Below are 218930 nucleotides of genomic sequence, written 5' to 3'. Positions count from 1 at the left end.
GCCTGCATTAAATAAGCAAGAGAATGAGTAACACGGAAGGAATCAAAAGAAGAGACACAGATTAGCACTATATTGAATTATGCCATATGAACCACTGCCTTGTAATAATGTGGCTTTACAAAATTTCATGCTTTATGATGCCGGTAAGAAGAGATATTAGGAAAAACACCAATGATTTATGTTCCTGGAGAAAAAAAAGAAACACTGGAAAGCAGCAACCTGGTGAGAGTAACAGTATTCAGTGAACATAACTGCTTCTGTGGACTGCTATCATAGAACAGTTTGGGTTGGAAAAGACCTTTAAAGATCATCCAGTCCAATCCCCCTGCAATGAGCAGGGACATCTTCAACCAGAGCAGGTTGCTTGGAGCCCCATCCAGCCTGACCTGGAATGCTTCCAGGGATGGGGAATCTACCACCCCTCCAGGCAACCTGTTCCAGTGCCTCACCACCCTCACAGTGAAGAATTTCTTCCTAATATCTAATCTAAATCTACCTTCTTTTAGTTTTAAACCATTACCCCTTGTCCTGTTGCTACAGGCCCTGCTAAAAAGTTTGTCCCCATCTTTCTTATGAGCCCCCTTTAAGTACTGAAAGGCCACAATAAGGTCTTCCTGGACCCTTCCCTTCTCCAGGCTGAACAACTCCAAGTCTCTCAGCCTTTCCTTAGAGGAGAGGTGCTCCAGTCCTCTGATCATTTTTATAGTCCTCCTCTGGACCCACTCCAACAGGTCCATCGAAGGACTCTTTCTCAAAAATCTTCTTTTCCAAACATCATTCATCCATGACTCTTAAACAACAAATATCACAACACACCAAGTTCCTCACAAATCTAACACTACCTGGACAGAGTTACACCAAGGAGGGCTCTGTCTCCCCTTTATGTACAATGCATTTCTCAGTGCAAAGCACATCTGCCCGCACAGGTGTCAGTGTATGTTCTTACCTATCACTTTTATTGTGGTATTGGATAATTTGCTATTAACAATACCTAACAGTCAAAAATAAAAGCCCCAAACCTAAATTTTTGCTTATGTTTCTTAGTTCCTTCAGGTAAGTACACCTCTCTGGAAGATTTATGTCTGACAAAGATGAGTATTTTTAACCAATTTCAGAGCAAAATGGTATGTCTCAAAGGAAACTAAATTCTAAACTCATTTGTCTTAACTCACAACTCAGAATTACCCCATTAAAATCAATTATTTGGCATAGGACATAAAATAACTAGGCAATTCAAGGAAGTATGTAGGGTTTGGGGAGGATTTGAGGGAAAGGAAGAGTTTACGTAACAACAAGCATCCCCCTGTGATATTACAGAAGAACGTTCATAAACAATGGTGCCCTTATGATATCTGAGAAAATAAAGTGAAGTTTGCATTTGTAAAAGGCACTATTAATTTCCAAAATATTTTTTTCCTGTTTATTTCACAGAACAAAATTTCTAACAATACGTAAAACTGAGGCAAAAAACGTCTACGGAGGACATAATTATTCCTAAGGATGTTAAGACAGTGCACAGTCAGGGTTAGAGAATACAAGATCCCCTACCTCCATGTTAAAAAAGGAGAGGGGAAAAACAGCTCCTGACCAGGTTCCCTCACAACCATGCTTGCCTCAGCAGCCTCAGCTCCCATGCAACTCTTCAGCCACAGACTACTCTGACAATTTGCAGAGCCTCCGCTTCCCAACACAGCCTTTGAACAATCCTGGTGCGTAAGACACAAATAACAATGGTGATAGCATGATACACACCTGATTAACTGCATAGTTAATCAGCAGTTCCTCCAAATGTGTCAAATAATCCTATGCTTCCACTGTGTAAACCATCTACAGAAAAGTGCCACAGCACATAAGGAATTTCTTAAACACATTTCAAAGTTATTAGCGCACATTACCTTTACTACATTACCTCCCTTTTCCCACATTAAACAAGCAAGGTTACTTCAAAGTGTAGCTGGTTTAGTTCACTTACCTACAGAAATTCTTCCTTCACTTCTCTGACATGATAACTGGAACAGTCTCCTCTGTAATAAAGACAGCATATACTAAGTCAACATCCTTGTGTAACACCTCTCAAAAGTTATAAACACCTGAATTGAGTGAGAACTTATCTCAAATTATTCAGAAAGTAATTTACTCCAAACCAAACCAAAGCCAGTGAAATTTCAGTAGACCTACTTTTACTTTGGATTATCTTACATCTTGAAAAAAAGTTTGCAACAAAAGAACTAAAAAGGGTAAACTATGTTCATTAGTTCTCCCAGGTGGACATCTGTTGAGTTTGGAAAGGGACTTTTTATCAATTCAGAATTCTGTCTGTGAAAAGGCCAGAAGGGACTCTTGGGATCCTCTGGTTTTTGTCCTGCACTCAAACCCACAGGGAGACTGTCCCAGTATCAAACTGATATTCAAACATTTTAGCTTTTTTGTCCCCCGGGCTCCACCTAGGAGCACAGTTCTTTTGGTCTGGAAGACTGGATCACTGGACCCGTTATTATCAGTCAGGTCTTCTCTTATGGTCCAGCTACCTCAAGATAAAAGCCTTGCTGTTTAAAATCTAATCAGCATCCTGTTTGCATTATGCACTGAGCTCAGCCTGCATGCAGTAAAGAGGGTCTGAACTCTAATTAGCACACAAAACAGCTTGAAACTTACTAGTACTTATTATGGCACGTAAGCAAGTTCTCATCTCAGAGGACAGATCATTCAGCCTGTGGATTCATCAGCTCCTACGTCCCCTCAGCAAAACTTGGTGGCAGCCTCACTCTTGAGCATGTCACGCAGAGCCCACGATGCTACACTAAGCTTGGAAGATCCTGGGGAATCCTCATGAACAGTTGCCTATGGCAAGCAAAGGCTCATCTGCTAATTTTGTTCCTTCAAAACAAACATTATCTATGATTTCTGTTACACAAACATAGTATCCTCCCTGCACTCTATGGATTTTAGAAAGCTAACAGTAATTTAATTTTGCCACAAGGGGAAAACAGTACGTCCAGACTATAAAAGCACTGCTTATCAAATGAAATATATTATGCTTAAAAATGCCATTATATGCATCTCAGGGGAAAGAAATTTGACTGCAGCAAATATACTACTAAAACGTTTGAGGTATGTATATCTCATCCTCAGTTCTTTCAGAAACTGCAAACAAATAATTAGCCCTTCTGAACTCCAGAGTCTGTAGCCTGTAGTTAATGTGATGTTACTAATGCATTTATAAACACCAGGCTTCAAAGCCAACACTGAGATATTCCATCATAATTTAGATCTCTCATTAACTTCACCACCCTGACCAACATGCTGTCACTGGTAGAGTGTTTGACAGTTTACATTACCTGCAGACATGAGTTTGTGTCAATTCAATTAAGAAAGATTAATTCCAGAACTGACAATGCATAAATATTTTTAAATTACACCTGGCTTTATTGGCAGTGCTTACTCCAAGACTGACTTTAGAAGAGAGAACATGTCTTTAGCCTCCTGGGCAGAACGGGAAACTACTAGGAAGGTGAAAGAAAGAATTTATTATGAATTCACTATTCCATCATACTGTCCGAGTCTATCTTTTTTAATTCCCCCCTCTGCCCTTCCCTCCCAATAATTAAACAAGCTTATCTCTCACTGTCTGTTACAGAATGAAAGAAAACAGGAAAAATTCGATCCAAACAGCCACTGCCAGAAAATTGTCAGCAACATCTTTATGATGATCATTTGCTGACTGGTTTACGTCTAATTTGTTTACATTATTGCTTTGGAAGACATTCAGATACCATGGTGATAGACACCATATGAGAATGTAGATAGATAACATTTGACATTTATCTTCATGAACAAAGATCTGGGTAACTCCCCACTGATTGCACTTCTGATGAGTGAAGATAAATGTCACATCAGACTAAGCCATCTCGTATTCTAGCGAAACACTCTTACTTCTTGGCTCTGGTGTGTAAAAATATCTAGCTTCACTGCATATGAACAGGCTTAACTAGGTAAGCATCAAGCACAGGGTGATAAAATGATTTGATTTGCTCACTGTCATCAAACAGGTCAGGAGGCAGAGGAGTCAGATTTATTAAATTCTAGTCCAAGGTTCAATCTACTAGAAAAAACTTTTTCTGAGATCTCAATGTAACAATTACACAGCCATTGCCTGAAAAGAACATTTTAAAAAGAAAAAACTCTCTACCGCTATAGCCAAATCAGTACCATACCCAAATAAATCAACTCTGTTGAGAAAGAGTGCAGTCCCACATGAGTATCATCAGTATCCTGCTTTTGGGACCAGACTCCTACCTTTGCACTAAATTATGCTGAACTATGCAGATGTACCAACTCAGTGATACAAACATTGGCTGATGACAAACAAGGTCGATGTCCTCAGTGCAACAGGAGTAGGAATCCCTACCAAAACATAAACTGGGAGTTCAAGAGGGAGCATTCAGCCAGCAATATGAAAGGCAGAGAGAGGTAATACGCTCCTGGCAATTTTAAGCATCCAAGATTCTGATGCTTAGATATGACTTCCCCAATTTTTCTGCATCCACTGGTTGAAAAGATGGATTGAGTGGCTTGCAAGGTACCTTAATCTCATCATATTTGATTACTTCTGTACTAGCCAATATGAGGCAGCACAAAACCCAGACAAATACAGTAAGAAAAACCAAACTCAGAAAGTAATAATATTTTCAAATTCCTTCTCAGTCACAGGTTTGAGCAGATATTAAAACACTGGTGCAATTCAGGGTTTTAGCTTAGTTTCCTAAGAAACGAAGGCTTGTGCTACTGTATTGTTCATCCATCCCTCTCTTATAAGTCCTTTCCTACTAAGGCTTGAAGCTGCTGGCCAGGCTTCATCTCACACACACGAACAGCATATAAGAAAATTCAGGATGGATGCAATAAAAGGTGTAAGTGTTTTCATATTGGACAGCAGGCAGATCTTATTATTAGGTGCCTCTATTCCCTGTGAAGTGTATAGAGTGAAGTAGATGACACAAAATCAAAGCCCAAGCAGTCAGCACATGGAACAGCCTACACCTGACCAACAGAGAAGCACTCAGGGCAGATGTCTCTGAAATTCACCCTCTGCAGGGCTTAGCTTTCTTCATAGACCTGAAGGCTCCCCTGTGGGTAGAGAATGACATCGAGACTGATGCTTAGCGCACTCAATACGGAATTTTAGCCCTCAAGGACAATTGTTCATTTCATCCAATTATTATCTTGTGTAAAGGTAGTACTCTCTGTTTTTCTTAGATATTTTATTTTTAAATCCTGGATTGTATTTGCAAGAGTATTAATTGTTCACCACTACTGTTATCATAAGGTATGCAAACAACATATTTCTGGATTCTGTCATCAGCTTATGGGGAAATTTTCAGTTCTGGTTGTTGAAATTTTTTTTTTTCCAAAGGCTGATGATTTTTAGGATGTACTGGGAGAAAGAAAAGGTTTCAGAGGCTAAACCTTTATCAAGTTACTTCAGAATTAAAAGTCCAAAGAGATATGCCAAAAAACAAACAAATAAAAACCCCAAAGAAAATAAAGCAACTGATCTCAAACGCCACCAAGGCAGCATCTAAGTCTTTTCACATATTCAATCTCACACCCCCCAAAAAAACCTAACACGATGCGGGGGTGGAGGGGGGGGGGTGGAAGAGTAGTCCACGTTGTGACTACAATAGTGGGCCTCTGTATAAACCAGAGACGCTTAGAGTGTTTGGAAAACAAACTATATACATGCACATTACAGTTCTCACTTACCCAATCAAGCTGTACTATAACATACTACATCTGACCTGGTCACCACACATATCAAAGCTATTTTCACCAGGCTCTGTTATCCTGTCTGACAAAGGCACCCACCTGTGGATTTCCTGCTTGTGGTGAACATAGATTTGGCCTTTTGAGCACTGAAATTCATTAATCTTAGCAAAGCGGAGAGAACTACAGCTGAATACAATTTCTTTGGAGGTCCTTCATTAGCGCAAGATGCAATGCATTTCTATTCTTAATTCCAGAGGTCCACTAAAGAAACCTGGACTTACTAAAATTTTACAGAAATAAATCTGAAAACAGGAGCACCTACAGCAATAGACAGTGCCAAGTCATTAGAAATATGTAGCTATATTAAGGAAGAAAAACAGAATTAAAAACATCATTGTGATCCTAGGAACTGCTATCATTCCATGGAAGTGACATTTCTGGGCACAATGAAACCGCAGTGAAGCCGTGCAGGACAATGCTCAGCTGCATGGAAGTTATTAGCCCAGGGAGGCACACTACAGGAAAACAGATGTCATCTCCTGTGAGATTTTTTAGTTCAGCCACCTATTAAATAATTTCATATTCTTTCATTTAAGTTCCTAGTTTAACAGAACAATTACTTCACAATCAGCGCTAAATGGTGTTGAATTTCAAATGTCTCTAAATAACCAATTTGTAAACAAACTGTTGCTGTTTTGTCCCATCTCAGCTTTGGAGGACATGTGTTTCAGATTGAATAAAATTTTTGTGATACTCATTGATTAAATCTTTTGGCTTAATTTTTGGTGTGGGTGGTTTTGGTTTGGTTTCGTTTATCTGTTGGGTTTGGTGGGGTTTTTTTAACTAGAGGACTTTAATTTCCTTTTTTTGTTTAAAGCTAGGTTTTCTTCAAACCAATCTTCTCCAGTGGAGGGACAAAAAGCTTGTGATCCAATGGAAAAAACAGTTGAGGCAATTTTAAGGGGGAAGTCAGAATAAACCTATAAAAAAAAAATCTGTATTAAACTAACAAATTTTATTTTTATGTGAGAAGACATTCTCTATTCTCACTCTTTCTTCCTTTCTAATACAGCCATTTTTAGACAGCTGACTGGCTTAGCTATGCTATCTTTCCCTGGAATATTGCCTTAGCTGGAGGAGAGCCAGCATTGTCACTTGATGTCTCAGGAAAGTGAGAGGGGCTTACACTATGATTTCTGTCAAGGATCAACAACAAGGAAAAACTTGCATCTTTAGGTAGTTGAAAATATGCTGTTCTGAGCTTTAGGCCAGAAGTCTTGACTCATACCAAATTTGTCCTACTGTTGGTAAAGTAGAATAGCTGATAAATCTCTTTGGTTTAAGATCATCTTAAGAAGTTTTGGGGTTTTTTTTAAGGACTTCTGAGTTCCAAACCCTTTTGCATGCAACTTCCACTCACACTGCTCCCTCCACTGCATAGTCTGTTTTTTCATACAGAAAATAAATGATTAAAATAAAAATTAAAAAGACCCAAAACCAAATAAAAACAAAAGGCAGCATGAGTGCTGTAGCAGAAAACTATGTCCAAGCCTTTGGATTTAAGCCAGTTCACAGATCTTGAACTTAACAGCTGAAATACGACTTTCCCAGTCTAGTTCTTTGATTAATTTAGCAATTGTTCTGAAAGTATTAATGTAAATTTCATTAACAGTTTGATAATTTTCAGAGCAGTGTGATTTTTATGAAGTGGGGATAATGAAAAAAAGTTTCTTTTTTTTAAGAGTGCATTCATTGAGATTATTAAATAAACCATGGGTACCAACTGAAGAACACTGCAGCAGCTGTTGGCTTTGGGTCCAGCTATCAGTATTTCTTGATGTACTGCATTATTTATTTAAATTAGATTAGCTATAGAGACAAGTGGCAGCTAAAATAACAAGAACAGAATGACTTGTTCTCCTCCTCTGCAAATAATATGCCCCGTTAAGATGTATGAATTGCTAAAACTAGTGTCTGCATTCTTCTTTCTAGGTAACCACAGAGGAGATAGATAGAAGTCCACTGCACTTTCCTTCTTAGGGACAACAGCACCCTGATATTGGGAGTAACAGGCCGTGTTCGTGTTTTGGGACACACATATGCAGGTTACTGTTCTTGCAACCAAGTGAAAGATGCTCCAGGCTGCTACATCCTGGGGCTAACAAGCACAGAGTAGACCTGGAGGAGTAAGGACAGCGCAGCTTTCGTTCTTGCTCTAGGCATATCTTTCATGACCACAAAGGAGATACCCAGTGGCTCTGGCATAGCAAGATCACTAGCAGGCTAATCTGCTTTTTTAACAGGAGCCTATGTGCTAGAGAGAGATTCTCCCAATGGCCTGGGACAGCCAAACAGTCTGAAGCAGAACACAAACTAATCATGTTTTACAGCTGAAATAAGTGTTTGTACACAAGTGTGAAAACAGAAGAAAGCTAAAAGGAAATTGAAAAACTCATAAAAGTTGCATGATAGATTAATAAAGGGCTACACAAAAGACAAGGCACTTGTGTGCAATTAAAGAAAATACCCAGTAGCTACAGAAAGCAGCAAATGGGCAAAACAAAATAATAAAAAAGGGCAAGCAAAAATGAATAAAAATGTCCTTCCTCCCTTTGTATCCTTTTTTTAACTTGTAAGATCTTTAGGCACAGTGCTACCTTCTTACGTGTTTCTAACACCTACAGCACAAACTTTCAGACACTACAGAAATAAATACTTCAAGAGAATCACAGTGCAGCATATAGCAGATGGTGCAGTATCAGAACAAAGGCGGCACTGAAAGACTAATACATTTAAGGTGTCTTATATTTTGGTTTTGGTCATGGAGGGGTGGGTTTGTTCTAATTCTCTTTGAAAAAGAATATTATCTACATTACTACATGAGCAGCCTCTGCATTGGGCAACAGAAGACCTCCCTCTGAGATGTTCAGACCCCTCTAATGTTTTCCTGAATCAATCCAATATGACCACAGGGAAATCCAAGTTCCCTGAAAGATAGGCCATGAATGACATCAAACAGCATACTTCACTGCTAGTTTTGAAAGCAACTATTTAAATTCTGTATAGGCTTTATAGGTTTTGGTACAGATGGGTTTTTTCTTTTATACTATTAACAAACAGCTGTGGATAACTTTTTGCATTTATCAGTTTTTAAAGTCTCAAAATATTAAGAAGTCCCTTAAATTAATACTGTCCCTCACATTTTAAAACAGTTTCGTGTCTGCATGAGCCATATCTAAATAGCATCTTCCAAACACAGATGATCTTTGTCATTTTTTTTAAAGTCCATTCAAGGCTATGTTAAGATAACCAGTTTTTGTTGTTTTTTAAGATTAAGGAGAAAAAAGGTCTACTTTGCTCCTTGTACTTTTCAGTTTTGCATAATTTGCTTTTTAAACTGCAGACATTTTGTGACTCTTGCTGTGGCACGTTTTAGAAACATACATGTCAATAGCTGCATTAAAATATCATGCTGACTAAATAATGCCAAAAGACCTGGCCTAAAATGAAATAGGCAGGAAATTAAAAGTTACATCTGACACTTCATCTTTACCTCAAACCACTGAAAAAATGTTAAAATGACAAAGATTCTTTTATCTATGAAATTCATCTGAGAGGCTGAAGAGTGAGACAAGAAAGTGGTAGACTGTCTGCAAGTTGTACCATCACACTGTCACCTAAGTAATTTACTGTCAACCTGGAGAGACAAGAGAACCCGCAGGACAATCCAGGATGCTGTAAGGAATGGAAACGGGGGTTCAGCAGGTAGGACTACTCCCACCAGGCATTCCCTCTGGCTTTGGAGCATTCTGAACCCTGTACTCAGCCACAACAGCCACAACAATATTCCTGACCACTTAGATCATTCAACGCTTCAGGGCATTTATAAGGCATTATATCAATTTCACTGGACAATTCTATTCATTCTTCTGCTCTCCTTAGAGAGTGCACATCCTTCATTCCCCTTCTTGGAAATGGCATGGCTCCATTTTAGGAGCAGATTTATAAATTCATTTGAAATCACTTAATCTCTTCCAACTGAAAAACTGTCCTAATCTATCTCTTCAGTAATTTCTCAGTCTGATGTATTTCAATGCTGTTGAAAGGTACCTCCAAAACCTGCTAAGTTTCAGCTGTTCTTAGAAAAGCAAAAAATAATAAATAGAAAATAAAAGAAGACTGGCAGACCTAAGACCTGCTCTGTCTAGAACAGCCTAAGAGAGATTCTAAAATTAGCTGGACCTCTCTGAAACACTACAAAGTCATCACTGGATTCAGTGAACTAGAGATTTGGAAAGCAGTGATGACTAATGAACTTGTGCTCAATAAATATCAAACAGGTCTGGTAATTATCCAATCACACCAGTACCAAGAGAGATGCTCACTTATCAAAAGCATCTAAAGCACCTTGGGTCCCTGTCTTAACAGTAAGATTGCTTAGACACTTCTAGCTGAGCAGATATCCAAAAAAGAAATGCAGATACACTTTGCTGACTCATTTCATAGTCAGGTGACAAGAGGATGTAATAAACCACAAGATACTGCCTTGAACCATAAGAGCTTCATTAAGTGCTGCCCTAACAGTTAACGGACCATGAAGAAATATCCAAAAGGTTATGGGTGAGCTCAGCTTTCCCCTTAAGTGGAAGACAGAGATCAGTAAATCTTCATCTGCCTTAGCTCTTGTTCTTCTGTAGAAGTTCTTCACCCAGAAATGGCAAAGATTACAGACACATGGACGACATTAAGGAGCTGCAGTGGATCCAATGGACACATTTCTGTGGAGATGAACAAGGAAGCATGGAGCTGAAACTGAGAGTGTCCATAGCTCTTTTTACATTGGTGACCAGAGGAGCTTGATCATTGCTGGATATGGTCAGCGCTGAATGGTTGTCCCCTCTAGCAGGGCCAAGAATCATCACGTGATGCTGCTGAGACCCACAGAACTCAGCATACCTGAGAAGCACATAGTGCCATTCAGGGCCAGAAACACATCTGCCTTGAAAGCAGGGCACTTGGACTTACCTTCACCAAAAAAGAACTAAGAAGACTTGAACAGATTAATGATGCAAGAGAAGATTGACAACGAAAGCTATTAACACAACTTGCCCCAGGTTTTGTGTTTGGTTTGGTTTTTTTTTCCCCCAGCAGGCATTTACATGGGCTGAAGACTGATGTTAAAACAGCAGCAAACAATAGTAGGACCAAAATCTTCACGATTCCACTACATGAGAGAGAGTTCTTCAGCAGAATGTTTTATCCCTCATGCAGCTGAGAGGAAGTGAAATTGTGCTAGACATACTCCGCTTGCACTGAACGCGAGGGACAGCAGAGCATGAACACACACCTTCTATGTGAAGGCAAAAATTTGGTCAGTCTCAGGAATAACAGCGCTGCATACTTGCAGTAAATGTAAATGTACTTGCAGACTTCAAACAGAACACTGCTGGGTCCAAATATGAGACATGATAAATAGGGTCCTGTATTATGCTCAAGGTAGACATACTTAGCTAATGACCATAATACCACTTACCAATAATTAAAAAGATTAAATCTAAAATATTATCACTCTTACAGAAAATACACAATGAGTAATCAGCAGCATTGTGACCAGGCAGGAGACAAAACCAGAAAGTCCGTCTTGAAAGCAGAGAAGTCAGAAGTTCAAAAGCAGAGAAAAAGAAAGGCCTTAAGAATAAAGACCTGTAACACAAAAAAGAAGAGAGGGCACAAGTGTAAGGAGTGAAAGTCCAGCAGCTAAATGAAAACAGGGCAAGTAAAGACCAACAGAAAACAGGATACATGCAACACGTGAAAGAGATTTGTCCCTAAGAGTCCAGACAGAGAGAAGACCAGTCATATTTTGCAATAGACAGCTATGGCCTGTGTTAAGTTTAACTCCATGTCATACAGTGTAGTCACAGCTAAGCAGCTGCCCAGTCTCCATCCCTTCTTTCTCTTCTCTGCTTAGACTATGCCTGAGTTTGCACCAGTAGGGCAATAGCCTATGAAGAAAAAGAGAGTGTGGAAGAAAAAAGAAGTCTAATTTAGTGGGATTCTGACCTCTTCGATGTGTGACTCCAGGTAAGGCTCCTTGATCCTCTGACAAGCAGACATGAGTAATCTCATGGAGTCACAAGGTGATGGGATCAAACCAAACAGCGGAATTAGTAAAACTGTGATGTGAAAGTTAGGCGGTCTCCTCCTGGCTTCTTTACAGGAAGAACAGGGTATAGACCTGGACAAAGATGACATGAAATTCTACTGAGTAGGGAAGAAGACACTGCATGCAATGCACACATTATGAATGAAGAAAGTACCACAAATGTAAGAAAGTATTTCTGAAAAATCTAAAGTTTTAGGTTTTCCATTACCTTCCCTCAAAACAACACTTCAACAGAAGTGCTTTTTGCCTTCCTTACATTCAAAGATTAGACAGTTTAAATAAATCTCATCTTTGGTAAAAACACCTCCCAAAATCTGTGGGTAAAGGAAATCAACAAATTTTATGCAGATTAATAATGAGAGTCAAACACCACAAGTGCTTCAATGGGTGAAGAAAGCATAAGGAAAACTATCTATCAATGGAAGATAGTATCAGCTTATCTCAAAACAATATTACACATCTCCAGCCAGCAGATTTCCAAGCACAGGAGAACAGCTTTTTTTTCTTATTATTTTTCTTTTTTTTTTCCCCCTAGCAATTTCTTAAGACACTTCCATAATGCATTTAAAAAAAGGCCAGAAATACAGTGCCATTACTGTGTTTTTAACATCTCCACAAGTTAGGTCAGAATGCCAAAAAAAATTGTCTGAACACAGTTATAATATGAGGAACAACTCCAGTTTACTGAACAAGTATCATTAATATTGCTACTACTTGATCTATATTATATTTCACCCTGACTCAAAAGTTTTTTGCCCCAAATATGTGTAGTTAAATGTATCATGGCAAACACAACACACATTCATAAAGAATCTCCTATTTGTACTTTAATGATGAAATCTTAGGGACTCTGTATAGCACTCCAGTAAATAGTAAAAGATCTTATCTCTAAGTCTCATTATATGGGTCATGAATAATATTAGAAAGGATTGCTGTGTCTCAAAATTGGACAACAACAAACAAGGGAGCTACAGAAGAGGGATAACAAACACAATAGACCAAAAGAGAGAAACATACATCCAAGGCACTATGTCACTGCCCTACTTCATTTATAAAGGAGTTGGCTAGTAATGAGCATCAATTTAGTTTACATTTTTTAATGGTATGACATTATTCTAGACATACATCTTCAGTCAAAACAGAGTAGTGACACATTAGCTTACTTTTGTTTGGTTTACATCCAATGTAATTCCAAAATTAGCTAAAAAGCAAAACTATTTAGGAAAGATATGAAACTCAAATAGGATACACACAGGGAAAATCTGTTTTAATCACATGATTTACCCCAAAAGAAATCTAAAATCAGCATAAACAGGCCCATTTTCATCTTGACTCTCCGTAAATGTTTAATGTGAAAAAATGTGATAATTAACGTTTCTATACTCTTATGCTTAAGGAGTCATTACAATCAGCCTTTGTTTGCTACAGAGTTGGCAGCACAGACCTGCTGCATTTGAGAAGGGAATGTTTTAGGGTCATTTAACATTATATCACTCTTGGTGATCCAAGAGCTGCTATAATTCTGCCAAAGAGTATAGAGGGTTTCCCAGTCAAGTTTCATCCTGATTTTGATTATTGTTTATCTCTAGTACACGTCTGAATAGTTGTAGTAAAATAGAGGAAGTTTTACTCCTGAATTTGAGGTCAGCTTGTAATGAACCATGGTTTCAATCGCACGAACAGCTGCTTCTTTTATAAGCAAAAAGGGTTCACTTACAGTTCAGGGTAACACAGTAATAATTTAAGGAACAAGGAAGCTTCTATTCATTTCTTTATTTTTTATATGTTTTTGAAACATTTTGACATCTGAGTGCCTATAGTGGACTTGTCTGAATAGAATGTAATATTGACACTATTCTGCTTTACAAAAAAAATTAACAAAGTGAATTTTAAAACCTGCAATACAGTAGATCTATCAATCATCATATAAAAGCCTTTTTCATTGAAAACTTCATTTTTTATAGCAAGAAAAACTATTACTGAACTTCTAAAACTTTGTAACTCAAATTAAAAGTGGCATAGTAAATCAGGTATGCTCTCTGAAAACAGAACCAAAAATATCTGGAAATGACAACAAACCAAAAGGGGAAAACATCCAAAAAACCAAGACACTACTAAAGTCAGTGGGACATAAAATTAACAAAGACCTCAAAAAAATAAAAGGAGTTGAGTTTCTCCCCCCCCCATCTAATTTGCAAATGTTCTTCTGGATGAGCAGGAATAATTTCTATGAATTACAGAACTAACCAACTAAAAGACGATTAACAAGGAGTTTTACATTTGTTCTCTTTTGCTCATTTGTCCAACTAAGATTTGTTAAAGTACTTGTAAGTTGAATGGTTTTAAGAGGTGAATTTAACAGCCTTTTGGCATTTGTCATCTCAAATATATTATGGCTTTCTATTTTTGCCAAAATCCATGATGCTTTTCATTAATCACCCTGTTTGGTTTTGGCAGTGCATAAGTCACTGGACTGGAATCCAAGAGACCTAGGCTGTATTCCTGGCACAGCCATTAACTTGTCTTATCATCCTAGGTAAATCTTTGGGGGCCAGATTTACTCACAGTGATTCTTAATCATCCAGGTAATCCCCGTGGCAGCTCACGGAAGCTCATTCTCAAATAATTTCACATTTTAGCATTAACTGTCCTGTAGTAAGGGCTCTGCAGTCAGTCCCAGAGCTCAGTTTCACTATTTGTACTCACTATCTGAGAGGATACCCATCTCAGAAAGTCCTTTAAGATAAGACTGCCATCTTTTCTCTTTATTTATGTTCCAAGAAAGGTCTTATGCACTTTGGTGGATGTATTAGGGTTTCCCCCTTGAGCAGGAGACGAACTGATTTATTGCTTATGATCATGGGCTAAGCATAAAGCTGAAGGTTTTCACTTTTCTTCCCCAGGAATAAATGAATATCCTGGCTTCCCACTGCACATCCTTCCTTGAAGGTAGCAAGATGGTATTCCAGATGCTCAGTTATTTTAAGCCTAAAATTTAGACAGATTTCTGAACTATTCCTTTATCTGGATTTTTTCCTTTCTTGGAAACAGCTGGGTATTTGAAAGTATCAAAGAAAGGAAAAAAATAAAGAAAGGGAAAAAAAAGAGTACCTTTGATCACGAGCATAATGCAATTCAGGAATAAACATAAATCCAGAAGTATCACAAAAGCAAAGAGAATGTTGTAATGAGATTCCCCCATAACCTTACAGCAATCTCACCTCAAATCAGTGCCACTCACTGGATCACAGCAATCTGAGCTGTGATGAAACTGCTGCAGGGTCAGCACAGAGCGGGCATGGAAACATATCCACTGTCATTGCTGTGAGACTCTCAACATCTGCCTGTTTTCTTCTTCTCACTTTAAGGCACAATTTTTCAGCTCCCCAGGCTCTGCCTGTGCCTAAGTCACCCCCACTCTCATAACCTACTGCCAACACTGCCTTCTTGCCTACAGTCTGCTCACTCCAAATCATGCACAGGGATCCTCTGCATCCCAGTACTGTTTGTGTTCTTATGATGAAGTCCAAATGGGAAGTGCAGCACTGATTATAGGAAACACTGATTATAGGAAGGCAATTAACAAGGTGCAAGGAATAGAAGCATAGCTGACAACAGAAGTGTATCTGGCATTTCTATCCACTCTAGAGGTCACTGATGACAAGGATGAGGCTGCTGGCCATCAGCCAGTACCACTTGATGCTTCAGAAGTCCAAAACTGGGAATGCATTTGAGATGTTGAGAATTACTGTGCAATATTGAAGATCACCCAGAGCACCCCAGAGACATCCCTGTAGCAACCCAGAAAACACATTGCCAGGCAGACACAAGATTAAGCCATTCCCCCCACTCACAGTTGTCCTGAAGAGAACTTTACCAGTTCTCCTTCCTAACCTTTACAGAAGGCTTTACCCTCTCTTCTACTGCCACGGTGTTTTCACTTTACCTGACTCATTTCATTACTCAGTCATATGCACGCATTTTTCCAGTGTTATTTTACTCATACAGCAAGTGTCTCAATTTCCACCAGTCCTTTTAAACAAGATTTTACTTGCCAATACCAGCACATCCGCTCACACCAGGCTCTCCCACTTACAGGCATTCATTTAAATGTATCCAATAGCTTTGCAATGCACTTTGATTTCTGTTTATTTCTCTTCTTCCTTTAGCAAGAAGCCATCATCAAGTATGAATGTTGCTAGCAGTGATTTCAAAGATTACTACAGGTTCACTAAAATTTAGTGGTGTTGGGGTTGGTTTCTTTGTAATGTATTTAGCAAGGTGAATCCAAATCCAAGTGTATGAGAGTTTTATTTTACCTAGGAGACAAAGCTATGGCAACTTCCAACTCACCTGAAGGAAGACTGTCACAAGGAATTCTAAAACCTAAACCCAGTTCTAAAGGGGCCAATGTCCTGAATTTAGAGGTTTATTTACTTCTTGGGAAATACTCAGCTGTTCACAAGAGAACTAGCTGATGGAGAGAGAATCCCAGGAGCAAAGGAATGAGAACATTAAACATAGGAAAGGGTACATGACTATCAGGCTGTGCCTTTAGTCCTCTCCCATGGTTGAGCTATTACTTGTCTGATAACTCAAACAGGCTCTTGGCTCCTTTCTGAAGTGGCTGAGGTAGGGATGAGCTAATTCAGCATTTTATGTGACCTAATTCAGAAAATATGCAGCTATTCCACTACAGCATACACTGTTCTGCAAAGTTATTTTATTAATTGTCTATGCATCTCTAAGGCTTTGGAACACTTGGAAACTTACATTTCTGAAACCTGCTGCTCTCCACATATCCTCCTTCCTCCCTAACACTTGCTGTAATTCACCTCTTTATCAGATGAAACAGTAACCGATTGGTCAGGGTACACTAACCTCAGATTCCTTGTTGGATTGGCCATTTTTAAAATGTCACAGAATAATGGCAGGACACACTTCCTACTATACATTCAATAGCACAACACACTACAAAGAAAATCAATCTCTCCAGGTCTCCTATCCTAGCAACAATTCATGCCAATTCTTGGAGTACACACTTGTGGCCACTGGAATAATGTAAGTTCCATATTTGAAAACTTTTTTATTCCTTCATTTTCAATGGAGAAAAAGCCTTACAGAATCTTGACGTTTCTAACTCTCCCCATTGCTTCTTTTCATGCCCAGTTAGATTTGTTTCCATTATTCTTCTTCCTAGCCTCTCAGTTTTCTATTTTTGATGTTTCCTAAAGTAAGGATGACTTCCTGAAGCAGAAGCATGACCAGCAAAGCCATGCTGCTCTTAATGCCCCTTCATGTTTGTACTATGCATTATAAATTTTCTTTCCTTTCTTGCCATACCAAACTAAGATACCTTGGTAAGGCAGACACTCCACCCCATAGTTCTGTATGTGTCCTTTTGTTTAAAATTTAGCTTTGGGATTCTTGTTTTGAACTTAAGCAGTATTTGCTTGCATAGATTTGCCCTGCTCAAACTACAAGGCATGCAAATAATCTTTAAGTGCAAATAATGATTTATGTAACAGAAGTTTTTAACCTGTTACTTTACCTACCAAAAGAGATCAAGAATTAGACATATTTTACTTTGTCAGTCTTGAACACATAAAAAGTATTTAGTATTGTCTCAACAAGTACAGATGCTTTTTCTGAAGCTGAAATGTTCTCAAAATGCTGTCTAGTTATTTGAAGTTACGAATTGTTTCAAAAAAATGAATGCTCTGGTAAAAACAAACAAACGCCCCCATCTTTAAGAGCAAATTCTCTCCTTTTCTTAAAGCCTATGGAATATAATTCCCATTCCCACCTCACATACAGCAATGAAGAGACTATTTATATAAAAATAGAATTTTATGGATTATATAAATGTATTAAATGCTAATTTTAAGGTCATCTTATTGTACACAAAGATCTCTCAAATGTGTATTAATATATCAAAACTGATAATATAATTTTAAACAAAAGTATAAAATTGTATAAGAATTGCATACACATCAGATCAGTATATAGGCTATTCTACAGGCAATGGTGTTTTTCTGAAATATCTCTCATAAAAGTTTGTCCCATACTATGCAGAACTCCCTAAAATTGACTAAAAAAGCTCTTGAATTTTTTTCCTAGAAGACCTCTGTCTGCCTTCTCTAGCAGCATAATGTGGTCAAGAAACAAATGCCAGCTTATAGGTAAGCATATAAGTGAAATGGCTGTTATTAAACACCCTACACTCGCAAGCTCTACAAAGCTGGACAACCCCTAAAGAAGTCATTCATAAACAATTATAAACCAAACAAGAGGGAAATAAGCACTAAGTGAAGTTATTATCAGAACAGGCCAACTTTGTAGTGTGAAACAGCGTAGCCTCCATTTTTAAGGTTTCTAAATGAAATAAGAGAAAATTGCACCTCTGGCAAAGGCACACTAGGTGCCAGACTCCTTGAGAGACTTGATAAGATTTAGGCACACGTATTTCTTAAGCCTTTGAAAGCCTCCCTCACAACTCAGTTGACAAACCACTCTATCACATCTCCAGAAGTAATACAAACCTTTCTACCTCTGTGTTCCCATCAAGAAATAAATTCAAGATAAAGGTGAAGCCAGTGGGTGTCACAGGTCCCAATCCTCTAGGAAATCTGAAGAGAAATTAATCACATTTTATGCTTTGCTGCTTCCTTATAACATGCTACCTGTACTTCAGGAGATCATTGCTTTTAGGCAGCAAAACCGTGCCCTCTAGGATATTCAGTTCACATATAGCAGTGAACTTCTAAACATATTCTGAAAAGGAAAAATACAGAAAACACATCTTAGATGAGATCTACCTATTAAGTCCATGTAATATTTTAATTAATAAAAAGACTGTTTATTTCTCAAAGTCAATTATAAACAGCATACTACAAGCAGGCAAAAAAAAAAAATCTCCCTGTGATCCAAAGCACAGTGTAGTGCCTTGGTTTTATTTCCACCTTGAATTAGTCTGCATTTTTGAGCTAGGTTAGATCTTCATGTGCTTGTAATGATTCCTGCTAATACAGCTCATCTGACAAAGAAAATCACCTCTGCAAGTAGTTACTAATCACAGTTCAATACTTAACAGAACTAATTTTAGACTTACAAAAACCAGTGAATCTACTGCTCTACCAGGTGGCATCACTTTGCTTCACTGAGATGTTTGTAATAGCAAGTCATTAGCTAAATCCATATCCATCACATTAACCCAAAACAGTATTAAGACTCATCACTCATTCTTCTTTTCTCTTTTAGCTACTAAGCTTACTACTGTCTTAGTTCTTCTACTTTCATTACCATTTGCTTTTCATATTAACAGTACTTTGATTTAGCATTCATCTAAAGGTCTGGTTTTGCTAAGATAGTGCTGAGGTAGATACCTGTTATTTTGAGGGTGCGATTTACAATCAGGGATAAGAAATCATGCAAGAGGACAAACCAAGTAAGCCTGAAGAAAACAGAATGCAAGCTGACCAAAAAAAGGGGAATACTGTTGATGGGTTAGTAATATAAAGTGGCAGAAGGCTATTACAACTCCTTAGAATAAAACACACAAGTGAAATTTCAGGTTCCAAAATAGTGCAAAGGGACACCAGACTGAACTCTGATGCTGGAATTCAGACAGCGTCACTGTATTCTGCTCACAAAGCACATGATAAGATATCGAGCAGGAGGTGCACGTAACTGACAGAGCAGGGATAGTTTTTTAAACCATAGCACATCAAACAATATTTAGACACCAAATACAATCATGAAGGAAAAACAGTAATGCTAAAATGTAAGGGTGAAAAGGAAACTTTAATAATGTTATGTGCATACGAAAGAGCATCGAGCATGGCACTTCTATACCATGCCAAATACAGATTCCCCAGGATTTTTAAGAAGTGAACAACAAACATACACCCACATTACAAACATGAGAATGTTTTAATCATGTACAAAGGTGGAGACTTAAAGAAATAGGTGCTAAAGTCTCAAACAATGCAATGAGTAAAAAGATAACTATATTTTGCACAGGGTTTGCTTTCTTTGCTTCATAACATTGGATGTTTCCATCCTGATTACAAGAAGCAAGTCCAATTACCCTTTGTGTTAAACCAAGGAAAGAGCAGCTCACTGAATTTCCAAGTTGAAATCCCCAGGAGAGTTAACAAGAGTTAGAGCAGCCTAGATTCTAGTACCTTCAGTCACACTGATTAGTACTATTAAGAACAAATTTAAAAACAAGCAAGCAAGCAAACAAGACACAGGCAATAAAACCTCCAAGTATTATAGAGGTTAGTTTTCTTACTGGACCAACGTGAACCTGCAGCCCACTCTTGACCCAGTATAAACATTTTTCAGTCAGATGATGTTTCATTCATATATCTCCACTAAAGAGGAGCTTCCTTTACACAGATAAGGCTGCAGCATGAGCACATATGTATATATGTGTGCATATGCACAATGGAATGTGTCTCAACCATGGAAATCCCATCAGACTATAAAGGTTTATGAATGAAATCCAGAGGCCCCACAGAATGCCATCAATGATGAGCCCTTTTATAGACTGAGAAATCACAACAAGACTTTAAAAAAACTGGAATCTGTAGCTAGAGACACACTAATGTAAAACAGACTGCTTCTTGAATTACATGCCTGATATAACTGTTCTGAAACATTCTCTTGATAGAACCATTCTCCACAAGCTATGCTTAAGGATCTGCACTGATGTTTAGAAAATCAATCAGCTCTAGATACAGGAGCAGCTGCCAGTATGCAGCTATTACAGTTTATATTTTTAAAAAAAACGTATACCAGAAGTACTGGAATTGCCACGCTTTGCCCTGCCAACCTGCCTAATCTCATAAAACTGTAAACTACAAGCAAAAGATGACAGTTTTACTTCTGTGGACACACTCAGGTTATCCAGACCCAGCTTTCTGCCAATATATTTCAGTAACTATTGTATAAATTCAGGTATCGTCCCGTCACTCTGATCTGTTTTAGAAATACAAAATTACTAAACCAGAACTCAGCTACAACTTTCTTTAGGGTTGTCAGGTTACATAAGGAGGAATAGAGACACTTGATGTAACTAAATACTAGCTGAAATAAATGGCAAGCTTCTTTGTTTAAACAGGTCGAATCCCATGGTCAGCATTCAGAAAAATTCAGACTGAAGTTAATGGGATTCCTCCCTAGACAATTATAGTAAATTGGCCCCTGTGATAATGAAAATAAATTAATTCTGTAATTTCAAATATTTAAAGCAGATCAGAACAACCAGGATATGCTTTTATATTTCCATCTTAATATAAGGCTGATTGCATTATATTTAGAGGATGACTGTTTCTTCAAGGCGCCTTCTCAAAGTTACAACAAAACATGACAACATTCATCCCTCTTTCAGTCACTAGTCACGCTACTTTATTCTACATTATTTACTGGATCACAATGATCATATCCTTCTTTTGACCCCAAACCTTGAAAAAATACCACAGACTGTTAAAATACTTACAGTAAAAGCATCCATCTAATCTTTCTACTCAAGCAAAACAGTATGCTCTATCAGGAATGAAAAACTGGTTTCACTGAAGCTCACTTGACATAGGAATGAACCCACTGAGTATGGAAGGTAAAGACAAAGGGTGTTAAAATAGGAGTGAAATGTTGCAAGGAGCGTTTCCCCTTAATGAATTACTGGGAGATTTGTAGCAGGCCAGCCAGGGTAAGTCTTTCAGCATGTGTATCCAGAAGTGTCATGGACTTGCTGCACTATATCGTTGCTGCCCTTTCCATGAACTGGGCAGTTTCCTTTCACCAGTTTATTTTCACTTCTATTCTGGCAGCTGTCTACAGCAGTAGGCATTTATCTTAAATAATTTGCTACTTGTTGAAGAATTCATTGGGGAGGGGTGGGAAGAGGGAAAAAGCCATTCTTGGTGCACCATGTCATAACTGATTAAAAAGAAAATTCAATAAAGATAAAACAGATTTCCCTCAGATTTTTCCCCCACTTCAGAGGGGATCTTATACATATAGGTACCTTCCCCCTCCCCCAAGCAAAACACCACCAGAACTTGCTGAATTTAACTTTCCAGTTATTGTAAGTAGCAAAATTTGTGGAAGCTGTTTGCTTTTACTTAAATCCTCCAAAGGATTTTCCTTACAGAAAAAAGCTCAGTGATAACTGCAGTAAAAAATAAATCTCCTAATAAAAAAAGTGAGGGTTAGGGCTTTTCCTTTCTTTTTCACACTACTACTCTCTTGCAATAAATGAGGCAGAGCCTTTGATGCAAACTACCTGTTCCTATGTTCAGCAATGAACCCCAAGAGCAGAGTTTCTGGAAGAAAAAGATGGGACAGTGGAAATTCAAAAGGTAAGAGCAGCATTTAATGGGGATTTTGCTGAAACGTACTTCACATTACCTTAATTTCTGTGTCATGAGCAAAATGATCATTTGCCCAGTTTGTAGCGTACTGTGGAAGAAAGAAGAAATGTCAATGTCAAGTGCTATTGGCTATATCATTGATACCACCTAACACCCATCTCTGCACAGACATGAAATAAATAAAATACCTCTGCTCTGTGTGTATATTGCTGTACTGCACACCGGGTATATGATCCCACTTCTGGGACAACATTAAGGGCTGTTCCAAGCAGGAAAAAAAATGCAAAGAAAGAAAAAAGTAAACATTTCCATTCTCCTTACTGGCTACCGTTATGGGAGGCTGGCAACAAACATTGCAAAGTAGGCCTTACAAAGTGTTTGGTAATTTTTATTAAATAGGAGTGGAAGCAAAATGGGAAAGAGTAAAAGTAAAATTACATTCTTGTGTTGCACATAACAAACCCAAGGGAGCAACTGGTATTCCAAGCACTGGTTGTTACAAATGATTTGATGAAAGACCGGTAGCTGTTAAACTTCAATGATTTTCTAGGTTTTATACAAATTCTGTGAAGTCAGAAGTTCACTGCAGCAGGTGAAAAATCAGGCAAGCCTCCCTAGCCCTCATTTTCTCTCATTTGAATGCAACAGTTTACACTGGAAGTTTGCATACTGTAGCTCCACAATAAAGTAAGCAGAACCGTAATTTGCTATTTAGAGTAGCTCATCTTTCCAGACTGAGCTAGCACTAAAACTAACCATTTCACAGTTACAGAGCTACCAAAAAAAAAAAAAAATCCATTGCTTACATAACTCATTCATTATATTTACAAAATGCATACTGTTCCTGTTCCACTATCTCAGAAAAGTTTCAAAAGCAGAAAAACAACAGACAATGTTGGAAAACGAAATATTTTCTTTTCACCATAAAGTCTAAGTAATAACTAACTGGCATTCTCCAAATGGAGATTAACAATGTTGAACCAGATGTTCTCCATTTCACAAGTGTCTATGTCTCAAAAATACACAAGACAGATATCCTTTGGAAAATCCTACCTCCAGAGTTCAAATGCAAGCTTAAACAAAACAAAAACAAACTGAACCAACACCCTCTCCCTCCCCCCCTCTGCAACCTCCACAGCACGCGACACTTCCTCACTCTGTGTATGTCAGTTCAAACTGATTAAAAAAATCAGTTTAAAAAGTTATGTGTGCACATGATTATGTGAAGTCTGTTAGAGAGGACCTTTAATCAGAACCTCAACTGTAATGCCCTGATTCACCTGACAGTTCAGCAAAAAATTAACTTCAGCTATGTGAGTCAGTCTCCTTGAAGTTGTCCAATACTGAACCAACAGCCTTGACTCTAGTTAAAATCAAAACCAGACAGATTTGCTCTAGTCTGTTAGGAGTTGGTTGAAATTTTCATGAAAATACAAATTTCCATGAGGATTGAATTTCAAAGAGGAGACATCTTATAAGAATTGCTGACCTTGAAATATTTCCCTTGGAATCTTATGGCATGTGGATGCCATTTCATCTGTGCCCATTTTTTCACTGCAACCTTAAATTACACTGGACCTAAATCTCTTTACTCAGTATTTTTAGGGAAGCACCAGTGGGCACGCCATTCCCCCCTGTATAGAGGCTTACAAAGCTATTCACATTATAAATTCCAATTTAATTTAAAACCTAGCAAGCAGGTTAATTTGCATGTCTGGTGGAAGGGTCTCAGATCTGCTACAGCTATGTTTACCTAGGAGAAAGAACCTAAAGGGAAATGAACATCATAGTGCGTTATAAATTCTGAAGATCATCAAAAAAATTTGACATAGGAACCAGTCATCTCCAGTAATCTGCTCAGCTGACCAAAAGCAGCGTGACATAATCACACTTAGGTACTTTCAAAACTAGATGAACTTCTGTATTTGAAATATCCAGCGAAGGACTACATAATGTATCATCAGGAGTGCTGTTATAATTGGTTTACAGTAATACAGTTATGCAGATCAAAGCGCTGATGAGAGATTTATCAGTATCTAGGATTAAAAGTTAATTTAGCCCTAATCACATATGAAGAAGGCGGCATCAGCCAGGGGCCTGTATGTTATTGAAAAGAAAATAGGAAATACAAAGTCAGAGCACAGGTACCCAGCAAAAATTGGTGCAGTCTATGAGTCAAGTTTTGTTTTCTTCAGAACTTAGCCTGATGGTCTTATTGGTAATATAACAGTGGCTCTTGCCAAACCAACATGCCATTGCCAGCTTCATTCTGATCACAGCTGAGTCAGCAAAAGCTAAGGTTATCCAATAGTTTGCATTATGAAAGTCTCTTTTCAACTGCCTGTAATTTTGTGACTCTCCAACCTATTAATCTGAACATTCCCATTCAACTTATCTGCCTTGGGACACTCTTCAGGAGAGCTTCAGTGCAATTGTACCACTGCTCCCTGAAATGAGAATAACTTTGCCCCATCAATACATTCAGGTGATAATGCCTAGCACTATAATGTTTATGAACAAGAACTTAAGACTTGGCTGGGGAGACCATTATTTCGCACTTGTACAAAATCAGCTTGGAGACTAGGATGAGAAGCCAGTGGATGGGAAAAGAAAACAGAAAAAGGTTCGATCAGACCTCAGCAAAAGAGTTCATGTCTGCAGACTATTTACTTCTGCACTGATTAAACAACAAGCTACAAGTGTTGTCAGTCCAAAACCTGTGACAGAAGTCTCTGTAGGATCAACTCTATGAAACTGCATCTTGTGGAAATAAACTGATGTTATTCATAAACAAGTAATTTTTGTATTCAGTTTTCTTTAAAAAACAGCAGCAAATAATAGCCCAAATCCTTTAGAGCATAAGCAACACAATTTCTTTTCCCTGATAAATCAGGTCTAAACACCTCAGACTGGAGTCCCAAACTTAGCAGAAACTCTTGCACCAACTTCCCTGCACTTTTATCATACTTTATAAAATGGGGGAGTGCCCCCATCACCCTGTGGAGCTGCTCTGAAAACAAAATGTCTTAACTAAGCTCTCTGAAGCCTAAGCATCCCAGAAGGCACCCTTGAGAAAACTCTTTATCACCAATAAAGAGGAGGGTTTGAACCTCAAATTATAAACAGCAGTACATTCAAATTAAATGGAAGAGGCACCCAACCAATGCACCAACTGCATGCAGCTACAAAAGGAGTCAGTCTGTCCAAAATATGTGTTAAATCATGGCCACAGTTAGGCCAAACATTTCTGGATTTCTTCCCCATCGTGTTTTGCTTCCTGTATTAGCTGCTGATAAAAAACATTTTGCCACTACTTAGCTGGGCAGAGAACGAGACAAAGCCAAAACCCAAAAAGCTGCTACATGGTTTATTTACTTAAAAAAACATGTTTTCATTGTAATCTGAACAAGGCTCAATAACTACATTCTGGGAATTAAAGATTCAAACTCAGTGTTCTTAATTTGTATTTTTCCATAGAGCCAAGCCTTTCAGAGATGCTGCATGGTCTAGTGATGGTCAGAGGAGAAGACTGGGAACCTTTAGGATACTGGGTCCTAGTCCAAATTCACAGCACTGACTCATAGTCTGGGACAAGTCACTTGACCTCCTATGCCTCAAACAGTCCAGCTGGAAAATACAGGAAGAAAAGCAGCAACCCTGAATGAGAAACAGTTATTATGACTAAGATCAGCTCCTGGATAAAACAAACATCAAATAAAATGTGTTTTCCATATGGAAGCTGCTTTCCTACAGTGCAATAAAATGTAAATGCCTGTCAATTATAATGATCTGAGAAGCAAGTGCTGAGAAAAGCAGCTCTGTGACAGACCAACAGGAAAGATTCAGCTAGAAATGAAGGACAGTTTTTGAGGTGCAGAGAAGTGGGAGACGGAAGGTAGTCAGGCATCTGGCAGCAACAAAGGTGAAACCATGATTTGAGGAGGTCAGAGACAACAATGTGTCTGAGTCAGAAAAGGTCACTTATTCAATATTCCAGCTGTAAGATGAAAGAATGCAACTGGGGATTTTTCAGAGCAGAGATCACAGATGCAAGAACATCTAAAATGTGGACCGCTACTTGAAAGTGCCACTGACAGATATGACGAATTCATCCTCTCAGGCCAATTTCTCACCAACTCTTGATTTTACCTCTTCCTTCTCCTCTCTCGTACTTCTCTAAGCAGTCATCCCTGTTTCCCTGAGTTTCCATCCTGCCCAGGAATCCAGTCTTTTCACTAAATTTCAAATCCAAACTTTAATAATACTGCATTGCTCTAAATATTGGACCATCTGAAGAATCGTGATCTTCCATGATTCTGCTAAAACCCTCACATCACAGAAGTACCAGTACAAGGAAATGAGATATTCCCTAGGAAACAGTACAGCCAGGTCTTACATTTGCATGTTTTCTAGCAGATCCAAATGCTGTTCATCAAAAAAAGATCACAGATCTCTTTCTGCTACTCTGCTGCCATAAAGACATCATTATGGAAGCCTGACATAGAAAGCTCTATGCTTTCTTTCCATATAGAAGATGAGTCTTGAGCCCAGGTACTTCTCACCTATCCTGGACCCACCAGCCTACCAGCATTCAAGCAAGATTGCTCCAAGCACATCTGCATGAGATGCTAACCAGTTCCCAAAGTAAAGGTAATCTGTTCCGCCTCTCCTGAGCTGTGCTTTCTGCATGATTTTGTGACAGAAAGCCATTTCATTAAAATACAGTGTTTTTGAAAAAAGCGTATTTCCTATACTAACAGAACAGCTGAAATAGCAGTCTCATTCCTCATTGGTATTTACATGACACTCATATGAAGGTGAATAGATGAGACTGCTAGTAAAATGAGTTTTAAAAAATTAGTACCTTCTAGAAGCACACAGAATCCAAACTGCAAAATAAACAAGTACATCATTTGAACTTGGAATAGTTTGAACTTGGAATAATTTATGGAGCAGACCCTCCTGGAAACTATGCTCAGGCACATGGAAAACAAGGAGGTGATTGGTGACAGCCAACATGGCTTCACTAAGGGCAAATCATGCCTGGCAAATTTGGTGACCTTCTATGATGGGGTGACAGCGTTGGTGCATAAGGGAAGGGCAACTGACATCATCTACCTGGACTTGTGCAAGGCATTTGACGCTGTCCCACATGACATCCTTGTCTCTAAATTGGAGAGACACGGATTCGATGGATGGACCACTCAGTGGATAAGGAATTGGCTGGATGGTCGCACTCAAAGAGTTGTGGTTAACGGCTCAATATCCAAGTGGAGAATGGTGACGAGTGGCATCCCTCAGGGGTTGGCACTGGGACCGGCACTGTTTAACACCTTTGTCGGCGATTTGGACAGCGGGATTGAGTGCACCCTCAGCAAGTTTGCTGACAACACCAAGCTATGTGGTGTGGTTGACATGCTGGAGGGAAGGGATGCCACCCAGAGGAACTTTGACAGGCTGGAGAGATGGGCCCATGCAAACAGCATGAAGTTCAACAAGGCCAAGTGCAAGGTCCTGCACGTGGGTCGGCACAATCCCAAGCAGGATTATAGGCTGGGTGAGGAATGGATTGAAAGCAGCCCTGAGGAGAAGGACTTAGGGGTATTGATTGATGACAAGCTCAACATGAGCTGGCAGTGTGCGCTTGCAGCCCAGAAAGCCAACCGTGATGGGTAACACGGTTTGTTTGGGCTGCATCAAAAGAGGTGTGACCAGCAGGTCAAGGGAGGTGATCCTGCCCCTCTACTCTGTTCTTGTGAGACCCCACCCGCAGTACTGCATCCAGCTCTGGGGGCCCTAGTACAAGAGAGACATTGAGCTGTTGGAGCAAGTCCAGAGGAGGGCCACGAAGCTGACTGGAGGGATGGAGCACCTCTCCTATGAGGACAGGCTGAGAGAGTTGGGGTTGTTCAGCCTGGAGAAAAAAAGGCTCCGGGGAGATCTAATTGCAGCCTTCCACTACCTGAAGGGGCCTACAGGAAAGATGGTGAGGGACTGTTTATCAGGGAGTGTAATGACAGGACAAGGGGTAATGGGTTTAAGCTGAAGGAGGGTCGATTTAGATCAGATGTTAGAAAGAAATTCTTTACTGTTAGAGTGGTGAGGCACTGGAACAGGTTGCCCAGAGAGGTTGTGGATGCCCCATTCCTGGAAGTGTTTAACAGCAGGTTGGATGAGGCTTTGGGCAACGTGGTCTAGTGGAGGGTGTCCCTGCCTGCAGCAGAGGGGGGTGGAACTAGATGATCTTTAAGGTCCCTTCCAGCCCAAACCATTCTATGATTCTATAATAGATACTGATCTCCAGCATGTCCACAAACTTTCAGATTCACCAACTGAGACCTCATGATTTTAGAGAAAACAAAAAGTACCAAAAGGTCAGATGTCCTTGAAGTAAAACGTAGGCTGAACAGTCAGTCAGTGACAGTAGGGAATTGTGAACCAAGTGAAAGAGCTCGAGTCTGAGAGGCAGATTGCACACTAAACTATTTAAAGAAAGAAAATTATTTCCTTGGACTGACTTTACAGAGCCAAAAGAAATTACAAAAGCATTGTACAAACAGCACTATCCAGTTCAAGTTGGAAACATGCTATCAGGAAGTCCACTAATATAACTGACCGAAGAAGCAGCTCCTGTGGAGACTGGTAAAGCCTGTACAAAACTTTAAAGACCAAACACATGCAAAGCTGGAGTTTAAAGAACTAGCCATATCAGAAACCTGCAGCAGTGGATGCCCTGAAAACAACACACCAGCATTGTCATTACCTTGAATTAGTTAATCTTCTGGAGTTTTTGCTGGGGTGGAATAACCTCCTGGGGCACAGGACAAGCCAGCAGCAGTTACGGCATACCAAGGTGGAGACATACAAACCAGGGAGGAATGCCACTTTACTGTGTGGCCTCAGGCAGCTCCACAGGGTACAGAAATGCACCCTGGCAGCTTCCTACAATAGTACAACTTCCAAAATACTGTGGTGAAAACTATCAATAGCAGAAAGTCTTTTATGGGCTGTGAAGCCGGTACTGACAGTTCTTCACTTTCATCTAGCCAGGAGAAAACTGAGGTTAAAAGAACGCTTTTAACAGTTATAGTAAAAGCAATTTAAAGAATATGGAAAGAGAGGGCAGCAGCTGAGCAACTGGCTGAAGGCTTAAGGAGGCAGAGCTGAAGGCCTAGGTTATCTACAGTCTTGCAGCCAGCAAACAAGACAAAGAATTAGACCTGCTAACCACAACGTGGCCAGGTACCTGATCTGAGGAGGAGGATATGAAACATGGAGTGATGTTAAGTTATGGTTAGCCTGCTGTCAGTGATTCTCCTTTGATGGAAAAACGGGAATTGTTCTGTAAGCTCAAAGCAAAGCGCTCTCGACAGTATCCTTAGCAGGATGTCAAAGAAAACACTTGAGAATCCCAATGCAGATCAAAACCAAGACAAACTTCTTGTTGGAATTATTACCACTGAACGTTCTCATTTATTCTCTTTCTATTGTTTTCATTGCCTGTTTCACAAGTAAGCTGCTATGTATTTAAACACTCCTGTTAAGGCAGTTAAAGTCATAAACACTTAGGCGAGTCACTAGAAGAAACATCTCACTGCTCCTGTGGACCAATGGTAAAACTGAAACTATTGCAGCTACCGTCTTTTTACCCAAACTAGTACAAGGCTTGACCACATTGACTCAGAGTTGGGACTATAATTTACCTCTTCCCTGCTCCCTTCTGGGGACGCACCAATACTACTAAATTATTTTCAGACTTCTGAGCAGTCAGAGAACAGGCTTTTACACTTTTTGGGGTGCTTTCTGTTAACACAGTAAACACCAGTGCACAAGCCCTTTCTCTGTGGTCTCAGTGCCAGTCTCAGCTTTTCTGTTGTTCAGCCCTTATTTTAAGTGACTTCAGTTTAAAAATCCATGTCAGCCCCCAGAAGACTAGTGAATCTAGTAATTAACCAAAGTAATGACACATTTATGAAGTAAAAATGTAAGAGTATAATATTTACTCTTAAAGGATACTATTTGAAAAAGAAGTTCAAATCCTCTACTGCACTGTATGGATAAGATGAGGAAACACTGAATTAGTAATGGTTCAACCACTCTGGAAAAAAATGTACAAATTTGCCACCATTGTCATCCAAAAATATTTTAGATGTTTTTATGTCAAGTCTAAACAGAATGTTTCTGAAATCCCCTTAATGATTTTTCAACGTTACTTACCTTGCAAGCAGAGCCAAAAGGCCAAAATACCACTGAAAAGTCTCTTCCTCAAATACGTGCAAATGGACCAGTAAGAGGTTAATACCTGAAATCAACTTTTTGTTTCAGGTTTTCCAGTCAACATTTGAAGTCTCAAGAAGTCTAGGAAAAACTGACACCATTTTTGGTGCTTAAATCAACAAAAATCAGAACTTCAGCATTCTTGAAGCAGGCAACGTGTTTGCTTTCTATGGTGACACACTGTCAGTACATCAAGGTAAGTAACATAAATAAAATTGTTTATACAATTACAATAAATAACAAATGTAGCAAATTTGTCATATTTGATAAATAATGTTATAACAAACAACAAGTTATAATAAATAATTAGAAAAGCCCAATAATTCAAGTTTTCACAAACAATACAATACCTATGCCTGTCTTTCTCCCATCCTAGAGTTATTTCCATTCACCAGATAATCTGATCACTCCAATTAACAGCAGCCTGAATGGAAAAATGGATTGTATTTATCACAATCAGAATTCTATTTAAGTCAAAACAATATGAGAGATGAATACAGTCTCATTTATGAATTGGTACTAGACAAGTTTGGCCATTTTTACACAGCTCCAGTAACCAATCTCAGTGCCTATCATTTTTTGCTATTTGTATCTACACAGAACTGAGATGACATAGGAAGAAACGTATAACAAAAAAGTGAGCTGCACCTGTATTTTTATTAATATTTTGATTTTCTCATAATAACTCTAAAATACACTAAATGCACTGTATAGCAATTACTATATGTTTAGGAGAACCAACGATAAAAACAGAAGACCTGTTTAAAAGTTTTTGCCTGTTAGGACCTGCCACAATGAACTGAACATCTATTTATGCAAGAGATATCTGTAAGAAGAGCAATACTGCTCTTCCATTGTCTCACTAAAGTTGATTAAAACAGACAAGAAAATTAAAAGTACTGTATTGCATGAACATTATTAGTGCTGCAGCCTGGTTTCAGTAGAATATTCTTCAGCAAAACTCATGTTCCCAAATGGAAGAAGAAAATTATGTTTAAAATCACTGGCCGTGTTCAGAATAAGAAAAAAATAACCTATCCTTCCTAGCTCTTCATCTGCTATACCAGTCTCAACAACTGGAAGCAATGAAGGGCCACCTCAGCTTTAGTTAGCTGTTTTCACTTAGAAATTTACACAGGACTCTGGTCTAAACTGTACCTTGCAAAAACAAACAAACAACCACCCACCACCACCCCTGAAATTCTCTGCAGCTCACAGGTCATAAAGCAGTTTAAGAAGATTGTACATATGTGGCACCTCTATACAGATTCACAGAGAGCTCTCAGAGAAGGGACAGAATGCTCAATTGGCTTAAAGCCATCTCTGTGCTTTCTCTGATGCTAGGCTGTATCACAGTGTCTAAGGTCACTTGCTGACAACATTACAGAAGGCTGCCCAGAGTCTAAGTGATGATGCAGCCTATGGTTTTCATCTCCAGTGACCCTCCTACCACCAACCCATCTCCAGAAGTGCTGGAAGAGAGGGCAGGAGAGGTCTTAGAAGGCAGCCTTCCTCACCTAGACCTAGAATTCTGAAAGCCTGTTGCACTGCTCTGTGATTTTTACCCAGCATAAAGGGACTAAGGAAAAACTTACATGCATATGCATAAATTAGGTTATAACCAAACCTTCAGAGAAGGTCTGTAGCTCGTGCTGCAGATCACTGATGAGGTACATAATGCCTCCTGCCAGCACTAGTAGGAAGCTATTGCCACTGCAATGCACCGCTTGTATTCTGGAAATTCTACTTTTGCTTCCTTGGCTTCTTCCCACAAAAGCCTGAAAGCAGAAAGAAAGCTTGTGCTTGCTGCAGCAGAGCTAGCCCTATGAGTTCAGTATAACCAACACCTCAAATAGGTGCACTTGGTTAAGATACTGCAGCAAAACTGCCCAAGATAATGAACATTTGCAACTACCAGACAAGACATGCAATGCAGTCTTTCTTACCATATGTGTTAGCATATGCAAGCCTGCAGAAAGAGGGAGATTAGGTAGTGATCCTAATAACAATCACAACTCACATCACAAACTCCATCACAATCCCAACTACAACCATGGGCTTAGCAGCACAGATTTTGAACTGTTGCAGATGTCCACCAAAGTTTATGTTTCCTCATTGTCCTCTCTTTGTTGTTCACAAAGAACACGATTGCTAATTTCTTCCCTATGTTTTCATCTGTTCTTTGCTGAGTAACGCAAGAATAGCAATGAAATATTTCAAACTACGTGACTCCTTCTGCAAAGAACAGGTGTCTCATATAGAGACCAAATATAGTAATTGTAACAAAAATCTACAATTATTTTATGTTTTCCTTAAATGAAAAGTTCCAAGAGTGTTGTAATTACATAAGCCCCCAAAACAAAGTCCCAGTTCTTACACAGCATAAAGAAAAGTTCAAGAATCCAACCTTTTTCTGACATAAAAATAAAAAAATGTGTGATACTAAAAAAAAATTTCAGATAATGTCATGTTGGGTTTGTTCGGGGTTTTTTATTTTTTTTAAGACAGATGTAGCAATGCTGGGGAGCCCTGAATTACAATTTATGAACAGTCAGGGACAACAGCCTTAAATCAATTGTTGTTTGTGGTTCCAAATTTAAGTCTGAAAAAGAAATGTTGCTTCTTCCTGATAGATAGTCTCCACGCCCACTACAAGGAAGGAGAGAGCAGACATAAGGAATTCCTTTTCAAGGAAAAGAAGCTGAATTTATTACAGGCTTTTCAGTTTCTGGTAAGTTTCCACATTTAAAAAATAGTTTATGCAAACTGTTTTCACCCACACGTTTTTATTATCTAATAAGTAGGTTAAAATCGCATTGACTGATTTTTCATTCCTAACAGTCTTATACTTCACATACGCTTATAAAACCTGCTCAACTCAAGGGTATATCATGAGATGACATAGACTCAAACTTTAAACAAATACATAAAGCCATGACCCATTTGTTTTGATATTCTGCAATGTTCCAGACAGGGAGAAAAGCCATCACTGAAACCATGAGACATACAAGACTTCACAATTTATTAAGAAGATTAGCTGGGTTTAGTTTGTGCAGTAATGATTAGTCACTGAATATGTGTTGGTTTGAAAGCCTAAAAGGTCAGGGATCAAGGAATTATTTGGCTTAATTGTGTTTAGGGTTTTTTACATCTTTTAAATAATTAAAAGTTTCTTTAAGTCAAGCAGAACTTTGCAAATGCAGAACTCCAAGTATATTCCACACAGAACAACAAACGCACCTTAAATATTGCATGTTTTTTCACTTTTGGATTATATTTGTAGAACTGCCTGCTGTGAAATGACAAAGTTCATGGTTCATCTGAACTTTTGAACTCAAGTGAGTATTTGACACAGCAAAACAATCTAAATGAACCTAACACAAAGTTTTCATAGTTTAAACCTAGCTTTCAGGCCTTTGTCTGGGGCAATTGGGTAGGAAAGTTCTTTATTGATGTTGTAAAAACTACCAGTTTAATAACAGGCAGAGAGAGTGGAGAGATCAGTGGAAAGAGCACCTTAGCTTTCTGAAATAGTGCTGGTTTGGTAGTTCATTGAACTTTACCTGACCCCATTACGAAGGCTTCCCCAGGACAAGTTGTAGCTGCGTTTGTGACAAGACTGAAGCTTCCTATCTTATTTCAAATAGGCTCCAGGGCTGGGAGTTCACAGATAAAGTTAGGGTTTTTTTTAAAAAAAAAAAAAAAAAAAACAACACACACCACACTCTGCACACATGAATTCACTTGGCTCTCTGCACTGCTATTTCATTTTTATGTTCAGGCTGGATTCTCTTCAATATGTAGAAGTTGAAACCTTTTTTTCCAAAGGGAAAAAGTTTGTCACCTGCATTCCTGGCATATACCAGAAAGACTCCTTAAAAAAAAAAAATGGGAAAACACAGTGCATTTAAGATTCTTCGCTGATGCTCCTCACAGACCCTAAATCTTGGCCTGCTTGCACATGACTGCTATGATCCCTTCTGAACATTACTAAAAATCCTACAGCAGTCTCAAGTCATGCTTTATCAATTTTAGACCCATCAACCAGCAAAACTTGGAAAATATTTCAAGGCTTTTAAAATGACTGTTAAGACCCTGCAAGATGTCCTGTACTTCAAGTTCACAATCAGCTTCATAACTCACTAGCATGTATGAATGAAAAAGATTTCTGACCACATTAGAAGTGCTGACTGCATACTACATAGGGTTCAAATGAGCCTTACAATATCAACGGATGAGTGATAAAAACCTACAACTGTTCAGTCCCCTGTAAATTCCCTGTGAAAATAATCATACCGCACAAGAACCTGTATTTCACCAGCCTGTAAGACTGGAATCGGTCACTACTTCCTTCCATCCAAAAGAGTGAAAGAAAGCAACCCAGAGATTACTTACAGAGAGCAGCTGCAAAAAGTCACCAACAATATTACAATTAATGTCACCTCTCTGATGCAGCTTATGAATAGTTATATGTGTTTTTATTCAGCTGAACTATGACAGGCAAACAGATTCAAGAGTTAGAAAATTCCTAAAGCAATTTAAAGACACTTTCTTTTCCAACCAAATGTTCCAAATTTACCATTCAACACCACAGCCTACTTACATAGCTCTATTTCTAACCCTTCCACTTCGTTTGCTGGCAAGGTTTGCTTCCAAGATATCTGCCCTTTTTTTCCTATTCACCCAAGATGATAGCATTCTGCAGGAATGAGAAAAGGAAATATCTATCTTGCTGCATTTAAAAAAAAAAAAAAAAACACCACAAAAACAAACCACCAAAGAAACCCCAAACACCTCAGGAAGAGCCCGCAGCCCCAGGGGCTGGCTCTCCCCGGCACAGCCCTCCGCTGCAGGCTGCCCCAGCGGCGGGGGCCAGGCAGGAAGCAGCCGGGAGCGGCGGGGAGGCGCACCCTTAAGCAGGCGTTCATTCACCGGGAGGCGTTCGAGCCACTCGATCCACGGCCGGTTCGCGCTGCAGTTTCTGAGGCGATCTTTGCTACTCATATGTGCGCAACCCTGACATCAGCATCTGTGACCTACCAGAGGCTTCTTCACAGTAAATTAAGCAAGCTTTACCCTCTGGGGCCGCTCCCTGGGACTCTCACTGCACTCCTCATCACGCAATTAACAGGTTATACAGATGCAAATAACGATAAGGAAAAACTTCAGCTGGCACCCAAAGCCAACTGCAGACACAGTTAATTTCAAACAGCTAGACAAAAGGATGCCTTGTACCTGCAATTAACACTCCCAGTATCTTCTTATATCACTTGCAAAAGGCACTAAACCCGCGAGGCTTTTGCAAGGGGGGGCAGCCATCTCAGGCCCGTCGCGGAGTCGGGCACTGGCTGCGCCTGCAGCTGAGGCGGCCGGCCCCCAGCGGGGAGAAGCCGCCGCGCTGACGGGAAGGCTGCACGGGAACGAGCCCGTCAGCGGGGAGAGAAGAGGAGAAGAAGAGGAGAAGAAGAGGAGAAGAAGAGGTCCGCCGCAGTGCCAGCCGGAGGCCGGGGCCCCGGGACACGCCACAGCGCCTCACGAGCGAGGCCCGCGAGCTAACGGGTGCAGCCCAGTCGCACCTGCCGCGCGCCCCCAGCCCAACGGCCGCGCTCCCCGCGCCGCCTCGGAGGGGTTTCTGGGAAACGGCTTTCCCTCAGGCAGGCGGCTAGGGCGCAGGGAAAGATCTGCGGCAGTCACAGTTTGGATCCAGGCCTCCCTTTTAACCAGGGAGTCCCGTCGGCGATGGCTGAGGATTTATTAAAATTTGCTTATCTTCCGTTTCAGGACCCACCTGTGCTCTACAGTGTCATAAAATATGTGAAGCAGCCGACACTGAGTCCCTGGCTCACCATTTGAAGGGCAACACCCTACCGAAATTCCAGATAGGGACCTGATCTAAAGCAGTAACACTTTGTACAACACCCAAACACTGCTGTGTGAAGCTTGCCGAGAATCAGAAACCCCACCAAGCCTGGACCCAAGATGCAATGTGCACCCTGCAACCCTGCCATCACAAATTTACCCTTGCAGCTTCTAAGCAGCCACCGGCCGCTGTGCTAAGTAAGCCTTGCTGGGTGTTGCTTTCCAGTCAAGCCCTCTGCAACACATTAGAAGGAGAATTTGTTTCTCCCCCCTCCCCTGCAATATGTGGGAGTGATTTTGCTGCTTCCTGCTCCTCTGTGAAAAGGCTGTGGGCTAGGATTCATCCAAACTGAAGGTGGAAAAGGATGTTGCACCCATGTGGTGGTCCAGGGAGAAAGTAACCTCTGGCATCTGGAATAATAATGGATAGGAAATATTGTGTTGCCAGCCCCCCTGAGGCTGCTGTTCCTTCACAATGACAGGTGTGGATGACCAATATGTGTTTAATCCTTCAGATCCCCCTATCTTTCTTCTGGGAAGTTCAGTATATCAAGCCCATTCCCCAACCGAAACACTGAATTCTCTGTGAGACTTAGGAAGCTGACCCCTGTGTGCCCCTGCTCTCCCATTTCTTTCTAATTTGCTGTAAGACTTGTACTGGCAACCTATTACAGAAGCATCAAACAAATCAGCTACTAAAATGGCTAGTTAGGCTGCTGTGTTGATGGATTTTTTAAGAGATTGTGAGGGAGAAAGTTCAGAAGCAAGCAGTGCCATGGAAATTGGCTGGGGCCAGTTTTATTAATTCTGGAGTAAGCAGAAGCCATGTAGCAAATACACACGGATGTGCCGAGTACGGTGTTTAGAACTATGCAGCAAATGCCACAAGCTTTTTAAAAGTCTGGGTTTAGATATGACATCTTTAATCACACTGAATCTCCTTGCTCGGTGCTGAAGGAAGGTTGGGTCTACCAGGCAATTCAAGATAACTACTAGATCATACAAAAGTTAAGTCTACCATTTATGAGCTCTTGTGTGTAGCTGTTTCATAAGCTGCAGGGTAGCAGCAAATAACACTGGCCTCTGGGAGACATAATTTTGTACACAGTTTTATTAATTGTTCTTCTGTTGGCATCACTGCAGGTCCTAGCAATGTTGCATAAATGCAAATCAGAAAAAGCCCCCAAGTCCCTGCTCCAAAGTGCTCTACTACCAAATAAAAGAGAACAAATTGCAACAGAGCTTTACAACAGAACACTAGAACAATACTCATCAGCTTGAGGAGCAAGCGTCTCAGGACCCCAGCAGCCTGTTGTTGGCAATTTTTTTGTAGGCATTGTATCTAAGGGCAATGAAGATAAATAGGTTGCACTTCTTTAGAAATTCTTAATGGAGCTTCTGCCAAATATATGGATGAAAGCACTCTGGTGCTCTTTTGAAAATGTAACAACTGGAAAATAGACACTGGCATCATTAACAGATTAAACATAGGAGTTGACCTTTAGATGCTGAATGAGAAGCTCATATAAGCTATGAAACTCCTTAAAAGAAAAGACAAATCACACTGACTTAGACTATGGAGAGAATGATTGTGAGAGAGAGGTGAGTGAAATAACAGTCTAGGAAAATAATTTTTTAGCCATTTTTCTGAACAGAAATGAACGGAGAAAAACTGAATTTGTGAAAACCAAGCAAAAAGATGTGGTAGAAACTGCAATATGAGTGGGTGAGAGTGTCATAAAAAGGTTTTAGCTGTGTAGGTATCTGGAGGTTGTGGATCAGGAAGAATGTGTAAGAGAAATATAGTACCACGGTCAACAGTGATACTAACTCAAGTATGTGGTATAGTGCAGACAAATGGGTGAGGGTTTACTACACGGGACTCAGCTGGCGCACGTGGTCTGTGGACCAGTTCTTTGAACCAGACTCCAGCTGTGATCATCCCCTCTTTGCAGCTAATTGCAATGATTTGTTCTTCAGATTGGATGTTGCCCTGGGCATTTGTTTTTTTCTCTGCCAGTTTTGAACCAATTTGGACAGTATTAGAGGTTAAAGTGTTAACACAGGTAGAAATACACATTTGACACTCAGATAGTTCTAGGCTATAAACTCCAGGGCAAAGACTATTATGTTTCATAACCATAACAATGTTTTTTATGGCTAGGATTTGAAAGAATGTATGTTAGGTCTGTACTCGGATTTGTCTGAAAAATAAAACTCTGAGGAAGCTAATTATTTGGTTCCTCCCATTGATCTCATTGCACTTCTTTAATCACCAATTATGCCTTTTATTTAGTTAGGTTCAATGTAACTGAATCATGCTCTAAGCACATTGTTCAAAAGCACAGGATCAGTAAATTAAGAGAGATGTAAAGAAATGCACTAAGACCTTTCACAGTTATCACTATAACTACAAAGATGTATTTTTCATACATTTAAACCAAAGGACATATTTTATCTTCTGTTTCTGGTATTTCCTGTGCTGCTTTTATGTAATCAGTACCAGCTGTATTGTTAATACAGCTCCCAGCAATGTAGATTTCCAGCTCAAATAATTGACAGCTTTCTCCACTGACCTCATCCTCTATTGAGGCATCGTCTCCAAAACACTTTCCACAGACACACTCTCACTGTTTGCATACTCTTAACTCCTGCCTCTGGTTACTGTACTGTCAGATTACATTTGGGTCTCTGTCCATCCATTGCTGAAGTTTCTGGAAATTCATGTGGTGATGTTGCTAAAATATTATGAAATGTACATATCTTGGTCATTCTGTCATCTGTTGTAAGACCATGATTCTTGCGGAGCATCCTTTTTATTAAATGTTCGTGCTTGTTTTATCCCCAACTGTCCTTCTCTGTCAGTACCTAATACTGCAGGAATCTATACAGGCCACGAAGTTTTTGGTGAGATGCCCATTAACTTTAGACAATTTGTGGTCTCCTCTATTGATTTTGTTCTGTTTGCCGCTCTCTTAATTCTCTCAGGAGTATGGTTACTCACTTAAGGACATACTCTGCTGACCCAGGTCTACCCTCCAAATGAGTTTTCAGTGGAAAAAGTAACATTGCAGTCCCTTCAAACCTTCTATTTGTGGGCGGTGTCAGCACTGCCCGTGCTGTGACCATATTGCCCTCACATGCTCTCAGATAAAACTCTTAAGAGTAGTTCCTCTGCCTGATCATTTAGCAAAGATTTCCCACAAGATGATCTTACATATTCTATCTGTAGTAGTGCAGCTGCCTCCCCTAACTTGTTTGTGGCAGTATCTTTTCCTTTAAGGCCTTTGGCTTATACATTTTATCTGTTTCACATCTCTCCATCTGATCATGTTTGTTTTCAAATCTGTGTGCAGTCTTTAGAAGTAGCATGTCATTAAAACCAGCTAGTACCAATCACTGTTAACTGCTGCCTCCTTTTGCAATGAGGCATGCTGTGCTGCCTCTGGATCTATTGCCCCAATAAACATCACATCTGTGACCCCGGCTCATTCTCTTCTGTGGACCTCTGTGTTTCTCTCTCGGGAAGCACATTTTTTGCAGAGGGGTTTTCTTTACCTTTTGAACACATAGTTTACCATGTGCTAGCAGTTTTGCTTTTAATGGGATGATTGGTGCTCCATTACTTTGCACTCCTTCCCACTTCTCTTCCTGCTCTGCTCAATGTGCAAACCTTGCATTTTCTTCCCTCTTCTACAGCAACATCTCCTGTCAAATTCATTTGGCGGCTACTTTTTAGCATAATCATCCACCTGGCCTTTCTATCAGGTATCATCCAACCTCCACTTCAATTGATTAAAAGACCCTTTCTGATGTAAGTGAACTCTGGATTGGACCTTTTAATATTTAACCTGATCATGTTAGACTGTACCTTGCAGAGTTGATAATGACATAAAGTTTTCAACATTTTTTTCTATATAGAGCAAAACTAAGTTCTATTTCAAAAGAGGTCTGTTTGAAGAGACCTCTGCTGATCTTACAGTCGCCAAATCAAACTTTATCCTACATCTCACAAAAAGGTAAAACAAACCAGAAAAGACCCCAAATCCTTCTGTGAACAGGCCTATGAAAGTTATAGCATCCCTATGTATCATTGCTTTTCGTGCAATGGAATGCATGTTGATTCATGGGCTCTAAGATGTCATGGCACAACTGAAGCAGGACTTTGTTGTGAAGTTTGTGCCCGATACAGATTACTTTATGCAGTAGGATGAATATCTTACCTTGCAACCTATGCAGTGTTGCTTAAAGATAGCAAGAGTGCATTATGGCATTATTTAGGGACTACTATTTTCACTCTTATGAACGTCCAGTGAAGTAAGTGGGATTTCTCACTTGAGTAATGTACACAGAATTCATTCTCAAATGAATGCTTTCAACAGATCTGTATGGAGACTTCACAAAAGACTGACTATTGTAACTTTTTTTTTCAGTGAAAGTCCATGATTGACTTTACATATTTTGCTGCTGGATTTTCTGCTTAATTTTAAAATTTTCTGTTTAGTATTTTAACATTTTTAATCTACCCAAAAAGTAAACAAAGGAAGAGGTGAAGGTGTTTCACAGACACAGTTGCTTCAGGCAACTGTCAAATGTAAAATTCAGTGGAAAGCTTCAGCATGTCTCTAGTTTAACTCAGTTGAGGAATGCTGCAAAAACAGGTGTTGTCTGACACAAGCAATAATTATCTTTCATCTTGATGGATGTTAGTTTAATCTGTTTTTTACATGGTAGCTAGGTCTCATCTGAGTTAATGCCAGAAAGCAGATGAGATGTTTTGCGTATTTTGTGTATGACAATACCCCAGACAATTTTTACTCTCCTTTTTTACTTATTATATAGAACGGTTTTAATAGTCTCAGTGGTTTATCCATTAAATTTTAACTCTAGAGTCATTTCATGTTACACTATCAATGCATTTTAAATGACGTCACAATTAAAGTGTTGGCTTTTGAGTACTTTACTGGAAGAAAAGAGACTAATGAACAGAATATGCTTCTAAAATATGGATGGTTACTTATGCAATATTCACAAAGCAAAATGGCTTAAAGTACAAGGTTAGAGGAACAAAGTAAAAAAAAAACCCAAAACCAAAACAGCTTGTCATGCCTTTGCATATATTACACTAGAGGAAAAAACCCTGTAAGTTCGATCTTTAATCCAAAATGCTATATTAGTTTCTAGTATCCAGTGATTACATTACATCCTTCATCATATTAAGCCATTCCAAACTAGACTATACCCTTCCTATGCCCTTGGGCAGACTTTCTAGCCCTGTGGACATGGGAAGGGTCTATAAACACTGAACTTGGCACAATTTCAGGGATTCTCTTTGCATAAAGATAAACAGTGTTTTAACAGTTTCTTCAAGGTGTTAGGCAATAATTACAGCAAGTTAAACAAAAGGCACGCAGGGCCTACTGGTTTGGCAATGTTTTCTATAGATCTTAAATTAATAGATGTGTGGTACACCACCTCTGATGTAAGGTTCTTGGTGGTATTTCTTGTTTCCACACACACACGATGTTATATGTTGGAATGATTTCATACTAGCACTCATACTAGTCACAACTGGCTGCTGACTGATACCTAAATGTATACAAGTATGTGATAATTTCCACCAGAATACGTTGTCCCAATGAAGTGTCTTCTGTTTCTTAGGAGCTCCTGATGGATAGATTTTCTGAACACCTTTGTGAATCAGCTACCTTCAGGAACAAGAAGTCAACATTCAGTGGTGCTGCACTACTTCTGTAATCTACATTCCACCTCTTGATAGCTCTCACATGACACAGAATTTCAGCGTGACAGTAGCCTTATTCACTGAAGATGGTAGGTTAATGTTAGCAGAGTTGGATGCCTCTGAACATACACCCTACTTCCCTCACTGTACAGAATAGCCAATGGTTTAAGTATGCTTCTTGTAATACAGACTGGTTTTGTTGCATGTGAAGGCTATGGAGCCTGTTTAGCTGGCATTAAAAAATTTACTTCTAGCTTTCAGCTTCCTAACTCTTTCTCTTAAGGAGTTTTGAGTTGAAAGTTTTAAAAACTTTTGGCATACATATGTTTCTCTCCATAGTCTGCATGCCCTAAGCTTCTTACTCATTCCACCTTCTTAAGACAACTACCATTACTCTGGTGTTATGGTATTAGGCTAAAACAATATGAAAGCACTGTTCCAAAGGACAGCACATAGAAGGAGCAGAACACGTGACTACCCGAAAACCTGTGTTGAAAGCAGACTATGGTCTGCAGAGCTTAAAGATACACAAGGAAAAATTGTCCCAAAGTCATATTTCTGAAAGACACTACTAAAGAGGATTTCTTAGCCCCCAAGAAAGCAAAGTACTGAAGGAATAAGGAGAATTCTCTATAAAGAGTTACCAGTAAGTTTGAATGCTCTAGGCTGGTGGTAAATTTTGTAACTGTGCAGTTTGCCTCACAGAAAACAAAAGTCAGGTAATGCAGATGAAAAGATCACAATGTGCAAAAAAATTACAAGAAAGACCTACGTAGTAAGGCAGAAGCCTACCCATTCATCATAGAACAGGAAACCAGTAAAATAACAGAGCAGCCTTCAAAATTGAGGAATTCGATTTCAGTTGGGTAGCTTTATGCAAAAAATAAGGAAGTATCATTGAGTTATCCCATGTATGTTTTCATTCCTTACTATTAAAACGTGTAATACCTTTTCTCTAATATACTCATGCTTCTTCAGCAAGAAATGATACCAGGATTATATTTTCATTTCTACTGGATAGCACAAAACAAAATAAAACAAAAGTGCTTGCATTTGAGGGCAGCATTTTATGTATTGGATATACAAAGATAGTTTCAGAGTTGTACATTCATTTTTTCATCTTTCAGGTTCCCCATTTCAACATGACCCTCAAACCACAAACCTTGCACAGAGCACAATGCTTGGCGGATGATTTTACACTCTATGGAAAAGAAACAAAAGATAAAAAGAGATGATTGTATGCAGCTAGGTATTTAATAAAAATTATTATGGATATCTTTTAATTAAAAGTGAAGAGTAAGTCTTATAACAGGTGCCCAGGAATTTCTGTGAAAAACATTCTCATGAAAGATTGGCCAGCTTTCAATATAGAATCTGGTTCTATTTTGTCAATGTTTTTAAGATGGCATTATGATTTATTTAGCAGCAGCTGGAGATATCATTGCTAACATGTGTGCCCCTCCTAGGGTAAGTGTCGGAAACACTCAGCAGGCACCTCAGATACAATATTAATGTTTTTGGATGTTGCTGCCATAGACAGAGAAAATCCATACGTGTAAAGCAAGAGAAGAAAAAACTCTGCACCTGTGTAGATAGAAAATATGACAAAGCAGAAGGACTTAAATTCATACTCAAATTTGTACAACAATTCATAAGCATTTTTCATCGAAAACCTCAGGAATTTCGGACTATATAGAATCCTATGTCTTTAAAGAGTTTTCCTTTAAAAGGTTGAGCTAGAAACCATATGTAAAGCACAATAACCATAGTAAAACTACAATAGTTGAGGAGTTGAAAAATCTGTGTTGAAGTATGTCATTCACCAGAAGACCGAGACAGTTATAAGCTGAAGCATGCTGAACTGTATGTGAAATGGGAATAATAACACTTAATTTCCTCATTAAGAAAAATGCAAAGGAAATGCATTGGGACTGCAGTACTCAGGTATTAACATTCATAGTGACCACGCACAGGACTGACCAATTTTAAAATACATCTCTGATGGTGTTGTTCAGGAAGCTTCTTGGTAGTTTGGGAGTGAAAATTGCAAAAGAATGGTTGAGCTCCGTATAGTCATGGCACAGAAGCACAGCCATGCTCACTGAATTAATACATCTCCTCCAGGTATAGATGGCAAATGTGGAGGAGTTGCAAACCTCTCAAAACTCTATAAAAATATTTAACTTTAGACAGTTACAAAAAAAATCATTCAAATCCTGGAAAAAATTCCATCCTTAGTGCCAGAATGACATGAATAAAAGAGTTAACAGAATCAGCGAACTCTGGGTAAAATCTTTTAAAGAACAAGAAATAACTCAGGAGGACAAATACAAGGAAATATGGCACCAGTTCTTAAATGTATTTAAATAAAAGTTAAAGACCCAAGGAAGGAGGACAACCAAATACCACTCAGAGATTTACATTAGGGAGCTCACAGAATATATGGTAGAAATGCACAATCATTAAAGAGTAGAAGAAAAGACCAATGATGTGAGACAAGTAGTCTTTCATATATATAAAACCTCAAAGAACTGGAACATATTGTCACGCTGATGCTAATCTGCACACTGTTTAAAGGAAAACTTAAGAAATCCTTTATTCAAAATCAGCAAAATTAGAATTGGGGGAAAAAAGAGAGAGAAAAAACATTATTTCTAACATTATTCTAAACAACACAAGGACTGTAAAAAACCCAAAAACTAGTATTTGTGAGAAAAGTCAAAAATTGAATTGCAAAAAAAAATTCTTTCTTTCCCTCTCCCACTTCCTCAATAAGGCCAAAAAATACTGTGAATTGGAGATTTCTGTGAGGAAATAGGGATAAGAAACACCTTCCCAGTGCAGAAGCAATACTGGGAGAAGCAATGTAGCCAATCCTGATTGCTACTGCATGTTGGGATGCATCTGCCTTGGGGAAGTTGACTGCTGCTCCCTCATCATATCTTAACATAACTTGACTGTCGAATACCAGCTGCTGAGTCAGTAGACTCAAAACTTTAGAGGCAAATACTGCTAAACTTTGAGAAATTCCAGATAAGGAATAGGTTTCCTCCTCCAGCACACCTAAACTGACATGAATGTACTGTTAAAGGCTTGTATGGGATAATGAAGCTCTAAAGAAATTATATGAGACTGACTGGCTCAAGCTTTTATTGGTGGAAGCAGGGAGTATGAGCTGTTTCTGTTTTCTTCTCTGTCTTTAGGGTTTACTGATTAGCAGCTATTTTTCAACTTTTTATTTATGAATGAACTGTTCATTGCTGGAAATGAATGAGAAGCAAATTTTTCTGCTATACTGCTCAGAAAACCACGTTCAACACACCACTGCCTTTCTGTAGTCTTTAATAAGCATCATGTCACTAACATGGCTAAAATGAAGAGAGAATAGAATCATTAAAGCCGAACCTTGATCTGCTTGGGTTTGGCAGGCTTCAAAGTTATAACATACCTTCCCCACGCCCCTCCCCCCCCCCCCTTATTTCCCTCCCAAAGCCATAATCTGGAATATATTAAAAAAATAATGGGAATAAATTTTGACAGCAGACAGATGTTATCTTCAGTTTTGTGAAGCAATTGGATCTATGACCTTGGAATAATATCTGTGTTTTAGGAAGACAGTCTCTCCCTTTCTGTGTAGTCAGTCTACAATTCAGATTTGAATTAGATTTTTTTATGGGATATAGCTGATGAGAGCTACTACCTTCTTTTGTTTCCCACCATTTAAACAGATGTACAGTAGTGAAGAAAACATTTTTAACTACATAACCTTGTCTTATCATGGGTTCAAAACAGCAATCTTTAAAATATAGCCAGAATATAATTATTTCTGGCATTTGCTCCTTATTATAGGTCTCATTATAGATTATAGATCCCTCTGTAAACTGAAGAATATTTCTTGTAGGCATGAAATATACTTATAACATTTTATTTTTAATAAATATATTTTAATGTTTCAGATTTCTTCTGCGTAAACAGCACATTTTTACCGGAAACAAATACTTTGCTCATATAATCACAATATTTATCTATCTAGTTAACATCACTGGCATTTTATTACTGAACAAACCATAAAATATAAAAGAAGATTTTTCACTTAAATGCAAAACCACAAGTGGAAATATGCTTTCTGTTGTTTTAAAGAAGGAGCTGCAGCATTACAAAAGGAACACAAATGTGTGAACTTTTTTTTCTTCCCTTGTCTTGCAGCTGATCTTCTTAGATGGGTCATTTTGACATCCCTATGAAAGGTATGAAACTCCTGCATCAAGGAAATTGCCTATGATTGAGGGATAACGTGAAAGGATGTTTAATCTTTTTTTTCCTAGCCCACCTAACACATGCTAATGACCATCAAGAGTTTTTACCCTTTCTTGCTAAATGAAAGACAAGACTTTCTATTGTCTTCTAAAAAATGACCTTATCCATTGTTCTTTATGCATTTGACTTGAAACACAAATGCACACATAAACACTAGAACAAAATATGTAGTCTATCTGTTCATGCTACATGAATTTACTAACTTGTCAGAAACTATTTAGCTAGCAGTGATTTGTATTTTACTGAAGGAACAACATATGTGCAAAATCAAATTACATACCTGCTAAACATATGAAATATGTACACAGTAGAGACAAAAACTATTCCAGCTGTATATCTGCTGTAAGAAATAATTTGGCATTTAATTATTTTTTCATTTCTGATTTGACTACCAAATATTAATATGAAATTAATGGAATGTTCTAGTTTACTAAGAACAAAAAAAAGTATACTTAATTTTTTTCATGTTTGACATATATACTCTCTGTTGCTGACAGCTCCACTAATTTTGAATTTACTCTATTGAATTCATCCCATTATGGAGCAAGTTTATATAGGTTCACCTGTGTGATTACTGAACATGGTATGTACATGTAAGAGTTTAAATTATCCTAAGTTTATGCCTGTGCTTTAATTTCATATACCTATCACAGATCCAATTGCTTTACATTTTTTAATGACTTACAGGAAAAAAATACCTTATAAGATTGGAAGAAATGAAATAAGAGGACAGTAGCTCAGACTGAACTTCTAGGAATCACTGTAAAACTATTTCCCTAAGAAATTCTGATATTAAATGCTTGCATTCTAAACCATGGTAATGACGGGATTTGGATGATGACTTATGAGGCATGTTCAGCAACATGTAACAGAAAAAGACAAATTTTCCTTTATCAAATGCCAAAGAAGAAAGCTGAGGCTTTGGTCACTCTGGAAATGGATTATGTAGTTAATCACTAAAGGATTATGGAAAAGGAGAACTATTCCTGCATCACGGGAATGCAGATATTAAAGATTAGTAGTAAACAATATGCTGTTATACAAATACTTATTTTCTCAAGTAAGTCAGATGTATAGCAGTGCTAATTACAGCACTGGCATACTTCATGATTTCTTTTCCCTTCTTTTTAGAGAGCACATCTATATTAAAAAAATATCCCCAAAAGCCCTCAGTTGCATTTTTTAATTATTTACATTCAGATTGGCTATGCTATTAATTGTACTGCCTTTTGGAGTAAGGGACGCTGGGTAAGGCAGGTATAAAACCTAATGATTGCTGTTTCATACACTTGGTTTCAAATGTCTCTGAGTTTTAGAAGTACGACATTTTAAAGAGAACCACTCATTCAACTCCATAGTGAAGGCGTAAGACTAATATTTTGAAAACCTCTAATTCAAAGACCTGTTATCTTTGCTTGACCTTATTTCCTGTCATTGGCAAGAAGTGAGTTGCTTCTATTCACTCTAATAGCCATATAGTATAACCCTTGCTGTGAACAACTGCTATTTATGCATCCCTTTGTAGAATGCTCCAATCTTGGGAAGTCATATGTCTGCCTCAGAAGGGTCATTTACAAACAGCCTCTTGTTTGACCTAAGGGATACATCACATTGCCTCGCCCTGTACTTTTTACCTTGTATACTGTACTTCCTTCCTCTCATGTTTAACATGGCACAGGTGGTTCTGTGTTTCAAAACCAGATGTCTAAGTCTGAAGTCAACTGCAGAAATGTTTACCTTCTTATAATTTTTAGCTGGATTTCAGAAGTTATAAAAATGCAGTTATTTTTCTTTGAGGAGGAAACCCCTAGTTTTTTATGGCTTCTTTCCATTTTGTAAAGAAAATATTTTGGTTCCTTACCAGACATATTTGTCATCTGACCCAGTATGAGTCCAAACCACATACTTACTCCCTTTCCCAGAAAATTATTAATGATAAGTCATTGATTAAAAAATATATAGGAACAAACAACTACTAGGAGTCTGTATCTGAAGAATTTTAAACCTTTTCCACTAAATAAAAGAATGGCTAATAAACAAATTACAGAAGGTATTTTACAAGACGGTCCAAGCATGAAAAACTTTTTAAAGCCTCTCTACTTTTCAATTCTATTTTTTCAATAGTATGCACATGGCTTTGTATAGGTAATTATATATGCTTGAAGTTGTCCGTAGCAGAAAAATAGAAAATTCTTCTTTTCCTTTCTCACCTCAGTTGTGCTTCACAAAGATCTAGATCTCAAAAGAATGTAAAATCATAAAAGGATACAGAAATGATGGCATTAGTGTATATATGAAGGCATTAGTGTATATATATCATCTCTATGTAATTAGGAGATACTAATATTTCTTGAAGCGTATTTTTCTATTAGGACAGATTAACTATGCCAGACCCTATTACAAAGATCTAATCAGTCAATAAATAAATATGATATTTTGCACAACTGTAGTCATGAGAATTTTTTCATCTGCTTTGAAAGAATTTCATCATTTTAATTCTGAGTGGAAAAACCAAAGAACAAAAAAGCAAGTCAGACAAGCATTTTAAAAAAAATTATCCGGTTACTGCATTCTATCCCCTCTGTTATGGGGATATTGAATGCATATTTTAATGAAATTATTGCATATTTCACCGGTGTACCACAAAGCTGCACCTGTTAACAATACTATCATCCATATTTGAAATGCATACATTTTCAATTTTTCCTGACAAGTTAAGGATTGTTTCATAGGAAATTGTACAGAACTAACATATGAAGCTCAGCTCTACCAATGAGAATTCATAATAAATATATCAGAGAGGGTGAGACATTTTATGATTATTTGTTTTGAGAAAATAACAGAATTTCTGGGCATAGAAAAAGACTGCAGTGGAGCACCTGATGCTATGCTTCATAAGCAGTTATTTACGGTAGAGAAGGTAGCAGCTGAGAGAGTTGTGAGGTGGATGACAAATTTGCTAGGGATAGGTGCTGAAAAGAGGAATATTTGGTCAGAACTGGTTAGAGGAGACATTACTACTGTAATTTCTCAATGATCAGTTTTGTGACCATCTCGTTTCATAAGGTCACAAAAAGCCAGAGAGTGGTGGTATCCAAAAGAGAATGATCAGAACAACACACGAGAGAAACAGATGCTCTTGAAGACTACAGTAGCAGAAGTGGAATGAAAAGTAATATATAAAGTATAAGTATATATTTAGCAACTAATAAAGAGAATTTAAATTAGACTAAGGGGCTCATCAGCTGGAAACAACAGAAGGAAAAAAAAAAGATCATGAGGTGTCACCTGATCATGGAAAGACTGAGTCACCAACATGATACAGCTGTGAAAAGCCAAAAGTGATCCTGGAATATATGAGGCAAGGCATTTCCAGTGGAAATAGTCAAATATTCATAACACTGGAGAAGGTGGTGTTCCAGCCTTATCTGGAATACTGTTCACATTAGCCCACATTTTAAATTAATCTTTGTTCAAAATTGAATGTCCAAAGAGAAGATTTGCTGCACTGACAGGATCCCGGAGAAGAGAATGAAAAGGCTCATGTGGTGCAATAGAGTGAGGTCTGCTAGGATGGTTCTTTATAAATAAAAGAAAAAAAAAATACTCAAAATGGGAAAAATCTTATTTAATTTTAAAACCAAATTAGTGCAAGAATAAATAGATATAATCTAGCTCTGGATAATTTTTTTCTGGATTTCAAAGAAGGTTTTAACTATTAGAATTATCACATTCAGGAAGAGCTTTCCATTACGAATAGCGGAAACAAAACCATATCTGTTTTTAAGAACAAATTTGATACATTTTGAGAATGGATTTTGTGACTAGATAGTAGTTACCTGCATCAGCAGTGTGAAAGAAGGTCTCTTCTGGTCCAGCGCTATGATAACATATATTGCTTATGATAAAAAATATTAACTCTAATACAAAAATTACCACATTGTTGTCAAAATAAAGTTATTTGTAAAATAACACCTGCAAGATATTGACATATTAATATAGTTTCTGTCAAAATTAAAATCTAGAAACAACAGTTTGTTCTCTCCCCACTTCCTCCCACCACTTGCATCAGCAGATACTAAACTTGGCAAGAACCACATCACCAAGCAATCTTAATGGTAGGAATATATTATACATTGATTATATTGAAAGTTTGGTATATCGTTACTTCCAAAAAAAAACATACCTTAGGATGTGGTGAGGTGTAGAAAGATCTTTTTACAATCAGTGTGAATGTTTTAGTTTCTAGGTTTTGTGGCCCATGATGATATTGTGCTAAGGAGTTATTAGTCTGTAGTGTATGACTTACTGCCCAGTCCTGCTGTTTTAACTCAGACCTATCACAAGTCCTTTTCAGACAAGGTGATTCTTTTACATTAATTGTGCATTTGAGTATGGAATGCAAAATTGGATCCCCATTTACTACATTGAAATAACATGAACAAACCAAATAGGGTATGAGAGAACAAGGAATTTATATTTTGCATTGATTTGGTCCATAACACAGCTGTTTTCAGATTTAACCATCATATTCTGAATTCTCCTACTACTTGATAAATCACTCAGAAAGGTTCAGGTCTATGAATATCTTTTATTCAATTCCTCTTTCCAGGTAGAGATAATAAAGTGGACAATGTTCACATTCAGGCACAGAAATTTTGATATCCCATTAAGAAATCTGCGCATTTCTGCAGTAAGCCAGTGTTGCTGCTTCTTGCCTCACTTTTGTGTTTTAACTATTATTTCCAGGATCACAATGAGCAAATACTCTCCCCAGTACATGGTCTATACTGTTGTCATAGGAAACAATTGAACTAGATCACAGAGGGTAAGACTTGAGCCTTTGGAGTTAGGGTCCCTAGGAGGTCCCTTTCATCCTTTGAAGTATTCTCCTCTCAAAAATCAAATTCACTCATCATTAGAAAGGCTGAGTGTTCCTTATCCAGTGCTATGGTTGTAGATGGCGGTGTAAAAAGCAGATAGAGTTGAACACATCAACTCCACGCTCATCTAGCCATCTTACCACCATGGTAGCCAAAATGACATCATCAAACTCATCCTCAGCCTAATCAAGCTTTCTTCAAAAGACTTACAACTTCACAAAAGGTGTAGCCAAGCCCTTCACTTTCAGATGAGCACCCCAACTCCCATGTTAGAATCCTGCTTCCTGGCTAGACCAGTGAATACTTATAATCTTGCTATATATAACACAACAATAATATATATAACAATAATTGCATTAGGAGGCAATTAGATGAAAAGGGTGCATCATTGCTATTTCCCCTATTTCAGGTGCATATTTCCTGAGCATATCTAGTAGAAAAACAATGCATCTAGGGCCCTCAAGACCTTTAGATTACTGAGTACAAAGACGGGGCAGAAAATACCCTTTTAGACTCCTAGTCTGTGCTTCAGACTTTTTCAGACAAAATTTTAAATAGTAACAAACCAAACAAGGATAGGCTTTTTATAGGACTCCTGGGTAAAGACTGGGTTGCTAGAGAAGTCCTGCAAGAAATTTTGGCTAGATACAGCCTGGCTTTTCAAATTCAAGTGGAGTTTTGCTATCAACTCAAATGAGGTTCTTTCCCATATTATATCTTGCTTTTGTACGTAATGTTGCATGGTCCCTGTGTTAGACATGCCATCTTGACATCGTATCATTATCAATTATCAATTAACTTGATTTGACTGTTTTAGCAATTTTGTATCATATCATTGATTTTGAATAAAATATGTAACAGGGATTGTTTGGTTTTGTTGTTTTGAAAGAGTTGGATATAATTCAGCAAAAAGGTAAAAATAATGCAGCAGTCTACAAATACTGACAAGAGCCCAGTGAGGATTCACTTCTGAATATCCATCTAAAACTGTAACCAATCAAATTTTTCTTCCATAATCTTCTATATACCAACATGCATCTTTTATCTTTTTGGTAATTCAGCCACCAGTATCTGAATATATCAGAATCTGGAGTTCCTAACATTCCTGGTTTTCCAACTTTTTTCATACAGGCAGTTGGGTAGGGTGCTGTGACTTTCAGTTGTAGCACATTAGATGGTGTGAACATAGTAGCTGTTACTGTCTTCACCTGAATGTTACCTGTTTCTGAAAGATTCAGAAAGGAAACAACTGAGTACTAGTTTTTCTCAGTAGAACTATGCAAACTTTTGATCTCATTATGATCTCCAGAAGTTGCTCCTGAAAGTATACTGGATATGAAAGCCCTCCAGAAATTAATTTCCCTGCTTTTGAAGTGACATAGTTAGCTTCTTAGCTTCAACTTTGTCTGCAAATGCCTTCTGCATGGTGGAGACACTGTGCAAGGACAGGCTATTGTGCAGAAGCTGGTCGGGAGAAAGATGCAACACCATCTGTGTTCCTCAGCCTGCAATTCTCACACAGCCAATGTGTTTGGATGAACGACCTTGGCTTCTTGTAGAAACTGTCAGCCTGGGAAACAGAAGTCACACACATTCCAGTAATTTAGAAAATAACCACCCTTTCTGTGAGGGAAAGCGTCTGATGATCAAAAATGCTTCCTATGAATTTAACACTGTTATCAGGATGCTGAGCAGATACCATAGTCATATGAAGCTAGAGATGGTGTTTTATACCTAATATTCCCCCCCCCCCAAAAAAAACCAACCTGTCCTGAATGAAAAGTAATCCTTAACCAACCACTCACATACCTACAGGTGCAGGTAGAACACACCATTTGTTAAATATCAACATGAAATTCTTCTATCGAGTGCTCAGTCACCCATAATCCTGAACATATCAGCCTATGTCATAACTGGTACATACCAACCAGAACGTTCAACTGGAAAAAAATATATGCCACAAATTACCCATGACATGCTGACGTTTTTCCTTACCTCATTTGCACTTTCAGTTGAAAACAATTAGCCATCTAAGCTATTGTTAATTATGTTGCCCAAATATTGTGTATATTATTGGTTGCACAGAAGTTGTGAGAAAACATTTAGCTTTTTGTCTGAAAAACCTGACTCACTGATCACTTTCTGCTACCATAAAATGCTTCTGTTCTGGAATTACCAGCCAAAGTCAGATCTGTGCCTCCGCAGCTCGCAGGCAGAGCAGAGCCTCCCTCCATGGGGTGGAAAGAAGGGATATGTAATACTTCTTATGTAGCTCCCCTTACAACAAGCGGATAGTTTGGCACCTTCCCTTCAATGAATCCCATCTATTACTCTTCTCACAATTTAATGGACAGCTGACATTGCTACTGTAATTTTACATTCAAATTAAAATATGTGTAAACAGAGTTCTGTTTAGTTCTTTAATTTTTTCATGAAGTAAGATGTATGTAAAAGACTAACAGAAACAAAAGTTTCACCTTCCCCACAACAAGTCAGTGACTCAATTTCTCTGCTTGATGAGATGAAAAACAACATGAATCCAAGACAGGTGCCAGTGTCATTGCTCAATGCACTTCCAGAAGATGCTCAAAGTGACGAGCACAGCAAGAGAACCTACGTAGAACATAACAGATGAAAATCTAGCACAGAAAATAAACAGAGCTCTGGACTCAAGCAGCTAACATGAAAAAGCTGTTGGTACAGGTTTGCCTACAGCAGCATTTTGGGCACTGTCTTGGCCTTGTATGCACCAGCACAATGGGCAATCTCTTCCTCTTAGTGCCACGATGTTCTGATAACAACTTTGAACAGAGAAGGGCTAATGGTCAGAGACATCTGAACAATGTTTAAGACATCATTTTAGTCACATTACTGCATTGTACACCAATGATAATAACACCCACCGTCCAGTTACATCTTCATAGCTCTTACACTTTCAAAGGAGAAAAATACTTTCTGCAGGGACAGAGAGACAAAGAGACATACTGAAGGTGACAAGTAAGGAACCAGCAATCCCAGGAAGGGAACTCAAGCCCCAGCTGAGCAGTCTGGGACCTACTCAGAATACGTGGAAACCTCTTTTCTCTGTGGTAAAGAACAGTGAAAAGGTCGCGCGCATTTGTCAATAGATATTGCTGCACTCCATGTCAAAGTGGCGCTATAATTGGCATCCAGCAGCCTCTGCATAAGGCCACATGGTTAGAAGAAATTGCTAAATTATTTGACTTGTAAACCCAGTTTGAAATGCTAACTGCAGAGTATTTGTCCGAGTGATAAACTCTTTAAGGAGAAACCTTTGATCTCCAGTCAAGTAAAGACCCTTAAAAGTCCTGAAGTCTGGGGTAGCCAGCCCTAAAGACCTTTGTTTGCAGCCACCACTGGAAGAGGGGGAGGGCAAAAGCATTTTGCACATTGATTGCCCAGAAGTTTGGCTTTGCTTGTAAAGCTGGAAGGTGAAAGGCCGTGCAGCTCCCTTCCCTCCCCCCAACAAGAAAAGGTTATCCAGCTTTATGGTATAAGGCAGTCCTTAACTTTAAACTAAAGACTTGGGCTTAGCAAAGAAGATTGTAATCTACAAAAAAGGTTTATAGACGGTGAATTTTCTTGTTTGTGAAAAAACATTTTTAAGATCAAATTTGAAGTGGCCCATGGTATCCCTTAAGCACAGCATGTTGCAATACATTTTTGGTTTCTAGCACTGAAATGGGAAAGAGTTCAATCTGCATGCTAGTTCTGGTAGAAACACTTACTCACTTTATCACTGGGTTCAGATCAACAGGCCCAAAGCTTGCACGTGTGCTGACCGTCATTCTTCAGCATCACTCAAACTAAAAGCAGCAGAGTGTTGGGCTGCCACTACAGTCCTCTCAGCAGAGTGAGGACAGTTGAACCGTATGTGAACTCTCTCCTGCCACCGCACAGGCAACCTCTAGGGGAGACAGGCAGTGTTACTAACCTTTTCTGCCTCCTGCATTTATTTATGGATAATATTCTTAATTTCCAAAATTCCTTGGAACTAGAGTTAAAAAAATAAAAGTCACACCAGAAATTGGTAAGGTCTGAGTATCACTCCTCCTACTTCCTCCTGCGTCCTTTCACCACCACCACCACCCCCTGGACAAAAGTTCACAGCTGACTAGCAATGTCTGTAAATGGCAGATCTTTTACTGCTAGCTTTAGCCTCTGCTGAGCTCCCAAATGGGATGGTGTTGCTTGATGGGGTCATCTGTTTACCTAAAACAGGACTGGGATCAAAAGTTCATTTTCATAGACCATTAAAGGACAATGATATATTAACAACTTCAGCCACTGCTGAGTTGGGCTGGATGTGACTCGTAGGTGAATGACACCATATGCCAGCCACTCTGTTTCTTACAAGATTTATTTCAAGCACCTTCCCTATACCTCTCAGGGAATATGGAAACAGCCATCTTCCATACCAATGTAGAAGGTGTACCTGTAGGCAATCTCTGACACATTATCTTCCCTTTAGAGGTCACTAGTGACTCATTACAGCATATTTACAGACACCCGACTACTCACTTAGATTTGTTTCAACGAACCAGTAACACTCAATTTCTGACAAGCAAAATCTTACACTTCTTTCACATTTTTGGTCACAAGGAAAACTTTGAGAGACTTACTACTTGTGGAGCATTAAATATTCAAGTCAGCATTTGTGACACAGACAGAGGGTGAGGGAGAGAGAAGCAAAATGAGAAAGGGTGAAAAATTAATTCATTTCCAACTCTTCAGACAGCAGAACTCAAAATGCGAGCAACAATTCACATTGCTTCCAAAAGGCAGCCTCCTGAAAAGTGGAAGAAATATGACAGTGAATGAATATTGGTATAAAAGCCTGAGTTAAGCTATTTAGGCTTTTAAATTATTTGACAGTGTTTTTACCAATTAACCATAAACGGTCTAGTCCAATTGAGAGTTAAGGTAAAGTTCTACAGAAACACAAAGGAAGACTTCCTTAATCAAATAGGGACACTCAGAGCATGCAGCTGACAGACATATCTGCTGAAGGCCCAGCATCTGCCTGTAAAAAAGAAATTTTCTCCTGGAAAAGTGTGATTTTTTTTTTTATGGTACATTTAAACACTCAGGAGAAACAAGAGCCCAAGCCACCAAATCTCACCCTCCTCCATATAGCCCCCCAGTGCACAGCTAACTTGAAGAAGACACGGAGCCCTGACTGCAGCTACAGCTGTCGGTCCTTCCCACACAGGACAAGTCCTGCCCAGCTCATCAAACCCCTCTTCACAGCCAGTCTCAGGTTTTTGATGACATGTTGTAAGGCCTTTTCTCAACTCAAGGGTCTTCCTCCCTGTGTAGTGCAGTGTGTTTTGACTACCCCATCCAATCCCTTAGAAAATGCCAAGGAATGGTGTAGATCAATGCCAGACCCTTCTTCAACTGGAGCAAAAGCAGTAGACTGGGAGAAGTGCGAAATGCCCTGGGCAGCACCAGCACAGCTTAAGGGACTTCTGCTACGGTCTGTAGATCACACAAGTGTCTGGTGGCACCCATTAACTGCATTCAGCATAACAATGGCTCTTTCTCATCTCTGCCCATCCTCCCTGTCCCAGTTAAATGAGCTATTTCCCAGACAAATAAAGACTGGAGAGACTGCCTTCACTAGGGGTAGGAGACTGGGGAAGGGAATTCAGATGGGAGCCTACTGACAGGAGCTGGGGAGATGAGGCCACACTGAGCACTGCTGTGGGAGGTGAGGGGAAAGGGAAAGCCTGCCAGTGGGAAAGCCTGGCACAGGGGAGAGAGGTGCAGAGAGCATGAGGGGACACCAAACCACATTTACCCTCTGCCCAGGGACCTGCAGGAGAGGAGGGAAACCACAGTGCAGGGGCAGATATTAGGGATCAGGGGCATGCAGGAGGTCAAAGGAGGACAGGAAAGGAGGAAGCTGACAGGGAGGTGGCCCTGGCACCTGCACCAGCTCAGCCTACAGGAGCTGCAAAGTGCAGCAAAACCAGCAGGCAAAGGGTTAGGTTTCTGCACTTACTGTTTTCTTAGCACACCTATGTCCTCTCTGTCCAAAGAAGTGGACCAGGCAGGAGGGCAGCCCCACTGACCTTGTCCCAAGCCGGTGGCCTGACCCCGCTCCTGCCCCTTTTCTGCTTTGGCTGCAGGGTCAGTGCAGCTCATCCAGAAGCTTCTGAAATCCTTGTGCTTCCTCCAGCCTTTGGGAAAAACAAGCAAACAAGGAGCAGCAGCCGGGTGGGACACATACACTGTGCTTTAGAGGTGACAGGTCAAACTTCAATTCCACAGTGTGTCCGTGTTTCTTTGCCTAGTGTAAGTAATGTGAAGATAAATAACATTTTACATATTTCTACCTGATTTATATAGCTAGAGGTATAACTATATGCATTTGTACAGAGTGGGTAAATATTTCTATGTCTAACCTGACTGCAGACTTCATGCTGTCAGATAAAGCAAGCGATCAGTTTTAAGGAATTCAGGAATACATGACTGGTTTGTAATATCACTATTGTACTTTTGTCACTTCTGCTGAAAACAACTGTTCCAAAAACACAGCCAGCCACAGTGATATAGCAGAGCCTAGAAGCAGAGCTTTGAGAAGTATGAAGTTCAGTATATGAAGAAAGACTTACAATACAAAGACTTAATTTGTTAAAAGACATCGGGCCAAATCTTTCTCTACAGCAATGTTAATTATAAGAAAGCAATTATCAGAAGAAAATCACTTTGAGTCTGCATCACTATAAGCCAGCTGAAGTGTGATAGCTGTAAAGTAAAAAGCTTTGGCACCATCATCACCGGTGTATCTAACAGCTATAACTCAACAGTGACCTTCTAAGCATCTTTGCCCAGGCAGCCACCCTGGGGATGGAACCTGCCATTTTCTCCTATAAGAGTTTCACTTACAACCCTATTGTCTTCCCGGGGGTAAGAAACAAACCATTCTGTAAAGTGTGAAGCTGCACCTTTCTTGAAACAAGACTGCTGACCCTATGAAAGTCTGGTAGGGCACAAAGAGAGAAACCCCTCTGGTACTGCAAAGCAGCTTGCTCGGCTGGCTGAGCTGCGCTAGGGGTGAGTCCTGCAGAGGAGGCTCAGGGCTCCTTTTGAACACAGCAGGTTTGCTGGGAAGCAGCTGTCAGTGAGAGCACTGTAGCACCACTTTTACCACCCAGAGGACAGGGCTAGGACACCTGGTGGCAGTCTGGCATGTTCAGAGAAGGTCTGTGGTTTAGTAAGGCCAACTATGAGGTCTGCCTGGTTTTGCAGAAGGTAAGATGTAATGTTGCATCCTGCCCAAATCTTTCACATCAATTCTTTCCCTCCTTGTGCCTTTCCTAAACTCACCACATTTAGAGTCAAACTACAGAGTAGGATCTTTTGACATGAAAGATAGCCTGACACTACAAGTGTGGCCTCATGGGCCACTGCAAAGAAAATCTCATTTTAACAGAAATTGTTCATTGCCATCAATATACAGAAACTAGAAAATTATTGCACTGCTGTATTGCCACAACCCAGAGAGGTCAGAGAGCCTTGGGGAGGACAGTGAAAGCATATGTGGGAACATTTTGATTGCAGACCTCCTCAAACGTCATTCTGTGCTGAAAGGATGAAGCTGAGCAGTGCTGCAATCAGAACATTACTAGCAGGCGCTAACTCAGCCTTTCCCGGATATCTCCGTCCCAATCCAGCTGCTCCGTAACTCCCTATTACACACGTACTGATGCTTCCATATGCAGGACACGCTTGCTTCTACATGCATCTCTGCTCACGTTTTCAGCAGGCTGCCGTAGTGAGGAAGTTAGCTGAGGGCATACTCAGGGGAAGAACCCTTGCAGCAGAGAGTTTGCAGTGCAGTTTCCCCCTTTTCTCTTCCAAGGGCACTGTCTTCAATATGCCCCTTCTTAACATTGCTTTCTTTCCCCCTTCATGCTGTAATACTGGTGCTGAATTTTGATGAGACAAAGCTAGGTGCAGCCCGTGGCATTTATTTATTTAGAAGCAAATGCAACATTTTGGTAAGTATTTTGGAGTTACGGAGAACGCTAGGTCAGCTGCTTCTCTCTATCCAGAATATCTCTCTATCTATATTTTTATGTGGTCAATTAAAGGAAATACTTGCCTTGACTCCACAACTGTGTTTTTTCTTTTAGCTATTCCAGACACTTTTGGTCTTACATTAAAGTTAATGTTAGCTCTTTATATAATTCATACAGTAGCCACAGGCACCAAAAAAAAAAAAAAAAGTTAATTTCTTAACTGTAGCTTTCCTCTTTTTATGTTTGCAATTTCAATTAACTGGTCTAAATAACTGACAACATGGAATATAAAACATTCCCGCAACAATGTAGGTCTAACAGCAATTATGTTGATTTACTCTGGACCATGTTAAGTTCAGGGAGTAGGATAAAGAGACAAGAGTTTAAAACTTCTTTCACACTGATGTAATAAATTCAGTACATTGCTTTAAAGTTAGGGCAAAATAGCTGGTAACTGAAAGTCAAAAAACGCCTTGTTTTGTTTTCCACTGTGATAGAAAACAATAGATTATGGGAAAGTTCTTCAGAAGGTGATCAGAGGAAAAGTTCACCAGCATCTATCATGGACTGTGTCTCTCTGGCCTGCTGGGATAGGAGGGAGGGACATAAAGGTGTCAGCAGTTGAACTGATACGGTAAATCACAGTAGGGCTAGTAAAGCGCAATGGCAGCCTAGTGTAAATGCCTTCAGACTTCTATTTCTTCTCCGAGGTTGTACTCGGGACACGTCCCCTCTTTGTGACCTTATCTCTGGGGCAGTGGGTTGTGCGCTGGTCTCTCCTCTTTAGTTTACGAGGACTAATCCATTTGCAGGTTAAAGAAAGGTGAAAAGAACAATCACCAAGGAGCCACCAAAATAAACAAGTAGAACCTTTGACTGCTTAAGGATTCTCGGCTTTCCTCATCAGCATGCTTGGCCCGTCTCCTCTCTCTCCTTCTAAATACTTTGATAATAAGTACATCCGTAAGCTCTTGATTTAAAAAAAAGTACTAGCAGTATGCAAAACAGGAGAATGATAAGATGATTCCATAAAAAGTGGATGGTTCCACTTTGCAGGCATGTAACTTGTCTCTGTAAAATGCATTTTTCTGTGTATGTCCTCGTGGTTGAAATTTGCAATTTTTTCTAGAAATGCTGATTGACAGTTAGTGCATTTCGGTGACCAGCGTGCTCTCAGTCCTAGTTAGAGGAAAGGTTCCCTCAGAAATGTCACAAATCTGAGCCATTTCATTTCATACAATGAGCAAAAAGGTCACGACACGCCGTTACTTCAAGCAATCTGTTGATAAGAGTAATGAACTTTTCTCTTCAACTGCTAGATTTATAATGCATGCACTAGCTTGCTGCAGTGCTGTAGGCAGCACCATTAACATCAATAATGCATATTTAATATAATGATACCACAGAGCAAGAGAAGTCAGGACACGAAGGATGACACCAGGGTGAAAATCACCTGTGTGTTATACAGCCAGGGCTGCGGTGCGGTGCTGGAGTGGTGGGGCTGTTTGCCCCGCTGGTGGTTCCTCTTTGTTCCCACCCTATCTCCTTCCATTCTTGTCAAAGTTAAGGACAATTCACAAAAGAGGAGGCTACTGCCAGGTCAGGGAGCAGTTTCCGATTACTCTGTGGTCTCTAGACTTCCAAGGGAAGATTCGGAGAGAAGCAGGGTGTATGATACAGACTCGTAAGCCAGAGGAAAAAAATCCAACCCTATTGACGCAGGCTAGCAGTGCGCTATCCAGTGCCCTCCCTCCTTTCCCATAGGATACAAGACAGGTTGTTAATTCAGAGGGGTCTAGATATAAAATAAAGGCTGTTAGGTAAAGCATACCACAGCTCCTTGCTTCTTTCAGTCAATTAAGTCAGCAAGCCAAGAAAACTAAGACCTACTGTCAGTCCACTGCAAATTCAGATCTAATCCTGAAAAGATGTTTGTTCTGCTGACATTTTATAGAGAAAAGCAGTATATTTCTGAGATACTGCCCTGGTTTTGGCTGAGATAGAGATAATTTTCTTTCTAATAGCGGGTGTAGTGCTGTGTTTTGGATTTAGTATGAGAATAATGTTGCTAGCACACTGATGGTTTTAGTTGTTGCTAGGTAGTTGTAGTGTCTACACTAAGTCAAGGACTTTTCAGCTTCCCACATCCTGCCAGGTGCACAAGAAGCTGGGAGAGCACAGCCAGGACAGCTGACCTAGACTGGCCAAAGGGATATTCCATACCATATAATGTCATGCTCCATATATAACTGGGGAGGCTAGCCGGGAGGCAGACTCACTGCCCAGAAACAGACTGGGCAATGGGTTGGGTTTTTTTCTGCATGCGGTGAGCAATTGCATTTGTGCATCACTTGTATTATTATTGTTATTATTATTAATCTCTGCCTTTGTTATCCTATTAAACTATCTTCATCTCAACCCACAGGTTGGTTGGGGTTTTTTTTCTCCTCCCCATCCCCTTGGGGAGGGAAGTGAGCAGCTGCAGGGTGCTTAGTTACTCGCTGGGTTAAACCACAACAGATACATTAAATTAAAGTTTGCTCTATATATCTAAAGCAGAAAAAAACCCCCAAACTAAGTTGGTGTTCTTCCTTCAAAATAGCAATTCCTGGAGGAAGCTATTTCATTTAAAGCAGCATTAACAAAGATGACTTAACACAATCTTGGTAGCTGCTTGCCTGTGCACGTCTCCTCCTTGAACTGTCTCAGCTAGACCACAGCTCAGGACCCAGATCTCCATATTGACACTGATCTTTTCAGCTCCCAGTCACCTCAGAAAGTTTCTGACCTGCCTCCTACTCAAAAGAGTGCAAATGGGACTGCCTTTTGGTTACTTTTATCTCTGGAGAGATCCTGTGAGGGGCCCTCAGCTCTGGAATTTATTCCCCCCTTTGCTCAAAAACAGCCTCAAACAATCTTTGACCTTCTGGGTAAGCTGTGAGGCCCAAATCCAAGGATTTGTTTTGGGAGAGGCATAGGAAAGGTTGGCATTTGTGGGTGTGGTAGGAAAGCACGTTGTCAATAGCTGATTTAGTCCTTGGTTTATAATTTTCTTGTGTTGTGGCAGTTATCCCATACAGCAGTGTAAACTTAACCCATGGAGACTTAGGCTTTCCTAAATGGTCATAAACTGGGGAAAGAAAGGATACATTGAAATCAACCAGTATATGAATGATTGTGTGTTTGTGAACAAAATGACCTGGCAAACAAGTACGTCGTAAGTCACTTTTGCCAAAATGATCCTTCTAGCCTTGCAAATCACACAAGTTCTACATGTGTCTCTGGGGCACTACCAGCATACACAAGTGAAAAAGCATGTTAGGACTCCTGATAAAAGAACAAATAACACTTTAATTAACTGAGAATACTTCATGTGTTGCCCTGCCCATGTTGCAACTGACAGGCTGTAAACACCTATTAGAACAGCACTATTATGTCCTATTACCAAAGCTCTCTTGTCTGTCACGTTTTAAATATTTTAATCTGAGATTCTTTAAAAGCTGTCTCTGCTGCTTTTACTCTTTGGATGTAAACAGATTTGTTAAATATTTTATTTCTAACCCACCCATGAAGTTACATTCATTTACATAACTTAATGAAGGCTGCATTATTCATTGAACTTCTCATATAACATTTTTCATAAGACATTATTAAACAAGTGAAGCAAGCCAGTCTAGTAATGAGTCTTCTCTAAACTTGCTGCCAGTTATGTTTCCTTTCTCCTAATCTATCACTCTAATGGTTGCAACTAATAAACTTTTTGAATCTTTGCTGCTAATCTGTATATGTTTTGCATTGCATGCTGGATGTATAACTTGACAGAGAATTTACAATACAAACCACCTGGCAAACAAAACTATCTGGATTAATAAATGTTATCCAAACCTACCCATTCTTTTTTGTTATAATAGAGAAGACAACTACATGTAACATAGTACCTTTAAGCCATAAATAAAGTAACTAATTTGGGGCTGGAACATACCCTACTGAGCACTGTGTCCCAAACACAAGATTTGTGACTGCCTTTTACAATTTCAAAAACAATGCCAAAAGTCAATAGATTGACATTTGGTTTACCTGAATGTTCAGCAGAGACACAGCCTTGTGTGGGATCCTATAGTCTTGCATAGGATCCTCTTAGACTGTTCTAGGGAAGATGGTATGTAATAATTTTAAGGTAAAGAAATTTGGCAATGGGTTGCTTGCCCATGGGCTACTTAATCTGTATGTGGGACTAAATCAAACGTATTGGATTTTCAGGGAGCCTAAGCAGTGCAGCTCCCTTTGAGACATAAAACAAATTTTGAGAACTTATACCTCATAAAAATGAATTCTAATGCCTAAAAAAAGAGAGATGGACCTAGGGGTCTAATTTTATGCACATTAGCTTTAAACAACTGGGACATACTCTTTTATTGGCATCCACCCTGAGCACCTCTGCCGATGTATAGAATTAATGAAACACAGCAGTGTTCTCTTCTCAAAGATGACTAGACACAGATTTGTAAAACCAGTTTTAAAAACTTCCTATAGCACTTAGGAAAGTACCACTTGAAAGTCAAGGATGGAATATTTTACATATTATTAAGTATTTTTCTTGGCACCTCTCCAAAGGTTATTCTAAATCACTGACCAGAATAAAATAAGAAAACATACGATAGATTGAAATGGGGTAGAAAGAAGGGCAACATTTTTGTCAGCCTCTCATCTTGTAAGGTCCAGGAAAAGACTCCTGTAATAAAGGCAAAAAAATAAAATAAAATGTTGAAAAAGTAAGTGCAAAACCTTAAGCATACAAGGCTTCAAATTGTACTGTCCCTTCCATATGTGCTTTTATGAGCCAAAGGAAAAAATCCTTTCCCAGCTCAACTGCTGAAAGCAACATGAAAGTAACGTCCTCATTTCACTAGGACAAAATAAATAAATCAGATCAAGTTATTTTTAATAAATCAATATATTTTTATTTCCAGTGAGTCTTCAGCATTCATTTGCACATTTTTTCTTACTCATATAACCATTACAAAAATTCAGTTACCTGTTCTGACCTTATCTGGTAATACTGTTGCCTTTCAATCAGGAATTGATTTACCAAGTAGCATTCCTCAATGTCAATTTACACCACTGTCATTCTTTAATGTCATTTTTATTCCAGAATAGATGTAACTGTGTGTTTTTAAGAACCACATATTTAGCATTACATAAACACTTCAGAAATACTAAGAACCAGAGATGCTGCTGCCTGGCAGGAGCTATTATTCATGTGGGTTTAGAAGTGCAGGTTCCAGTAACCCACCTTACCCTCAGAGAAAAAACAGCATGCTACGTATAATTCATGGCTTTTTTACTCCAGAACCAAAGCATAGCACCTACTGAATTGTGTGCTTGCTTGCTTGTTTGTTTGTTTGTTTTTGAGAGACCTAGTCAAAGATTTTTCTTTTAAATCACAGGTTAACTAAGAGGAGGAATACAAAATACCCCAAAAAGGCCCAATTACAAGAAGGGAGTGAGCACTCCTCACCAAATCCAGCCATTTAATGTGTTTCAGCTTGCAAGCCTTGGAGCACCAGTCACTTACAGCAACACACACTAACGTTTGCAAAAGGAAATCTAGAGCATGGCTCTAGGAGCTACCTGTTAGCTGCAGAGCAGGCTGAAGCGGCTGCTTCCTCTGTCTCTGCTGGAGCACCCCAGCACAAACAACAGTCACACACAGAGCTGGAGTGAGGACCCAGTCTGCCCAAAAAACAGTTAGGTTTTGTGGTAGGTAATTCTTCAGCAAGATGAGTTTTCCAGCATGACAAGAAGGGTAGGGGCTGAGGCTGCAGGAGCCAGTCAGCTCCTAAATGGCAGCCACAGTCTCAGCACGTGCCCACACCAGCCACTGCTGAGCAGGCAAAGCTACATATAATCATACCAGAGCTCACCTGAAACTGGTCCGCAGCCAGCATCTAAGCTGTCAAGATACAGCTGCATAGAGGAGATTAGCAGGGGTTGTAAAACCTGCTCAAGAAGTTGGGCAAATATTTTACCAATTAACCCGCACTGAGCTCCATATTACTACCATTTCTTGGGATAGCTTGTTTAAAGCTAACTCCAAGATGCCTAAATTACATGGCAGTGACAGACCATTTACAGAGATAAACCATACAGAGGCAGTGCCTAACACAGGTCATGTTGTCATGATTTACAACAGCTGAGGATGTGCCCCTAGATGTCTCAACAAAATCAAATTAAGTATATGATTTTTTTTCTCCAAACATAAAAGCCTTGCAAACCTGACTCAAAAATAAAAAAGGTGACAGAGAAATCATAGAATCATAGAACGGTTTGGGTTGGAAGGGACCTCAAAGATCATCCAGTTGCAACCCCCCCTGCCATGGGCAGGGACACCCTCCACTAGACCAGGTTGCCCAAAGCCCCATCATCCAACCTGGTCTTGAACACTTCCAGGGATGGGAAATCCACAATCTCTCTGGGCAACCTGTTCCAGTGCTTCACCACCCTCACAGGGAAGAATTTCTTCCTAAGATCTAATCTAAATCTGCCCTCCTTCAGCTTAAGGCCATTACCCCTACGTCCTATCACTCCATGCCCTTGTGAACAGTCCCTCTCCAGCTTTCCTGCAGGCCCCTTTAGGTACTAAAAATAATCTCTTTTCTTTTTTAAGACTACAAAAAAATGAATATGAAAACCTTTTGATAGTTTTGCTCATATGTAGGTTGTGTCTAAGGTTTTACATTAGAAACCTATGTATTTAAAATGCTAGCTGGAAACACATCAAATATATTATAGAAACACTCCTTTAAAAAAAAAAAAAAAAAATCCAAAACCTCATAGATGCTATTAAACACCTGCAGCGATTTTGAGCAACTTAACTGCATCCTTAATTTTGACCTTGGGAGAACATAATGAAAAAGTGACTGTTTTCCAGAAGCAAACAAAAAATTAAATTAGTCTATATGGTGCTGTAAGCGTTTGTGACACTGAACTACATTGTTTTACTTTGTAGATGTTTATAAAGCCAGCCTACGTTGTTTGACTTTTGAGGGAAGACTAATAGGTGCAGTAAGGGGCGGAGGGGGAAGCACAAAAAACCCTATGGTTAAGTCAAAACAGGGGTCATGCCTAGGGCATTTTATCTGCCCCACTTACACACCCCCGGGGAATTGCATCTCAACAGTTGATTCCCTGTTAATCAATTCACATGAGTGCCTGCCTTTTAGTTTTCACTTTGCTGAATTCCAGGAAAGAAGTTCTTAAACCAAATGCATGCTCTATCTCTGACCTAGTCAGAGCTGTTGCATTTCAAGAAGAAATCCCAGCAGATTTTATTTGCTCTACCAGCTGATAAGAGACACCTTCATAAGTAAAGATTCATAGCCAGCAGACTCAACACAGAACAAGATCCAGTGGTCTGTTTACACAGGTCAGCAGTAAGATGGGAGGAAAGGACCTTTATGGATTATTTTTTTCCTCAACCTATTTTCTCTAGCTACAGAGAAAGATTCACATTACACATTATTCTTCTGCTTCCCTTTTCTTTTTTATTTACTATGTCTCAAGATTATGTGCTTGATAAGAGACTTCTACCTCTTGCTCTCACTCCATACTTTTTTTCAGTGAATGTATGTTTTTGCACTGCTTTTGCCACTTATGGGCTAAAACTTACAACAACTTACTATTCACAAGTGAGAACCACATTGGGGGTGGAAGGTAGGGGAGAGTTATGAGCATAGAAAGTAGCTAATAGCTCATTCACAAAAGCAGATCTGACTTTACACCCAAACTCTTTAGCTACTGTCTAGCATACATGCAGATCTTCATACAGAGGATCATCAAAAATAAACTTTATTATCAAACTTGAAATTTACACATTAAACATGAGATCTAGACACAAATAATACTGAAAACATTCTCAAACAATAACCATTTTAGGTAATTTGCATGAGTAGCTAGTTACCATTGTTTCAAATGCCTTTCAGAATATTTTTTAATACATACACTGTCGTGAAATATCTTCAAATGTTTAAGCTGGCCAGCTTTTAATAAGATTTTTAAATAGGGGAAAACTTATTTCTATAGAAATAACATTATCTAATTATGAATCAGAGACCCATAATTGTAGTGCTTGAGGAAAAAAATATCATAGCCTTTTGAAATATTTAGAAGACATAAATAACTATTTTACATTTACAAGTTTAAATATTTAAAGACCTTTGTTACTATAAAAAGTTATTATGTACATATTAGATGCTATATAGAAATCCAGCCAGGGGCAAGCGTTGACCTCTCAGATTTGGCCACTGAAACCTATGAATTTGGTAGGCAGATTGTCCACAGGGTACACTATAGGGCCCGTTTTCATTGTAGGAGGCCCATTCAGCAGCTGCCAGTCACAGCTCCGAGCCAGCTCCACTGTAAATATTTTTAGAAGGACTTTTGCAAACTCTTTGCCCACGCAGCTCCTCAAGCCCCCACCAAAAGGAATGAAACTGAACCGAGAGGAATCCTCTGGAGATGGAGACATGAAGCGATCCGGGTTAAATTCATCCTTGTTGGTAAAGAGATCTGCCACATCGTGGGTATCGCAGATACTATAAATAACATTCCAGCCTTTAGGGATCTGGTAACCCTATCAAAAGAAGAGAAAGGAGACATGAAGCACCTTGCTGTGTTAAATAAATTGAAGTGTCAGCAGAGGACACGTTGGCGTACCCCACCTCCCCTCCTGGCTTCCTGCAGGTCACTCAAAGGCAGATACGCTACATGAATGCAGTGGTACTATGCAGCTGCACTGAGGAGTTGAGCCCAAGCCCCGCTTACATTTAGCTCAAGGGTCTTCAGTGCAATTCGAAATCCTCCAGGAACAGGAGGGCTCAGCCTGAGGGTCTCTTTGATGACACAGCCCGTGTACTTCAGCTGTTCCAAGACCTCCATGTCCAGCTGCTTCTCTTGGTTGGGACTGCACAGCAACCCCTAGAAAGGAAGATGCTGCCATGACTTTTATGGAGCAGGTGGCCAGGGCTCCCGGCACTGCAAAGCAGCCACCTCTCAGCGAGTGGTGTTTTCCTGTAACACACTAGAAGTAAGTGACCACTAAGGGAGCCCCACCTGGGACACCTCTCCTGGGGGTACCTGCCCACTGCCCCTTCCTGTGAAATGTCTCTGGGGAAGACACACACCTTCACCTGCAGCTCTTTCCTCACTTTCTGGAGGACATCGTGGTGGAGCCCTAGGAAGGCGATCAGTGACGTGGCAGCACTAGCAGTGGTTTCATGGCCCCCAAACAGCAGCTCTGTGGCAGACTCCTTCAGCTCCTTACACAGAGGACAGAGGAGGGATAAAACAGGCCTTGAACATAGCATCTCTCCCAGACTCACTCTACCACCACCATGCTGTGCATCGCTCCCAGGCTGGAGCAGGCACCCAGGGGCCAGAATGAGGGTAGTGCTTATGCTCCCTGTGGACACGGCCCTGGTCCTGTGCTCTCCATCCAACAGCCTGGTTGCAGCCTCTGCACCCCAGTGCACTAGTGGTTTATTTCATGGGGAGAGGAAGCACCTCCTGCTCTCTCCTTCTGACCACCCAAAATAAGCGTGCTGTTGACAGACGGGATCAGGGAAAGGGATAGATCTGGCCCTGGGGAACCTCACCTGCATGTTGAGCTGCTCCCCATTGCCCTGTGTGTGCTCCATCAGCAGCTGCAGCGCATCCTTGTAGCCGCCCTCAGGCTCCTTGCGGGCCATCTTTGCACGGATGTTCTCCTCGATCTTGGCGTGGATGATGTTGCGTGCCCTCAAGCCCTGGCCAGGCAGCAGGGACAGCAATGTGGGACTTAGTACTGCTATCCCTCCCACCCATTCCCCACTGTCCTGCATGGAGGGGAACCCCCTCTCCTCCCAGCCTGCCAGGAGCCTTACCCGGTAGAGCCCACTGAATGGCACGTCGATGGGCAGGGAGAAGAGGTTCCGGATCATCTCCTCGAAGGCCTCCACCAGCTGCTGCTCACCGTCAGGGCTGGCCTGGCGGGGCTGGAAGCCCAGCAGGATCCTCATGGCAATGCGAAACATGAGGCGCTTAACCTCGGGGTACACTAGCAGGCAAGGCCCGGCAGCACCCAGCCACCGCGCCAGGCAGGCGCTCACCTCCTCCTGGATGACGGGCACGTAGTGCTGCAGGGCGTCCCGGGAGAAGGCTCGCATGATCACCTGCCCGCGGGAATGAGGAGGAGGAGGAGGAAGGGGACACAGGCTCAGCCGCTGCGCCCGGGGCGGCCGCACCCGCTCCCCGCCCGCCGTCGGGGCCGGCCGTACCTTTTTGCGGTGCTTGTGCTGCCCGTTGTGGAGATTGGAGAGGCAGCCCGAGCCCAGGATGGTGCGCACCGAGGCAGGCCACTGCACGGAGACGAGCCGGTGCTCGCCCAGCAGGATGTGCCGCACGTTCTCGGCGCCCATCACCCGCACCGTGGGCCGCCCGAAGAGGTGAGTCTTGTAGATGAAGCCGTATTTCCTACGCTTCATCTGCAGGAATTTCCGCCTCTGGACACGGGAGGGGAGGAAATAATTAAAAAAAAAAAAAAAAAAAAAAAGGAGGAGAGGAAGGGGTAGGGAGAGCAGCTCTTTCCCACCTGGGCACGGGAGCCCGGCGAAGCCGCTGCTCATCCCCCTCCCCTGCAGCTAGAGGAGGAGCCGGGGCTCTCCTCCGCTCCCCGCGGTATCGCCTCGCCTTACCTGCAGCACCATCTGCAGCGTCTCCCCGAAGAAGGGGAGCCCCATCGTGCCCGGGGGCAGCGGGAGCGGGCAGCTGGGATCCCGGCTGCTCACACAGTACAGGTCCCAGAGCTTGACGGCGGCCAGGAAGAGTAGCAAGGGCAGCAGGAAGGTGCACAGGGCGCTGGCGACCAGGGCGGAGAAGCCCATGGCTGGGGAGCGAGTCCAGCCCGGCCCCACGGGAGCTCCGAGTGCGCGGGCCGGGCTCGCCGCGGGCCGCCTTTTATACCCTTCCCAGGTTGCTGCCCACCCTACCTTGGTCCGATAAATTAGTTCACCCAAAGTTCATCTTTAATTGCGGATTGCGGTCTGGCTCCTCCCCCCGAAATCTTTAACTATTTGCTTTGCGCGGCGCATCCTGCCCTCCGCAGACAGCCGCCGGGGAAGGAAAGGTGCTGCCGGGCACGGCGACAGCGGCTCGGGGCTCGCTCTGCGCTGCACCGCGCTCAGCGAGCGGGCTGCGGGACAGCTGACAGCCGCAGGCTGGCCGCCTCCTTGGATTTACGATGCTCGTTAGAGACCAGCAGGTTGCGCCGCGAAATGTCCCGCTCCAGCACCGGGGATCCTCGCAGCCCGGAGACACCCACCCCCGGGGGCGCTCCCCGGCCGATGCGCTCTGCCAGCTGCAGAGCTCCTTCGCCCGCCCGCTGCTGTCGCCGGCCGGGAACGGCGACCCAGCGGCCGGAGCCGGACCGGTGCTGGGGCCGGACGGGGCGGGCGCTCCCCCGTGCTGGGAGGGCCCGGTGGCTCGTCGGGCAGAGCCGCAACTGGGCCGCAGCATCGGCGGAGGAGCCTCCGCTGTCCGCTGGTTCACCTCGAACGGCCCGGCTTGTATTTCTGACCGGCCGCGGAGGAAGGAGCCGCAGGCTGCAGTCCGTCTCAGCCTCCCGATGCAGGTTCAAGCGCGGGTCACCGAGGGAAAGGGAGGTGAGCGCGGAAAGGAAACACCTAACCCGCCGTGCCCAGCTCCTCTCCCTGCGATCCGCTGCCCGCCCTCGCCCAGGGGCCGTCGGGGCTGCTGCGGTCGGGAAGAGGCACTCGGCACCGGCCGGGCACCCTGCCTGCAAGCCACGGCGAGGAGGGGCAACCTCCCGAAGCCGTCGGGCAGGCACAGGGGGGTTGCTGTCCGGCATGGAGCGGCGGCTTAGGGCAGGAGGAGTGCGGCGGGACCGGGGCAGCCGGCGGGGCTGCAGGGAGGCTGCGCTCGCTGGGTCCCGGCGCAGGAGGCGCCGTCCAGGGGACGCGGTCGCTGGGGAAGGGGCGGCCGGTGCGGACCGCGGCTACGGGGACGCGGAGGGAGGGAGGGAGGGAGGGACGGGGCCGCGGAGCGCTTCGCTGGGCACGGCTGCTACCAATAAACTGTCGAGCTCGCTTTTTTCTTTCCGTTTTTTTCCTCTTCCCTCCCTGTTACTTTTGCTTTCTTATTCCCAGACAAGGTCAATAAACGCTGGAAGTTGCGTGTGTGTTTGTGTGTGTGTGTGTGTGTAGATGTCACTTTAAATTATTATTTTTCTGACAATCAACGCATCACACGGGACTCTCCCTCCTCTTACGATGCCTTGCGGGAGCCTCCGCAGCCCCTTGCCCGAGAGAGAGAGAGACACACACGCACCCACACACACACCCCCGGGTGGGGGGCACTTCCTCGGCCCCGGAGGCGGGCAGCCCCTCGGGGTACGACCGGCGCTGGCCGGGGCCGGCGGCCGCGCCCTGACCCGGCGCTCTCCCCTTGCCGGGCGCTGACCTGCTTGTGACCTACAACACGGACCGTGACATCTGCGTGAACCCGGCCGGCAACTGCGCCAAGTTCACTGTCTATCAAAATAACGAGATACGGTGGCCTGAGCACCGATAATTGCCACAGGAAGGCTTTATTATCTCCCCAGCTGTGTATTCCCCAGCCATCGGCTCGAGAAGAATCAAATGGTAAAGAGTGAAAGGGATAATTAAAAACATCTTGGAAGGGGGTCAAGAAATTAACAGCCTAATATGAACAAACTTTGATTACAAGTAACAATTATTACACTTCATTTGTAAATGCTTGTGTTTATCTGCAAACAAAATCAGTTTCAAGTCTTTTTTTTTTTTTTTTTTAAACTAGATTCATGTTACATTTTTCAGCGGGTGGCTACGGGGCTCGTTAGCGCTCGGGGTAATTTTTAAGTGCACTGCTAGAGGAGCCCTGGCCCTCCTGCACCCGGTGCTGGGCGCCGCAGGCCCAGCCCTGCCCGCAGCCCTGCCCACAGCCCTGCCTGCTTTGGGAGCCTGCATCGCCCGCGGGTCACAGCCACGCCAGCAGCTCCTGCTAATTAAAGTTAGTCATTGCCACTTGCAGCCACCACCTACTGATTTCACCTCTGATAGCCAGAAAGATTCACCTTTCAGGACAAGGTCAGCAGGGGCAGAGGCTCTGGTTCACTACGGGGTCGACCTGCCAACAGCACTTAACTCAGCCCTGCAGTTCAACCTCTTCCAGATTTGACCTGTCACATTTGGGAGCCACATTTCTGCCCCAGGTAGTGTTGTGCTCGCTGCGCAGCCCTCTGGCAGCTAACAGCAGCTCATGCTTTACTGCAGTGCCCCAGCACCGACGTGCAAGGGGGACTGTCCAGTGCAAGGTCATTTGTAGCATGGCATTGAAGCAGGACGATGACAGATTCAGGGGACGGGGAGCTCCCCTACAGCCTTTCCCAAGGGACTCTGTCCTAGCGCCACATTTCTGCCCTCACAGGTCAAGCTGCTGGTGGTTCTTCACACAGAGCACACTGAGCCACCAGGCCCGGGACGCACTGGATGGACAAGGCGGGTGGTTTCCCCCACTGCTTCCACGCAGGATACATGGCAGTAGGGAGCAGCAGCGAAGCTGAAAGGAGCTTATAAACACATTGCAGTGGAGCAAGGACCTGGGCCCAACTCTCTTCTCAGTGCACACGCAACAGGACTCAATTTTAGATCAGAGAGCGGAAAAACCCTGTTTCTCAGCAAGGTGCGTGGTACTCAAAAGCTAGCTAGGCTTAGCCCCAGGTACCACCTCCTGGATGGACCCACAGAGCTGCTGTCCTGGCACTTTCCCTGGCAGAGCTAGGCTGTGGGAAATGACAATGTCAGTCTGGCCAGCCAGCCACCATGGGGCATGCGTCACCTGGCAAATGCCCCTTCTGTAATGTGAACAGCATCATCAGGAATAGGGGACTTTCTACCACAAATCAGACATATTCAGAAATGTCCATTTTCCAAATGTTTATTCCCCAAAACCCCCTCCTCTGCTTCAGCCCGATCCCTCAGTCAGGCTGCAGCTGTGGAGTGCAGCCTGCGGGGATACCAGAGGGGGGCTTTATGGCAGACCCCGAGCAGCAGCACAGTGCTCAGGCACAACATACACAGCTACTACTACTGGGTGAATGACACACGTCCTCTTTGTGCCTGCTCTAATGCAAAGTCCAGGAATAAGATTAAATATTTATAATAAAAGCCACTTTACACTCTAGTATTCTAGCTACAGCTGATGACATGGATTGGGCAGCCCCAGCTTGTGTTTTCCTGCGGAGCCCCTCCATCTTTCCTTTTTTACATCTAAAAAGCTACACTGTGCAGAATGTTTGTCCTGCTTCTCCTATAACACACCCACAGGAAATAACCCTGGGACAGAAAAGCTCTGGGAGCCTTAGCTGTAGGGCTGGGAGTTTTCCTCACCATCCCTGGTGGCTGGAGACCTGCGTGGGACAGGGGCTGGCTGAACCCCTATGGGGGATGCTCCCTTTCCAGCAGCTTCAGCGGGCTTTGGCCCTGGTCTGGGGCCGAGGCTTACCCCAGTGCTCAGGAGCAGGACTCTGCAGGACCCTCCCTACCAGCTTACACACCAGGAGGGGAAAAATACAAAGACCTTTGGGGTTTTGCTCTGCAGTGATCCAGTGCCATACCCAGCCTGGGCCAGCAGAGACCTGCCCCCAGCAGCTGTGGAGGGGCATTGACACCAGGGCTGAGAGGGGCAGCATGCCCCTGGCTCAGGCCTTGCTGCCACGGCCGGGCTGCAAGGGGTGGAAGTAGAGCTGCAGCCCGTCATCAACGGGGTGCACAATGGGCACGGTCTGCATGGCGGGGTAGCCGGGGGTGGCCAGCTCCCAGCGGGCTGTGCTGACCAGCTCGATGGCTAGCAGCTTGAGGATGGCCTGCGCCAGCTCCTTGCCAATGCAGCTCCGCGCCCCGCCGCCAAAGGGGATGTAGTGAAAGCGGCCCGCAGTCTCCATCCGGGTGGCACTGAAGCGGTCTGGGTCAAAGCCACCGGGGGGGCTCTCGTAGATGGCAGCCGTCTCGTGCGTGTCACGGATGCTGTACATGACGCTCCAGCCTTTGGGGATCTGGTAGCCCTGGGGGGGTAGGAGAGAAGAGGGAAGGAGAGGAGCGTTACATACCTGTGCAGCCAGCTGTGCTAGTGGAGGGTGAGCAGAGGGTGCCTGGGGACAGCCCCATCACACTGGCCATCTGCTCCACAGCTCCTTTTCTCCCCAGCCCAGCTGGGACTCATGGAGGTTGCTGGGTGCCACCTTTCCCTGAGCACCCTTTGCCGGACACAGGGTGCTTGCAGGCAGCAGCTCCCTAGCAGCCTGCTGGCATTTGAGCACTTACATCCAGCTCAAAAGTCTGCAGTGCTGTCCTGTAGCCTCCGGAGACGGGGGGCAGCACCCGCAGCACCTCCTTAATCACACAGTCCAGGTAGCGCAGGCGGCTCAGCTTCTCCAGGCTGATGTCTGAGGGGCAGCAACAGCTCTGCCCTGACGGCGCCCAGAGCTGGGGGTCAGTGCAGGGACTGCTCTGGGGGAGGGAGGGCTCCGGTGGGGTGAGAGGCTGGGGGGAACCTTCCTCCTTTGGGCCCGGGGGCTGGCTCTGGTCCTTGCGAACATCTTTGACAGTGGGGTGGAGAAGTGGCTTATCACTGTTCCTGCTCTGGGTGGTCAGGGTGTCCAGGCAGGGTCCTGCAGGGCAGTGCTCACACTGCTGGTACAGCTCATGGGACATCAGCTCCTGCCTTATTTTTTCAATCACTGAGGGGTGCTTCAGTAGCAAGAGGATCAGAGAGGTGCTGGCACTAGCCGTGGTGAAAAAAGCAGCAAATATGAGCTCAATCGCTGACTCCTGGGAGTGGAAGGAAGGTGACAAGTTTGAATGCCATTTTAAACTGGTTGTGATTCAGACTGTTCTTACCTTTTGCAGGTTTTGTCCCTGTGCAGAGGGTCCTGGCCTCCCCTCTGCTCTCCACAGCCTGTGCTCACCCTGGGTTGGCAGGGACCAAAACAAGACACCCTCGTTCTTCCAAGAACTCTGTACAAACTGGACATCCACTTGCCAAGTGACTGATGCAGAAACACGACTGAGATGAGTAGACATCACCTCCAATCCAGCTCTTCCGAGCTTTCCTCCCAAGATTTACAAATTTTAAAGAAGCATTTTAACACACATTTTAGCATACTGAGTGAAGTTCCTTTCAAGCATTATGCTTTTTACCTTCATCTGCCAATTCCCCTTTGCATCCAGCTTTTACCTTTCCACCCAGCCAGGGGTTATGAAGCTGTGTGTTTATGCATAAATTCTAGATGTGCTGGCAGCTAAAATGGGTTGCATTTGATCCATCTCCAGTTATAACTGACCATTTGCTTGTCTGGGAGGGGGACTTAAACCAACAGAGTCGAAAGCAGAAAGACCTCCCTGCTGTAGCAGGTCAGCCCAGGAGGTGCTGTAGCTGGCAGGGAGCTCTCCCGCAGGGATACACACATCAGGCAAAGGACTTGCTCGCTTTTCAAGCTTTACAGCGTGAAGCACAGCAGTGTTCCCGATAGCTCCATAGCAGATGTGTCCATAACAGGTTAGGAGGTTAACTAGCTCAGAACGACCACAGAACAGTCAAATCCATAATACCTGCCTTCTCCCGGCTCATGGATCCCCTTGCAGCCTCCCAGTCTCTCTGGGATTGTCTGCAGGGTCTATAAGGCACAGCACATGCCAGGTTGCTGCGGGCTGTTTGCAGCAACAAAGTTAAGAGTTGCCCGGAACTGGGTCATAGCATGGCATATCTCTGACAGCAAATATAATTCTCAAACTTAAAGCACCATCTGAAGGTGCCAGCTGCTTGGTAGCACAGGGCTGGGAGCACTGAGGCCAGAGGCCAGACCCGAAAGCCACCGGAGAAGCCCGAGGGAGGAGCACAGGGAGCTGCCACCCTGGGAGGGGCTGGGACCTGGCTGGCACTACCGAGCACTAATCGGTCCAGCCCAGGGGCAAAGTGGAGCAAAACCCCCCAGGGAAACAGAGCAGTTTACTTTCACACAGCTATGTGTCTGGATTTTAAATTGTTCTGACACAACCGGTTTCTGCAGAGGTGAAGCCAAAAACACAGGGAAGGACACCTGAAGCCTGAAGGTACCTGGAGCCAAGTCTGGTAACGTCAAGGGTAAGGTAACAAGGATTACTCTTTGCTTCCGTCCCCAGCACCATATATTGCCTGGACTAGAGGCTTTTGCCAAAGTGCAGCTCTGAAGGGCATCTTTCTGCTGAAATAAAACCTCTGAAATAACAGATCCCTGTTGACCTCTATCACATCTCCTGCAGGCGTTAGCAGGAATTTTTACATTCACAAGGTACCAGATCCAGATGAAAAGAAATCTCTCAGTTCCACCACTTGCAATTAAAACCCAAGACATTTCAATAACATGCAAGAAATTTAGGGCAGACTCTGTGATTTGAAATAACAGCCCTTATGACTCGCTGCATCAACTTCTGACAGCGCTGCTACATACGTAGTGACACCAAGCTGCTTGCTTTCCTTCCCTGCTTTTACAGGGCCAACGTAAGGGGTGACTGGGAGGCAGCGTCCTCCCACAGCTTCATCATCAGTGTTGTCCCTGTGCTGAAGCCCGACTCCCCGTCCTGGGAGGCAGGACCAGTGGTGTTACGGTTCCTCCCATGCAGCCAGTGACGGCACTATTATGTAGGATGGGGTTTTTTTTAATCTTTCCAAGGTTTTAAATGTCTCAAAACAGTACTTTTGGCAAAGTGGTATCTTTTTAATGACCGTTACATTTCAAGGGTCCTGCTGAGTTCATGCCAGCAGTGCAAATCACAGTGTATTTAGGAAAATTTCTGGGAAAACTGTCCTTCAGAATCGTTTGAACAAAAAGCAAATTTGTAACTAGTGTGTGCCGGTGTGTGGAGTGTCTCTCAAAGTCAGATATATCAACAGCTCTGAGACAGCTTTGGACTTTTTATCCAATTACACCATTTCACTGGATGAGAGCTCTACTACTGTTTTATTAGAGCGGAGAATATTGCCAGAATTGCAAGCATAGGCTGTCTGGTTTGCAAGTCATTTTGTTAAATACAGACAAGGTAAAAAGTTTCTAACTCTAAAGGTACAGGACAGCATATGAATATATATTCATTTGAATCAGCTGACCCGAGGTCACTGCCATGTTACTCCATGTTACATTTAATATCCCTTGTGGTCAGAGCCAGGGTCGTGATGAGAGATCATGTAATTATTCATGTGTAATATCCATGTGAATACTAACAAACAGAGATGAATCAATCTTAATCAATCACATTTTGAATCTGGCAATTATTTTTTTAAAGTAATTATAATAAACCCCCATACCATTAGAATAAATAATATAATTAAGAATTATAATAAAATTACTTTAAGAATATATGCTGGTTCTAATTGTATCTAACAGTCTTTCAAATAGTTTAGATTTAGAGATTACACTTTTACAAAATATTGATAAAACATTAGTCTTTAGATAATTTTCCTTAAATACCTAAATAAACGGTGAGACTATGTATGTTCAATAGTTTTAAACTATATTAAAATACTCTTAAACTACATTGAGGTGCTGTACCTATGCAAAACTGCTTCAAAACTTGTTAGATAAATGCAGTGTCATCTGTCATTCACTGATACCAAGAGACCTGGAGCTATGAATGATGCAGTATTAATGACAATTTTTTTCCCAAGATCTTTGCCAAAATACTCTTCACATTCAGCTGGTAGTTTTGGCTCAGTAGGGACTGAGTTCATCCCTAAGTCTCAGTGATGTATCATGTTGCATCATAGCAATCCACGAGCTAGATGATCTAATTAATGACAAGGTGATAGGGAATGACCCTGAATCCATCATTCCATCCCTGGACCCATTTTAATTTATCGTCTCAGAGATTTCTGGGCTCACAGCCCCGAGGAATACAGTGACATGATCTACACACCATGCTATAACAGATGCTGGGGGATGTTTGAGGGGCACACGACTAGCTCTAAATATTTCCAGGATAGTATCTTGAAGGTTAACGAGTGCACGCCGATGTACAAAGCCTTAGCACAGCCACATAACCCTGCCAGCATCCTAAGCCAGACCGAAGCCTGGTGACTGTGAAGAGGAAAGATAGAAGAGGCCTTTATTTCCTTTTTAAATACCAGCTCTCTTCTAATAGAGAGACACAATCCTACAGGAGCAAATGAGCGTGCCAAGCCCAGGCTTTCTCGCTTGCACTGGAGATGGTGTCCTCAGAGCTGGTAGGAGGAGGGCAGGAGCAGCGGCTGGTGGTGGGTCCCCACACAGCCCTCCTCCTGCCCCTCAGCCCAGGTCTCTCAAACAGCCACTGAGTCGGAAGGGACACTGAAAGAGAGGGTTTCCTTACCTTTAGCTCCTGCATGGTGAATTCTTTGCCATGTTCCTTGGCACTGTTTATTATGAAATCCAGAGCATCGCTGTGATCTTGTGGGTTGTTTCTCTGCAGTTTTTCCTGTATAGCCTTCTCCATAAACTCATGTAGCATGTCCCGTGCTTTGATTCCCTGCAGGAGGCAGACACAGTTCAGGAGAGCCTTAGGAACCGCCCCCCTCTCCAGGGGGAACCCCAAGTGTGGCAATCCTTAATCCCAGGATTGGTAACAGCAAGAACTGTTTAATCTGTTGCCCAGCCCCAGAGCCTTGCAAGAGGCAGCAGTTTGGGGGGGAACTGCTGCAAATTCTGTTGCCTTGTTATTGTGAATCAAATACAAGAAGTCCTAAGAAATACTCTGAGAGGAAAAGACAGTAAACCCACGGTATCAAGTCCAGAGGCATCTGCGCTGAACAAACCCACAGTCGTGTTTGGTCCAAAAGAAGTTTGTCCAAAGGGACAAGAAAAGGTAACTTAATAAAACCGAGTCCAAGCAGCAAGGCACATCTGAGACAGGAACAAATGAGTGGCTTTACCAGGGTATAGTAGAGACACATTAATCACACCCAGCTCATCTCTGGTTGCTTTGCACTCCTGTGCAGCAAAACCTTTAAGTAAGGCCTCAGCAAGTCAAGTGATCAGCAAGCTCTTTGCAAAATGGGATGGATGGAGTCACAGAGTGTGTGTGGCTCTGGATCACGATGCCTCCTGCAAAAGCCAGAGGGACTAGAGATTTGGGATGAAAAATGGCCAATGACAGATGTTGGGAAGATGATACAAAGGCTGAGATTTGAGGTGGGAAGGATTGGATAAAGGAAATGGCAGGGAGCAAGGGGAAAGACAAGGGGACCTAAATCCAAGCTGAAGAGGTTGGTCTGGGGCCAGACAGGCTGTGGCTGACCTGAAAGAGGGCGGGGAGCAATAGGATGGGGGAGGTGAAAGCTCACACTGGTGACAACCTGCAAAGGGAAACTGGTGAGGGAAAACAAGAGCTTTGAACTGGTGGAGAAGAGCGGGACGGAGGCTGGGGGAGAACTGGGACTGGCTGGGTAAGGTCATTTGGTGGGGTAGAGCTCACAGTGGAAATAAGAGATTGGGCAAGACCTGACTAAAAGGGTCAGGAGACTTGAGCTGTGGTAAGGATGGAGAACCCAAAGCCAGAGAAGGGAACGCAGACTGAAATGGGAGGGGAAGAGTGGGACACGGGACTGATACCTAGAGCAGGAGTGTGGGGAGGCAGGCAAAGAGGGGCAGGGCAGCAGGGAAGAAACTGCGGGTTGAAAGAGGCAGGGGAGACTGTCCCTCCGCCATGTTCCCTTTCAGGACCCCTTGCTGTCTCTCTGCTGCTGGGGACAAGGGACCAGGGACCATAAGAGGGTCTTAAGTCCTCGGCCTGCCCTTTGGTGCACAGGGAATGCTAACCTGAGGTGTGCTGTGCCCACTTGCCTTTGTGCTCATGCCCACAGACCCCTCTGCCATGGACTGACATAATCCAGGTGGGATGAGATGGGACAGGACCAGACATGATGGACTAACCAGAGCCAACTGAAGCAACATGTGGGGTGAGGGAGGAGAGAAGCCCTTCACTGTACGATGAGCTGGAGCCAGTGCCCAGAGGTGCTGGAAGTCAACCAGGAGCAGGTGAAAAGTGCAGAGAGAAGGGGAGACGGCTGAAGTGGGCAAGACACCAGGCCCTCAGACCTGGAACAGGGTGCTGCAGATGTCCTGACCCACTGGAAGCGCCCCTTGGGGACCTGGGGACAGTGGGTCTGTGCTGCCAGGGCCCGGGCCCCTGCCCCCAGGCAGAGGGAGCGGGGCAGGCAGCAGTACCTTGCGCAGCCCGCTGAAGGGTATGTTGAGGGGCAAGGAGAAGAGGTTCTCCACCAACTGTTCAAATGTTTTGGCCAGGTCCTTGAACTGCTTTTCCTCCAGGCGGAGCCCCAGCAGAATCCGAGCTGCAATGCGGAAAGTTAAGGTTTTAGCGGAGGAATAAACTGCGATGGAGCCCGGCTCCATGCACCAGCCCCGCAGCTCCCAGCTCACAACCTTCTGGATCCGCGGCAGGTAGCTCTCCAGGGCAGTGCGGCTGAACACTCTGGCCAGGATCTAGGAGGAGAAGGGGGGGAACAGAGGCAGGTGGTTAAAGTGGGGGGTCCCACGTGCCACCGAGGCCCAAGCCTGGGCTGTGTGCTCTGTCAAGGTGGCCGCGAGGCTCACCTTGCGGCGCTGGCGATGCAGGTCACCAATGGAGCCGAGCAAGGTGTGGGAACCCAGGATGATCTGGGTGCTCTGGGGCCACTGCGTGCTGACCAGCGTGTGCTCGCCCAGCAGGATCTTGCGGATGTTCTCAGCGCCCGTCACCCGCACCACCGGCCGGCCCAGGAGGTGGGTCTTGAAGACGTTTCCGTACCTCTCCCGCCGGGAGCTGTGGAAGCGGGAACCCTGGGGACGAGCTGCAGGTCAGCCCGGGGCTCCAGCCAGCCCCTTCCCACCCCGTCCCCCAGTCCCCCTGCACCTTACCTGGACCAGCCAGTGCAGGGTCTCCCCGAAGAAGGGCCAGCCCATGGAGCCCTTGGGCAGGGGCAGGGCGCTGGCGCGGTCCCGGCTGAGGCTCCAGCGCAGCGCCCACAGGTGCCGGCACAGGGTGACCAGCAGCCCCAGGGAAAGCAGCGCCAGCGCCGCCGATTCGGGCCAGGAGAGCCCCGCCGGCATTCTCCTCCCGGCGGCGGGGCAGGCGAGGGGCGGCGGCGGGTCCCCGCCCCGGGGGCTCGGGGACGCGGCCGGCTCGGGGACGCGGCCCCGGCGGCTGTCAAATTCAGGGGGGCCGGGCGCCCCGCGTCTCCGCTGCCGGCGGCGGGCGCTCTGCGGCTGGCCCTGCCGGCTGCTGCCCGCCCGGCCCCGCTCGCCTCCTGCTGCCGGTTCGCCCCTCGGCCACATTTATATAGATATTGGCCACTTACGCCCGATCCACCTTCGGAGATGACGTCTGCGCTGCATATTTAAGCAGCGCGGCCAAGTGCGGTGATTGGAGCGGGAGAACGGGGGATAGTGACTTAGGGGCGCGGGGACGCGGCCTGGGCGAGCGGGGGCGGCCGGGGCAGCCCCCTCTCCTCGGGGCTGGGGGCCCGGCGCCCCTCTCCCATCCCCCGCCCGGCCCCTCGGGGCGGCCCCCCGACGGCACGGTACTGCCGGCCCCGCCGCTCCCCGTCAGCCAGGCCGGCTCCGCGGCGGGACGGCTGCCCCTCGGCGCGGGGTGCCCCCTCTGCGCCGCCGGGAGCCCCCAGGCGCCCCCTCGGGCCAGCCCTTCCCACCGTCCGGGAAGGCAGCGAGCCCCGTCCCGGGCTCCCCCGACCGGGGAGCGTCCCAGCCCCGCTCCGCGGGCCCCGCCGCCCCGGACTGCAGCGGCAGCCGGGGCGATCCCGCAGCCCCCGGGGCCGCACCCCGCCGTCGGGGGCGTCCGGACCCCCGCACTCCTGCCCCGCGGGTAAATCACCAAAGAGCCGGGACCTGTACAGATCCCAACGAAACCAGCTCTGAGGGGCGTTGCGGTGTGTGAAATTAAACAGGAATACGGGTGAAGTTTGTATTACTGTATTTAGACTGTCAATAACTTAAAAATACAGCGAAAATGTACATTCTTTTTACATGTTCCATTTGGTTTGTATTTGTTAGACATTCTCTTTTGCATCTAGAATAGCCAGGAGGGGAGAGTGCAAAGAGAGCGGTGGTGGGACGAAATGCTAATCGCTGGGATGGCTCTGGCAGTAGAAAGCGCGTACTGACAAACAGATGCGGCACGAAAACAACAGTGGCAAATCTATTCCTTGCTGCAACCTGGGGAAAAGAACCCGGGATCTTACAAAAGTACAGTTAAAAATAGTAACCCTGAGGAACAAAACCAAAACAAAATGTCACATTATAAAGAACTCAAATGGTTATTTACATTCACAACCTCAAGATTAAACCGTTTTGGAGAACAAAGCCTATAAGCCCTAATGCTAAATAAATATCAAGTCTAGTTGTCAGGTAGTTTTCAAAGGTACTAAAAATCAGAAGATTTTTTCATACCTCCAGACTACAAAATCTGGTATACAAAATTATGTCCAATCACTTTAAGGCTAATGTACATTTAATGCAGGAAAACAATAAGCGACATCTGAAATGCAAGTATCTCAATGCTTTAAAAACATTAAATCAGGATTCATCCAGAAAACAGCAACTAAGGGATCATTTCTCAAATAATTCCTACCCAGAGCAAAATTTTGGACACCATGTCTGCAGATATTTAAATAATGTATTTACAGTTCAGCTGTTCCATGTACAATACGATTGAGCTGGTTTTTATTGTACAGTCTCATTTTTCACCATTTGTTTACAATATACAAAATAGTATTCGATCCATTAAAAATACGTACAAAGATTGTTTGCTGAAGACTCTGTGTAGAAGCCATCTACTGCATTTTTCCTTTACTCGGTCAAACGAATGTCCTAACTGATATCACTGTTTGTTTAGTAGAAATAGTGGCTAAGAAATACCTCTTGGCGTGATGAGACACCGTTGATTTAACAGGCCTATGTGTGCTGGGACATACCATTCACTAAACTCCTAAGTTGCTTTACTACAGTCTCTATTAGCTTCTGCTTGTCACGATCATTCTTCCTGAACTGAGCAAAAATGTTGTTCTTTTTGCTAGAGTCTTTCATGCTGGAGAAATAAAAAAGCAAGTGACACAGACATGTTAGAAATATAATTTGAAAAGGAAAAATCAGACTATCTAAATAAGTTTAATTTTGTTCCTTTTTGATCTTTCTGCTAATAAGAATGAAAAGATTACAAACCCTGTTATCCATGTGTTTTTAAATTAAACTTCTGCACTGCAGAACTCATTTTAACAAATATTACTTCACAAGTCATGCAGTAAGTATTAAGCAAATATTACTTTGGCAGGAAACTGCCCCTACCAACTGCATTAGGAGAGAAGCAAACCAGAAAATACTAATAATGTATCATCTCCTTCCATGGTGTTTTGTTCACCGTCAAATTACCCGGTATCATTATTGCTGACCTCCCGTACCAATGGATTTTAAAACGAAATTCGGGAAATAAAATAAATTCAAGCAACGACATTTTGCAACAATATAGGTGATACGTACCCTCTGTGAACTCTGCAAAATACATAGTCACCGCAGGCAGGAGAGGAGAGAAAACACCGTTAGAAAATGCCTTTAAATCACAGTATATTTTGATGCAGGTTTTAAAAGCAGGTTGATTCTCGGCTGGCGGCAACGCGGCCCTCCCTTCCCACTCGCCGGGCCAGCCGAAACGCTCGCACCGGCTTTACCACGGCGAAACCCCGTGCATTTCCCTGCCCTAAAGCCGCAACTCGGGCAGCCGCCAGCTGCTACCGGGGTTGCGGCACTGGGCACCGGGACAGCGGCGCGCTGCCGCCGGGCTCTCGCCGCCGCAGTTCCCGGGAGGGCGGCCCCAGCCCCGGCCCCGCAGCCGCCCTGTAGGTGCCGGGCTCGGAGCGCTGCGGCCCCCGGCCCTGCCCGCCGCCCGCCTCTCGCATCCCCGCGCCGGCAGCCCCGGACCCGGTACTTACTTCTCCAGGAGCGTGAGGGCCGTGCTCGGATTGACCCGCAGGTATTTGGAGGTGGCCTGCCCGTAGTCAGCCAGGTAGGTGGACCAGTCCCACACCATGAAGAGGTCCAGGAGCTGCGGGGAGAGAGACGGGTGAGGGAGCGCGGAGCGGCTCTGCGGGGAGGAGGTGCCCGCCCGGACCGGGCCCGGCCGCAGCCCCCCGCCGGGAGCCCGGCCGACAGCCCCTTCACCTGCCCATTTCTTTCTTTAACGCCTTCTCGCCTCCCTCCGTGCGCCGGGAGGCGGCTGTGCAGGTCCGACCCTAGCAGGGGATGCTAACGGCTTCACGCTTTGCTGTTTCGGGAGCTTGTTTTACCATGGGGAGGGAGAAGGGGATACTCTGGTCTGTTGCTGCTCACAGTAATTTAAACCAGAGGTTCAGGTAGTCTCAATTAAGTGAATTAAACACCTCCTGCTGCACTTTCCATGGTGACTGATCCCAGTGACTCAGCCCCAAGCCCTGGGCACACTTCCGGCCTGAACAAACCCCAAACACTTAAATGGGGGAACAAAAACTCTCCAAGCACAGCCCTGTGTCTGGACACAGTTTCGAATCAGGCCCTTGACTCGCGATCTCAGAGCTGTTGTTCAACAAACAGCCTGCTTTTACAAGCAGATGCAATACCTAACCTCCAGCGATCAGCATCCTTGCAGCTCTCGAAGCCTAATTCCCCTTCCACCATCACAGGGTGCAGGCCAGGCACCGCCGGGCACCCTGCCCAAGCTGCCCAGGGCCAGGACACAGGCGGTCAGTCCCACTCGGTGGAGCCTTTCCCACAGCTACCTGTGGGCTGATGGCCCTTGCTCCCATTGACGTCAACAGCAAGGCACCGCCAGCTTCCCCCTGCGTCTGATGCCTGGCCTCATCCTGCTGCTGAGGGCTAAGGCAGGCTTGTCCTCAGGCTGCCCTGTGTTAGCCAAACCTACTGTTAAAATAAGCATGGGGAACCATTAACAATACTTTGCCCCAGCTTGCAGTGCCCATGGCTGCTCTGCTGAGCTGGGTCCTCAGTGTAACCTAGAGTCCCTGCTTGCCTGGAGACCTTGCCACAACAGTAATGCCTGAAAAGGTGGTGTGGAAAAGGTTTTTCTGTTACAAAACCACTTTAAGAAACGTAACAGACTACTGCAGGTCATACCATTTTACTATTTAAACAAAGAACCCTGTTCACTTTAAACATTTGCTTCTGCTAAGCCAGACGAGAGCTGTTACAACTGGAGCACAACAGCACCAGCCCCCACTCCTGTGGGCAGAGCTGCAGCAAGTACCCACTCCTCTGGCTCCTCAGAGTATGCTAAGAGCAGGATTGCACCTCTGACAGCCTTGCCTTACTCAAACTTCTCAGTCTGATAAAACATCACAGGTCTCCTGTAATGCACATCCCCAAAATTATAACATCAACTTAATTACAAATTAAAGCAGTCTTCACAGCTTCAAATTTACATGCTTGCTTTCTCCAAATTTTTCTACTTCCTAGCCCCTTTCTTACATTATTTTCAAAGAAAGTGTCTAATTTAAATAAATTATTTTCTAATTAATTACTCCTTCCATATTTGTAGTATAGTCTATGAATACATACTAACATTTCCTGGCTTTATAACAGACCTCTGACACCATTACTGCTCTGTCATTCCAAAGTCCTCCAGGGATGATTACAAACCTCAGTGACATCTAGATTTTACATTTTACTGTCTCATTTGGGTGAAAGGTGTATAAAAAGAAAGGAGGCTATTTCATTCTCTACTGACTACATATCTATGATAGCTGTCAAGGTCAAATGCAAATAGTTCTTTCCCACAAAGTGCTTTCTCAGGATGGACACCATCAATTCTCCTACTAAGCTGAAGAGAAGAGAACATGCCTTTAGTCACTAAGCAGACAGACTCAGGAAGGCTCTCATAACTCAGGAATTAGTGGCATTAGTGAATCCCACAGCCACACTGCTGCATGTTACTCATCACTTCTTATTACCTGTGTTACAACAGCTGGTAGTGCCCAGTCCTCACAGAGGCTGTATGATATATTCAAAAGCAGGATCAAAAGAGTGGAAAGATAGTACAGGCAAATGCACAATACAAGCTGGGAGGACAAAGCTGACAACCAAAGGAACCCAAACTATATAATCTGGAGACTTCATTCCCTCTCTCTTACAGAGAAGCAAACAGAATGTAGTAATAAACTAATTACAACGACACTTGCCATGGGCTCCACGTGGGAGATGGCCCTTAAGAATGGACCGTCCCAATGCTCCTGCAGCAGTTTCTGTAAATCAATGGTGAAAGATTTAATTTCTTATCCCTATTGTAACAAACACTGAAATTGAGGATTCTGAGCAGGTCCTAAACAACCCTGAAGCTCTGTATCCCATTAGCAACATGCAGCCCACCCCAAAGCCATTGATGACCGATGCAATTACAGTGCCGACAACTTCAAAGAAACTTTCCTGTCAATATTGCATAAGTGATTTTCATCCCATACTTTCAGTGCTTCAATCAGCCATCTGATTGTGTTGTGGCACTGGGACATCTCAGTGATAGTGATGGCTGGGATGGAAGATTACAACTCATTTGTCATCTGATCAAACACAAGCGGGCATGTAGGGCTCTAAGTAGTCCATGGCGTCTGTTGCTTTTCAACACATGAGGTAAAACAATGTACCAAGAGAACATGAAGCATATCCTGTGCACTCCAAGCCACTCCTGGCTCCAAAGAGTCAACACCCTGGGGAACACTGCTGGCAAGGGGGATGTGCCTAGTGCTAAGACAGCCCCTTCCCTACTCTGTGCTTGGTCAAAGAGCTGCACATAACCAGCCTCATGCTAATAAATCTCCTAAGTTAAAGGAGCTGTTGTGACATGTGGCAGGTAACATGAAGGACCAGGGAGATGCAATCAAATGACACGTGCCACCCAATCACAGCTCCCGTCCCTCCTGTTCAGGGACTGCAGTGTGACAAACGTGCCCTGCTGCTGTAGTAAACGCAACAGGGAGCTGCAGACACTGCTGGAGGCCGGACTGCTGCTGTGCACAATCATGTATTGTTCATTTTGTCCCCCTCACCCCTCACAGCTGCAGTTCTGCACTGTGGCATATTGCTGTATGTAATGTGCTTTGACAGCACGTACTGTACACTGTGGGTGGGCAAGAGCTGCCTGGTGTGCAGCTCCTCGGATCTGTGTCCTGGCCATTCATATCACCTGCATCTGACTTGGCACTTGGCGGACGTACAGTCAAGGCGGGCACTTTGCAAGGGGAGTGGGTTGGCGAGCAGCCGATGGCAGCAAGGACAGTCTAGCAGAAATGAGCTGCTCATCCCAGGACCATCACATGTGTATGGGAAATAACTTCAATCCACCCATACAAAGCTTTTCTCAAGCACAGCCTCGAACTCACCTTCACTCCTGCAGTCACCCTGCGGAGGTATCAAAGTCTGCTTCAATTTCTGCTACTTTGTTCCCTTCCGATTTACACTGTCTTTTGCTACAAAAATGTGTGCCTTACTTAAACAAAGCATTTTATTTCCTCTTCTTCATTTAAAAAGACCTTTATTAAGGTGGGACTGTCTTGGCCACAGGCATAGGATCTGAAAGATAGCCCATCCATTCAAAGATGCAGAAAAATATTCAGGCTACTTTGTGTGATTTGAACATACACTTGGAAAGACAAAGCTGATAATGAAGCACTGGCCTGCCTAATCCCTTGGCAAGTGATTATTATTTTAGTAAAGGATAAAGATATCTTGAACTTTGTACATAAAGATTCTTGGAAGTAAGAGAATAACATGAAGATGCAAAAAGTCTGGATTTTTAATTCATGTACACAGACAGATACATGACATTTATAATGAAAACTAACACTTAGCCAACTCTTCAACAGAGGAGGGAAAAAACCCGAAGTTCTTCCCCTATATTTTTCTGTATTTTCATTCACAATAGATGCATATTAAAATGATTTTATAATGTGACAGGGATTAGGTGTGTCCAAAACCACAAGAAGAGAGAACAGCCTTTGGTAATGTTACATGGTACTCAAAGTGAAGATACAATGGAAATAGTTTGTGGATTTGACTTGACATGCTGACGTGACTCATACTACAGATATAATATGTGGGATATGTTAAATTCCACTGAAATAAAAGAAGGTTGTAAATCTCTGCAGTTTTAAATACTATGATTACTGCTAACGTGGAAAGAGAAAGATTGTATCAAGTCTAACCATAAAACCATTAATTTTGCCAAAAAGAGTATCAGCTACAATTAAAAAAAAAAAATCAGGGGATTTAAGTTTGGGTGAGCTCACCTTACAGCTTCTCAGTTGTGAAGCATGAAGTACAGGAGAATTTGCTGGTTCTGTGACAGTAGTTCTTATTGTGGCAACTAGAATCAACCTATTCAAGGCCAAATTAAAGCAACATTTCCCTACTACTATTTTATCCACTAAAACTGTCCCTATTACTGAGACAATAAGTGAAAATGCGATGTATTATCTAGCAAGGAATGGTCCACACTGACATGCACCGTAGTAAGAGAAATATGCGCACAGTGTAGGTCCTGGCAATACATATTTTTCTGCCTCAAAAATCAATCAAAATCCACACAGAGTAGGCTGAGACTTCTTCAAGGTTAGAATGCACATTGTTTGCCTTGAAATGACAATAGGAAAAATGTTTATTTTGCACATGCATCTTTCCAAAGCTAACATGTCGTGGAAATACTTCAAACCGGACGGAAAGGCAATCTTTCCCGCTGCTCTGAGTCCGGAGGCAGTGCAGACCGTTCACTGTTAGTCAGCCGCTCAGCCCTACCTAAGGAGCCACCCAAGGATGCTCTGTCAGAAACACTGTGAAACACCTAATAAAGTAGATATACTAGAACAATGGCACTGTTGTACTCTCTTTATCCCATAACAACCACGAAAAATAAGAATAAGCCAAGATGGGCAATGCTATACCTGAGAATTTTATAATGAAGCAGAGTAAGTTTCCCTAGGAGGAAGGAAACAGATCTTCAAGCCCTTTTGACTAGGAATAATTAACAGAAGAGTTTGCAGAGAAACACGTGCATTTCTGTGTATGAACTGTTACCAAAAAAGAAAGGAACATGGGAAAAGCTTTATCCTTTCTAGTATACCAGATGGAGTGTTCAATAGACTGTCCACTCACGCTTACAAGATTGACAGCGTACACACTTCTGCCTTACTTAGAGGATGTGCCTCCTCTTAAAGGTGTGATAGAAGGGGAACCTTTATCCAACATCCTGGGACCATAAGGGCTGATGATCAGAAAGCAGCATGTTCCTTTTACTGTATATGAAACTGTTGTCCTCTCAAACCACATTATCAGTCATGTATATACTTCTAACATTGTAGATAACATGAGGCCTTTGGTTGCTGTTCTACACTTGCATTTTGAATGATGACCTACAATATGCTGATTTTCTAACTTTTTGTTCCTGTTTATGTATTTTCTAAATGCCTTTTATGTGTCTAACAACACACCACTTGGAAAAAAAAGGTGTTTATATATACTTATATAAAAGGCTATAGTAATCTCTTACATTATACAAATAACACTGCTGGTTTTAATTAGAAGACTTATTTTAAACACAACAATCTCATTGTAAAAGACACTGAACTATTTTTCAGTTAAAAGAGATCCTGCTTTAAGACCTTGATAGCTAATGGGTTTGGTTAACACAAAACATTACAATATTGATGCCACAGCAGGGAAAAGGGTCTTAAGATTTTAGGGATAGAATTCTGTTTTCAAATAGGGCACTCACACCTATTCTTCAAGTTGAGAACTCTTGTTTTTTCCTAATATCTAGGTGATAGAACCATGTTTGGATATAAATTAATGACAATAAAAGCTTTGTCTTCTATTACCTAAAGTAATAAGTAGCTCAGCCATAGTGTTGTATTTACGCCATCTTGTAATTACATGAGAATTTTGTGCACTGGGAACTGCTGGAATCGACCATCCGGCCCTTTCAATGCTGTTTCAATCTCTTGTCACATCCTCAAATATCATACAGATGCCTTTTCCTTTTTACTTTTGGGCAACTGTCAGGAATGATCTCGGAAGAGAATGCGACTTTGGGAACCAGCTATCCACAGAGTCAACAGAAGGACTTCACAGAAGGAAATGGGGGCAGTGTCCATTAGACAACACCAGGCATGTTGGTTATACTAGAAAAAAAAATAATTTTAAATTACCATGGTAGCTTGGTACAAGTTGGAATGGTGCTATTATGTCTTCTGAAGTATTAAGAGTGTCAGCAGATAGCTTTGGTTGTACAACTAGGGACCAGGGATTCAGGGGCTGGAGATAAAAAATGAGGAGTTGTACACTTACCTATCTGTAAATCCAAATATTCCATCAAATGAAAAGTAATTCTTTTAAGGTATCACTGTCAGTTATGTCCTTCTGGCCCACTCTCCTTGCTCACAAGCTGAATATTTCTTATGCTAAACAGTTTATTAACCCCTAATCACCCAGTTACTTCTGGACTTGATTGCATGTGTAATTACCTTTTGTCAGGTACAATTTGCCTGATAAACATGTCAGAACACTTGCTGCTTAGTCTGTTGAAACAGATAAATGCTGTCTTTCCACAGCCTTGGGGCATAATTAACAGGGGGAAAAAAAAAAAGGCGGTTATAAAAACACACAGAAGCTGATTCAGTGAGGCAGGAGTTCACAGCATGCAGCCGCCAAGGCCCATTGCCTGGCCCGCTATGCTTGCCTGAGCGCTTATTGAGTTCCAGCCTACTGTGACAGGGCAACAGGGGCAGCCCTCAAAAACTGAGATTTAAAGTAGGTTTCCACGTGAACTTCAAAAAAGAGTGGGATGATGCCTGTTTGGAAAAAAAAAAAAACAAAATCAAACCAAAACCCAACCAACCAAGTGAAGCAGCAGATAACGATATTGGTAGAGTCCCTGTCATGATTACGTGTTATATGCTCAAGTAGACTTTCTGGGATGGGACCAAGAATCAAAAAATGGAAAGAAGGCAGAGGGAGAAAAAAAAAAAAAAACAGGAAAAGCAAAAAAGGTAAGATTAAAAAAAAAAAAAGCAGCAGCTTTGTGACATTCTGGGGCTCAGTTACTTCTGATTTCTACCCTGTAGTGTTTGCAGGTTATGTACCCACCACTACAGGGAGTGCAAAAAAAGAAATCCTTACCTGACCTCTGGATAACCCAAACAGGAGATTAGCCCATTTCCAAGCAAAGCAGGTTGTCACACTGTTAGGCCAATTGCTTCTATTGACACTTTGCATAAACATCTTACACAGGATGATCAGAAAGGACTGTTATGCCATTAACGCTCTTTTTATTTTTTTATACCTAAGCCTTACAGAATAAAGGCCTTTCTGAGCAAGGGATAACAAAAGGGTCAAAAGGTCACAAACATTCTTTTAAGTAGGTAAAAATCGGGGAAGTTTAGATTCATTGAAAAGTGCAAATTGGAACTTTTTTGGACATTCCAGCATGCTTAGCTTTTTCTAATTTTACTTTTAGCAAGTTCATTAATCTACTTAATTGTGCAGTTTTACTTTTACTTTTAAGCAAGAAAATGTGACAATCTTCATTTTAGGAAATAGCAAGCTGTCTAATCTTCTCAGCTAATCAGTAATCTAAACAGATTTAGACATTACCATTAAAATCCTCATGGGGAACAGTGTGAAAATATATAGATTTTTTTCTTGAAGTGGTATGACCGAACATTCTCTCACACACATTTTTCACCTATAATTTACACAGCATGGGGCTTGCACTGTGTACAGCAAAATATTCTATATTTTCCTTTGGTTTGTTTTTGCTTTGATCAGAGATGGAAACAATCTCCCTTTAATAGTATAAAAGCCACCTGCTGGGCATCGCAGACTACAACTAATTGGTAAATTCTTTGAAATTTAGATATAATGGATTTTGACCTCTTTAATTAAAAAAATCCCAAAGCCTAGAATACTGGTGAACTCTTCTGGGGAATGAACAGTGCCAAGCATATACAACTGCAAGCTATACCAATTTTTTTTCTTAGGAGAGAATACAAAAATAACATTGCAATTTTTTCCTTGAGGATGTGTGGCTTTTGACCTAGAAAAAAAGCCCCAGGACTGCTGTTAGCTACATATAATTTAAGCCATTTAGATAAAGGAATAGCAAATATATTAATATTTCAATTATTACTATTTGTATTGGGGTTTGTAGTTAAAAAGTTCCAAAGACGAAGAGGGCTTCTTCATTTTAAACACAGTAAACTCTCAAAAGCCACTCACAAACATCCCACCCCTCAACATTTCCCACCCTAAGAAGCTCACATTGTACATATACAACAACGGGTTTGATGACTGAAGCAGCAGCCTGTCAACCAGAATCTTTGCTGTTTCATAATTCCTGACATAACGTGAACCTTTCAGTGGAGCTATCATCTCACGGGTTTGTGAACTCTGAGGCAGCGCTGTCTTCCTTTTGTTAAAACACTTATTGGTACTCTGCCCAGCAGAATGGGGCCATGGCCCATGACTGGGACTCACAGGCACTGCACTAACAGCTACACAATAACGACACTTTCTTTTTAGGCTCTGCTTATGTTTCACGCACAAGTACACATGAGTATACCTTACACAGGCATATACTTACTTCCAACAAATTAACAAAAAACCCTTGCATGAACATGAAGATAACACTCCTATTAGTTCAGCAAATGTTATCTTCTTGTTTATTAAAACATGCACACCAGGAAAGCACTTACTAGATTGTTACTAGATTGGAACTAAAACATGAAGGACCAGGATCAGAACTGAACAAAGACATGCCTTGTTTACTCTAAACATTTCATGGTCACAAAGGAATAGCAGATGTATTTAAAATATAGATATCTAAGTGCAGCTTACAAGGAAAAAAGGCAGAGCTTGCTAACTGTTGAATAACACGGCACCAACCGAATGCAATTATCACTTAATCAGTTGGTGTTCATTACTGCTGACGAATATCTTGTCAGCCTGGTTAGCAAGTCTGCCTGCCACTTGCCAAAATATTTTGTTTTATTTACTCCTGGTGACTTATTTTGTGAATATGGTGAATTTTAAAATCCCCCCTACTGATCACATAACTGGAATAACACACACTGGTCTTGTATTTCAAAGTGTAAATTGATCTCTTGATCTGTGAATGTCTCCCTATAGTTTATGCCACCCTTTTTCTGGATTGGTATAACAAATGCATTTTCAAAGTGATGTTATAGGGACTTAGCTATGCAATTCCCATTAGTGTCAATGGGGGTCGCAGGCTAAATTCCTAGGCAATGCTTTGAAAACTGAGCCCTGGATTTTCAAAGGAAGGATAGTTTGTGTTAGAAAGGCAGTGTCTTTCAGTTTTTAAGCCACTGCATTAAAACGTGCCTTTTTTTTTTTAAAAGCACTATGCATTTAGAAATTGTGTGTAAATGGAGGCCTAAATGTTCATAAGAATGAAACAGTTTTATAGTTAAATGCTTCTGTTCCAAATTTATAAGTGAAAATCGTATCTGTCACTATCTTGAATGTGTGATACAATCTTTAACACATTTGTAAGTGTATAATGTATAAACTCAGAGGTTATGACAGCTGAACCACTGGGAATTGTTGTTATGCTAAGAAAAAAAAAAAAGTTACTTACTTGTGTTCAATCAAATACTTTATAACCTAAATTCTCTGAAAGGGCAGAATTCTTTCCTAAAATCTGGACCTTGAGATACGCCCTGAGAAATGCTTGGTCTTGTTATGTTGATGAGCAAGCCCAAACACATTTTTTTTATTCTTTGGCCCTTGAAATGAATTTAGGCCTGCCTACAAAAATAAAATGCTTGCTGTCGAAGTCACGTGAACAAGCTTGTTCCTGTTACCATAACCAGAAAAACACCCACAACATATAATTTTTACAAAGTCAATTAAAACCTCAAGCAGCCCAAGATGTGACTTCTGACTGAAAAATAGTCACTGAGGCAAATATATAGCTAGGCTCTATGCAATACACAATATAGCAACAAGGAATACCTCTTCAAAGAAGATTTGTTTAATTACAGTGCAAATGTTTATTATGAAGTGTGTCTTCATCATTAAAGAATAAGCTGGACTAGTAGCAAAAGAACTGTCTTTTGAGTCTAGAAACAGGGAAGAGTTTGAAAAGCAGGAGCCTGGCAGACGGTCAGGCTCCAGAGGGCACGGGCTCGGGCCAAATTGCTCCTGTCAAGCCCGTTAGCCCGTACACGGAGTCCCTTTAGACAAAGCATAAAACTATGTCAATGATAAAATTTGTGTGGATTAAAAATCGTGTATTATGCAATGGTCAGGTCATTCACTAGTTTTTTTGTTTTGGAGCTTCTGACGCAGAGGCGTACACACTCAAACAGCATGCAGGGGTGACAAGTGCAGCCCCCAAAACAGGACATCTGCCTCTGACCTGAACGAGACTTTAAAAATACTATTTTAGTTTTTAAAATTATGAAGCATTTAATATAGCACAGTTAAACTTCAGCTGTCACTTTCATTTGGCTTCTGTTTTTTTTCTTTTTTAAACATAGATTTGCAAGAAGCAATTAAAACATTGAAATTTGCCAAAAGCATTATTAAACAAATTTTATACTTGTGTTTACTTAAGCTTAAATTTTCTATAAACTTTTTTTTTCCAAATGCACGAGACATAAAAGACTTGCTTTTAAGTATTTGCTTTTCTACAAAATAATGCCATAAACAGCACATGGTGTGGCACAGTACCTTAAAATTCATTTTGTGGGAAATAAAACTGTATCATTTGTCTCAATCCTTCCTGTAAAAATCTATTTGAAGTGCTTCACTAAGGTGTATTCAAAAAATTATTGTTAAAATTAACTGGTTTAGAGAAGATGGGACTAGTTAAAAATCATCTAACTTGGTGTAACTGGAATAAGATTTAAACACCAAACAAGTTCACTTCAACTTCCATAGTGTGTTCTGGAATTGAACACTCTTGTCCCATCTGTCATATTTAATACTCAGCAGTATCCATGTGAGTAACTCTAGATGCTGGCAGTCTCACCAGAGGTCAGTTAAAAAGTTACTATCTGGCAAATGCTGGTTTAAACTAACTAATCCAAACAGTCCTTGTATACACGCACATCTAATGTGTACAGTCAGACTGCTGTACCCTGGAACTAAACATCCATAGTGGTCTGCCCAAGTATAATTACAACTCCAAGTTTAAATTTCAGTCCAATTACTTCTGTGATTGAAGGAAGGAGTTTTAGATACATGGCCCTGGTGTAATGTAAATGTAAACTGGTGCCTATGGGAAGATGAGTAAGCATGGCACAGCTCCGCGGCATCAGCCTTGTGCTCACAGAGAAGGCGAAGACTTCAGCTCTGTGTGAAGCTGCAGCTGATAGAACTGACCCAGGAAGCTGCCAACCTGGCCACTGGGAATTAGTGATCAGTGGTAGAACAGGATATTTCCTTTTCCTAGCTTTGCAGTTATTTCTTGTCATAGTCTGAGTTGGACCAAAACACCAGAGAAAAATGCTAAGAAAAATACTGAAATTACGTTGTTACAGGAATTGAGGCTTCGAACCTAACAGGAGGATGGATATACATCAGGTCTATAAGGTTTATGAGCATTTCTTGATTCTGCAGCATTTGGTCTCCACAAAGGTCAGTGATCTCTCCTGTGCACTATGAAACACACCATGTCCACTGAGCTAACATGGGGTTCTATAGCAGGTAGAGGAAAATAGTTTGTTTCAACACAACAGTCTAATTATTTTTTCAGCTATAAATTTTTGGTTAGTTTGGTTTATTTTTAAGATTTGTGTGTTTCTCAAAAAGCTGCAGATATAAAATAAAAAAAATAAATCTGAGTCTCAGTGCACCAGATTCTTCTATTAGGTGGCTATCAAAGCCCTCAGCATTTTATATACAAGGCATGTCTCTGGAAAACCTCTGCAGGAAGCAGATACACATACAGCAACTGTTCAATAAAGTATCTCAGCTGATCTTGGATGCTGAGTTAGAATATGTGGAAAGCCATTGAAATCTAAGATATAATAGGCCAGAAACTAGCATAATTCTGTTTGCATCCAGAAATACAAATCCAATGCAGCTCATAAGACACAAATACTACAGATGCGCTCATCATGAGTTTACTGTAAACAGATCGTTATTTCTTCCAAAGTATTCAGGGTATGGCTGCACAACCACCCTTCATAGCAGATGAAGTTACATCCCTTAGGGAAAGCTATATTAGACCTTGGAACCACTGGACAAGGAATTCCACAATCAGTAGCTCAGGAATGTAAATATAGACAAGTTAAAAGCAAAGCCAAAATCACTAGACAACAGTTTCATATTCTTTCCTGGAGAACCTTCACTTCCTTCTTCAGCTACTACAAGAAGTTTACTTCCATAGTTATATCTATCAAATGACTCTAAAAAACATTTTAGCAAATACTACAGCCTGTATAAAATCCTGGTACTTGTTTTTGTTTTTCTTGTCTAAATAATTTGGTTTAGCAAAGGCTCCTGAGCCCAGTAAGTTGCAGTAACAAGAAACCTGGATAACTCAGAATTTGTTTTTGTTGGCTTTTTGCAAAAGATCTTTCTTCTCCTGCTGCTATGTTTGCAAACATTTTAGGAAAAACCCTTTCTGCTTAATGTCAATAGTCCCCTATTACTTCTTTTCTAAGAAACACACCTTCAGGAAATTATTCTCCTTAGAATTGGATCTTTTTCCTTACAATATGCCTTTTCTCATCACTTCTCAGATGATAATATTTTCTTAAAATGTTTCATCTGAAAAAAATATTTTTACAATTGCTGTGGGAGAGAGAAAAATTCCAAACTATGTAATATGTAATTTGTAATAACTATTCTTCATATCTCAGCTCCAGTAGATCCCAATATACATGGAACTGTCACTGAGTAATGATGGCACAATTCAGCCCCTAATGCCTCTTGCAATTTGAAAACCTCTTCCCTTGATTTTACTTGCCACTTTGAAATGTTATCCCTTTCTGGTGAGTAATCCTGTGCTAGATTCTTTTGCTTCTTAAACGAACATTATTCTCACCCTTTATTGACTGACCACATCTATTATCACATGTAAGCACTGTTAATCCTCTAGTAATTAACACCCTTATTAAAGTAATTTTAACTCAAAGAAGTTTAAATCGCATTATTGGTTTTATTTAATTAAGCTATGGGGACTGTTTTACACTGTCATTTGAGTTTTCAGCTTGCGCCTTTTCAATCTACCAGTTACGCAGGTTCTCCCCGCCCTCCCTCCAGTTCCCTGCGTATTTCTGTCTAGGAATTATTCAACATGATTCTGTTTCACTGTGAACTTTTAAAAATATCCTCTATGTCAATGGATGGAAGACTTAGGAACTATAGCGAACTTATTATCATTCCCAAAACTATCACTTGGATGTGCATTTCAATGATATTATCAAATCTCTACTTCCACAGGACTCAATGTCCTGTTAGTGCTTAAAATGAAAGAGCTCCTTTTAATGTCCTTCTCATACATCCTAAACAAGGGAAGATTTTTATTTAAACTTTAGACAGGCAAAAAAGGAGTCTGAATGCACTGAGTTGTACCACTTACAAAGGCTGGCTCAGCACTTCTCCTGTTACTTCGAAAATAACTCAGTTTTAAAAATTGCATTTTGTGCGTGTGTGTGTACTGCATGTTCCTTTCTATGGCAAAATACCTGGTGTCTATGTTCTCTTACAGATCTCAGGTAAGCTACTCAACTGACATGTTTGACACAGGGTCAAAAGATGAAAACTGTCTTCTGGTTTAACTGCATCATGTTACAGTGTGCACTCTGGAAGAGCATGGGCTAATTGTGTGTACTCCTGGAACGATTTCCTGGAGGCACACCACTGAAACCAGGTAAGCTTGCGTTCTCCTGGGAATAAGGCAACCTGATGGCTTCAAGGGCTTTATACATCATTAACTGTGTACTGACAGTCCTTTCTTTCCTTTCGGTAAAAACCCCTCTTCAAACTTCTACTGTTTAAAAAAAATGTTCTTATTGGGTCTTAGCATAAACCACAGAAAATGATAAATGTAGAAAGAAAAGGATAAGGACCATAAATTGCATTTATAGACAGAAACTGACTTTTTCCTCTTTCTTTTTTGTCCTTCATCCCATATCTTTCAAGTTTTTTCCCCATCACCTACTGCTTTCATCTACCCACCTTTCCACGGTTTTTTTTTAATTTCTTTGCATTTCTGTTCTTATTCATTCTTTTTTTCTCCCACCATCACTCTCTCTATGATTGCAAGGTGTTCTTACCAATGGTCTTAGGGAAAGTCCTCTCCAAGAGTTTTTCTTTAGGTTCTAAAACATGTAAAACTTGTATCTAAATTTTATTTATTATTTCAATATTCTTTAAAACAGTGCAACTTGTAAGATGACAAATTGCTCCAAACCAAATAGACCCATAAAAGACAAATATATTAATGTTTAAGCCAGCAAGATATAAAACTGTGCCTAAGAACAGTTGGTTCAGTCAAATCGCTTATAGTGTAACTAGCTCAGTTCAGTCAGAAAATAGTTATTTACATAACAGTATGAAATTCAATCATTTCTTTTGTCACCTATTAGTACCTTTGTACTAACAGAAAGAAAATATGAGGGTTTTCATCTACCAGATTTTACTGACTGACTGACTGGAGGCAGTCAGAGAGTTGGAATAATATTTTTTAATTTGTATTTCAGCAGTATTAAAACACCCGGCTGAAGATCAGTGTGGTACATACTGTCCAAACACTTTTGAAGATACAAGCTTTTGTTCTAAGACACTAGGATCCAAATGAATAAACATTAACTATATTTCACTTATTCAAGTCCTTGCAGTACTATGTCTATGGATTTCCTTCCTTGGGTTGTTATTGTTCTGAAGCAGAGAACAATCTTTGCTTTCTTCTTGTAAAGGATTCCTTTGATTTTACTGAATTTTACACTAGCCTTATAGTGACTTCCAAAGAAGAGATGGACTAACTTTCTTTTTCACAGAAGAAACCAGCAAAAGGGAACAAAATGGGATATTCTTCCTGCTGCCTGTGATTGACAGATAATTTAGAGAAGGAACGGAATTTAAATATGTTGATTGATGCAACTGAAAAAATACTGAAGGCAAATCTGTAGGGTTAAGCGGTTAGTAGTGTTGCCTGATATATACTACATACCAGTGGTACTACCAGCTTAGCTAAGGCTGGAGGATGTAAGCAATTTGGGTTAGAATATATTGAATACGCTAATGCAGCTACCAGCCCCATGGCTCCCCGATGGGTGACTAGGACTCATAGATGTTTAGAGAATATAAATAACAAGTAACTTGAAGGAAAACAACTATTTTCTTCTCTTGTGTTAAATTAACAATGCTCATTCATTACTCATAAGAACCACATACCACCCATGGGATTCAGAGGAAGTCCTGTGGAGCTAGGGGCTCCAAAACTGAACTCCATCCATCAGCTCAGGGCTACAGAAGGGCCCAGACACAATGGTAGAGATCCTGCAGCAACTGGCTGTCAGCAGGAAGACAACAGCTTGATATAATGTATTCACAAACTTCAGGAAAGTCATGCACCCAAATCTGGCTTCCTGGCATTTACATCATTTCTTACATGACAAAGAGAAAGGCGAGGACTGGATGGAGAACAAAATTGCTAGCAGAAAACTATTACAGAGAAACTTCATTTCAGTGAAATAACTTCCACTGAATGGGATGTGTATCCGTGACTCAAGAAACGGTAAGCAGGAATTTACAAATAGAATAGGCACATGGATAATTTTTTTTCTAATTCAAGCAAGAGATCTGTTAATTCAGAAATTATCTGAAAGTGAACCTTCTGAAACCTTTCTACTAACAGCTCCTTCTGCAAAAGAACAGAAATCTTCTCTAGATAAAGCTTATTTTGTGCTTTCTCTCATAATCCCCTTGGAAGTGACTGCTTTATAAATAGTTTCCCAGATATGTAGCATGCCAGTTATTGAAGAAATTTAGTATCTCATCCAAGAAAACGGAACCTTTTGGGTTCTGGCATTATGGACAGGGTATGATAGGAGTATGCACTTCAACTACTGAGGACACAATTTTAGTGCCACTTAGGTCATGATCTTACAGGGAATTCCTCTGTAACTATGGCATGAGCTTTCTTGAACAGAAAGGTTTTCCAGAGGTATGAAGTTTTCATCATAACAACAGCTCTGCAGATTTTGAATGAATTCATTAACTATTTCTAAACCTTGTCTTGTGAAAGTACTGATGACTAAGAAGAGGAGCTGAAAGCTGATTAAATATGACACTTGGTAGTATTCAGATAGGGACTCGGATATGTCCATCTAAATAGTCTTGACAGCAGCTTTTGCCTAGCTTTCTCTTTTTTTTTTTTTTTTAAATATCAGCTTTGATCAACCTGTCCAGTGAAACTTTTAGTAATTTCTATGATGGTAGTATTTAGAGGCTGGAACTCCCCTGCACTGCTCTAAGAAGTCAAGTGTTTCACCTGCACATTACAAATGAGACGAGTAAATCTCATTTCGTGTCTCAGTTCCAAAAACTATAAATTCACCTAACAACAAAAACCCCTCTCATTCAACTAAGGGTTATTTTCTTATGCAAAGGCTGTTATCTGCAGGTCTCTAAGTCAAGCTGAGCCAGTGCTTCACGAGTTCTGACATTTTCTAAATACACAGTACAGATTTCTTGTCAGCTCATCTAATTCTTGTGTATATCTGGTTTGGTAAATGAAGAACCAAAAGAACTGTATCCCTTAAATGAACTAGCTTAAAGAAACAACAAGAAAATTATTTTGGTTTTGATAACTTCCATGGATTAGATACCTACAGCACTCTTTACTGTCAATAAGGAGATAAAATTCAGTTTAAGCATTATACCTTTCACCACATAGTCTCTTGTACACAATCTACTATACTTTCCTCTGGAGAAATTGGTACAGTTTTTGCCACAGACGGAATAGTGTATCTTGTAGTTAAATAGCCATATGTATATAATTTTAGTTAAGTAAGGTACTGATAGGGCTACAGAAGTGAAGTAACAGCATTTGTACATCGAGTTTTTAACACCTGTTTTCAGATATGCCCCCTCATTGTCAGTAAACCAGGATCTAGAGTGAAAACTTGGTATGCTATCAGCATGTTATTTGCACTTCTCTGCTGAAAAAAGTACATTCAGATGTTGAACTGGATACAATCTGTTTTGCATGGAATTTGATGAATGATTTAATGTCCCAAAGAACACACACCTATAGCTGACACATATGCTCTTAGTTCCTGGCAGTAACAGGGTAGGAACACCTACTGCCAGGAAATTACTGACTTGCCATCCTGCTTTTATTCTGCAAATCCTTATCAAGATAGTGTATCCAAAGCCATGCTTGGTTTTGACCCCCCGCTGCTAATTTCTGTGCATTTGTTTTCAAAGCTTCCTAATTCTTACCAGGTGGCAAGTATAAATCCCATCCAAGTAATGAGCTTGCTTGTTTCTGTGTACAGAGCACTGATTGAGATCTTCCTCACAAATATCTATAGACACAACTTGTGACCTGAGCCTGCTGTGATTACCTACAGGCTTCAAAGAATCTAGTTGAGAAGGAGAAATCAAAAGTAAGAGATTCCAGTGGGGAATATAAGTGCTTACAAAGTGCCATGTTCGTATGAACAATTCCCATTTACCTGTAAGAATACAGTACTCTGAAAAGACATTGTGTGCCCTGTGCAGGTTGGATAACACACATTTAGTGTGCAGTCATACTCAAATAACTGTGTCGTTTTGAACACAGGTATGCATATGCTTGCTACCCCTGCATGATGCAAATACATGAGATATTGAGCCTTGAAGTGTCCCCTGTTCTGCTCACAGTGCGCCTAGAGCCCTCCTTCTGCTTTAGTGCAGAGTCAATTTATGGAGAAGAGGAAGGCCAGCAAGAGCATTGCTTCCTTCCCCCAGTGGAGTGAGGATCTACGGTCTGAAATCCAAAGAGGTGCAACTCCCGTTTTGTTGCTGTCTGAAATCTGAGCTCCTTTCTTTTGCTGAATAAGCAGCATTGCACTGAAAACTAGAGAAGCACAAATCCCATTACATAGCACCCTGAGGCTGGGCTTCACGTTACAGATGTAACATGCTCCTCTGCTTGTTCAGAGAAGCTGGGGAGTGCATGGGGGGGAAGGGATCAGTAAGCATTGTGAAAGAACCTCTGTGAAGATGAAAGTCTTAACAACCATTTCCCTCAGGAAGCAAAAGATGAAATATTCTATACTACTTGCTAATTACAAATTCAAACTGTTGCCTTATGAAAGAGAGGCTTACTTTTATCTTTAAACTCTGAAGTTTTAAAGACTTACTCCAAAACATACTGTTAGGGATTTCTCCCTCTTGGAAAATCCCTAACAAGACACTTCTGTGGAGAAGGGGTGGGTGTACCCTACTCATTTCAAAGCCTAGGCACTGTGTGGGCTGGCAGCTTGTGAAGGAAGCCCCAGCACCTTTAAAGCCCTCGACCTCCAAGAGTCATGGTGGTTAGGTTTGGCAACAGCAACAGGCTGCCAAACTTACTCTCTGAGGTCTACTGAAGGGCTCAAGAGCATTCTCCACAGGGAACACAGATGGTGAGAGCTTCAGCATGCTTTACGTTGAGGGAGTCAGAGCTGAAATGCAGTTACTACCACAGGAAATGAATTCAAATTAAACACTGCAAACAAAACAGTGGGGAAGACTGAGCTGTCAGCTTTAGTGGCAGACAATCCCATGGCTGGGATTGAAGCCCAGTGATCTGTTACACAGTTCCTACCTGCAATGAGTTAGTTCTGAGTTTATCAGAAGGCCAGTATCATCTCTCAGTGATGAAGAAGAAAGAGGAGGACTATATTAAGTACTAGAAAGAATTTTCTCCTTCAAATAAATTTAATCTGTTGCATGCAACACTACTGTTCAGAGGGTTAGCAATATTTCTCACCAACAATACACCAGAAAATGCATTACAAAGTAAATGGATAAGCAACCCAAGAAACTATCGATGTAATTTCCATTATGCTTTGGAATCAGAAGAAAATGTATTATACTTTTAAACATCAGGTATCCATTTTTAGAAGGAATACATATTGTGTATTAACAATAACTTGAGCTCATAGAAGTGCTTATCCACATGCTTATTTACACACATCATAAACAAAAATCTGACAAAAAAGTATCTTCTAATGTTTCCATGGCACATTATTCTGTATTTTAATCACATTGATTGCATTATGACTTTATGTCTAATTTATCTTTAATGTTAGCAAAATGTTAACAGAAATTGCTCAAAATCTTTGAGAATTTTCTCCCATACTTATGCTGAATTTATGGACCTTGCTGTTCACAGCCCTTGGTCTCACAGACTGGGACACATCACTATAGACTGTAAACTCTATGCTACCACGTGTAACCATGGTGGTTACTTAACCCTGGGTTACCAACAGCATATGATTGAGATGGCTGCCCCTGTTGCAGAACCAGCACCGACAACTGGAGGATACTAACAACATGTACTTAAGTGCCAAAAGAATACAGATGAGACACAGTTCTCCTCACCCCATGCAAAATAAGGAAATTCCACAATCACTACACTAGCTGAGTACTTGTCTGAGATCAGACAGTAGAGGAAGAAGGCCTGTTTGAAACTGAAGTAGTGCTCGTGGCAGAAAGAAACACTAGAAACAACTTGCAAAGTCTAAGGTGAAAAAGTCCAGCTACATTTGCAACTTAGGTCATAACTCTGCAGACAATGATTTGATTTCAAGAATGGGCATTTGTTACCACCCAACTGGTTAAGAACTGGGAAATCTGCCCTAGGACAGCAACCGTTGACCTCTCAGGCTACCACAAGGTCATTGTTGCTGTCCACTACACACTACACTGTCTCTCCACAGAATAATGCACAAATTGCAAGATTCAGGTCTTTTCCTCACAGTATTTAAGTGTCCAGGACATCCAAGAAACTGCCTCACATTCCAGAACTGTAACCCTAGTCTTTAGGCACTAAAAAACAGATCATAACCAGGACAAAACTAATTCATGTTGGAGGCTGAGCTTCCGCAGAGACTAATTCAAGTAGGACAAACTAAGACCTGTTTACTTTTGAAGGTTAATTCCAATTGACCTAGGATCTGAATTGGTAGCAAAATCCCCGAAGTTCATTCCACCTCACTTTGGGCCACTGCACTATTTACCCAGGCTCCCTATATAGACAGTAGCAAGAGATTATCTTCAGAGAGAGATGCAGGTCACAAGAAAGCTGGGTCATCTTCACGAGATGCCAGGGACCAGTCTCTTTAAAGCAGCACATGCCACTCTGCTAATTGCCTCGCTGAGCTGGCCTGCCCCTCAGGGGCTTTAAGTAAGTGGGGTGAAAGGGTGCACGTAGGTATGACCCTCAGGTCATACGCTAAGACAAGTGGCATGAAGCATGACACAATTACTGCAGCTGTACAGAACCATGAATCTATCCCAATTTGCTTAGCAGCTGCTTGCTGCTACAGGAGCTGCAAGTTTGTAGATGATCGTGGCCATGTGATTCTCTTAGTACGGGGACTTGTATATTGGTCTTCTCCCTGCGGCAAACTTCAGGTATCTAAGAAAGTGCTGTGCCTTATTCTGCAGTTTTACAGCCACTGCCCATCTTCCTGGGTCTGAAGCACAACCCCATCTTATCAGCCCAGGGGTGAAACTCATAGGTACATATATCCTTTGGAGAATAGTCTATTGGCTGCTACAGATGCAAAGATTTACAGTGATGCAAAAGCCAAGTATGTTTTTGACTATGCTCATTACCTACCAGTCAGCATGAAGCAAGTAAAATGGACTCTTCAATTTGAAGTAAACTGCTCACGAAGAAAAGACTGTCCAAACATGAAATTATCCTGGACTCTTTTTTTTTTTTTTTTTTTTTTAGGTTACTCCCTGTCACATATAAGCTTTTAAGATCTTCAGAAATTGTGCCCCCCCCCGAAAGTTATTTTCTGTCATGTCTGCCAAACATATATAGCAGAGCACAGTCAAAACATAAAAATCAGAAAGTCATCTATGCACATAAAAGTCTTCCTGCTGGCAGAAGAAAACAGAATAGAGAACAAATGCACTATGTATGATTAGTCAACCACACCAAGTCACCTCTATAAGATGCTGAGATACTATGGTTATGGGAATCACACAAAAATCTTTATCGACTAGGGTTTCTACAGATTACTAAGATCTTCAAGGAGCATGTTAAGTGTGACAAGAGCATAAGAGGGGATAGTATAAGGAGAAAGAGGTGGCTCATCAAAGGGGTCATTCATAAATGCCTGCCCCTTCTTGATTCCTGGCCTCTTAGAGCTTCCTGCTACTAACTACTGCTCTCTTCTTAGAAGCAACTCCTTCTCATGCCAACTGTTTCTCTTTCTGTTTGCTCTTCTACATCTGTGGAAGGAAGAAGGAAAGAAGTGGGCTTGCTAGGGACAACATGCTGTCCATACATTGTCTTCAGGGAAAGATGGAGGATCAGGAACTGTTAGGATGAAAACATTTATGGCAATTCTTTTCAAAGCTGCTCCTCCCACCTGGTAATCATCCAAGTGTAGCTCTCCCCTCTCCATCTTCCAAGCTGGCTCCTTGTATGTGACTTCTTTAATAAAACATGCTACAATATTCTACTGCCCAATCCTCACTAATCTTGCACGCTGCCCTAGTACAACAGAGAGAGACTAAGCTCTTGTTGAGATAACTGGCTTCCATTAGCAACCATGTGATTGGCAGGACGATAAAGTCTTTTCCCTTGCAGGTCAGCTGCTTTTTAAGAAGAGGGCAATCCTGCTGATCCATCTTTTAGCTACAGTCTCTCACTGAGTCCCAAATCTCCTGCCTTTTAGCTTTGATATGGTTCAAGCTTTCCCCCTTGTATCAGCCCCTACCTGTCATCAGCTCCTCTGTACCAAACAGCCAATATCAGGAGTTTGACCTCGGGGCACAGTCCGGGTGGGCAGGTAAAACCTGACCACTGGACCTACTTCCTTATCTTTCATATCCTGCAATTCATGAAGAAGTATCAAATTCAAACTAAAAAACAGAAGCATGACCTTTTATAAGAACTTTCTGAAAAAGGCTCTGTTGCCTTTCTAAGTATTCTTGAAAAGAACTGTCATCCACCCTATTAAGATAGAAATGAATCACAAATAAGGAAGAGAGGGAAAACACTGCAAAACCTTACTAAATGGTAAATGTTTTAAATGTGTATTTGCAGTAACTTTTGGTGAGGCATGCAAAAATATAGAAAAAACCAAAACAAATACACTAGAACTCTTCTAAATCTACAAGCTCCAACTGCAACCCTATAAAGAGAGTTGCCCAGACTTTTGCTGTTTATCAAGTACCTGAAATGAATTAGATTCCCATGGTATACAGGGCATCCTCCCTAAAGCATTAATTGCATCAAGAAAATTCTAAATATAAGTTACTAACATAAACCGAGAGCTATCATAAGCAACATAATCCCTATTTATGTGACATGCTCAACAGCTGGTGCTTAAAACATACAAAAATATTATTTATTTCCTGTAGCAAGTGTGTACACACCCTGCCCTCCTGCGTAGCTGGAAAATACATTTTCCCTTGAAACAAACACAGGCTTTGCAAGGATTTATACCACTTTAGGTGGATGACAGAAATGGTGCCAAAATCCCTCAACATCCCTTCCCTTCAACTAAACTGACTTAGTACAAATTGGAAGATGTTTAGTCACTTCTAACACTGATAATAAAAGGACAATAAAAAAGAATCCAGAAGAGGAAAGCTGCTAGTTAAGGCAAGACTTGTGGTATTTGAAGTCTGGCAGAGTACGTCTTCACATACTGAATTCTGGAACTCCTAATGTACACGTATCACATGAACAAATCTTATGGCCACGATCCTATATTCTCCTCACGTAGTCCATGCTTATCCCATTGTAGATATTGTTCATTGTTATATTACTGTGAGAATGTAACAGGCAACTCCACCTTTTAACTTTTTCATTTAAAAATAAACTTTAATGAAGTCCTTTCTAACTGTTAGGAGAAACTGGAATACTTTTGCCTCAGGAATTTTCCCTTCTGAAATCCCTTTTCATTATCTTGCTGTGAAAAACCTACTAAACTATTAAAAGCAAAAATATTCTTACTATATAGATAATTTGGTATGGAATTCTTTCTACGTTTCATTTCTGATGACTTTGACAGGCTCATAATAGTGCTAGAAAATATCACCAACATCTGCAGAAAGCTAAAGACTCTCCACGTGCAGTTAATGATTCATTTCACTATTTAAATTACACTTATACTTGCAATTTCGTGAAATAATAAATCCTTTCTAAAAGCTTACTTGAAGTATAAAAAGTTTATGAAAACGAATTGCTATGAGTGAATATAGTGTCAGAATTTACAGAAAGCAGGGAATAGAAATAACTACATGAAATTAAGATAAGTAGATTTTAGTCTGAAAAACCCTTCCTTTTAGCAAGAACTGTGGAAAAGTGCTTCCGATATTAAGGCATTAAAATTAAATTTGATATAAAGATCAGCCAGATGGAATAAAGCTGCTTTCTAACAGTTTAAAAGAATTCTATGTAACAAATTAAGGAAAGGAAATGCTAAATAATACCATGCCTGATCCTGCTCTCCAGGGAGTAGTTTTGTAGACAGGAGCAATTGCTCAGAATGGAATCAGGCCAGCACACACCAGGGTAACATGTACACTCTTGCAAAAAGGTGTCACAAGATCTTTACAAAATTGTCAGGACGAAAATTCAATCTTATATCCATGTAACAGTACCACCAGTAGCACAGTGCCCCCTAACAACACATTAGAGAATCAGTTTTGTGCTAAATTACAGGGAATAGTGCCACTAATAACACTTCAAATAACCGCTTTTCAAAACTAATTACATGGGAATGCTAAAACATGAAAGGTTCTCGAATTTAATAACTTCGGCATTGGTCAAAAGGGGAAATTAGTAGGATAAAAAACAACAACTAGTGTCTTACTTGTCTGAGGTCGATGAAAGCTAACTGCAGGGTGTCTCCCTGGAATCCTGGCACAGGCTCAGAACTAGCAAACACTGCAAGGAAAGGTTAAAAATATTACGGATGCAGGTTTTTTTTTAAAAAAAAATCTAACAGAAAATCAAGCTTTATGCATTATAAATGCTAGCTAGCACTAAAATGAAACAAGTTTGACAGAAATAGATTACAACTATTAACCCACGCTGATTAAAAGTGAACAAACCAACAAATAACTTTCCCATCATTTTTTCAGCTCCAATAATCCCCAAAAACAATACTTTGAGGAGTATTAGTAGCAATTTTGCTTAAAATTCTAAACCAGTAGCAATGCTACAACCACAGAAGGCAACATCTTTTTTTTGGCCTGAGGTGAATGATTACTGAAGAATTTTGAAAAAATACCAATTCCACGGCTGTCAACATATTTTCAAACATCTGCTTTTGTTACAGCATCCACCCTATAAAAACTCCACCTCTAGTCAAACAGCAATTAAAGACAAACACTAAGGTGGGAGTTAGTTTAATGTGTAGACAACAGGTGGAAAGATCTACATGCCACAGTCAGAGCAGAGCTGAAATGCCTGTTCACACCTTTTAGCCAGCTTATTGATAATGAACTTCTGCTCTTTTTGAATCCCAAAATAGGCTGTCAAAATTGTAAGGCAAGACTATATTCAAAATACAAAAAATGGTAACTCTTATGCTAATGAAAAAAGTCAGATATTTGTTTAAATTAGGAAACTATCAATAATTGTCAAACTTAAAAAGAAATATACTTTTTGTTGTTCTTAACCCAGTCACATGTTTGTAACAGTCACTTGCAGAAACTCCCGTTGCCTCACATCCCCACTCAAGTTGGACATCTTATTTCAAAAGAGTTTAAGAGGATTTTTCTTATGCTCTTCAGTTGGAGCTCTTAACAAAACAAAGTAGATATTGCTGTAATAGTTGTAGAGGTCTATCTATCTGAGGCACTGAAAGGTTTCATTTTTTTTCCCTAGTTTGAGAAACAGGTCATTCATTAGTAGAGGAAACATTTCCAAAACATTTCCAGATCCAATGCTCAACTCTCCTGTGCCACATAGACTCCTACTAACATTTTAAAATAATGTGAAATCCTTAATAGATTTATTATTTTTAACGGCTACCTAGAAAATTTGGATCATCAAGTGAAAGTAACATCCAGAAAGACACTAATGTCTGGGCTAACATGATGGTAAAATAATGGGTTCAGTCATTTACTTCTGAATATACGGTTTCAACTTAAAGCAGTCTAATGAATTCAGATAGGCAATTCACAAGTCTGTATTCCACATAACCATTTTTAATGTAAATGAAAATAATAAAGATTCTTACTTAAGTGGTACAAGAAGCTACTGAGACCATCTCAAAATATCTAAGAATAGCTTAGTAATAGATGAATACAGTATCAGAGTAGAAGCCTTACCAGTAAAGGCAGAATTCATTACTTGTATCACAGTAGTACAAACATTTTTATGGACAGTCATGTTACAGGAGAATGAATTAAACTGGTGTATGACTTGATTCTTCATTAACTAAAGGAATAAAAAAATACCAATCAAATGCCCTAGGGAGAACACTGTAATGTCATAGAATGGTGCGGGTTGGAAGGGACCTCAAAAGATCATCTAGTTCCAACCCCCCTGCTGTGGGCAGGGACACCCTCCACCAGACCAGGTTGCCCAACGCCCCATCCAACCTGGCCTTGAACACTTCCAGGGATGGCACATCCACAGCTTCTCTGGGCAACCTGTTCCACTGCCTCACCACCCTCACAGGGAAGAGTTTCTTTCTAAGATCTAATCTAAATCTGCCCTCCTTCAGCTTAAGGCCATTACCCCTTGTCCTGTCACTACATGCCCTCTTTAAAAGCAGCAAAGAGAATACACTGTTTGTATAACCACCGACCTGCAGAAAAGCAAAAGATCTGCAGGCTTGTGAAAGCACCGTTCTCAACACCCTAGGCTAAAGCGTTTGTTGTCTCCATTGCTGTCTTCTGCAGGCATATCATGGCCACTGGGACCACCCTTTCTTCAGGGACAGACAGGCCTATGATGCTGGCCCCTGTGCTCAGCCAAACATAGCATTTAGAATGTGAACACCACACCACAGCAGGGAATTCTTAGCAATGCCCCATAGCAATCAGCTAAAAAGAGATACACAGGTTGTGAGCTATGGCAGCACACTAGTAAGGAGGATAAGCGTGATGGTCAGAGGGGTCTCTTCTAAATCCCCTAAACGCCTGTACTATTCTTGAAAGATAAGGCCCATCTGTATCTGATCCTGTGTAACTTTCCATTCATACACAGTATACAGACATCAGCTTCCCCAACCCAAATGTAAGCTCCTCCAGCCTCTCCACAATGGTAGCACTGGGAGAAGGGAGCTCTGTGGCAAAGGAATGGCCAAAGAACTGGAAAGCGTATTTGAAGTCCTGCAGTAAAACTTTTCAGTTAGCTATCTGCGCTTTATACTTTGGGAGGTACTTTCTTATAGTGAGATACTTTTTCGTACCATAGGGCAAATATTTGCATCCTTTCTGCAGCCCATCAGGCTAACATAGTTTGCAATTTATCCTAATGCATTAAATAATGCAGTATGATTTAGTTTCTCTACTATTACACCTATAGAACAAGAACCAAACTTAATTATTGTATAATATTTGTTGTCTTTAACTACAATTTAATATTATAAATGCATTTACAACACCAGAGACACTCATAGCACAAGCATTTATTCTCACATTTGGGTCATTTTTGACAAGTGACTACAGTAGAATTTGTTTCATTATTACAATTTAATGAGTTCAAAGGACAAAAAGATAATCTACTTATGGTAACAGTCAGACAGTTACCCCTCACCCTCAGCTCAGGGCTTTTAAGTCTTGCTAACAATTTTACAAAGCTAATTAAATATTTTCTGCTGCACAGCATTTTAGGAAGATATTATAAGAAAAGGATTAACATTCTTAATGTCTTCATCCTAAGGGTCCTTTTCCAGATAGTAGTGAAACATTGTTAAATATACATCTTTTAAAATATTGACCCCTTACATTCATTCTAGGTTTAAAGAGGATTTGGAGGGGTAGGGAGCTGGTTGGTTTAGTGTGCATAAAAGCATTCAGAAATTGTATTATATGAGAGAGTGAAAACGCAAAGATCACCATTAAGCTGTCACATATAGGGGTAAACAACTACCTGCTTGGCAGTGTGAATCAGAAACTTTAATGTTTTCGGGCAAATAAGCTCTAAATATGCATTACATGAATCTGGTCAAGGTTTTTGTTAACAAAATCTTTCCCTGCACTTTGCTGATACTGTGTAGACCTTCTCTGTGTATATAGAATAGGATCTTTGGGACAATGTGCATCCACAATATGTATAATCTCAACATAGTTCCTACAATAGCCAGTTTGGGAGTTTACAGGAGGTAGGATCTAACGGAAAAAGTATGTAATAATACAAAAACAGGCTGGGAGGTAACACATACAGGAGAATGGTAAATTTAAATATTGTAAAGATTACTTCAGTCCATTTTCTTTTGAGTACTTTGATCTTTTCATTACATTTTGTATACAGGATATATGTGAATTGATATATATATCTCTGTTAATGGATATCTTAAGAAAAAGGCTGTCTCTGCTAAAATGGAATTTAAGATATCTGTAACTGTAAATTGCACTGAATTTCTATGCACTTCTAGATTTATTAATTTATTCTCTCAAACCCCCATCTTTTAGCCATTATCTCTGTGTGCCTCTCTGTTGGTCTGGGAATTCAGTGCCTAGTTCCTGATAAATAGTTTTGCTGCTCAGTGCAGAAATTAAAAATCAGAGTCCAGACTTTGGATCAAAAGCTGAATTAGGACAGTTTTATTTCAGCCTCATAGCATCAATTCAAAGGCAGGACAGTAAAACTACAAATGTATTTCTAAAGGAAGAGGGGAGAATCAGGTGACTATCACAGCAGCCGTCAGCCACTTTGCAGCCCTGTTGGATGCTCCAGCTGTTCAAACATGCCTGGAGGGGAGCCGTGCTGAGGGAGCTGCCAGCTGGCCGGGCATCAGCCCCGAGCCCAGCCCCCAGGCCCGGCGAGAGCTCACTGCTCCCCCTCACTCCCGTGCTGCTGCCATATGTGACCACCAGATGAAGGATGGTCTCAAGTCAGCTAAGTTAACCTGACTTCCCAGATGGGAGGGGAGGCAGGTAAAGTGAGGGGCCTCCAGAGGAGAATATTGTGCCTTTTCAAGGAAAAAACCCAGGATTTTCATTCCTCAGCTTCTGGCATGTCCACATGGAGATCACCTTTGTGTACACTCAACAGAGAGCACTTGGGTCAAGATCTCTCTTGCTCTTGGATACTGCAGCTCTCCACACAGTGGGTGAAAAAGGAGGGACTGGCAGGAAGCCCTGCGTAGGGCTGGTTAGGAAGGTGTATTGCATCCTGCTTTGTGCTAATTCTCTGCTAACCCATGCTCAGTTACAGGCAGGACTCAAAATCTTTTCATCCTTGCATGGATTCATGTCTGGCTGAAGAAGGATGCCTACGCAATCACACCTCCTTCTGCCAATTAATCCTGTCTCACAATTCAGCTATGTTAAAAAACATAAATTGTAAAAATTATTGATAACTCTTCCAGCAATTAGAGTTTCTGACAAGTTCTAATTCTTAATAAAATGTTGATATAAGATATCTAGATCTGGATGGTGTCTCTGAAAAGCTCATTTTCTATTACATACACCTTGCTTCTCAAAGTGAGATATAGCAAACCACATTTGAATTTCATCTTCAAGAAATGGCAAATGCCCCCCCTCCCCAAGCCATTTCCTTCTTCAGGACACTGAAATGCAATGTGCAAGCAAAAGACTCTTCTTTGGGTTTTATTCAATGGGACCTAGTACATTCTATTTCTCTAAATACTGTTGTGAGAATCCCAGTCATCCTAGTAGAATATCACCATTGAGAAAGAATGGTGTAAAATACAAAGGTAAAACACTGCTCTAAGTCATAAAATACGTAGAGAGAGTGGAGAAATACTTCAATCGGAACAGGACACACTGAAATCAAACTGAAAGTTTTTGGAATGTTTGAAAGGAAACCCAAAAACTTATTAGAAAGATCATCACTTTTTTTTTTTTTTTTAAATAAATAATCAGAGAAGACCACTTGATACTATTACTATTCTTGAGCTAAAGTATCAGATGTTTCCAGATTTTCTGCTCTGCTTCTTAAAGTTAGGTACTTTGCACAGAACTACAGTGCAGGATAATGAAATCCCAGAGATCACCACAAGATCACCTCCTTCCCTTCCATCTTCCTTTCTTGAAGTCCACTTATCATTCCACCTATTTGCTGTGACTAAGAACTTCAGCACTTACTGACTTTAACAGACTTCCTCGTTCACAGGTTGTTGGGTTGTTTGTTGGACTGTTGATTGCTTTTCAATGGAAAAAAATATGACAAGTAACCACATTTTCCTGCTTTTATTTAGATCTCTCCCAGTTCATATTAGAAAGAATAAAAATGCAATGTTAAAGATCAGAATAAATATCTAGAATATTGCTAAGAATTTTTAAAAATGTATCTTCAGATATTCATAACTTTCTACATCTCACATAACTTCTTAGTTCAAAATGCATTTGAGTATACTCCACTGTGTCTATAAGTAAAACGTCAAACCCATGTATACAATACAGTAGAAAACTACCTAACAACTGTGAATTATTTGCACAGTCTAAGCACTAATTGAAATGTCACTGTCGTATCCATTAATCCCAAAGTGTCAAAGAATAAAGCTGGGGGAGGGTGACAAGCAAGAACATAAATCACAGGCATCACAGTGAGGCCTGGAATGTGCCTATGATGGACCTTATGAACGAAACCACAACAGCAAAGCAGTCCCTGAGCAAAATCTTGTGCCAATCCTTTATTCCACAAATTGTAAGATGTCATTTGTTGCAACATAGTATTATGACAAGCTTCCATAATTACCAGGACAAACTCTCAACCTCTGAGTTTTTCCACTTTTACTCTTCCAATTCTCTTCCTCATCCTGCCGTGGGGGAGTGAGTGAGTGGCTGTGCGGTGCTCAGTTGCAACCATGACAACTACTCAGCTTTTGTGCAAAATCATATTTTTTCTAACATGCTTTAAAAGCTTTGCAGGAAGGAAGAATTAAAGTTTATTCTATTTGCACCTGTACAGCCCATGCTAGAAGTTACACAATGGTGCATTTTTCAGTCTTTAAGTTAATAGCATTCTGAAATTCAGCTCAGTATAACAGCTACATATAACAAAACATGTTGTCTTAAGGTTATATTTTAATCTTTAAATCATGAAATGTTATCATGTTAGATTAAATAAAACTCTATTAAGATCTTTTCACTGATTGAAGTTTCCACTATGCAGCAACCAAAGATGGTAGAAAGAGTGGTCATAGAAATTAGGATGGTAAATAACAGGGGAAAAGCTAAGACAAAGGTCTGAAGAACCCAGAGAACAGATGACAGCCAGACTCATTGGGACTTCTCATTACTTTGCTGTGAACACACTGTTCATACTGTGAAAGTCACCTGCATTTTATCCCCTGTACTGCTAGAAATGCTCAAGTGAAACAGTGAATCGGTTCATCTGCACAGATTAGCAAAGTACTGTGTTGTTCACAGATAATATTTTAAATATTAGAAACAGAATAATATGGTAGTGGGCAAGCTTTCTTTGCTGTTATGCTCCTTGTTCAGAAGGCAGAGGCACAAATTCAGCTCGTCCAGATGAATGACTATAGTGTCAGTATTATGAATGCTATGGAATTTCTGTTTTTACAACTGGGATCTTTTTTACATTAAGGAAATTACACAAATGCACATACACATACCCCTACCCACCTACCTAAGAAGAACACTATTAAATTTGCAACATCAAGCGTACTAAAAGTAAAAAAATAGTCAAACTATCATCTGTTCAGCCAACTTGTGCAATCACGAGACAAACTTTAATGTCATGATCACAAATATTTTTTTCAATCAGACCCTGATAATCCCATCAGTTCATTTTCATTCCATGCACTGAAAGGCCTTAAGGCTGTATGATGAGGGACTGTCAGAAAGATGCCTGCTCTACCTGCTACGGAGTTTATTTGGAATGTAACAAATAAAGCAGGAGAAAGACAAACAAGCATATGGTTAAAATGTCAAAAATGCCCCTTAACTCTGTCCCTGGACTCCCACAAGAACCCTTTGTGATGCTAACCAAATTGGTTAAAATCAAATTTCCAGTTTCCCATAGGTGGCTGCTAATTGCGTAGTCATCAATTTTTTCACGTGTCCAAATTAAAAACCTCAGGATACGACTTGCAGAACTGCCCCATTTTACAGCTATCAACAAAATCATTGAGATCTGTGCTTCAAACACATAAGAGGAAAGATACTTTGAAAAAAAAAAAAAAATCATAAGAATCTAAAACTATGCATTAAAAAGACCCCCAGTGAGCCTTTTCACTGTATCTCAGTCATCAACTATAAAAACAGACCTAAAACCTATTCATACCACAATGCTGTTATGGAAGTAACTTCCTTCATACAGTTGAACAGCTCACCCTCAGCGGTGAGCTCCATGTAAAACATGAGGAAATTAATCCTGTCTTCAGTGCTGGATTGAACCACTTTTATAAAATAATTCTGATGCCATGTTTTGAACAGTAAGAATAAAACATCTGATGTTTACTAAATGAGTACTACTATTCTGCACAGCGAGTAAGGCAGTCATAATTCTAGGAGGGAAGAAACCCCATGTAACAGCACATTTAAAATTTGTATCATAATAAATAAACTCAAGAGGGAAAATTAAAATTTCACAGACATTTGATCCTTTTTTTCTCAACTATAAAAGCATAATATTTATGTAGTGGTTTGGGTGGTACTAGACTATAGTCTTTTTACTGGATATAGCAAATATGATCCCTTTAGGAGTAACAACAGATGTATGCTTCAAATGGATACTGGAGTTAAAAAAAAGTTCCATTAAAAAACTCCCAGAAATATTAATGTACTTACACATAAATACTTTTACAAGAAGCTGTACTGTAATAATTTTTTAAAAACCCAATAAAACAACAAAGCTTTAGTAGATTATGGAAAAAAGATCACTATATGGCTTACTTTAAAGAATTTTTTGCAACGTTAAGACAGATATAGATAGGAATCGTGGAACATCTACTTACATTCACACTGTATCACATCTAAATTAAACTGCTGAATTGCTCCCATGCTTATTTGTTTTAATTCACTGTCCAGTAGCATCTGCATTAGGGACATTGAAAGATGCTGGCAGGCTGACATGCAAGCTGTCTGGGCCACTTTTCCCTAGTAGAAAGAGCAACAGGTTTTAAGATTGAAACAAATGATATGTCACTAAGGAACTGCTTATCTGATTTGATTTTAATACACATTCAAAGTCCTAATGATGCAGGATTTAGATTAGAAAGAGAAGGATGACACTGGCTGTTATTTCTTTGACCTGTTAGCTTTGTGTCTTTTAAATGAGTTGGGGAACTAAATTAAATATACATTAAAGCAGTTACTGATATTTCTTCCAGAAAATCCAGCAGTCTTCATGAATACAAGGACATTTCCAAAACAGCAACAATGTAAGTTGCTGAAGCACATGAACAGCTTTGTGGACTTATTTATTTTAAATTTTTTTACCCAAACAGAATGAAAGTAAGAATGTACTGAAAATCAACATGCTGCATATGCTTAACAGTAGACAGAAAAAAACCCCTCAAACTTTACATAAACCAAAACCATTGCTTTCAGTTGGGCCATTTCCCATAACAGTTTATGCTAATTATTGGCACTTTAATTGCTTGAATTCCATCTCAAAGCTTGTTGCTAAATTATTTAAAATATTTATGCTTATCCATCAACTTTTCAGGTGCTTAATAAATCAGTGCTGTCAGTAATCAACTAACAAAATGAAATGTAGCCCTCTGCTGTACAAAATGGAAATAATTTTCCAATCCTAGCCTAGTTGTAACATTTCTCTTTATGATGTGTATGTAATTGAGACAAATAATTTTCCAAACATGAGACCAAAAAACAAAGCACAAAATCAAACATTAATTTGATAAATTATTAAAAATTTAGTACAGAAAAATTGAAGGCTATGGAAATTCTACCTTATGATTAAGAAAACCAATTAAGACCAGATACCCGATCAGATGGCACCATTCTGCTCATAGCACTGCAATCTTTTAGAGCAGAGTGATCTTGGCTTTCAAATGCAATTATACGAATCTCTGAAGTTTAATCTACTTAAACTATGCTTTTCAACTGACATCTATATTACAATATGTATTGAAACAAAGGTAACTATTGACACGCTTACACAAAAGAAATCATAATTACGTAATACATGTACTGGAGCACACACCACTATCGTTTTACTTATATTTATCTGTAAAGTGACGACACCTATTCTCTAAAACGATGGTTCCCCAGCTGTTTTCTGCAAAGTCACATTGATCAATTCACTGTTGACTCGCAGAAACGTATATAAGCAATGAAAAATGGTAAGGATAGATGGCAGTTCACTGTTCCAAAACATTTGGAGTTCTGCTCCAATATCTGAAGAGCCAGATCTTGTCCTTAATAAGACAACTTGCTCACATCATTGAATTTTCATGTGTGCGTGTGTGTTTATATATATACACACACACATACATATAACAGAAAGCAAATTTGGCCCTAAATATTTTGTAGTGTAAAAATCCTTTCTTTGTTAAAACATAATTAAAATGTAGACAATACAACGGAAAGCAGTCACTCTCCTCACATGTCACAATGAAACATTAACTGGCTTTTTCTAATACCTCTTTAGCATTAGGACACCTTGAACTGTTAGGAGCTTTATATCTAAAATAACATGTCAGTTTCTTAATTGAAAATCTCAGAAAAGCAAATAACATTTTTGACCAAAACAGATGAACTGACAACAAGGAATGTAAGAAACAATGCAAGAACAGCATGCTTAAAAAGTCTCCCAAACCCAATAGTAATTACACTGGGAGACATGCAGCTCTATTCCCCAAGCAGAAGAATATCAATATGAATGAAAAAAAAAAAAAAAAAAAAAGGAAACAAAGAGGAAAAAAGAAGAAAAAGAGGAGGTGAGAAGGGGAATCAGTGGGCCACAGTTCATTTAATTACAGTGTTGTAGGTTTGAAATACTTAATGGAAATGTCATTTTGATTTAATGGAACAACTAGTGCATCACTGTTAAATGTACTGCTCCATCAAATCAGCTCCATGTCCTATTTATGCTGCCACTATAATGTAATAGAAGTTCAACCAGATTAATAGGTTGTCAAGAAAAATTTTAACATTCAATTTATTTTATATGCGAACAATGTGTACTCCTCTATTTTAAGTAAAACACAGAATTGTTAATTTCTGACAAGTATCTGTAGTTAATTGTTACAATCTGGCAAATATCAATAGTACTGGAGCACAAGATAATGGTTACAATACAGAAATGACATGGTAAAAGCCACTGGTACTTTAAATAAGTATCAATACATGTAAATTTAATGCTTATTTTAAAATTTCATAAAACGGAAACATCCTGACATTTAAACTATTTCCAACTATGTAACTTGAACTACAGGCTTATTGTTCATGACATATCAACAAATAATAGAAGTTTACTATACACAGTTTATACTTACTCAGTACAATCACCCGATTTTCTTAAATCTAGAGAAAAAATGAAGCTATGTATATCAATCAAAATGCTGAATTTTAACTGAGAGAAATGTGAACTTTACTGTTATCCTCTTCAAAATTCAGTGCTTCCCAGCTAAATATGTTGGATGTACAATATTCAGGAAATAATTAAATTCGAATTTGTGTTTGACAAATGAGATACAGTTAAAAAATCTCTCTCCAAATTTCCATCACCCACCAATTAATCAATTCCTTGCCCTTTTTTCATAATGCATTTTGAAGAGGAAATTTAAGGATTCACGAACATCACAAAAACATGTTTCTTTTCCAGAACTAAACACATCTCAGTTAGTTTTGAAATATTCAATGTTTATTATTTGTCAGTTTGGGTTTTTTTATTTACCACTATAATTTTTTTAAGGGAGGTGGTGGCCGTGGTTACTGTAGCTAGCAAATATTTAAATACCTATATTTGAAAGCATGCAGAGATTCAGCAGGCTTCTCACATTCGCTCCAGTTGCCTCCCATTTGGAGACAGCACTATTATCTCTGCTGTGCCTATGCTAACTGCCACTATCTACAAAACCTATTCTTCCACTCAACCAATGTAAAGTCAAAGAAACAAGGACCCTATTCTATAAGCAAAACCACCTGCTAACAATGTTAAAGGCAACCGTTTTTTCACCCAGCCTTCACATTTTGCTGAAATACAAGTTTGTAAAAAGAGAAAACCCTTAGACAAACTTCTTATATTTCAAAGGAGCTTGTAAAGAGAATCTGCTGACTTATTAAATCCTTTTTTATAGGACCCAAAAGCTTTTCTCCTAAGAACAATTGCAGTAAAGAGACATTTGGCTCCTAGGAAATTCCCAAAGGGTCAACCATATGCATCCTTCCACGGCACCTTCATGGTACTGCCTTCTAAGACCCATGCTAGCTGTCTCAAAAGCAGCTTTCATCATTCACTACGGTGTCAGTCAGTATGATTTATGGACTGCATTCAACAAAGTCAAAGCATATAGAATGAGAAATATGACTACAATCTGCTAATTTGTTTTGTATTGAGCCACTTAGGAGTCAAAGACCTGATGTCAGGCTGAGACCAGCAACACAATTAACCGGCCAGTGACAGATTCATCCATCCTCCCTGCCAGGCTGTGCCAATCAAAGACAGCATGAAGCAGCGTTTGGAGAAATCGGTAAGAAAACCCATTCTCTAAGTAGCCTGTGGAGGCTGTTGATTGACAGGTTTTGAATATAGCTGCAGAAAACCACCACCCCTTCACCCTCACTGCAAGCTGTGAAATTAGGCTTTTGCTGCCAATCACAGAAACAATCAAATAACACAAACTGCCATCCTCAGCATAAAAGAAAATAACAAAACTTATCTGTTAAATCTAAGAAGTTAAGCTGAAGAATGAATTTAACAATATGAAATGACATAATAAAAACCTTTCTGAAAATGCAAAGAAAATAAACATACAGGTTTCATCAGTCATAAAAACTAAAGCATGGTATTACTTAACATCAGGACTAAAATCCAATTTTTGGACTACTGACAAAACCCAAGTATATTAAAAAACACTAACAGAATTTTTAAGACTCAATTTTACTTCCAGTCTGCCCCAAATTCTACTGGTAATATTCAAAAACACCTACTTGAAAGTAATTTGTAACTGTTACTTTTCAAGTCATTCTTTTCCAGAGAGTTGTCCAATACTAACTTTGTACTGACAAAACACGTCTAGAATAAAATATTTCAGCTAATTCTAAACTTAGATTAAAAACATTTACATATACACCCTCTATAATTTCAAATTAACTGATCTGAAAATAAGAGCTATGACTTTTCTTTAACTGTTCAAAATAAAAAATGCAGGTCCTTAATAACAAATTTGATGATCCAATTGATTTAATGAGATTAATGGCTGCATAATGAAATTTTTATTTGCTTTTTGATTCAAAGTATCTAGTGGTACTATAAACTGCAATACAAACTTAAAATGGGATGTAAAAGAACCTGGAAAAAAGCAATAATCTCAGAAGGTCAAATTCTTGTGACTTCAGAAAACAGAACCATTAAAAGCTGCATGACTCACAAATTATAACCTTTCAACAGCAACACAGCCTCTGTGCTCTGCATCTCTGAAATTCTGGTAGTGCTTGGTCATGACACAACCAGCACACTGACACCTATTCAACATTAACAGGAAATATTTCTACACAAAATATTCAGTATTCCTAGTGCTCATGACACTTACTAGCTAGATAGTTCAACATCAGACTTAGTATTCAAATCATAGAAGTGTTCACTGGAATGAACCACCACAGTCACCTAGTCCAGCCTCCTACTTGGAGTAGGACTATTGCCAACACTGTCCTTTTTTCTGGCTGCGCCTTCAAAACAACTGAGGATGGGAATTCCACAGCCTCTCTGGTCAACCTTCTCCAATGCTACTCTCTTCACACAAACTTCTTCCCTAATGCCAAAGCGTCATCTCCCAAGTTTCTACCTCTGACCATAGCCATAGGTGAATTTGTCAGTCCTACCAAGAAGAGCTTGGCTCCATTACCTTTGTGTCTGTCCTTCAAGAGGTTGTAGGCTGTCACGAGGTCTCTCCCCAGCCTTCTCTTTAACAGACTAAAAAATCCACCTCCCTAAACCTCCATTTGTAACTCATGTGCTCTAGGCTCCTAACAACTTGGAAACCCACTGCTAGATCCTCTCTCCAGATCCAGAGCTACTACTCAGCCAATCATTTTCCAGACTGTAGCAGTGAACGGGGTTATTCCCACACTGTGTACTCTAAGTGCCTTACACATTTGTTCACTTAAGCAGTGTACAGCAACAAGATTCAACCACATTACAGTTATTAGAGAAAATTAGTAAAAGTAAGTTCAGAAATTCAGTATTCAGAAGCCACTTACAATATTAATTTCAACATAATATTAATTTCAACACTTTCATTATCATGAAAATTATCATTATACCAACTCAAAAGAAACTCCTTATAAAAAAATCGATGACCTGAAAATAATCCGGGCTTGTAATAATTCTTAAATGCAATCCATCATCATCTTTAAAAAATAAATAAATTTGAGCACACACATTTCTTTGACCCCAGGCAGATGCAGCAAAGAAATAATGGAACTTTCAGTGACTCTTTACTCTGTTATATTACTCTACCCTTATTCTGTATGTGTGTCTCATAGTTGCATTTTGGTACCTGATCTCTTTTCCAAAAGGTCTCATAGTCTCCTCTAAATTATCTCATTTGGGATGTAAGGCACACCCTACTACCCTTCTGCAAGGTTTTTAGGGCTCCTGCTGTCCCAGTGTACAAAAGCCCGATGTTAGTAATTAACCTGATCCCTGCATGCAACTACACAAGGTACTCAGCAAGTCACCAGTGAAACAGAAGGGTCTTTTATTAAATGATTAAAATTGAAGCAATAAGCCTGCAGGCAGTTCATAGTTTTTCAGTTCACATGCTTTTTCTTCATCTTGCATCTACTTACCGACATAGCTGCATGGTCATTGTTGTTATTCTGAGAAGGAAACCAGTAAGGCAATCAAAACAAAAAAAATTAAGATGTACTGTCAACATCCAAAAAAAAAAAAAAAAGAATAAAAAAATTGGTAGCAATAAAAGGTAAGGAAAAGCTTCCAAAAAGACAACTACAGCTACACAATTCCTTACTTTTTTTAAAACCTGTGAACTTATATAGTATTTTGTTGAGGCATAACAAAGAGATTATCATTTAAATAATACTAGTTCAGCAATAAAATATTTTTCTGTAATAAGGAACTATATGCCAAAATATCAAAGTAGCAAACTTAAATGATGAAGCATCTGTTGATATGCCTTTCCAGAAAGTTTTCATTACAAGAAATAATATATTCCAAAATATTTAGATTTAAAAAATAAATGTCATGTTTACTGCCTTGGCTTACAGAGGCTATCTGTACGTCATTAACGCACTTCGTTCAAGCAAGACTTAGAATGGCTCAGGACAGTAAGAATCTAAATGTAACATGACCCATTCATAAATTTTAACATAAATCTAATGGTAATTAGATTTAACATATGGGTTTTAACATAAATCTAATGGTAATTAGATTTATGGAGGGTGGAATAAAGCTATTTTCTTTTCCAAAACTGTTTCATAAGCACAGTACACAAGTACAGAGGAGAAAACTAAAATGTAAAACTTAGGAGAAAAAAAAAAAAGCTTCAGAGACACAAGACGTTTCCAGTGATTCAATGGAGATATCAGACCCCAAATAAGCTGTGCCACAAAGTGTGCAGGTTTGGTAAAATTGAGATCACGGTCTACTGATTTAGATCTCTAATTTCCAATAAAAATAACACAAATTGCATAAAATAGATATTTAACATAAGATGTATTTTGTAAAAGTTACATCTACATTGTTACAGAAATACTCCAGTATAGCCCCACATGGAAGCACAAAAGGAGACACATGGCTGTGCATTTACACAGCTTATACATACAGCTAAAATAAAACAAGACTAATGACAGGAACCCAACAACTGCAACAAAAAATTGTTAAAGAACTTATCCTAACACTTCTACAAGACGACTAGAGTTTGAAACAATATCAAAGAGAAAGTCAGTGACCCCTGAACAAGACTATGGAGGACTCGTGTGGCCAACTAGTGTCCCTAGCCCTAGCACAACACCCTCTAACATGATCAGATATGCTAGGGTAGGAAGAGAAGAGATTCCTCTACTTGTCCTGTTCTTTTCCTTACTAAAATTACAGCTGGTAGCTAGGACTTCTGTTTGATTTTTAATTACAGAAAAGGTTCTGAGAAACTATTTTGAGCAGTGGAATGTTTCTGCCAGCCATACAAAAACTATGGAAATGACACGGTGACTTTAATGGAATAATCCATCAGTGAAAATGAATACTAAAACTTTTGCAAATCTTAACTATGGCATATGAGAATCTCAGTTTAGGTGTCCAAAGCACTTATTATTTTAAGGAGTTATGGAACCTAGTTCTGGGCTTATCTTTGAAAACACATTTACTATAAATTTCTCTTAATGAAAATAACTTACTATTACAAATCTAACTAGAATCATCATAATGAAACTGTATACACATTTTCATATAACCTCCACAGCTCATGCACAACAACATTCGTAGGACTGCATGTTTCCACAATTGGCCAAGCCAGAATAGCAAGTGATACACAGGATAAGACAAAAATTACAAGAAACCTCTTGCCGTACCAGACTAGTCATCTATACGACATCCTGCCTGTTACCTGACCAGAGTCTGAAATTACCAAATAACCTCTTCACAGCAACCAGCTTTCTCCGAAGGTTGACTTGTGGCCCCAGGTGCATATTTCTACTCCTTTCACGCTTTTCAAGCCCTAATGCCACAGCTGCTTTTTTCCGTTCCTCTTAAAACATTACTTTGTTCTGTCAGTGGCTCACTTCCAAACAGCTGTATCACAACATACATTCATGACCAACTTCTGTACATCCTTCTCTAGAAGTTGCACATATCTGAACTGCTATGTGCATATGGCCATTGAAGAGTAGTGCCATTTGTTCACACAGTTTTGCACATTAGGTTACAATGAATTTAACTACCTAACAAACTTGCTATTCTTTATCAAAAATCGCTCAACTGATTTAGCATAGAAGCACACACCTCACATGTCACATTCACATCAATATTACGTGATACTTTTTGAGTGAGTTATGCCTTTGAGTCAGTAAAAAAAGACAAGACTAAAGAATCACAGTCTCTTCACATGCGATTTGGAAGACCAGATAAGCCTACTATGCCAGCAACTTCAAAACCTTGCTGTGCTCATGAAGAAATTATCTTTTACTTCCAGTCTGGAGCCTCAAAACATTCTATGCATTGAGGACTTACTCTTTATCGGCATTGCACATGGGTAAAGCACTCAGACTTCAGTGTGACAGCAGCAACCAAGGACAAGCTGATGAAAAGCAGATGCAGCTTAAAAGACTTACTGAAGATATAGACCTATAAAGCTACAAAGTATTATGATGATAGATCGAACTAATCTTTTTTTTGTCTTAAAGCAAGGGGAAATCAGACAACAGAATGTAACAATTAGTACATAAAACAGGTTAACAGTACCCTTTTACCCAGGAAGAAGTAACACAGGATATATTTGATTATGAACAAGGATTCATTTCAATGAAGCTCAGTTAACTAGAATCAAATGACATTTTATGATCAAAACTATTTAGCTAAAAATAACCTTCGAGAATCAAAAACCTCCATAATCTTATGCACAAATGCAGGATTTGCACCAATTCTGCATTGTCTGAATCAATGCATGTGTACACAGAACCAATATGGTTAATTAAAAAGGTCATCTCTAGAAAAGTGCATGAGTTCTTACACTAGTTGTAAATTAGCTGTTATTAACAATATTACTCAAGTATTTGAAAGTATTTTCTAAGTATTACCATAGGTAAGCATCACCAACATACAGAAACACATCTGAAAATACGTCTGTACTGAAAAAAATTTAAAAATACAACTGCCAGCATGTGCACAATTCAAAAATCACATCTATCTTCAAAATCTTAGTATTTTAAAACAAAATAATGTTCCGATAGTTTGAAATTAAGCTTAATTTTGAACACTTACAGGTAAATGAGTAAAAACTTGAAATGTGCTTCTTAAAAAGTTAATAAGGTCCATTAAGTATCCACTGGCTCTTCCATCCGATTCAGACATTGTCCAATCATAATCAGCAATCTGAATAAATTCATCTATTTTTTGGTTAAGTTTTGTGTATATTTCTCCTTCTGCAGCATGCCTTGCATCCTGAAAAAAAAAAATTATGTGCAATTGTCAGAATTCTAAAATATTATTAGAATGCAGATAAAATTATATTCATCAACAAAACAGAAGTCTTGTGGTTTTCTTAAATTCAAAAAATATTTTATTTAAGTCAGTATTTTAGCTTCCATCTTACAATTAGTCTAAGGTTGTGTTTTTTAAAATACTCCCATAATGTATACTATGAGTGTTTATAACAGAATATGCCTACACAATAATCTAAGTTCTCAGAGACAAATGAAATGAATTTTAATTTGGAAACAAAGCAATTGCTTTACTCTCTTCACAACAACCACCTTTAATTCAGCCTTACAAATTTATCAACTTTGACACAAAGTTTATTTGCCCTCTTTTACAAAGAAGAAAATAAAAGAACCTAATTATTTTATCTGTTACAGCTAGAGGTCCAGCAATCGTATGATTTTTATGTAATTAATGTCTTAAAGCTGCACATCTGAAGAATACTCATCACTTTTCATCCTCCTTTAAATATGCCGATCATGACACACCGTGATTCAGAACACCCCCCTACTTCATCCCACCCCTACTTTTTGTTCTGCCACCACCTAGATTCTACTTTTCAGAACAGTGGAGAGGTGAAGTCTAGCATTTACTGTGAAGTGAGTTTATGATGCTATCTGCCTTATTTGTTTAGGGGACATCCTCATAGATGCAATGGGACCTATGTACAGATGCTTGATAAAGTTTATCTTGCTGGAAAGGCATGCTTTTGCACGCATTACTCGATAAATTCTATGTTCTAATATGGGTTCAACATGAAACTTTCTTCACTTATCTTCAGAAAGAATTCAAGATACTTGATTTAAAGTGAACTAGTCAGTTGCTGAAGGTTTTTAGAGAAAAAAAAGTAGGCTGAATGTACTGGAGCAACATAAAAATGGATTAAATTCCCATCGCTGGTTTCCTCTGGGAGAAAGCAGTCCAAAAACATGGCACTTCAGGAAAAGGTGTAAATAGGAAAGGCAAAAAGAAAAAAAAAATCAAAATTATCTGAGCTTAAAGGTGGCATTGCACTGAGTGTGTCAAATTCAGTCGTCAGCCAGACCCTAGGCTGTGAGGCACTTCAGGAGGAAGCAAAAAAGCATGCGGCTCTGCCACGTAGAAATATCAAAGTACAGTTCCCTAAAAATAGCACTTTTACTACCAAATCAACTAGTAAAAGACTCCATTGAAGAGCTCTCCCAATCCAACACATAAGAATCTACCAACCTATTAACATGTCAAATAAAGTAAGATGCTGACATCCACAATTTTGTAGATGGCTATGACTATAAAAGCCTCAATTTAAGTCAAGTCTATGTTTAAAGTTTTTAAATAAGAAGACCTCAGTTTCAACAATCTATAATGGCAAGACTTGCAAATATATCTGCTTAGGTTTAGTGTGGTGGCCTGGTTTTTTGGGTTGTTTTGGGTTTTTTTCTGTTTAAAAACTAAGTAATTTATGGAGTGGTTGTATCATCTTCACCAGTTAAGTGCTTCTAGTAACTGGCAATGACAAGACTAGTCCTTCAGGTTTTGTTTCTGGAAGGCTGTTTTGAGCTACCTTTTATTTTGATTTGGTTACTGGGTTACAACTGGAGCAGCATGCTGCCAGTACTAAGTGAGGAGTGCTGCTCTATCCCCTGAGATAACTGTGGACAGCCGAGCAATTGGATTTCAATCCCGGAAGTTACTTCTGAGAAGCAGCACTGTGAATCCCATGCACACGTCAAGAAAGCGTGAGTTAGAATATTCAGGTTTGCAATGACTCCTAGAGACAGGTGAATTAACTCCATCTCTTCTTTTAAGGTGGTGACAGAATTGCATCAAAAACCAAAAATCTCACCAGATATCCCCCAATTATAAAAGTGAAAAGGGCAAATGACGTGGTTTCATTACATGGCTTCTTTCTCAGAGCATGTCCTGAAGCCCTGCACAGGATTTGATGCTGTGTATCTGGCTCTTCAACAGCTGTCACGCAGCTTAATGCTGAGACCCTGTCAAAAACTTCTATCAACATGATCTGCAAATACGTCTATTTATGCTTAGTATGACTGCTCAATTAAACAAAGGAAAACAATGGTCATTCAAAGCCGGAAAATGTGCCTATAAATACTGGAAAATACACACTTTGTTATTATGACAAAATGAAACAAGTTTTGGTTTTGTGGTTGTTGTTTTTTTTATTTCCACCCGTGTGAAACAATGCTTGGAGAGTTTGAAGGACATCTTAAAATGAGATCTTATATAAAAAAATAAAACGAGAAAAAACACCCCTCTAAAACAGTAGCCATGAAATAGGTCTGAAGACTTCTATTAAAAAAATACAGCATAGATGTACTTCTAAGATCATCTCATGGAATGTAAATGTGATCAATGCTGCTAATAAAAGGAGATTTTGACCACTTAGAAAGAATGAAGGTGACATGATTTGCCACCAGGAGATGAATTTAATAACAGTAGAACATAACAAACTCTGTGAGGGCCCAGTTGGGGAAATGCAAGCAGTTTTTCATTAAAATAGAGAGGGGAAAAAAAAATACAGGGATTAACGAGAAAAGAATTTTCTACTATAAGTGGAGAACACTGTGCTAACAAGTTCTCCAGGGAAAGAGACAGGAGAGAAACCATTAAAAAAAGTTCCTATGTGTTTGCCAGTGTTCCTTCTGTATTTTTCCAAAGTGCATAGATACTAAGCTCACTAAACAGATATAATATTCTGTTCCCTCCAACAGAACTTAGATAGTTTATAGGATAAACATAATGTACAGCATAAGCAATCAGCACAAAATCTAATGCAAACTTTCAACTGCATTTATTAAATGAAATTCAAGGATAAAGAGCACCTTACCTCTTAACAAAATCAAAGACTATGGCTGCATTAAGTGTTTTGTTGGAATGTTAAAAAGATTATGGATTGACCTTGCATGAAAATATTTGTAGCTATGCAAATTCAAAGACACTCATGCACTATCAGTACACAACAAGCAAACTAGGCAGCCTAAATCTTAAGGACAGGGCAAAATCAGTAAAACTACTGGTAGGGCAATGGTAATGTAACTACAGTTGTGAGGCCAGATCCTTTCTGTCTTGCCTTATTCATTAAATTCTTAGCGGGAAAAAAAAAAAGACAGTTAATGGGAAAATTGTTGGCAATCAACTGGAAATATAGTTTCTTGCAATGATGATGCCTTATTCCACCTCACCCATCTTTTAACATCTATGCCAGAGGGGATATTATAATAGGATAGACTATATATTGCATCAAGAGGAAAAAATGAAGTACAGAAAACAGAACTACTCTCAAGAGGATTAGTCCTCTTTATCCCATAAATACAAGAAATCACCCTCCTTTGTTTCAGTGTACATTGAAAAACCCCCAAATACCTAAAGTTCTAGTTGCAGCTGCTTTGGAATCATAGAATCATCCCTGATGACTTTTTGTTTTGTTTTGTCTTGTCTCTCTTCCAAAAATTTCTGTATAGAAGCCCCAAATGACTAAGGCGGTAACGCACTGGGTGAATTAACAGCATAAGTAACCTATACAAGATTATTCTTCTGTGAGAATGTTTTCTTCAGAAAGAAAACCCCAAACTACCCCCCAAGCACACACATTTGCTTCAATTCTAAACCAAAAAAGCTATTCAGCCAGACTCAGTCAATGAAATAATATCTGCCATATTTTATGTATATGAATATCGAAACTTGGTTCTTCGATGTACACAACCACCTGGTGTTTGAAGAAGTACCTAGCACTCAACCACCACCAGAGCAGGAAGGATCTCTAAGCATCTCTACACCTGTCCCGAGTGCCACAGCGCAGGAAGGTTTCTGGCCTGAGACCAAAGCATTTGTGCACTCAGCACAGTGAGCCCAGTTGTTGGGATCTTGTTTTGGATCTTACTATAGTCATTATAACATAAAACAGCCTAAGCAAGGATCATAATTTTGACTAAATTATCTTCAGAATAAATCTCAGTCATCTTGAGTTACCTGAGATTATGTGTATAAATTCTCTTCAGCAATTTCATTTTTACATGCCGGTTTCTCATTAACAACACGTCTGTCTTCCGAATGAAAAAGGACTAAGGCCTTTCAAATACTATTGTGGAGGGGGACTTCACAGATAAGAGTATGGTTTTGGCTCTGCCAAGGACATCAGACGTGACTATAGAAGTTACTTAGTATTTTTGCTTTAATTTCCTCTCTTCAAAATCCTTAAAAAATTTTATATAGACAAGTGCAAGAACAACTAGGAGAACTTCACCTACTAATGAGATGAGGAGCCATATATAGAAAGAAAACTACAACATTTTTTATTTTAGGATTATTTTATACTCAGCTTACAAATGTTGCCATGCTAACTGTTGACATTACAATTGTCTATGCTGAGTATGTATCACCAATGATTTACTTTAACTTTTTGAGACATAAGCTTAAACACTTCTGCCATTTCTGAAAAAATATCAGAGAAAATACAGTTTGTGCAGATAAGCAGTTGCCATAAATGCATGGTGTTTATGAAAACAGTCAAGTTCCCACTGTTCATTTTAACAAGTATTATTGTGTATATATATTTAAAGGACATGTAAATAAAATATGAATTCTAAAAAAGTAACTGAATAATTTACACTTTGTACCACATTCTTAACACTGCTTTTATATTACTGTTACACAATTTGAAAATATACCACAAAATATTTCTATTGTAGAATAAAAACAAATAAATAAAAAAGTTTAGATTAAACTAGCTAGTTTCCTCGATTCCATTCAGAAAGGGGAGATGTTACACAAATTGGAGCTTAATCTATTGAAAACTTCTGGTGCAGTTAAGCTTAGCTTGTCGTTTCGTAACTTAATAAAAGATGCATCTGAAAGGGAATATTGATGCTTCTCACGTAGTGACAGATTTCAGATCATACCGATAACATAAAACCCAGTGTTTATCTGCTCAGTGTTACAATTGAATTCTTAACAGTTTAGAATTGGTTTAGAGTTAAAAATGAGAAAGTGTGCACCTCTGCCCTTACCCCCTTTTGTTTTAAAATGCTTAATTTATAGTGATTGTAATATAACTTTTCAGACATAGTCATATAACTGATGACATATACCATACCTTAAATGTAGAAAGTCCATAAAGTCTTGCAGTGTGAACAGTCACTTGTGAAATATTTGTAATGTTAGATATAAAATCCTCAAGGTATTTACAGGCTTGTTCCAGGTGTGTTGTGTTTATGATGATTTGAACAAGCTACAAGAGACAAAAAATACTTGTAAAAATCCTTTTTTTATCACCTATTGTCATTTGATTTTGTAAATGGTTACTTCTTTCAGCAACAATGCTACTGGAAATGAATTACAGTATTTCAGGTTACCACCTATTACCTGTTAATTTTCAAGTTTGCTTTCAAATACCACTAAGGAGTAAAACTACAGTTTACATACAAATGATGCCATTTTAAAAATGAAGACTGAAGAACCAAATTAGTGAAATAAATACAATTGATATTTTAGAATTAAAAAAGGCAAAATAAAGGAAAATATATTGCCAAAAGCAAATGACTAATTTGAACCATAAAAAGAATTAAAAAAAAATACTGCTATAAAAAAAAATACAAATAATATCACACTATTGTCTGCAGAATGGTGCATTCTGAAGTTAGTGAATTTCCAAAATAAGGTTGTCAACTCCTCCCCTCCCTGACAATGGTAATAATCTGCTTGTACATTACATAATGTTTTTATAAGCAGGATCTGCATTTGCATTCACAAATTAGACAACATATGTAATGCATAGTAACTGAAATATCAGTATATTATATCTTAGTTCTCACTGCATACTGTTTTAGTGAAAACTAATGTAATGCTTAGAAAAATAAGTTTTCTCTTTTTAACATGTACCTGCAGTGAATGTTCAGCCTGATTCAGTGTCTCACCCTGTCTTACTCTGTCCAATAAACAAATTAAACCAAGAGCCCTGACAAAGAAAAACATGCACAAACCAACTAAAATATTTTAATTGCAATTACTATAGAAAAAGTTTCATGTGTTAGAGTGCACTTGAGATTTTAGATTTCTTGATCTGGTAGGTTTACTCTGAAACTTTACACAGTTCATGTGAGAGATTTGCTGTTCCCCTCTTTTTTTTTTTTTAATAGAAAGAAAAAGAAATTCAACAATGCACTACTAATTGCTAGACAGGAGCAGAACACATGAACCATGCTCTGTATGCAGCCAAAGAAGTAAGAGTCTTTGGCTTATTTCCTGCAAATCTCGGTTTATCATACAGAAGACAAAATTCTTTCATTGTCATCTCTCTCTCAAAAGGCATCCCTGTGTAAATACACTTCCAACTAGACCAAACACTGTATTGTATTATTTATGTAACAGATATTGATGCTTTTTAATACATCTTTCACGTCTTTAAATTTTCAAATCTTAAAGCAAACACTACTTGTTTTTCTTACACAGAATCTAAATTTTCTTACACAGTGTATCTACATTTACAAGAATAGTTTTAGCACTAATTGTCTTAAAAACAGTTTGGAGTATGTGTTTTAAAACTTACCTCTGTTAAACCTATATGAGGCTTTTTAATTAGGTTCTGTAAACAACAACTTAGAGTTCTTGTAAGCAGCAAATTTGTAGATTTTCTGAGCATATCATCTATTTCTGTTGAGCTGAAAAAAATATTTATTTTTATAACTATGCTGTACATGCCAATACTTTGACAGTAATACTTAATTTTTTTTTTTTTCCCCTGCAAAGGGAACTTTTCACGTTAAGAATTCCCTATGTGCATTTAATTTCTGGTTGCTTCAAGTATTCTGTGTTCTAACACACAGAACGCATCTTTCACTTACCAAATTATCCATTAACTGAATTTCAACATTGCAGCAAAACCTGTTATTTTCAGATTTTGGACATGTTTATTGACACAGCAGTTTGGAAAGAGTAATTTGTGGGGTTTAATGAGTTACCGAGGAGGTCAGCACGCACTCATTAGTACGTGTAAATTATAAACAGTATCAATTAAGAATGCGTAAAAGCAAATCATTTACACCTTTAACAGTGCAGAAGTGGGTGACCAGCCATGAATACCTTCCAGATTTCAGATCTATGAATGTTATTTTATGTAAATAAAACTAAGCTTTTGAATGCCACAAGAGGAAGAGAAATAGGATAATTGTGATGTTTTCCAACAGAAAAAGGTGGGATGGAAGAGGGAATGAACATGCAGTCAGCACATTTTGTTGCACAACAAATCATTGCTAGGGAAACTCAAAGCACTGAGAAGGGAAAAAACATTCAAAGTAATCAGGGATGCTACGCAATTATTTCTGAAATGGTCATTACCAAAGTATATTTCTCAAATCTTACATGCTTTGTTAAATAAATAAAATCTCTAGATTATTCAAACCAATCAATACTGTTAAAAAAAATCCAATCCTGCAGTGGTTTAGACTGCTTACCATGCCAAGCTACCTTCACCCATAAAGACATACACATATCATATACAATATATATATACACATATGAAGTATATGCTATAGCATTGGGAACTGTATATTACTTACATATAAAGAAGTTTATAAGTAAATTATGAAACAAGCACAGCTAGCAAGTAGACAAGAAAATGTATTTTCAATGTAATATATATTTTTAGGTCACCTGGAAGTTATCGGTTACCTTATGGTCACATTCCTCATTTAAGCTTACCTGCGGTGAAGTGACTCTGAAAACTTAAGGCTTGCATAAATAAATTCCTTCACCTGGATATAAATCTGAGGCACTGACTGAGACATTGGAAGCTTCTTTGGAAAGGATTGCTGTAAAAATAAAAGATAATACAATCTTACACTTGAAACTGAATCTAAAGAAAGCCTGGTATTAAATGCAACAATTAGAAAGCCACTTAACACTGTCAATATTTTAATCTGTCTTAAGCTTTTCTGTTTTTTATCAAATACAGTGATACGTGTTGGGCTGACTTCTACCTCTGTGTAAATAGCTTATAAGCAAAATAGAACTTTATCACTTATTTAACTTACAATAAAGTTTGAAGACTTTATGTAATTTAAGATCCCTCTGTAGAAAGCAATTTACAAACACACATTAAAAAACAGGTCTCAAACCACTTTTAATCTGAATGAACATGATAGATGGAAGTGGGATGAGAGGTTCAAAAATGCAAACTTTTTTTTTTTGCAGTGAAAAAAACCAAAACAAAAAAGGCGTGAGATGTTCAATATATCTGGGATTTTCACAGAATCTTGACTATGTTTAGGCATGTATATTTACTATCATATATTTACTTTCGCTCAATGGCTCACCAAACCAAAGCAGTTTGAATTCATTTCAACAATTTGGATTAACATGTGGTAAATACTAGTAGTCTGAAAGAACAAAGTTGTGCTTCTTCAATTTTACAGCTGATATTTTATTTGGGAAGACAAAAAGAAATACATTCAATTAAATCTACACATACCAAATAGACATTGAATACATAATTTTTGAAATCTGCAAAACAATTAATTTTCTGTTTACTCTATGACTAATGAATGAGAAAAGTAACTAACAATTGGTATCATCCCTGGAGAATTCAATTTCTCTAAAAAAAAAAAGCATTAATCAACACCAGATCAACATCTGTGTATTAAAAAAATGCAAGACAAAACAGATTACCTTGATGTTTTCCTAATCATACCTCTTTATTTAAGATTAGGTGGTGTGACAATTATGTGGTGCAAGTGCAAGGCTTTTGTGTCATTCAACAGCAAACATTTTTTAAACAATAAAATTTACTTTAAATATGTGCTCATCTGATTTAAGCAATTAATTTTTACAGATAAAACAAATACTATTACATACAACTATTTCGGATCATTGCAATATTCTATCAGCAGGGCTTAAGTTGCAACTTTCATATATTCAACAATCTAAGAGAAGTAATTCTTTATCCTCCACAGTGCCTGGCCAATACAGGAGGACACAACACTTTCTGTCTGATTATTAGAGTAGGGAGCAATAAAATAAAACAACCCAGAGATACAAGTCACTTGTTTCACTTCTCAGTACAGAAAGGGAGTAAAATTAGATGATATACTCAAACCATAATAGTTTGGTACATTCAATCTAAGCAACTCCTGTGATAAACTTACCTGTAAACTGTGAGGGTGATTCATCCTAACCTACAGTTAAAAAATGAGACACACACTCATGTTCGTCTCATTTTATACTAAGTGGAGAGAAACAGACATTTTCAAAGGTGAAACTCCCCTTAATCCGTAAAAGGCATCAGAGATGCATCAAATGGAATTAGCCCTCTGGGGTGTCTATTCCTCTCTGTCAGCTACACAGGCTCCTTCAACTACTAGCCTGAACTTACACATCTATTTTTTATTATTTTTATTTAAACATTGAAATGTAGATTAAATTAACTGACCCAATAGGACTTCCCAGTGCCTTACAGCCTGCGGCAACAACAGAAAGGTAAAGTGGATGAGCTTATAAACACCAACCAATAGAAGTGATGTTGGAGCTTTTATAAAGTTTCCCTTCCACATAGATTCCTGCTATCTAATAACACATAAGGGATCACTGCAGTCTTTCTTTCAACAAGGATATTTAATGATTGTTCCTCCTCTATCCCACTGCCTAGTTGACAAAACTTTTAGGAACTCCATTATCTTTGAGACTTCTGCCCCTTTGTTAAATTTGGTTCAACTAAACTGCTTCAAAAATTGCCAGGACAGAAGAAAAAACCCCTCAGACTGCCTTATTTCTAATGACATCCTTCTGCTTTACAGAAAGGTTTCAAGGCTCCTTTCAGAGATATATAAAAAAAATGTTATCCCCGCTTTACAGATGAATTAACAGAGAGATGTGAAGTGACTTATCAGCGTCACGCAGCTGGTCAGTGACAGAGTTGGTAACAGAATCCAACCTGATTCCCAGCTTTACTCTCATGCTCACCAGCCCAACATCCACACACACATGCTGATACATCAGAGAGTGAGAGAGGCTAGCAGATAAAATTATTTAGTGCAAGTTAAAAATCTCTGCAATTTATTAGCAAAATATGTCATACTAAATAGTATCCAAGGTACTGTATACTTCCAACACTGTAAGGGATTTCCATTCTGTTTATCTTTTTTTAGAATTATAACGAATTTGATGGAGGAAAGCATCCAGCAAACACTCTAGAGTTGTCTTCAAAATACAGCAAAAAAACCCACCTTTAGCTTTTCATCTTCACTGCAATACTGTATTAATGACATGCAGCTGTTACATTTCCCTGGTAAATCCCTGCTGAATCATAGAATTAGAGTATCTTTTTACTTTTGCAGATATCTGTAGTGACGGATTGTGTATAAACCAGCTCCCCTCTACAACAGTTACTCCCACTGTCATGTGCTGCTTAGATTTAGCTCCCCTCTACAGACTCCATCATGAGCCTGTTATTTCTTCATTGGTATTACCAAACCCATATTTGAATAGCAGAACACATTAATCAGCTTTCTGTAAATGAAGTTTGTAGTCAAAGAATGGCTGAGGCTATGAAAGATTATCCTACTGGAATGCTAGTATGGCAGAATTATTTACAGTCCCCTCATGTTTATTTTGCTGCACACGCTCAAACACAAATATTTAATTTTAAGAATTAAATACCAAAGTTGCTATCTCTAACAGATCCCTGTTTTACACGTATTTTTGCAATACTACAGCATATACACTGTGAGTTACTAAACTCAATGAGTTGCAACAAAATTTACATTAATTAAAGACAGACTGTATTATAATTACATAAAGACTGTATCAATTAACATGTATTATTAATTTGTTTACAAAACAATGGGTTTCATTATTCACTCAAACATCAGAGCAAATGACTAAAGCCTTAATTTTCATATTTATTTATGACTGGATAATTACACACAAAGAAGGTGATTTAGCCTCTTAATCTACCTAGCTTTTCAAATTTTAATTACTTTTTAATTATAAAAATCATTACTGTCCCAAGTGTCCTTAATTGGATTTTGGCAAACTTTAATAACATAAAACTTTTCCTTACCTTATCAAGTTCTGGATCTTGAAAAGGAAATTTGCTTATAATTATTTTGTATTCCTCCTCATTTGCTACAGGAATAGGGCTGTAGTTGTCTGCTTCAAAAATATCCCTGGTGAATTAGTTAGTAAAGTGAACAAAATTGAGCACATGTAATTTATTTACAGTATTTTACACTGTTAAAACATGTAAATTAATATAAATTTTACTATCATACTTAGGTGTGCAGGTTTAAAAAGTTATGAGCTGCAATCATTATAATTTCAGACATCCACATTATTTTTAGATGAAAGTACCTTGTATATGTTAACTCTTTATACTCTGTCAAATCACAGAGAAAAAATAGCTGAAAGCATTTTAATATGTATGACATAGCATAATACAGCAAAGGAACTTTAGATAAACTAGTCTATTACAGGGTAAACCATGATGATACTTGTTAATTATGGTAGCCTACATTTTGCCTACACTGAAGCAGATATTCAGTGTCTCACTTTGGTACCATAGCTACGTGTAGTCAATGGAGATGATTCAGAGAACTTCAACTAAGCACGCGGCCACAGCTTTATTTAAGTACCCTCTGGACTTCTCTACTAGTCCATTGACTGTACTAGGAGTCTAGAGAGCATGAGAACTTTAGACACGAGACTTAATTGGTCACTTTCATTTTAAGGTTTTTTGAAATACAATGTAACTTTTTTATGGTAAACAACATCTACACTTTTATATATCACACTCTATCTGCAAACAGGCTTTGGAGTACAGTCCCAAGCTGCTCTGTTCCTGGGTTCGTAATTTACTCAATCAAATAATTCCAAAGAATAGGTGGAAACCAACATGCATTAAAAAAACATGAAGATGTACTGGCAATGTCAGTAGTCTGTCAGGGAGATACACATATCGGCTAACTGTAAACATTCAGACAACCTAAATTAGGAACCTAACGCCCTATTACAATAGCCTAGAGTGATTAGGTTCCTAATGAAGAAAAACAGATGTCTCTCTCCTGCATGTTTGTTGAATAGTGTCTCTTTGGAGACCTTCCTTCTCTCCATTAACTACAGAAACAGTCCTCAATGGCTTTTCTCCTGAATATTAGTTACATGTGATGAATGCCTTAGTCCTACCCAATCTGAAACTCATATACAATATTGAGTTAATAAATTCTTCCAGAATAACAACTCTATTAAAAAACCCAAACACCACCTTTGTATAGTATCTATTGTTTTTTTTCTTAAATACAATTATTTTGAAATACTAACCTGAACAATCCAGACCACTTTTTAAGAAGTGTTTCATTGTACTGGTCTCTAATCTCAAATAAAAGATCAAATAGTCGATTCACAGGAAAACCATAACCCTAAAGGTATAACAATTAACAGAGTGGATAATTCAAGAACACACTCAATTCCTATCATAACACTTCAGGACTCTTAGACAAGACTTAGTATTCAATCTTGTCCTTTCTATAAAACAAGTTATAGTACTTTAAACACACCACTACAATTAGAAGATTATATATGAAAATCTTACCAAATACTTAATGCTATGCTTTCAGTTTTCAAGCTGAAATTTGTCTTATTTCTCTATAACATTTTAACTTGCTATTTATACATACAACTAATCTTTCTTATCAGTCTGTAAACACTGCAAGAATACTTGTCAACGATGTTCATTTGGTCTTCCAGCTAGAGAGCTAAGGATAACAAGAATGCTATTCTTGCTTAAGATCTGAAGTAAAGCATTTACAGAAGACAGAACCATTCACAAATTACAAAGCTAACATTAATTTTGCATAGATATGAATAACTGGATGGTATCTGGATAGCCCAGAATGCATACCTTAAGTTGGTAATACTGAAAAAGAGGAACCAAGGCAAGAAATACATATTTAAAAAATATTATAGTGTAATTTTGTTCTTGATGCATATATATGACATCAGGGAAATCCAAAGCATCACGCTTACTCACCTAAAGGAAAAATTTGACTCTAGGAATTTCAGTTAAATTACTAATATAATACATACCTGCAAAGTATCGGCAAATACTACAATGAGATTCTTCAGTTCCAGAACAAGGTCGGGATCACTGCAATATGACTGAAAGCAAGAAATTTTGGTTTTGTTAAAAAGATTTAAAATATGGGACATATGTTTTCAAAGAATATTAGCACAGGAGGTTAAACTCTCCACCCTTATCCCTTTACCTGACTGCCTTAGTAAAAAAACAACTGACTTATTTGTCTTCACTTAGTCCAGCTACATAAAAGTATTTGTTAATTTTTTATATGAATCATCAGTAGTATAAAAGCTCAGAAAAAGTAAACTAAAATGAGATTCAATAAACATCAGCATGCTGCACTGAGATTCAAAATCGGCAAATTGCATTTATTTCAGTGGAACATAAGCACACATCAAACTTCTTTGCTAAATCAACATCAGAGAGGTTTCCACAGGACGTTCTTTTGAACACTAAGCCTGGGTCTAACTAGTGCTAACTGTGTCACCTCAGACAGTTTCCCAGATGTATGGTGAAAACACTATAAAATACCTCCTAAAAAAGTTCAAATTAGAAATTTGATGGCAAAAAGTCAAGACATTATTTCCTCTACTAAATGACTGAAATTTGATTTTCAGAGGTGTGGAGTCATACAACTAAGGCTTTCACCTCAGCTTCACTATTTGCAATGCTAAATAAAGTAAAAAATATTTATATTAAAATAATTTAAAGCAATATGCTTGTTTCACCTTTCTTTAATGTTTGCTTGTAGCATACTTTAATAAAGTAAGGGTTTGTTTTATAGTACCTCATAAGACAACAGACACTTATCTAAACATTAGTGTGTACTAGGGATGATGTTAGAAAGAGATTGTGATAGAATTGGTTTTGATGGGGGTTATCCATTTTGAGAAGAAATAGTGATCAACAACATGATAAGACATTGAAGAGTTCTTTAGAGATTACATTACTTTTACCCCTTCAATTACCATATTCTTACATAGGTGTATCAATCCATATGCAGCAAATTAACTTGCAAAGTATTTAGCTTAAAAAATGCTGAATATATCTCAATTTATCCCAATCCTCTAAAATTAAAAAGTATGAGAACATCTCACGCATCACTGATCAGTAAAGGTCCTATGATAAAACTACAGTTGCAATCTGAACTTTTTTCCCATTTTTCCGCAGTAGGTATGAAATGTAAAATATTCCTCAAATTAAAGATAATTTGTAATATAAGTAACATTGCATAGAGGAACTGCTTTTAGCAAACATTAAAAAGAGAGAGATAAAACTCTTCTATTTTTTTTCCAACAGTAAAAGTTATATCAATAGTAAACTCTGAAGCAATTTACTACCAGTCAGTCTGAGTGAACAATGATATTCTATTGGTTTTCACAGAGGAATAAGAAATAGCATGCAGCCATTCAGCATCATTGGAGCTAAGGTAGAAATGTAACTTTATGAGACACCCTTTGAATGTACTGAAGATTTTTCTAATACCTTTACTTCAACATAAATGTATTACTACTGTAGCATTGAAGAGATAGCTCCAAGGGTTTTGCTGGTGGAGTTTATTTTGGAAACACAGCATTTGGAATGATAATTAGGAACTATTTCCTGGTGGTGCTTTCAGTGCTGAACTATTCAAACTGATCTAATGAAGAGGTCAGTTGAGACTAATGAGGAAGGATTGCAATAATAACAGCAGATTAACTCTGCATATTCTAAACTGCTGGACTAAGAGAAGGTTTGGAAGACCCAGTGAGTTGTAAATCAGTGGAGGATTATGCAAATAGCCCATGGCTGCAGATCACAGCCTGATACTGTTGGAAAAAACAAAAGCTTGACAGGCTCCCTCCCAAATCTGAGCAATTTTTAATCACAAGGAAAAGAAAACATGAGAGAGGTGTAATTATTCACTTTGTTACTATCCCAGCTTTAACTATACAGAGCTCTGAAGTAAGAGGACTTAAACTGCAATACTGGTAAGACTTCTCACTTACTGAATGTGTTCTAAGAACAGCAATGATCCTGGAAAGGGCCATGTTCCAGAGTTCATCGGTGTATGTTCTAGTTACCAATCCTTGGGTTACATGTAAAATGTGGTCTTCTACTACAAAGAAACTAAACCAAAATAATGCTTAAATTATTAAGTTGTTGCAGAATCTTGCAGAAGAAAGTTTTTGGACAATGGGAGAACAGAGGGTGAATTAAGACTCAATCTAGTAAAACTGAAATAAATCTTCATTTAGAAAACTTACCCTACAATTTGACTGAAGTATCTTCTATAGCCTTCTACTGTTTCATGCTTTCAGTGAAAAAGAAAACAAGTTTAGGAATAGAAATACCACTAAGTATCAGGTACAACCCAAGCCAATGCAAAACCAAAAGTATTGGTTACCATGCTTGACTGCGGCTGCAGAACTAATCTTGCTTGTTTCCTTCTTTGTTTTCTGTAGTAATTTTCAAATATTTCTCCATCACCCTAAAACAAGACAAAAGTAGTTAAAATAAGAACATTGTTGCAGTATGAAAAAGGAATTTCTTAAATTAAAGGCAGAATTCTCTTAAACTAAGGCACATATTTCACCTTTATTCCACACAAAGACCTCCAGCTGACACCAACAAAGTTTTGCATGTATGAAATATGCAAAAATGATCTTTTTCTAAGTAGCCTACAGAATGTACTGTAAATAAAAATTTTGCTCATATGCTTACATTTTGTCAAACAATATTATGCATTTAAAGCAATATTTATGTTTTTAAACTGCAGCTTTCAGAGTATATTAATATTTATAGACAAGGCATAGTATCTATTACTCTATAATTGAAACTCATTGTCTCCTAAAATGTTTCTCTAGGTTATGCAAGAGACTAACTGCATTGTAAAGTTAAGTTACAAAAATGTTTTTGTGGATACAGTATACATCTGAACACTGCCTGCATTCGCTTTGCCCGAGGGAAAAAAAACCCCACATAAGATTTATTTAATATTTGCTTATTCTCTTTGCAATTGGTAACTATAAGGACTGTGGATTTTTATTTTTCTCCTATCATGGTCCTCAAAAATACAATACTCTCTGTGCCTAATGATTATATTGTGAGGAATTCTAGTGACATCCTACCCATCTCATTAAGACGACCATTCAGTAGAAACCATCTGTCCATTTGAAATCGGTGCTACATTGACTCATCTACCTACTGAACACAATGTAATTTGCATGCAAGCAGAATAAAGCAGCTTAGCATTTTTAAGGTTGTTTTTACTTCATGAACCTATTGTTAGGCCAGTGCTATTTAGAATTCCATTACTTGGCCTTCCAAAAATCTTCAAATCAAATTATTACAGAGATTGTATATTACTAAGCCAGCATTACTTACCTACCTTCTTTATAAGATAGAACAAAGAAAGTTTAAATTTAGTATTTTAAGTTCATAAGGAATATTTCATCATATTTAGAAATGCTGCTAACCTAACAAAACCTAAAAGTAAAAAAGAGATTTGGCTTAAAAACAAACAAAAAACCCCACTTGAAACTAAGATGCAAATTTACTAGAACACTTTCTGTTGCAGCAGAACTTTACACGGTGTGCATAATTCATACTAACACATACTTATCAGACGTACTAACCATTCACCTGCAGCCCAAATATTCAATGCAGTTTTCAGATGTATAAAGCCACTGTTGAATTCTACTTCCGATGCCAAATCTCTACTCAGTCCTGACACAAGCTTCTCAAGTGAAAAAGAGTAGCTGTTTTTCCTCAAATGCACACCAAAAATGGAGATGTAAAATATCTCATGATTATTTATAGACTGTGCTATCCTATGCAATCAAGATCAGCAATTCAGGCACAGCAACTATTTTAAATGGATATTCTAAAGCAATCAGCAGCATACAGCAACAGCCCTGATGATTCACTCACTGAATAAGCAAAGGCAAGATAAAATATACTGAAGCAATGCATATGTTTTGCACAGCTTCCAAAAATTCACGGGTTTATATCAATAGAAATAATAAATCAGTTCACATTGGGTTATAAATTCTAGGAATATTGCTCATATATCAAGTGTTGTTTCACACCAGTTACATTTATTTTATATTGCTATACATTGCATTTAGTTAAAAGGTAACACTATGTGCCAAAGGGATCAAGGGTGTTTTCAGCAGATTTTAAATATACAGCGTGTCACATAATATATGGGCTAAAAAAAAAAAAGGTCTTTATATATATTGCCCAGAAGTTTCTAGTCTAAAGAAAGGTTACTTGTCAATAAATACAGTCTATGCTTGTATCTTGCAATCATCAGGTTGCAATCACAAGCTATGTGGTATGCTGAGGTTTGTAAAATCCTGCTTTCTCCTTCAATATGAAGAAGCAGAGCAGAGAACTTTTGTCCTGTGTAAAACCAGAATATTTTCTACAACTTTGTAGCAGAGAGAGAATTCACTAAGAAGGTCACATTTGCTGTGAGTTAAGTCCTTGATATACAAATGTAATGAATAGCCACCTGGTATCACCTCCCCTCCTTTCCTGTTGTCATGAAGTTCTCTAAACTCCAAAAGAGATGGTTTACAACAGGAGGTAAACAAGGAGGACTCCAAGAAGTGGTTAATGCACAACTCTTGATAATGCTACCATGGCTTATTAATTAGATGATGTTGGCAGGAAAGACAGAAGCCCTATTCTGAAGGCATCAGCAACCCTTTTTTTTAAGGGGCTAAGGGCCTTTGGTATCAGAGAGCACTCCAAGTGGTTTTTTGTCTCCATTAAATTTGGAAGCTGGCAAACTTTCTGTGCAAACCCAAAGAGCATATCCTTCGATCAAGGATCCAACATCAGGATCCTTGTCAAAGTGAAAAACATAATCACATATTACTTTTAAATGTCATCTATGAATTTTACTTCCTGTTCTTTTATTACACTAAAGGAAGAATAAGCCAATGTTGTCACCTGGTGTATTTAACTATAAATTTTTTTATTATTTTTCAATGTTATTTCACACTTACTTCCTCTGTAAAAAGAAATGGTCCACTCTTTTTTAATAGTTCTGGCAGCCTGTCTTTCTGTCCCTCCTGTTCTTTTCATTGAGAGAAATAATTACTGATGTAATTACTGATGCTTTTGTTTGGATTCCTTCTTCAAAAAAAGTAACAGTGAAATAACACTTTGAACGTTATTTCAAGATATAAGCTTCTACGTTATACAGCTGCAAGTGTTCTACAGAAAGAAGATAACCCAGCCTGAATGCCTGAAGCCAGGTCCAGCTGAGATTGTAGGATTAGCAATACTTAAAAGCAGATCATCTATACACCCCTGATACTTGTATAAGTAATCTGACTTCAAAAGTAACTGAAACATAGGAAAGGTCAGAAAATAATAAATAATTTGTTACCAAGTTTCCGCCAAATTTTTTTTTGTCCTTGTTAGCTTGTGCTAACTCTTTTACCGCAGCTAAAATGGGCTATTGTGTCTCTGCCACTGAATCCTATCTAATCTGCCTGAGCACAGTCTGTCACAATCCTCAGTTTTTGCTTGCTATTTTGCTCTACTATTCCGATTTCCATGATTCAGACTGAATATTCCTGTTTTGTAATATTGATCATATCCTCCCAAACATTTGGGTAGCACGGAACACTTCGGGGAACTGCACAAGTGCTGATACCACTATTGAAGCAGACATGCATATTTTACATATATTCTTAAGAATACTTACGTAGTTAATGTCTTGCTGTGTGTGCTCTAATATGCACATAAAATAAAACATGAGGCTGTGCTCTTAGTATCCATATTCTACCCATCTCAGCTGGTTCATCCAGAACTACCACTACTAGAAGCAATATGCTTCTAGTATGAAAATTTGAAAATGAACATTCAACTTTAGAAAGTAAAATACCTTTTGAAGTCACCTTAATACATACCAAAACTGAGTAGATGTGCAAACACCTATAGACAGGAGAAAAGTCTACAAGATCTTGAGCAGTTAAAACCTGAAGAAGAAAAGGAAAAAGAAAAGTATATAAAGCATAAAAAAGCATATAATCTGCAAAATGTAATACATTACCAGCAGAACTTTTCCAGTTAATAAACACTTCCTAAGACACCTTACTAGTAAGGAATTATCCTTTTCTTTTAAAATCTCTTTTAGTGCCCTTAATTTTACAACTGCTCAACTTGATTTCTTAAAAATTTAGAGATTTAAGGGAGAATTAGTAGTTTAGTAGAGTTTGAAGTTAGTAGGCTAATGAATCTGAAGTTCAGATGAATATGGAAATACAATGGGGTTGAATACAAAAGCATGACCAAATTGGGACCAGCAAAAGTCAACTCTGTTAACAGGTTTTATCACTACTAAAACTAGCATTTTCACAGAAAGTGGTAGAAGCAGTTTGCTTTAATGACTAGAAGAGCGACTGCATCAGTCTTTTTCCCAGAAATTTCAGGACCCAAAAATGGATAGGTTCTATTACAAAAGAGTAAATTAATTGCTCAACTCTCCCCTGTCCTTGTATTACAGAACTAGATTTTATTTGTGTTACAATACCAGGCTCCTTTCACTGTGTTTTAAGAGCATCAGATTTTAAAGGTCTAAATACTTGCGGTTTTATTCTATTTATGAATATTGAGTATTTGGTAGCTGAAAGAGTTCTAACACAAGCTGAAGTCCTCAGCACAGAAATGCTGGCTTTAGCAATAGCAGAATATTCCAGCAGGCAACATATACAGTACCTGCCCACTGTAAATGATAATGTAAATTGCAACTGAATTGCAGAATAATTACAAGTTCTATCCAATTGAATGTTCCCAAACATGACGCTAAAGCTAGGATTAATACAACAAATATTTTGGCACCATTTTTCCCCCTAAAATGCTGATCTGGACTGGTGTCCCCGAAGGTGTTCTCTGGTCCTTTCTAACTAATGCTGACAATCTACAGACAGTGTATTGCAAGTTTTGTTCAATAAATCTACAAAATTCACTTTAAATAAGACGTACTGATTTAGTATAAAGTTACCTCTTCTTCGTGTTCATCGTCTTCTTCAAATGTTCGCTTCAATGTAATTTCATTCTTGGATTCCAAAATTCTGCTTCTACCTACATGCATATTCCGACCATAGTTTATGTTATTCTGCTTCTGAAGAGCGGTACTAAAGGTTTTCTGCTGCTGTGCCTGGTTTAAAAGCAGTAGCAATAAAGAGGGATGTAATGCAAACTTCATCACTGATGAGTATATGCTACATCATGAAAAACAGGTTGTGTTACAGAACACACGTCAGTATAACCGCAAAATGTATGTTCTCAGCCTACACCACTGATTTGGTCCTTAATCGATTTGGGATGATAAGTTAGTTCAATGGCTGATTTCTGCATATATTTCCCTATTCCCCAGAATGCAATTTTAAAGGCAGAAAAAGTTAAAACAGTAATCCGTACTTTTCCTGATCATAAACTGCAGAGAATCAACATTTAAAGGAACTACAGTTATCACAGCGTTTCCAGCTATTTGTTTGCTGTGTTCGGTTAAGCCTTAGTGAGCAGTCAGTTGGAGAAGCCAAATGCACTATCATGTCCTTACTATTGAAAGAAACGCAACAAGGTAGCACAGTATAATCTTGCAATTAAGTTTCATTTATAATAATCAATGCAGCATTTTACAAGAACCTTAGATGACAAAATGGCAACCCAACCTGAACTCTGTCCAACAAAAAGTCAAATTAAAACTTTACTTGCTCTCCAAATAAATTCTAAAAGCATTAACTGCTTTAAAGCTTGCCCAGTTACCAGTGCTTTGAAGTGGCAGGTTATTTTGTGATGGAAGAGGCAAAGTCTCCATCTGTCCCAATCTCATCCTAGTTCTCACCTCAGTCTTCTGTCCTCTCCCCTCTGTAGTGTGCCCTCTCTGGAGGGTAATATGCCAATATCCTGCCCTGTATTAGTAGTACTGTAGAAAGAACTAGGCAGTTACCTCAACATTTCTTTTAGTCTTACTCATCCTTGCCGGCTGGGCAGATGGGCTGCTCTTTGTTTTCGTGTAGTAGCTGCTCAGTTACAGACTGTCTAGGAGTTTACTACTCAAAGTATTTCACAATTCTTTGCAACTTGATATATACAGCATTTCTCCTTCCTTCCCCAGGGAGGAAACTCCTTCTTGTGTAGGACACAGATACAAATTTGGAAGGAAAGTTTGATGCTAATGAGGTGTCACGCTGCTGCTTCCTGTGTTAGCCAGGGACTGCTAGAACTGACAACTTCATGTCCAGGAGAAGAAACTACCCAAGATGTTAGCAAGCATTTCACAGCTCTCCATCTGTACTCAAAGGTCTATGTGATGACTATAATCCTTAGACAAATCTGGTAACAGGACTGAAGTAATCCTGTTAGGTCAGCTTACCTGCTTCATGGCAGTTTCCCCAATTCTGTCAGAATGCTTTCGAATACTCTCTAAGAAATCCTTGAGATCTGACATGGATATTTCTTTTATTTCTTCACGCAGTTTTGGAAGATTCTCTATCATTATCTGGCAAAAACGGTATTGGCTAACTCTAGGAAGATACAGATTTTCTAGCTGTTCCATTGTTTTTAAAGCAGAATAGTATCTACAAAGAGATTAAAATCAAATTATGTAGTTTCTTATCAAATTTTAATAAAATACTTCATCAAATATATCAATATCATACACGCAATCAATATATATCTAATTAAATTACTCTGTATCTATGTAGAAAAATTAAGACACAAAAGGTCATCTATATAAAGCTTTAGTTTGGCAAAAACAGTGAACTGTCAGAGTGACTCAGTCAAGAAAGAATTTTAAATAGGCTCCTATGATATTAGCTGTTCTGACCAATAGATTGCTAACACCACATGGAGCATCTTGCAGAACAGAGACACTAGAGCTACCTTCCCTTGTAGATTTAATTTATTAGGGTTTTTCATGAATTCTTTTGTCTGAAACACAAAGTGCCAATCACCCAACATTGCAGTATACGCACTAATGAAAAAAAAGTCTTGGAAAAGTGTGCCTGTATGCATCCTCCTTCTTTAGGTATATGTGAACATATACACACGTCCACAGCCACCCTCTTTCCAGCTAAGGATGGTGGAAAAGACATGTATACACTTATCTCAACCAATATTTTTTCCAGCAATATATCACGTTCTGCTGTAAACCACAAATCTATTTACTCTTCTGACTAAATACAGTAAATCCCACCAAGAAAACAACTACTTTGAACAAGCATTAAGGTCAGAAGCTTTTAAAAAAATCAGAACAACAAAGACGCCATAATTTTCTCTATTCTTCCGTGTTCTGTTAGCCTACAGACTATTTGTAGCAGAAATATGGAAGATACAGTCTAAGACGGGGAAAAACAAAACACCAAGAAATACTTCCTCTCAAGTCCATACACCATGCAGATGCTGTACAGTACATTTGTAACTATGTTGTGAAATTTTACATAAGGGACAATGAGTTTGAAGAAATACTCAAAATTCAGCATAGAAAGTGATTTAACTGCAAAATAAATAAATAACTAGAAACCAAAGAAAGACTCAAACAATTTTGACAACAGAAAGCTACCAAATACTGAGACATCAACTCTATCTGTTCCTACAGTTATTTACCTGTCTTCACTCTCAGTTCTCTCATAGATCACAGGGGTTGTGGGGCCAAGACTTACTTGCTAAAACCATTCATCAACTCCATGTCTGCAGCATATAAGTAAAATTCTGTCAGTTTCAGTTGATTTAGGGAAACATTTAAAGAAGGAAATTTTAATTGAGGGAAATTGGTTCTCCATGCTTCCTCTTATAATCAGTAGAGAGATGAATACCACAAGGAGGTGATTCAGAGCTGTCAGGCTTCTATATGCCTGTTCCTGAAGTCAACACTTTTGGAAAAATGCCTATTGTAACAGAATAAGGTGAATCTGTGCCTTCTAGCTTGGTCTTGAGTGGGAAAAGTAGAAAAACTGAGATCAGACTGAGTTACCTTGCTGTTAGTTCCAACCCTTTCTTTCCACAAATACAGTGTGATATCCTTAGCCCATTTTTAGCTTTTCGTATTATAACCTTAGTTCCTTTTTCCTTCCTGAAAGTCCTACGCAATCAGTATTGGAACATTACCAAATCATTTTGAAATTAAAGAGCTGAATATGAGCAAAGTCCCTTCAAATGTTCAAGAAAACCTGGAAAAGTGTCCTTTCCAGTTCTTTTGCTTCTGGATATTACTTTGTAGATAGGAGTGAGTAAACACTTTCAAACTGAAATATAATTCAAGCTGCTAGCTGTAGACAAGCAATAATAAATCATTAATACTTCAGTCGCAACTTCCTGTTCCATTCTGAAATAAACACATTGTTTTGAATTTTCTCAATCAAGACATGTCTAAGCTAACAGTTCGGCATAGCTGGAGGATGGGAAAAAATCTTCTCTATTATACCAGAACACAACTGCTTTCAGGAGACTGCAAATAAAGAGGTTTCAAGTGTAAATTAGGAGCTTTTGTTTATTATATACTTGGTTTATATAAAATATACATAAGGCAACAGGAATGCTGCAGATAAGAAGGGGTCTGGGGGGTTTATGTGTGTGGTTTTTGTTTTTTTTAAATAGTAAATGACCAAGAGTGCCACATGGTGAGACTTCTGGGGAATAAAACCATAATAGCATCAAAATCGTATAAAAGGTTTTTATTTAAATTATATGGATCAGCTTATCAGAACACTGTTAGTTCATCTGGAAGGTTTTTGACTGCTGTCTCTAAGACCAGAATTAACATAATCCATTTTAAATCTATTCGAGAGTCCCTTACTAATTATATACATATACGGAGCTCAGCACCTTGCCCTTTTAACATCTGTTCTGATAAAGACTGAAGTCTTATTAATTTGAAGGTCATCTGCAGGTCAGGATTTAAACTAAGAAGTGTTGCATATAATTTCATGGAATGATGTATTTGTATATTTTGCTTTAAAAACATTCCATAGATTTAACTCAATGCTGAAGATTTTGACAGTATTATTAGCTCCTATCATATATTATCAATATATGTAAAGGTAAAGATTGCCCATTTGACTATAAATGAGTTGAAGTATCTTCAATGTTATTTTTTTCATATAAATATAGCAGTCTTCTGTCTATTCTTCTGAGCTAATCTTGTAAGAATATGTTTCCTAATGCAAAATTTATAATGTAAGCTTTGAAACTGAAGACACAAGTTTGAAACACCAGAGGTCATGTGATAAGACTGTCCAGAACTGATCCATGTTGTCATCAGAACCAGAAAACTTTAAGATGAATTTTACTAACAAGTCCAAACTATAAAAAAGGAAACTTCTCAAGCCAGCAAGAAGCAGGACTGGAAAAAACAAATGAACAAAAACAACAAAAAAACCCCCAGAAGATTAATATTAGCATTTTGCATCACCTTATTCTAAAATTGAGCTCGCATTTTACAAACTGTCCAAGTCCCAGGCACCGAGTAGTCAGGTCTGTATTAGAATTTGAAACATCACCACACAAAAAATCCAAATGAAAAAGAAAGTGATCATTACTATAGTGTACACAACTATTAAGTTATGCTTTAAATGACAAAGACAACTTCTAAGATTTTTAGCAGAGGACAGTCACTCAGAGGCAGTTAAGAGAAATACCATAACTTACTAAAAAAGCCCCATCAAGTTAAACTAGAACAGTCAAGAAGCTACACAGGACAGGAGCAAGAGGAACTCAAAGGCTGTGAATTTTACTGAGAATAATGCATTTGTATGTAAGCCTTTTGAGTAAAGAAACGTGTAGGCACATCCCAAAATTTCCTGCTGAAAAAACACGAGGAGAGACAATAACCTTAAAATTCTCATTTTATTTTAATTAAGGAAACAAACTTAATTTACAAAGAAAAAAATAGTGTTCTTCTCCAACTTTTGTACTTCCCTCAGAGGCAAATACTGCATACTCCTGCTTACTACATTTCCGTTAAGTAAATATGAAAAATCTTTTGTACTCTACCAAACAAATTTAAGGGAGTTCATTGGAATTTTTCAATAATACTATGGAAAAGTCACATTCACAGAGATCTTGAAGATGATATATTGAAACTGCAATTGAAAACCTTTCGCCACAGAAACAACTATTTATTTATTTATTTTGTTTTTTCAATCTAGTTGCCTTAACAATTCTAAGCGTAATTTTTAAAATTCTCCAGCATACCAATTTTATCAGTTGCCCCAAAGGACCGTGAATTGAGATCAAGACACTACAAACTCTGAAATTTCTGTAAAGTGAGTCAAAAGCTCACTATTTCTGAAAACCACATTAAAGAGTTGCTGTGTGAAAAAAACAAGATCTGTGGAATACCTTTTTCATCCATAATGATGTGATAGGAGATTTTTTTTTAAAATGTAAATTATCGAACAAATAGGGTTGTGAGAACAGTGAGAAAGAAATCAGCTGACAGTTCAGTATCAAATATATATTTTGATGGGTTTTTTTGCCAGACCAATGATACCTCTGGGAAATATTAATTTGCAGTTGGTAAAATCCAGTGCTTCATTTTGACATGGTTCCAAAACCATGCTGAAAACCAAAATTAAATCACCATCAGTTTTATCTGTTCCGATATCTTTCCATATAGACATGGGTAGAACCAAATTATATAAATTATGAAGTTTTCCTATTTGCATCCTTTATGTCTTAAAGTTTATTTGAATGCTTGGAAGGTTTACGCAGAGAAAGGTTGCACGACTGTCTCCATGAGACTTAGTAACCTAAATAACTAATCAACTCTGGCTTTTTTCACAGTTCAGAAGAAAGCTTATAGTAAGGTCACAAAACAAATACAAGTCTTTCATGGCAAAAAGCTCACTCTGAAAGACCACACTTTCTTTAGTCCTTCTCACAGGAGATTTGAGAAGATTCACCAACAATCTTAGCAGATTGATTTATTTAGTTATTTTCATTTTATGGTAGGTTTGGGTTTGTGGGGTTTTTGTTAAATACTTATTGCGTAAAAAGACTTGCAAAAACACCAGTTCTAACAATTCCCAATTAGAATACAATCTCTTGAAGCAGCTGGGAACTTTCTCCAGAGACACACATCAAAATCCAAACGCGCAGATCATGGTAACACAGCTGTATAAAACACGTGATGATCTTAGCTCCAACTTAAAATTAAAGATCTAGGTAGTTCAGTCTAAATGCAGACCCCCGCTAGGTGTTTTGGAAAGCAGTGGAGAAACCACACCTCTCCCTTCTGCTTCCTCAGCTAAGACTTTATACCCTCCAAAACTCTTTCCAGCCAAGTGTGTCTGTTTAGAGTAGATTCTGTGGTTACTTCCTCTCACAACTATAGTTCTTGTCAACTTGTGTTATGCATGGCTCAGGAGACAGATAAATAAGATGCAGAGCCTTTCACCTCTAGGTCATCAGTTCAAACATAGCCCATGTTCATAGGGACCAAAAGTTGCTATCAATAGATGGCTTTTTTGACTCCTCAGTAAGCCTTCATTCTATCTGCAAAAACCATATGTATTCCAGATCCAAAATCCTGCATTACCTTAAAAGGCATCTGCCATGCAGAAAAGGAAATGGAATTCCAATTGTTATCCTAAAACAACTGTCCCCCCAAAATACAGAATATCCACACTTTCTTCTTCCCTTCCTTTAAACATCAGAAACGCTCGTTTTATTCATGGTGCAAGACTGTAAGACAATGCAATAATGAAAATATATTCTAAAAGGCTGCAAGCAGAGAAAGTCAAAAGAAAAGAGGTCTTTTTTTAAAGACCAATGAAAGCTTTGCTGCATTAACAAACCTCAGTGAAGGTTTATGAGAAAAATTACCTTTGTCTAAAATAAACATTTGTCATTATTTTGTTAAGACAAGGATTGTGAACACTGCTCTCTCTGACACTTCCAGGAAAGCTTCACAGCAAAACTTAGGTAGGTTAGTTTTGAAATTCCTCATATCTGCACACATCAGCTATCAGGTCTGTGCACTGATGCTATGGATGTCCTTGCTACTGCTCAATCACTTAGTGATAAAGGCCAAGATACACTCATTCTTTGGATGTGTTGCCTGCTCAGCCACAAGCAAATTACCATTTGAATTAACTGCCAGTTCCATGGGATAGCCACCTCTAGGCTGTATTATAGGGAATTGTAAGTCACAGGCAAAGTAGTAACTGTAGTGTAGCTAATGAAAGAGATATCTGAGCTGGAGCAGTAGCCTGCAGCGGAGTCTAAACCTTCTGCACTCCATGTGATTTCAAGGTATGGTACATCAAAGCTACGGCATCTCCCCCCTCCCTTAGATCTTTTTATGGTATGACAATGACATGTCCAAACCCCTCAATTCAGTACATCGTCCTTTGACTTTTAAGATTTCCTGTCTGGCAACTCCTTCCACAGGAAAATTATCAGATCTGAATCTCTTAAATAAATAGAAATTTAATTTTAAAGAGTTCTGATGACTTCTCAGAAAGCACATCAACCATCAGTAGACTCTACAAAACTACTAGTGAACATGGAGTCAAAAAGCTAAAAGCCATCTGCAATTTTATCTCACCTAAGTGATCCCTCCATGATGACATTAGGAACTATAACTTCCCTTGCAATTCTAAAACCAGGATGCTGCTTGTCTTGCTTGACAGAGCAAGGGGATGGTAGAATGCAAAAGGTAGCACACTCTACAGATCACCTTGCAGAAGGAAGCAGGAAGTGGTGTGATTCAGACAGCACACCCTGCAGTCCGCTTCTGACCACAGTAGCAAGGGCAGTGGACTGTTTACATTTTTCTGCTAAGCTACTCCAAGAGCACTCCAACAACACACTGCTAGCTATGCTAAGCAGACGTCAAACCAGTGTCCTGTTCAGAGGAAACAGTGTACAGTAAAGCTGATAAGATCTACCACACTGGTTCACATCTAGCAAGTTTTGATTGTAGTAAGAGAGAGCATAGTGCTGTAGCTATCAGGCCAATCTTAAAGCTCTTATATTTCTGCAGAAGACCTCCCAGACAGCATGTGTGCACAGGTATCATGTAGCACATACACCACTGTCAAAGATGCATTAGATTTGCTGCAATGCTGATCTGATGCGTACAATAGATATGATGCATTTTGGACATGTCTCCACACTGGCTTTAGAGCTGATTTACTCATACACAGTGGCCATTGCTGAGGATTTTCAGATGTCCAGCAGTGTTGGCTATCCAGACAAACAGTCCAAAAGTAAAGCTAGATTATGCAGTAGCCCTGTAGACTCCTGACCACGTGTAGCTAGTTCCAAATGGAGACAGTCAGGTCCAGACAAACTTGTTTAGCTGGAGCTCGCTGTAGTGATGCCAGGTGCACAAAGACGCAATGACAATGATTATGAATCCAGCAAGGGAAGACACAGAGCAACTGGCGTGACTGAGGCTGTATAAAAAGCAGGTAGGGATGAAGGTGGCAATGATGCTGTAGAAATCATGAAGAAAACAGCAGCAGTAGTATTCCTGGAGTGGGTGTGCATGAGGTGCAAGGCAGCAGCATCAGCCCCAGTGGGACAAGATGACAGCTACATGGAGGTAGGAATAGCCAAGCTGCCACAGAGAGAACTGGGGATACTGGGGTTACAGCAACAATGAGTGGCTCTCTGAGAAGGTTGAAAGTGAAGACACAACACAGGAAGGAGCAACTGGTCACATACCAGTTAGAAACCATAATTCTAGAAATTTATTTTTAATTATGGTTTTAATTTTTTTTAACAAGTCAATTTGTCACAGAGCAGAGGAAAAGCAAACCACAATACATTTTCTGCACTTCATTCTCACAGTCCCATGTACACAAAAGATTAGCATAGAGATACCAGAGAGGTCTGAAGAAAGGTATGTGGACTGAAATGTCATTTTTTCTTGGATTATGAATTTGATTTAAATACATCATGTTAGATTTATAATATATAAATGTACTCTGAAAGATCTTTGCTCCCTAAGGATCTTATTATTCTTGCTTCTTAAACTGTTTTAAGTATTAAAAAAATAATACACTTGACATTTTATAATCATAGTTTCACTGCATGTCACACTCATTTAAGTAAACATTTTTTTCATGGCAATCACTAAACTCCTAGAAGTCTTTCTATTTAATGTAACATTTGTTCACTTGCAGTGACATTCTTGAAACACAGACAAGGTATTATGAAGAGAAGACTACATGTACCAAGCTGCAGGACTTAGAATACTTACTTGTCTACATTAGTGTTTGCTATTCTATCAGTTTACTTTCAAATGTTGTATTTTACACATAGAAGTAAGTTCACTCACCTTTTTACATTCATCTGTTCTTTCAGTTTGCTGTACATTTCCAGCACTGCATAAAAACAAGCAGATTAACCCATGGATCTTATTCTGGCTTTAGTTAGTAAAAGAGGAAAATATATACTGTAAATGGCAAAATAATCCATAGAAATGGATATGCTATATTTAGCTTATTTAATTCCAACTGTAGCATAAAAGTAATAAAACTAGCAAAAAATATATCTAGAATGCAGTTAAGAAAAAAAAAACTGAATTCTTAACAGCTTTTAAATGAAAAAGAATTAAAAATAAGCAAAACAGTAGACACTATAAATATCAAGCATATTCATTCACTTACTACATACCATAACTTTATCTGCTTTACCAGTCTGTGACCTGTCTCCATTAAATGGCAACAGTACCACCTACTGTACTCATAACAAGTCAACAACAAGACTTCACAAAGAAAAATTATCAAATCTGTTTAATACCAATGTCACGAGTAGGACAAAATCCTTAATAGAGCTGTGTGCAATGCTACAATATTACCTTTCTGAAACATCATTTAGAGTCCTTATGTTTCATTTAAAAAACAAAAAGCATGTAATGAGACAGAACTAAAAGTACAATGTTGAAATAGAATCATTAGTATTTTCCATGGAATTCAAACAGTAAAAACTACCCCTTAAGCAACAAATTCACTGTTTATCATATTAAAAATATTACTTCATTTAAAGCTGTGTGGGGCTACATTGCACCATTTATATGTCTCACTGTCTTGTCACAAAGTGGCATAATTGTTCTACATCAAATATTGTACGACATAGAACCTACGTGTTGACATCTTTTTAAAACCTGTTAATTGTTTTGTTAAACTGGATGTTAACAGCACCACAACTTAAAAAATAAAATTCTTTTGCATTTTGACTATTGTGACTTACTTTATTTAATTTGCCACTATATTTAGATATAGGTCGCTCACCTGGAAGACACAACTGTAGTTTTTCCACAACTGTTGTAATATTCCGTTGCTGAACTCTGCATCGGATGATTTCCTCTGTTTGGGCTATCACCTTAGATACGTAAAAAAAAAAAAAAAAAAAACAACCCAAAAAAACCCCACAATTAAATTATTCAAATAAATATAATTTGCTACAAATATTCATAATGTCCATATAGGAAGCACCATTTTCTCACCTCTTTCCCAGCATCCTGAAGCCTTCGGTTGGTATCAGTAACTTGGACCTTAAAAATAATTTCACCTTTGTTAGACAAATATGCATATATTGCCCTGATGTGACTGCTCACCCTTGTAATCAGATCATGCTTCATGAGAAACTTAGAACAAAGAAATGCAAATTCAAATTAACTCTACAGCTTGAACTTGAACTTTTGATCGCAAAGGGCTTTTGTTAACTTCAATTACTTATGACAGTTCTTTCTAACAGATTCTGTGGCAAACTTCTCAAATTTACTTGGGATTTTTGAACTTTCCTTGTTTCTGTAGGTCTGTCAAACAATTCAAATCATTGACCCAATTGACCACTGGTCCCTTTTTGATAACCTCAATGAGCTCTATGGGCCATTCATTGTCTGTAAGAAATGGTGATTGCATTTTATGGTAATTAAACATTCATACTTTACTGAATGCAAACACTGGGTGGTTGATTAACATCAAACGTGGAAATCTCCAAACCACAGCAACATTTTAATGCTGCAGGTGCAGGCAAAGCTCGACCTCAGATTTTCCCACATAGTAAGTGACTCATTAGGTCATCATAATAAGGAAGCACATTCTAGTTTATTAAAATTCTCATTAATTTCTGAACAAAGATGCTCAATGACCTCATTGACGCTGTATTTGGTCTCTTGTTATCTGAATATCCTTTATATAATGCTCTTCTAATCATAACCTCTGATGAACTATGCTCATTCTGTCTGGTGTGCATATTTTATTCTCAAAAGTGTAAAGAGAGCTAAAAGGGACGGATCTCATAATTCACTGCTCTGTGTTCTGATTTGGGAGTAAATATTAGTTCTCATTTCTAATGAAAACTACTAACTCCACCTACTCTCCTACTCATTACAGAGAAAAGAAAATCTATTTTTCATGCATAATTGCAGTATTTTTATTTTTCTAATCAAGTTTTTCAATTTTTCTAAGGTCTGACATATAAACACGTGATTAGAAAAAGACCTCCGTAAGAAATACTGGTTTTACTATTTGTTGTTCTTTATCTTCTGAAAAAGCCTTTAAAAAGAGCAAAATAATTTTGGTAACATTTTCTGAATACATACATTAAAGAAAAAATCAGAATCAGACCTAATAAAATATTCAGCTTTGTAAATGTAAATTACTGGATCAGGCAACACAGCTCTAATCACAAATCCTAAATAATCACTTCTAAAAAATTGTTGCAAACATCAGAGTGTATGTGATAATCACTAAATTATTTTTCTTCAGTAAAAGAGTCAAGTCCCTTCTTTTAAATTCAAAGACAATGATATATGAAACTCTGAAAAACTAGTTCCTTACCTTTAATTTTTCTGCATCAGCCCTAACTTTAAGAAGTTCTGTAATAGCATCCACAAAGCCCTGATGGTGAAAATTGCACATCTTTTCTATTTCCCTGTCATGGTTACGTATGCAGGCATCTAGTTTTTCCATAAACCTCTGATGTGCATTTGGTTGGTCATCATATACAGACCTGTTAAATACAAATAAGAAAAAAGTTTACTTTCCCCCAGTTAAAAATAGTATGCAAGGATCTTTATTGAAATCTCTCAAAAGGAAAATAAAAGCACGCAAACTTGATGTTACGGTGGCATCATTTGTGATCCACTCCACCAAAATCAGCATTAAAAGAAAGAGATGGCACAAAACGGAGAACTGAACCCAGCCCTTATGGCATTAATCCAGGTGCTTAACCAGTTACATCATGGTTGACCTGAGCCTCACTGGTCTGTTACTTATGCCCTAATGCTCAAATACGGGTACAAAAGAATCAGTTTCTCCAACCACCTCAAATAGCATGGATCGCATTTCCATCAAATTCCACTCTTTGCTAAATATAAAGAAGTGCAAACATACAAATTTGCTTTTCTGGTATTCCTAACATCAGAGTTATCCAACTAAATCAGGGTTGGATGCTTCCAGCCAGAACAACCAGAGCACTCTGCAGCAGCAGCCGGACCCCTGGCGGAAGGCAATCCCCACTGCTCCCTGCCTTCTCTTACCCATGCTCAACGTCTCCTAAAGCAAAACTATGACATGCACAGGCATGAGGCTGCTACCTCAATGGCATCTAACTTTCAGGAATGGCTAAAATCAGGTCTTTTAGTTTCTTTTACTCATAGTTTGAATAGTACACTTATAAACCTCAAGCAGGAAACAGGACTCCAGAAGTTACCGGCGCAGTTTGTTGAGCTGCATCAGAAATAGAACACTGCATGGAAAACTGCTCAAGCATCAGAGATGGGGGCAGTTTAAAGCTTTAGACTTTAGCAGAGGAAGCAAGAAAAGAGGTATTACACAGAACTGTACTGGAAATCAAAGTTAGGAAGTCTCTCAAGAAAGGTAAGGCAAAGGCAGTTCTAAAATTTGATTAATAATTTGATATAGCAACAACAGCAAAGACAGGTAATTTTTGAAGCAGCTTTTCAGATAGAATGAGGGGCAATATGAGGATGATACAGTCATACATATACAAACATGTTTGTACTGCAAACTACAAGCATTCAAAAAAATCAGGAAATCAAAAATCTTTACAGTGCTTTTTTTAGTCCCTAATTTCCTTTCATAATGACGAAGTTTTCTCCAGAAATCCATAAAGAGAAACTGCTTTAAAAAAATAATAATAAAAAAAAATCTTAAGATTGGGGAAAAAAAAAGCTGAAGGTCCAATGGTCTCAATGCTGCTTGGTAAGCAGCTTAAGTTCAAGACCGAGGCAACAGTTGAGTCAAAGCCTCTAAAACTCTTGAGTAGAGAGAAAGTACTTCCCTCCCAGTCTTCTCAGAGAAGCATGATTTCCCGTATTCGTCCAGATCCTCTGTTCTAACCAGACAGCTGGGCTCTGCCAGGATCTCGGGTCATCATCACCCGTTCAACAAACCTATAGCTGAGCGTCTGACAAGAACTTGACCTTGAAAAGACTCTTGCAACTAGATTCTTCATCCTTTTTGAGTTCCTTTTGAATTTGGACAATATACTCAGAGAAGCCAATGAAGTTAGAGAAATGAGAAAGGTAATAAGCTGTTCTACATGCCAAAGGAAGAAAGCCAATTCCTGATAGCCTGCTTGCTATAGATACTTTCTCAGGAAAAAAAATCTATTCAATAAAATATTCCTTGAATATACCCCTTTTTCAGTTCAACAACTGATGTTGTAGTACTCCAAAATACACAGTACAAGCTGGTTACATGAGTGCTGCTCTGTCTCTATAAGAAGAGGGTCAGAGATGTTGGAACCTACAGGGTGGACACAGAGGGACATCCACCTGTCTCCAGAGTACCGTTCCTGGAGAAGAAATAAAAAGATTAGGAGGACAAGAGGCATCAGATAGTGCCTTCACAGATATCGGACACGCATGAGCTTCCTCTGAATGGGCTGGACTCACTGCTAAAGCAAAAACCAGAAAAACAGTTCAATTTATTACTGCTTCCTTGAGCCTTTTATTTAAGGATGGAAGGAGTCTCCAAGTTTAGGTCTCCTTTCAATGTTCTCAAAGGCAAGTGAGAAAGCAGTATCATTATCACAAAGATAGGAAACTTCCATCTGTTGTTGTGTACTCATAATGGTAAGTTGCATAACATAACCATAAGTGAAAACAGCAGTAAAACACAGATGACCAAATATATCTAAAACGATAACAAGACTGTAAAAAGACGGTGCAAGAGGAACTCCATGCTTGAGTCTGCACCACAAACTGTCTTTGGTGGTAGCAATGCACTGTCTTTTTAGACTTAGTTATTGCCTGATGATTTTGAGGTATTCAGTAGCTGCAGGTTGGCATGGCTGTCTTTCTATGGATTTCAGATCTGCCAATGCTGGCAGACATGCTGTTAAAATACTAAGAGAGGAAAATAATTTGTGATCAGGTGTCAAACAATTCCAGACAACATAGCCAGAAATTCTGGAAGCACATACGATGTAGCATAGGCAATGCAGTATTCACTGTTATAAAAATCAGTATTCATTATTTTTTCTCAATATTAAAGCTACTTATACTTCAGCTTAATGATGATAAATAAAGTACTGATTGATAATTCTCAGGGGTATTATCACAATATTTAGTTCAAAATCATACAGGGAATAAATGTTTAAAATTGGGGGTGGGGGGAGAAATCAATACTGTGTACATCCTGACACACTGCCTTAACCACAAGATTACCTAACCTTATTAAAATAATAGTTACTATTTTATATTCTACATTGTACTGTCTTCTGCACAGACATTAATAAAATGGTGATTTGTGATCTAAAACAGTATTTTGACAGAGCTCCTTAAGATTCACTAGTAGTATAAATTCCATACTAATTACATATGTAGACAGCTCCATCTTGTGGAAACAATAACAAATTAATCCTCTTCAGCATACTAGTGAAAAAAACTCCCGAGACAGAACTGCTTACTTTTAAAGAAATAAATCAGCACACTATTTAAAATAAATTCACACTTTGTATCACAACTTTCTGATCTAGGCGAGAAGTAAGAAGATGAATTATGTTTACTAACTTCCTTAAGACACTGTACTCTTAGAACACTATACACGTGCTATTTCAGAGGCTTCAGAAGGAAGTCGACCTAAAGATCTGGCCTTTTTGAAAGTTAAGTGCACTCGAGAGAGACATGCCACCTCTGGCCATGGACAGAAATCAGGCTTTTTCTCAAAACCGCAAACACAACTGAGGCAATGCATGCCTGATTTAACCATTATGGAACATCACACATAGTACAGTATGGTTTATTTCTGATACTGAAGCTTATTTTCCATACATACAATTAAAAAAAACTACCTACACTTATCTAAATAAAGTAATTGCTACCTTTGAATAGTCATCTGAAGGTGTCTATTTCAAGAGATTACAGCACTGCAAGCAATCCTGATAGCAACTCTGCACTTTTCAGAGCTAAACCATCAGGCAGACAAATCATATCGCAACATCCTGGAGAGAGACACAGAATCCTGAAAGCATCCAATAGCTAATTCTTTTAAATTACAAGACAAAATTAACAAAATTTACAGCACACACACACACAGTTCTGTGGGGAAGAGACTGAGGAAGTGGTAACCCTTCCAGATGCATTTCTTCAGGAGATGACTATTACATGGAATTACACCTACCCTAAAAATCTCTCTCTTACTTTAAGTTGCTTCATATACATCAGTGTGACGTGTCATAAAAAGGGGCAAACATGTAGGATATGAAGAGAAATTTGACATGTGTAATATATAGTTCTTTCAATTTTTGTTTACATTTATACAGCTCTGAATGAGGAACCCCAAGGATCCTCTTCAGCTTTATGGGCCCCTGAAGTGGATGCTGGTGGTATGAAATACAGCACAAAGCTGAACTGAGCCAAACTGAAAGACATGATCAGTTTGTATTACAACTGCTTTCAACCTATGATCTATACAGCTGGAGGAACCTATAGACTACTAGTGGTTGATTCACACCATGAAACTCTGAAAAGCAAGCTTTTTCTCAGTATAAGTCTTCACACTGGGAAAAAAAAAAAAGAAAATCACTGATGTTGGAGACAAAAGTTTGTACTTGATTTTGGAAAAAAAAAAATACACAATGTACCATCTTAATTTTCAATCTGGAATGGGAGAACATTAACTTGAGTGACTAGTTAGACATCAGTACTGCGAATCAGTGATGGGGCAGGTACTATTTTCATTCCTAATTGATGGAACAAGCAGGGCACCCATGAAGAGCACAAGCAGAGCTGAAGGATTTTTCTGGTAATGTGTAGTTTTAGGTTATTTATCTGTATTTCCCAGAACTCTGTATACAGAAAGAAACTTTCTTTTCTGACTCATCCCAACAACTGGACAATATGAGTCATATTAATGCCAGTCTAGGTAAATACAAGATAATGCAGAAAGTACTTGAAAGAGGAAAAAAAAAAAAAACCAACAAACTAGGAATAGTCAGACAGCTTAACCTAAAGGAGAAAGATGTCTCAGCCACTGGCTCAATTTTATTGCAATAGGAGTATTTTTACCTTGATCTTTCCTTACCAGCTGGGCTGAAGGGAGAAAGACAAGCATAAACAGATTTGAATTCAGGTCTCAATAAAAAATGAAGGAGCATTTTCAGATATGCAACCATTTTCCAATTGAAGAAAATCAAACAAGGTTACTTTGTACCATAAAAAAACCTCACTAAAATTTTTGTTTTCAAAACTAAAACACGGTATGAAAAATATGTATTTAATAGGTGTTATTGACTTTTTTTTGTGTGTTTACATGCAAAAAATCTGTTGAAGCACCAGAGGGCACCATTCTATGCACAAAAATACAAGCCATTGAGTAAGCAAAAAGGCTAATCTCCAGCGAGCTAAAATTCAGCCAAGAATCATAAAACCCCACCTGCTATGAATTCCACCTGACCCTTCACAAAAATAATAACAATTTAAAAAAATCAATTACCTTCAAGTCATCTGACCCATTCTATAAAGACAACTCCATACATATGCCTCATCACTCTAAACCACAATCATAGATCTGTTCAGAAATGGTTACAGTAGCTTCAGAAATATATTTCTGCTATCATTTCACACAAATACTTTCTGTGCATGCAACCAGGACACGTCATTAAATGCCTGAGTGCAAATGGGATTAAAAGGGGGATCAGCATTTCACTAAGGAGGAGGAGGGAAATAAAAAAGTTATAGGCCAAAAAAAAATCATAAGCCCAGAAATGAATTTAATATATTGACTGGACTACTGAAAAGGTAGGCAAAGGAAGTGCATATAGACTAGTAAGTATAAAAGGAGAGGACCCTAAAACTATTTTTGAGAGTTCAGCAAATACCCCAAATTTGCTTTTTCCCTCCTTATCCCCAGTCCTCACATCTATATCATCTTCCCACTATAAAATGAGAATAATCAGAAACCCAAACACAACTTCCACTGTAACCTACTTGGTGGGAGTTTAGCACAGAAAAGTGAATTGCAAGAGTAATCAGAATGAGAACTAAAGTAATTTTGTCCCTCATACCTATGACAATAGCTGTAACTTTTCAATGGTAAGCAGAACTGCTCAGTATTCAGGATTCAGGCAAAAATGAACTTGAAGAGTTTATTTTATTAAAAATAAAAGCCCCATACTTTTATAAGAAAATAATAATTCAGAAGATAGTATGAATTCCTGGTTGGTGATAAATAACTGTCAATTAAAAAACATTACTAAAATGGTCTATTAGATAAAGAAAAAAAATTACCAAATTCCTTTTGGGTTTAAAAAAAATAATCTATTATTTCTTGAAGGTTTGGAGGGCTGGTTTTTTGTGTGCATGTTTATTTTTTAAATGGGCAATGATTTGATTTTTAATTGCAACCCACATCCAGGAGAAACATCTCCGATCTTATGGAGCATTACAGTAAATTTTTAGAGTGAACAATTCTCTTCCTAGTAGTCATTTATAATAATAGGTTCTAACAGCAGCAAAGAGTCTTAAAATAGATCATCTATTTTAAAAATAGAAAAAAAAAAGTCAGAAAATAAAGAAAAAAATACCAGTCTTTTTACAGGACAAAGTAGCTCCTCGCTAATGACATGCCACCTTCCACCATTTTCACACACCCCCAACCCATCCTGTTCTGTCCCATTTCTACGACGAATTGCAGGTTCCCCACCCCTGCCTACATTGCCACAAAGTCTTTCATTTCCTGATTACACAAGATACATGAAGCAATTACAGACTGTATACACACATTTCTTTCAGGGTACTGATAACTACTTAGTAAGTGCCAATCAGTTACATCTCCATGAATGATGTGACGATGATGGGAATGACACATATCTGCACAATAGGTGTACAAGTTTGACATGGAATGTAAGCCTGACCATGCAACCTCTGAACTGCAATAGATGCAAGAGAAAAAAATTCATTTGTAGAGCTTCGGATTTAGCGGGGGGGGGGGGGATATAAAATTAACTGATCACTTTGATCAGTTAAACCAAGTCACGAAAAAAGAAACTCAGAAATACAGTTTTTATCCCATTTTTCAAAGTGATACTTAAAACAAAACACACAGACACAAATAAACCAACTCTCAAATGAAGAAACCGTGCTTGTGGAAAATCATGTTTTTAGAATTCACATCTTGCTACCAAAGCTAATTTTGTACTGAGGCTAGAGGTGCTCTCAGCTAGCTCCCATATACACGTTGCAAGAACGGCGCAGTAGATGTTTGTCCTCTCCCTCCATTTCTCATTTGATTAAAAAAAAATATATTAAAGTGATACAATAAAATAATATTTACAATTCAAATTTGCATGATGAGTTCAGTGAGACTGATGCAAACACAAAACACTGACCATGCAAATTAAAATTCTGCCCTTAAAACATTGTCATTGTGACTATAACCACGGCATCCCTAACCATGATACTGTATCACATGCTCCATTTAAGCTGCAATTTCACAGGAAACACCACAGAAACTTCCTTTGTCCTACAATATACAAAGATATATTCTGTTTACACAAACTGCAAACTTTGCAGGGATTTTTCCATGGGGTAATTTCATATAGGTGGCTGCATACGCCGTAAAAAGCTTTATAAAATAATGTCCAGGTGTTTCCTGTAATTCAATTGGAGTTATGGCAATAAGCACATTTCTTAAAATCTAAGCAGCCTTTCTACGCCAGGCGCTACTACCTAGGGTCCAGTTCTGCCATCCTCATTCATTACTGCATCTCACCTCTCTATTTAAAAGTGCATTACATGCCAGAACAACACAGAACTCAAGCTATGGCGTAATCAGAGAAAAGATTTTATTAATCTTAGTTTAGCTGTTACGCTTTTACTTGCCTGGTTTTCCTGGATGCGCAATTTCTGTGAATTGTTCTCACTAATAGTATCCTGTTTCTATGAGCAGGAAAGGGCTGAGTACAGTTTGTTAGTTAACATTACTTCCTATAAGCAGGGTCCATATTCTGTAGTAGCAGCACTACAGCAGTCATTGTTCATGCTGGATAAGCAATGGATCACGCTGATGGCTGTTAATGGACATCCTCTGCAGTGAAACATGAACTGATAATCAGTAAACCCAGATTTGCAATAGACTTCCTCCTTCCTGTTTTTACACTGCTGACCAAGGAGATGCCTCTTCCTGCTAAGCCTTTGTGCGACCTACTGATGTATGAAGCAAGAAACTGAAAAACAAGTGCTGCACTACTTTTTTTTTTTCCTAATTTTATGTTGTAATAGTAGATAAGACAGCAAAGAAAATGCCAGCTTGGCTCACTTTGGTACTAGCTATCGCCACCTAACAAAATGCCGAGTTTGGCCATCTGTTTCATATACCTAAACTGATACAGTGCACATAGGTGGAACCTACATTATTTCACAGAAAATAAAACAAGAAACTGAAGTCCATATAGCAATATTGTTATTTTCCCTTGTTACTTCCACAGACTGTAATATAAGTTTTTCCATTTTAGGAACGAGGGTTTCATCTATAAATGAAAAAGTGAGCTTCTGAGTTCTTTCTAAAGATTTGATCAGATTTCTATTACACATGTCCCAGAAATAATTAGCTATCTATTACAATCTATAGCTAATCTGTCTCCTTTATATGGGGCACTTTAGACATAATCTTCAAGATAAATATGTACAAATTGTTTCTGTAGAGCCTTCACAAGACATATGAAAATAGAACAGAACATTTAATGTCACAAATGTCTAAGTGACATTTTGATAGGCTTTGAATGCCAACACTACACAGATGTAAATATATTCTTTTAGAAATCAAGAAGTTCCAGATTAAATAAAATATCCAATAATTAAAATGTTTCAAATCCAATTGTATTAAGAATGTATTTGATCAATACAGATCAAACCAGATAATTATTTGATGTGTCACATTCCTCTGCAAACATATTACCAAAGCATATATTTGCCAATAATTTTATATTACTAATTTTTGTTAACTTTATGAGGTCATATAGCCTATACATAGAAAATCCACGTGTACTTTTCCCATGCAAATCAACAGCCTGTACCATATATGCTTTGCACATGCACATCTCCCAGGATCACTGAAGAAAATAAAAGATTACTTTTTAAAAAGTCTGGTTTTAATTCAAAAGCCCAACTAAAACTAACTCACAGTGTTTCTACTGGGAAGCAACTAACAGTGTTGAAGCAATTGATTTCTACTCTTTTACTCCAGTCCTCTACCTGGTTGATAAACAAAGTGGCAGAAAATCTGTTCACTATTGGTGACACTCCAGCATGCCACAAGAACTCCACATTTCAAGAGAAGGTAGCATGCATTGGGTATCTGATTACAGTTTCCTAAGTTTATCAAACAAAACAGAACAAACATACAATATAAAACAGTATCAACTATGTTACTTTTATGTTGAAATTAACTAAAAGCAAAACTCAGAAGAAAACATTGCCTTGCTGAAATCAATGGGGTAGAGATCCTTCAAAGTCACTCTATGCTTAAGGAAGCGTGCAAACTGTGAAAGTCCCAGTGAGAGCTGCTACCAACAGAAACATCTAAATGCCTGTAATAGAAAGGAGAGTAGAGTGTATTAAAATTTAAGTATGTGATACTTGAAAGTTTAAACACCTCTTTTTGAAGTTGAAATGTCTCAGAAGTATCCCCCTAGGTACACATACTACAGTATATGCATTATTAATTTTGTATTATTCTTATTCATGGGAGAATTGCAAGTTACACTCACTGCAGTTTTGCAAGCAAATTACTTTCTCTAAGACGTAGTGAAAATCCTACTCACAGTATTAGAGCTGAACACCTTTCTCATGATATATCAAAGAAATAAAAATAAAAAAAACCTCCCAGCCCTCTCTGCAGGTCTCTAGCACAGAAGTGTTCAAAGACACCTTTTAGGTCCTCTAGGTCATACCCTAAGCCATCAGGGCTGATGCACTCTAAACCCTGCTGCTTTCATTCTTAATACCTCCATCAGTGATTAAGTTCCCTACTAGTTTCGTATTACTGGCAATGGTTGAGGTACAGGAAGGGCTTCAGCCAGGCTCCAGGAGAGATTGTTAACTCCTTCCTGCATAGGACACAGTTTGTTCAGGCATATAAATAATTCCTTAGTAGACATGGACAAGATGAAGAAGAGACGCGTTGTGGAGCATACTTCAAGTTGAACATGATGTCATTGTTTTACCAAGGTCTGTGGTGACAGTGATTAGGTTTGGGCATTTCAACCATTGTCAGATAATAGCCAGAAAGTCTGGCAACAGCTAGATTTTATAACTCGCCATAGCAAGCCCTTCAGTAAGATAAAATCTAATGTGATTACTTGATGCTGATGCAAAGCTAGGTTGATGTTTTTGAACGAGTTAGTACTTAATAGTTAAGTACAACCCATAGAAATAGTTTCCTATTTGCGAACCCATTCCTGGCATTATCTCAGAAATATTATTTAAGAAATATCAGTCCTCATAGATTTTTATGAGCTCATTTTAGTAGTATAATCCATAAAATGCAACATGACAAAACCTGCTTAACTGCAGTTGCTGTAATTTCAGCTCTGCATGTGCAAACACTCTAGCATTTACAGGTCAGAAATAGGCTTATATTTAATTGAATTATGCTAACGCTTCTCAGGTAGACATCTGTATTGATGAAATTGCAAAGTCTCAGAGCAATGGTTCAGCAATGCCCACAGAAAGCTAGAGTACAGTGTATGCTGTTGGCTTCCCAAAAAAATCCACAAGAAAGTAAGTACCTATGTGACTGGCATTTGTGAAGGATGTAGTATTACGTATTTCCTATGCATATGGCAGGTCCAAAATCTGGGTCAACAGACACTAAATAAAATAATCCTGAGGAATAAGTTAATGAAGAAATGACATGAGTAACAATCAGTTTTCTTGAATTTAACTGATGTAACAGTGAATAAGCCATTCATATGAAGGGAAGGCTAAATTTAGATTAGAAACAATGATACAAATGGCGTGAACCACCTATCAAGTACACTATTCTAGATCTTTTGGCAGATGATCCCTTTATTTTAAAATCTTTAATGTATTTTGAAACATGTTTCCTAAACACAGGAACAATTTCAAGCTCTTTGGTAATGCTTGTGAAATTGGAAAGAGCTATTTCAGAAGTATTCTTCACATAGGTTACTAGTTAGGTTAAAGCTTCACTTGGCAGTTGCCCATTTGGAAAACACTGCAAGAACTGAGTCAGAAGGTGATGCATGAACACTTAAAAAGATCAAGATAACCAGATTTGCAGACACATATTTCATGACAAACTTAATCAACATTGAACCTAAAGATTTTTTTGCATGACAGAAAAATGCAGTGCAGATATGATTACCCACAAAGAGTTTCAGGCTTTACAACAAGTAGAGAAGTACTGTGTTGAAACTTGCAGCAATGGAAGCAAATCCTCACCTTCTGCTAAAATATTTTTTGCCACCAAAGGCAAATCTGCCTGAAGTATCAGACTAGCCTACAGAAGAATCAGAACAGTGACAGTTCTGCCTCTGAATATATAAACGCCACATTAATCAATCTACAGCACACACTGTTCTTAGGCTGTTTTGACTCTATGTAACGGACTAGCGATAAAAAAATATTGCTCCTTCATAGCAATATACATGGTGATGATACCTGCTCACATAGACAGTTGCTTTACATGACTGTTGCCTTTCAACTTAAATACTCGGAATATTAAACCCTGCACGAAGTGACAAAACCTGCAACCGACACTACAAGCCAGCCACTGGTTTTTCAGGATACACTGTTCTCAGCAAGCAGGCCATTCTCCTTACTCTGCAGCAAACCAGTTGCAAAACAGGAGTTAGCTATAATAATAATATGATATATAAATATATATATATCTCAAAGTACACTCTGTGACCTGATCCAAAAAAGACCACAGATAACACACATGGAATTTCTAGTTCCTTTGGACTAGTTTGTAACTTCAATTTGAAAAGGAATCAGGAATGAAACACATTAACTTGAAAACTGAGCAGGGCTTGAAGATAGAACATTAATGAAGATACTGACTACTGATTTTCAAACCATAAAAATAGCTTACAATATTGCAAAACATTATCATACTATTTGAAATTGAAATACATGCAATTGAAATACATGATCAAGCTATTTAAATTCTGATTCAAAGCACTGGTTGATGTTTATATTGGTTGATCCTCTTACATTTGGTCTATAGTTAAAACAAGACTAAGCTATAGAAAAAAAATGTGAATTGCTGGCTTAAAATCCAAAACCAAAATAAGGAGAACATAGAAAAACACCTTTAGACAATCATACCTGACAAGTAAGACCACAGGGCAAAAATGAGGGCAACCACATTTTGTCATTGGATAACCACATCGCAAATCCCAACAGCCCATAGGCACTCAGAAAAAAAAAAAAAAATATTTCCCAGCCTGTGACTGTTCATGTTGAACTATCTTCCCACACCTAGAGAAGTCATTCATACTGCCTATGCTACTGCTTACTGTTCTGCTAAAGATACAGAACCATATAACTAAATCATGCTTGCTAGTAATAATAGTTTATACTTTTGTTAAAGCAAGTTACATTGAGGCTTCAAAGCATCCTGTCATACTCCAAAGGGTATTTTAGGCACTTTGTTCACTTGGCTTTGGACAGGTCCCCTCAATGGATACAGGAATATTTCCAAAATACAAATGATAGCCTCCAGTCTGGGCAAAGCACCTACAATTGCAAAGCATACCACAAATCAGTAAAAGCAAAAGAATTAGACTCTCACTCCGTATTTCTACCTCTGAATTTTCTTAGATCAGGAAAGGACAAACAGTTGGATCACTATTGCTACCTTCGCTTCCTCAATTTATTCTTCTAATTATGCCTTACTGAACTGTGCTTTTTGCCTTCAGCTTTTCTGCAACACAAGGACAGAAGTTCAGGATGAACAGTTATCAATGACTTCTAACACTTCACCCATACTCGTTCACGAGGCTCACAACAAATCTACATTCTACCTCCAAACTCTGTTCAACCTAAATGAGAAAAATGCAGCACCGTGCAGAACTGGTTTTGCTTTGCAGCTGGGTGGCTCAGTGCTGCTTTTACCAGGGCAATGCAGTCCCAGGTCAGTGGAAGGTCGCCCCGGCATATTGCAGCATCGGACAGAAAGCCATCAAGCTAACAGTTCTTGTCAGGGTAATTCCCATAGCCAGAGATAACACACCGGTGAGATGGCTTCATGGGAGGCCCTCTAATAACTCTGGAAAGAAGTTTCATGGCCAGCACAACTTATAGCAACCTAGAAGATGCTCTAACATCTACCAGGCGACAGCTTGGTGATGACAGACTTCAGGAGCAAAGGCACAGAGAAGTTGCTTAAGAGCTTTTTACATTGACTTTCAAGGAACACTTCTGAGCTGCGATTGTGGGTCAAAGCCATAGAGTACATCCCACTTCCAGATAAACCAGCTTCACCTTTAGCTATAAAATTGCCATCATCTACTCCGCTGCAATTTTTAAATTTTATTTTGCTCTGGTATTAGTTGTTTAGTTAACTGATTGTGGGCATGGAGGTACTCCTCTGACAGGCAGTGCATAGCCATCACAGAGTTAATTAATTTGTTTTTAAAAAAGGATTTTGAAATATTACACATTACCATAAACTCAAAGAGTCTCGTAAGTATAGTGTACCAGGACATTCACAGAACATCTTCTACTCTGTTGAGCTCCACTTTGAACTATTTTGACCAACATAAAACTAACAGGCAGATAAGGTCAACTATTTTCTTCTGAATAGAATTTATCTTATTAATTACCCTGGCATGTCCAACAGAGTATGCAAGAAGTATGGAGACACTCTTAAAAACAGACTCTTGAAATTTTGTTAATATGTATTATGTATTTAATATGGAGTTCAGTGAGGGCCTGAAAGTTTTTTGTTATTAACTTTTTAATATATTTATCTTTTTTTCTTTTTTCTTTTTTTTTTTTCTTTTTGGAGAGGGATATGGGAATTGCCTTTCTTTTTGTCCTTTTCCTTTATAAAGATTAGAAATGCGCTGACAACTCTCCCTGGTTTTGCAAAGCCCAACAGTATGTATATGACATGAATTATAAGATATTAACATGCTATATAAAAAGGTGAGAGTGACAAGCCTTTAACAGGTGTTGTCATCAATCTCATTTAGTTAGCCATTAAAGCTAGAAAGATGTTGATAAGTTTCAGAGCCTGCTGAAAAAAAAATTAATCCTGGCCTGCTATATACACAGTCTGCCTATTTAATGAAATGCATGTTATACAGTTGATTTAAATCTCATTTATAATGATTCAGTGTGTGTCACTAAATTTAGAGATGCAAGTTAAATACCAGCAATTTTAAATCAATAAATTCATCCACTTAAAATTTAAAAATAAAATTAATTTAATCAAATACAATCTCTTCATTTTATATTTCTTGCGATGCACAGCAATCTTTAGGAGCTAACTTACTCTTCTAAATAGTAAATAACCCTAACTGTACTAGCTGTACCCTGACTCCTCCTACAAAGGACCCGCATTTCACATGCCTATACATGGGTGGATCTCAGCACTAGAAAAATCACCTGCAGGATCAGCCTGTATGTTGTACTTACCTGTAAATTACGCACAAAACTTATGTATCAATATATGCTATTATTTTTGTATATCATAAGCACAAGTGCTGCCGCTTTTCTAGCAGGGTAGGAAACAGCACCCTAGCAGAGACAGCTATAACAAACTAGCAAACAAAAGCCTGAAGAGAAACAAGAGCAGAAACATGTTTCCATGGAATCTACATATGGCCCACAAAAAAATTACTCTTCCTTTATGTAGCATGGATGCATTAGAAAGATATTAAAATCTCAATATGAACAATTAAGGATAAGTCAGATCTTGCATATCCTACAATCTTCAGCATGTAGTATTACCTCATGCTACTTATCTGAACCGCTCACCTCAAGCCCCTTCTTTTGTTCTGCTATTTAAGTAGGTACGTGGGTACTTTATTTCATGTCACAATGCTATAAATATTCTCCCAGCACTACAGACCACAGATTACAAAAATATTCCATTTCATGTAGTGAAATGAATGTAATTTCAGTCATTACATGAGACAACTGGCATCAAGGGCTTCCACAACTGGAAATCGATGGATCACTTTATGTTGTAGCCTTATGCAACTGCACATAGAATTACTCATTTCTTTGATTTATCTTGTTTAGCCAGTAAAACCTAGATCTTGTGCAAAAAATAATGCTCCATTTTATGTTCACGCTTTTGTTCACTGAACTGGATCTTGAAATTAGATGTGGGATTTTAGACTTTTCAGTTTCACACGGCAATTCACAATTTTAACAGGCATAGCTGAACAGATAGCTACAGTTTTGATTTTAAACATTGCTATTCCTACAAAGTAGCAGCATACTTCTGTGATGTTGGCTGGACTTCTTTCAAAACACTGTCAGATGTAATCACCCTTTAGCATCATTTTTTTTTATTTGTAAATAAACACTAGAGGTTAAATCAGACCAACACGCACTTCTTTTCTAAAAATTCTGAAAGTCAGCAATGCAAAACTCCCCTTCTGAAAAGCCAGTAAGATAACAAGATAGATGAGATACAAATAGAAAGGTCAGGAACACGCAAAGAAATTAAGAAATTAAATGTTCTATTCATAAAAACTTTAACACATTTTAAATGCTTAATATGGATAAGAGATTCATACTGTCCCTACCCCCTTTTATATCCCTCCCCCATCCACACATGTGGCTCCCAAACACGCCTTCTTCCACTGTGCAGCCCGATTCTCTGTATGCCCTTTACATAGGTTCCTCTTACACAAGCTCTATACTGCAAATGGTAGCAAAATTGCAATTATATTTTATATTTTGTTGCTAAGATTTTTGTTTTGGTGTGTTTTTTGCAGACATCAGCTCCAATCTGCCTGGGCTTGTTAGCTGAAACATGGCTAAACTGCCTCCAGGGACAATTCAAGTCTGAAAGCATCTCAGCTACTTTCTCTCAACCTGAGCTCACAAACTCTCATAGGTGAAGCTCCTTGTGATGCTCAGCTTCAACACCTCCACACTGTATGCCCAATGCTGGCTGTGTTTAAGGAACAGTAAGGGGACATCAGAGCACAGTTTGCTCTGAGCTGGCCTCCAGGACCAGGCTAATCCCACAAGCAGTCCCTGGGTGATGTCTGGGCCACCCCACCACACTCCCCATTTGGGCTCTTTGAGGACTGATTAGCCCCAGCCTCACACAAATGCCCAGACTGCCGCCTCCCACACAGCCCTCAGCACTGGAGGACCCACTGCAGACATACGCAGCCAACTACAAAATCATTCACTGCGAAGTGCAAAATGACCCATTTCATGTGCAATGTACATTTCACTTCTGTCAGCTCTCGGCACCAGTTTCCCCATCCCTGTATCCCACGTTCACCCTTTCCCGGCCCTGCCCGCGCTCTCCAGCAAGCACCATCCCCTCTCCAGGGGAAGCCAGCAGCACCATACTCACTGCCCTGCGGCACGTTGCCACACAAACCGCCTTTTCCAGTTCCCTGCGCACAAGCTCTCTGCTTTTTCCCAAAGAGATAACATGCAGACTCACAATTCTCTCTCCCTAGTTTGCGTAGTGTCTGTGCTTTTCAATTTCTTTCAGACATCTCTAATGAGGGAAGCATCAGCACAGCTCCAGGATGAAGATGCCCTTTCCCCTTGCGCCTCCTCCATACCCCTATCCACTCCCTTCAGACCCTGCCCTTCTCTCCCCAGCTCAAACTGAAGGGCACTCACACCTTTTTCTCTGACAGGAAAGATTAAGCAAAACCTTTTCTTCAAGGTGCAGGCTACGCCATTTGGCAGTATGTGGAATTGGAGGGAAATGACAAGAAAAAAAAAAAGCCACTTAAGTCACAGCATTTTGGAAATGCTCTGAACACTATCACGTTTCCAGAAGGAACCTGACCGGGGCGGGAGATTTCAGACTGCATTTGGAAAGGTTGCATACAGAGGAGCCCTGCAGTTACTGATGCAAACACCCACCCACAATACGGTTGCAGTCCCGTTCTCAGCACAGACCCGCGGGTACCGGCACACTCCAGGGAGATACCCGGTATCTAAGCCCGGGCCAGGAGCCCTCCCTGCCTGGCCGGCAGCAGGTCATGGCGGGCGCCCCGAGCCCGGCCGCCCCCGGCGGGCCCAGCCGCCGCGCCCCGTCCCGAGACCCCGCTCCGGCCCCGCCGCGCCCACCCCCGCCGGAAGCCAGGCAGCGCCCCACTTCCCCAGTAGACAATGACACAGGGAGGCCAGCCTGGGGGCGGGGGCTCGGCTGCAGCCTGCGCTCGGCCCCCTTCCCTGTCAGCGCCGCCGGCCCAGGGGTGACAGCCGCCCGCGGCCGCGCTAGCCTCGCTCCCTGTCGCGCCGTGCCGCGGCGGGCCCTTCTCCCTCCGCCACCCTGCGGGCGCCCGGGGCGCGGCGCCCCCGGAGGGCCCGAGGCGGGAGGCGGCAGTCAGGCCTCCGCGGGGGGGCTGCTCGTCCCCTCCCGGACCCCGAGCGGCCGCTCCCGCTCGAGGCGCTGCGGGCAGCCCCGGAGTGTCTCTGGGGAGGAGCTGTCAGAGCGCGCGCCCGGGCCCCGCCGGGCCGGGCTGCGGCTCCTCGCGCGGGCGGACAGGCCGGGCGGGGCGGGGGACCCTCGGCCGCCGTCGGCGCCGCGGCCCCCGCCGCCCCTCACCTCAGGGTGGGTCCCACGCAGGCCGTGTCCGTGCTTTCGATCTCCTGCAGGATCCGATCATGCTCGGGGAGACTCTCCGCCATCTTGGATGGGAGGGACCCGGCGGCCGCGTCGCTGCGGGAGGCGCCGGGGAGGGACCGAGGGCGGAGGCGGCCGCGGAGCCGGGCGGGGGGACAGCGGGAGTCGCTGGGGAGGTTTTACCGGCACGGAGGGGAGCCAGCGGCCCGGGCGGGGGTGAGGAGGGAGGGGAAGGGGCGGGCGAGGAGGAGCAGGTCGCACCGGGCCGCGCCTTCCCGGTTCGCCTCAGCTCACGCCGGGCCGCGTCCGCCCGGTTCGCCCTAGCTCACGCCGGGCCGCGTCCGCCCGGTTCGCCCTAGCTCGCCGGTGCCCCGCAGCGCTTGTCGGGGGAAGGGCTGCACCGGGGCCGCCATGGGAGCCCGGCAAAGCCCCTCCGTCCCCTGGGCATCTCCGGGCGCCGTTGTGCGGTGGAGACCGCGAGCGGCTGCCCCTGCTTGGTGCCACCCGCTCTGCCCCCCTCAGCGCAGGGCCCTGTGGCAGAAGGGGGACACTCAAAACCCGACTCTTCTCCCGGCCACGCTACGGAGGGACCAGCTGCCCTTCCCGCGCCCCGTTGCACCGCGCTGCAGAAACGCCGTGAAGGCTTATAGGGTCAAACCCGGCCTTTTCCTCTGGACTAGTTCTGGTTCGTTACTTGGGGTGGGTTTTTTTACATTTGTTTGGCTTTTAACCGCTCCCGCCCATGTGCAGAGGGGCCGTGCTAGTCCCAGCAGACAAGCGGCAGCGGGGCGGGCGCGGAGCGAAGATCCGGCGGCCCCAACCCCTAACGCGGGAGCTCTGCGGGCGTTTCTGCATTCCAGTTAGGTCACCGACTTGTTTCCTTCTTTTCTCTAGGTGATAGAAATTTGGGGGTCGGGATAAAAATAGAACCACCAAAAAGCGCACCTTTTTGTGCATTGGCTTGCTGTGTTTCGCTAGAAATCGGCATGTGATTTCCTAGTGCCCTCGAGCATGGGTACTGCAAAGCCGCGTTTTTTCAATGAAGGAGAAACAGCCCGTTTTCTGTTTAAATTACACACTTTGTGGTTTGTGGCCAAAGACGAGCTACTCCTTGGGTTTTGCATGCTCAGGAGACAGGATACACCTGCTTTCTGGGCAAAGTTATCTGCGCAGAAGTGGGAAGCCAACGTAAAGAAATAGGCCTGAAGTGTAAAACTTCAGGGTGATGTGTGACTACTTTTCCAGTGAGGAACTGACAGCAGTTTACAACTGTGAATGCATCAAAGCCTAGACACCAGCCAGCTACAGCTGTGTGTATCACCCTTCCAGTTATTGTAACCAAACTCATCTCTCCTGCCCCGGTGCAACTACACTTGGACTCTAATTAATAGACAGTGCCGAAAGCCGTGCTTATCTTGTCTACGCTTGTGGTTTTATCATATTCAGTGTCGATTCAGATGAATTTATTGATGACACCTATTAAATCAACAAGGATTATTCCAGATGTAGACAAGTGCTACAAAGTGCATGCCGCAGAAAGAAAATAAGAAAAATCCTACAGGCTACCGCTGCAGTAGTACTTCTTCAAGAAATCACTCAAATGCAGTAACAATCTCCCCACTTTTTTTTCCTCCATCACCAAATTACTGAAGTAACAGATTGACACATGCATTTTTCAGGGTAAATTAAATTTTCTTTCTCTAGACTGACAGTCACTGCAACCTGACGCCTACAGTGCCAAGCAGGCTATTTTTAAAACTCTTCTACAGATACTGACAATATACTTAGACACATAACATCATAATATTTTATGGGGTTTTTTTTTGTAGGGATGAATATGCAGAGGAAATTTTTTTCAGTTGCACCTTTACTATTAAACGACTTCCATAAGCTGCAAATGCAAAAAATATTAAAACGTTCAGATATTTAGGAATATCAACAGTAAAACCTTAAGTAGTTGTGTCTTTAGTGATTAAAGAAAGGTTGCGTTTATTAAAAAAATCTAAGAAAAGCAATTAATTCTTTAAAAATGTAGCTAAATCAAACTAAAACCACTGCTACACAAAAGACCAATTTTCCCCTTGTTTTTATATTTAAGAGTAATTTCTTTCTTCAGAGAGAACCTGCAGGCAGCCTTCAGTGACAGATAGCTTTGTCCTGGTGAAAAGAAAAAGCTGAGCAGGTGACCTTGGTTTGTATTTTTTTCATTTAGGGCCAATCACACTGAAATTAAATTCAACTTTTCCTGTAGATTTCAGGGTCACAAAAACAAAGTTTCTAATATATTGGGCTGACTGAAAGAGCAGCTACAGAATGGAAAAAATCCATCATGAACAATATAATATTATCCAAACGATGCATACCTTAAGGTGGTTCCAAGAGGCAGCTCAAAGGACTGGATCTCAGCAAGGGCATTTTCATATATCTGATCTTTGTTTTCTTCTAGATATAATTCTGACAGATTTGACTTGCTTTTCCTTGCCATAGATTAGCATAAAACTAGTCTAACTTTAGGAGAGGACTTTTATTCTGATTATTATCGTTGACTAAGTGACTCTGTAGTCAGCAAAACCAGGCATGAAAAAACAGATCCTGCGCTAACCTCGTGACTCCTGAGGACTTTGTGTCCAAGAATGGTGCACAGCTGCTGTTTTCCTGTCTCTGCTGGTAGCATTTGCCTCATATGCAGTACCCAGGCCTGCACAGTCTTTTTTTTGTGTGTGTGTATGTCCGATTTATTTATCTTAATAGGAAATTTACTGGCAAAAATAATATTTCTAGATCCTTTTAGTAGTTCACTATTAATAAATATTAAGCCAGAAATCTGATCAGTTTGAAAACACAATTTTAAAGCTATTTCAGATACTAGACATCAATGCTCAATTTCTCAGTTAAGGTTTATAAGATTAAAAATATTATTTTTTTTAAATATTGTATTTTTCTTTTTTTATATAAAAAGCCTGCACACACAAGAAATTAGCTGGATTTATTAAGAAGGTTTATGGGCTTTGTAAAACAGATTGGAAAAGCAGAAAAATTTTTATGTTCTCATCTTTTTCCTTTTCGGAATTAGCAGGTGCTATTTATAACAATGAAGTGCAAAAAATATTCTGCAATAACTGTGATTTTTATATGAGCATGAGACAAACAAAATTACTAATTCATTACCTGTGTGGAATCCTGGAAGGAAAGGACATGGATAAACTCCTATGGATGTTGAGCAATGCTACTGTCAAGTCATTGTCATTATGATGATGGCAAAGAAAATACTTCACACAACTGCCACCAATTACTTTAATTTCAGGCAGTTCTTTCAAACATGAGACTGGAGTTCTAGATCTTTCAATTTAAACAACTTTTTAGAAGCCTAATTCAGTGTTGTAGTGTCATAGTGTGTCATAGTCAAGTCTTACTGTGTTTAGTTATTTTTGATATTACAGAGGTTTTAATCAAAATTTGACTCTTCTCAGTACTGCTCCTTACAAAATTGATGAGAGTCTTGACACACGTGGTGCAGTCAACAGTTAAATGCAGGAGAACAGAAATTACTCATTTCTGACTAGGGCAATATATTGTTCATTCTTTTTGTGCCCAGCGGGAACACTGAGGGGACAACTTGCGAGTAAAACTGGGAAAGAGCTCTAAAGGCTACAATGAGTTACATGCGTACATATCTGTAACAAGTTCCCTTGAACACACTGCTTTAATCACCTGTTTATTTTTAAACTAAAATTAAGCAATTGCTCTGTTAGCATTAATATCCAATAACATTTCCTGCTTTCGCGTTCCAGAGTTGTGAGCCATTTTTACACCTTTCCCGAGAAATGGGAGCCTGTGATTGACCCATCCAGCCACTGGATGTCACACAAATGCAGATGAAAGCATATTGTAACTACTCATTCTAATCTTAACAGACACCAGATTAAGTATTTATTTATCATATATGAGGTGACACTGTGACAGTAAACTGCAAAAATTATTACACTGAATAACCTAAAGTTTATTCATGTGATAGAAGTACTTCTGCTGCCACTGTGGCAGTGCACAGGCAAGCCAGGTGAATCGGAGATGGCTCAGACATCTACACCCAGCCATCACACACCGTAGCTTTCAAGAAAAATAAGATGCAGCGATAGGAGCGTGGCGCCTTTTGTAAATGTTTTTATGTGGTTTTAAGTAAGCTTAATATTTACAGAGGCTTTGAGTACAATTTCTTCTCCCTTCTTTCCCAAGAAGTCACACAGAAACTTGCTTTAGGAGTAAATCAGTTAAAATAAACCGTACTCTGTTGTGCAAATGTTATTGTACCACAGCTGCCTGGAAATAAGTAAGTTTCATAACAAAGCAAAACCATGTAAAAAGCAGCAAATACAAAGGTAAATGGCCAAGAAACAGGCAGGTGTTACATCTGTCTGTTTGTGGAAGTGGGTGTTGAAGTACCTTGCTTCTCTGTACAGGGTGAGACCAAATCGCCCCGGGCCTGGCTGCCTGGCTCTCCGGAGTGGCTTACACCCAGCCCGAACCCGTGTAAGACCATGAAATGTGGAGAAAGATCTAATGTATAGTGGTGGATCTGCAGCCAGCCCCAGATCCACAGGCAGGAGTCCATTAATACCTGCCAAAATCCCTTTCTGCTGCAGGCAAGCCTGCTTCTTCCCCACGCTGTCTGTCTGACCTGCGCTCCCCCTCTCCGTTTCTGTCTTCTGCTCCTCTCCACCTCTTTCATAATCCCGGTGATGATTTGACATGCCCAAAATCTACATCTTCCAGTCATACATGAGCTTTTCCTTTTTCCAGCTGAGTTCAGGGCCACTTTCAGAAGGCTTTAGGGAACTGCCCTGTCCAAGGAAATAACAGAGTTTTTGCAAAGAGACAAAAGGACAAATCCAGTACTGTGACACAAGCTGATACACTGTTCTGCCAGAAGTTGATGAATGTATCTTTACTTCACAACTATACATAACATGCTCAGAGGCTGCAGCTAAATAGACTATCAGCAGAGACAGTGCTAAATATTTTAATTTTTTTAATTTATGGTATTCCCCATGCTGAAAGGGAAAGTAGGAATTATCATTTCTGAGGCATCATACTTGTACTAACTAGTTGAAATTTAACCAGGTCAAGAAGCCTGAGAAAGCATTAATCTGCTAGAAGTCCCTGACAGAAAAAGGGAAAATGTCTTCTGTGCTTGTTAAATTCTTGCTATTTCTGTGAAGGAGGTATTTTATTGCCTGGACAGGCAGAAACCTCAGGGCCTGTGAGCTGTAAAGACAGCTGCTGCCATCTTTCCTGAGATTTTTCTTTTGAAAAAAATATGCCAAAGCACCTATTTCTTACTGAAGGTATAAAAATGGTTCATAACTCCTTATAGAATAAGAGAGGAAATTGAGGTAAATACCAACAAGATTGTGAAGCGGGATGCAGAGGCTTATCTAGAGCAAAACCATTTTTGCCACATCCTTTCTCCCTGTCCTCCCTTAATTCCTACTTTTCCCCAACCCCAATGGGACACCAGAGGGCCAAGAACTGCTGGTTTAAATCTAGCCTGCCTGTGGTAATGCTTTAAAAATACATTTTACCCACATGACAATTACAAAAAGAGTAGCATGTGAAGTAGTATAGAGTCATCCTTACTGGATATGTAATTCCAGCGTAGATTACTTTTTCTTTTAAATTACCAATGCAAGATTAGCAGCATCAAGCCATGTTTGTTTAATTTTCTTTCCCAGTTGGATTGGAATCCATTTTGAATGATTCATGGAAAAGAGGGAAGGGGGAAAATGTCCACCCTCAAATGGAATTACTATAGATAATTTTCACATGCAATGCCATCCATAACAAATGACTTCATTGGTCATTGCCCAGATATCCTCTCTTTACATCCCTCCACAAGGACAACAATGGCATTAGTCATTTCTCTGGCATCTCCTGCTCTGGTGCTGCCTCCTTTCCTGGGCTCATCCCCAGACTAGACCCTTTCAAACCAGCTTATTCTCCCTAGAACCTGCACCAGCTGCTCATGTTCCCCTTGTGCCTGCTTCTTTCTTTCCTGCTGCTCAGACACATTTCTGCCGGCCTCTTGGATGAAGCATGGTGGCAGCAACCCTGTCAAATGATTCTTGGGACGGACAGGCAGAGCAGGAGCTGCTGGAATTACCACTGCCATCTTTTGCCTTAAGAAATTTTATGTAATCTGTAACCTGAACAGCCACCTGAGCTTCTTGATGAGTGCTACCATCAGAAAATTTACCAGGAGAAAGGAGGGAACTCTGACTCATTTCTTGCTCCTTTCTCTAGCCCCCCAAATACCTCTAATCACCAACATACATATACCTGTAACCCTGTCATCAATGGTACAGCTGCATCTACCTCAGCCTGGCCCATCTGATCAGGACAAAATTATTTTTCTCAAATATACTATTGAAAGTTTGGAATGAGCAGCTCAGACTAATATCATGCTCAAGGCTATGCTGCCAGGAATCAGGCACCTTTGCCCAAGCAAATATAGCAAGAGTAGCTATGCAGGAACGGATAATTCAGTGTAACTCAGTGTAACATATGCAGTAATACCGTATGTACAACATAGGCTGTGCTGAATGGAATATCAGCTTCAGCTGGCAGCAACACACTGAAGATGGCAATCTTTTGTCTATAAAAAGGGACTTCTGGTACCTTTCTAGACCTCTTCACATTCATTATACACAAAAAATTTCTCCTTGGAATTTTTTGGTTTTTGAGATAAAACCGTGAAATTGTGTATGAAATAAATAAAAAGGTTTAAAATAACTTTATTAAAAGGTATAGTGGTTACCTACTTCTTATGCTTTGATCTTTATAATCTACTACTTTTTTAGATTAAATACATCTTGGACACATTAATAAATTTTATATTAACCTTTAGAAACTGTGAGATAACCTTTCCCAGATTAGGTAGAAGGTCTCTGTGTATGATTCACAGCCATTTGCTGCAAAAAAATATGGTTTTTAATTGTCCCAAATGCACTTCATTATGATAAAGGTTTGCAGGATAAAGTGTACTTTAGGTTATTGCATATAAAATCGTTATTTCTATTTTAAAATAGCATTTATTATCAGGTATTACAGACATACCGTAAGCCAAGGAAAATGCGTTAGGAGTTGTTTTAGTGATCAAAGTACTACCACAACTAAAACCTGACTTTTCTAGAACTGAATTCCTACTCTGTCTCCACAATGCATTACTACTAAAACATCTCATTAGCAAGCTTCTGATAAAATGTATTCTTTTAAGGCTGCTAACGTTCCCAATCACTCCATATTGCCAGTCTATTACATACCAGCAGGGAAATGACTTTGTTTTTTTCAGAGCATTTAAGTGAATTATGCTTCCTGAATTGTAGTCAAAATCTGTAAATACATTGCTTTTTGGTTTAATTACACTGGATTTAATAATTGGACAGTGTATATAAAAATCTACACCAAAAGACTGAGGCAATAACATTCTATTGCACTTTTACACCTGTTATTTTTATAGTAAATTGCTCAAAACAACACACATCTCTCCCATTAGGAGGGCAGCACATCACTAACTACTTTTGACATTTTATTGACATCTTACAAGTGCCTAAAAATATCAGGAGAGATCCTCAGCTGGTGCTGATGTTATCTTTGTAAAAGTCAATAAATAAAGCCATCGAGACTACTGGCTGAGTCTGTCTGACAACAGTGGGAATGAGAGGAGAATCGCTCTCATCATATGTGTTTATATAATGTTCGGTGCCACTGAGGAACAAGTACTATTTCATTTCCATTGCAACACACAGACCATGAAATAATGCTCAGCCCCAGCTCTGGGCATGTGCAAAAAGCAATTAACAGTTCAGACTAAATAAATACCTCTACTATATGTTAACACGGCGCTTGAATTTCAGATTTGAAGGAGACACTGCTTAATAACATCGGATAATAGCTTACAAAGTAGCTTCTTTATTGTTCTCCAGAACAAAACACTGATGCATTAAAAAAAAATTATCTCTGCTTACTAGTACTTTTAAGGAAGAGGCGTTGATTAAAACCTTGCGTCAAGGACATGCCTGGGAGCCTGAGGGCTTTGCTTCCTTGTAGGCAGTGGCGGGCTGTATTACAGTCGCTGCCCTGGAGGACATTGATTTTTTCTGGAACAGGAGGGCTTTTTGGCTCCCCACAATAAGAGCATCTAGTCTTAGTTAGCCGCAGCATTTAAATTCCTAACGTAAGCCAAGAGAACTTTCCTGAGAAAACCAGCCCCTGTTCTAGTTTGGGGTATGAGCAAGCCAGAAATCAAAATTACTTTTGAGGTTAGTACGAGTGTATGATGGACACCTGACTGGCCATGGCCAAGTGAGCCCAGCTGGGTGAGTTGCACTGTCAGCTGGAGCACAGTGACTGACAGACACCATGCCTGCTCTGAGCCTATCCTCACTGCAAAATGAAAAGCTTTGATTAAAAGCAACACGAACAAACGATTCAGAAGTTTGATCATTTTTAACATGGCCTATATTCTTTAAATGCTTTGGGGAAAAAAAAATTCCCTTGTGTGAATATAAGCTTGGATCACTTTAGGTAACAATTAATTAAACTAAATGTCTCCACAGGCATTTTCAGTCTCTCTTAGTTCTGTTTAGTTAGAACTCCACCTAACTGACGTAAGTGAAATAACTCTGCCTTAAAAAAAGGAATATTATCAGATAGCTTTTTGTACCTGTTCTCTGGAGGTCAGGCTTATGCTTCTGCTACATCCTCCACTCGTGCTTCACTGAAGTTTGCAAGAGCGGATAATTAACATTAGCTTACCACTGTGTGATGATTGGTATTTTAATTATCCTACTAGTCGGACCTGGCTAGAGGAAATCTTCAGAATTAATTTTGCTGAAGAGCCCATGCCTAACTACTTAGTAGCATTCACAACAATAAGAAGTTTAGAGGAAGTATCTTGACAATACCTGCTGCTTAGATAACCTGGGTTCTATTACTGTGAAAGATCAAAAAAAACCATTGCCACAAAGTGCTATATTTCAAGAGAAAAAAATCTTTTTTCCAGTAAACGAATGCAGGAATCGTTACTTACAGTATCACACCATACTAGCTGCTTTTTGGTAATATTTCCTAGCTATATTCAAATTAACATAGCAGGTTAGACCTTGTAAATCCACACTAATAGCTCTGAGAGGAACCGCTTGTTTTCTGAGAACATTCCAGTCCACAAACACTTTTTCCAGTGAAAACTGAACAATTACAATAAGACTCTGTTTTGGTAAGAAAATAGGAAATGATGCTAAACAAAAGGGAATGTTTATTTAGAAATTCCAAGGCCATTAATTTATATTAAGAAACTGTTTGTGCTCAGAGACTATAATCAAAAGGTGATGTGAATCATTGATCACAAAAGGACTTCATAGATAAGGAGCAAGCAGTGCTGGATGATTGTATTATATATTAACAACTTTCAGAGCAGCTTTTGCTGATTCATTTGGCAGGAAGTGAGTTGCCAAGAGAGATTTCTAGGGGAGGAACAATCAACAATATTTTCATATAAAATAACCTCCAGTTACTGTATTGTTCTCACAACATTTGATAATGAATGCTTTCCTGTTTAAGAAAAAAAACATAAATCACAAAAACAAAGGCAGATCTGGTTTAGTGTTACATGGCTATAAATACACGTGCAGTCTGGCAAAGTAAGGGACGGGTATGATCAATTTAAAAATTGGAAAACTGGTAAATACTCCTAGTGAAATTGCTACACAGTTGGGAATTAAAGATACAGTAACTGATATTCTTTTCAGAGGGAAAAAAGAGTCTGTGCCTTTATCTATCTTCTCGGTAGGAAGCTCAGTGGCCGTGGCATGGCTGGGATTTACTCCATAAAGCAGTACTTGGTTTCCATGCAGGAGACCAGGACCTCCGTGACACCAAAGCTGAGCCGCACTGGAGGCTTGCACCATGCTGGGAGGCTGTTAGAAACGATAGGGGAGCTCAGTGCTTCAAAAACTCAAACTGAATCACCAACACAACAGGACATTTCCAGCACCCCAGGACACGGACGTCACCAAGCCAGCCCTGAGCCCACTCAGGGCACTCGCCCAGGGCACAGTGGCAGCTTGGCGCTGTGAGCGAGACGGCTACAAGAGCAGCAGTGAGCCGAGCCAGCGGGTTCCTGCCACCCTGCCAGGGTGAGCAGAGGTTGGTGGGGTTGCGTTATATATATTGCATTATAGCTAGTCCACAGCGGGTGAACGTGGTGAGCCCACAATCCTGTGCCATCTGGCCCATGCCAAGGATGCTTTGCCCACAATGCCAATGCAGCTTTCAAACTCTTTCATTGCTACCACTGGTACAAATAGAGGAAAAAAACAAAAAAAAACCAAAAAAACAAACCCAAAACAAATGCCTATAACTAATCTTAGTTATAACTTGATCTGTGATGGGACTGCCTGAACACAATGAATTTGTGAGCACGTGGTAGAGAAAAGGGGACAGGAGAGAGAGAGCACGTACCAAGGAGCCCAGGAGAGTAAAAGAAGCTGCAGCACGTCTTACAGGCACTTCTGGGTTCTGCTCTAACTGGCTGCCAGTTAGATGTTTATTCATGATCAATTGTTTAGCTCTTTAACATACACTTTCCTGTTATAAGATTTTCAGGAGCAGATTTAAGCAATCTTTATCAGAATGACTAACAAAGTTTTTAAACAAAGTAAGAAGGAAAAAAATAGTATCCAAATAAGTTAGCAGCTGGGGTTTTTTAGGTTTTCATTCAACGCAGCACCTTGTAGGGTGTTGGTTCAGCATCTTTTTTTCATTATAAAATACACAGCTCTTCTCTACCTTAGGAAATACTAATTAGGCAACTGCAGAAATATACTATTGCAAAGGAAAAGTGCCATGAAATAAATAATTCCACTAATTTTAGCAGAAAAAGTAATGATTATAAAAATCTTGTCAAATTTACAAAAAAAATATTCTAAAGAAAGCATTTTGAGATTATTTTTTCTTAAGAACATCTTGAAATGTTGTGATAGGTCAATAAAATTAATTAACATAGCCAGAGCCTGAAATCAAGATACAGCTTGTGCAATTAATGTAAATACAGACTTCAGAAAATGGTTTAAAACACCAGACATTGATGCCAAATAAATACTCACTCTCTCACCTCTGCCAGTCGATCTCATTACGAGAACACAGACATCACATCTCTCAATAACAATCCATTATAAGATTTAGGCTGTCCTGATAACGTAGCTCATCTGAATGACAACTCAACCAACATGTAAGTACAGTCTGCCCAACCAGCGCTGCAGGAAAGTCAAGCTTAAATAATTAATCATGGCAAAACACAGATAGTGGAAGCCTCAGAAATTCCTGACTTCAGAATCAGTTGTTAATAACATACAATATTTGAATTCATTCACATGCAAATACTGTGACTCACCTAGACAGTGAAGATACCTTAAGCAAATAAAACTTACAATATTGCAGCACAACAAATTCCATTCAACACATAGACAGATTTTGATAATTGATAATCTATGATTTAAAGTCCAAATGATGATTTAAATTGTATTTTCCCCCTTGCATGCAGCAATCTACCTCAGCTATAGAGAGGCATTGAAAAGTTCTCAGGAAATATTGTCTGTTCAGTGGAAATAATTAATAACAAATGCAGAGATTTAACATAACTCATATCCAGTTACCCAGGAAAGACATTAAAGATACCTGGGCCACATTAAGAACGAAACCAAACCATTTGTCACGTCAGGCGTTACACAAGGCAGGAAGAGGGATGCATTGAAAGGTTAGAATAGATTACCTCCTCCAGTCATTAGCCAGAGGTACATTTACAAGATGAACCAATGAAAGAGACATGCAAGATGCAATCTATGGAAAACAGCGTAGTAACAAACCTTCACCAGTACCAGGAGGATTCAGATTTGCACTGCACATAGCAATTCTAAAGATGTTAAAAAGCAAACAATTGTCTGACTCCAAAGAATTGGTAAGGATAACTTAAGGATATTTGTATTTCCTCTCCTCATACTTTATTACCAGTAAACAGTCCTGCAGCCAAACAATCCTATTATTTGTTTAAAAAAAGTGTCAAGCTGAAATAAAGGCTGATTTAATATATTCATATACTCATATATTTTTATATATTTACATTTTATAATCTTAGGTAGTTTTCAAATAAATATATATATCTTTTCTCTTGATTAACAGGCATTAGAGAAATGTTTAACTGCAGTGGGTGTCACTTTCTAAAATAAGTCTTGACTTGCTTCATAGATTTCAAGTAAAGGAGAAATGTGCTTTCTGTGATTAATCTTAGTGACTAATTATACCTAGAGACACTGTCCCCCAAGAAATTCTTATGTTAGCCATTGCCTGCCACCCTTCTCCCCCATCTCTCAGTCTAACGTAAGCTTTACATTTACAGTTCCCTTTTCCCCTTAAAGGCCACGTGTCGTTTTCAGAGGTTATGAGCCCAGCAGTGTAAAGTCTGTCACCTGAAACGCATCACATTGTCTCCCCCGTCTTCTTCAAAACCTTAGGGGAAAATTTGCTCAATAGAGACACAAAGTAATTAAGACTTCAACTTTTTTTTTTTTAATGCTTTGACCACAAACTTGCTTTCAAAAGGCATGCAGGTGTTTTTCTTGCCCAAGACAAGGTACCAACAGACTTGGAGCCCACTACAGACCACTGCCCAGGCACAATGGGAAGGAAAACCAGCCTTAACTCTCAATTTTCCTGTGTGTTTAAATCAGACACTTAATGATTTTTTTTTTTTTTTTAAATGTAGGGTTGGAGTTTGAATAGTACTTTAAGCACTAAACCATCTCCTTAATGTTTGGAGGGGATTAAGTTCAGAGTTCATTGTGTTGTCTGTCATTTTAAAAAGATTAGATAGTTTAGTTCGGCTCCTACTGGCAATGTAAAAGTCTCTGTATTTATTGACTGTCTGGAGTCATTATCAAAGCTTCTAAAACCAATCGACACCTTGTAAACAAAAGTCCCATTATTTTAGTGATCCTGATAAGATTTACATGGTATCCACATTTTTGTTATGATTGATTGAACTGCTAGAGATATTCATACTGTAATGTGTTATGTGATAAATGATTACAAATTCAATTAGCAAATTAAGCTTTACATTGGTTGGGAAATGTGAATGAATGTAACCCATCCTGGTCTATGTTAGATATAACTTGTAGTTTTGGTTTTGGATCAGGATAATTCTGAGAAAGGTTTCAAATATTCTTCCAGGAAAAAGATCCTTTCAAAGGGAAGAAATGATATTTTAAACTTGGGAATTTTTCTAGTGACTATTAGTAAACTGAGAAACAATGGCATGTGGGGGAGTCTGACGTACTAAAATAGTAGATTATGGTCAGGTAGTAGGAAAGCCATACACCTGTAGACTACTACTATATAATTGTTCATTTGTGTGAATTATTTATTTTTCAAATAATGTACAAAAATCAAGTTGAATTAGAGACCCAGACTTCAAAGAGTCATTCTCAAGAAATGACTGAAAGGTTTTAGTTGGTTTAAAAAGGTGACCATGCTAGATGACAAGGCTGTCACCTGAACAATCACATTGTAAATATTACCTACATAATCAGTCCTATTGACGATGTCCCAGGAACTGCATTTCTAAGTCAGATGCTGTAAATACAGCAACACATTGCAGTGTATTTCTGAAATAGAATGATGCTGACAGACTAAGCAAGTTCAATTTAATTTGAGAATTTTGGCATAATTTTTATAACTATACTGTTACGGCAATGTTCTTTTCCCTATGATCACGAAAGCAGGTAAGTAAGTTACAGTACTCCAGGACAGGTAAGAACTTTTCTTAGACCTGATGATAAAGTTGGTTAAAAAAAGAAAGAAGAAAGTTTCTGAATACCCAACTTATGCTGAGCACATCATATAGGGCTCTGACATAAACTGGTTTTAAGGAAAGCCCATTCCTATTGAACTTCAGCTCACATTGTGCAACAAGTCATTTTTTTGTGGTGATCCTTCTGCTGAACTTTTGTTTGCTGACATTTGATAAATACTTGCTACTGCAGATGTTAGTCAAATGGTGTTAATAAATCAAACCAGTTTGTTAAAACCTCGTATGTTGACAGTGCCAAGGTATCCTGTAATCTATGAAAAAAAAAAAAAAATCAATAGAAGCACAAGAAAACATTACCACTGTAGGACAATATTGATTTTTGTCTTAGAAATACTTACTTAGCTCCTGAACCAAATCATTAAAATCAATGGAAAATCTCCCATTGACTTCGCTCGGGTTTTGGGTCAGGTTTTTAGGCTGACAACTCTGCATTCAGGTACTGTTTAATTTTGCAGGTGTAGAGCAGCATGGGATCCTGATCCTTAATAGAAAGTTCCAGGCATGCCTGTGACAAAAATAACCAGAAGTACTCCTGTGGATGTTTCCATTGAGTAGTTTCTTATGAAATGCAAATTTAGAAGGTCTGCATGATAGGCAAAAATTTAATCTCCCTCAATTATTACTACTTCAGTTTGTGTGACTTGGTTTTTCAAACTTAAATCATCCCTTTTTTCGTCATATTTAAACACAATGCTTTAAGTAATGCCATTTTCCACTGGAATAATTTCTCAAAGAATTTATAGCCTTCAAGGTAAAGGTCTGTGTAATGGGATTATAACCGTAACAACTACACAATAGCATCATTAAGGGTACTTCAGTTGCATTTACTTTCCCAGTGCTTGAATTTATTGCTACACTGTAAAGTCTCTATTCAGAAAAAAAATACATTTAGCTCAATTTATAGACCTGACTTTGCCTGAGAAAGATTAGAACTAAAATGATTTGAGATAGAATCAAAGAATTCCATCTTTTTAATTAGTCTGTTAAAGGCAGGAGCACCTAATACAAATATTTAACTCTGTTGTTGAACACTACTGCCAAAGTCATGAAGAGGAAATTTATAGGGAGTTCTAAAGTCACTTGACAATTATTTTCTTGGGTTATGACTTCTCAAATTGCTGTTTATTGCCAATAGCACTACATTTCAACATAAATAGGATTCACGGGATTAGCGCACTGTCCTGGTAAATATGTTTAATCTTCACTTTAAATGAGATACGGTAATTGAACTCTCTTCTTTTTGTGTAAAAAGTGCCTTTAAACAAGGTTAGCTATTTTTATACACACTAATGAATCACTAGCTAAAAAACCTTTTTGGTCAGATGCCAGGCTTGCCTTGTTACCTGCTGTTCTCAGTAAATATAAAGCATGAGGTGAAGAAGGAGAAGAGGAAGGGAAATTACTACTTAAAGTTCTAATAAGAAAGATGACATTAACCAATTCTGCTTAAAATACTTCAGCATCAATGGGATTAAAAATGATGAAAAAAAATCCCTTGGCCACTAAGTAGCTAGTTCAAATCCAGCCAGTTTAGTGTTCTAAAAAAAGTCATTTGAACATTTTGGAGTATTTTTAAATAAGTTTGATAAACTCCCTATTTTCTTTTTCTGAGTGGACTGAAGCACAGCAAACCTCAGCAGAGAGCTAGAGACAGGACTACCTCTCAGTTTTAGGATGAGCCCTTTCGAGCAGAGTTAAAGAATACTCATGAGTCACAACAGGATTTACTTTGTCAGAGCCTGAACAATTCCAAAACTTCCAGAAAAACAAGAGTCCCATGTTCCCTGCCTGTTACTTCATTGTTTCAACTGGTTGCAAGATAGCAAGCATTTTAAGATAACTTTAAATAGTTGAGTACAACACAGAGCTGCTTATTGTTGTCATTTGAAGTCCCATGCCATAGGCAGCCAACATCTTTGAGAGAGTCTCAGGAGCACTTTTTACTGAGCCTTTCAATTCTCCTTCCTTAGCTACAGGGGTCATTGCAGCACTGTTTGCAGGATGAACATACCGTACCTGGGCAGTCCCAGCACAAACTTTCCATTGAGGTAGGTATGCATTTGGGGGGTTGGGGAGCAGGGGTGGGGGGGAAGACAGACATAGTGCTGGTTCAACATTTGCTGGTTTCAGCCAGTGAATTATGGAACCCTATTTTTTGCGTCTCCAGCTTTCCTCACTGCCAGGGTACAGTTGACTTCTATTTCTGTAAGGCATCAGAGGCTGTACTTATGCTAGGAAAACTAAGTAGGGTTAGGACCTTTTCTGTGGCCCTGTGGGCAAATGGCACAGCACAGCGCCCATCCGCACATCTAGACAATCTCCCACAGTATAACAGCATGGTCTCATTCTTCCTGACTGCTGGGAACCAAGTGGCAGCTTCTGCCATGCCCTGAGGCGTGCGCGGCCATTGCAATGAGGAAACCTGGTTGTTCGAGGTGATAACTGCAGATAAAACAGGCATCACAGGCCTGTGCCCTCTCCCTGTTTCCACCTGCATGGATGAAGCCAGACAGATGACCATGGGCACTGCGATCCACCCACTGTGAGACCCAACTGCACCTGGGGTAGTGGTGTGACCACTGTCCCTCACAAGTACAAATTTTCAAAGGAAATCCACCAACAGGCACCGTTTCCCAAAGGGTGAAGTGGGAAGGATTCGCTGAGGGTGCACCCTTACAAGCCCTGGCCCTAAATATCCCACCAGGTTAAAAACTTTCCCAGGGTCCCAGCACAAAATAACCAGGCTCTCCTTCAAAAACATTGCAGAGTCCAGCCATTAAAAAAAAAATATATATTTGCCCAACAATATTGAAAATCCTCCTACCCAACAGTGAGACACACCTGTGAGGCAGGGGCAGGCAAGGGAAGCAGAAGCGCAGCCCTCTCCTTGCTTGGTGGGGAAGCCAAACCTCCAAGGTGGCCACCCACAATACATCGCTGCCGTCTGGTCAGGCGGTGCCTCAGAGCTGGATTTGGGAATTGTGTGGTTTTCCTGGGTTGAAGGACTCTGCAATAGAGAAAACACTCTCCCTGCTGGGTCTCTTCCTAGAGGTTCTTATTTTGTGCATAAGGACAAGTTCTTGGTTTTCATACTGGGAAAAAAAAAAAAAAAAGAATTTTTGGTCACTTCTAATTTCTATCATGAGGATCAGTGACATAATGCCTTCTGATTTTGTGTGACTGCCAGGAAGCTGCTAAATGACTTCTCGGTGCCTTAGAAGTGTGCCTTCTCATATCTGATGTTCCCAAAAGTTAACGTGCAAATTCATCAATGTTATTAGGGTACCAAATGCAAAGAAACATATCCATTATCTATCCTTTCTTTCAGAAGTTACCTCAGCTGCTTCTCTCTTATTTTAACTCACAGATTTGGAGACAGTGGAGTTCACTTTTCTAGGGCACTGGTCTGTTCTAGTTAATTCTTGTTAATATTAATTATTAAATTTCTTTGGAAGGTAACATAGAAGCACTTTGTCAAATTCAGAAGTACCTAGTTAAGAAAGTAGAAAGGTCATATTTCTCCTCTCCACTCCCTCTATGCTCCCTTGTGAGAACCCCAACTATATTAGACTGCACCTGTGATGATCTCTACCAAAACAGTGTAGTGACATTTCTGAATAACCGGTGAGTAATTGTTAAAATTCATCCAGAGCATTTTACAAATATAGAAATAATTTCAAGATAAAACATTCAGATTGCATTAGTAACACAACTGGTATCGAACACCATTCTTCACTTATTTTTTAACTGCTTTTTTAATAAAAATTCTTTAAAAAAACCCTCAGAAGTTGTTCTACCTAGTTTTATTATGCCTGAATCAGTGATGTCCTAGCAACAATTCATGCAATAATGAAGTCATGCAAACAGACCCCATATTTTTCAGGATTCATCAAATCATTCTTTCTGCACATGGAGTTTTCATAATTCTTCCTCCCCTATATACTACAGTATATGGAATCATGAATCAAACTCCAAAAATGAAAGTTTATACTTTTTTTTTTCCCCAAATGTATTAAAGCTCCTGTTATTAAAAATGAAGATGTTTGACTCACAGGTTAGAAGGCAGTGGAATTTAGCAAACAGGCTAGGATATGTACATCTTTTAGACAAGACCAGAACTATTCCACTCTGCTAAAGTCCTTATCCAGTCATATCCAACAACAGGTTACGTATGTGTTTAAAAGCCTTGTGTCAATTTTGTACTATGTCATAACACCACAGTAGCAAATAACCGTACCTGCCTAAAAACAATAAATGTGCCAAGCACTGAAAGCTACATCATCTTACTCCAACTTACCTTCTGGATCTCTTACTACTTCTGAAGCAGCTAGCAACAATCCCAGTTTCCAGTTTTTGCATCTATAACAAGAAATACTTAATTTTGTATGTCCAGTTGGCTTCAAGTTCAAAGTAATTGGTCCCTTCCAACCCAAATTATTCTATGATTCATCCTTAGAGCATACCACATTGAAAATGCCTTTCGATTTGACTTCAGTTTATCTAAACTCAGGTATGCATACAGATGTTCTGATTGTAGATAGTCTTTTCAAAGACCACTTAACATAAAAGCAGAAACTACTATGAAAAATTAAAAATAGCATAGTATCTGTATCATAGTAATATGTTTAAATAGGTATATAGCTATGATTGATAAGACAGCTTACTTATTGTGTAATGGCAAAGACAAATTACTGACTTTCAGTGAGTACAGCAGCTACTTAATAAAGAGCTTAGTCATTTGCTTGAGAATAATTTAAAAAGTCTGGGTTCCTGTTAAGCACAAGGAGAAGCCAACATGTAAACCAGTACTTAGTGGTTTTTTTCATAGTCTTTTTTGAACTGGCATCTGACAGCTGCTGAGACAGCTGTGATGAAATTTTTCCTGTGAATCTAATTACTGGTAAGGCTTTCTTTTGCAATTTATTTTGCTGAGTAGTTTGCTGCAAATAGTTTTATTTGTATGGTTTGCATTTCTAACTAATGGCACATATGCCAAATCCAGGATTAAATATTTTAATTTTTATACTTATTTAGCCCCTTCAAAAATGGCTGAATATGCTGCAAGATTTCATGAAATTGCAAAGTCATGAAAAGGGGTAATGTGTTAATAATTTGTTATTCATACCTACTATCTATAATAATATGATAAGGTATATCACTGCCTCCTAATATCTTTTGACTGAAGGAGGACCACAGGACTTGATGTGGTCTCAATGTAATAGCTGAGGATTCTTATAGCATTGAAGAATCCTCATCAGCACCTGGCTCTGTGCTACATATTCTATTCATATTTGTAAATAAAGGATGTAGAGAGCAAAAATCCTTCATTAAAACTGGCAAGTGAATTGAGTCACCATTCCCCAATCTAGCAAGCATAGTCTTCAGATCATTAACTGGAGCCAAGGTTGATTAGACCTGTGGCTACCCTTCAGATAAAGTAATTTATGTCCCATCTTTCAAATGCACTATCCTGTTGTGCATCTGGGAATACAGTTCTGTACGTGCAGAAGAGTCAGAGTGGGTCATCAGAAACTGAGTACACAAGATGCTAAGTTGATCTATAGAGCCAGGATCGGTAAGCTTAGGGTGAAATCCTTTCTTCCCTACTTAAATACAGAGCCAGACACATAGTATATACATCCACTGCCCAGTAAGCGATGCTGCTAGATAAAGCACAACTATGCCTATTGCTCAAGTTTTGATAACCTTTAGGTCTGAAAAGAAAAAAAAAAAGAAAAAAAAGAGAAAGAAAACCACACCACACAATTTAGAATGCCTTACTGAAAGTAGCATGTCTTCAGTAACTCCCTACAAGAGCCCCACTGAAGATGGGCTGCCTAGCACATCCCGTTCCAGGTTAGCTGCCACTGCGAACACACACAGAGCTGCTTAGGACTGGGATAATATCCGTCTCCAGAAACAAACACAACAGCTTGTTCTCCAGCAGGTTAAAACAAGATAAAAATAATCATTTGGGAAACAAAAACAAATCCTGTGTTTATTCAAATACAACAGCATTTTGCCGTTGTAAAAGAGCCTCTCTGTGCTCGCAAATGGCTCTGAGCACCACAGCACCGGAGCATCGCAGAACCACAAATGAACTTACTGTGCTCCTTTTAGGTAAGGAGATATCAGCTGTTTCACAGATGGGAGTCTGAAGCATAGACTGATTTCACTGAATAATTTACCCAACATTACACTGCAAATGAGTGGCAAAGCAAAAAATTTAATCCAGACTTCCCAAATCTCAGCCCAGTACCTTCAGCACAAGATGACCCATGCTTTGCAAAAATGGGTACCTCTGGTTTATTTCGGGTACTTCCAGGTTCTGCTGGGGCTGGAAGTATTCCAGCAAAAGAAGGAAGTGGAAAAGAGTGTGAAAAGTGAAACAAATACAAGTGTAACCAAATTTTTTTTTTTGTAACCTCAAACTTGGTTTAAGTTGAGGACAGATCTTAGGATTTTTTTTCCCCCACAGCAAATCAATCTCTAAATAAAAGTCTATGACTTGTGATCTGAATTTCTTTTTTGAAGCAGGTTAATAACTGTACCTAAAAATATGGAAGAGAATAGAGCTATTTAGAAAGTCACACAGTTGAGGTTCTGTCTTAATTTACTGGTGAGCACAGTCTTATGGAGAATTGCTGCCCAAAAGGTTGGATCTGCTGCCCAGGATACAAGTTTCCTGACTTCTCCCCAAACTGGATCAAGGAATGAAAATGGCAGAAAATAAATTAGTTTTTTTGATAGTTTTCTTCTGTTTTGGCTCTCAACTGGCTGACTGCCAGGTCAGGCAACCGCCGCTCCTGGTGCAAGAAAAGGGGCAGGAAACTATGGCACAGAGAAGTGGGACCGTGCTTTTCAGCAACAGATAGCTGCCACAGCAAAGGTAATCTAACACCAAACCATGTTAAATAAGGAAAAACTGGTCACAGATTAAGGTAGCCATTTCTTTTGGACTGAAAGGGAGAAGGGCCTCTCTCCTTTGCTCTTACTTGCTTGGAGTATTTTTCCAGACTGGTACCACCATGACTGTACCAATGCTGTGGTCTTCTGAGCAGCTAAAACTTCCATGGGACAGAGAAACCCATCTCTGACAGTCATTGATGCTAAACAGGCACAAACTGAGGTTGCGGATCCACTATTAGACTATCTTATAGGATAAGTTCAGACCTGATCAGGTGTGAAAGCCATGATCACGTAGATCTTGGTTAATCAGCTATGTTTAACCTTAAAAAAAACCCAAACAAAAAATTTAAAAAATAGAGAAAGACTGTGTGCTGTGCTTTATGTCACAGAGCCCTGCATTTCTAATCAGGTACAAGGTTCCCTAAAACCATCGACTGGAACCACAGCCAAAAATTTACACACATTGTATAAAGCTCATCTCCATGTAATTGCTTCAGCTTCCAGAAGGTAACAAACTGCCAAGGTAGGTGTTGGTTTTCAGTTTAGCACCAGGCTCCCAACAAGATGAAGACAGCTTGTGGTAAATATAATAGCTAGCAGCCTGAACAATAGCAATTAGGACAACAGCCTAAATCCTGTGGTGTCTCTGAAAAATGTGTGAACGGTCTTGCTAGTGTGGTGATAAGAAGTTTAAATTAACATGCATTAGCATCCTCGGGAGCCCTACAGCAGCCCCAAGCCAAGAAATCATTAAACTGCTGGTACTTCATCCTGGCTGACCTTGGTTGGGTTTAAGCAAAACTTTAAAGTTGACACCATCTTGCATGCTTTTCTGAACCCAGACACAAAGAAGAACCACCCCAACAAAAAACCAACACAATCCTCCTCCCCCTCCTCTCTCCCTTCCTCCGCAAAAAATACACAAAATGAAAGGAATTCTATTTAAAAGCATCACCTTAATTGGACAAGTGAATCTAATAAATCAGTTGATTAGACCTTCCATGCCCACTAGAGTCCACAAGACAGACTATCAGGAGAGGTGGACCCTCTAGACATCTTCAGTGACGCATAGGGTACCTCTACCTACTTGAACATTTAAGACTCTCTAAATAAATTTTTAAAAAGTATTGTATTAATCAATGTAGACAACAGAAACATGTATAATTACAAACATCAAGAAGAGATCAATATTATCAAGACAGTAACTGCCAACACTTTGTTGTCATTCCCCTGTGCCTCCCTCCCCCCCCGCGCAAAAAAAAAAAAAAAAAGAGGGCAGTTGAGTTGTAGAGTGCAGTTTTAGGGTGGTGCAAGGTTCCACAAAGCAGAACTACACAAAACTTCCAGTTTTCACTGTGCAAATGTGTGCATGTGAAAAGCTATATGGCTGATTAGTACCTGTAAACTTGATTCACAGCACTGATTACCCATACTGACTAACAAAAGCATGGGGTTTACCCCCACAGTGAAAATGGAATTATTCTTCAGGAAGCCACAGCACACATTTGCTTCCTGCAAAGTATTGTTATTTTCAAAGTAAAACTATTTTGGAACAACAGGATAGGTTTTGAGGTGGGATCCTGACTTTCACTTTTGTTATATAATCAAAATGAAAGAGAAGGAATGTTCAGCTGCCTAAAAAAAAAATCCTTGGTTTTAAGCGCTTTTCTGTTTTCCAGCCAGCAGTAAGAGTTTGTTCCCCACAAAGGGCTGACGACGCTCAAAACTACAGCACAGAGCAGTGTGTCCCATACCTTTCAAAGTTTTCCTTCGCTCCACCGAGTGATTGCTAAGGCCCACACCACCCCTCCTGTAGAAAGAGTGGTGAGAGGCAGCAGTTGAAGGCAGGAAGACACAATAAAGTGTCTCTCAGGGTTTCCTTGGCATAGGAAGGCAGAGTGGAAAACAGTGGAATTAGAAAACTGGATTGTTTCCCAGCTCGGTCTCAAGGATTGGCAGGAAAGAGTCTGCCAGAAGCTCAAGTCATCCCTGCAGGTTTGGGTTCTGGGGCCCCTTCCATCAGGCAGGATGGCCCTGCTCGGGTCACATCGCAGACTGGCTCCCCTAGTAGTTGCTTGATGGGATTTGGTGTAATCTCTTAGTTGTGTTCATCAACCCATACAAGTAGTTAAAATAACAAGGAAAAAAATCCTCAACCAGTTTCTATCTATGTTCTATTAATAACAGGGTTTTTTTTTTTCACAAGTAAGAAGAGACATCAGAAGAGAATAGACTTTTACTTTGCCTTTTACCACTGAGTAATTTAAACTTTTTTTTTCTTTTTATAGTACTAGCAGATTTTAGTAAACAGAAAGCATGTTACATCATGTGTGGATACCAGCTTAACTTCATATTCTCAGTTTTGCATCTATCACATGGTTAAAACATGCACCAGCAGCACGTGGGAAGGAGCAGAAATGGATCCGAAGCTGCAGCTTCCCCAACTGGCAAGCGGGCATCAGGCTCGGCAACGGCCGGACACTTATCAACTAACACAAAACCAACTTGTGTTGAGTAAAAGGGCCAACACAGTTAGGTAAAATACTGCAAGGGGCGTGGGAAGAGGGTGGTATTAAAAAACAGAGTCAGCGTAGAAGGAGCCTTTGCTTAGAGCAGAAGTATTGCTACACAGTTTGAATAGGCTTCCTGTGGCTGCCCAGAAAGACTAACATCTGGCAATGCAGCCTTCTATACTGAAGAGGGAACTCCTTTATCAAGGGTACAGAAAATAGAAACGTAACCACAAAGGTGGGAGAGCAAGTTCATAAGCTATAGCCAGCCTCCTTCAGTAACCGTTGTCCTTATTTATTATAGTCTCATTAAACTTACTTGACACATACTCGTCTAGATAACCATCTATCATTTCAGATTTGCTCAAACAATAGCCAGCCAGAGCCACACGGATTCAAAACTTTAGAGTGTTTTTGTAGCGTAAGCAGGCACCGCAGCAGTGTACGCCAAGTGAATCCCAGTTGAGTTTGGTTTTTTTGGGGTTTTTTTTGATTGTACAAGTAATATTTTTGTTTTTGTTGTAGTTTACATAGTAAAACCAGGCAAACCGTGTCACTTATAAAAAAGTGATAAATTTAAAAACAAGAAGTGAAACAGTGCAGATACCTGAAACTACACCAATTCTGGTAGCTTTGCTGCACTACCAACAGAAATAGTTCTGTCCTGTTTAGATAGACTTTGTTTTGCTACATGACTGCATATGCAGCGAAGTGATATCAAGTCCTGAGGGTCCACTCCTTTGATGAGTTAAGCACACAAAGGCCCACATTTTGATGCAATCTGATATCATATATTTAAGTCCTAGACAAACTGCAACTGTGAGGAAGTGATAAACAGAACTTCCTGCACAAAGCTGCCTGAGATAACACTTTCCATGGACTGGAAAAAAAGAGACATGATTGCTACAGAACTAAAAGGGAACTGTTCTGCTCTTAATAAATAACCCTTTCTTTTTCACGTGGCTATTGCAAAAGCCAAAGCACAAGTGACTAAAATCCAGTATGCTGCGGAGCGGTTCTACTCACACATTTCTGAAATGATTCTTTGAGGACCTACACTTAATTTTTGGCTCCAGATCCTTGCTCTCCCAAAGGTTCCTGTGCTGCAGTTGGAGCCCTGCAAATCAGAAACCTCCCAGCTAATCTTTTTGCTTACATTTTAAAGTTCTAAAGAAATCTAAGCTCAACTAAAAAGTTTAGTCAAATGGAGGAATAAGGAGGGATTGTTTAATTAATAAGGCTAGATTGTCTCTAGCAAGGGAAAAATCCTATAGGAAACATGATTAATTCCTTCACACAGAATTTCCTCTTGATTTTGTATCAATGTCACCTCAAACTCCAAGAAATTCAACATATTTATAATTACTTTGAGTTCACTTTGTGAATGTTTGAGCAGCCAATTTTTCCTCACACTGGAAGTCGTGGGGGAAATGAGCTTCAAATGTAAGTACTTAACATGTGCCAAAAGGGTTTTTTCAAATTAGAATTTAGAAAATGTTTGAAACATGGAGATGTTTCTTCATATACAAATGGCCTAGAACATAAAACAAAAATCCACGGAAGTTAAAGCTCCAAAGCACATGCAATTTCGAATGCAAAATATCAAGAATTTGTAATAAACTCTTCACCAGTTGTTAAGGGGCAAGGGGAATGGGGGGAAGTTTACACTTGCAATGTAGACTTACTCATTGTCAAAAGCACAGGCAAATCACTGAAGTCTGGAAGAGATCCCACAGGTACTTCTACAACAGCTCACCTACTATGCAAACACCTACTCTAACCTCACATGGTGATGTCCTAGAACCATCCCTGACGTTGAGTCCTCCTGAGACACCAGAAGGGCTCCAGACTTTACAACCTGTTCTGATATAAAGAAAGCGTCTCTTAACTTTTGCCTGTTCTGTGCATTTCTTTTTATACTGTTTTTTTGTTAGGTTTGCTTGTTTTGGTTTTGTTGGGGTTCTTTTAGAAGCTCAGACTATATAACTAATCAGGAGAGAAGCAACTGCAGTATACTAAAAATCAGTCAAACATTACCAATCATTGTAAAGTTTTAAGACTTCTGCTCCTGTTGCAAGTTTGTGAAATAACAGGGGAAACACAGTGATTGCTTAAATTAACATGACAGCTCTGTGGTGATATTCCTGGAGATTTGTCCTGCACAGTGTTTCTTGACACAAAAAGAGCCATAATATCAGTATTTCTTCTTGTCCCTTTTGAACCCCACGCATTGCTGGTCAGATCTAAACCTTACCACGAACCACGCAGCGAGCTGTGATCAGAGCAGCATTGAAGATGCCATTAGCACAACTGTGCTGAGCCCAGGCAAACCAAACCAAAAGCTACACAGTGCTCTCAGTCTGTGAAATACCAGTTTATTAAAAACAAAACACCTTTTCAGCAGCCTTTTTAAGTGGATCATTTCAGAAGGCTGGGTGAGAGCACAGCCACACCAAAGGGGGAGCAGCCACAGCACTAATCTGCGTGTCAGGCCGGAAGGAGGAGAGGAGAATCAGATTTGACCCTGAAGAAATTAGAACTGGAAACACAGCCCAGTGATTGCTGATGGCTATACAGTCAGAGTAACACGCTGCAGAGAAACACACACCTAAAATTGTGGTCAATAGATTTACCATAGCAGGATCTAACAATAATTATTTGTCTGATAGTCTTAGCCATACATTTGGGCTAAGAACAAAATGATTATAGGCTTCTTATGATTTGAGAGACTGTAACTACCATGGTAGCAGCAACAGTTAAAAATTTTAAAATAAATTATAAAATACACAAATGCTTGACAATTTTGGCCTATTTCCATTGTTTCTCCATATTTGCAATATATTGTAAACTTGCATTAGATTTGTAATCTAATTAAAAATTGATTGCTTTCCCTTAAATCTTATACACTTGCTAATTTTAGTCTAAACTCTTGTACATTTCATCCCCTAGAGGGATTCCTCTTGCAGATAAATTAATGTAATCAGTTAGATAGCAACTTGTATTTTTCAGGTGCAAGATGTTATTGAATAATAATTAATGAAATTACTTTTCTTCATGAACTCAAAGGCTGCTTGTTCACTTGGGAATTATGGTAGAAATTATTGAACAAACATTTTTATCATCATCAAAACAAGTTTCGTTTTCATTATACTAAGTTATCTTAAAAGCAATATTTAGTATAACACTTGAGTGACTAGTTTATTGTTACTTAGATAGCCTAATGATAGGCACCTCAGAAAAAATGAAAATAGGTAGTAGACCAAACTATAAGTAGCAAACACACTCAGTACTCCTCTTTTAGTATGAGTACAACTGAAAGTCTTCACAGTGGTGGTAATCTCGTAATGGGCTTGAGCTCTTTATCTTGGCCATGAATGAATTATTGATTTTTTCAATTGCAAAAACAAGTCCACTGAGCAGATACTTGTGACTACAGAAAGAGTGCTCATCTGATGTGAATCAGTGGACAGAGAAGCCTTGTGCGTCAGCAACTGATTCTTAAAACAAATAAAATGTCACTTAAATACTGTAAAAACAACAAACAAAAAAACCCATTTGACTTTTAGTGTTGCAAATGGGTCACTGTGCCAACTTTGCTCTGCATAACAAGTCTCAAGAAGCTCTCCTGGGAATGTTTATATTGTGTTTCTATCCAGACCTCATATTTGCTTTGAATTGTGACAACAGCTTGACCGTTTTCATGTTAAAAGCTTCCTGCCTTTGTCATGAAAGAAGCTTTTCATCAATATCTATAGACAACAGTCAAAACAGGAATTCGGGAATATTGCTGCAAACTTTATGAGCACCTGCCTGGAAATGCTTGTGCCCCAGTACCACCCCTGCATCCCTGCTCAGTCCACATCTTCAGCAAGTGCCAGTACCCTAAACCCTACTGAGAGCAAAGCAGAGGGCAGTCCGGCCCAAATCCTGCTACTGCTGCCCGTCTGAGGGGTGCAAGGACAGCAGGAGAAGGGCTCTGCTAGGATGTCTCTTGGAAATACCCCTCTCACACCCCAGCCTGTTTTGGTCAGCTTTTATAGTTATGAAGATTCTTCTTTCAAATATAGTCTGACAGAGGATTTCAGAATGGACTGCAAGATCTGTCCTGCTAATCTTAATTGCACATTTCAGAGCCCCTGGGAATGCAGGGGAAGTGCTGGCAATATAAAGCTAGCTATGCTATCAGTTACAAAAGATATGTATACATCTAAAACTTTTTGGAAAAAGATACTATTCATTTTCTGTTCTAGTATGATTGAATAAGAACTTTGACAAGCATGCTCAGATCCTACTACAGTATGAAAAGTAACCAGTACGAAACATTTTAAAGAGGTTTTTATGTACATACACATACGCTTGTGTGTACATACGTGTATGGGAAAAATCTTGGCTATGAAAAACTCATGTATCAGTCTGCATTTGATTTTTTTTTTTTTAAATATTTAACACTGCAGAGCAGCTTACTGTTTTCCACCAGTCTCGAGTCAAACTATTCACGTCCCAGTATCTTGGAATATATTGACTTCCACCAACAGGAAATTCTACTTAGAAGATAAGACTATGCACAAGGCTGATATAACAACAACTGATGAGGCAGAAGTCACAGTGTCTTTCCCTGGAAGAATTAGTTACCTCAAAACTTCAGCGCAATGAAGAGAAATTGGAAAGTATGATTCACCTTTTAGATTGTTTTAGTTGAGTAACGAATAGACTGAACTTCCTTTTTTCAGAGTGTAGTCAAATAGCGATTATGCAAAGTGTACAATTCTAAACAGCTAATTAAACAGCAACCCCAAATCTTTACAGCTGAATAAGCTGCTTTCAAAAAAGCCAGAAACTTGTGTACAAGGTTTTTTTTTCTTTTAAATATCATCAGCTACTGTAGTGATTCATATCTCCACACATTTTTACCTGTACAAAAAACCAGCTATCTGCAGGATTCAGTGTATTGTTCTATCAGAGCACTTTCCATCTGAAGCTCCCAGGGGAGACACTCTATTTCCTAATCAAGAAAGTAAGCCATCAAGACAGTAACTGTGATAGAACGTGGCTCTCCAGTGTCTTCATTCAGGAGTAAAATCTAACCTGATTACATCATAGCAAAGAAACAAGAGCATCTTACACTTTTCCAAATGTTATTTTAAGACTACCTTTGAGTTGGGTGTACTTTCTTCCCATCAGATATGTATAGAAGAGGGGAAAAATATTATAAAAATAAGTTTGAGTAAGATTCACATACTTTGGGATACATTGTAGAATCTACTAAAAACTACCAAGTAAAAGACAATTTTTGAACTTTTTTTTTAAAGCAAGCTAGACACCCGGGACCATGTAATTCCAGTGGTTTTAGAGAACTGTTCAGCACAGTGAAAAAGCATACTCCAAAACTGATGCATTTGTTTACATTTCCTAAGCAGTGACTTTGTCAACGTTACTACGGACTTACTCTGGTAAAGGCAAAAGTAGCAGCAGGGGTTGTTTTTAAGGCCTACTCGAAGAGTTTTGGGATTCTCTGGACACTGATCAGTCAAGTGTAATTTCTTTAAACTTCAGTGAAAAGCTACCAACTGTTGCTATAAGTGTCATCTTCTAGTACTTTTTACTTTTTTTGAAACCTGAAGAGAATCTGAAGTCAAGCACCGCATTAGCCCTGTTCCAGAAGGTTAGCCCCTCAACAACGCAACCGAGTGCCTTAAGTGCATCCATTAGCGTGCATAAGAAACAGCTACACTATGAAAAAACCTGCTATCACTATCCATGAACTGTTTTAGCAGGAACAGCATCTGCAGTAGTTTTTTTTTAATCAGACATTTAACTGTTTCTTTCCACCTCCCATTATTGTAGGTGGTTATATTCAGGCAAAACAAACGAACACCACAAAAACCCTTAGCACTCTCTCCTACTTTACTAGGGAATGTTCATTAACATCTTTTTTGGATTAGGACACTTACTTATTAAACCCATCAATTTCATTTTCAGAAACCTCTTGGCATTTAAATTTTTTCCTCTACATTTGCATATGTTTAATGGTGTGTTACTTCATGATGCAGATTGCCCATTGCTGTTGGGATATATACTTTTAAACAAACAAACCTGAAAGCATGAGATACTTCAGTAATAAAGAAGACAACTTAATGCTTTTCTCATCTTTTATGACAGAAATACCACTTTGCGTAATGAGCACTATTACTAGATTTTTACTTTAGCAGCCAGGAATGCTGACTCAAGTACTTAGCTTGTATTACCCTGTTATCTGGGAGCAGGGTCCTCAGCAGTAGAGAAAACTATGCGAGACATTCTTGATACTCTGTTTAACTTACTTTACTATGTCTCCAAGGTGTTAAATGAAGTCTGTCACTATCCCAGAAAATTTCCTTAACTCCGTGGCTTTCACAAACTTATATATCCCATTTATCTTCCAGTTCACCTGGGGATTACAGAAGACCTCAGCTGAGTTGTAGCTTTTAATGAGCTTACGCAGAGCACAGGGCTGAGATACCAAGCTCGCTCCTCCCCGGGAAGGCTGTGGCTCAGGCAGGGATACAAAGACAACTGTGTCAGAGCACGAGTCAGACGTGCTTCCCTTCTGCTACTCCTAGCCAGATAGCCAGGAAAAGGCTGACTATATGATTTCTGTAAATCATTGTTTCCTGAACATGGTGGGTCACTGAATTTCAGCTAACCTATAACATCAAATTGTTACCTGTGCTAAAGGTTAAGATGCATGGTTAACTGAAACATTGTGAGGTTACGTGCCACCAAGAGCTGGCTGAGGGTACCTACCATTACCTTGAGAAGTTTTGCTGAAACTTGAGTTTCCCAATAAATTGAAGTTAATCCAAATGCATGCTGCAGCTGAAAGAGGCAGCCCTGCCCTTGCTCAGATGTGCGTTCTTACCATGTCTCTTCTGAGCATGAGCAGTCATGAAACCATGGCCAGTTAGATCAGGGAACTTCTGCTGAAAATTAACCTGAAAAAATACAAATAAAGTGGTTAGTTTTTCACCAGCATGAGTTTTCATGAAGCATATGGGAACAGTGACTGCAGAGAGAAGGGCCAGAAAAACCCTTTTGGCTACAACTTCTTAAAGCAATGGTAGAACCATCCAGATGGGACCGTGAGCTACCGCAGGGCTAGCAGCAGGTTTTTGCAATGATTTAAAACTGTGTTGTTTTGAAATAGTATGTTGGCCATATGCTTCTATGCTGCCTCCTGCTGAGGATGCTAAAGAGCTCAGAAAAGCTCACAAACAGCTCCTTGGTAGGTATTATCACTCCTGTTTTACAGGAACAAGGATGTGGACAGAACTTGGATAGTTTACCTGAAGCAAAAAGCAAGTTAGTGAAAGATAGACAGAAAAACAAAACCACTGATCCTTGATTCCCACCACTATGTTAATTAATAAATCAATTGTGACCAACACGCAGAACATTAAGAAGTGGCCCCTGAGCATTTGCTAGCGAGTTAGGCAAATGAGCAGCTGCGTAGCCACACCAGTGCTTGCTCGGCTGCACAGGCAGAGAACAGCAGAGCACACAGGACCAGAACCCGCGGGGCTGTGTGCTCTGCCGGAGGAGGTGTCTTGTAAATCCGGTGACAACAAACAAGGGTAGGCAATGCAGGAACGACAAGATAGGATTTAGACATGGATACACAACCAACAGATTTTAACAGCACGTTCTTTATAGTGCAGGGTGTTGGCTGGTCTTGACCTTGTCCTGTCCGTAGTGGGGCTCTGTACCCTGCTCAGGATTTTGCTGGTCACAAGATACAGGAGAGAGACACTATTTCCTTGTCCCTAGCATGTCAAGAAGAGTGTGCATAGCCCCATGTGCCTGTTGTTAAGTCATACCACTGCCAGCTGGGGAAAAAAAACAACTATAATGCTATTAAAGAAGGTATTCTATTCCATTTTTAAAAGACACATTACATAAGGGTAGGAATATTTTGTCATTGCTTCAGAGCCTGTATGAAGCCATGCAAAAATATATATTGCAGCCTCCGGTGTTCCTTTGAGCCTCATGGAGTAAACAATGCTTTACTTCACTGTATAGAGTAGTAAAAATCAGATTAGCACCCTATTTAGCATAGATTCTGACCCTGCACTTCTAACTTTCTTTTTCACCACTTTGTATTGACATGAATGATGGCACATGCTGTGGGATAATGGATATTCAGATCTCACCTGTTCAAAAGGCAGTTTCTAGTTGGCTGTTAAATATTTTTATCTTGTGGTTTTATAGCCTCCCCTACAACAAGTGAACAAGATGCCCCTGCCCTGGAAACCCTGAAGATCACCGTTAACATGGGCCTTTGAGGTGACATCAGGGGTAGCAAGAGCTGATGAGCACAAAGCAGCTGGGCCCACCAAGTGAGACTTGGTGTGTACTGACTCATTTTAATCTGTCTTAAGTATTAATAATGGTGCTTGTAAGTGTTCTTTTCTTTTTGGAGAAGTCATGTTAACCTAGAGTGTACTGAATTCTGTTTTCACCTCTCCAAGATTTCCAGCTGGCAATACAGCTATTTATAACACATACTTAATTTTAAAAAAGGCCCAGACTCTTCCTTCAGCAAGATCTAAATAAGCCACATTTCATTCCTCCAGACTTCGGGCAATGTCTACTGTTCATTTTTGCAAAATGATCACGTACAAGAAAGACTAGGGCAGAACTGAGGCATCTAAAAAATGTGCAATCCAGCTCCTTCCCCTAACACCAGGGGCAGGTTTAATTTCCCTGGCATTTACCCTTTGCTGTGTATGAGCAAGCAGGCCTTCCTCAACATGAGAGCTATTGCCTGCCTCAACATATCTTAGCTATCTGGTCTCACTAATTGTCTAGCTGATCTATGCAAAGGCTTGCTTTCTTTTGTTCCTCCCCAGAAGCATTTCTAACCACTGATAGAGGAGCTGTTTTATTGAGCCAGGAAGTCGAGAAACTCATCAGAATCAGGTATTCTGGCTGTGAGGACGACGCAGCAGAACAATAGCTACAGCAGCTGCTGAGGACAGGGATGCTGCCGCCTGACATACCCACAGGCTCCAGTGAAGCATTGCTCCAGGGTCTCTTTGCGTTCAGCTCATTCAGATGGGCTCACGGTGGACACATATATCTCTGTGGTCATTCTTGTTCTGCCTCAGCAGAAGCCCTGGGATGGGAGCGGTGACAAGGGTGGGAGCAGAAGTTTTTTGGAGGAAAAAGGTAGGTAATCTGTGGCCTGGGCAGAAAGTTCAGTTCTTCACCACCTCCCAGATTCCAGGGGAACACCAGTCTAGAGATCCTATTCAAGGAAGCATCTGGATGTCTGATTTTAATGCTAGACAGTCTTTCCCAACCAGCTGCCATGCCACATGCTTCCTCTCAGTTCCTATACCAGGACAGGCATGAAACAGACCTGTGACATTTAAACAAAATAAGGCTGTACAAGGGAGCTGAGCAATGTTAAAAGCATTCACTGGGCATGGATTTCCATTGGAAGTGACATATGCTAGGAGGGCTTTTCCCAGACAGGAACAGGAGCTGGAAATGTAGGCTCTAACACTTCATCAGTGCCACAGGGTTTAGCAGCTGCTCTCTTTAAGCTTCCCACTGCATATATCCCAGGCACAAGCACTAGCAAACATTGTGAGACAAGTCACAATAATTAAAAAAAAAACCCAAAAACAACTCCATATTAATCATGGAACCTTATAAAATACAAAATAAACACTGTAAGAGTGACAATTTCATATGTTATTTTATCCTCTGAACTTTCCCAAGTTAGTTGAATTTTTACAGATATTTTCTACAGCATAATTTCAGATATGTTTGCACAAATTCAGAATAAACATTCTAGAAACAATGGAGGAGCTTTGTGCTTCCACTACCATAACCAAGAGCTGAACATAACCCACTGAAGAACATCCTGAGATCAGACTTTGGGAATGCTTAGAAGATCCAACACAACCAAACTCTTTCAGGCAGGAGTGCCTCCTCCATACCATAAACAATATATTAAAGGCAACTTCCTTAAATCTTTTCTGGAAAGCAATTTATGTCATAGTTACAGGCATTTCCCCCAACATTTTCATCTTTGTTGTCTCAATCTTTGACAGTGCGGGAAGGAAATCAGACAACTTGTGGATATTGCTGCTACCCTTCAATTCTACTGATAATAGTTGTGGAAACATACACATAAGAATAACTTCCTGAATGAAACAATATTTAGCACGTATAGAAGCTTTTGTTCTTGTTGCCTAGAGGATATAGTTTTACACAATTATAGTGACTTTTAAATGACCATAAAGAATACCACTAGGATGTGTGAATGCTCTCTTTGAGAAAAAAAAAAAAAAAAAAAACCCAAACCAAGAGCAACCAAATCAGGTAGGTTTTTTTCCGGACAGAAAGGACAAACAGATACACGCTAGCTCCATTTTTCTTAAGCCTGTTGTATCATAACAGGAAGTGTTACTCATTCAAAATTTGATGTTGAATTATTTTACAAAAAAAAACTTTACAATGAACAGTGGACAGAACTTTCCCCTTTTTATTTCACAACCTTGAACAGATTTTTCAGCAGAAGCCAAAATGTCATTGGCTGAAATGCATTCAGTCACAAGACTGAAGACACAGGCTTTTGATCCCCCCCCCCACGCCAAACTGTAGAGAATCCACATGATTTTTTTCTTTTTTTTAGTCAATCATAAAAAGAAGAGAAAGTCCTGAGGAATTAATATATCTGCCACAGCAAGATAATGAAAAATACAAACCAGTTAAGTTTCCCCAAGTGATTAGACCTTATACTCTTGTAAGACAGTAATAACTTGGGAACATAAAAATGGTCATATTGGGCCACACCAAAAGTCTATATAAGCAAGTATCCTCCAGCAGTTACCTACTGTGCAGGATAATTAAGGAAGAGAACAGAAAAACAAATAAAAAAAAACAGAACAAGTTGAAACAACCTCTTACAAGTGCATACACTTACCTATCTCGCTCATCAGAAATGCTAAAGGACAAGTAGGACCTGGCTACTGCTCCTCCCAGGTCTCCAGAAGGAAGGCAAGGGAAACAAAGTGGGCCAGAGGAAGTAAATTAAGTAAGAACAAAGAGACAACAGGTGTTTCTTATTTTCGTTCAGGGTAGGTGAGTAGTAGGCTTGTCATTTCCTGAGGCAGAATTCAGACCACGATTTCTAAGAAATCATGGGGTTAGTAACTTTATTAATCTTAGCTTTTCCTTTCTCTATGCTGGAACATGAAGAGATTATTAGATGATCACACTTCATCTGCACTGTATGTTTGGCAATATATTTTTAGGGTACATGGTTGTGACCTTGGACCTTGCACATGTTATTGCAAAGTGCTATCATTATGCCTCTCTAATTTTAAATCAATACAGAATTGGCAGTTCTGATGTTTCATAATGGCTTAAAAATCACAGCATTTTCCCCTTCCAAGCCAGTGTTTAATATAGTTATCTAATGCATCTGAACAGGATTAATTGAGTCTCACATTGAATGGAAACAAAACATGATCATTGTTTTCCCAGCATTTTAATATATATCTGTAGTATTTTAAATTCATCTTATTTTATTCACTTTATTAGAACAGTTATATCTGCTCTGGCTGGGAAGGTTAAGGGAAGTCTTTGGCATCTTATATCAGATAAGACAAATTTCAAGTACAAAGATCATCATTCCCATAACTCTGCACAACTTGCATAGTTATTCACTGTAATTCTAGGTCTGAATTAGTAGCATCTGAGAACTAAAAAATTAAATACAGCAGAAATTAGACCTGCAGATTTCAATCTACAGTGTTTTGAGGTTCTTTATGCCATATCAGAGGACCATACTAGATCTCACCATGTAACAAAACCAATGTGTGTGTTTTATTTCATTTATTTCAGCCTACGATTACAAGGACATAATCATACCTGTTTCTCAGTCCTTCCAGCTGCCTGGGTAAACAGTAAGCATTTACAAAATGGAGGCATGTGGAGAGCAGTGTATCTCGGTGTTTAATTAAAAAATCAAAGTAAAAATAACTCTTCTTTAATAACTTTAAAGTTTGAACAAATCTGAGTGTTTTTAAAATTTAAATCTGTAAAACATCCTGATGGCTGCTTCTTTACTCTTTCTGAGTATGCCTGAGATTATAACCTTAATCTAAGTTTATAAACTTAATCCAAGTCTTAATCGAATAATGTCCCTTCATTTGATTTTCCTACTGGAAGACTGAGCTGTGTGGATGAGGCCTTGCTGACAGTCACATCTCCAGGAACAGGTCAGGATGGCTTTGTCCACTACTGAGGCAGGGAAGGATTTTATTCTGAAAGTCAGCGGATGTGGTTAATTGAATGCCAAATACTTCTGAAGATCTCATCCTAGTCAGAGTATTTCAACTTCTGTTTTGCTCTATCAGGTAAGTGCATAGAAGTTTGGGTTTTGGTACTGTGCTTGCCCCATCTGAATGGCAGTTACATAAATAATACACTGGGCAACCAACATGCTGGCCCATCAGCTAAGCATGCCACCAGCAGCAGGCATTGTGTGGGAAAAGAAAGGGGACAAGGAGTGGAAAAAGAAGCTGTGTGACTTTAGTGCAGTTCCTTTTACTCCCTCCAGTGACCTGTGTAAGGAGACCATGGTGTCTGTGAGAACAGAAGACTAAATTTGATGAGTTAGGAGAGTTCTTCCTGCTCTTGGTTTATGGGGTTTTTGAGTGCCTCCACCCACACCATTGTCCCATTAAAACTGTGGCCAGGGCAGCCCTGAGAACCGTGCATGGGAACAGGAGCATCTTCAGCAAGTTAGAGGACTTCAAAGCACAACCTTCTCCATCTCCATTAATGTCAAAACTATGGGTTCCTCTGCTCCAGAAAAGTCAGAAAATCAAGAAAAGCACATTTGTTCCACACATCACATAGGTTCTTATTTGCATTCTGATTCTTTTAGTCCTTTAGCTAAAATTTTCGAATTTTTCTTTGACAGTATCACAGTCACAGGGTCTTTGGACTTTTTTTTTTTAACAAAAGCTCAGATTATGACACAACAGAAAGAACCGAGTCTGAAAATGAACTCTAAGATCTGGTGCAATTAACAGTGCACTATGAAGGGTTGGTGACACCTCTGTTGTGCGACCCTGGGCAAGTCTGTGCCTCTTTGTTCCCTTTCCACTGAGTAAATAGATGCCAGAGGGGCAACTCTCTGTGTACCAACCTCACACGTGAAAGCTGCTGAGACAGTGAGATCACAGAGACCTTTGCTTTGGTGTCATCATCCTGGAAAGACAGAAGTTCTGAATCAAAGGCGTCAGGTCTTTCATGTGAATAAAGTGCTGATCCCACAAGCTCCGAGGCCTCTGCTGACTGGCACTGCTGAGCACGGAAGAGCTGCCTTCACGCCAGGTCAGCAAACAAAAGGTGCTGTTCCAGTGGTCACAGAGGCTGGTGCCACCTCTGCAGGTTCCCATGAGAATGTTAATCTCTACATTGGCACAAGTGCTAACCTCAACCCACCACGCAGGTAATTTTGCCTTGATAACAACCCAGCAACATGAGTTATATTAGAGAATTGGTAGCCAACTGATAGACCTGGGGCACAGGAACAAGGCAGGTACCTAGACTTGTCAAACACATACTATGCAAGTTGGCATAGGCAGGAGGGAAGCTCTTGTATCGCTTTTAGATGCACAGATGACTCCTCTTCCTAGCCAGAGGAGCACTGCGGGACTGCTCACCCCTCCCCCCCCAGTATCTTTCCCCCTCCTCCCAGGCCCTGCAGGGAGGAAGGGCTCTCTGCCACCCCCCCCCCCCACTGCTGCCACCACATCCAGCTAGGGCAGAGTCTCTGCGCCCCTGGGGACAGCGCGGAGGGCGGAAGGGTGGGCCCAGGGAAGGAAGGAGTGGGTGGACTGCAAGTAGGCACAAATACGTATGACTCTCCTCCCGCCTTCTAGTGGGTCTTACTGGGGAAATTGTTTTATTTCCCCATCTTCTGCTCTCCCCAAAGCAGAGGGAGAAATTAAAGCCCTGTTGCTGAAATCGCTGCTAGTCACAGCGAAGGATCATCGTACCCTCAGGCTGGTGATGGCTGAACGCTGTCAGCAAGGGCAGGACTGGCCAAGCACAGAGATAAGTAGCAAATGACGTTCTTAAAACAGATTGTGTCCTCAGGTTTTGGACATCTCCATAGAAGATAAGCTGTCAGTGCTGGAACCATTTTTCCTTCTGGTTTGGCTGGGGGAAAATTTCATTTATGCCTGTAAAACAAAAAGCATTGTTTTCAATCTCCTGAGCAGCTGATTTTCCACCTACTTTCCCTACCAAAAGCCAGTCACCAAAGGTAAATGCTCTTTTTACTCATGCAGATGCTGATACTGGCTTCAAAGGGATCAAATAGATTAAAAGGAAAGAGAATGGGCAGGACGAGTTGTGCTCTTTCCAAGTCAGCAGCTTGATTGTCCTTGCACTTCTGAAAACAGGGCAAAGTTCAGGTTTGACTTGAAATTCTGCAATTCATTTCATATAGATAATTGTAAAAATGTGTTAAACTTCCTAAATAGACACACATTTCATATTTCTACTGGAGTTACTACACTGAACACGGAGTCTGTTGTGCAACTCACTAATTACCGAGCAGAGCTTCAGCCAGTCCTGCAGGAAGCCATTCACCTGCCAGAGCACTGCATGTCAGAGGGACACTTCTTCCTGGGATTGCATTTGTCTTTTTATTACTATTTTACCAAATTTTAATAAAACTAGTAAAGCTCTCATTCTGTAAGTAGAGCCTGATGAAGTGAAAGGTATCACAGGAGAAACAGAAATCCCCCCATCTCTTTTGTTCTTCCTCAGGCTGTCACAGCTACCCCAGCAGTGCTACAGCCTTATCAGTAGGTCAGTGATGCAGTATCCACTCCTAAAACTATGAGGAAAGAAGAGAAGGCATTAGAAATTAATGCCAAACAGTTGTGATGCATTTATAACAAGACTTGATGTAGTTTGGACTTTATAAGAGGAGTCTAGTGCAGCATTTGTACAACTTGAGAATCTGCCCTGTTCCAGAGGAATGGTTGGAGCCATTTCATACCTGGGTTTCCATCATCTCAGACAACGTAGGTGGCTTTCATCATCTCAAACATGTCTATAGTTGGGCCTGTGAGTATATCAGCTCTTCCCAGTGGAAATGTCAAGTAATACAATAGAAGTCAGTAGGACTAATGACATTCCCAATGCAGATCTTCTGAGCCCAGGGTACTTGGCACTGGCTTATCCACGTTGTAAGAGAAGGGGTGCAGAGTAACGTGTTGCCCATTGCCACAACCCTGCCTGGGTAATAGCACGTGCCTGGAGAGGGTTTTAGAACTAGAGGATCCTCTGGAATTATATTATCTGGTCAGCAGAGGCCATATAATTTGGTCTATTTCAGCTTTGCCATTTTTCTGTGGAAAACCTTTTTTCTTGCTACTTGTTCACAAAAAAAGAAAAAAAAACAAAGGCTCAAGCAAAGAAAAAAAATCCCTACAGAGAACTGAAAATATGGGAAGAAATGGAAGTCCAGTGGTAGTTTTAATTCCAGCTTCAGCTACCTTGACAGAAAGAGTGCAGTATTTAGATAACTTTGGCCACTCAGTCAATTTAAGCTATTTTTGTACCATCAAAACCTGATTTATAGTCTGGAACTTATCTACTGTAATACAGCCAAATGAACTTTAAAGATCAACCTGTTATAAAATGACCAAAACCAAAGGTTTTAAGGAAATGGCAACTGACCCCTCTCCATAGCAGCACAGCGCTACAAGAGGCAGCTGTAATGGCATAAATGGACGGTTTATCAGCTTTCTGTCAGGGACTGACAAAATCATGTCAAATGAGGCATTAAAGTCCTAGTTTTGAAAACTGTGATAAATACCAGCTAATCTACTGAGATAATATATAGTGAGTCAAATATTTAGTTTTGCATTAAATCTAAATCCAACATTAGAGCATTTCCTCTTGATTAAAAAGGATAAAATGTAGATGCTATTTTATGCTCCAGTTCCCACGTCTAATTAATGCTCAACATTCGGAGCCATTTCTGACATTACAAATGTATTAGCAAACATGCCAAGGAAAGGGGGGAGGCACAATGGAAACAAGTGCAAAATCTATATGCTTAATTCATATTCCTCCATTTGCAATGGCTAATATGTTATTGCAGAGACTATTTGCAGACACTTGCCCTGCCAGTGAACAGCTAACTTCCCTGATTGCTTGTATAAACAGTCTTCTAGATCTGGAGACAGACGTTGTAAGAGAGCACATAGCTAATTTAATTTTAGTATCATTAGGAATTAAAAGCAGGACATTAATAGATTCACAGTAAATGTTGGCTGGGCAATATAAGCATTGAACAATATGACTATTAAAAGCCTTAATATTTGCGAGTGATCATATGAAAAGGTTTGTCAGTTTATTATCTTGGGAATAAGATATACCTAATTAGAGAAAAGATTACTGCTGAGATAAAACACTTAAGTGTTTTTGTATCCTATATTACTGATTTTAATGGCCATGAGGAAATTCTGCTTTTAAATGTATATATATTTTTAGGCTAGTTAATTACCTACTCACATTTAGAAATAGAATGAGACAAATCCTCATGAATCACTGAAATATCTTCATTCATTATGCATTATATTACCAGCATTATGCTTTAGCTGATTCTTGGAAGGCAGAAGTTTGAGAAATGTGTTTTATTATCAAATACTATGACTTCAGACTCTTGTCATTTCAAAATATACTGCACTGCAATTGCTCCTTTTCTAGAGAACATGTTCTAGAAAGCTTAAATGCAATCCAGTGCTGTGTAAGACAGAATGAGCTCTACTCAAATGAAAAAGGAATGAAAGACACAAAATAAGTAATCACCTACCACCTTCATTTTAGGAAATGTGTTGATTTATTGATTAGGAAAGAAGCGTCTCTAGGCTGATACTCCTAGCTAAGTCTACCACATAAATCAATATTAAGTACAACCTGCAGGATTTGGTATAGCTCATGCTACCAAAGAAATAGTTCTTCACACTCTGAAAATAAAGTGAAAAATCACTGAAAATACACACAGGAAAAAAACCCAACCAATCAAACAAAAAAAACCCCCGCAAAACTAGGGAGAGCTTAAAAAGATAGACTTCAGAATTAAATACTTCAAGAAAATTACACCCTGATTCATCTCCACCATTCTGTGCTGCAAAGGATTCTTGTAAATGTATAGCCATGCATCAGTGTGTGTCCTTCAGGGTGCAGGTTAGGAGATATTTGGCATTTAAGAAGCTGCATGAACTTTAATGCCAGTCAAATACCTCAAAAGTTGTTTACCAACAGCGGCAAGGCAGCCTCCTCCAGTGCATGGCTCTGTAAGGGGGAGGAGACTGCACCCAGAAGCGATATTCTTATACAACTCACCCTTTTGGTGGGTAGTTGCTTTTATTCAGTTTCCTCAGTTTCTTATCTCAAAACCACAAAGACCTTAAGCAGAATGATAGTTCAGAACACTTCTGCAAATACTTGGCGTTGGGCACTTTCCTGAGCTGGCTATTCCCAGAGCTTCTCTCTGCAGGACTTCCTATCGGACAGGGCTCTGCTCAGAGGAGAGCTCCCAGGCTCTCATTTCCACCAGGATGGCTCTCCTGGCCCGCTCACCAAGTAGGAAGTCAACCCACTGTTGATAGCAGCTATCACCAAGAAATGCCTCTGAATCAGTGTTTAAAATGGCTTAATTGTTCCTGTAAACAAATCACAGCCGAATTTGCTGTCATTCCAGAAACTGTGATGGTAAACCAACTTATAATGGTTCTACCCCTTCCAAAAATGGGTTCATGCTATTTAAACCTGAGAAAGGTTTCCATACCATTTTGGACAGACAGGTTGATCACAATTAACGCTGACATAACAGACTTGTCTGGCTTGACAGTACAAGTGAGTCACAGAGTAGCTCTACACAGCTCCTACTCTTTCTGCCCAATTCCACTGTCAATACAGAGCTGTGCGGCACCATGACATCCACCTCCCCACACCTTAAAAAGGCAATAGCCAGTCTCAAAAAACAAAAACAAAAAAAAAAAAAAAAAAAGGGAAAAAAAACCCAGACCCTGAGTAGTTTTGCAGTCTGAAAGGTCTAAATCGATGTTGTCTTATCAAAAAGTGTTTTTTGTCTTTTTCATACCACTGTTTGTGTTACAACATAAAATGCCTTCTGGCACCTGCCATAACACTAAGGAAGACTCCCTGTGAATGCCCTAGAATTTGGGGCTGATCTCATAATGCCTTGTGCAGAATCTGGTTGCCAATTTACATAAACTCAAAATGCAACACTAGCAGTTTCATTTGCCTTGCACTTTGCACTTCACACTTCAATTCAGGTACCTAAAAACCTAAGTAAGAGGCATACAGGTAGTTTGGGAGCTACTGATATATGGGAACTTAAAGTTATAATAGATCATTATTGGAATATAATAACTATATTTCCTGAGAAGTTTGGAGGCATGTGCTCTAAAGTTGGGGAACTGGCACCTCCATCAGTGCTATTGTTCCTTCTTCATATTTTCACCAAAGAGACTGTCAGTGGTACACGGATTGGCACAGAATGAGAAACAGCCATCAGTGGGAATAACCCAAAAACCTGGGAAGCTCTGGTGTTACTGAATTTGTTCTAAATTATTTCTCAACTACTAATATATACCATTACCGGGGGGGGGGGGAGGCAAAAAAAAAGTTATAAGCAATAAGCAATTCTTCCTTTATCTCTCATTCTGGAACTTGATTCATAACCTCATTACATCTTTGCACTGAGAGGAAAACATGTCTAACTCCTTTTGAGAGTTCATCAAGTTCTTGTGGCTGAAGGCTGAAGTCACATTGCTTGCAAGAATGAAGAAATTAATTCCAGACTCCTTCTTCTGCAAGGAAACCAGCTGTCTTTCTATGAACTGCTCTAAAAACTAAACAAACAAACAAAAGTACGCAAGGAAGCAGAACTCTTGCCACGTAGGTTTCGGAAAGGGCTTCTCACATTACTGTACAACTGTTGACTGATGACCTACCTTTTCCAGGACAGTCATCCTGCAAAATGAAAATGTGTTAACCTGGAAGAATGTGTTCATGTGATGTTTGGAAATATATAAAATGCCACACATTTCTAGCAGTGCTTATGTCAGTACCACATGCACTGTGGCGTATAGAATCTGGGAGGTGCTATGCAAAGCCCTCTATCAGCAACTTCCAAAGTAACGAGGCCAGGCACAGGACGAGTGATCCTTGCTGCTCCGGAGTCTCCAGAGCAATATTACCTTGTGCTGCCATGTTGGCATAGATGCCAACATCTTCACAGCACAGAGCTTCTTCCTCCACAGGGATGCAAATACATTTACCCTTAAAACAACCTCTGTTTTGTGCCAGGCACTGAACAACTTCTTACATTTATATTTGAAACAGCTTTAATTGTCAAGAAATTGTCATTTTTTTTTCTTCTTCCGTCTTCCACTCTGTTGATAAGGTTTGAATATTTAGACAAAGCCCTAAAATATTTAGAAGTTTACAGTTCATTTAAGCAAACATAAAAGCACATTTCATATCCTTCTTTGTCTTTACATACCTGGTGCATGGTAGTCATTCAAGATCTCTCACATGGAGAAAGCTTATTTGGATGCTAAAAATATCACATGTTTACACTTGTAAATCACCATTAGCAAATGATTTTCCTAATGCTTTAGACAATATAGTAGCAAAGTGCAGCTGCTTCAGCCAGAATGGTATTTTAGTGATTTTTAAGAACTTAATGAGATCAGGTAATTGACTAGTGAAGCTAAAAATTTTACCTTCAATTAAACAATCAACAGCTCCGTACATCAACATAATCATCTTCGTCCCTCCACCTCCCTGTTATCAAATCAATATGTGGGTAGCAGTTGTCTAAGAAACCACTTCCTCTGTGCTTCTAAACCAGTGTTCAGGACCCATTTTAAAGCATTTATTC

At 39.7% G+C, this 218930-nt stretch overlaps 3 protein-coding genes and 1 long non-coding RNA gene across 19 annotated transcripts; 1 reads left to right on the top strand and 3 right to left on the bottom strand.

Moving 5' to 3' along the window:
* Positions 1 to 67334: 67334 nt before the first annotated feature.
* On the bottom strand, positions 67335 to 70361 carry CYP26A1 (cytochrome P450 family 26 subfamily A member 1). Of its 3 annotated transcripts, none has more exons than XM_075757518.1 (7): positions 70172 to 70361; positions 69755 to 69979; positions 69362 to 69649; positions 69095 to 69244; positions 68624 to 68758; positions 68265 to 68417; positions 67335 to 68073 (listed from the first exon to the last, which is right to left on the bottom strand). In XM_075757518.1, exons 1-7 carry the CDS (start codon positions 70358 to 70360, stop codon positions 67732 to 67734), a joined length of 1482 nt encoding a protein of 493 aa, XP_075613633.1. In that variant the 5' UTR covers position 70361; the 3' UTR covers positions 67335 to 67731. The 3 variants fall into 3 exon arrangements, with proteins under 3 accessions (XP_075613633.1, XP_075613634.1, XP_075613635.1); XM_075757519.1 differs by having other exon boundaries at positions 68624 to 68755; XM_075757520.1 differs by lacking the exon at positions 68624 to 68758.
* Positions 70362 to 73448: 3087 nt separating this feature from the next.
* CYP26C1 (cytochrome P450 family 26 subfamily C member 1) lies at positions 73449 to 81855 on the bottom strand. The gene is made up of 6 exons (XM_075757786.1): positions 81439 to 81855; positions 81136 to 81360; positions 80749 to 81024; positions 78896 to 79051; positions 74837 to 75343; positions 73449 to 74577 (listed from the first exon to the last, which is right to left on the bottom strand). The coding sequence occupies exons 1-6, from the start codon at positions 81853 to 81855 to the stop codon at positions 74215 to 74217; spliced, it is 1944 nt and encodes a 647-aa protein (XP_075613901.1). The 3' UTR covers positions 73449 to 74214.
* A 638-nt stretch (positions 81856 to 82493) lies between these two features.
* EXOC6 (exocyst complex component 6) lies at positions 82494 to 178190 on the bottom strand. Of its 14 annotated transcripts, XM_075758234.1 has the most exons (25): positions 175574 to 175711; positions 158153 to 158324; positions 156814 to 156861; positions 156599 to 156689; positions 155644 to 155689; positions 147730 to 147934; positions 146353 to 146508; positions 145259 to 145327; positions 141736 to 141819; positions 141596 to 141642; positions 141338 to 141458; positions 139358 to 139429; positions 138593 to 138690; positions 137337 to 137442; positions 135424 to 135453; positions 133982 to 134091; positions 132831 to 132942; positions 131379 to 131513; positions 126068 to 126247; positions 122920 to 122949; positions 116898 to 117039; positions 108642 to 108715; positions 84522 to 84634; positions 84073 to 84084; positions 82494 to 83623 (listed from the first exon to the last, which is right to left on the bottom strand). In XM_075758234.1, exons 1-25 carry the CDS (start codon positions 175654 to 175656, stop codon positions 83491 to 83493), a joined length of 2469 nt encoding a protein of 822 aa, XP_075614349.1. In that variant the 5' UTR covers positions 175657 to 175711; the 3' UTR covers positions 82494 to 83490. The 14 variants fall into 14 exon arrangements, 13 of the variants coding, with proteins under 13 accessions (XP_075614349.1, XP_075614347.1, XP_075614348.1 ...); XM_075758232.1 differs by lacking the exons at positions 135424 to 135453; positions 175574 to 175711 and adding an exon at positions 177955 to 178185; XM_075758233.1 differs by lacking the exons at positions 122920 to 122949; positions 175574 to 175711 and adding an exon at positions 177955 to 178178.
* Positions 95691 to 96478, top strand: LOC142602599 (uncharacterized). The gene is made up of 2 exons (XR_012836342.1): positions 95691 to 95848; positions 95954 to 96478. It is a non-coding gene; the product is annotated as an uncharacterized LOC142602599 (long non-coding RNA).
* Positions 178191 to 218930: the final 40740 nt, after the last annotated feature.

Source organism: Balearica regulorum, chromosome 7, assembly GCF_011004875.1.
Source record: "Balearica regulorum gibbericeps isolate bBalReg1 chromosome 7, bBalReg1.pri, whole genome shotgun sequence".
In the NCBI taxonomy this organism is placed as follows: domain Eukaryota; kingdom Metazoa; phylum Chordata; class Aves; order Gruiformes; family Gruidae; genus Balearica; species Balearica regulorum.
Note: the sequence above shows the minus strand (reverse complement) of the source record. Positions and strands in the feature narration are given on the sequence as shown.

Coding starts and splice junctions, on each gene's coding strand:
- CYP26C1 (XM_075757786.1), bottom strand. CDS start 81,855: ATGTGGCCGAGGGGCGAACCGGCAGCAGGAGGCGAGCGGGGCCGGGCG. Junction 75,344..78,895: donor TCACCATGCAGGAGCTAAAG/GTAAGGAAACCC, acceptor TTCCACTCCCAG/GAGTCAGCGATTGAGCTCAT. Junction 74,578..74,836: donor TGCAGACTTTTGAGCTGGAT/GTAAGTGCTCAA, acceptor CTACCCCCCCAG/GGCTACCAGATCCCCAAAGG.
- EXOC6 (XM_075758232.1), bottom strand. CDS start 178,076: ATGGCAAGGAAAAGCAAGTCAAATCTGTCAGAATTATATCTAGAAGAA. Junction 141,459..141,595: donor TACTTCAGTCAAATTGTAGG/GTAAGTTTTCTA, acceptor ATTTTGGTTTAG/TTTCTTTGTAGTAGAAGACC. Junction 84,635..108,641: donor CTTTCATCGACCTCAGACAA/GTAAGACACTAG, acceptor CTCTCCCCGCAG/CTCCTGGACCTCTTCATGGT.
- CYP26A1 (XM_075757518.1), bottom strand. CDS start 70,360: ATGGGCTTCTCCGCCCTGGTCGCCAGCGCCCTGTGCACCTTCCTGCTG. Junction 69,650..69,754: donor AGCACAAGCACCGCAAAAAG/GTACGGCCGGCC, acceptor TCCCGCGGGCAG/GTGATCATGCGAGCCTTCTC. Junction 68,418..68,623: donor GGAAAGAGCTGCAGGTGAAG/GTGTGTGTCTTC, acceptor CTTCCTTTCTAG/GGGTTGCTGTGCAGTCCCAA.